Source organism: Salmo salar, chromosome 03, assembly GCF_965601325.2.
Source record: "Salmo salar chromosome 03, fSalSal1, whole genome shotgun sequence".
NCBI lineage: Eukaryota > Metazoa > Chordata > Actinopteri > Salmoniformes > Salmonidae > Salmo > Salmo salar.
The window spans coordinates 52,385,503-52,661,840 of NC_138293.1; the positions used below are offsets into that span (position 1 = coordinate 52,385,503).

Here is a 276,338-nt window from a genome sequence, read left to right on the forward strand (position 1 = left end):
AGTAGCTATAGGTTGTTGTAACATTTCAACTTAAAACATGTTTTTCATTTTTTTGCACTGCATGGATCATTGGTGCGGTTGAATGCATCGTTGCTGTATGGTGCACTCAAAATGTATTGTAGTTGAGTAGCCAACCTAGGCTACTGCTCAAATGTTGGTGTAACAGGCCTACATGTCTCTCTTTTGAATGGTGTTTTGTTGCAGGTTTTGTTTTTTTGGTTATTCATTGTCAAGCTTTAAAAACCGAAGCCAGGCTGCAACATTTTAGTAGCCTAGCTAGGACTGTGGCATGTGTCTGTACACTTTCCCTCCACTGCAGCGCTGTAAACAGGACACACGAAAGCAGCGCAGTTGAAGTTGAATTAACTTTACAAGTGCATAAGGCTGTAATTTCATAAAGTAGATGACTCAACTGTTGACTCATTTATACTCGCTTATGTGTGCCTAATTCGGACGGCGGGCCTTGTGTTTGACACGTATGCTAGCCTATTAGCCACATTATGACTGATTTGTGATCATTGCCCTTGCTAGTTTGATTGTATTGACACTCCCAGCCTTAGTTACAGTTGTCCGTTTTTGTTCAAAATATTGAGTCATTGAAACTGAAACAGTGCATCCCGAATGGGTAGCGGCAGTAAACAATGTACCAGGCCAGCTGTGATTTACAACCTGATAGCAATATTTTGGGACTAGCAAGAAATGCATTGAACTGCATCCATCTATTCTGCCAACAATGCCTTAATGTACATCATGGAATTTTGAGTCAAATATAACCTATTTATAAAAACTCTTATAAAGTTGGTTTTGAAACAAACAGAGAATTTGATATTTATGACTTATATTATGATTGTCTGTTTCATATCTGCTCCAATTCCTTTCAGCCTCGAATTAGTCCTTACTGAAGTTTTTCTTGGTAAGCGCTTCTCATGTGTGTGTTTGTCAGATCTCTGCAAATGTTGAAGTAAGTCAAGTGTTTAACCTTGATCGAATGAACCCCATGAATATGTGATACATTAACTGATAATTGATGACAAGATAAACTGATTATGCGCAACTCAACTACAATGTAGGCGGCCTGGAACACGACCATTCTCAAATCAAGAATCGCAGCAATCATTGGTCCGCTCAGACCATGTGATCTACAGTAGACTTCCTATGAGGATGATGGACTGTTTTGCTGGATATTGAGTCTTTTGAGTTTGAGGTGGCTATGATTTAATCGCTTTGAGATCCATTTCACCTCAATCAAATACGTTTTGGCGAAAGGACGACGAAAGACCATGGCCCAGGCTACACAGATGAATGTCCCCGAAATCAACACTCCGATAACAGTAGAACACGATAAAAAGAAGCGACAGTTTAATATACGACTAAATGGTAATGTAACGTTAGCTACGCGAAATCGTACGTGTTTTCCCCTTTATCAACTGTTTACCAAAGAGTGCGTTTAAGCTAGTTAGCTAACCAACTTTTTCATAGCGCAAAAGAGTCTTCATTGTAGTCAAACTGTAATTTAGATAAGGAACTTACTTTTTCCTAATGGTCGTTGTTGTAAACAAACGGACAAAAAGCTACTAGCTAGAACTCAAGTGGCATAGCCAAAGATTTGTAGCGTTAGCCAACTGGGATAATTGTTAGCTTCCTGGCATTGAGCGGTTGAATTGAATGCTCTTGCTGTCACGCATCTAAAATGTTGTTCTTCTCAGTTAGTTTGCTAGTTTGCATGCACATTCGCTTAAAAAAATACTTCTGATTTGAGAGAATCTGCTCAACTTTCTCTAAAAACCCAATTCCTCATTTATCTGCCCGCATCCCTATATTTGATAGATCTTTAATTGAGGTCTGATGGAGAATCAGACTGATGTGTACAGACCTTTTTAATAGTCGCGCATGGTAGCCCTACTTATTTAGCATATAATTGCACCCTTTTAAATTCGGAGCGGCAGGTAGCCTAGTGGTTAGAGCGTTGGGCCAGTAACCGAAAGGTTGCTGTATCGAATCTCCAAGCTCTGGGTCTGCCCCTGAACATGGCAGTTGTTATGAACCCACTGTTTCCTGGTAGGGTGTCATTGTAAATAATAATTTGTTCTTAACTGACTTGCCTAGTTAAATAAAGGTTAGATTATAATTTTTTTTTACTTAAAAAAAAAGTAAACCCTTTTCTCTGGTTCCAGGCTCTCATGACCGTGCGGTCCTCTTGTACGAGTATGTCGGGAAGAAGACTGTGGACCTGCAGCATACAGAGGTTCCAGACGCCTACAGAGGGAGAGGCATTGCCAAGCACCTGGCCAAGGTTCGACTGTGACAATATGGAATGGAACCATTGCCCAATGCCAAAATAGACACTACACTCTCACTCCTATTATGTCCCTATATCTTTTTAACATTTATCTGTGCCTTTCAGATAAGCAATGGGAGTCCATTGGTCTCAGTATTAGTAGTTAGGCATTTGAGCCCATAGCCTTGTCCAAAAACAACTCATAATGTTACCCATCATTTGCTATATCACAACAATTCTGCAGGAGAACCTTCTTGCAATCTGGACCTGTGCAGCTCACTCTGTGTATGGAGAGAAGTCTTTGTACCTCTTTAATGTAGTAAGAAATAGTAAATATAGTTTCCTAAGCTGGCAGCTGATGAACTGCTTTTATTGGACAGTTTGGACTCTCTTTCCCATCTAGTTCTCTTTATAACAGCTGCATGGCAATATGAATGTTGCTTGTAATTCTGGAAATCCAAGCATTGGCCTGTTTATTCAGTCTAGGCAGTGCTTTGCCAGATGAGCTCAGCTCAGAGCGCTGGTGGGTAATATCAAGGGAACAGTTATGGTAGCGATAAGAGGAAGAAGGAAATTAAAACATGGTTTGTTTGAAGATCTGTGTAGACCGGAATGTTACTATTTTAAAATCTTTATATAAAATATAACAGAGCAAGTGTCTCACCTTTCATCTGCAGTCCCTGATTACTGCATGTATTAAAATAAAACCAGAGTGACAAAGACAATTACTTTGTAAACTCAAGCTACAAAACAACTCCTAAATTAAATGGCAATGTTCTGTTGATTGCAGGCGGCCATGGATTTTGTGGTGGAAGAGGATCTGAAGGCTCACCTGACCTGCTGGTACATCCAGAAATACGTCAAAGAGAATCCCCAACCTCAATACCTGGAGCACATCCACCCCATGTGACCCCATGACAGAGAGGAGTGGAGAGAGACTGAGTTAGAAAGCATGGCCTCATGCTTTCTGTTTGGAGGACTTTGCTCTGTTTTTGGGATGGGTGGGTGGGTGGTAAGGGAGAGGGAAACAATACTATAGCTATCCCTATCTCTACAGACATAAAGACTCCCAGTTGGAGAGCAGTGGTAAAGGAACTGTCCGAGTGCCATTGACTACTCGTAGCCTGTCCTCCATGGGCATGGACATCCGTTTGTTTGTGTGTTAAAAAAAAAAAAAAAAAAGGAATGTTGTAGAGTCTTGCTGTCTTATTGTGTATACAGTGGCAAGACTGTATGCAGGATTCCTGTTTTTTTGTACTGTAAGAAGCAATGTCTCATCACACTTCGGCCGGTATTGCTTTCACCTATCCAGTCTTGGCTGGTCCTTTGAAGATGAGTGAACAACAGCAGGAGGAAAGGAACAGCTTTCTGGAGTGTAATGCAATCCTGATCCTTCAGGATGATTGTCTTCTCGTCAAAACCATCAAGACAAACAGCTGTTCATCAGGACCTTGATTAGCTGAATCAGGTGTGTTAGAGCAGGGTTGGCGCAGTAGTGTGCACATCCAATAGCTCTCCAGGAGGGTGGACCACACCTGGTTTACTTTATACCATCAACTTGTGGGCTATATCCCCTACATGCAGTCAGCCTGTCGTGGGCTAGTGAGGCGCTTCCCTCTATTCCTACTATGCTGCCCAAGACTATCTGTCCCCATGTTCATCAGGACAACCACTCTTCAGTAGGCCTACCCTTCACCTTAAATGTTACTGTACAGTAAGCTGCTGTGCTATCTGACATGAGATATTGCCATAGAACTGTCATCGACAGTCGGTGTAATCTTCTACTGTCTGTAAAAGCACTAATTCCGGGCTGTTCTACACTTTAAATCTTGTGACATTTTCTCTATACAGTTTACAAGCATGGCTTAAGACAACAAAATTCCAATATCAAGTAACAGGTTGTATTTTTTTATTTGCTGAGCATCTAAAACTACAGTAGAGATTCTCTCTGGCTTTGACCTAGGTGAGATGTACTATTTGCTAGGTGCCTGAATGCATACTGGTCAGGAAGGCAGTAAAACTGAGGACACTGAGTCTTCAGGGGATGGCTCTGTAGGCCTACTGTCTGACAGAGATGGGTATAAAGTCTGCAGACAGTCTGATTATTTTCCATGTCTCTCTTGTTTTAAATTAAATACCTTATTTGACTAATTTACTAACCATTGATTTACAATCATATAGAAGTGCCTTATACATTTTAAAGTAGTTTCCTAGTATACTTCATCTCTGAGCTGCAGAATACCAAGGTAATAACATTTTAAAGGTGCACTTTATGCAATTAATCTATTGGTGAGGGAGGCAGGGAGCAGGCTAATGGATTGCACGTTACCGGGGTTTGCACTGGCTTGGTACAGGGTTACAACACACTTTCCAGTTTAGTGTTCTACACCGTGTGTGCGATAAGCCAGATATCAACTCACTAGAGAAGCTTGGATAGGACAGGACACAATCTGGGTAAGTATAGCAACCAGAGGCAGGTAAATATCACCCCCACTTCAGTGTGACAGTACGTTGCATTGAAGTGTGAGTGTAGCCCATAATAGCAAGTGGAACAATTTACCTGCTGCGCAATCTGGCTATAGAATGGTTTGTCCTACTCTTAAGTCCCATAGTGTTGTCCTTGCTTGTGATTGGTCATTCCTGAACTGTTACAAAACATAAACATGATTTGTGTAGGCAGCATTTTCCGCATTTGTGTTGAGCACATTTTGGATTACAGTTTACGTCAAAATGTACTAGTGTAGTAAATTAAACTGACCTCTACATTTACATGGTATAAATAATGAGTGGTACTTCCTAGATGCATTCAATTAATTATGGGAAATGTAGTACGACAAAGTATATTAAGTCGTCCTCGCAGTGTATTGCAAGTATAACATACACTACACAGCCTAGCTTGCACTGCGTCGACAGCAGTCGTGTATTGGTTCTCCAAGATGGCGTCGTTGGGAAGGAGGCGCGGTGTCCCAGTCAACAGGGAGAGGTCAGTTAGACTCAATCATTGCCATATCACGACTATTTTTGTGAACAAGGTCTATTTTATGATACCTACACGTTCACTATTCCAATATATGGCCTTTAAAAGCAAAATGCAGCTGTCACTCCCGAATTCCTTCCTCCATAATTGCTCATGTGATGTTTTGATTAGCATGTTTGCTATCGCCGCTAACTTTGCTAGCCTGTTCGTCAAAGCTTCAAAGTCAAGTTCTGGATAGGTTAGCCATCCCAACTAAAATAGTGTGAAAACATGCTGTAACGTTACAAAGTAGATATACTAGCACATATCCGTCGTATAACACAATACTAACGTTTTACTCGCCGCTTGTAATTGATGTACTAGCTAGTTTTCAGAGCAGCTAGCTTCCAAACAGCGGTGGAGCTGACCAATGTAACGTTATGACCTGACGTTATGCAAAGATGCGTCCAATACAGCACAACAGCTCCCATGTTATACGTAGCTAATATAGGTGTTACTGGAATTGTTGAAACAGTTGTGAATGATCAACATGCTCGCTAACCCAGAGTTTTATTTACGTTAGCTAGCTAACAGTTAGCTACTTGACGGGTGCGTTCGTAAATTCGCTCTGGAGTGTCTGACTCAGAGTGCTCTCAGCCAGGGTGAATTTACGAACGCAGTCTTATTTAGCATGCCGTGTTAATCTTGTTGGGGAGCTAGCTAGCACTCTTGCGTGGGGCATAATGTTTGCAAAGTGAGAGATTCGAGTTTTACACGTGAGTTATTTACACTTGCTATAGCTACATTTTGTTTTCTCCTGCATATTGTCCATAGCTACGTTAACGTTCCCTGGTTTCACAACAGAGCCTGGATACGAACCAGGGACTATCACATCCGGCCGTGATTGAGAGTCCCATAGGGCTGCGCACAATTCGCCAGGGTAGGCCATCATTGTAAATAAGAATTTGTTCTTAACTGACTTGCCGAGTTAAATAAAATAAAGTTATCACCATAGCTTATTACTAACAGGCAACTTGACAGTGACTGACGACTAGATAGTGAACTCTGAGAATTCTAAACATGAGAAAATACCCTACTTTCCCTTTGATGCAACAACTCTTATTTATGTCAAACATGCACAGGCAACATATGTCAAAGTTCCACAAAAGTGTCTTGTTTTTATCATACAGTGGGCTGAAAAAACAGGTGTTGTGCTCTAATCTGATATCAAGGTCATGGACTATATGTACACTTCTTTTAAAGTAGTTGTTCCCCTTATTTCTTCACAAGTGGTATTCATCTGTACATAATCATTAAAAACTGTTGCAACCACTTGCCTTAGGCCCCGAAGCTGCACAATTGCTATGAAGCTTGGAAAATAATTGGAATTTAATATTGTGATTCTCTTCCTTTTCCATCTACTTACTATTTCTAATCCCCTCTCTCTCCCTCATTATCTCATCTCTCTGTACACAGGGGAGTGATGGCGGCAACGGACTGCTACATCGTTCACGAGATCTACAATGGGGAGAATGCACAGGACCAGTTTGAGTACGAGCTGGAACAGGCACTGGAGGCCCAGTACAAGTACATTGTGATCGAGCCCACGCGCATTGGCGACGAGACGGCCCGCTGGATCGCCGTGGGAAACTGCCTGCACAAGACGGCCGTCCTGTCGGGCACCGCCTGCCTCCTGACGCCGCTCTCGCTGCCACCTGAGTACTCGCGCTACGTGGCACTGCCCGCTGGTGCCCTCAGCGTGGCCTGCTCCGCCCTCTACGGAATCTCCTGGCAGTTCGATCCCTGCTGCAAGTACCAGGTGGAGTACGACAGCCAAAAACTCTCGCGGCTGCCCCTGCACACACTCACCTCCTCCACGCCAGTGGTGCTGGTGCGCAGGGACGACATCCACAGAAAGAGACTCCACAACACGATAGCGCTGGCCGCCCTGGCCTACTGCGCCAAGAAGATCTACGAACTCTACGTGGTATGAGCGTACTCTGAAGAGGGTTAAAATAAATAAAAAAATAATAAAAAATATAACGGGAAAAGAAAGAATCCACCCAGTAGTAAGCCAAGTGGAAGCCATGCGCAGAGTCGAGGGTTTGCCCCTAACCCCCCCCCCCCCCCCCCCACCCCCACTTGCGCGGGCGCTTACTTTTGGGCTGTTTGCTGGATCAGAGGGATATAGTTCAAACTAGAAGGAATTATTTTTCCCTTATTTTCTTGTAAGTGACATCACCAGTGCACTTATCCATATGGTACCCTTGCGCCTCTTCCCCATCCCTGTACCCCTCTCAATACACTAAGTTAGGGCACAGGGGTAGCTAAGTAAAAAGAAATAGACTGAATTGTGTTGCAGTTGAAACGGACAGGCTTAAGTATTACCAACATGTCTATTCCTTGTAGTTTTACTGTACCCCTTTCTTGCTGATCAGTATGTCACCCTTTCATTAAACATTAGGATATTTCAAACTCTCCTTTCTGTATTTTCTTTTTCATTAAACAAATTTTACACCATGTCTTGAATCACAAAGGCAATAGCATTACCTTTGTTTTCAGATTTGTCTTTCTAGGTTTACTCAGTTATTGGAACAAAGTCAAGACCTTTAAACATACTTGTTTGGTCATCCCTCACCAGTCAGTTAAGGACAAAACAGATCAACACGAATGTCGGCCATGTGCAGCAAGTCCTATTGCCTTTCTGTTCATTTCCCAACTATTCTACATGTTGAATCGCCAACATTGTGTTGGTCTGTCTTTGTCCTTTACACACATGCAGTTATGGGCAGAAAGACTGTCCAGATGGAGCTCTTTGTGGGATTGTTAGACACTTAATGGGGACTTTCTGAGTGTAGGAGTGGGTTGTGTATGTAAGGGACATATACACTGAGTGTACCAAACATTAAGAACTCGTGCTCGTTCCATGACAGACTAACCAGGTGAAAGCTATAATCCCTTATTGTTGTCACTTGTTAAATCCACTTCAATCAGTGTAGATGAAGGGGAGGAGACAGGTTAAAGGATGTTGTTTTAGCCTTGTTACAATTGATTTATGGATTGTGAGCTATTGATTGGTGAATGGGCAAGACAGAATATTTAAGTGCCTTTGAATGGGGTATGGTAGTAGGATCCTGGCACACCTGTTTGTATCAAGACTGCAATGCTGGTGGGGTTTCCCACGTGTATCAAGAATGGTCCACTACCTAAAGGACATCCAGCCAACTGGGAAGCATTAGAAAGGTGTTCCTAAAGTTCGGAATACACAGTGTATATGGATCTGAGTTTCAGTCCCAAATGTTGCCAGTAGTCTTCTTGTGGTGTTTTTTCATCTTAAAAATCAGGTTGTTTGCTATGTAAAATAGAACATGACAACCTCGTGTACACACGACTTGGCCAGGTTACAAGAAAATGATCATTCATAGTTACATTTAAAAAATATTAGAAAGAAATCTCACTAAAGAGAGCAATATTAATTTGTGTTGTTTTTAACCATTATGGTTTTCAATTGTATTTAGTTTTATTTGGAGTATTATTTGAAATTGTAAGGCTTTGCAGCTTGATGGTGGCTTGATTGCCAAAAAAGTATTTGGCTATCATCAATACAGGGCAACTTACCCTGTTTGCCTGTGTTTTCTTTCACATTGCTACTTTGCAATATATTATACAAACTAAACAATGCCCATCCATGAACAACCTGGAAAGTCTTTGTTGGGACTGCAGTTAAAATACTTAGAAAATGTACAATGTTTTTTTTCTAGTAATTGTGCTAGCTTATTACCTGAAGCTCTATCTTTGGATCATCTTGATATGCATTTGAGAGTCGACAGTTGAGAATGGTGTGATACCAGAGAAAAGAGTCCCAATTCGGTGGAAAATCTGTCTCCCTCCAGCAGGTGGCGTATTTGTCGTTTTGCATACCAAGCAAGGAGTTTTTCTATGGAGGTCAATGAGTGTCGAATTTGGTCAACAACAAATAAATGGCTTATTTCCTACGTGACGTTTATTTGATGAAATAGAAGTTTCGTAATGCTTAAGTTGTTACGAGTGTACAGATATAAGTAGGAAACGTGACTTCCCGGCAACTCCGATATAAAGTGTTTTTCTCAAGAGTTGTCTGAGATGGCTACGCATATTCATGACATGAGGCTATAGCATACAGGCAGTTGACGTCAACAACCCTAATCGAATATTCAAAACAGGATTACAATAATGAGATGTATCCACCAATCCTAAGAAAGGATAGAAGGTTGCTAGACAGCCCGCTGTGTTCTTTAGCTGTTCTGCATCGTGGACAACGACTACCATTGTTAAGGCGGAGAGACATGTATCTTGTCAGTATATCCATAATCTTTGGTGACGCGTGGGTGTGACAGATATAAATATAATGTGTTGAGTTGAAACTATTGTAAACTAAAGGAATACAACCTGTTTCCACTGGTTAAAAACGGAATACCCCGGGTTAGCAATAATGCGCACTGATTGACAGCCTACACGTAATTGGCAGAAATCCTTCCAACGTCACATACAACTGATTGGCTGGAATTAAACTTCCCTAGCTGCTTCCGGGTTACTTTATTGTCGGTGTTCAGATTTAAACAAAGATTACCATCAAACCTTTATGTTGACGACGATTCAGACGGACAGGTGTGTAAAGTCATTCGATATGACAACATAAGATATTTGCGGCACTTTGGTTAGTCATGTTGAGTTTATTAGCCATCTGTCAGTAGCTGCAGTACTAGCTAGGCTCATATTTTAGTAAGAAGACTTGGTTGTGGAATATTTAAAATCATTTAGCAACTGGTGTAGCTAGTGACTGATTCTTCTGTATTTAATGTGAGGGTTCTGCCTTGTAGTAAAGTAAACAAGCTAGAAGACCAAACTGTGTGTAATTGTATACGGTCGGAACATAACAGCAGCTGTTACTGTTGTGTGCTTCTTTTTATTTAGCCAGCAGACCCCCTTACTTACAGCTGCATTAGTGTCGATCCGCGCTATAAAGCATGTGTGTAACGCATACGAACCCAGGCTGGAGCGAATGTTGGACCTAACGCCCTAAGACATTGCGGAGCCGGCGGAAAACGAACCTCAACCCTGGGATGAGAAATGCATTGTACTCCGAATTATTGGAGGCTCCTCATAGGAGGAAGGGGAGGACCATCCTCAGTGAATTTCATAAAAATAGTGAAACAAAGTTATCCTCTTCAGATAAAACTATAATAAATATATTTAACCAAATAATTGATTAAAACGCACTGTTTACAAAGAAGTTCTACAGTAGCCTCAACAGCACTCTAGTGTAGCACCATGGTGTAGCCGGAGGACAGCTCGTTTCTGTCCTCTGGGTACATTGACTTCAATACAAAACATAGGAAGCTAATGGTTCTCACCCCCTTCCATGGACATACACAGGAATGAGGACGTCCTCCAGAAGTTCAGAGCTCTTGCACCCAATCAAAGGATAAGATCATTAATCTAGTACTGAACGCACAAGCTACAGCTAGCTAGCACTACAGTGCATACAATGTGGTGAGTAGTTGACGCAAAGAGAGCGAAAGACAATAGTTGAACAGTTTTGAACAAATTCATTTCTTAAAAATGAAGAAGCAAGAGAGCGAACTAGCTATTTGTTGAATTAATTGCAGCTTTCACTTGTGCAGCTAACTCAAACAGAGGGATGCTATGTTAGCTAGCTGGCTATATCAATCCAACACTGGAACTCTTCAATGTCAAGGTAATCTTTTGGTTTTATTAATTTATTGCCACAGGGGGCCCACGGGTGTAACTGCTTGCTGACTGTACACTGTACTGCATGATTGTAGCGGGTTTACTAACGTGTTAGTTCAAGTAGCTATGTTGACTATGATGTTCGCTAATATGGTGACAACGATGTAGGCTGTGTGTAGTGCTTGAAATGTTTCTTAAACGGGGATAAACATACCTGAATTTGTCCAATAAACTTTTGTTTGCAACTGTTGGGACTAATGATTACACCCTAGATCAGCTAGATGCAGGCAAGAGTGCAAGGCGGTATTGAACGTGTCACTGTCTGTCACCTTGATTACTTACATTTCTCTCGACCTGTGAACCTACGTTATACACTTTCATTCATAGGCTAGGTTGTAGCAACCTCATGGTGGGTATAGGAACAATTTTACAATCATGTAGTAGCCTAAACCTATCAGTGTTACATTGAGCTGAGGGAATGGAATATGAATGACAGTCATCCAATATGCTGTAATAGAAATAAGGCCATGCTCGTTTAAAAAAAAAAAGTGTCCTCCCTCAAATAACCAAATTCAGCCTAGCTAATTTCCAATTTATACGAAATTGTTTGACTACAGAAGTGGCAAAACTGTACATCAAATCTATGATACTTAACATACTGCTTGACTAGTTGGGCCCAAGCTTGCTGTACAACATTAAAACACATTCAGTATGTCTGCAAACAGGCTCTCAAAGGCTTGATAGGAAGCCCAATGGCCATCATCACTGTTACATCCTCAGAAAGCATGAGCTCCTGAGTTGGAAAAATCTTGTGCAATACACCAACGCATGTCTTGTATTCAAAATCCTAAGTGGCCTGGCTCCCCCTCCACTCAGTACTTTTGTTAAACAGAAAACCCAAACATATGGCAGCAGATCCACAAGGTCTGCCATGAGAGGTGACTGTATAGTTCCCTTAAGGAAAAGCACCTTTAGTCAATCTGCTTTCTCTGTGAGGGCTTCCCATGTTTGGAATACACTGCCATCAGACACACACAACTGCACCACATATCACACTTTCACAAAAAACATGAAGACACTTTGTTGCTTTTATGGATTTAGTCTTGTTGCTTTTTGTGCTACGTTGCTCTGTCTGCATGCAACGTCTTGCTTGTCCTATGTTGCTCTGCATGTGCTCACTGCTCATTATTTGTCTGTATTGTTATTGTTTTTAATAACCTGCCCAGGGACTGCAGTTGAAACTGAGCACTTTTACCGAAGTGCGCTGTCCCTGTAAAAATAAACTCATCTTAAACTGCACTGACTGCCACTGCTCCAAATTGTCCCATTAGCCCATCTGAATAGAATGGACCCCCTTTTTACAGAAAATGGTGTCCCCCCCCAATATGAAAAAACTATTGGATTTAAGCTGATTGGCCCCTCTTTACGGGCTGCAGATGAGCAATGATGCTCCTTGGGGTGTAAGCTCTGTGTGTATTTGGAAATCAATCAAATTGTATTGGTCATGTGCCAAATACAAAAGTGGTAGACTTTACAGTGAAATGCTTATTTACAAGCTCATTCCCAACAGTGCAGAGTTAAAAAGTAGGACAAATATTTTCTAAATAAAAAGGAAATAGTAACACAATAAAAACCATAACAAGGCTATATGCAAGGAGTACCAGTACCGAGTCAATGTGCAGGAGCACATTGAGTAGGGGTGAAAGTGACAAGGCAATCAGGAAAATAGAGGGTAGCAGCAGCGTATGTAAAATGTGTGTGTGTTGGAGTGACAGTGTAGTGTATGTGTGAGGGTAGAGTCTAGTGAGTGTGAACAGAGCCAGTGCAAGGGAGTCAGTCCAAAACCATGAAGATAAATAAATAATAAAGGGGGTCAGTGTAAATTGTCTGGGTAGCCATTTGATTAACTGTTCAGAAGTCTTATGGCTTGGGGGTAGAAGCAGTTCAGGTGCCTTTTGGTCACAGACTTGGTGCTCCGGTACCGCTTGCCATGCAGTAGCAGAGAGAAAAGCCTATAACTTGGGTGGCTGGAGTCTGACAATTTTCAGGGCCTTCCTCTGACACCACCTGGTATAGAAGTCCTGGATCGCAGGAAGTTCGGCCCCAGTGATGTAATGGGCCGTACTCACTAACCTCTGTAGCACCTTGCGTATGGATGCCGAGCAGTTGCCATACCAGGCAGTGATGGAGCCTGTCAAGATGCTCTCAATGTTGCAGCTGTATAACATTTTAATTATCTGAGGGTCAATACCAAATCTTTTCAGCCTGCTGAGGGGAAGAGGCATTGTTGTGCCCTCTTCACGACTGTGTTGGTGTGTGTGGACCATGATTGTTCCTGAGTGATGTGGACATCAAGGAACTTGACGCTCTCGACCCGCTCTACTACAGCCCCGTCAATGTGAATGGGGGTGTGTTCGGCCCTCCATTTCCTGTAGTCATCAATAATCTCCTTTGTCTTGCCCACGTTGAGGTTGTTGTCCTGGCACCACAATGCCAAGTCTCTGACCTCCCCCTATAGGCTGTCTCATCGTCGTGTCGCAAACTCATGGGTTAACAGGGAGTGCAGGAGGGGACGGAGCATGCACCCAAGTGGCGCAGCGGTCTAAGCCACTGCATCTCAGTGCTAGAGGCGTCATTACAGACCCTGGTTCGATTCCAGGCTGTATCACAACCGGCCATGATTCAGAGTCCCATAGAGTGGCGGACAATTGGCTCAGCATCGCCCGGGTTAGGGTTTGGCCAGGGTAGGCCGTCATTGTAAATAAGAATTTGTTCTTAACTGACTTGCCTAGTTAAATAAAGGTTAAATAAAACTGTTGAGGGTCAGCGTGGTGGATGTGTTGTTGCCTACCCTCACCACCTGGGGGTGCTTCATCAGGAAGTCTAGGATTCAATTACATTGGGAGGTGTTCAGTCCCTGGGTCTTTAGCTTAGTGATAAGCATGGAGGGCACTATGGTGTTGAACGCTGAGCGGTAGTCAATGAACAGCATTCTCACGTAGGTGTTCCTTTTGTCTAGGTGGAAAAGGGCAGTTTGGAGTGCAATGAAGATTGTGTCATCTGTGGATCTGTTGGGGCGGTATGTGAATTAGAGTGGGTCCAGGGTTTTTGGGGTGATGGTTTTAATGTGAGCCATGACCAGCCTTTCAAAGTGTTTCATGGCTACAGATGTGAGGGCTACAGGGTGGAAGTAATTTTAGACAGGTTACCTTGGCATTTTATTTTTATTTCACCTTTATTTAACCAGGTAGGCTAGTTGAGTACAAGTTCTCATTTGCAACTGCGACCTGGCCAAGATAAAGCAAAGCAGTTCGACACATACAACAACACAGAGTTACACATGGAATAAACAAACATACAATCAATAATACAGTAGAAAAGTCTATATACAGCATGTGCAAATGAGGTAGGATAAGAGAGGTAAGGCAATAAATAGGCCATGGTGGCAAAGTAATTACAATATAGCAATTAAACACTGGAATGGTAGGATGTGCAAGTTGAGATACTGGGGTGCAAAGGAGCAAGATAAATAAATACAGTATGGGGTTGAGGTAGATTGGATGGGCTATTTACAGATGAGTTATGTACAGGTGCAGTGATCTGTGAGCTGCTCTGACAGCTGGTGCTTAAAGCTAGTGAGGGAGGTAAGAGTCTCCAGCTTCAGAGATTTTTGCAGTTCATTCCAGTCATTGGCAGCAGAGAACTGGAAGGAGAGGTGGCCAAAGGAAGAATTGGCTTTGGGGGTGACCAGTGAGCTATACCTGCTGGAGTGCGTGCTACGGGTGGGTGCTGCTATGGTGACCAGTGAGCTGAGATAAGGCGGGGCTTTACCTAGCAGAGACTTGTAGATGACCTGGAGCCAGTGGGTTTGGCGACGAGTATGAAGCGAGGGCCAGCCAACGAGAACATACAGGTCGCAGTGGTGGGTAGTATATGGGGCTTTGGTGACAAAATGGATGGCCACTGTGATAGACTGCATCCAATTTGTTGAGTAGTGTGTTGGAGGCTATTTTGTAAATTACATCGTCGAGGATCGGTAGGATGGTCAGTTTTACGAGGGTATGTTTGACAGCATGAGTGAAGGATGCTTTGTTGCGAAATAGGAAGCCGATTCTAGATTTAATTTTGGATTGGAGATGTTTAATGTGAGTCTGGAAGGATAGTTTACAGTCTAACCAGACACCTAGGTATTTGTAGTTGTCCACATATTCTAAGTCAGAACTGTCCAGAGTGGTGATGCTGGACGGGCGGGCAGGTGTGGGCAGCGAACGGTTGATGAGCATGCATTTAGTTTTACTTGCATTTAAGAGCAGTTGGAGGCCACGGAAGGAGAGTTTTATGGCATTGAAGCTCATCTGGAGGTTAGTTTGCACAGTGTCCAACGAAGGGCCAGAGGTATACAGAATGGTGTCGTCTGCGTAGAGGTGGCTCAAAGAATCACCAGCAGTGACATCATTGATGTATACAGAGAAGAGTCAGCCCGAGAATTGAACCCTGTGGCACCCCCATAGAGACTGCCAGAGGTCCGGACAACAGGCCCTCCGATTTCACATACTGAACTCTATTGGAGAAGTAGTTGCTAAACCTAGTGAGGCAATCATTTGAGAAACCAAGGCTGTTGAGTCTGCCAATAAGAATGTTGTGATTGCTTTTTATTCACTCTGCAGTCCAACTCATCCCAAACCATCTCAATTGGGTTGAGGTCGGGGGATTGTGGAGGCCAGGTCATCTAATACAGCCCTCCATCACTCTCCTTGGTCAAATAGCCCTTACAAAGCCTGGAGGTGTGTTGGGTCATTATTCTGTTGAAAAAAAAAAGATAGTCCCACTAAGCGCAAACCAGATGGGATGGCGTATCGCTGCAGAATGCTGTGGTAGCCATGCCGGTTAAGTGTGCCTTGCAAATCAATGACAGCGTCACCAGCAAAGCACCCCTACACCACCACCGCCATGCTTCACGGTGGGAACCACCCATGCAGAGACCATCTGTTCACCTACTCTGCGTCTCACGAAGACGCAGTGGTTGGAACCAAAAATCTCAAAGGACAGTTTTCCACCAGTCTAATATCCATTGCTCGTGTTTCTTGGCTCAAGCTAGGCTCTTCTTCTTATTGGTGTCCTTCAGTAGTGGTTTATTTGCAGCAATTCCACCATTGCATTGTTTTTGAAGAATCTCAAATATAAAACACTTTTTTGGTTATTACGTGATTCCATGTGTGTTATTTCATAGTTGTCTTCACTGTTATTCTACAATGTAAAAATAAAGAAAAACCCTGGAATGAGTAGGTGTGTCCAAACTTTTGACTAGTAATGTATGTATTACAGACTGGGTCAGAGAGAGGTTGAAAATGTAAGTGAAGACACTATCCAGCTGATCAGCCCATGCTCTGAATCCGCGTCCTGGTAATCCATCTGGCCTTGCGGCCTTGTGAATGTTAAGGTCTTACTCACATCAGCTACGGAGAGCGTGATAATACAGTCGTCTGGAACAGCTGGTGCTCTCACGTGTGGTTCAGTGTTGCTTGCCTCGAAGCGAACACAGAAGGAATTTAGCTCGTCTGGTAGGTTTGTGACACTGGGCAGCTCTCGGCTGGGTTTCCCTTTGTAATCTATGATAGTTTGCACTCCCTGCCACATCTTAGTCCTATATTGACGCTTTGCCTGTTTGGTGGTTCGTCGGAGGGCGTAGCGGGATTTATTTTAAGCGTCCGGATTAGTGTCCTGCTCCTTGAAAGCAGCAATTCTAGCCTTTAGCTCAGTATGGATGTTGTCTGTAATCTGTGGATTTTTGTTGGGATATGTACGTATGGTCACTGTGGGGACAACGTTGTCGATGCACTTATCAATGAAGCCGGTGACTGATGTGGTAAACTCCTTAGCCTCTTACATCTAGACGTTCCGCTAGCGGAACACCTGCTCCAATATCCAATGATAGGCGTGGCGCGAATTAGAAATTCCTCAAAAATCCAAAAACTTATATTTTTCAAACATATGACTATTTTACACCATTTTAAAGACAAGACTCTCGTTAATCTAACCACACTGTCCGATTTCAAAAAGGCTTTACAACGAAAGCAAAACATTAGATTATGTCAGCAGAGTACCCAGCCAGAAATAATCAGACACCCATTTTTCAAGCTAGCATATAATGTCACATAAACCCAAACCACAGCTAAATGCAGCACTAACCTTTGATGATCTTCATCAGATGACACGCCTAGGACATTATGTTATACAATACATGCATGTTTTGTTCAATCAAGTTCATATTTATATCAAAAACCAGCTTTTTACATTAGCATGTGACGTTCAGAACTAGCATTCCCACCGAACACTTCCGGTGAATTTACTAAATTACTCATGATAAACGTTCACAAAAAACATAACAATTATTTTAAGAATTATAGATACAGAAGTCCTTTATGCAATCGAGGTGTCCGATTTTAAAATAGCTTTTCGGTGAAAGCACATTTTGCAATATTCTGAGTAGATAGCTCGCCATCACGGGCTAGCTATTTTGACACCCACCAAGTTTGACCCTCACCAAACTCAGATTTACTATAAGAAAAATTGGATTACCTTTGCTGTTCTTCGTCAGAATGCACTCCGGTACTTCTACTTCAACAACAAATGTTGGTTTGGTTCAAAATAATCCATAGTTATATCCAAATAGCGGCGTTTTGTTAGTGCGTTCAAGACACTATCCGAAGGGTGACGAAGGGTTACGCGCCCGACGCGTTTCGTGACAAAAAAAATCTAAATATTCCATTACCGTACTTCGAAGCATGTCAACCGCTGTTTAAAATAAATTTTTATACGATTTTTCTCGTAAAAAAAGCGATAATATTCCGACCGGGAGTCGTTGTTTTCGTTCAAAGACGAAAGAATAAAAACATGGTGTCGCCTCGTGCACGCGCCTCCAGTCTCTGTTCTCTGATCGACCACTATCCAAATGCGCTACTGTTTTTCAGCCAGGGCCTGCAAAGACATCATTCAGCGTTTTGCCGCCTTCTGAGAGCCTATGGGAGCCGTAGGAAGTGTCACGTAACAGCAGAGATCCCCTGTATTGGATAGAGATAATCAAGAAGACCAAGAAATGGTCAGACAGGGTACTTCCTGTACAGAATCTTCTCAGGTTTTGACCTGCCAAATGAGTTCTGTTATACTCACAGACACCATTCAAACAGTTTTAGAAACTTTGGAGTGTTTTCTATCCAAAGCTAATAATTATATGCATATTCTAGTTTCTGGGCAGGAGTAATAATCAGATTAAATCGGGTACGTTTTTTTATCCGGCCGTGAAAATACTGCCCCCTATCCATAACAGGTTAATGCAATCGAATTAATCCCGGAACATATTCCAGTCTGTGCTCGCAAAACAGTCCTGTAGCTTAGCATCCGCTTCATCGGACCACTTCCATATTGAGCGCGTTACTGAAATTTCTTGTTTTTGCTTGTAAGCAGGAATCGGGAGGATAGAGTTATGGTCTGATTTGCCAAATGGAGAGCTTTGTATGAGTCTCTGTGTGTGTAGTAAAGGTGATCTAGAGTTTTTATCCCTCTAGTTGCACAGGTGACATGCTGGTAGAAATGAGGTAAAATCTTCCTGACATGCTGGTAGAAATGAGATTTCAATTTTCCTGAATTAAAATCACTGGCCACTAGGAGCACCACCCCTGGATGAGCATTTTCTTGTTTGTTTATGGCCCTATACAGCTCGTTGAGTGTGGTCTTAGTGCCAGCATTGGTTTGTGATGGTAAATACACTATGAAAAATTCACAAGAAAACTCTCTTAGTAAATAGAGGTGCTCCTGAGTACAATGGGACCCCCCCCCCCCCTTTACTGTGACACAATATGTATGTCCAATATGAAAAATGTGCTGAACATCGTGCAATACCAATGGGATAATTAACAAGTGTTTTCTAAATTTGATTATTATAATATTGTTATTATTATTAATAGAAGTATTATAAAAAAATAACATTTATTACTGTTACCATAACTATCAAGTAATCATTACTTTTAATGCTATTAACAATGTCAATGCTATATTATTATTTGCGCTATAAAGGCGATTAACTTCATTCCTTTTTTCATATTGTTAAACAAAATTCTAAGTCCGCTTTCATTTCCTCATAAAATGTTATGAATTTTGACCATTTGTATAATTCTTTACCAACTTCATTGTAGGACTTTTATTTTGAAGGGAAATCTCTGAGGTCACGGCCTTATCACAGCGTTTCATTATTCTGTCAAGGAACATTTATTTATTTCTTATTTTTTTTAACTAAAGCGTACCAAGACAAAAGAAACATGACACAGTGTGTATATAACACATTAGTGCAGGACATTTAGAAATTGATTAAAATGCTGGAAGTGAATGCTGGAATTAAACAATGCAAAAGCTGTGTTCATTAAGGAAATAGACACCTGGCTCAAATAGAAGTAGGTCTCGAATTAGCGCCTGTTGTGTTCAGTGATTTAAGCAAATAAACGCCTGCGCTATTGAAGAACACTTTTACGATATTTTAATTTGGTGGGCAAGGATTTCTGCTGATCCTCACAAGTTGGCAGCCTTTAACTTGTCTCTGAAATGATGCTATTTTCTACACAGTTCACTACTTTTGACCAGATTCCTATCAAAAGTAGTGCACTATATAGAAAATAGGGTGCCATTTGGGAAGCAGCTTGGAAATCCTGAAGAGAAGTGGTTGTGTGTTATCCAGGCAGGGTAAACTGATTTGGACCGGACCACATCATCCCAGCCATGGAGCGTGTAATGGGGGGAGGGGTGCCGCTGGTCCTGGGTGGGCTGGGGCTGGTGCTGCTCTACCGGCTGCTCCAGAGGCTTCAACAGGGGACTACCATCCAGGACACTGTAGTGGTTATCACTGGAGCCAGCTCTGGCCTGGGGAGAGGTGAGTGTTATTTTGGATTAGAAAACTTAATGTCCTCAATGAGGCAATTTGGCAGCATACACAATGTAGGCTACATAGACAGAATCACAAAAAGAAAATAAAAAACATACTCAAAGGTTCTAGGTACTAGTTCAAAGTGAACTATACCTTTAAAATAGTGTGCGTGTTGTGTTGCAGAGTGTGCTCGGGTGTTCCATGCTGCCAAAGCAAGGCTGGTTCTGTGTGGCCGGGACAGAGCCAGGCTACAGGACATAGTTCAGGAGCTCACCGCAGCAGACAGCCAGCGGCAGGTATAGAGACACGCACTTACTCACTTCTCATCTCCTCTTCCTCCACTGGGCTGATCTGAAAACATAAGATAAGGGAGAGCGATTAGTTGGATACTAGAAATTTGCCTTCACCAGTTCAGCTTTTTTACATCATGTCAGATGAAGGAAAGGAGATGGGGGAGAGAGGAACATTTGACTATTGAGATGCACCCCTTGAATTCTTATGACATGTCTGTGATGTCATCACCAGCAGATGTACACCCCCTGTATGGTCATCTTTGACCTGTCCGACACAGCGGAGATGGTTGCCATGGCCGCAAAGGAGATCCTGAGTTGCTACGGCCACGTGGACGTCCTCATCAACAACGCCGGCATCAGTCACCGCGGCAACATCCTGGAGACGCACATCTCCGTACAGAGGGACGTCATGGACACCAACTACTTTGGGCCCATAGCTCTAACTCAAGGTAAAGGTTATGATCACCCGATTTCCAAATGTACTCTCTCTGTGGTCAAATGACAAATGCTATTCATGTCTTGAGCTCATATAGTCTCTTGATTTTTCTCTACACTCTCAACTTTTTTTGTTTTCTCCCTTTCTCTCCATCCCTCTCTCTCCAACTGTAGCCCTACTGCCCTCCATGGTTCGCCGGCGCAGTGGACACGTAGTGGTCATCAGCAGTGTCCAGGGGAAGATTGCTATCCCCTACAGATCAGCTTGTGAGTAATGTAGCGATAGTGATGCCAACCCTATAACTGAGGTTAAATAATTATCCATGAAATCACAACATATTTTGATCTTTTGGAAAATGTATAACACAACAGAAATCTACAAACCGTAATACAGCACATTTCCAAAGGAAGGTGAAACAGGTATTATTTCCACCTGCAAATAGCTCTGTCAGTGATATCTGTACTAGTAAAGGAATAAAAACAATGTGTTTTGAGCAGATGCAGCCTCCAAACACGCCACCCAGGCCTACTTTGACTGTCTGAGGGCTGAGATGGAGCGCTACAATATCCAGGTGACAGTTGTCAGCCCTGGCTACATCAGAACCAATCTGTCTCTTAACGCTGTCACGTGGGATGGCTCCAAATATGGAGGTAATGGAGAGGAATTAACTGGCCACTCTCTCATGTTCTCTGCCTTTCCCCTCTGTAATTACATTAGTCATCTATTTATTTCTCTCCTTTTTACTCTGGTGAAGTCCTGGATAAGACGACAGCTTTGGGGCGGGAACCGAAAGATGTGGCCCAAGAGGTCCTGAAGGCTGTCCGTCACAGGAGTAAAGAGGTCCTATTGGCTGGGCCCCTGCCCACTCTGGCCGTCTACATTCGCACCCTGTGTCCCGCTCTCTTCTTCAAAGTCATGGCCTCTCGGGCCCGCAAGGAGCAGAAATCCAAAGACGAGTGAGAAGTTGGAGAGGGGATGTGGCAAAACTATGGGAATGGATAAATGAATTAATGCACACGAACTTGCAAATGGAAAAGTTGTTTTGTTTTAAAGCCACAATGTGTGATGTGTAGTGTTTCATTAGATGAAATAACTGGAAATCTTACAAACTGCTGTTTCAACTTCAAGGTTAACATCTTGCGAAGTGTTCAGGGTAGATCACATTAACAATTATGATATTGACGTGTAATAAAATTTCATAACAACCTGAACATTGTTGAGTACATTTCATTTGTTGAAATGATTAGCGTTGGAGTTTGTTTTCATGATAGTTTGTGAATTAAACAAATAACAGATGATTCATTTGATGTCTCATTTGATACCACCATTACTGGCTTAGCTCATTGACCTGTTAGAAAACTCAGTTGCTCTGTCATCTGTGAGTTCTTCATTAGTGAATACTGTATTAGGTGATGGTTATTGTTTTTGAACAAATCTGTCGAGGGTGCAGATATAGTATAGACTTTCAGGTTAACAAAAAGGTATTGCATTCAGGGATTGTTTCTAATAACCTTATTTCTCTCAAACAATATTTATTTGTGGCCTCAGGTATACAAGCACATTACAATTAAAAACAGGACAGGGTGAAAACGTGTACAGAAGCCTAATACACTATAATGTACTACATGGTAACACATGCTGACTGAGAATTTCAATTTACATTAATACAGAACAATTTGAGTGAACATTGTGATCAATTGGCTCATTCATCCCCCTCTTCTCCCCTGAAACTATTCCCCAGGTCGTTGCTGTAAATGAGAATGTGTTCTCAGTCAACTTAACTGGTAAAATAAAAAATAAAATAAAAGCATCTTCAAAAAAATCCAACAAGAAATGTAAACATTTTCTGGAGCATATGATGAGTGTCAGTCCAGCGATTTTCTCAGAATGTTCTTGCAATGTAACCATGTAACGTTTCTAGAAGTTCTATTTTAAATTAAAGCTGCAATATGTAACTTTTTGGGCGACCTGAAAAGCGTCCTCCATTCGCTAATTAAGTGCATAGATGACATGTATTTTTTTCCCACTGCCCCGAGACAGGTGCATGATAATGGGCCATTCTAAATAAAAACTCATTTCACTCATTATTTATTATATGTAAAGACAAGATTAAATGAAGAATAGTCTGATGGGTGTGAATATTAGCCTATCACTTGTGAATGATGCCCAGCGTGTGCAGTAATGCAAGAAACAGCACATGCCTTTTTGAAATCATAGTTGCACATCTCATGTAGTCTAGCCCTAAGGCCTATATGTTTTGATAAGGTTTGTATCACAACTAAAGTGTCGAAATAACTTTAAAAATTAAGCACATTAAGCCGCTTTACAATCGATGTAGAAGCGAGGTAAAGACAGTTTCAAGTTGGATATTCGACTGGTATTCGCGCTTTCAAACCTCAATAGCTTTCAAACCACTTGAGCCACAGACTCCAAATAAGTGTCATGATGTTGGAAGAATTGCGCACAACATTGCACAGGTCTTATTTTTACGATTTGGACATTAATTTGCTTTCCAAAGCTAATAAACATGTGGAAATGTGAGCAGCATTTTGTATTCCAAGTTGAATTAGTTAGGGAGTGTAAACAAAGTACAAACTTTTTTTACATTCAAATTTCAATAGCTCCTTGGTCATGTGACCTAGTGACTTCAAACAAGGTTCAGAATGTCCACTGACTACCCTTCTATATTGCACACCCTTTAATTTGTCCATTTTCATCTCACAAGATTTTACATGAATTTTTCAAAATGTAAAGTTTCAATAGCTCCTTGGTCGTGTGACCTAGTGACTTCAAACAAGGTTCAGAATGTCCACTTAGTGGGCCTACATATTGCACACCCTTCAGTTTGTCCATTTTCGTCTCACGTTTTTACATGAATTTTTCAAAATGTAGAATTTCAATAGCTCCTTGATCATGTGACCTAATGACTTCAAACAAAGTTCAGTATGTCCACTGACAACCCTTCTATATTGCACACCCTTTAGTTTGTCCATTCAGTGGGCCTACACATTGCACACCCTTTAGATGTCCATTTTCATCTCACATGGTTTTACATTAATTTTTCAAAATGTATAATTTCAATAGCTTCTTGGTCATGTGACCTGGTGACTTCAAACAAGGTTCAGAATGTCCATTCAGTGGCCCTACACATTGCACACCCTTTAGTGTGTCCATTTTGATCTCACATGGTTTTAAAATGAATTTTTCTAAATGTAGAATTTCAATAGCTCCTTGGTCAGGTGACCTAGTGACTTCAAACAAGGTTCAGAATGTCCACTGAGTGGGCCTACACATTGCACGCCCTTTAGTTTGTCCATTTTTATCTCACATGGTTTTACATGATTTTTTCAAAATGTAGAATTTCAATAGCTCCTTGGTCATGTGACCTACTGACCTCAAACAAGGTTCAGAATGTCCACTGACTATGTTCCATCCTCGCCAAAACTATCTTTCACATGGACACTGAAAAGATCCGCAAATGGCTGTATGTGGTATGGATCAAGGACAGGAGAGGTGTTCAAACAGAGGTGCTTAAAGGAAGGCGCACAGGTAGGCCTCATGAAAAACAATGTTTCATATGCTCTTTTTAATCACAGTAATAGGCAGTGATTTGTCAGTCACAGTGAGCTTGATAAAGTGAAATAATCCTTTTCATAGCATCACTTTCATATACTGTACATTTAGACAAATCCTTCTACGTTGCGTATTAGAACGCAGTTAACATAACCTGATAATGACTTGATATTTGAGTGCATTCACAACAAGCCACCTGCAGACAACTTACACAATGCAATATTGCATTTAAGTGTTCGTTTTTCTGATGAAAATAGTTATTTGATGCATGGCCTACTATTTCTAACTGGGAAAATAAATTCCTACGTCTTTTGTGAGTAAAATCATATCACAAAGATCACAGATGACAGATGACAGTGCCCACCAAATCTATGACAAAAGAGAATGAATTGTAAGCACCAAAGTGTGTTTGTCAAAATAATATCTGAAAATGTCAGTTGTTGAACATAATACATCTATTTGCAGTAGTAATTAATGATATATGCAGTTGAGGAATATTCCATGTACCAACACTACATGTAGGACGGACATAAGACATTCCCACATACAGTATATTTAAAACATTTTATTTCACCTTTATTCAACCAGGTAAGCCAGTTTGTGGTGCAACGTGGCGTTGGTGGATGGAGCGAGACATGATGTCCCAGATGGGCTCAATTGGATTCAGGTCTGGGGAACGGGCGGGCCAGTCCATAGCATCAATGCCTTCCTCTTGCAGGAACTGCTGACACACTCCAGCCACATGAGGTCTAGCATTGTCTTGCATTAGGAGGAACCCAGGGCCAACCGCACCAGCATATGGTCTCACAAGGGGTCTGAGGATCTCATCTCGGTACCTAATGGCAGTCAGGCTACCTCTAGCGAGCACATGGAGGGCTGTGCGGCCCCCCAAAGAAATGCCACCCCACACCATGACTGACCCACCGCCAAACCGGTCATGCTGGAGGATGTTGCAGGCAGCAGAACGTTCTCCACGGCGTCTCCAGACTCTGTCACGTCTGTCACATGTGCTCAGTGTGAACCTGCTTTCATCTGTGAAGAGCACAGGGCGCCAGTGGCGAATTTGCCAATCTTGGTGTTCTCTTGCAAATGCCAAACGTCCTACACGGTGTTGGGCTGTAAGCACAACCCCCACCTGTGGACGTCGGGCCCTCATGGAGTCTGTTTCTGACCGTTTGAGCAGACACATGCACATTTGTGGCCTGCTGGAGGTCATTTTGCAGGGGTCTGGCAGTGCTCCTCCTGCTTCTCCTTGCACAAAGGCGGAGGTAGCGGTCCTGCTGCTGGGTTGTTGCCCTCCTACGGCCTCCTCCAAGTCTCCTGATGTACTGGCCTGTCTCCTGGTAGCGCCTCTATGCTCTGGACACTACGCTGACAGACACAGCAAACCTTCTTGCCACAGCTCGCATTGATGTGCCATCCTGGATGAGCTGCACTACCTGAGCCACTTGTGTGGGTTGTAGACTCCGTCTCATGCTACCACTAGAGTGAAAGCACCGCCAGCATTCAAAAGTGACCAAAACATCAGCCAGGAAGCATAGGAACTGAGAAGTGGTCTGTGGTCACCACCTGCAGAACCACTCCTTTATTGGGGGTGTCTTGCTAATTGCCTATAATTTCCACCTGCTGTCTATTCCATTTGCACAACAGCATGTGAAATTTATTGTCAATCAGTGTTGCTTCCTAAGTGGACAGTTTGATTTCACAGAAGTGTGATTGTCTTGGAGTTACATTGTGTTCTTTAAGTGTTCCCTTTATTTTTTTGAGCAGTGTACTAGCACACAGCACGGACACACATGCATACTCCACAAGACATGCCACCAGAGGTCTCTTCACAATCCCCAAGTCAAGAACAGACTATGGGAGACGCACAGTACAATGTAGAGCCATGGTTACATAGAACTCTATTCCACATCAGGTAACTGATGCAAGTAGTAGAATCAGATAGAAAAACGGATAAAAATACAATTTATGGAACAGCGAGGACTGTGAAGAGACACACACACATACCCATGATAAGACACGCACTCTACACACACATTAATTTTGTATTGTGGATATGTGGTAGTAGAGTAGTGGCCTGAGGGAACACACTTAATGTGTTATGAAGTGTTATGAATTGTAATTTCATGTAATATTTTAAATTGTATATAACTGCCTTAATGTTGCTGGACCCCAGGAAGAGTAGCTTCTGACTTTTCAGCAACTGTTTAGCAAACATGTGCAACATCAGCAACTGTAAATAATTTTAGTAGCCAGCTATGGAACATAATTGACGAGGGTTGACATTGGTTGTGATTAGGACCGTGGATGTACTTCAATCTCACAACATTATAGGCATGACGCAAGATAGGATTTCAAACAGATGCAGATAACAATTATTGGTTATCCAGCTAGCTAGCTAAGTTTACTAGCAGTGACAAGAAACAATAATACAATTTGCTAAATCTCAAACTTATACCCTGGTTATACTATAAAAAATATTTACCTAAGCATGCCTGACAGAGATGGCTGTAGCTAGATACTGTCTGCCTATCTACCTAGGTAAATTTGTACAAATGTACCAAATTCTCCATTTTATACACCTGTCAGCAAATGGTATGGCTGAAATAGCCGAATCCACTAAATTGAAGGGTATCCACATACTTTTGTATATATAGTCCAGTGTAATAAAAGCAAATTACCTTGTGCCAAAGACATAACATAAGAAGTTATAACATATTTACAATGCATTCATTAGAAAATTACGAATTCAAACTGCAATAACATTTTGTTGGTTATAAACTGAAACCATAGCGCTGATACCGAAGCCAAAATGTTTTACTAAACCATGATGAATTAATAAACAATATACATGTGATGCAAATATTTCTGAATTTCATAAATTGGTGGATCAAATCCAGTTTTCCTGCATATATTAATAGAATAGACAATCACTGAAGAAAATAAAGATCTTTTAAAACAAAATGATTTCATGAGACAATTATTTCAGATTATCGACCCAACCACTTAAGGGTTCTAGCGACATAAATGATGATGAATGCTTTTTGCAGGTGATCAGATAGTTAGGTAGGGCCTGGTGACCATTGAAAATGACAAAGGTGGCTAGACCTTCTTCAATGCTGTCATACAGGGTGAGAGGGTCTCTGCCAAAGGGAGGTGGCACAATAAGATCTGGAGAGCCAGCTGTTGAATTCCCAGTCAGCACCTTTGCCTCAACGAAGTACAGGTACTCTTCATCAGGGAAGCTCGTCAGCCACAGCTTCTCTGCTCCAGACACACTGCTACTGAAGTAGATCCCCTTTCCAAGCTTTTGTTCTATAGATGAAAGTAACACTTTATTACAACATGTAAGAGAAAATGGACTTCATTACAATACAAAACCATTTTGTAACGGTTGTGCTATGTATCTTTTACACATCAGGGATAGGTATGTGCTTTGACTCAAAAGGCCAAGTTGAAAGTTTAAAACCTGCATATTATGATTTCTGAAGTAATTATTACTTGACAACTATCTTGGAGCTATTCTTTAGTGTCTACAGAGTGGTGAATAAATATAATTAATTCCAATTCATAGAATGAATGTCATTAGAACTAATAGAATGTTATTCAATGTATTTTTCTGGCTTCTGCCTTACCGTCAGGTGGTGCGAACTCCTTCTGGAAACCCACTCTGCTGAGCAGGTCACAGAATTGCGCTGGCAGGCAATGGTACATCCGGTGAGGAGAGGTAGACACCTGCAACTTCTTAAGGTCAAAGAGCTGCCTCAGAGTATGATTCTCCACCTTCTCAACCTGTGTTACAGCCATAACCATACTTAAATCAGTTATCAAAGATTATATATTTTTATGTTAAATCTGTTGTTTCTTGTGTTGACACTCACCCTGACAATTAGAAACCCAGAAAAATGGCGTTGTATTTCTCTATGTTCCAAGCTGTTATCGTCTACAGGCTTCCTTGGGGAACTGGTGGGAGATTTCAGGCCCATCAAATTCTCCAGTTCTTTTGTAAAATCCTCTTGGACTTTGCAGCACATGGCTTCCACCTCTAACACAGCAGCCCTGACACCTCTAGAAGCCCCCTGGATGGTGATGCTGGCACAGCCATCTTTTAAGTTCTCCTCGATGGAAACCTTCCACTTGGTCTGAAAGGACAGCAACTCATCAAACTCTGTCTGGCCAAAGCACTGGATGAAATTGTTGTGAATGGTGAAGCTATCAGAGGACATTATAAAAGTGAGCCAAAATGTGGCCTCCCTCAACGTGTCACTGTGGGCACTGCTGAGCTCGATATGTGGTGTTGCGCCTCCCCTTGGAGACTCATACTGATCAGTTGCATGGCCAAATCCTTGCAGACGAGACATGAAAGCATAAGTCTGTTCAAAATCGAAAATGCTGCATGAGCTGGTTTAGTAACTGTAGATAAAAAATATACTGTATGTTGTATCAATATAATGTTGTATCACATGATAGAACATTGTACCATACTGTATAATGTGTTGTATCAACCACTTAGCCTACTTCTTTTGACTGGGGGCTCACCATGAGAGGAGGCACTGTTGGAGGAGTGTAACGGGGTGAGTGACTGGTTGCCGGGAAGTCAGGCGCAGGAGAGCAGAGATGGGTGATAACAGGAGAACTTTAATATACACCCTGGCCCAAAGGCACAGGCGAGGCAGCACAAAGCACAACCACAGTAACATGAACCGGACTAAACAAAATAAACAAACCTAGGTTTGAAACAAACCTAGCGCAAGCCAGCCTGTAGCGTAACACCCCACACAAAGAACAATTCCACACACAGACATGGGGAAACAGAGGGTAATATACATTTAGTCCAATGAGGGAATGTGAACCAGGTGTGTGGGAAAACAAGACAAAACAAATGGAAAATGAAAGGTGGAGTGGCGATGGCTAGAAGACCGGTGACGTCGACCACCAAATGCCGCCCGAACAAGGAGAGGGACCGACTTCGGGAGAAGTCGTGACAAGGAGCTAGGATATTTCATTGCGTCTTGGTGAGATTTTAGTTGATCTTTAAAAGCCTGTGGAAAAGAGCAGAATCATGAATTGTAGCATAATGTTAGTGATTGCAAAGAGCAGAACTTTTGTAGTTTGTTACTGTTACATCACCTGAAATGTGTCCTTGTCAGATGGATAAACGACAACATAGATATCCATCCTCATCTCTTGGAGGTTCTGGGCAGCCGCCACCACAGCACCGGTCATGATCTTGGCAACCTCCTGTTTATGGAATCCTAGCTGCCCTGTACCAATAGCAGGGAAAGAGATTGACCTTCATCCACTTGTCGCTGCCATTCTTAAACATCCTAACACCAAATTGTAGAGGATCTGGAAAACACAAAATGGGAGAGAGCAGTTCAGTAGTTATCCGACTCTTGTAGATGTCTCTCAGCAACAAAAAAAAAGAAATATGCCTTCATAAACTTTATCGTACCTTATCAGCTGAATATTCATTTCTTTGTGCACACACAGTGTGGTACACAGAGGAGCAGTTTAGTTTACATCCTTTGGTTTCAATAATATCTCCATTTAAAACATGTGAATAATGTGCTTTTACTATTTCCTTTTGCATTTCGCTGCCTGCCTTCTGTGATATAGCTTTTGAGATTTCCCCGATGGCTAACTTGAGATCTTGTTGTGTTGTATTCACAATGACGTCGACCTGTATAGTGAAATAATGAGTAAATTAGTAATAGCGCCCTCTCTTCACAGCAGCTGACACATTTAATAATTTTATGAATAAACATTACTGTATAGAATTCTTAGAAGTTAAACATTTTGTGTCGTCATACATTTATTTCAGGAGAGGACATCATTTTGAATGTCTTACCTTCTCTTCTTCAATGTGCCCCTTTTTAATGGTCAGAATGACATTCCCAAGCTGAACCGTGGGTGTTAAGGGTTTGGTGGAGCCTTTCCCGTAGTTTGTAACATCTTGTCTGTATGGTGCCTGTCTCTGAGCCACTGCTGCTTGACTGTGTGAACAAGGAGAACCCCAGAATCTGACTGCATGCTCTCTCCATCTCCCTGACTGTTAGTTCATCGTGATTGACCAGGCGAACCTCTAAAGGAGCTCCGGAGTAATATTGATCATGGTACATTTTCAGGGTTTGAACAATGACTTCTGCACAGATAGGCAAGGGAAAGTTGAACAGGCCAGAAATTATGGCCGGAATGGCGACAGACTGCAGCTTCTCTTGCTCTACCATCTTTAGAATGCTTTTAACAGTCTTTGAGAGTTCTGGCATGGCATCAGCAACTTGATATTGCATTGGTTTGTATGGAAGGCATGGACCCAAAGCATGAATGATCTTCTTGCATGGTAAGCGTCCAGGTTTGGCAACAATGGCATTTCCCGGTAACAACTTTCCGTAAAGCTTTCTGTACTCCCCCATGACTGAGGTTCACATTGGCTGCGTTGACCACAGCATCTACTTTATGAGTGGTGAGGTCATATTTTCATACCGATACTTTGAGGCCCTTGGACAGCTGGGTAGAAAACCTTTCCTCACCTGGCTTCTTGAATTTCCCTGCACCGATACCCACACCATGGAGCACGGCAGTGCATCCAAACTTGCTATGTAGAACATTAGTCAGAGCTGGTCCACATTGGCCCAGGATGCTCACCAACTCCTCCTCCAGAAGGATCTTCTCTATCTTGGCCATGACTCACACAGCACAGGGAATCCAATGTTGATCTGAGGAATGAGGAGAACGTTTGAGTGTAAGATAATGTTACATGACGTAACAATTAGGTATACATTACAGTACAGTACATCAGTGCAATGAGCAGTGGTGTAAAATCCTTAAGTAGAAATACTTTTAAGTACTATTTATGTAGGTTTGGTTGGTATCTGTATGTTACTTTACTATTTTCAAAATATTTTACTTCAGTACATTCCTAAAGAAAATTATGCGAAAACCAACATTTTCCCTGACACCCAAAAGTACTTGTTACATTTGGAATGCTTAGCGGGACAGGAACATGGTCAAATTCACACACTTATCAAGAGAACATCTCTTGCTTCGTTCGTAAATTATGACTGAGCGTTGAGCTGTGTTTGAATACTCATACTAACCATACTATTTGTGACCTGAATTGAGTATATAGTATGCTTATTGGTCATAGTATGGATATAGTTAGTATGCCAAAAGTTCCCGGATGACGTACTAAATTCGCCAAAATAGGAAGTATACATGCAGTGAACAATGCTTTACTGGCCCATAATGCAATTATTCTGGAAATGGGCATGGCTTCATAACTTTTCAGATTTGAGGAAAATGGTGGAAAATATGCAGAAAGTCTGACGAGAGCAGATACAAATTCATTGCTTTAATTATGACAAATGTTAAGAAAATGTTGAGCAATGTAATAAAGTAATGACTTATAAAATAAGTTACGTTACACGTTGTGTTGGCTGACTATTTGTTAACTATGCTATCCTTACTAACATACAACTAAGTAGCATTACAGAAGTATGTACCGGTATGTTAGCTAGTTACCTAACATTAGTTGGCTACTAATGCGTCAAACTTGCCAGGCAGTATATTAACTATCCAACTTACTACCCAACGCTATTTGACTTGATTATTTACATAATTCTTAGCTAAGTGGTATAGTTGTGCGTTTCAATGGCTATCTACTCCGATTTCAGAGTACTCTCGAGCAGAATAACTGATGAATTTAAGAATGTTCAACACCTGTTGAATATGGCCAGTGTCAGTAAACGTCGGGAAAAAACTATTAAATTGTTGCCAGCAGCACAGTTACAGTCACCAACGCTCTGGATAACATGAAAACAGCCTAACCAGCTCTGCTAGGGCAGGTAAAATGGTCAGATTGAGGTGTTCTCTAATCTGTGTCTAGAAGTAGCTAGCCAAAGTTAGCCAGTTAGCTTGGGTGCTTGACTGCCGTTGAATGCTCGGATCATTCATACTCCTTGACTAACACTCTGAATTTGAAAGGACAATCTGACAACCCTCTAGATTTAAGACAGCCCAGAGCGCACCCTGGCACTCCAGATTGAATCTACGAACACACCTGAAATTGCAAAATGTCTAGCTAGTCATTTGTTATGCTAACAAGCTAGCAAGAGGTTGCATAGCAACAGCATCAACTTCCGGTAGACAGGTGAAGCGCTAGTACACTCAACTGAAAGATACCCTTCGTTTACAGTATACTCAAATGAACTACTAGTTTATACTCATAAAGTATGTAGCATACAATATTGTAACGACCCTGGGTTTATAAGCGCGGATATCGACTCGGCCACTTGAGCATGCTTTTGGGGCACAGTCCGATAACGCGCTGGACTTCGGGCTAGAAGGTACTTGGTTCGAGACCTGCTCCCTGCCGGTTTCACACATCCGCAGACCATGTGTAACCACGCCAGCCCAGGACCTCCACAGCCAGGCTTCTTCACCTGCGGTATTGTCTCAGACCAGCCACCTGGACAGCTGATGAAACTGTGGGTTTGCACAACTGAAGAATTTCTGCACAAACTGTCAGTAAGGGTCTCAGAGAAGCTCATCTATGTGCTCGTCATCCTCACCAGGGTCTTGACCTGACTGCAGTTCGGCGTCATAACAATCTTGAGTTTGAAATAGTTGGGTCTAGTCAACAGCCATTACTGCCAGGTTCTACATGCGAGCGCCTTGGGCTTATTAACTTCACCATCCCAGCTGATCTTAACATTATATACAAAGTCCAGGCTGGGCCCCTGAGCATGGAGACACTCCTAAGCAAGTACCATTATGTCTTCAATGCACCGGTCGAGTCAGTTCCCGGCAAAGTCCACTTTGAGTTGGACGCAGCAATCCAGCCTGTCCAGTGTGCACCCCGCAATGTACCAGTGGCCATGAAAGCAGCTATGAAGGCTCAGCTTGACAAATATGAAACAGATGGCCACATCATATCCGTCACCGAGCCTACAGACTGGATAAGTAATATGGTTATCGTCAAGAAACCAGACAAGCTACGGATATGCATTGATCCTAAACACCTCAACTGGGCTCTGCGATGTTCACATTACATTATGACCATGTTGGAGGATTTTCTTTACAAGCTCCCGAAGGCCAGAGTCTTCAGGCTCGTTGACGCCAGAGATGCCTTCCTGCAGTGCAAGCTCGACGAGCCCAGCAGCTATATGACCACCTTTTGGTGGTGTAACCAGTGCAACCATTGCAGAAATATTGCACAGAAAAAGTATTTTGTTGATACAGCTTCCAAAATGGAGTATTACGTCAAGCATTTCATTAATTGCAAAACCACTCATGTCATCTATAGATTGGAATGTCCACAGTGCAAGGTGTTCTACATTGGACGGACAAAGAGACGCCTTCAAGATCGCCTAGCGGAACACAAGTACGCCATACGGGTAGGCAATGAAGACTACCCCATGGCAAGGCATTACAAGTCCTTACACCATGGCAACCCTGCCTCCCTACAAGCTATGGGTATTGATCATATCCCGGCCTCTATTAGAAAAGGGGACCGTCTTAAACAGTTAAACCAAAGGGAAAGTTTTTGGATTTACAAACTACAGGCCACTAAATACCCGGGTTTAAATGAAGATATGGATTTCTCACCCTTCCTGTAGGGTTGTGATGGGTCCATTTGCTGTCATCTAGTGGACATTTTGCTCAATTGCCCTCAGCTATGTTTAGACTCTTGTTGTTCATGTTTTGCTGTGTTCTAGTGTACTATGGAATATATTGCTTTCTTATTCTTGACACTTCTCCCAGCCATATTTAAGGTTAGAACTACCATTCTAAGTGTTCTGATACTTCTAGCTTGGAGTTAAATTTTTATGATAACATAGCTACAGTATTTCACTTTAAAAAGTGTGTATAGTTTTGCTTACTAGGTGTGTCCAATCAATTTTAACCACTCCCTCTTCAAATTAGGGTTAATTGGAAAAGCTGTTAAAAAGAGAACATTGTATTATTTCTTTGTACTCCCTGACGAAGGCCATGCAGCCGAAACGCGTCGGATTTTTAAAAACATTGTTTCTATTGAACATGCCATACTAATAAAGGCATTTTAATCTATTATATGAAGAGTGCCTTGGTCCTCCTTTCTTTTTGATGACCAACTCACCCCTTTTACCAAAGAGCACCTTCTGTCTACCAACATTTACTATTGTGTACCTTAGTAGCGCTTCCCTTCCTCCTCTTTCTACTAAACTGCTTTAGCCGTCAGAGAATATTGGCCAGTCAAAGAGGATCTCGGTGTTCAAAATGGAGTAATATTCAAGGTCAGAGAGTCGTTATTCCCTGGTCTCTGTGCCCTGAGATGTTGCCGTGCATGCACTCAAGTCACATAGGAGGTGAGGCCTGTTACAGACAAGCACGTGACACACTGTATTGGCCAGGAATGTAGAGTGAAATCAAAGACTATGTCAGTAAATACACAATCTGCAATGAATATGCCATTGAGCAACAGAGAGAGACGATGATGCCCCATGAGCTACCGATGCTCCCCTGGCAGATAGTAAGTCTAGATCTCTTCCAGCACAGTGGCAAAGACTTTCTGCTGGTAGTTGATCATTACTCAAACTTCTGGGAGATTGACCTCCTCCCCGACCTCTCAGCAGAGACAACGATCAAACACTGCAAGGCTCAGTTTGCCCACTATGGCCAGCCAGATAGGGTAATTTCAGATAATGGACCCCAATTCTCCGGATTTGAGTTCTGAAAATTTGCTGCAGAATGGGAATTCGAGCACGTCACCGCATCACCACGACACCCAAAAGCTAATGGGAAGGCGGAGTCGGCAGTCAAAATCGCAAAGAACCTCTGCAAAAAAGCTCTGCAAGAGGGCAAAGATGCCTGGAGAGCAATCCTGGAGTGGCGCAATACCCCGACAGAAGGCATGGAAAGCAGCCCGGCCCAGCGCCTCATGGCACGGCACTTAAAAGCAGCTCTGCCAGTAGCCAGCACTCTCCTGGAGCCATGTGTGTTGACAGACGTGCTGGTGAAGTTACGTCACAGAAGACAGGTCTCCAAGTTCACCTACATCAAATCAGCAAAAGACTTACCTGAGCTCGTGGTGGGTGAAACGGTGTGAATGAAGCCTTTACCAGGGGCCAAACGGGCCTGTGTACAGAAAGTGGCACCATGCTCCTACTTGGTCGAAGTGAATGGATCACTGTACCGTCGTAACAGGGTTGACATTCGGATTGCTGAGCCAGCGCCTACTCAGAAACCTGATGGTCATAGGGGGTCGCATGACAAAAGGCGGAACCCCAGCAAGTCACATGGGGCCTGAGGCACAGGGCGAAGAGCCAGGGGATCACAGGTCGGCCGCTCCCTCACCCATCAATACTCCCCTTAGACAGTCAGGTGACAGGCCTGTGCGGGAATCCGCAGTCCTCGCAGACAAGCCCCCTGTCTTTTCACGCTGCGGGCGTCTGTCCCAGCCACCAAATATACTTAATCTGTAGGTTTCGCATTAGGGATTGTTGACAGACAGAGATAAAAGTGAAGAGAGTATCAAAATGTGTTAAGTTGTTACTTGAACAGTTTAGGGTTTTTTTTCACGTTGGAAATTATTACTAGGTTTGTTTTGTTAGTGAATTGACAGCTCCTGTCCTATTTTATAAAAGGGAAGATGTTATGGGTGTAAGATGGCACAGTGATGCCATCTGTTGGTAAATGTTAATTACTGCAACTCCAGTGTTTTTGCAATGTACTGAACAAGACTGGTTACTCGCATCAATGCCTCTGTCTTGTCATTTAACATTCAAACGAAGATGGGCTACACATACTGAGAAACAGGGGCACTGTTTCTCTCGCTCGGATGCTTTCTCTAGTGAAATACATCCAGCCTCTTGCGAATTGAAGGACAGTTATGAAACACAGAGACACGAAAGATAAACATTTTTTTAAATGTTTTTCTTGGTACATTTTTGGGGGAAACCTGGTTTCCCTTGGCATTCATGAATACACGCCACTGTTGAAAGCAATTCTAAAAAGCGGTATATCTGTTCTATTTATATGCTTCCCGTTCTTAAGATTTGTTTTTGCGTCTTTTACGTTCAAACAGCTGAAAGTACAATATTTTTGGTTAAGGAAAATATATTTCACAGCGGTTTTGATGGTACAATGATTCTATACTTGCTTGTTTTGTCACAAACTGAAATGAGGCAAACTATTCGAATTTTAGCAACCAGGAAGTGGCGTAGCGATTTCTGCACAGTGCAACTTTGAAGGAAACTAGTGAAAGTTATCAGAAAGAAGAAACTTAAAAACGCCCCCTTTTGTATGCAAAGAAATACGCACTCAAATAGGCTTACAAAACAATACTAATCATTTGAAGTATGCACACTGTAAGAAAGTGTTAATACACTTTGCAAGTGTAGGCCTATTCCTTTCAATAGTAAAGCAATTTTCCAGACGGCAATGCAGAGAATAAAATAGGGTGATGCGCAATACCGATCAAATTGCAATGTCATATAACATGGTTTCACCAGAATCAAAAGCGAAACTAAACTGATAGGCTTCCCGCTACCGCACCTACAGTGAATAGATGTTTTGTTCGTCATTTGAAGTTGTTCGGGCAGGATGGCAGAAGCCTACGCATTTTCCCTGCTTGTTGAGTTGGAGGGGAATCCCAATATTCCCAAACTGAAAAACAAGTTGGTAAAATATTTCCAAAGTAAAAAGTCTAATGGTGGTGATTGTCTTGTGGAATACGAAGATGGACAAGAAGCAGTAGTGCGGTTCAAAACGGAGGAGGGTAAGTTATAGCAATTGCAAATGCTTGTTTTAAACGGCCTGTATCACCTATTGGTTAGACATGACATTCAACCAATGTTGTTAGGGAAGTTCGAAATGTACTTGTGCCTACCCTGCCCATCATATGATTAACTCAAAATAATGTTTACAACCACAAATAATAACGGTAGCAACCCAGTGTTTATAAACGTGGATATCGAATTTTACATAGCATTCTTTTGTGACACTGTCGATGACACGCAGGGCTACGGGCCAGAAGGTTGAGGGATCAAATCAAATGTCTGTGTTTCTGTGCCAATGCACCACACATCCAATAAGCAAAGCATACCGACTTCCGGCACTTCAATATCACAGGAGGTTGGTGGCACCTTAATTGGGGAGGTGGGTTCATGGTAATGGCTGTAGTGGAATCGATGGAATGGTAAAAGATTTAGATGCACTATTGTAAAGTGGTTGTTCCACTGGATATTATAAGGTGAATGCACCAATTTGTAAGTCGCTCTGGATAAGAGCGTCTGCTAAATGACTTAAATGTAATGTTAAATGTATCAAACACATTAACTCCGTTACAGCCATTATTATGAGCCGTGCTCCCCTCAGCAGCCTCCACTGTTCAATATAATGGTTTGCGTTTTCATCTTCATTTTCAACACCACAATGAAATAGACCAGGGTCCCCCAACTGGCGGCGGTGGTTTTATTTGCCCCCCCCCCCCCCCATGATTTCTGAGCCCCAGAAAATAATATATTTTAAATGTTCATTGTTAGACATAAAAAAATGTAACACCAGGAAATCAGCTACAATGGATTTTAATTTGGGGAATCTTTTCCAGTACCTCCACGAATAATAGAGACACGTGATCATATACAAACGTAAACAAGATTTGAAATTATTATGTTTTAGACAAATATTATATCTATTTGGGCATCTTGTGGTCAAATTGTTGGGTAAACAAGATCCCCAAACAAGATCAATAGGGGAGCTTTTCATGTCTTCATTGTTCTTTTTTGCTCAATGATGCACCTGGCGTCTCCGTTGCCTATCAGCTATTCCTTTTTGTTATGTGGATTTATATAGAAAATTGGAGCAGCTTTGCATGATTTTATGTGTGGTATGATTGTTAGTTAGCCTATTGTAGATCTGGACAAACGATCCAACTACCACTATTGTCACTATAAATGGTGGATAGCGGGCAGGATAGACAGACTGGTAGACTGTATTGACCTGTGGTGGTATAGTTACAGTTGGCGTGCGAAAAAGCGTAGTGCATATGGGAAAAGGGCTGTGTGGTATACCGTATTTTACTATATACAGGTATTGATGCACGGACCGGTTTGGGTTTTTACTTTTCCTTCTATAACGCTATTTGAATGTTTGGTTTGTTAAATGTGATACGCCGTGTGTAACGTCCATTTGTATAGTTTACTCCGCTACTTGAGTCATCCCTCTCCGCTTTCTATCTCTCTCTCTCCACGCCAATTTCCACACAGACCTAGTCCCACCCCGTCACTCAAGGAGCGCATTTGTTGTTGCTTGACAACGACACTTTCGTTAAGTCTCCATGGTCAATGCAGCACATGCAACAATGTTGATGACAACAATGTTGTTTCCAATTTGATCTTAATATAAATCCACAAGCGTGCTATAATTACAATATTAGTTTGAGTTTGTATTTTCTTAGCAAGTTAAGCTAAATCGTGTTAGCCACTAATGCTGGTTAGCTGGCTGATGGTGGAGGCCTAAATCTGCATGTTGTTTGTGCAACAGTATCTTCTAAATCAAAGAGAAATAGGCGAAGCATGAATATGTTGGCTATATGAATAAAGATTTCATGTAGCCAAAGATTACAGGGTCCTCCAGGAAACACAGAACATCACTTTGGTTCCTACCTTCTCACAATAACTCTTCCATGACGTTTTCATTCGTTGTCATGTCAAACAACACGGTATTGAACGTGCCCACTATTATTTATATTCTAACTATAGAATTATAATAAACATTCTATTTCCATGATTCCAAAAGTTCACCCGAGTGTTTTGATCTAAATCGCAATTGCAACATTTGGTTAAAAATAAGGTATTTTTGCCCATATCTTGGTAGTGTGGAAATGATCTTAAATGAGTGCAGGAAATGCAGGAAATTATTTTAGGGTGAAGTTGAATTGAACAGTATAAAACAATCAGAGTAGAGAAAGACCCATTGAAATAATTTAGAATGTATGTGTTGCCACCCTAGGGTCACGCACTACTCATAAAGCAAATTTAAAACTTTTATTAATCAAAAACATAAAATACCGTCAAATTTGAAAAATACAATATGATATTTTGGCCATATCCCCCAGCCCTATAAGGGAAGTACCATAACACTTTGATATAGGGGAGGTGCATGCAAGCAGATGAGGAAATCTGGCTAGGATGGAAGAAATTACAGTTGAAGTCGGAAGTTTACATACACCTTAGCCAAATACATTTAAACTCAGTTTTTCACAATTCCTGACATTTAATCCTTGTAAAAAATCCCTATTTTAGGTAAGTTAGGATCACCACTTTATTTTAAGAATGTGAAATGTCAGAATAATAGTACAGAGAATGATTTATTTCAGCTTTTATTTCTTTCTTCACATTCCCAGTGGGTCAGAAGTTTACATACACTCAATTAGTATTTGGTAGCATTGCTTTTAAATTGTTTAACTTGGGTCAAATATTTTGGGTAGCCTTCCACAAGCTTCCCACAATAAGTTTGGTGAATTTTGGCCCATTCCTCCTGACAGAGCTGGTGTAACTGATTCAGGTTTGTAGGCCTCCTTGCTCGCACACGCTTTTTCAGTTCTGCCCACAACTTTTCTATAGGATTGAGGTCAGGGCTTTGTGATGACCACTCCAATACCTTAACTTTGTTGTCCTTAAGCCATTTTGCCACAACTTTGGAAGTATGCTTGGGGCCATTGTCCATTTGGAAGACCCATTTGCGACCAAGCTTTAACTTCCTAACTGATGTCTTGAGATGTTGCTTTAATATATCCACATAATTTTCCTCCCTCATGATGCCATCTATTTTGTGAAGTGCACCAGTCCCTCCTGCAGCAAAGCACCCCCACAACATGATGCTGCCACCCCCATGCTTCATGGTTGGGATGGTGTTCTTCGGCTTGCAAGCATCCCCCTTTTTCCTGTAAACATAACGATAGTCATTATGGCCAAACAGTTCTATTTTTGTCTCATCAGACCAGAGGACATTTCTCCAAAAAGTATGATCTTTGTCCCCATGTGCAGTTGCAAACCGTAGTCTGGCTTTTTTTATGGCGGTTTTGGAGCAGTGGCTTCTTCCTTGCTGAGCGGCCTTTCAGGTTATGTCGATACAGGACTCGTTTTACTGTGGATATAGATAGTTTTGTACCCGTTTCCTCCAGCATCTTCACAAGATCCTTTGCTGTTGTTCTGGGATTGATTTGCACCAAAGTACGTTCATCTCTAGGAGACAGAACGCATCTCCATCCTGAGTGATATGACTGCTGCGTGGTCCCATGGTGTCTATACTTGCGTACTAATGTTTGTACAGATGAACGTGGCAGCTTCAGGCGTTTGGAAATTGCTCCCAAGGATGAACCAGACTTGTGGAGGTCTACGGTTTCTTTTCTGAGGTCTTGGCTGATTTCTTTTTATTTTCCCATGATGTCAAGCAAAGAGGCACTGAGCTTGAAGGTAGGCCTTGAAATACATCCACAGGTACACCTCCAATTGACTCAAATGATGTAAATTAGCCTATCAGAAGCTTCTAAAGCCATGACATAATTTTCTGGAATTTTCCAAGCTGTTTAAATGCACAGTCAACTTAGTGTATGTAAACTTCTGACCCACTGGAATTGTGATACAGTGAAATAATCTGTCTGTAAACAATTGTTGGAAAAATGACTTGTCATGCACACAGTAGATGTCCTAACTGACTAGCCAAAACTATAGTTTGGAAGAAATTTGTGGGGTGGTTGAAAAAACGAGTTTTAATGACTCCGACCTAGTGTATGTAGACTTCAACTGTATTAGAGGTCGACCGATTAATCGGAATGGCCGATTAATTCGGGCCGATTTCAAGTTTTCATAACAATCGGAAATCGGTATTTTTGGACGCCGATTTAAAAAAGAAAAGATATATATATTTTTTTTTACACCTTTTATTTAACTAGGCAAGTCAGTTAAGAACACATTCTTATTTTCAATGACGGCCTAGGAACGGTGGGTTAACTGCCTTGTTCAGGGGCAGAACAACAGATTTTTACCTTGTCAGCTCGGGGATTCAATCTTGCAACCTTACGGTTAACTAGTCCAACTCTCTAACCACCTGCTTTACATTGCACTCCACGAGGAGCCTGCTTGTTACGCGAATGCAGTAGGAAGCCAAGGTAAGTTGCTAGCTAGCATTAAACTTATCTTATAAAAAACAATCAATCAATCATAATCACTAGTTAACTACACATGGTTGATGATATTACTAGTTTATCTAGCCTGTCCTGCGTTGCATATAATCGCTTAGGTACACGTTGCTCCAACGTGTACCTAACCATAAACATCAATGCCTTTCTTAAAATCAATACACAAGTATATATTTTTAAACCTGCATATTTAGTTAATATTGCCTGCTAACATGAATTTCTTTTAACTAGGGAAAATGTGTCACTTCTCTTGCAACAGAGTCAGGGTATATGCAGCAGTTTGGGCCACCTGGCTCGTTGCGAACTGTGAAGACTATTTCTTCCTAACAAAGACAGCCGACTTCGCCAAACGGGATGATTTAACTAAAGCGCATTTGCGAAAAAAGCACAATTGTTGCACGAATGTACCTAACCATAAACCTCAATGCCTCTCTTAAAATCAATACACAGAAGTATACATTTTTAAACCTGCATATTTAGCTAAAAGAAATCCAGGTTAGCAGGCAATATTAACCAGGTGAAATTGTGTCACTTCTCTTGCGTTCATTGCACGCAGAGTTAGGGTATATGCAACAGTTTGGGCCGCCTGGCTCGTTGTGAACTAATTTGCCTGAATTTTACGTAATTATGACATAACATTGAAGGTTGTGCAATGTAACAGGAATATTTAGACTTATGGATGCCACCCGTTAGATAAAATACGGAACGGTTCCGTATTTCACTGAAAGAATAAACGTGATAGTTTCCGGATTCTACCATATTAATGACCTAAGGCTCGCATTTCTGTGTGTTATTATGTTATAATTAAGTCTATGATTTGATAGAGCAGTCTGACTGAGCGATGGTAGGCACCAGCAGGCTCGTAAGCATTCATTCAAACAGCACTTTCGTGCGTTTTGCCAGCAGCTCTTTGCAATGCTTCAAGCATTGCGCTGTTTATGACTTCAAGCCTATCAACTCCTGAGATTAGGCTGGTGTAACCCATGTGAAATGGCTAGCTAGTTAGCGGGGTGCGCGCTAATAGCGTTTCAAACGTCACTTGCTCTGCATGGGTAACGCTGCTTCGAGGGTGGCTATTGTCGATGTATTCCTGGTTCGAGCCCAGATAGGAGCGAGGAGAGGGACGGAAGCTATACTGTTACACTGGCAATACTAAAGTGCCTATAAGAACATCCAATAGTCAAAAGGTATATGAAATACAAATCGTATAGAGAGAAATAGTCCTATAATTCCTATAATAACTACAACCTAAAACTTCTTACGTGGGAATATTGAAGACTCATGTTAAAAGCAACCACCAGCTTTCATATGTTCTCATGTTCTGAGCAAGGAACTTAAACGTCAGCTTGCTTACATGGCACATATTGCACTTTTACTTTCTTCTCCAACACTTTGTTTTTGCATTATTTAAACCAAATTGAACATGTTTCATTATTTATTTGAGGCTAAATTGATTTTATTGATGTATTATATTAAGTTAAAATAAGTGTTCATTCAGTATTGTTGTAATTGTCATTATTACAAATAAATAAAATAAATCGGCCGATTAATCGGTGTCGACCCTTTTTTTTTTGATCCCCCAATAATCGGCATTGGTATCGGCGTTGAAAAATCATAATCGGTCGACCTCTAAACTGTATATAGTAAAACCTGCAAAAGGGTAAATGTAAACCAGGCAAAAAACACCGTACCCTACCCTGTGCCTAATAAAAAAAACAACACACAGCCCTCCCCAAAGCAAAGAAAAAAGTTTGACAACCTTCCCCTATTTTGGACCCCCTCCCCAGTAAATGATGAACTGTCCCTTACATTGTTATTACATTGTTATTCATGGCTGAATGTGTTTTGAACATTGCATCATTTGTAGTGGTTCTTTTCTGTCCCATGCACAGTCAGGCATAGAGTTCTTGAGAAGCAGGAGCACGAGATCAGGTTGGATCGAGGGGTGCTGAAACTGATCATTCGTCTGCCATCAGATGATGTCCCAAAGAGTGCACAGGTCAGTAGTGTCCTGATTGTGAACCATAGGCTATTCCTCTCTCTTACAGCCAGATTGTGCAGATGCACTACCAGTTCCCTATTTTTACCATCTGAGTCTTTGTTCTGAATTTTCAAAGTTGTAAGTGACAATTTTAAAGCCAATCATGTGACTATGTTGGCCAACCTCAATGCTGTATTAAATACATAACACAATATTTTTTTATATTTAGGAAACACAGTCTCCTATCACCTCAGGCAAGTATCAAACATTTCATTTTTGATAAACATCTATAGTTGTTTGGCAGCTAACAAGGCAGGCAATATTAAACACTCATATTGGGCTCCCGAGTGGCGCAATGGTCTAAGACACTGCATCTCAGTGCTAAAGGCGTCACTACAGACACCCTTGTTCGACTCCAGGCTGTATCACAACTGGCCTTGATTGGGAGTACCATAGGGTGGCGCACAATTGGCCCAGCGTCGTTCGGGTTTGGCCGGTGTAGGCCGTCATTGTAAATAAGAATTTGTTCTTAACTGACTGGCCTAGTTAAATAAAGGTTAAATAAAAAAATATATATATTAAACTATTCAACATGCCATACTATGCAAACGTTTGTGTTATTAAAATAAATTGTGGTATTATAAGACATCACATATACATGTCTTTGAACGGGGTATGGTAGTAGGTGCCAGGGGTACCGGTTTGTGTCAAGAACTTCTGGGTTTTTCATGCTCAACAGTTTCCCATGTGTATCAAGAATGGTCCACAACCTTAAGGACATCAGCCAACTTGACACAACTGTGGGAAGCATTGGAGTCAACATGGGCCAGCATCCCTGTGGAACGCTTTCGACACCTTGCCCTTTCGACACCATGCCCTGACAAATTGAGGCTGTTCTGAGAGCAAGGGGGGGGGGGGGGGGGATTCTTTACATGTTTTATACACTCAGTGTATGTTCTTACATGCTTACATGTTATAAAGCATAACACCTGCAGGCTTTAAGTAAATTGTTACCCACAATTCAGCAGGTTATAGGGAGCCAATTGACAGCCAGCTCATGGCGTCAGCTAAGAGGAAGGCAGAGGCTGATGCTCCTCAGCAGGAATTACTAGGCTTCAAAAAGCAAGCTGTTGGTTAGTAGGCTAAAATGATATCTCAGCATTTCTCAAGTGGTGCAGGGTTGTGGGGGATTCCTATTGGTTTGTGTCTGAAGACCTGATTTAAAAAAATATATATATATATACAAAAAAAATAATAATATTGGGCTGTTCGCAATAACATTTGAATGGGTTAAATGGGTCGCAGTTCAACATTTTGGGAACCACTAGTGTATGTGAAAGGAATGTTTTCTATAATTATACATAATTATATAATGTTTAACTATACGACACAAAAGTTTGCATTCTATATCATGGTTAAGTTAACATACTATAACTGATTTGGCTAAGCAGTGGTTAATAATACATTGTTAAAGTTGTATTACAGTTGTTGTTGTAGAATTCAACAAAGTGTTGTAGTCACTTCCAAAAATAAATGGTCTTATCATTCTCAGCTGCTACTGATTCAAAAGACTTACCAAAGAGCGGGGTTGGAGATGGACACACTCCCCTTACTGAGCCACAGACAGAGATGGAGATTGAACCGATGGAAGTCGAGGAAAAGCTGGTGTCCACCTCAGCCGTGTTGGGGAACATTGAGGAGAGCATGAACAAGGAGTTCCTGGAGATGCTGATAGAGAACATCCTGAGTGCGTATAACACCTCTGGTTCTGACTCTCCTACTGCAACACAGACCTTCAGTTTGGAGATCCTGACACCTGTCCTAGACACCGGCCTGGCTGTGGTGACTTTCCAAAATGGAAAAGGTAAACAATAAGAATGATTTGTTGTTTTTCCACCTTAAAGATAGCGTCATCATTATGACATTGCTATAAGCAGCACTGCAGATATTGCGATGAGGGCGATGCAAGACTTTGCTCTCACACATTCACACAGATTATGTGCGCATGCGCACAGGTTCACATCACACTGCTACAAGGTGAAAGCTACGGGACTAAAACAGCTGAGAAGTTTTGCCTCGCTCTTCAACCAAATACTGCTGTTTACTTTGTGCATTTACGTAATCTCGCTGAGTCTGCCTTTAATTTAATAGAATTTACTGCTTGTAAATCTCCTAAATGACTAAAATGTAAATACCATTTTGAGAGGTATAGAATGTTATCATTTACATACAACACGTCATCAAAGATACCAACTATTTACTGAATGCTATGACTTAGTATCTCTTGAAAACAAGGCCATATCTCATCAGCATACTCTACTACTTATCTTATTTGTCAGAGACTGAGAACTTCATCACCAGCTGCACCAGCAACAGGATGTTCAGACAGAAACAACTATCTGTTAAACTCCTGGAACTCACCACAAAAGTGAAAGTTGAAAACATAAATCCAAATGTTAGTTCAGACCACCTCCAACTGTTATTTGGAAAAGGGGGCGAGGAGGTGGAAGACACTGAAATGAATGAAGAGGACCAATCAGCAATCCTCACCTTTCAAGATCCTAAAGGTAAAAACAGTACTAAGAGAAAGCGGAATGATTTTTCCATAGGGTGAATGGTCAAAAAAAATGTATGCCTTATTTATGTATGTTTCTACTAATAATGATTTACTATTTGTTACTCAACTTGTCTATAATTAGATAGGCTATTTGCAGTTTCTCTTCGGTCATAACTTGTTGCCCTAGAAGACTAACTGAATCGGTACCTACAAGAATACAATTAACAAATCAATATAATTAATGCATCAATACTCTAGTTGACATCGGTAAAGTAGTTGTCTCTCTTCCGTTTTTGCTTCTCGCAGAGCGATTACTTTTAAGGATGAAAATCGAACACGGAAAGGATTCTTCCTGTTCAAATGTTCAACTCTTAAGGAAATTAAGGCTGTGAACGATCTGTCGTGTTTCTGATAAGATTTCAGTTTGTCTTGGATGCATCATTTTATTTGATTAAATATTGTCAGATTTTATATAAGTCAAAATCGCTTAAAATATCATGTTTACAGGCACATGTGCATTCAGATGGTGGAAAAAATAGCTCATATTTCTCCCTCCTGTTCCTAAGACAAAATTAACAATTGGTGTATCATTTTACTGCAATAAATACTTCATTCTCCATTAGCTAATTTTATATTTGGCTATATGTGAGAAGTTAGGTCTACAGTCAGTGTCCAGATTTCAATGACTATTCCATTAACGCATCAAAGGTGCGGTAGAGCAGGCGGGCTGCTTCTCCTGCCGCCCCCCTACTTCTGCCGTCCTTGGTACTACATAGTTATGTTATATATGTTATGACAAAATGATATTTCAGAATGTATGAGGAATAATCCAATATTTTGTGTTTTTTATTAGCTGTTCACAGAGTCCTAGAGAAACCACATTACATCGAGAAGCAGCCTCTCAAGGCTTTCCCCTTCTATGATTCTCTGGGAACGGCCTTGTATGGCAAAGACAGACCCACATTGAAACTCCCTTCTGCTTTCACTGAAAACATAAACCACGCAATTTGGAGATACCTCTGTGACAACCAGGAAGCTGCAGAGACCATCCACAAGGAAATGACCAAACACTTCTGCAATGTAGACTTCCAACAACCTACCATCAAGTTAAGCCCACTGCCATCTCTACTCAAACAGACGGGTGTGAAACCCAAGCACTTACAACAATGGAAGGACACCACCAAAGTTGCCTTAATCCAAGCCTTGTCTAACTTTAAGTCATTGGAGCTCCAGGTTCAGGACACTGCATGGGAAGAGTCTGAAGGGGAGATCCTCAAGGCGGTGTCTGGGGAGGCCGTGATGGTAGTCCATGAAGAGACCAGAGGTGTTCTGGCAGTGGTAGGATTGGTAGAAGATGTGGACCGGCTCAGGCAGACACTGGATGGGATCATGGACAGGATTTCTAGAAGAATCGAGAGGGAGAAGACGAGCATAACAGAGGAGTTCCCTCTGGTTCCATCAATCTACCAGGTACTGTTGCATGGTGGCCTGCTGGACAAGATTGTTGGTGAATTCCCAGACTTGAAGCTGACGTATAATCAAGAGAGCCAGAGTGTGACCATCTATGGGTTGATGCAAGAGGTGTTGTGTGCTAACAGAAAGCTTGCAGGTGAAGTAGTAGCCCTGAAACGAAAGCTGGTGGAATTGGATGAATACGTCCTTGAGTTCCTGCAGGAAGAAAGCCAGGAAAAGCTAACCAGTTCCCTTCTCACCTTACAGAGCATCAATGCAGCACTAGAAATAGAGAGAAAAGGAGTGCAGCTTCTGGCTGTCTCTGAGGAGGCCCTGTGCGAAGCAGAACATCAACTGCATACGCTTTTGATTTCTCAATACATAGATGTAGAAGACTCCGATCTCCTGAGGATGTCCGAGTGGAAGGATATTGCCAACCGTTTTGAGGAAGCGTCAAACACTCCTTTCAGGAAAGTTATGGTCCAGACATCAGGTGCCTATTCAGGACAACAAGTGGTAGTGTCTGGCTACAAGGAAACTGTTCTCTTAGTCCGAAATGAATTGGATGATTTCTTACACAAAAATGCTCATGTTGATGAAACTATCGAAGTTAAGCCTGAGGCTATTGGTAAATTCATCCAGGAACAACACAGGGATGCTTGGTCTGATAAAGTCAAAGATAGTGGAGTTAAAGTTTCTTTCAAGGATGAGGCTATTTACCTGAGTGGCACCAGAGTTCACGTAGCAGATTGCAAGGCATTATTCGAAAACTTGGTATCCTCCACATTCTTTGACGCCTTGAGAATCTCCAAGCCTGGAGCAAAGAAGTTCTTCCAGGACAATGAGCCCATGTATGTTGACACAGTCATGAATCAGACAGGCTGTGTGGTCCAGCTGATTGAAGAAGAGTATGATGCCAATGGCGGACAAGGCATAAAGCTAGCAGGAGGAGGAATGAAACCTACCTACCAGCTTCAAACACCTGATGGGGTGGAGATAGCCGTTTGCAAAGCAGACATGTGCAAATATTCTGTTCACGCTGTTGTCAATGCTGCCGCCCTGGACCTGAAGCACAGTGGAGGTCTTGCAGGAGCTCTTCTGGATACTGCTGGCCCTCAACTGCAGGATGAGTGCAACCAGATCATCAAGAACAAGGGTCAGCTCAAGCCAGGGGACAGTGTCATCACTGGTGCAGGAGGGAAGCTCCGCTGCAAGCACATCATTCATGCAGTGGGACCCAGGTTTGACCAGGCAAACCCCCAGAAGGCCATGGGACAGTTGAGGAGGGCGGTGAAAGGGAGTCTGGATCTAGCAGAGACCCACAACTGCCTGTATGTGGCTCTTCCTGCTATTAGCTCTGGGAATCTAGGCTTTCCTCTGACCCTGTGTGCAGACACCATCGTCAAAGCAGTTAAAGAACACTGTGACGACAAATTTGGGGACAATACTCTGAAGAAGATCCATCTGGTGAACAATGATGACAAGACAGTCCAGGCTATGGAGGCAGCGGTGCTGAAGGTGTTTGGGAGCCATGGAACTAGTCATCCACGAGAGAATCGACCCACCATAGCTACACACAGCCAGCCTGGTAATCGGGTTCAACGCACAAGTGGTTCAAGTGGGAAGACAAAAGAGGGGCTGGCTATTACCCTGACGAAAGGGAATATCCAAGATGCTGTGGTAAATTGTTTCCAATGTTACTTTGACTCACTTTGATTGTATAAATTTCAATAGTCTTAGTTCAAAATGTCTTAGATTTCATGACGATAAAATCAGAAGAGCCAATAGTTTTGTGTAGTCAGACATGAACCCTTTTGGTGTTGAGGTACCATATACAAGTTGGCATTGAATGACAATCCAGTTTATAATCAGTTACATGCAACTTGAAGATTTTCATAGATCTGTTTCAAGTTTATTTGCCACGTGTAAACAAATACATTGGACGTTTCACTCTTACATTTTCTTACTGTTACAGACAGAAGTTGTGGTCAACACCGTGGGTGATGACCTAGCACTTAACCATGGTGCAGTCTCCAAGGCCATCCTCGCCGCTGCTGGCCCCCAACTTCAGACTCTGGTAAACCAACAGGGCACAGCCGGAAGGGCTGGGGAAGTCATTGTCACCACTGGCTGCAACCTGAAGTGCAAGCGGGTGTTTCATACCATCGCCCCTCACTGGGACAATGGACAAGGAGCACCACAGAAGGTACATTTTGTTGTTCCTTATCTAAGGATATATAGTTTCATTTTTTGTGTATTTGTACTGTATTTGTGTACATTGCATTCAGAAAGTATTCAGACCACTTCCCTTTTCCACATTTTGTTACGTTAGTCTTATTCTAAAATTGCTAAAATATATTTTTTCCCTCATCAACCTACACACAATACCCTATAAAGACAAAGGGAAAACAGGTTTTTATAATTTTTTACAAATGTATAAAAAAATAGAAAACAGAAATACCTTATTTACATAAGTATTCAGACCCCAGGTGCATCCTGTTTCCATTGATCATCCTTGAGATGTTTCTACAACATGATTGGAGTTCACCTGTGTTCAATTTAATTAATTGGACATGATTTGGAAAGGCACACATCTGTCTATGTTAGGTCCCACAGTTGACAGTACATGTCAAAGCAAAAAGCAAGCCATGAGGTTGAAGGAATTGCCCGTAGAGCTCCGAGACAGGATTGTGTCGAGGCACATATCTGGGGAAGGTTACCAAAACATTTCCGCTGCATTGGAGGTCCCCCAAGAACGCAGTGGCCTCAATCATTCTTAAATGGAAGAAGTTTGGAATCACCAAGACTCGTTCTAGAGCAGGCCGCCTGGCCAAACTGAGCAATCGGGGGAGAAGGACCTTGGTCAGGGAGGTGACCAAGAACCCGATGGTCACTCTGACAGAGCTCCAAAATTCCTCTGTGGAGATGGGAGAACCTTAAAGAAGGACAACCATCTCTGCGGACACTCCACCACTCAGGCCTTTATGGTAGACTGGCCAGACGGAAGCCACTCCTCAGTAAAAGGCACATGACAGCCAGCTTGGAGTTTGCCAAAAGGCACCTAAAGGGCTTTCAGACCATGGGAAACAAAATTCTCTGGTCTGATGAAATCAAGATTGAACTCTTTGGCCTGAAGGCCAAGTGTAACATCTGGAAGAAACCTGGAACCATCCCCATGGTGAAGCATGGTGGTGGTAGCATCTGGCTGTGGGGATGTTTTTCAGTGGCAGGGACGGGTAGACTAGGATCGAGGGAAAGATGAACGGAGCAAAGTACAGAGAGATCATTGATGAAAACCTGCTCCAGAGCACTCAGGACCTCAGACTGGGGCGAGGGTTTACCTTCCAACAGGACAACGACCCTAAGCTCACAGCCAAGACAACGCAGGAGTGGCTTGGGGACAAGACTCTGAATGTCCTTGAGTGGCCCAGCCAGAGCCCGGACTTGAACCCGATCGAACATCTCTGGAGAGACCTGAAAATAGCTGTGCAGCAACGCTCCCCATCCAACCAAACAGAGCTTGAGAGGATCTGCAGAGAAGAATGGGGGAACCTCCCTAAATTAAGGTGTGCCAAGTTTGTAGCGTCATACCCAAAAAGACTTGAGGCTGTAATCACTGCCAAAGGTGCTTCAACAAAGTACTGAGTAAAGGGTCTGAATACTTATGTGATTTGTTTTTTATTTTCAATACATTTGCAAACATTTTACATAAACCTGTTTTTGCTTTGTCATTATGGGGTATTGTGTGTAGATTGACAAGTGAAATAATAAGGCTGTAACGTAACACAATGTGGCGAAGTTAGTGGGTCTGAATACTTTCCAAATGTACTATATATAAAATATCTATACAATGTAAGTAATGTAATGTCTGGCACTTGATGAAATTATATATCCCTAGGTAGGATGTACTAGGTCAGGGCTCTCCAACCCTGTTCCTGGAGAGCTACTGTCCTGTAGGTTTTCACTCTTACCCCAGTTGTAACTAACCTGATTCAGCTCCTCAACCAGGTCATTTTAACAGGCGCGCTAGATAAGGGTTGGAGTGAAAACCTACAGGGTGGTAGCTCTTCAGGAACAGGAGTTGGAGAGCCCTGTACTACGTAGTATAAAACCACGTCTTACTGATGTCTAACTGAAATGTACCTAGATATTGAGCAGGATCGTGAAAGAGTGCTTGGATGAGGCAGAGGATCAGGGACTCATCTCGATCACCTTCCCTGCCATCGGCACGGGAAACCTGGGCTTCCCCAAAGACCTGGTGGCCTCTCTGATGCTGGATGAAGTCCTCAAGTTTAGCAGTAAGAAGAACCCCAAACACCTGAAGGAGGTGGTCTTCATCCTCCACCCAGGTGATGCACCGACGATCCAGGTAAGGAAAAGAGTGATATAGTCGATAAAACTACTGTCAAATGTAAAACCCTTTTCTGCTTCAAGGTGCAATTTGTTTTCCTCTTTTAATTGCTTCTCTTCTTTGCTCACAGGCTTTCACTGATGAATTTAACAAAAGGTTCAAAACCCAGTCGGGAACGTCAAGGGGCTCAGCAGCATCCAGTCAACAGAGTAAAGGTATGTTAATAATAATATATTCCATTTAAATATATGCCATTTAGCAGACACTTTCCATAGGCTAAACATATCCTCCATGCAAATTAATGTTGAAAGAAGAGATATTTAAAAGTTCATTGCTTAAAAATGTGCATGTCCAAAAGGCATCCATTTTGTGGATCGACCGCAGTCCCTTATGTAATTGGCTTGACTTTTCTTCCCTCTTTACTAGGCCCTTTCTCTAAAATCACTTCAAGCTCAGGGATGCACGAGATGAAGATGGGAGGGGTGCTTATACAGGTCATCACAGGAGACATCACCAAGGAGACCACTGATGTCATCGTCAACTCCTCCAATGACACCTTCAGTCTCCAGTCAGGTAAATCTAACCTTACTTCTGTCTCATTTCACTGGAGTTTACCTGTTTTTCTGTACATTACACAATTGTTAACATAGCAAATAATAGGTACTAACTAACTTTACATTACAGAACATTATGGCTACGCTGTATTTTATAACTATAAAGCTCCTCGTACACAATTTTTATAACCCTTCTGTTCATCTTATACTTCCTTCTCCAGGGGTATCTAAGGCCATTCTGGATGTGGCTGGTCAGACTGTGGTAGCGGAATGCCAACAACTCGGTAAGAACCTATATATCTGAAAGAGTATATGATCAAAAAAGAAGACAAGAAGAACAAGAACAAGCCTCGGCTCGGCAAACTGTTTGTGCTCTTCCTCTCTGTCTCCGAACCTTCCTCTCTGTCTCCCTCTACAGTGCCTTGCAAAAGTATTCATCCCCCTTGTCGCATTACATTTTGGATTTTTATTTGGATTTCATTTAACAGACATACACAAAATAGTTTAAATTGGAGAAGTGAAATGAAAAAATAACTTGTTTCAAAAAATTATAAAAAATATAAAACGTAAAAGTGGTGCGTGCATATGTATTCAAGCCCTTTGCTATGAAGCCCCTAAATAAGATCTGATGCAACCAATTACCTTCAGAAGTCACATAATTAGTTAAATAAAGTCCACCTGTGTGCAATCTAAGTGTCACATGATCTGTCACATGATCTCAGTATATATACACCTGTTCTGAAAGGCCTAGAGTCTGCAACACCACTAAGCAAGTGGCACCACCAAGCAAACGGCACCATGAAGACCAAGGAGCTCTCCAAACAGGTCAGGGACAAAGTTGTGGAGAAGTACAGATCAGGGTTGGGTTATAAAAAAAATATCTGAAACTTTGAACATCCCATGGAGCACTGTTAAATCCATTATTAAAAAATGGAAAGAATATGGCACCACAACAAACCTGCCAAGACTCAAGGACCAGGCAAGGAGGGCATTAATCAGAGAGGTAACAAAGAGATCAAAGATAACCCTGAAGGAGCTGCAAAGCTCCACAGTGGAGATTAGCGTATTTGTCCATAGGATCACTTTAAGCTATACACTCCACTGAGCTGGGCTTTATGGAAGAGTGGCCTGACAAAAACCATTGATTTAAAGAAAATAAATAAGCAAACACGTTTGGTGTTCACCAAAAGGCATGTGGGAGACTACCCAAACATATGGAAGAAGGTACTCTGGTCAGATGAGACTAAAATTGAGCTTTTTGGCCATCAAGAAAAACACTATCTGGCGCAAACCCAACACCCAACACCACCGGAAATTCTTGAGGGAAACCTGTTTCAGTCTTCCAGAGATTTGAGACTGGGACGGAGGTGCACCTTCCAGCAGGACAATAACCGTAAACATACTGCTAAAGCAACACTCGAGTGGCTTAAGTGGAAACATTTAAATGTCTTGGAATTCCCTAGTCAAAGCACAGACCTTAATCCAATTGAGAATCTGTTGTATGACTTAAAGATTGCTGTACACCAGTGGAACCCATCCAACTTGAAGGAGCTGGAGCAGTTTTGCCTTGAAGAATGGGCAAAAATCCTAGTGGCTAGATGTGCCAAGCTTATAGAGACATACAGTTGAAGTCGGAAGTTTACATAAACTTAGGATGTATAAAGAAGTATAAACACCATGGAACCACGCAGCCGTCATACCGCTCAGGAAGGAGACGTGTTCTGTCTCCTAGAGATGAACGTACTTTGGTGCGGAAAGTGCAAATCAATCCCAGAACAACAGCAAAGGACCTTGTGCTGGAGGAAACGGGTACAAAAGTTTCTATATCCACAGTAAAACGAGTCCTATATCGACATAACCTGAAAGGCCGCTCGGCAAAGAAGAAGCCACTGCTCCAAAACCGCCATAAAAAAGCCAGACTACAGTTTGCAACTGCACATGGGGACAAAGATCGTACTTTTTGGAGAAATGTCCTCTGGTCTGATGAAACAAAAATAGAATTGTTTGGCCATAATGACCATCGTTATGTTTGGAGGAAAAAGGGGGAGGCTTGCATCCCAACCGTGAAGCACGGGGGTAGCAGCATCATGTTGTGGGGGTGCTTGGCTGCAGGAGGGACTGGTGCACTTCACAAAATAGATGGCATCATGAGGGAGGAACATTATGTCGATATATTGAAGCAACATCTCAAGACATCAGTCAGGAAGTTAAAGCTTGGTTGCCAATGGGTCTTCCAAATGGACAATGACCCCAAGCATACTTCCAAAGTTGTGGCAAAATGGCTTTAGGACAACAAGGTCAACGTATTGGAGTGGCCATCACAAAGCCCTGACCTCAATCCTATAGAAAATTTGTGGGCAGAACTGAAAAAGTGTGTGCGAGCAAGGAGGCCAACAAACCTGATTCAGTTACACCAGCTCTGTCAGGAGGAATGGGCCAAAATTCACCCAACTTATTGTGGAAGGCTACCCAAAACGTTTGACCCAAGTTAAACAATTTAAAGACAATGCTACCAAATACTAATTGAGTGTATGTAAACTTCTGACCCACTGGGATTGTGATGAAAGAAATTAAAGCTGAAATAAATAATTCTCTCTACTATTATTCAGACATTTCACATTCTTAAAATAAACTGGTGATCCTAACTGACCTAAAACAGCGAATTTTTACTTGGATTAAATGTCAGGGATTCTGAAAAACTGAGCTTAAATGTATTTGGCTAAGGTGTATGTAAACTTCAACTGTACATACCTGTCTCCCTAGCGTCTGCTTCCTACTGTCCTGTCATGAGAATATAAAAAATACGTTAGGATTTTTAAAATGTATTTGAACCTACAAACTTGCCTCAAGATATGTTCCTTGTCCTGGTATGCAATCAGGAAACTCTCCCTTATAAATGTTGTGAATCTTTCAATTCCAAATACATATGGGCACTGCTCTGCCTACTGAAAACAATGTACAGTAAAACAATCAATGTATACAATGTATATTTCCAGGAGCCCAGCCTAACAATGGAGTGATACTTACCCAGCCGGGCAACATGCGGTGTAAGAAGATCATCCACGTGGTTGGTCAGACGGACCCAAAGAAGATCCAGGAGTCGGTCAAAGGAGCACTGCAAATGTGTGCACAGAATAACCTCACATCCATCTCCTTCCCTGCTCTTGGCACAGGTGAGTTACAAAACAGAACAGGAATGAATACTCAGGTACAAGGTTTAGATAGCTGGCACTACCAAATTTCTAAATTGCACCTAGCGTAGTCTACTTTTCTTACTCTCAACACTAAGTTGAGACCACGACAGAGTTCCTCTCTGATTCCGGGAATTGTCCAACTGGGATTTTCGGAAAAACCTGGGAATTTGGGGAAAGTTACTGGAATTTTGCAACCCTAGTGAGAATCCATAGGATTGAAGGAACATGACTTGACCAACTTGAATACTAGCTGTTTGCTAAGTGCTTTGTTTTTTAAACTTTGCCCTCCATTAGACAGTAAAAGTTAACAGGCATATTCATATTCATAAAATCTTTGTTTCATTGCTGGGCAATGTCTTGCAGCAATGTAATATACATGTTGTTGAACTTCATATCCACACTTGCTAGGTGTGGCAACTAGCCTGTTCTCTCATTGAAGGTCAGGGCAATGTACAGGCGGGCCAGGTGGCTGACGCCATGTTGGATGCTGTTGTGGAGGTGGTGGGTCAGAAGTCCCAAAACACACTGCAGCTGGTCAGGATGGTCATCTTCCAGCCTGCCATGCTCACAGAGTTCCACAAATCTATGGTGAAGAAAGAGGGCACAGACGTTGACACTCAAAAGAAGGGGAGCATCTGGGGAAAAATTAAATGTAAGGGCTACCTTATTATGTTGATAAAGAAATGAAAGTCCAGCACAAGGTATAATGCTGCTCCCCAGTGCTTTCTTCCTGCACCGGGAGAAAGCATTGTGGAGCACCATTATATGTTACCGTGTGTGGGCCTTTTCTTTACCCCCTAATATTTACTGCCACATAGACCTAAACAAAGTTAACTGTAGCACTAGCTCCCATTGACTAATACCCTAAGATTGCATCTAAATAATGTACTGTGTCCAATATTGGTACAGCGTTGTTAACCTGGGGTAAAGCTGACATGCCACAAAAGGATGAGGATTTTGTCATCGAGGGCCAGCAAGTAGATCCAGCTTTCTTCCATATCTGCGGTGGATCTCAGGCCAGAGTGGACCAAGCCAAGCGTTGGATCAAGGACCTGATCCTGAAGGAGCAAGTCAGCAACAGCATCACCGATGACGCCATCCTCAACTTGTCTGACTCTGACCGTAAGTGCATCCACGAAATCCAGACCACCATGGGAGTGAGTGTGAGGATAGAATACAATTCGTCCAGGGAGGAAGCTATGCTCACGATCGAGGGCCTTAGCAAGGATGTCCTCAATGCAGTCAACGAGATCCAGAAGATGCTGAGGAAGGCCAGGGACAAAGAGACCTTCAACAGGAACGTGGAAGTGGCCAGCAACATGGTGGAGTGGCAGTATCAGCAGCAGCCAGGGGGGCAGTACCAGAGCTTTGACCCCATCCCCAACTTCCATCTGGAGCAGGCACTGGAGAGGAAGTTGCCCCACGTAGAGGTCTCTTTCCAGGGGAAGATGTACACGGTCACCCTGCCTGACGGGCCTGCTACAGATACCAATGGCAACAGCCTCAAAATTAGACGCATCGACAAGTTGGCAGGTACTCTTCCCTTTGGTATTTACATTGCATATGTGTATTCCATACAGCGTGAATTTTATTTTATTTTAACCATTCTTACCAAGGGGATAAGCTAAGTTCCTCATGTATTAGATACAATTTGTCTGTTGTTCACAAATGTGCTTTACATACAGAAAATGCACTGTTTAGAAATCCCCAATAAGAAGATTAACATGGCATAGACACAGCATCATATATATATATATATATATTGTCAGCTTAAGGACATTGACTTTGTATTCTGTGCTCCCTCCAGCTCAACCCATTGACAGTCTCCCTCAGCATTGGGATGCCATGCCAGCAAACACATCATGCCATTCCTGCCTCATTCAGCCAGGAAGCCCAGAGCACAATGAAGTCTTAAACTTGTTCCGAGCCACCTGCCCCAACATCGTTTTAAAGGTACCTGTTGTTCCTAAAGCTACATCCATTGTAGTTATTGTTATGTCTTGGGATATGCTGGGTGTTATTAGCATGGGTGAGGGATGATTTGTTCACTTTCACTCATCTGTTGGTCTCTTGAGATCACAGGATGTGCCATAGGGGTGTGACATTTAAACGAATTTGGGATCGTTAATGTTTAGAAAAAATTCCTAACCGAAAACATTTCATTTCATTTTTTATAAAGTTAAGATCACAAAACTACCACTAACAGGTCCTGATCATCGTCATAAAGGCAAATAAAAATATTAAACAAATAACTAATGCAACAATGTTGTAAGTAGGAGGAGATATGCATCTGTCAAATTATTTGCCACGGCTCTAAAGCGCTCGGAACGTCATCGTTGATAACAGTTTGAAACATGGTGAAGACTGAAGCTGGGAAGTGACAGCAGCGAAATCTGTATACTTTGAGAAGTTAAGTGAGAAGGGGATGAAATGCGAAATTTGCGAGGTGGAATTGAGCTACATTGGCTGTACAGGTGCAGTGCTGAAGGGGAGGCACTGTGAGACCCAACCCAGTGCTGGCAGCAGTGCGAGAAGGGACAGAGTGAGAAAATCAGTGCTGATTAGAGAAATGATTGCAGTTGATATGCAGCTATTGTCAATGGTAGAGGATGTTGGCGTCTATACTGTCGTGTCTTTGGCTATGCTGGATTAAGTGATATGACATGCTAACTTATAAAATGATTTCTCTGTAATTAATATTACCTGATTAAGCTAATCATGTAAATGTAATTAACTAGAAAGTCGGGGCACCACGGAAGAACGTTTATAGAGCCGTTATCTTCCGAATAAACTCTTAAAATACTTTGTAATATTTTACATCGATAGCAGTCAATATTAACCCTTGTCTTATTTTCAGTCTCATAATGAAAGTTGTAAATTCTTGGCTATCTTCACGAACCCTGGCTAACAAGTTGAATCAGCAATACAAAATTGGGTTTAATTATTTATTTACTAAATACCTAAACTAATCACACAGAATTACATATACACAGCATACAAATGATGTCATACAGAAAACGTCCTGGTGGTCGGAACCTGTATCATGGCTGGTTACACAAAGGAAAGGGGGTTGGGCTTGAATGAAAGAGCGGGAAGATTTAGGAACAGAGAAACAGCAGCTAGGCTATCGTAAATACATTATCTTATGCATTCTAAATTACCGCCCATTTGGAAAAGGAAAATGCAATAAATATTTACTCTGAGCTGCGCTTCGGTAGATTGGTCGTAGATGCTGGCCGGGTTGGCCAACAGATCTTCCTGTAAACTCTTAAGAATGTCTCTGGTGGTAAATTGGATACGTGGTGGTATCTTCGTCCGTCTGTTAGACTGGATCCGTCGTCCGTCCTTTCCTAGCCCACGTCTACAGCGGCCGCTGCTAACTCAACGGCTAGGAAGTGTCACTTCTGTAGTGAATAAGCTCAAAGTTCATACCAGTTCATACCATAGCTCACGCCGAGGTTGGCTTAGTTGACATGTGTGTCCTTCTAACGTAGAGGCTGCAGACCTCCCGTACTGGAACAACCTGGTTATCTTTTCGTCAAAGGCTTATATAGTGGAGAGGGGGGAAGGATGTGTTTCATCGTTTATAACCCCTCCTCTTCACAGGGGTGGGCCACTGATCAAGCAGGGCACTTTCCTTATGAAAACCCAAATCTCTCATTTGGAAGCTAAAATTACATTTAATCTCCTAACAAACAATTTCAATATCAAACATTTCAATTGCATAACAATTCCATGTGACTCTGATAACTAGAGGGTGTATACTTTCCCAGGTACAGTTTATGTCGTCCTGTCATCAGTCATAATGTCTCAGATGACAACCGAACCCATATTCATTATGTTCCAAAGCATATTTCCAACTGGTTTTATTACCAAAATATGGTTCCTTTCCCCATTTGTTTGATGTTCCCAGACTCTCTATATTTAACACAGGCTATTCAAGTCCTTCAGTAGGGTCAGAGAGAGAGGGGAAGGGAGAAAGGTATTTATGGGGGGGTCATGAACCTTACCCACAGGCCAACGTCATGACAATACCCTAATGGCATATCTAGAACCAGACTACAAGATGCCATGTCGAAAAACCGTGACGGCCCTGATGAAGAAATTGTACAATGAATGCTCTGCAAGAACAAATCGTGAGCTTTCAATCACCATACGTGGCGTTAACAGATTGTTCAACGTCTATGAACATGCTGTCATACATCACTATAACGAGTTATCACATTGATGAGAAGTGGGACATGAAGTCTAATGTATTGAGAACATGGAGGAGAGGCACACAACAGAGAACCTAAAATGGCATTAATACCATTGTTGCTGAGTGGGTGAGGGACAGCAGTAAGGAGTGCCGTCTGGTAGAGGCCAATACTGCGGTAGATTGAAATGCATTACCCCCTAGTAGCGGTTATACACAGGACCATATCTGAATTGTTTTTCACGTAATTTTATGAGAAAAAAAAAACATTTAAATGAGAAAAAATTGCAATCTAAACGTTAAGAATTGTTTTAGATTTGTCACATCCTTAATCTGCCATATGAAATGGTTTGTTTATTATAGGCTTTGATTGTTAGTATTTGGTTAGGCACTTGGAATAACCAATAAAGCACCAAACAGTACTGCTAGTCTTCCTGGTAGCCAGCTATTTCAATATATATATATATATATATATATATATATATATATATATATATATATATATATATATATATATATATATATATATATATATATATATATATTAGCCCACAATGGCGAAGAATCATCTAAAAACTTAGGTTTATGGAATGTACGAAGGACACATTTTAGAGTCTATTAATGGCAGATTAATAATAATTTTTCCCTGATTTATTTCAGATTGAGAGGATCCAGAACCCAAGCCTGTGGAGGAACCTCCAGATCAAGAAGAATGAAATGGAGCTCAGGAATGGTCATAAGAACAACGAGAAGAGGCTCTTCCATGGAATGTGCCACACAACCATTAATCACATCAACCACCATGGCTTCAATCGGAGCTATGCTGGAAAAAATGGTAAGATACACATACTGGGCTTGTGCCGATCTGACCATACTCGTATTCGTGTCTTTAAATTGACAGTAGATAGTCGGATCAGATGATACTCGTGGTCGAAAAAACAGAAGTGTTTTAAATTGCCTAAATAGAGGTTGGCAATATACCTTATCCTGTACCTGTGCTTTTATAGACCAGGAAAGCTGCAGATCAGAAGCAGCGGACGTGTGTGTGTTCTTTACCTTACAGCAGGCATTCTGAGCGCACATCAGCGGTCTATCTTTTTTTCCTACCCTCGCTCCACGTGTTACATATTATGCACAGTGATAGTTTGCTAGCAAACGTCCTCGCCATTTGATTGACCATAGTAGCAGCAGGCAGTAGCAATATAAATGGAGCAAAACATGCGAACAGTGACTGCTCAAATTATTATATGAAGTAAGTAGATGGAATTACAGCTGCACTCTATCCAATTGTGTCACTAGGATCAACCTAAATGTCTTTACAGACAGCAGAACTAGCGGGTTGAGTTATTTAGTACCTCTCACTTGGTTGAGTGACATGAGAGAGTTGCATGCTGGCAGTTGAAAATGAATTTTATTCTGATCATGGGTTACAAAAAATATATGGATCATAGGGCCTACCCAGTGGCGCAGCGGTCTAAGGCACTGCATCGCAGTGCTTGAGGCGTCACTACAGAGCTGGGTTCAATCCCAGGCTGTGTCACAAACGGCCGTGATCGGGAGTCCTATAGGGCGGCGCACAATTGGTCCAGCGCCGTCTGGGTTAAGGGAGGGTTTGGCCGGGTGGGCTTTACTTGGCTCATCGAGATCTAGCGACTCCTTGTGGTGGGCCGGGCACCTGCAGGCTGACTTCAGTTATCAGTTGAACAGTGTTTCCTCCGACACATTGGTGCTTCTGGGATAAGAAGGCTGTTATTAAGGAGCGTGGTTTGGCGGGTCATGTTTCGGAGGATGCATGACTCGACCTTCGCCTCTCCTGAGCCCGTTGGGGAGTTGCAGCGATGAGACAAGATCGTAATTGAAAATGGGAGAAAAATAATTTTGAAACATACTTGGATCATAATCGTATCAGGAAAATTCCTCATATTTTACAATACTTGTTTTGTTTGAGTGCTCGGCACATCCCTAATACATACCATTGTTGTTTTAATTTTGAACAAGTAGCCTGGTCGCAGATCTGTTTGTGCTGTCTTGCCTACTCCTATGGTCATTGGTAAAAGCCACATGTAAACATTGTCATTCTCATATACTCAGTCTTGTCTCTGCAATAGTCTAAAATCTAAACTATAATTTTTTCAGCTGCAGTGTATGGAAATGGCACATATTTTGCAGTTTGTGCCAGATACTCTGCCAGTAACACATACTCAAGACCAGATCCACAAGGACAGAAGTATATTTTTCTCTGCCGAGTTCTGACTGGCGATTTCACAACAGGACGACAGGGGATGATAGTGCCTCCAGCTAAAAACACTACATCTGCTCAACTCTACGACAGCGTGACAGACAACCCATCAGCGCCATCCATGTTCATTGTATTCAACGACATTCAGGCATATCCTGAGTACTTGATCACTTTCCGCTAGACTACAGAGATAAAAGCAATGCAATGAACACTTGTTCTTTTTATCTGCTGTGTAAAGTTTTCAGGAGCTTTTCTATGATCTGCTTTATAAATTGTCATTTATAATGTTTCTTGAAAAACTGAAAATGATTGTTACTTTTGCATGAAAAAGTGTAACTATTACAGGTTGGTTGTATAAGTTTGCTAAAGGACTGTAATTTTATAATCTACAATTGTAAAGAAAAAAAAAGGACATATCAATCTCAATAGCCACTGTGCTTTGTGCAGGTTGTACTTAGGGGTTGGGGGACTTCCTGTGAATGTACATCCTTGTTCACTGTCTCATTGGACGACCAACTGAAAAAAGACAAAGTATTCTGCATGGCTTGTTTTGGATTATAGTTCAGTGTTGCCAAGTTGATTGTAAACTATGGTCAATGTCTGATAAGCACATACATTTATATGACGTGAGTTAATGAATAGAGAATAAGGCTCTACGAAAGTCCCTGCCTTGTGCTGAGGAATCATGTGACACCAAACGTGATAGCAAGTGGATGTGTGTGTTTATGAAATGGCCTTTCAGTCAGTTTGCTTGTGAGGAGGAAAGTAAAAATAATACAATTATTTTCCAGCTATATATATATATATATATACACACTGAACAGAAATGTAAACGCTACACGTGAAGTGTTTCATCAGCTGAAATAAAATAAAAAAAAACTGACATTTCCCATATGCACAAGAAGCTTACTTCTCTCAAATGTTGTGCACAAATTTCTTTACATCCCTGTTAGTGAGCATTTCTCATTTGCCAAGATACACTATATATATATATACACACAAAAGTATGTGGACACCCGTTGAAATTAGTGGATTCAGCTATTTCAGCTACACCCGTTGCTGACAGGTGTATAAAATCGAGCACACAGCCATGCAATCTACATAGAGAAACATTGGCAGTAGAATTGCCTTACTGAAGAGCTCAGTGACTTTCAAAGTGGCACCGTAGTAGGATGCCACCTTTCCAACAAGTCAGTTCGCCAGTGCTGTTATTGTGAAGTGGAAACGTCTAGGAGTAACAATGGCTGTAATGCATAAAATTCACAGGCTTGTATGCAAAGCAGTAATTGTTTCAAAACATCTCCTGCCATGTCACTGATGCGTCGTGAAACAGTGTTGTTTACTGAAGGCATTATCTGTATAGTTTTTTGGGCCTTTTCCCCCAGCATTGTCCCAGCCATATGTGAGGCAGCAGGAAGAATTAAGTCCTCCACAATAGAATGGGGCTTGTCTGTCCTAACCACTCGGTAGCTCACCATATAAGACTCTTCTAGCCCCTTCTTATTAATGGTATCTGTTGCTTTTATATATGTGTTACTACTCAAAAGTCGTCTTAATTCTCGATCCAAAAACTCCCGTGGCTTATTTTTCAAATTGGCATGTTTTGTTTCTAAATGTCTGCGCAAGAGTGAAGGTTTCATCGAGTTCTGAGAGTTCTTTTGCACATATAACACACTGTGGCTGAGGAAAGGCACTACTCCAATATAAGTGAACCCCAAATTAATGTAGTTCTCATCATATTTGCGCCTCTTCGATGGTCCAACGTCCCTGTCTGTTGTTCGGTGCTTTCCTGGGTAAGGGGGCAGTAGCTCTTCGGCTGCATCAGATTCACAACTGTCAGTGTCCATGCTAGCTGGGCTAACAACAAATGTAGAATTACTGACGCTAGCATTGGATTTGCTCGTGGAAGCAGAACAGCTTGTGTTGTCGACAGGTGCAGGTATAGTACTGCTTGTAGTAGCAATTGAATTTGTCGTTGAATAGAATACATGTAGAGCGAGTGAAAAAAACAAAACTACTTGGCGTCATGTTGGATGCTGCTTTATCATGGTCAGAACACATAGATAATATTGTTATTAAGATGGGTAAGGGAATTGCTGTTAGATGAAAATGTTCAGAGTATGTAACATCTAGCAGTCTGAATCAGGTGATTCAATCCCTGGTCCTATCACACTTAGACTACTGTCCAGTTATATGGTCATCTGCAGCAAAGAAAGATATAAAAAAGTTCCAAATGGCTCAAAACAGGGCTGCCAGATTCTCTTCATTGCTCTAACCGAATGAATATTATTAAAACGCATCAGAATCTCTCATGGCTTCACGTTAAAAACAAATTACTATCTAATCTTCAGATTTTCTTTAGGAATGATATATTTTGCGAAAAACCACAGTATTTTTCAGTCCAATTAGTACATACTAGCAACACGCATAACCACCAAACAAGACAGGCAAATTCAGGGCAGCTAAAACAACTCAAGCCAAGGACAAGTCGCCTACAGTTTTATATAGAGCTATCGCTGAATGGAACTTTTTACCAATCCATATTTCTCAGGAAAAAAGTAAATCCACCTTCAAGAAAAAAATCAAAACATCTAACGTGAAAGACCATATGACTGGACAGCAAATAGAAAGTATCAACTGAATGTTAAATGTGTTTCCTGTCAGGTATTTTAATTATCTGTATTGTCTACTTGTTGAATGTTTGTGAAGTCTTGACACTGGTTGTTTGTAATTTCTTGTTAATTGGTGTTGGACCCCAGGAAGATTAGCTAGTGTTAGGGCGTCAGCTAATGGGAATCCTAATAAAAATTTTAAAAAATTACTACCAGTAGAGCTGGTATGTGTCTCTATAGACGCGGGCCTTACTTGTTTTTAATACATTTTCGAGGAAACGAAATGAGCAGTAGCTACGTTTGGCTACATACGGACCGTTAGTGGAATTCCCGCGAGAGATTAACGATTAATGTGATTGGATGTTAATTATTTGACTAGGCTACCTGTATTTGACATTGTTGTTATTTCGTTGAACACTAGATGGTTTAATTTTATTTTTGGCAGTTAATTAAGGCTACTCAGGTGAGGCGGGGGGGGGGGGACTCACCCAAATGTATTGCCCCGTTGTAAAATATAAATGGACTGTTTGAAAATGTGAAGATTTATAAAAAAATAAATAAAAAAAATGTGAATCACATTTTTATTTGGCGTACCCCCGACGGCATTGCGCGTACCCCTGGGAAACAACTTGCGGCAAAGAAACCACTACTAACGGAAACCTAGAAGAAGAGACTTGCTTGGGTCAAGAAACACGAGCAATGGACATTAGACCGGTGGAAATCTATCCTTTTGGTCTGATGAGTCCAAATTTGAGATTTTTGGTTCCAACTACCGTGTCTATGTGAGACGCACGTGTGGTTCACAACATGAAGCATGGAAGAGGAGATGTGATGGTATGGGGGTGTTTTACTGGTGACACTGTCTGTGATTTATTTAGAATTCAAGACACACTTAATCAGCATGGCTACCACAGCATTCTGCAGCGATACGTTATCCCATCTGGTTTGCGCATAGTGCGACTATCATTTGTTTTTCAACAGGACAATGACTCAACACACCTCCAGGCTGTGTAATGGCTATTTGACCAAGAAGGAGAGTGATGGAGTGCTGCATCAGATGACCTGGCCTCCACAATCACCTGACCACAACCCAATTGAGATGATTTGGGATAAGTTGAACCACAGAGTGAAGGAAAAGCATGCTCAGCATATGAGGGAACTCCTTCAAGACTTTTGAAAAAGCATTCCAGGTGAAGCTGTTTGAGAGAATGCCAAGAGTGTGCAAAGCTGTCATCAAGGAAACGGGTGGCTACTTTGAAGAATCTCAAATATATTTTGACTTGTTTAACACTACTACATGATTCCATGTGTTATTTTATAGTTTTGATGTCTTCACTATTATTCTACAATGTAGAAAATGCTAAAAATAAAGAAAAACCATTGAATGAGAAGGTGTGTCCACACTTTTGATTGGTACTGTACCTTTAGCTACACAGGACGGAAAAGTTGTAATTTAAAGTTGTGGTAATACTTTAACCTGTTGGGGGTAGGGGGCAGTATTGACACGGCCGGATAAAAAATGTACCCGATTTAATCTGGTTACTACTCCTGCCCAGTAACTAGAATATGCATATAATTATTGGCTTTGGATAGAAAACAACCTAAAGTTTCTAAAACTGTTTGAATGGTGTCTGTGAGTATAACAGAACTCATATGGCAGGCAAAAACCTGAGAGGATTCTGAACAGGAAGTGGCCTGTCTGACAAGTTGTTGTTCATCTTGGCTCTTTTTATTGAAGACTGAGGATCTTTGCTGTAACCTGACACTTCCTACGGCTCCCATAGGCTCTCAGAGCCCGGGAAAAAGCTGAATGATATCGAGGCAGCCCCAGGCTGAAACACATTATCGCTTTTGGCAAGTGGCCGATCAGAGGACAAAGGGCTTAGGCGCGTGCCCAAGTCGACCCCATGCTTTATTTTCTTTCGTCTGTTTACCTAAATGCAGATTCCCGGTCGGAATATTATCGCTTTTTTACGAGAAAAATGGCATAAAAATTGATTTTAAACAGCGGTTGACATGCTTCGAAGTACGGTAATGGAATATTTAGAATTTTTTTGTCACGAAATGCGCCATGCTCATCACCCTTCTTTACCCTTTCGGATAGTGTCTTGAACGCACGAACAAACCGCCGCTATTTGGATATAACAATGGATTATTTGGGACCAAACCAACATTTGTTATTGAAGTAGAAGTCCTGGGAGTGCATTCTGACGAAGAACACCAAAGGTAATAACATTTTTCTTATAGTAAATCTGACTTTGGTGAGTGCTAAACTTGCTGGGTGTCTAAATAGCTAGCCATGATGGCTGGGCTATCTACTCAGAATATTGCAAAATGTGCTTTCACCGAAAAGCTATTTTAAAATCGGACATATCGAGTGTATAGAGGAGTTCTGTATCTATAATTCTTAAAATAATTGTTATGCTTTTTGTGAACGTTTATCGTGAGTAATTTAGTACATTTTTAGTAAATTCACCGGAAGTTTGCGGGGGGTATGCTAGTTCTGAACGTCACATGCTAATGTAAAAAGCTGTTTTTTGATATAAATATGAACTTGATTGAACAAAACATGCATGTATTGTATAACATAATGTCCTAGGAGTGTCATCTGATGAAGATCATCAAAGGTTAGTGCTGCATTTAGCTGTCTTCTGGGTTTTTGTGACATTATATGCTAGCTTGAAAAATGGGTGTCTGATTATTTCTGGCTGGGTACTCTGCTGACATAATCTAATGTTTTGCTTTGGTTGTAAAGCCTTTTTGAAATCGGACAGTGTGGTTAGATTAACGAGAGTCTTGTCTTTAAAATGGGGTAAAATAGTCATATGTTTGAGAAATTGAAGTAATAGCATTTCTAAGGTATTTGAATAACGCGCCACGGGATTCCACTGGCTGTTACGTAGGTGGGACGAAATCGTCCCACTGGCCCTAGAGAAGTTAAGCCATGCAGGTACATTACATTATGATGTGTGCAGTGGCTAGAATGGAATAAATGTGTGTGTTTGATCGTTCCATTGAATCCATCCAGCCATTACAATTAGCCCATCCTCCTATAGCTCCTTTTGAGCTGGTAGAAAATCTGCCACATAACAAAACATAACATATAAGTTCATGTACAGTTGAAGTTGGAAGTTTACATACACCTTAGCTAAATACATTTAAACTCAGATTTTCACAATTCCTGACATTTAAATCCTAGTAAAAATTCCCTGTCTTAGGTCAGTTAGGATCACCACTTTATTTAAGAATGTGAAATGTCAGAATAATAGTAGAGAGAATTATTTCTTTCAGCTTTTATTTCTTTCATCACATTTCCAGTGGATCAGAAGTTTACATACACTCAATTAGTATTTGGTAGCATTGCCTTTAAATTGTTTAACTTGGGTCAAACGTTTTGGGTAGCCTTCCACAAGCTTCCCACAATAGGTTTGGTGAATTTTGTCCCATTCCTCCTGACAGAGCTGGTGTAACTGAGTCAGGTTTGTAGGCCTCCTTGCTCCTACACGCTTTTTCAAATTTTCTATAGGATTGAGGTCAGGGCTTTGTGATGGCCACTCCAATACCTTGACTTTGTTGTCCTTAAGCCATTTTGCCACAACTTTGGATGTATGCTTGGGGTCATTGTCCATTTGGAAGACCCATTTGCGACTAAGCTTTAACTTCCTGACTGATGTCTTGAGATGTTGCTTCAATATATCGACATAATGTTCCTCCCTCATGATGCCATCTATTTTGTGAAGTGCACCAGCCCCTCCTGCAGCAAAGCACCCCCACAACATGATGCTGCCACCCCTGTGCTTCACGGTTGGGATGGTGTTCTTCGGCTTGCAAGCATCCCCCTTTTTCCTCCAAACTTAACGATGGTCATTATGGCCAAACAGTTCTATTTTTGTCTCATCAGACCAGAGGACATTTCTCCAAAAAGTATGATCTTTGTCCCCATGTGCAGTTGCAAACCGTAGTCTGGCTTTTTTATGGCGGTTTTAGAGAAGTGGCTTCTTCCTTGCTGAGCGGCCTTTCAGGTTGTGTTGATATTGGACTCGTTTTACTGTGGCTATAGATAGTTTTGTACCCGTTTCCTCCAGCATCTTCACAAGGTCCTTTGCTGTTGTTCAGGGATTGATTTGTACCAAAGTACGTTAATCTCTAGGAGACAGAACACGTCTCCATCCTGAGCGGTATGACTGCTGCGTGGTCCCATGGTGTTTATACTTGCGTACTATTGTTTGTACAGATCAACGTGGTACCTTCAGGCATTTGTAAATTGCTCCCAAGGATGATCCAGACTTGTGGAGGTCTACAATTTTTTTTCTGAGGTCTTGGCTGATTTCTTTTTATTTTCCCACGATGTCAAGCAAAGAGGCACTGAGCTTGAAGGTAGGCCTTGAAATACATCCACAGGTACACCTCCAATTGACTCAAATGATGTCAATTAGCCTATCAGAAGCTTCTAAAGCCATGACATCATTTTCTGGAATTTTCCAAGCTGTTTAAAGGCACAGTCAACTTAGTGTATGTAAACTTCTGACCCACTGGAATTGCAATACAGTGAATTATAATAATAATCTGTCTGTAAACATTAGTTGGAAAAGTTACTTGTGTCATGCACAAAGTAGATGTCCTAACTGACTTGCCAAAACTATAGTTTGTTAACAAGATTTTTGTGGAGTGGTTGAAAAACAAGTTTTAATGAGTCCAACCTCAGTGTATGTAAACTTCCGACTTCAACTGTACATTCTTTTTAACAAGTAATAAAGTAGTTCATGTTATCAGTGAAAAGCATGCAGTATCATCCTCTAAATATTTTTGGGTGAGAATCCAAGACTGGTGAGAAGCCAAGACTCACAGCATAGCCGACATCGTAGCTTATGCCTGTCACATGCTTCCCAGTCTAAACAGTTCGCACACAGTAGCTGTACATGGGTAAAATCACTGCGCAAGCCAAGGCAGTAAAAAGGCCATTTTACAACCTATGTTGTGATAATTGCGTTGTTTGCTCTTGAACCCATAAGTTCATATGCCACTGATGTACAATAAGGCCGTGACAGCAAAAAGACAGTCACACAGTGGCGTAATAAATTCAACTACACATACTGTACGTTTCATCACAAAACCAGAGAGCAACATGTCCCGTGAAGTCCACAAAGCAAATATTGCATGTAAGCAACCGTTATATCACACTATGTCTCTCTATACTACAGTGGCTTGCGAAAGTATTCACCCACTTGGCATTATTACTATTTTGTTGCCTTACAACCTGGAATTAAAAATGATTTTTTTGGTGGGTTTGTATCATTTGATTTACACAACATGCCTACCACTTTGAAGATGCAAAATATTTTTTATTGTGAAACAAACAAGAAATAAGACCAAAAAACAGAACTTGAGCGTGCTTAATATGAGTCTGGATGGAGAGTTTACAGTCTAACCAGACACCTAGGTATTTGTAGTTGTCCACATATTCTAAGTTGGAACCGTCCAGAGTAGTGATGCTAGTCGGGCGGGCGGGTGAGGGCAGCTAACGGTTGAAAAGCAGGCATTTGGTTTTATTAGCGTTTAAGAGCAGTTGGAGGCCACGGAAGGAGTGTTGCACGGCATTGAAGCTCTAACCACTAGGCTACCTGCCTAAATAACTCCGTGAGAAGCAGGGTGCCGTTTTGGAAGTTTACTGGAATCACAGTGTGAAACTGCAACAAACACAAAAGTACATGTTTTCAGTTACAGTAGTATAGAGCACAATGTCTTCCACAATAACTGCACTAAATGTACGAAATAAGAGTACTCAATCTAGAATCCAATATAAAGTAAAGTTACTAGGATGCAACTGAATGCTTTATTGTTCAGCTATGTGTCCCTAGGGAGAAATAGCACTGAAGCTATTGTTCATCTTTTACAGAAACATGAAAATTAAATGTGATAAACATTTATCTTGTGTTAATAAACAAATGTACTTACAGACATTGCGTCTTACAAAGCATATAAAGAAGGATGATGAAGGATTATAACAGCTCTGTCAAACTTGCACATCTAACACATTTCTTCCCTTCTGAAACTGCTTCCTGTCACATGACACAAACAGATAAATTATACACTGCTGCACTTAAACTGCCACTAGGGGGTGCTAAACAACTAACAGGTCCAGAACAAACACTGAAACATGCATGAGAGCATCAGGTGTTCCGGATGACAGTGTGATCACGCTCTCCGCAGCCGATGTGAGTAAGACCTTTAAACAGGTCAACATTCACAAGGCAGCAGGGCCAGACAGATTACCAGGACGTGTACTCCGAGCAAGCACTGACCAACTGGCAAGTGCCTTCTCTGACATTTTCAACCTCTCCCTGGCTCAGTCTGTAATACCAACATGTTTCAAGGAGACCACCATAGTCCCTGTGCCCAAGAACATTAAGGTAACCTGCCTAAATGACTACCGACCCGTAGCACTCATGTCATGGCTCACATCAACACCATCATCCCAGAAACCCTAGACCGACTCCAATTCGCATACCGCCCTAACAGATCCACAGATGATGCAATCTCTATTGCACTCCGCACTGCCCTTTCCCAGAGTTCCTCTGTGCAGCGTCTGTGTTCTTTTGCCCATCTTAATCTCTTTACTTTTTATTGGCCAGTCTTAGATATGGCTTTTTCTTTGCAACTCTGTCTAGAAGGCCAACATCCCGGAGTCACCTCTTCACTGTTGACGTAGAGACTGGTGTTTTGCAGCTACTATTTAATGAAGCTGCCAGTTGAGGACTTGTGAGGCGTCTGTTTCTCAAACTAGACACTCTAATGTACTTGTGCTCTTGCTCAGTTGTGGCCCGGGGCCTCCCACTCCTCTTTTTATTCTGGTTAGAGACAGTTTGCACTGTTCTGTGAAGGGAGTAGTACACAGCGTTGTTCGAGATCTTCAGTTTCTTGTCAATTTCTCGCATGGAATAGCCTTCCTTTCTCAGAACAAGAATAGACTGACCAGTTTCAGAAGAAAGTTATTTGTTTCTGGCCATTTTGAGCCTGTAATTGAACCCACAAATGCTGATGCTCCAGATACTCAACTAGCTTAAAGAAGGCCAGCTTTATTGCTCCTTTGATCAGGACAACAGTTTTCAGCTGTGCTAACATAATTGCAAAAGGGTTTTCTAATGATCAATTAGCCTTTTAAAATAATAAACTTGTATTAGCTAACACAACGTGCCATTGGAACACAGGAGTGATGGTTGTTGATAATGGGCCTTTGTACGTCCATGTAGATATTCCATATAAAATCAGCCGTTTCCAGCTACAATAGTCATTTAAAACATTAACAGTGTCTAATAGCATTCCAACCATGAGGCCACTGCAGTTGAAGTCGGAAGTTTACATGCACTTAGGTTGGAGTCATTAAAACTTGTTTTTCAACCACTCCACAAATTTCTTGTTAACAAACTACAGTTTTGGCAATTCGGTTAGGACATCTACTTTGTGCATGACACAAGTAATTTTTCCAACTAATGTTTACAGACAGATGATTATTATAATTCACTGTATCACAATTCCAGTGGGTCAGAAGTTTACATACACTAAGTTGACTGTGCCTTTAAACAGCTTGGAAAATTCCAGAAAATGAACATTTTCTGAAAATGAACAAAATGAGCACATTTTCGTTTTCTGTTGCAAAACGCAAAAATAAGTTTTTGGTTTGCTCAACCTAATTAAGATGACCCAGTTGTCCACTATCGGCATATCTATTTATTATTGCCATCGAAATGTTAGCTGTTAAGATTAGATCAAACAATAATATTAATGCGATTAGAAATCTGTGGCTTAAAAACGAAGGTGTCATTGTACGCTGATGATTCATGTTTTCTTTTAAAACCACAATTGGAGTCTCTCCACGGCCTCATAGAGGATCTAGATACTTTTGCTATCCTCTCTGGATTAAAACCAAATTATGATAAGTGTACTATATTACGTATTGGATCACACAAAAATGCACATTTTACATTACCATGTAGTTTACCAATTAAATGGTCTGACAGAGATGTGGACATACTCGGTATACAAATCCCAAAAGAAAGAAATGATCTCACTCCAATACATTTTTATAGAAAGTTAGCAAAAATAGATAAGATCTTGCTACCATGGAAAGGAAAATACCTGTCTATTTGTGGAAAAATCACCCTGATTAACTCTTTAGTCATATCACAGTTTACCTATTTGCTTATGGTTTTGCCTACACCTAGTGAACTGCTTTTTAAATTATATGAACAAAAAATATTATATTTTATTTGGAACAGCAAGCCAGATAAAATTAAAAGGGCCTATTTATATAACGAATATGAATTCGAAGTGCAGAAATGATTAAATATTAAAGCATTAGACCTCTCACTAAAGGCATAAGTCATACCAAAGTTATACTTAAATCCAAACTGGTTTTCTAGTAAATTGGTACGAATGTCTCATCCTATGTTCAAGAAGGGCCTTTTTCCCTTAATTCAGATTACACCTGCCCACTTTCGGTTGTTTGAAAAGGAAATAATCTCCAAAATATCTTTAGTTTTTAAACAAGCCTTCGAAAGTTGGTTGCAATTTCAGTTTAATCCACTTGAAAAGACAGAACAAATAATACAGCAAATATTGTGGTTAAATTCAAATATCGTAATTGATAAAAAAAACTGTATTTTTCAATTTTCAAATGTTTAAAAAGGTATAATTTTAGTGAATGATATTATAAATAGGACTGGTGGAGTGATGTCACACATGCAGCTAACACAGACATAGGGAAATGTCTGCTCTACCCAAAATTACAACCAATTAATTGCAGCATAACCACAAAAATGGAAGAGGCAAGTAGAAGGGGAAAAAAGTAAGGAACTTGTATGATGGCCCTGTATTAAAGAACATAAATGGTTAAAGAAAAGTGTGATAAATAAAAACATATAACAATTTCATTTAAGGACCAAAAAACTGACAGCTGTGCCATATAAATTGCAAAATAGTTGGGAAGAGATTTTCGATGTACCCATTCCATGGCACAAGGTTTATGAATTGATACGCAAAACAACGCCGGATTCAAAACTTCGAATTTTTCCATTTATATTACTATACAAAATTCTTGCAACAAATAGAATGTTATATATATATGGGGGATACAATCTTCCCAGCTCTGCAGATTCTGCTGTGAGGAGGCAGAGTCATTAGATCATTTATTTTGGTATTGTCCATATGTAGCTCGTTTTTGGTCACAGGTCCAGCAATGGCTGAAGAATTGCAACATTTGCCTAGAACTAATGCTGCAGATAGCAATACTGGGTGATTTGAAAAGCCATAGTCAATCAATCAATAATATAATAATTATTTTAACAAAAATGTTGATTTTTAATTTACAATCTGTAGAAGCTAGGAGAATAGAAAGGTTCAATTGTTTTGTGAAGCATCACAGCACAGTTGAAAAATATATGGCAAATAGAAATCCGAAATGGATGATGTTGAGAGATAGATGGGACGGGTTGAATGGAGCTGAAGGGTGGGACTAATAACAAGATAACCAGACGGGGTCTGTAAAATGTATATAGGTTCAGAACTTTTGTGAAATAGCACAGTTACAAATAGAAATCAAACTGGATGGACATCAGAAATAGAGGAAGGACTAAAAACAAAAAAAAGAACTATTGTAAAATAGACTGTGTCTGTAAAATGTGTATAAGATGAATAAATTGAAGGTAATAGCCGAAGTGTTTATTAGTTTACTCCAATTGGGGGATCGGTGGTAGGGTTTGCGGGGAATAATACACTGCTCAAAAAAATAAAGGGAACACTTAAACAACACAATGTAACTCCAAGTCAATCACACTTCTGTGAAATCAAACTGTCCACTTAGGAAGCAACACTGATTGACAATAAATTTCACATGCTGTTGTGGAAATGGAATAGACAACAGGTGGAAATTATAGGCAATTAGCAAGACACCCCCAATAAAGGAGTGGTTCTGCAGGTGGTGACCACAGACCACTTCTCAGTTCCTATGCTTCCTGGCTGATGTTTTGGTCACTTTTGAATGCTGGCGGTGCTTTCACTCTAGTGGTAGCATGAGACGGAGTCTACAACCCACACAAGTGGCTCAGGTAGTGCAGCTCATCCAGGATGGCACATCAATGTGAGCTGTGGCAAGAAGGTTTGCTGTGTCTGTCAGCGTAGTGTCCAGAGCATGGAGGCGCTACCAGGAGACAGGCCAGTACATCAGGAGACGTGGAGGAGGCCGTAGGAGGGCAACAACCCAGCAGCAGGACCGCTACCTCCGCCTTTGTGCAAGGAGGAGCAGGAGGAGCACTGCCAGAGCCCTGCAAAATGACCTCCAGCAGGCCACAAATGTGCATGTGTCTGCTCAAACGGTCAGAAACAGACTCCATGAGGGTGGTATGAGGGCCCGACGTCCACAGGTGGGGGTTGTGCTTACAGCCCAACACCGTGCAGGACGTTTGGCATTTGCCAGAGAACACCAAGATTGGCAAATTCGCCACTGGCGCCCTGTGCTCTTCACAGATGAAAGCAAGTTCACACTGAGCACGTGATAGACGTGACAGAATCTGGAGACGCCGTGGAGAACGTTCTGCTGCCTGCAACATCCTCCAGCATGACCGGTTTGGCAGTGGGTCAGTCATGGTGTGGGGTGGCATTTCTTTGGGGGGCCACACAGCCCTCCATGTGCTCGCCAGAGGTAGCCTGACTGACATTAGGTACCGAGATGAGATCCTCAGACCCCTTGTGAGACTATATGCTGGTGCGGTTGGCCCTGGGTTCCTCCTAATGCAAGACAATGCTAGACCTCATGTGGCTGGAGTGTGTCAGCAGTTCCTGCAAGAGGAAGGCATTGATGCTATGGACTGGCCCGCCCGTTCCCCAGACCTGAATCCAATTGAGCCCATCTGGGACATCATGTCTCGCTCCATCCACCAACGCCACGTTGCACCACAGACTGTCCAGGAGTTGGCGGATGCTTTAGTCCAGGTCTGGGAGGAGATCCCTCAGGAGACCATCCGCCACCTCATCAGGAGCATGCCCAGGCGTTGTAGGGAGGTCATACAGGCACGTGGAGGCCACACACACTACTGAGCCTCATTTTGACTTGTTTTAAGGACATTACATCAAAGTTGGATCAGCCTGTAGTGTGGTTTTCCACTTTAATTTTGAGTGTGACTCCAAATCCAGACCTCCATAGGTTGATAAATTGGATTTCCATTGATTATTTTTGTGTGATTTTGTTGTCAGCACATTCAACTACAGTGGGGCAAAAAAGTATTTAGTCAGCCACCAATTGTGCAAGTTCTCCGACTTAAAAAGATGAGAGAGGGCTGTAATTTTCATCATAGGTACACGTCAACTATGACAGACAAAATGAGAAAAAAAAATCCAGAAAATCACTTTGTAGGATTTTTTTATGAAATTATTTGCAAATTATGGTGGAAAATATGTATTTGGTCACCTACAAACAAGCAAGAGTTCTGGCTCTCACAGACCTGTAACTTCTTCTTTAAGAGGCTCCTCTGTCCTCCACTCGTTACCTGTATTAATGGCACCTGTTTGAACTTGTTATCAGTATAAAAGACACCTGTCCACAACCTCAAACAGTCACACTCCAAACTCCACTATGGCCAAGACCAAAGAGCTGTCAAAGGACACCAGAAACAAAATTGTAGACCTGCACCAGGCTGGGAAGACTGAATCTGCAATAGGTAAGCAGCTTGGTTTGAAGAAATCAACTGTGGGAGCAATTATTAGGAAATGGAAGACATACAAGACCACTGATAATCTCCCTCAATCTGGGGCTCCACGCAAGATCTCACCCCGTGGGGTCAAAATGATCACAAGAACGGTGAGCAAAAATCCCAGAACCACACGGGGGGACCTAGTGAATGACCTGCAGAGAGCTGGGACCAAAGTAACAAAGCCTACCATCAGTAACACACTACGCCGCCAGGGACTCAAATCCTGCAGTGCCAGACGTGTCCCCTTGCTTAAGCCAGTACATGTCCAGGCCCGTCTGAAGTTTGCTAGAGAGCATTTGGATGATTCAGAAGAGGATTGGGAGAATGTCATATGGTCAGATGAAACCAAAATAGAACTCGTCGTGTTTGGAGGACAAAGAATGCTGAGTTGCATCCAAAGAACACCATACCTACTGTGAAGCATGGGGGTGGAAACATCATGCTTTGGGGCTGTTTTTCTGCAAAGGGACCAGGACGACTGATCCGTGTAAAGGTAAGATTGAATTGGGCCATGTATCGTGAGATTTTGAGTGAAAACCTCCTTCCATCAGCAAGGGCATTGAAGATGATACGTGGCTGGGTCTTTCAGCATGACAATGATCCCAAACACACCGCCCGGGCAACGAAGGAGTGGCTTCGTAAGAAGCATTTCAAGGTCCTGGAGTGGCCTAGCCAGTCTCCAGATCTCAACCTCATAGAAAATCTTTGGGGGGAGTTGAAAGTCCGTGTTGCCCAGCTAAAGCCCCAAAACATCACTGCTCTAGAGGAGATCTGCATGGAGGAATGGGCCAAAATACCAGCAACAGTGTGTGAAAACCTTGTGAAGACTTACAGAAAACGTTTGACCTGTGTCATTGCCAACAAAGGCTATATAACAAAGTATTGAGAAACTTTTGTTATTGACCAAATACTTATTTTCCACCATAATTTGCAAATAAATTCATTAAAAATCCTACAATGTGATTTTCTGGATAGTTTTTTCTCATTTTGTCTGTCATAGTTGAAGTGTACCTATGATGAAAATTTACAGGCCTCTCTCGTCTTTTTAAGTGGGAGAACTTGCACAATTGTTGGCTGACTAAATACTTTTTTGCCCCACTGTATGTAAATACGATTATTTCATTCATTCAGATCTAGGATGTGTTATTTTAGTGTTCCCTTTATTTTTTTGAGGAGTGTAATAAAGGTATATTCTTTAAAAAAGTATGTATGTCTATATAGGTATGTGTATGTATATATGTGTATATGCATGCGTGTATGGATATATATATATATTTACCCCCAAAATATATGGGGGATTGGAAATGATGCAGACAATTACATTGATGGAAGCAATATTCTTTCCGCAATATTAAGCTGATCCACCCCTAATTTTTTTTTTTTATTAAAAAAAGATGACCCAGCTGTGTCCGGAACTGTAAGGCGTCCCCCCATGATGAGGGGCTATGAGAGATGATGAAGCAGCAGGTTCCGAAAGGGAGACCGACACACTGTTTTCCACCGTAGGAGTTGGGGACCATGGACCAATGGGGTTTCCAATCCCGACAGGTAGTGAGATGTGTTATGTTTTAATATCCACTCTACGTTCTGAATGGTGCAGATGGAGATAAAATGAATCCAAAAATTAGATCTGTTCAATCTACATAATATTTATATCTGAAAAGGTTATATACTCCTGAACGGGCCATCGGGTGTGTATGTGTGTGTGTGTGTGACAGCCTGAGGCCCCTATTTCTAAGGTGTGCGTGCGACAGCACCCACTTGTGGCCCCCACTTCTAAGGTGTATGTGCGACAGCCCCCACTTGTGAGCCCCACTTCTAAGGTGTGTGTGCGCCAGCACGTGGCCCCTACTTCTAAAGTGTGTGTATGCACGACTATCTCTGAGCTGCAGGTGTCTGCCTGTGCCTCGTCGATTTGATTAGACTGATGAATAATAATGTATGAATAATGCATGGTTCTGTGAGCCGACAGGGAGCCTTTCATTATGCTAAACAGACACAACATCTATTCATTCCTAAAACAGAGATGCTGCTTCCCAAATGGCAGCCTATTCTCTATATAGTGCACTACTTCTGTCTCTGTGCATGTGCGTGCGACAGGCTGTGGCCTCCATATCTAAGGTGTGTGTCTGTTTGTCTGGTGTGTGTTTATGTAAAGGTGTGTGTCAAAATTGGTGCACTAAATAGGGAATAGAGTGCCATATGGGACGCACCCAGAGTGTTCAAGTGGATCCCCCTAAAACATCATCAAACAAAGTGAGATTGTCCAGACAGGACACAGATGTTCCAGGCTCTATGCTCCATGGCAGCGTGCTTGCGGATGGCTTTAGCCTGGGAGAGAGAGGCCTTGTTGGGGAAAACGTGCCAGATGTGGATAGGTTACCATTCAGCAACCCACTCTCCAGAGACATCATGGTCATGTCCATTAAATTTGAATCTATTTGTAAGATGAAAAGATCATGGTTTTCTTGAACCAGGTTACATGAACCAGGTTTCCATCCAACCTTTTTATACGAGTAAAGTACATGTAAAAATATATATAAAAAATTCACCACAGGCCTGATGGAAAAAGCTAATTTACCTTTCCAAATGCCGACAAAACTAAATACGCTAAAGACAAGGTGGGATATTTTTGTCTGTAAAATGTATTATGCTGGAAATGGTGAAAACGCTTTTATGTTCAAATATTGATTTAATAACCATCATATCGAAGTAAACTTGGAGTCACGCGATATGTTGTGTGGTCCTCCCACTACGACGCGAGAAAGCATGCATTTAGGCTACAGATTAAATAAGTTATGATTAACTTCACATGGTGGTGAACGTGCACTTTGATGAAATATCGAGGGTCTTATTCTGGTGACATAATGATCGAAGCTTGGCTGCCGTTTGACAAATAAAAATAATCATGCTCTTTTGTCCATAATAATCTCATCATGCACTCTAGCCAACAGTATCTGTGAGCTGTTGGCTAGAGTGCAAGTGCCAAGATCAGAGAGGGCACATTTGTTATATACCACCATTTTTTTTGTGTGACAAAACCATCAGTAGAGTTGAAAATGCGATGGAAAACCATTATTCTTGTATTTTTTATTTGGTACATGGGAATTTAACCAAAAGTTATTTTTATGTGCGCTACATCATCACGCACATAATTTTTTTACCCATTTTATTCTCCCCAATTTCATGGTATCCAATTGGTAGTTACAGTCTTGTCTCATCGCTGCAGATCCCGTACGGACTCGGGAGAGGCGAAGGTCGAGAGCCATGCATCCTCCGAAAAACCCAACCAAGCCGCACTACTTCTTGACACAATGCCCACTTAACCCGGGAAGACAGCCGCACCAATGTGTCAGAGGAAACACAGTACACCTGGCGACCGGCCCACCACAGGAGTCACTAGTGCGCGATGGGACAAGGACATCCCTGCCGGCCAAACCCTCATGACGCTGGGCCAAGTGTGCGCCGCCCCATGGGTCTCCCGGTCAGAGCCGGCTGGACTCAAATCCAGAATCTCCAGTGTCACTGCGTCACTCGGGAGGCCCCGTACAACAAGTTAATTTGACGGTAACACATCTCTGGTGGGATTTTTTTATATTTGCATGAAATCTGTTGCCAATTGGATGGAAACCTAGCAAATAATTAATTTGTAGATATTGAATTTTGACATCAATGCCTTTAGTTATATTAAATCCATGACACTCCTGGGATGCATCACAAATGGGACCCTTTTATAGTGCACTAATGTTGACGAGGGCTCTGGTCAGAAGTAGTGCATTATTTTATGTATTTATGTTTTTGAAATTTTGCAGACTGAAATCTCTTGAGATTGAAGAAGGTTAAACCAAGGCCTTACCTCTTTAAAGGGATAATAAATTATGTTATGATAAACTGCAAGGTCTCCTCTTCAGGAGGAGGTCTCCTCTTCAACCTGTATTTGAGGTTTGTGACCTTCAGACACTATCAGAAGGCGTCTATGTTCAGACTCCTGTCTGGATCCCACCGTGATTATCTGGTTTTCCGAGAACACAAGGCTACCACAGACCTGATGAAACCAGCCACCTGCCAGAAGATGCTTACGCTTGTTCACATTGTTATAACTCTATACTTGTGATGAAAAGTCAAGTTTCGGTCAAACCCACTTCTGAATTTTGAATTGCTGATAAGATGGTTCCTGCTGTCAGGGGGAGGTTAGATTAATTAAAATGTTGTTGCTAGGGAAAGTTACATAAGGGGGATTGGGGAGGCTATATGAGTTACAGAATGTCTTAGACATTTTGCAGAACTTGGGGATAACTATCATACGCTATTATACTGTAGTCTGTATCAACTTCTGCCTACAATTGTATTACTAAAAGGAGTATTTTAATACTTAAACAAAGAGTCTGTTTCCTTTCCATTACTAATGTATGTTTGATTATTATATAGACCTGATCATTTGTTGAAGAAATTGACCAACAAGATGCACCATCTCATTTTCAAGAGTGTCCCCAAAAAATAAAAATAATTATAATATGGCACTACTGCAGGGGCGTCAGTTGGGTATGGCAGACTAGCTCAGAAATGTAAAAGTAGGCTATAAAATGAGACTAAAATCATTCCACTCCCGATTAAAATGCAATTGCTGTTTAGTGTGTTGATTGGCTAGCTTTAGCACCATATAAAGCATTGCTTGGAGAGAAGCTGACAACCTGTATGCCTTTCTCTCAGAAGAGAGCAGAGACAGTGCCAATCAGTTTGCTTTGCCGGTCAGCAGTGTGCCGATTGCTTTGAATTTGATGTCGGCATTTGAACTCGGCCTTGTAAGCCTAGGGGCCAGCTGTGCACCGGTTACTTTCACCTTGATGTCGGCATAGGCGGTGCGTCCAATAGGGTAGGGGAAGATAAGCTTCCCCTAAAGTAAATTGAATTACATTTTCCAAAATTTGCTTTAGAATTACTGATGCCTATACATAAATAAATGAAATATTTCAAAATACTACACCAGAGAGCATGATTTGGCTACAGATGATCGTTAGCTTCTTTTAAAATTGAGCTGGGGATTGTTTTAAGCAGGCAATTTGGGCAGAGACGCGGCAAATAACCTACCAAATAGCTGATGTTAACTTGCAACTGTCAGTGAAAAGCAGTTAAATAGGCTTAGCACTATTGCAATATTTCAACATTCAATCGTAAAAACATAGTTTAGAAAGCAAATGGCTATTGCTGAAAAGAGAAGACCAAGAAAAGATTCCAATTTGTCTCTAGTTATAGAAATGATCAACTCCCTACCGGTGAGCTACCAATTAAACGGTAGCTCACCGGTATCTTATTGGCACCAGCAGAGAGGATCGGCCATATCCCCAGGCGCATATTCACTGTCTTTATCATTCACATTTTTTGTTGGGGACAATAATTCTCCTCCAGGCTACATGGACGTCATATTGTACAATTTGTGTCTCCCCTTTTCGTAGGCCTAGATTAGATGGTTGCATTCAAGTCAAGGGCATTTTTATTGATCTGTTTCTCTGTGTCAGCAGAGTAGGCTACTAATTTGTGTCGTATAAAAAAATATGTTGCTTATGTCTCCAGTCATATAAAGTGTAGTAGAATTGCATAAAATGTGTTTATAAAAGGCACGCGCTCAGGCATGTATTGTTATGATCTGTTTGTTTTGCTGACAGAGATTGAGTTATATTATTAGCCTAAATTATAACTATGCAATCTACTCATCACATTAGGAATATTAGATTACTCTGCAAATTTGATGATAGATGTATACAATCCTTTATTGTAAAGGTGGGATTTATGATGAAAAAAAACAGTAGCTTCCCCAAACATTCCGCCTATGGATGTCAGCATTTGTGACTTGATAGCGTGTATTATGCATCTATTTCACGTTGCACTTTATACAACGGGTGGGTCTAATCCTGAATGCTGATTGGTTGAAACCGCATTCCGACCGGTGTCCATTCCTCAAGTTGCCACCGGGCTAAATCTATGATGTTAAAATGCCTATTCAATTTGTCTGCGCAATCCATTGTCTCATCAGCCAAGCAACTTAAAAACTTGATCTCCACTATAAAAAGCATCTAGACATTATCTCACATTTCTTTTAGACTAACATTTAGTTTTCAACAGCAGAGATTTTGTCATGTCTGCTCCCCCTCTCCGGCGTATGACGTCGCCAGAGTACTAACCACCAGTCCTGGGATTCATCATTACGCACACCTGGCACTCATCATTACGCGCACCTGAGAATCATTATGATTCACACCTGTACTCCATTACCTTCATAATTTCATCTCCTTTATATGTCACTCTCCCATGTTCACTCACTAGTTGGTATTGTTCTTGTGTATCGGCGTACCAGCTTATGTTAGTGGCGTGATCTTGGTTTTGTTGTTTTATTAAAATGTTTCACCTGCTTCTGACTCACCGCCCCATCATTACAGAATACCAACTCAAAATATGGAAGCAGCAGGACAACCGGACATCTCCCAGACGATCAATGAACAAGTTGACCTTCGTCAACACCATGATCAGCTGGCTCAACTGGAGGGCACCCATAATCCCATCCTCCCGAGTCGTGGGTCCAGTGGTTTGGGACATAGATGTGGACATCCGTCAGGCTCTAGAGAGGGAGCCCGCACCCTGGAATTGTCCTCCCGCACGCATCTACATTCCCACAGGGATCAGCTGCTGACCTGGGCACACACGGCTGTCATCGCTGGGCATCCAGGTTGCTTGGCTGAGCTGATTTCTCACACTATCCATTCCATCACTGAGAAATACTGGTGGTTCCCCTTGGTGCAGGATGTTACGCGGTATGTCAACTCCTGTTCCGTGTGTGCTCAAACCAAGTCCCCCCAGAATGCTCCAGCAGGGAAGCTCCTGCTGCTTCCCGTGCCTCAGCGACCTTGACCCCATCTATCCATTTACTTTGTTACTGATCTTCCCCCTTCTGATGGTTTCACCACCACTCTGGTGATAGTGGATAGATTCTCGAAGTCATGTCATTTAATCCCTCTTCCTGGTCTTCCCAAAGCTCTCCAGGTTGCTGAGACACTCTTACAGCAGGTCTTCCAGCATTACGGCCTTCCGGGGGACATTGTCTCGGACTGTGTCCCCCAATTCACATCCCGAATATGGAGGGCCTTCTTGGAGAAGCTCGGGGTCACGGTTAGCTTCACATCTGGGTATCGGCCTCAGTCTAACGGGCAGGTGGAGAGGATGAATCAGGAGCTGGGGAGGTTCCTGAGGAGTCACTGTCAGGACCGGCAGGGTGAGTGGGCACCTTTTCCTTCCTTGGGCAGAGTATGCCCAGAACTCTTTAAATCACTCCTCCACTGGGTCGACCCCGCTTCCAGTGTGTTTTGAGTTTCCAGCCGGCCCGGGCCCCTTGGACCCTGGGCCAGACCGTGGCTCCTGCAATAGATGAGTGGTTCCGGCGTGCGGAAGAGGTGTGGAACAATGCGCACGTGAGACTCCAGCACACCGTCCATCGTCAGAAGGAGCAGGCAGACAGTGACCACATCGCACCCCAGTGTTCCATCTGGCTCTCTACCAGGAACCTTCCACTCCGCCTGCCCAGCAAGAAACTGAGCCCCCAGTTTGTGGGGCCGTTCAAGGTTCTCCGGAAGGTCAATGAGGTGACATACAGGTAACATCAGCTTCTCCCTCTAGTGTACATCGTCGCCAGAGTATTAACCACCGGTCCTGGGATTCATTATTACGCACACCTGGCACCCATTACGCGCAACTGTGAATCATTACTTTTTATTTTATTTCACCTTTATTTAACAAGGTAGGCCAGTTTAGAACAAGTTCTCATTTACAACTGCGACCTGGCCAAGATAAAGCAAAGCAGTGCGACAAAAATAACAGAGTTACACATATGATAAACAAACGTACAGTCAATAACAATTTTTTTGAAATTTACATTTTAGTCATTTAGCAGACACTCTTGTCCAGAGCGACTTACAGTAGTGAATGCATACATTTCATTTCATGCAATTTTTTTGTACTGGCCCCCCGTGGTAATCCAACCCACAACCCTGGCGTTGCACACACCATGCTGGTGTTGCAAACACCATGCTCTACCAACTGAGCCACAGGGAAGGCTGAGAAATCTATATACAATCTATATACAGTGTGTGCAAATGTAGTAAGATTAGGGAGGTAAGGCAATAAATAGGCCATAGTGGCAAAATAATTACAATTTAGTATTAACACTGGAGTGATAGATGTGCAGATGATGATGTGCAAGTAGAGATACTGGGGTGCAAAGAGCAAAAATAAATAAAATAAATAACAATATGGGGATGAGGTAGTTTGGTGGGCTATTTACAGATTGGCTGAGTACAGGTGCAGTGGTCGGTAAGCTGCTCTGACAGCTGATGCTTAAAGTTAGTGAGTTAGTGACTTTCCAGCTTCAGTGATTTAAAAAATAAAATACATTTGTAATTCGTTCCAGTCATTGGCAGCAGAGAACTGGAAGGAAACTGGAAGGCAAGGCGGCCAAAGAGGAGTTGGCTTTAGGGATGACCAGTGAAATATACCCGCTGGAGTGCCTGCTATGGGTGGGAGTTGCTATGGTGACCAGTGAGCTGAGATAAGGCGGGGCTTTACCTAACAAAGACTTATAGATGACCTGGAGCCAGTGGGTTTGGCGATGAATATGAAGTGAGAGCCAGCCAATGAGAGCATACAGGTCGCAGTGGTGGGTAATATATGGGGCATTCGTGACAAAACGGATGGCACTGTGATAGACTACATCTAATTTTCTGAGTAGAGTGTTGGAGGCTATTTTGTAAATGACATCGCCGAAGTCAAGGATTGGTAGGATAGTCAGTTTTACGAGGGTATGTTTAGCAGCATGAGTGAAGGAGGCTTTCTTGTGAAATAGGAAGCCGATTGTAGATTTAATTTTGAATTGGAGATGCTTAATGTGAGTCTGGAAAGAGAGTTTACAGTCTAACCAGACACCTAGGTATTTGTAGTTGTCCACATATTTTAACTCCGAACCATCCAGAGTAGTGACGCTAGTCGGGCGGGCAGGTGCGGGCAGCGATCGGTTGAAGAGCATGCATTTAGTTTTACTAGCATTTAAGAGCAGTTGGAGGCTACGGAAGGAGTGTTGTATGGCATTGAAGCTCGTCTGGAGGTTTATTAACAGTGTCCAAAGAAGGGCCATAAGTATACAGAATGGTGTCGTCTGCGTGGAGGTGGATCAGAGAATCACTAGCAGCAAGAGCGACATCATTGATATATACAGAGAAAGGAGTCGGCCCGAGAATTGAACCCTGTGGCACCCCAATAGAGACTGCCAGAGGTCCGGACAACAGGCCCTCCGATTTGACACACTGAACTCTATCTGAGAATCAGTTGATGAACCAGGCGAGGCAGTCATTTGAGAAACCAAGGCTGTTAAGTCCGCTGATAAGAATGCGATGATTGACAGAGTCGAAAGCCTTGGCCAGGTCGATGAAGACGGCTCCACAGAACTGTCTTTTATCGATTGCGGTTATGATATCGTTTAGGACCTTGAGCGTGGCTGAGGTGCACTCGAAACCAGATTGCATAGCGGAGAAGGTACGGTGGGATTCGAAATGGTCGGTAATCTGTTTGTTAACTTGGCTTTCGAAGACTTTAGAAAGGCAGGGCAGGATGGATATAGGTCTATAACAGTTTGGGTCTAGAGTGTCTCCCCTTTGAAGAGGACGATGACCGCGGCAGCTTTCCAATCTTTAGGGATCTCAGACAATATGAAAGAGTGGTTATAATTCACACCTGGACTCCATTTCCTCCCCTTTATATGTCACTCCCCCATGTCACTCACCAGTTGGTATTGTTCTTGTGTATCGGCGTACTGCCTTATGTTAATGTCGTGTTCTTGGTTTTGTTGTTTTATTAAAATGTTGCACCTGCTTCCGACTCACCCGCCCCATCATTACAGATTTGTATAAACCTTGCTCTCTGTCTCTCTGACATTTGCAATGTTGTTTCAATATTCAAATTCGATCTCCTGCTGTTCCAAGATCATGTCGGGAGTCGGGACAAGACAGAAAGGAAAGCAGCATTTCTCAGCCAGTCGAAATCATGAATCAGCTGGCATAATTTGTATGGATATATACAAAAAATGACAATTCATAAAAGGTCAAACAAAACGCAGCTAATTTGCAGTCTTTCCAGTTTCAGTTTGAAGTGATTGTGTTACTGTAGCTGTGTTGGCTAGCTCCTCTGAACAACGCTGTCCTGACGAGTGAGAACATTTTCTATGCCAGGTGAAATCGTGCCTCATTAGCTTATTGTTATGGATGTATTCAAATAAATGTCACCAGAAAACAGCTGATGCACATGCAGCTACTTTGCTGTTATTCTGGCTGCAATTTTTGACTTGACTAAGTTAGCCGTAGTTGGCTAGCTAGCAAGCAAGGGATAAGAACGTTGCCAGCAAGTATGGCAATGGAACATTTCGAACAAACAACTGGGTCGCGTGCATACATACAGAACAAAAAGACTGAATGACTGGGTTGCGTCTATAGATACAGAACAAGACTGAATGACTGGGTCGCATCTCTAGCAACTCTAGATTTGTGTCAGGACTATATCTGGTGGAAGGATGAAATAGTATGAATAAATTAATCCAAATAACGTTTTTAATGAAAATATGTCAGTCATTATTTGAATATACATTTACATTACATTTTAGTCATTTAGCAGACGCTCTTATCCAGAGCGACTTACAGTCGTGAATGTATAAATTTCATACATTTAAAAAAAAAAAAAAATTGTACTGGCCCCCCGTGGGAATCGAACCCACAACCCTGGCGTTGCACACACCATGCTCTACAAACGGAGCCACAGGTAAGACTTGCCCTGGAGGTAGGTTGGCATTTATTGTCATGAATCTTGCCCTGGAGGCAGGTTGGCATTTATTGTCATTAATCTTGCCCTGGAGGCAGGTTGGCATTTATTGTCATGAATCTTGCCCTGGAGGCAGGTTGGCATTTATTGTCATGAATCTTGCCCTGGTGGCAGGTTGGCATTTATTGTCATGAATCTTGCCCTGGAGGCAGTTCAGCAAAGTGGTTACTAGCTGGCACAGGCACAAAGTAATACAATCCAATTTTAATCCTAACCTCAACCCTAACCACACTGCTAATCCTTCCCTTAAATTAAGACCATAAAACAACATTTTCCACAGCCAATTCTGACTTTGCAGCTGACATATCTAGAAGAAAATCTCACAGTTCTGCCTCCAGGTCAAGATTCATGACAAACGTCAACATGAGACAGGGAGAAGCAATGTAAAAATCAATAACGAAATTGTTTTCACAATTAACATGCTTTTTCTTGTTTCAAGTATGTTTTATTATGAAAAGTACAATATATCCATGTATACTTGTACAACTATGGAGCGTATGTCCACATATAATTGTACAATTTGTTTTTCCAACATAAAAGACAAGAAATGATCACATTGGTATTTTAAGTGTTATTGTAAGAGTTTAAATGTTTAAACAGAGGATACATCTAAAACAGGATAAAACAAGTGCAGTATGTTGTGAGAATGTTACTTTAACGTCGACTCATAACGTCACACTATAACTTCATGGGAGTCTTGTGGAAAGACTGCATGTTGTTTTGGGTGGATTGAGTGACGTCTTCATCAACATTTTGCAGAATATTCCGGTAATATTTTCACCTCTTGTCGGCTGCAGACATTCATAAGGAGTTCCAGTAGTTTACTTGCCATTTGCAGGTATTAAAAGTAATACATACATTGTAATTCCTTGTTGGATCTCTCTCACATACAGGACAGTACATACCAGAGGAGGCTGCTGAGGGGAGGACGGCTCATAATAATGTCTGGAACAGAGTGAATGAAATGGAACACATGGAAACCACGTGTTTGATACCATTCCACTTATTCCACTCCAGCCATTACAAGCCTGTCCTCCCTAAATAAGGTCCCACCAACCTTCTGTGGTACAAACACAAACAGTAAAATATATCATAAAAAATGCAAAGTGGTAAAAGATCAGAAAATATTACAAGCCTGTCATGTGTGAGTGTCCAGTGTGTGTTTGTCCATCGTGTTCCGGAACTCCAATTTGAGCAGCAGCAGCTGAAAAATGAGCTCCTACAAATATTGAAATTTACATGGTTTTTAGAGTGAAGTACATCGGAAAAAAGCAAAAGAAAACTGCAAGACTGAATAGGAGAAAAAACAAGCAACAAACAAAGAAGATAGTCTTTTGAAAAATAAATATTTTTCATAAAATTGTAGTTATCTTAGCAAGCTGAATTGTTTACCAGTTGCTAAGCAGTTGCTAGGGACTCTTTTGGAAGAAGCTAGCTAGCTAACGAAGAACAACAAAGAATATCTAGTTAACAGAAGAAAAGAAAGAGAAAATCAGGACAGAAGAAAAAGGATATCAAAGTGAAACAGTTCTCTAAAGACACAGGAGACAATAATACAAGAAACAACACTTCTGTAGCTTGTCAACTATGTGTCTGTCTATCCCTGTTCTCTCCTCTCTGCACAGGCCATACAAACGCTTCACACCGCGTGGCCGCTGCCACTCTAACCTGGTGGTCCCAGTGCGCACGACCCACGTGGAGTTCCAGGTCTCCGGCAGCCTCTGGAACTGCCGGTCTGCAGCCAACAAGGCTGAGTTCATCTCAGCCTATGCTACCCTCCAGTCCCTAGACTTCCTGGCGCTGACGGAAACATGGATTACCACAGATAACACTGCTACTCCTACTGCTCTCTCTTCGTCTGCCCACGTGTTCTCGCATACCCCTAGAGCATCGAGCCAGCGGGGTGGTGGCACTGGAATCCTCATCTCTCCCAAGTGGACATTCTCTCTTTCTCCCCCGACCCATCTGTCTATCTCCTCATTTGAATTCCATGCTGTCACAGTTACCAGCCCTTTCAAGCTTAACATCCTTATCATTTATCGCCCTCCAGGTTCCCTTGGAGAGTTCATCAATGAGCTTGACGCCTTGATAAGTTCCTTTCCTGAGGATGGCTCACCTCTCACAGTTCTGGGTGACTTTAACCTCCCCACGTCTACCTTTGACTCATTCCTCTCTGCCTCCTTCTTTCCACTCCTCTCCTCTTTTGACCTCACCCTCTCACCTTCCCCCCCTACTCACAAGGCAGGCAATACGCTTGACCTCATCTTTACTAGATGCTGTTCTTCCACTAATCTCATTGCAACTCCCCTCCAAATCTCCGACCACTACCTTGTATCCTTTTCCCTCTTGCTCTCATCCAACACTTCTCACTCTGCCCCTACTCGGATGGTATTGCGCCGTCCCAACCTTCGCTCTCTCTCTCCCGCTACTCTCTCCTCTTCCATCCTATCATCTCTTCCCTCTGCTCTAACCTTCTCCAACCTATCTCCTGATTCTGCCTCCTCAACCCTCCTCTCCTCCCTTTCTGCATCCTTTGATTTTCTCTGTCCCCTATCCTCCAGGCCGGCTCGGTCCTCCCCTCCTGCTCCGTGGCTCGACGACTCACTACGAGCTCACAGAACAAGGCTCCGGGCAGCCGAGCGGAAATGGAGGAAAACTCGCCTCCCTGCGGACCTGGCATCCTTTCACTCACTCCTCTCTACATTCTCCTCTTCTGTCTCTGCTGCTAAAGCCACTTTCTACCACTCTAAATTCCAAGCATCTGCCTCTAACCCTAGGAAGCTCTTTGCTACCTTCTCCTCCCTCCTGAATCCTCCTCCCCCTCCCCCCCCCTCCTCCCTCTCTGCGGATGACTTCGTCAACCATTTTGAAAAGAAGGTTGACGATATCCGATCCTCGTTTGCTAAGTCAAACGACACCGCTGGTCCTGCTCACACTGCCCTACCCTGTGCTTTGACCTCTTTCTCCCCTCTCTCTCCAGATGAAATCTCGCGTCTTGTGACGGCCGGCCGCCCAACAACCTGCCCACTTGACCCTATCCCCTCCTCTCTTCTCCAGACCATTTCCGGAGACCCCCCTTCCTCACCTCGCTCATCAACTCATCCTTGACCGCTGGCTACGTCCCTTCCGTCTTCAAGAGAGCGAGAGTTGCACCCCTTCTGAAAAAACCTACACTCGATCCCTCCGATGTCAACAACTACAGACCAGTATCCCTTCTTTCTTTTCTCTCCAAAACTCTTGAACGTGCCGTCCTTGGCCAGCTCTCCTGCTACCTCTCTCAGAATGACCTTCTTGATCCTAATCAGTCAGGTTTCAAGACTGGGCATTCAACTGAGACTGCTCTTCTCAGTGTCACGGAGGCTCTCCGCACTGCTAAAGCTAACTCTCTCTCCTCTGCTCTCATCCTTCTAGACCTATCTGCTGCCTTTGATACTGTGAACCATCAGATCCTCCTCTCCACCCTCTCCGAGTTGGGCATCTCCGGCGCGGCCCACGCTTGGATTGCGTCCTACCTGACAGGTCGCTCCTACCACGTGGCGTGGCGAGAATCTGTCTCCGCACCATGCGCTCTCACCACTGGTGTCCCCCAGGGCTCTGTTCTAGGCCCTCTCCTATTCTCGCTATACACCAAGTCACTTGGCTCTGTCATATCCTCACATGGTCTCTCCTATCATTGCTATGCAGACGACACACAATTAATCTTCTCCTTTCCCCCTTCTGATAACCAGGCGGCGAATCGCATCTCTGCATGTCTGTCAGACATATCAGTGTGGATGACGGATCACCAGCTCAAGCTGAACCTCGGCAAGACGGAGCTGCTCTTCCTCCCGGGGAAGGACTGCCCGTTCCATGATCTCGCCATCACGGTTGACAACTCCCTTGTGTCCTCCTCCCAGAGTGCTAAGAACCTTGGCGTGATCCTGGACAACACCCTGTCGTTCTCCACTAACATCAAGGCGGTGACCCGATCCTGTAGGTTCATGCTCTACAACATTCGCAGAGTACGACCCTGCCTCACACAGGAAGCGACGCAGGTCCTAATCCAGGCACTTGTCATCCCCGTCTGGATTACTGCAACTCGCTGTTGGCTGGGCTCCCTGCCTGTGCCATTAAACCCCTACAACTCATCCAGAACGCCGCAGCCCGTCTGGTGTTCAACCTTCCCAAGTTCTCTCACGTCACCCCGCTCCTCCGCTCTCTCCACTGGCTTCCAGTTGAAGCTCGCATCCGCTACAAGACCATGGTGATTGCCTACGGAGCTGTGAAGGGAACGGCACCTCCATACCTTCAGGCTCTGATCAGGCCCTACACCCAAACAAGGGCACTGCGTTCATCCACCACTGGCCTGCTGGCCCCCCTACCTCTGAGGAAGCACAGTTCCCGCTCAGCCCAGCATCCGCTACAAGACCATGGTGATTGCCTACGGAGCTGTGAAGGCTACGGCACCTCCATACCTTCAGGCTCTGATCAGGCCCTACACCCAAACAAGGGCACTGCGTTCATCCACCACTGGCCTGCTGGCCCCCCTACCTCTGAGGAAGCACAGTTCCCGCTCAGCCCAGTCAAAACTGTTCGCTGCTCTGGCACCCCAATGGTGGAACAAGCTCCCTCACGACGCCAGGACAGCGGAGTCAATCACCACCTTCCGGAGACATCTGAAACCCCACCTCTTTAAGGAATACCTAGGATAGGATAAAGTAATCCTTCTAACCCCCCCCCCCCCCCCCTTAAAAGATTTAGATGCACTATTGTAAAGTGGTTGTTCCACTGGATATCATAAGGTGAATGCACCATTTTGTAAGTCGCTCTGGATAAGAGCGTCTGCTAAATGACTTAAATGTAAATATGTAAATGTGTGTGTTCAGTGTGTGTGTGTTCAGTGTGTGTGTGTGTGTGTGTGTGTGTCCAGTGAGTGTGTGTGTGTGTCAGTGTGTGTGTGTCAGTGTTTATGTGTGTCAGTGTGTGTGTGTGTTCAGAGTATGTGTGTGTGTGTGTGTCAGTGTTTATGTGTGTCCAGTGTGTGTGTGTGTCCAGTGTGTGTGTCCAGTGTGTGTGTCCAGTGTGTGTGTGTGTGTCCAGTGAGTGTGTGTCCAGTGTGTGTGTCCAGTGAGTGTGTGTGTCCAGTGAGTGTGTGTGTCCAATGTGTGTGTATCCAGTGTGTTTGTCAAGCATGTGTGTGTCAAGCTAAGCAGCTGAATATGTTGGTAACCCGTTGTATAAAAGTGATAATGCCCTCGAAGCCGGTGTTTGGATGATATATTGGCATGGTTTGACGGCCCTCGACTTCATCGCGGGCCTAACAACACCAGTGCCAATATTTCCTCCAAACACCGGCTTCGAGGCCATTATCAATTAAGTATGCGCCATTCCATGAGTAAATTAGGCAACTTATGTTGAGGTTGAGTAGTGGTTGACGTTGTATATGTCATTCGACAGACCCTTTAAACCTAATATTGTGGTAACATGGGGTCATTTTTGTTTGTTTTTGCTTTTTTCTAAATAGCATTTTAGTTTTTAAATTCTGTCAAAATGCAGTAAATGAGCTTCAACTTCCAAAAGATTCCTTGGAACCACCCCCCCACAACCCACTTTGCCATACCCTAGGTTTAGCTGAACTGACATTACTGAACTGCTGTCTAATAATAATTAAAAAAATATACATTCATAGTATAAAAACTACTACTCGGCCTACAACTAATAAAAACGACTATAAATGATTATGAAGGGGATAGGATTCCATTTGGGATACAGACCTAGCCTTCTCCATGTGTGGCAGTGAGATGTCTCTGTCTAGACTAGCTGGTCATATTAGAATGAGGACAGCTATTCAGATGGTGACAGAGATTGTTCAGGAGATGTTGTCTGGAGAAGCCTGATGTTATTGGTGGAATTATTTTTTTCTTCCCCTTTCGAAATGTCAGAGAGAAGCAGAGATATCCGAGACGAGTATGAGGGCACTCACCTGTGTGTCTGTGTATGTGTGTGTTTTGGGGTATGTGTGTGTGTGCCTCATTTCTCAGGTGTGTGTTTGTCTGTCTGGTATGTGTTCGATGTGAAAAGATGTGGGTGTGTAAAGGCTTGTGTGCTTGTGTGAATGTGTGTGCTTGTGTGTGTGTGTGGCCGGCAGGCCCCCGTCAGCACGTCTGGTAATTGAATTGGCCTGTTGGTGTAATTGAATATTTCTGCCAGGCTGGAGGCAGAGGAGGCTTTCATTACTTTATGAGTGATGTGCTCTACTTGGGCTCCATAAGCAAATCAGCCCAAAGGAATACATGAATATAGATTAATGGATGACACAGACAAGGACAAGACAGGGTCAGCCTCCCTCAACAGTCTCGGTCACTCACCTACCTGCAGATAAAGTGCATTCGGAAAGTATTCAGACAGCTTCACTTTTTCCACATTTTGTTACGTTACAGCCTTAAATTGTTTTTTTCCCTCATCAATCTACACACAATACCTCATAATGACAAAGCAAAAACAGGTGTTTATTTTTTGTGCAAATGTATTAAAAAAAACCCGGAAATATCACATTTACATAAGTACTCAGACCCTTTACTCAGTACTTTTTTGAAGCACCTTTGGCAGCAATTACAGCCTCGAGTCTTCTTGGGTATGACGCTGCAAGCTTGGCACACCTGTATTTAAGGAGTTTCTCCCATTCTTCTCTGCAGATCCTCTCAAGTTCCCCCAGGTTGGATGGGGAGTGTCGCTGCACAGCTATTTTCAGGTCTCTCCAGAGATGTTCGATTGGGTTCAAATCTGGGCTCTGGCTGGGCTACTCAAGGAGACTTGTTCTGAAGCCAATCCTTCGTTGTCTTGGCTGTGTGCTGCTCACTTGTGGTACAGTGGCTTGTGAAAGTATTCACCCCCCCCATGGCATTTTTCCTATTTTGTTGCCTTACAACCTGGAATTAAAATGCATTTTTTGGGGGTTTGTATTATTTGCTTTACACAACATGCCTACCACTTTGAAGATGCATTATATTTTTTATTGTGAAACAAACAAGAAGACAAAAAAACAGAACTTGAGCGTGCATAACTATTCATCCCCCAAAGTCAATACTTTGTAGAGCCACCTTTTGCAGCAATTACAGCTGCAAGTCTCTTGGGGTATGTCTCTATAAGCTTGGCACATCTAGCCACTGGGATTTTTGCCCATTCTTCAGGCAAAACTGCTCCAGCTCCTTCAAGTTGGATGGGTTCCGCTGGTATACAGCAATCTTTAAGTCATACCACAGATTCTCAAGTGGATTGAGGTCTGGGCTTTGACTAGGCCATTCCAAGACATGTACATGTTTCCCCTTAAACCACTGGAGTGTTGCTTTAGCAGTATGCTTAGGGTCATTGTCCTGCTGGAAGGTAAACCTCCATCACAGTCTCAAATCTCTGGAAGACTGAAACAGGTTTCCCTCAAGAATATCCCTGTATTTAGCGCCATCCATCATTCCTTCAATTCTGACCAGTTTCACAGTCCCTGCTGATGAAAAACATGGGATGGTGTTCTCGGGGGGGGGGGGGGGATGAGCGGTGTTGGGTTTGCGCCAGACATAGCGTTTTCCTTGATGGCCAAAAAGTTCAATTTTAGACTCATCTGACCAGAGTACCTTCTTCCATATGTTTAGGGAGTCTCCCACATGTCTTTTGGCGAACACCAAACGTGTTTGCTTATTTTTTTCTTCAAGAAATTGCTTTTTTCTGGCCACTCTTCCGTAAAGCCCAGCTTTGTGGAGTGTATGGCTTAAAGTGGTCCTATGGACAGATACTCCAATCTCCGCTGTGGAGCTTTGCAGGTCCTTCAGGGTTATCTTTGGTCTCTTTGTTGCCTGTCTGATTAATGCCCTCCTTGCCTGGTCCGTGAGTTTTGGTGGGAGGCAGGTTTGTTGTAGTGCCATATTCTTTCCATTTTTTAATAATGGATTCAATGGTGCTCTGTGGGATGTTCAAAGTTTCAGATATTTTTTAGAACCCAACCCTGATCTGTTCTTCTCCACAATTTCTGTTTGGAGAGCTCCTTGGTCTTCATGGTGCTGCTTGCTTGGTGGTGCCCCTTGCTTAGTGATGTCTCTGGGGCCTTTCAGAACAGGTGTATATATACTGAGATCATGTGACACTTAGATTGCGCACAGGTGGACTTTATTTAACTAATTATGTGACTTCTGAAGGTAATTGTTTGCACCAGATCTTATTTAGGGGCCTCATAGCAAAGTGGGTGAATACATATTCATGCACCACTTTTCAGTTTTATATATATTTTTTGAAACAGGTAATTTTTTACATTTCTCTTCACCAATTTGGACTATTTTGTGTATGTCCATTACATGAAATCCAAATGAAAATCCAGTTAAATGACAGGTTGAAATGCATCAAAATAGGAAATATGCCAAGGTTTTGCAAGGCACTGTAATACACACACACACACACACACACACACAGATTTTCCAGTGTGTTCTAATAAACACACAAACCCAATATAGTGCATTACTTTTGACCAGAGCCCTATGAGTTCTGGTCAAAAGTAATGCACTAAATTGGGGATAGGGTGCTGTTTGAGACGCACACAGTGTTCAAGTCGTTCTCTTTTGCTGTTTGTCATCAGGTTTGGTTGTTTTCCGTTAGGCGTTATGTCACCTGTTGCCATGGGAACCCGGCACTGAGTGGAGTCAATCTGAATCTCTCGTTCTCCTCCCACTACCCTGTAGGTGTGTGTATGATGTCTGGGTTTTCATTATGGCGTGTGTGTGTGCGCGAGCAAGTGTGTGTGTGGGGTGGCGTGTTTGTGTGTGGGAGAGATTGCATTCACTATAGCTTGTCTTGCTTTTCTTAAGTAGCAAGTTGGACTCAATTATCAGTGTAGTTTAGCTGATGGGCATGTGAAAATCCTCGGTGTGTGTGTGTGTGTGTGTGTGTGTGTGTGTGTGAGAGAGAGAGCGAGGAAAGAGAGAGAAAGCACGTGATGATATTAACACCATACAGTAAGCCAACCGTCTATCATCTCATTCCTGCAGATGCATACATTCACCCACAGCTAAGCTACTGTTACCTTTGTGCAACCTCACAGAAATGTTTTTGGAGGTTAGCATGTCCACTTTTAGGTACCCAATTGAGTGGTTCAGTAATCACAGCCCTTACAGTGTGGTCAGAAGAGGGGGGACCGAGAGAGAGAGGGAGTGAGAGAACGAGAGAAAGAAGAGAAGGAGAAGAAGAAAAGGTGACTGTCCTCCACACCAAAGAGAGGTCACTTCTCCAAAGGGAATGAGAGAGGAAAGGGAAGGCTTTTAGCGTGGTGACATGCCCCTCCCCTCCCCTCCATCCCTCCCTCACCTCGTTCTTCTCTCCTCCCATACTGAGCCGCAGGCAAGGAGAACCAGTACAGAACAGAAGTACAGCAATTAAAGACAGAGTGTTCTAACAAACGACCGACCCACTCTCTGGCTGTGTCCCAAATGGCACATTATTCTCTACATAGTGCACTACTTTTGACTAGAGCCCTATGGGCCCTGGAAAAAAGTAGTGCACTAAATAGGGAACAGTGTGCCATTTGGGACGTAACTTCTCTCTGCAGCAGTCAATGTTGACCTCCTCTGGTCCTTTGATCTCTGACCCCAAGGGAGGTAGGCGTCTGGGAACCGAAAATATCCAACTGCCTTTACTCTCACCCTCTACACCTTTTTTCTTTTTTCAAACGCTGTTGTATAGATAAAAAATTACTGCTCACAATTGATAAGAGAGAGTATGTTAGTGTGTCTGTTTGTCTCTCTCTGTGTGTGTCTGAGGCCTAGATTCAATCCGGACCACGAAAGTTTCATGGTAACACTGCATATTTCGGCTCAATCGGAAATGTAACATTTTTATCACGTTATAACGCAGATCTTCCACGGTCCGGATTGAATCTGGCCCTGAGTCAGTGTGTCTGTTTGTCTGTGCGCGTGTGTGTGTGTATGTATTTGTGTGTGTGCGTGTGCTTTTATCCGTGTGTGTGTGTGTGTCAAGCCCTCTCTAAAATACACGTTTTATTGTGGTAGTGATTGGATGACCAAGTGGATAGCCTCAGGTCTGATGTGGTGTTAATGAACTCTTATTCACCCACCAATAGCAGTGATGTGACCTTCCAATTCAGACAGCCTGCTCTGCAACACAGGTAAACCCACAGCTATACACACACACTCACAGAGGCAGACACAGGCCCACACACACTCAGGCACACACTTATAGAAACACATGCATAGACACAGGGCAAACAGACAGCTATGCACACACGCATGATGCACACACACAGAGGCAAAAACAGACACTCACTCATAGACACAGGCACACACATATACACTGGATGTTGTCACTTCGTAAGGGTATGTAAACACTTCAACACAAACATGTGGTTGAAAACACACCTCTGCACTCATTCACACAATGCGATGTAATTATTCAGTTTTGTCTTTTTGATCTTGTACAAACTAAGAGAGTGGAAGCATCTTAGTGAGTCTGAGAGCTGATTTCCCCTGGCAGTAAATGCCGAGCAAACCACTTGTGTAGAGAGCTGGTGTGTGTGTGTGTGGAGTGGTTTTTAGTCTGTGTGTGTGTGCACGTGTGGAGTGGTTTTTAGTCTGTGTGTGTGTGCACGTGTGCATGTGATTGAGGGGAAGGTGACCCTTGCACATCTGGATGAGAGATGAAAAGTTTCTCTGCCAAAGTGGGATACCAGGCACCGTCACTGAACCTCTTCAAAGTGTGTGTGCGTGCGTGGTTGTATGTGCATGTACGTATGTCTGCATCTATGCCTCAGTATGTACACTGAACAAAAATATAAACGCAACATGTAATGTGTTGGTCCCATGTTTCATGAGCTGAAATAAAAGATCCTAGAAATGTTCCATATGCACGAAAAGCTTATTTCTTTCAAATGTTATGCACAAATCTGTTTACATCCCTGTTAGTGAGCATTTCTCCTTTGTCAAGATAATACATCCACCTAACAGATGTGGCATATCAAGAAGCTGATTAAAAAGCATTATCATTACACAGGTGCACCTTGTGCTGGGGGCAATAAAAGGCCACTCTAAAATGTGAAGTTTTGTTACACAACACAATGCCACAGATGTCTCAAGTTTTGAGGGAGCATGCAATTGGCATGCTGACTGCAGGAATGTCCACCAGAGCTGTTGCCAGACAACTGAATGTTCATTTCTCTACCATAAGCCGCCTCCAACATCATTTTTTTTATCGATGGCAATTTGTATTTTGGCAATATGAATGACAGAGATACCATGACGGAATTTTGAGGCCCATTGTCGTGCCATACATCCACCGCCATTACCTCATGTTTCAGCATGATAATGCACGGCCCCATGTCACAAGGATCTGTACACAATTCCTGGAAGCTGAAAATATCCCAGTTCTTCCATGGCCTACACACTCACCAGACATGTCACCCACTGAGCATGTTTCGGACGCTCTGGATCAACATGTACGACTGCGTGTTCCAGTTTCCGCCAATATCCAGCAACTTCACACAGTCATCGAAGAGGAATGGGACAACATTCTACAGGCCACAATCAACAGCCTGATAAATTCTCTGCGAAGGAGATGTGTCGCGCTGCATGAGGCAAATGGTGGTCACACCAGACACTAACTGGTTTTCTGATCCACGCCCCTACCTTTTCTTTAACCTGTTGGGGCTAGGGGGCAGTATTTGCACGGCCGGATAAAAAACGTACCCGATTTAAACTGGTTACTACTCTTGCCCAGAAACGAGAATATGCATAGTAGATTTGGATAGAAAACACTCTGAAGTTTCTAAAACTGTTTGAATGGTGTCTGTGAGTATAACATAACTCATATGGCAGGCCAAAACCTGAGAAGATTCCATACAGGAAGTGCCCTGCCTGACAATTTGTTCTCCTTCTGTGGCATCTCTATCAAAAATACAGCATCTCTGCTGTAACGTGACATTTTCTAAGGCTTCCATTGGCTCTCAGAAGGCGCCAGAAAGTGGAATGACGTCTCTCCTGTCTCTGGGCGAAAAACAGCAGGAGATTTTGTGAGTGGTCAGGCTGGGAACAGTGAGACTGGAGATGCTTCGAAGTACGGTAATGGAATATTTAGAATTTTTTGGTCACGAAATGCGCTCGCGCGTCACCCTTCGGATAGTGACCTGAACGCACGAACAAAACGGAGCTATTTGAATATAACTATGGATTATTTGGAACCAAAACAACATTTGTTGTTGAAGTAGAAGTCCTGGGAGTGCATTCTGACGAAGAACAACAAAGGTAATCCAATTTTTCTTATAGTAAATCTGAGTTTGGTGAGGGCCAAACTTGGTGGGTGTCAAATTTGCTAGCCGTGATGGCCAGGCTATGTAGTCAGAATATTGCAAAAAGTGCTTTCGCCGAAAAGCTATTTTAAAATCTGACACCGCGATTGCATAAAGGAGTTCTGTATCTATAATTCTTAAAATAATTGTTATGTATTTTGTGAACGTTAATCGTGAGTAATTTAGTAAATTCACCGGAAGTTTGCGGTGGGTATGCTAGTTCTGAACATCACATGCTAATGTAAAAAGCTGTTTTTTTATATAAATATGAACTTGATTGAACAAAACATGCATGTATTGTATAACATAATGTCCTAGGAGTGTCATCTGATGAAGATCATCAAAGGTTAGTGCTGCATTTAGCTGTGGTTTTGGTTTTTGTGACATATGCTTGCTTTGAAAATGGCTGTGTGATTATTTTTGGCAGGGTACTCTCCTGACATAATCTAATGTTTTGTTTTCGCTGTAAAGCCTTTTTTAAATCGGACAATGTGGTTAGATTAACGAGAGTCTTGTCTTTAAAATGGTGTAAAATAGTCATATGTTTGAGAAATTGAAGTTATAGCATTTTTGAGGTATTTGTATTTCGCGCCACGCGATTCCACTGGCTGTTGACTAGTTGCCCAGGGAGGTTAATGTCAGACGCAAACGTCCCACCTTGCCCAGGGAGGTTAAGGTATCTGTGACCAACAGATGCATATCTGTATTCCCAGTCATGTGAAATCCATATATTAGGGCCTAATGACTTATTCCACATTTTGTTGTGTAACAGCCTGAATTCAAAATTGATTCAATAGATTTTTTTCTCTCCTATCTACACACAATAACCCATAATGGCAAAGTGAAAACATGTTTTTCGAAATGTTAGCAAGTTTATTGAAAATGAAATACAGAAATATCTCATTTACATAAGTATTCATACCGCTTTGCTATGACGCTCCAAATTTAGCTCAGGTGCATCCAATTTCCTTTGATCATCTTTGAGACGTCGCTACAACTTGATTGTAGTCCACCTGTGACCAATTCAATTGTTTGGACATAATTAGAAAGAAACACACCTGTCTATTTAAGGTCCCACAGTTGGCAGTGCATGTCAGAGCAGAAACTATACCATGAAGTCCAAGGAACTGTCTGTAGATCTCCTACAGTAGATGGAAATGTGATTAGGCATATACTGTTTCTGGGGAAGGGTATAAAACAATTTCTAGAGTGTTGAAAGTTTCCAAGAGCACAGTGGTCTCCATTTGGAAATAGAAAAAATATGGAACTACCAAGACTCTGCCTAGAGCTGGCCGTTCGACCAAACTGAGCAACCGGTCAAGGTTCTTGATCATGGAGGTGACCAAGAACCCAATGACCACTCTGACGGAACTACTGAGTTCCTTGGCTGAGATGGGAGAACCTGCCAGAAGAACAAAAGTCTCAACAGCACTTTACCAATCTGGGCTTTTTGCGAGAGTAGCCAGACAGAAGCCACGCTTGGAGTTTGCCAAAAGGTTTGTGAAAGAATCAGAGATCATAAGACAAAAGATTCTGTGGTCTGATGAGACAAAAATGGAACGCTTTGGCGTGCTATGTCTGGAGAAAACTAGGCACAGCTCATCACCTGTCTAAACACCATCCCTACCATGAAGCACTGCAGTGACAGCATCATGTTATGGGGATGCTTTTCAGCGGCAGGGACTGGGAGACTGGTAGGGATAGAGGGAACAATAAAATGGAGCCAAATACAGGCAAATCGTTGATGAGTAAAAGGGCCTCCCTAGCTGTCTAAGGCACTGCATCACAGTGCTAGAGGCGTCAATACAGATACAGGTTCGATTCCGGATTGTGTCACAGCCAGCCGCGACCGGGAGACCCATGAGGCGGCGCACAATTGGCCCAGCATCGCCCGGGTTAGGGGAGGGTTTGGCCGGCCGGGGGTTATCCTTGTCCCATCGCGGTCTAGTGACTCCTGTGGCGGGCCGGGCGCATGCACGCCACACGGTCGCCAGTTGGGTGGTGTTTCCTCGGACAGGTTGGCGTGGCTGGCTTCTGGGTTAAGCGAGCAGTGTGTCAAGAAGCGGTGCGGCTTGGCAGGGTCGTGTTTCGGAGGATGCATGGCCCTCGACCTTTGCCTCTGCCGAGTCTGTACGGGAGTTGCAGCGATGGAACAAGACTGTAACTACCATTTGGATATCACGAAATTAGGGAGAATTTTTTTTTTTATCCTTGATGAGTGCAGATGACATTCGACTGGGGTAAAGATTTACATTCCAACAGGACATTGACCCCAAGCATACAGCCAAAGCAATGCTGGAATGTCTTCAGAACAAGAATGTGAAAGTCCTTGAGTGGCCCAGCCAAAGCCCAGACTTGAATCCCATTGGAAATTTGTGGTAAGACTTGAAGATTGCTGTTCACCGCCGCATCCCATTTAATTTAACAAAGCTTGAGAAAATCTGCGAGGATGAATTGGAGAAAATCCTCAAATCCAGATGTGCAAAGCTGATGCAGACATACCCAAGATGACCTGTAATCTCTGCCAAAGGTGCTTCTACAAATATTGACTCGGGTGTGAATACTTAGGTAAATTAAATATTTCTGTATTACATTTTCAATAAATTTGCAAAACATTCTGCCCCATAATGACAAAAAGTGAAAACATGTTTTTAGAAATTGTGTAGATGGGTAAAAAAATGTTTTTTACATCCATTTTGAATTCAGGCTGTAACACAGCAAAATGTTGAATAAGTCAAAGGGTATGAATAGTTTATGAAGGCACTGTATATGGCACTACTTTTGCCATGATCAAAAGAAGTGCACTATAAAGTGAATAGGGTGTCATTTGGGACACAACCATGGTGTCCGTCCTTTACCCGGATTACACAGTGATGCCTGGTGCGCGACTGACAAATTAACTCTTATGTAGAAGGCCTAGGTAAGAGGCCTGGGTTGACTCCCAAATTTCACCCTATTTCCTAAATAGTGCCTGGGCTCTTACGGGCCCTGTTCAAAAGTAGTCACTATAAAGGGAATAGGGTGCCATTTGGGAAGCAATGGCACACGACCCTTTGACCTGTGATCTTGTCAGGGATTAATTGGCAGGATGCACCAGCAGGTTTAGGCACCAGATTAGGCTTCACGCTGACCCATGGCACTGCCGCACTCTGGCTGTCATGGGAACTATAGAGGTGACATTACGTCATCATCACTAATCTAATCTGATTGGAATGAAGATGTTTTTTTTTGAGAAAAGAATATTCCCATTGATCCTTCTGTACATGCTTGGATTTAACACACACAAGTAACATGTTTGCACGCACACACACACACACACACACACACACACATAGACACAGGCCAGGATTCAATCCCATCGCAGATTATAGGAATTTCAGCTTTTAAAGGCAATGTTCCCGCTTTTGCGGAGATCACAATTCCTATAACCGAGATCGGATTGAATCCTGGCCACGCACACAAAAATGGACCACATACAGTACCAGTCAGAAGTTTGGACACACCTACGCATTCAAGGGTTTTTCTTTATTTTTTAAAATGATTTTCTACATTGTAGAATAATAGTGAAGACATCAAAACTATGAAATAGCACATATGGAATCATGTGGTAACCAAAAAAGTGTTCAACATATATTTTATATTTGAGATTCTTCAAAGTAGCCATCCTTTGCCTTGATGACAGCTTTGTACACTCTTCGCATTCTCTCAACTAGCTTCATGAGGTAGTCACCTGGAATACATTTCAATTGACAGGTATGCCTTGTTAAAAGTTAATTTGTGGAATTTCTTTCCTTCTTAATGCGTTTGAGCCAATCAGTTGTGTTGTGACAAGGTAGGGGTGGTATACAGAAGATAGCCCAATTTGGTGAAAGACCAAGTCCATATTATGGCAAGAACAGCTCAAATAAGCAAAGAGAAACGACAGTCCATCATTACTTTAAGACAGTCAATCCGGAACATTTCAAGAACTTTTGACTGGTACTGTATTTCAACTGCTGTGTCTCTGTATACACACGCACGCACGCACACACACACACACACACACACAGTCAAGGGTCAGAGCTTAATGGAGAGGTGGTTATACTGGCAGCTGGTAACTGCCCACTGGACATACACTGGTTGAATCAATGAAATGACGTTGAACCAATGTGGAATAGATGTTGAATTGACGTCTGTGCCCAATGCCAATAAGGGTCTGTTCAAATGTATGTACTATGTAGGGAGTAGGGTTCCATTTGGGATGTGACCGCTGTGTTATTTCGTTGTTGGCCCAGCTGTGGCATTTTTTTACCCCATGTTTTCAGGCGTCGATACATAACCCTGATACATAGCCTTTTGAAAAATAAGAAATGTTTCGTTTTTTTTGGATATATACACACAACATAACATGTTACACACACACACACACACACACTATTTATCCCATAGCAGATTACACTTTCCATTTATTACTCAAAGTTGATTAGTCCTGTAGGATCAGGGACCTTATAAGGACTTACACATCAATCTATACTGTAACTGTGGATCCTCTCCACTTGAAAGTGTGTGTGTGTTGTGTGTGTGTGAGTAGGAGTCTCTGACACTGTACCCCAAATTGCCAATCATAAATCACACCTGTCTGTCTCTTTTCTCTCTCTCTCTCCCTCTCCCTTTTCTCTTCTCTCTCCATCCTTCTCTCTCTCTCTCTCACTCCTCTTCTCTTCCCTCTCTCCTCTTAACGCCCACACTTCTTTCTCTTCAGTCACATCACAAATCATTATGTCAATGAGAAAAGAGACACAGTTAAAACGCAGTTACATTTTGTAATTATATATATTTTTTTGATGATTTATTAAAGTTTTCATCGTTCATTGTTCATTGAAATAAACCAAAAGGTAGGAGAAAAATATATCAACAACAACCCAGTCAGTGTAATTCAGCATCTCGGACTCGTTCAGACAGTGGAAGACGTCCGATAGAGGTCAAAGTTCAACCAGTCCATCCAGTCGAGTCAGTTACAGAATCCCTTCTCCTTTCTGAAGATAAATAGCAATTCGTTTTAATCAGAGACTTAGTGAGCAGCTCGGACATCTCTTATATCTCCACAACTCTCTGGTTGGTATCATCTGATGGCTTATGTTATTGGTATTTTAATTCTAGATTTAGAGATTATAGATCAGTAGTTATGACGTGCTAAAAGCTCAGTTTGAATGCAGTTTCAGTTTGTATCTTCCCCCCAATTCCCTCTCCTCATCCCCAGGTTTTCAGTTTCAGTTTGTGCTCAAGTATCAAGCTAACTCAACCCCTTTCCTCGTCCTCCAAGCACATTCAGAGAAAGAAAACAGCTCACCAAGACTGATATAAAAATAGAATAGTGTTGATTTATGAAAATAGTGAGCAAGTAAGTTTCCACTGCGCATAGACAGACTGTCCTATCTACGGACCCATATGGGAGTATTACTAAGAGTCATAGACAACTAAGTCTAAGTCCCAAATGGCACCCTATTCCTTACATAGTGAAATACTTTTGACCAGGGCATAGGTAGTGCACTATATAGGGAATTGGGTATCAAAAGTGTTAATTCGGCTCATTAAATATCAATGGTCATCCACTACCCTATGATACCGTAGATAAAGCAGATGTTGATGATGGTTTTGCATCTCTATGATCGCCCATTGCCATCATTATTACAGAGACGACACCTTGTACAGTAGTAGCAGCACGTTTCCCTTCAAAGTGCACTACTTTTGGGATCACCCATTGCCATCATTATTACAGAGACGACACCTTGTACAGTAGTAGCAGCACATTTCCCTTCAAAGTGCACTACTTTTGACCAGTGCCCTAAGTTGTGCATTAATAAAGAAATATCGTGCCATTTGGACGCAACCAATCTTCCTTGCCATGTGTTAACCTTCCCAGAAAGCTAAATAATGTGATGCTGTAGAATTACCAGCCAGTTCACCCGTGACACCAGTCAGTAGTCGACATATATCAATATCTGATATGACGTGGAAACTGGCCACTATGTGCAACAGGGAGCACTGTTACTTTCAAGTAGGTTTTGCTTTTGCTTTTGCTTTTGCTTAGACATTGTAGACAGGGATTGTGGGTAAGCATAGGCATCTGCCTCTGCTGTCAAAGATTGCATGTTCAAATTCAGTAAAATAAAGTTGTTTTTGAGTTTTTAACTCCACAAAATGTGGAGTTAATGCCTAAGTACACAATTTGACGTTTGGAAGAACTTAGAAATTGGACGTTTTGAGAGACATGGATGAAGTAATTCTAATTCTGACATGAGACTGTGAGAGCGAGTTTAGAATTACAATGTATTGATACTGTTCTCTCCATTCCACATGAATTATTATCAACAAAACGATATAGCCGCACAATTTAACAGATCAGATAGTGTGTGAATTACACAAAGTTCTGAAACAAAACAAAAAATCAACAATTACTTGAATATTTCGTCAAACCACTACTCCTCCAAGTTCATTAGCCATCTGACTGGCATCCATCCAACATTGCTTTTCAAAAGGTGATGGCCATTCTATACAATACATTTCTATGTCCCTAATGTCTACTCTATGAAAGATTGCCACAAAAACTATTATAGGTCATATAGGACTATATAGTGAGTTACTTTGTGCAGTAGGAGGGACAAGGAATTCTGGTACTCTACAAAAATATACTAGAAAACAGTAACTTGTTTGACCGGTCTGTGGATCCTCCATACAGTGTCCTGGGGCTCTGTTGGATTTGTAGGGAGGACTGAGGGTGCGTCCTTAATGGCGCCTTATTCCCTATGTACTGTAGTACTCTATTTTACTTTGCTCTACCAGAGCATGAGCACCATAATACACTATATAAGGAATAGAGTGCCATTTTGGATACTACAACCTGACACATACAGTACATGGACGAGTATTGCTCAAGTTCATGCACTAAAACCAGCTTTATCTGGCTCTGACTACACAGTCCAGTACACAACTTTGGTTTAGGTTTCATTTGGGAAGAAGAGTCCCGACGGATAGTTAGGGCTTGAAGCCAAAGTTTTGTGTTGCTTGAAAGTGTTGAAAGAAAAGAAGCATCAGGAGGTCTATTTTGGGCCTATCTTCTGTCTATTGCCAAGGGTTTGAATTATAGGAGTCAGTTGATTGGATTGGATACAACATGAGAGGTTCTGATACACGCCCACAAAAGCCAACAGCAAGCATCACCTTGAGAATAATGCTTATCTGAATGGACCTTGATAGTATTCTGGATAGCAGGACTGTACAACCCAGTTTTAAATTAACATAAACCACTGTAGTACAAGTCCCTACCACCATACACTTCTTGATTCCCGTTCAAAACTGGAGTAGCATAAATTGGTGTAAGTAAAACAGTAGTAACCTAACCTAAGAGAGGGTCTGATCTACTACCATATTACTGACATATGTCCAAATCTGTCAGGTGTACACTTACTGTTGTGTTGAACCTAAATGAATGACCTGTGTCTTGACTCTATAGTATTGTTTTCGTGTTGTTATTAGTTTTCACCCTTCTTTTCTTAAAACTGTATCTAAGGTGCATAGTTCAGATATGAAAATCAGAAAGAACAAGACCTGCGTCACAAATGGCATCCTATTCCCTACACACCTATAGGGCTCTGGTCAAAAGTAGTGCACTATATAGGGAATAGGTATCATTTGGCACTATTTCTCACCGGTTTTTCTAATTCATGGTGACAAGTTTTGCAGGCAGTAATCTATTTCTACAACACATTTAATTTATTTAAATTATGTTACATATTCCCCCGTACTGTAATTAGACATGTTCATTTCTCCAAGTGCTGCCTGTCTGCAAAGAGCCCTTGTGGGAGAACAGGTCGCTAATGTAATCCTCTTTTGTCTCTCTCCAATATTCTATTTCTCACTATTTCCTCCTTTGGGTCTGTTTAGGGATGTCCAATGGTATCTCCTCTTTAAGCAACCTCATGGCCGTGTTCATTAGGGCACACAACGTTTCAAAACATATGCAATAGTAAACAAAAATTTGCGGTTCCTGTTTTAATCTGTTTTTATTCCCTTTTGGTGCCTAATGAACATGACCCATGTCTTGACTGATGTCTCCTCAGCCACTGTGATGACTGGAAGGAGATGTAACAGTGCAAATTATATACCCATTTTTAGTACCGTACCATACTTTACCTACGTGATGATTGATTGACTTTACCGGCCAACTTTAATCTCTTATCTTCTTTCTTTCTCGCTCTTTTATTCCCACTTTTCACTTATTTCCTCTGTTTTAAGGTTTTTGGTAAGACTGTCTTTCAGTAGGTCAATTCTACAGTTCTATACTATCTGGTCTTTAACCTCAGTCACCCAGCCAACTCCCATTTTAGTATTATCAGCTGAAATGTAGCCTAATATACAGCTAAGGCTACCGTTCTTTTGTTAGCCAATCTTTTGCTTTTGTGCGGTGGCTAATGGGTTAATTTGTTTGATTTTCAAGTGTAGCCGAGTGTAGCCCCCTAATGCAGTGCTTTGTTCTATTTGTGCTAGATTTCGGTACGAGCTAACCTGTAACTGTGCTTTATCAATGTTGCTGCCTGGTCTGCCATTCAGCTGTGTGCAACAACTGGAGCTGTCTAAATCAATCAGATTCCCTGTTCAAAACAAATAAAGTGGTGGGGTGCAATTTCTAGAGAGTGATTTAGACAGCAAAACATAGTGTTTTGTTCACTTGATAGTGAATTGTGCCCACTAATAGTTTTCTATACAGGTTCCCAGTAATATAACAAAATCTACTTTCATGCTATCCATTGTTCATTTTCTAAGGGATTCAAATTGTATAGAAATGCAAAATACACAACGCAAATGTATGCATTTATGCATTTTATCACTGTATTCTTCCAATTTGAAGTTTATATTTCATATTTATTTCAAATAGCTAATTAGCAGCAGGCACTATTTATGTAAAGCACCTTTAAAACTACAGGTGTGCATATAGAAAATGTTTAACTAAACAGCAGTAGGTATCCAGTGTTTCTATTTCCAGCACACTCTGCCTCTTTGACTCTGTAAACTACAATATAGGGCAGTTATTAGAATCGCCCAAAATACCCTCTTGATCTGTTGAAAATACTTCACACACTCAACTAAGAAATCAATATATATTTTTTTATAGCTAAGATATTATTTCCTAATAGACAATGAATATTGCATTATATAAAGCTCCTACCTCAAACCATCTCAAGACCAAAATATTTAAAGCTTTCTTAAAGAGAGAGGGGTCTTTTTATGACCGTTCCTGTTATTCCATGCTATGAGCAAGCAGCACTGCTGTCTCCACTCATGGCTGTAGCGTGATGCGAACACATAAGTCATGGGTTTCATATGGCACTTGCATTGCTCTGCATGTATTCACATGGAAAACAACCCGCTAGAACTGAGTTACGAGAAAACTATTATGAAAGGTCAAATGTCAAAGGTCATATCTCTGATTCTCTACGATATGACCTCTGGTCTAGGCTGACGGTGGCCTGCAGTCTCTCCAGCTCTGGCACCCTGTCCCCATCCTCCTCCCCCTCCTCATTCTCTTCCTCGTCCTGGCTGATGAAAGCCAGCTCATTCTCATAGCAGAAAGAGTTGGCGGTGGGCGTAGGATCCTTGTCCTCATCCTCCATCTCCGCCATGTCCTTGGCACTGCACTGGGGGGTGGACGGCACCTCAAAGGTTTTGTGGAAGTGAGCGTAATCCACTTTGTACTGGCTCTTCTCCTCGAAGACGACAGGCTCGAAGCGGTGACCCCACAGAATCTCTGAGGACAGGTAGGAGCTGCGAGCTTGCGCTGTCATGGCTGTGGCTTCCACCATCCCTTCAAGTATCACCACTATCTCAAAGTCGGACAACTCCAGGTCCTGCTTGCTGATGCCGAACAGGGGGCTCTCCTCATCGATCTCGTGCACAATGGTGAGCGGGGAGACCAGGAAGATGCGGTCGATGCCCGTGTCATACCCTACGTTGATGTCGATCTGGTCCAGGGGGATGTACTCACCCTCCTCTGTGATGCGGGGCTTGATGAGCTGGGCCCGGACATGGGCCTCCACCATGTGGCTCTTCCTCAGGTTGCCCACCCTCCACATAAGGCTCAACTTCCCATCCCGCATGGCGATCACTGCATTGTTGCTGAACAACAGCGTCTCTGCACGCTTCTTAGGCCGCGCCATCTTGGCTAAGATGGCACCGATCATGAAGGAGTCGATGATGCAGCCGAAAATGGACTGGAAGACCACCATGAAGACGGCTGAGGGGCACTCCTCCGTCACGCAGCGGAAGCCATAACCAATGGTGGTCTGTGTCTCCACGGAGAACAGGAAGGCGGCCACGAAGCTGTTGACCTGCAGGACGCAGGGGGTGAAGTTATCATCTCCACCACCCGGGTTGTCCATATCTCCATGAAGCAAAGCGATGACCCAGAAGGCCAGGCCGAATGCCAGCCAGGACACCACAAACACCAGTGTGAACATCAGGAACATCCAGCGCCAGCGGATGTCCACGCACGTGGTGAAGATGTCCGACATGTAGCGCTGCGACTTCTCATCCATGTGTGAGAAGTGCACATTGCACTGGCCGTTCTTGTTCACGAAGCGGCTGCGGCACTTGCGACGCGTTGTGTGGATCTTGCCGTTACCGAAGCCGTTGCCCATTGTGACGGAAGGCATGGCACCGAGACGCAGGCCTTCTTCCTCCGAGGACACAATGCTGTAGCGGTGCGCCCCGACCACACTCATGACCAAGCCAGGCTCAGCCAGTGGGGCACCAGAGAGTCGCTGCTCCAACTCAACAGTCAGAGTGGTAGGCAAGACACAGGAAACAGCACTGGGGATCACAGGAAATGGGCACAGGCAGTTCCCCCCTGATGCCAAAACAGATCTCTGTCCAAGTGGCCAAATGGGTCCTAGACACACCCTACCTGACCTGAGGAGAGAAGAGAAGCCAGAGGTTAGTCTACTACACACAGGATCCTGATATTATCTACTGTTTGTATGATAAAACAATTAATAAATGAAATATCTAAAACATTGATGTGTATTCTATGTGCAACACTTCAATAAAAACGAAGCTATTACACGCAGCCCATGTTAAACAACACCCCTCCCATTCTGTCTCAAAGACTCATCTACTCAGTGGCTTTTGGCTTTATTTTAAGCAGTGTTTTATCACTACAAAGGTGTAGTGTGTAGTACTCCGTCACTTTGGGCTCGGTGCGCCTTAGCAGCAGATGTTGCTAATTAAACCAAGTTCACACTCTTTCTTGTGAAAATTGTAAGCAGCCATTCAGCTGGGATCCTGGTCTTGAGGCTTATAATAGTCGTTTTTAAACTCCTCAGTAGACTAGGTTTGTGTCCCAAATGACACCCTATTCCCTTTTATAGTGTACTACTTTTGACCAGGCCCCATAGGGCTATAGTCAAAAGTAGTGCACTATATAAGGAATAGGGTGCCATTTGGGAAGCATCCTAGATCTAAACAACAGATTCACTTGCTTCAGGGTTGGGGGTTCAATTCCATTTGAACTCAATCAATTTATCACCTATGTTTTTATTCAATTGAGAACTGGCAGCAATTTTCACTATGTATGTTTTTATAGTCCTGAAACTGAATTGGAACTCATCTTCTGAATTGACCAATACGACCTTAGATTTGGGGTTATTATAGATACAGTAAGACCCGTTGTACTGTAACTGTAGTAAGCTAATAAAGCATTTATAAGTGACATTCTTTAAGAATCAATTGGTATCTAATACCATTAATGGACCTGATTTAGGAGTAACCTCCCACTTCCACCCGTCATCAGCACCCCCTGGTCTGCCTCTGGCTGTACTGTAGTCTAGTGGCTGAGCAGTGTGATTTGTCTCTCTAATAATAGCTGCCAGTCACATTGAGTCCCCTTTTCCACAGCTCAGGCTCTGAGAGCTCACTGTGTTCTGAATGCATTTCTTTTTTCACACAAGTACTGTACAGACCATTTTATTTCAATGCATCGCCAGCACAGTTCATGTCAACGCAACTAAGAAGCTAATTTCAATGAAACAATGTTTTGACTCTTAGGTGTTCATCAGGTGCTGAAGATGAAGACAGAACTTATAACATATTGCAGTGAAATGTTTAGCGACACAAAAAGTAGGTTATGGCATGTGGACCACATCGTTGTTGATTGACCTCCTAACTAACAGGCACCTCTCTCATAGTCTCGCTCTCGCTCTCTTCAGTCTCTCTCTCTCTCTCTCTCTCTCTCTCTCTCTCGCTCTCTTCAGTCTCTCTCTCTCTAATATTGCCACATGGTGCGTTTGGCTCAGTGTAGCGACCAACCAGTAAACAGGAGTTGCCAAAAGGGAACCTGATTTGCTGAGGTATTGTGGGACAGCTCAATGTAAGAGAGTGGTAAAAGCCATCACCATGGAAACAAGTCACCACGCCGAGACTGAGGTCTGCTGAGATTGGGTATGCGGCATACTATAGCAATACCTACAGTAAGATGTGTTAACTTTGGGGGCTGGTTTGATCGCAGGTGTGAGGTGGTTTGTAATTTCTAATGTTGGTGGATTGTTGTTGTCTCAGTACACAAGTAACTTAAAATCATCCGGAGGCAGTCTTTCCTTCCTGCCCTCTTCACTATCTCCTCCTCTCCCAGAATATGGCTGTAAATAAAAACATTTTTAACAGGAATAACTGGCCTGGCCCGTCTTGGTGTCTTGCCACCTAAACTTAAGTATTTCTGGTTCCCTCCAGGTGGCTGAACAGTCAGGATGCCATTTGAAACGCAGCCCATGTACAGAGAAACCAGCCAACAGTGAGACAGATTGAGGAAGATTAGATGGAGAGGGCTAGTGATGGTGAGAGGGAAGTACTGTAATGGAACACAGAGAAACCAGAGAGAGAGAGAGTGAAGAGGTGAGAAGAAAGGATTAAAAAAGGATAGAGGTCAGGGAAGACAGGGAGGCACTGTGGAAGGACACAAGGAGGACGAAAGGGTAGAGAAGGAGGCAGAAAACAGGGGGGACCCTTAAGATTGTAGAAGGGAGGGAGAGGGAGAAATGGATACTGGTCTAAATATAGCTTGTCTGTCTGTTTCGTCAAATGTCTGCCAAGAAATGACTCCGCTATCTCTCCGATAACCAAAGAAAACCCTCTGATGCTGTCACCGTGGTTACTGCTCTCATCTTGTTCTATACCTACCTGCCGATAGACATTTCAGTATAATGTTACTTAATTTTACTGCAGTTGGCGAAATCAGGGTCACATAGAGTGTTTCTTGGTAGTCTTAAACAAATCTACTTTTAAACAAAAGTGTACACCTCACACACATGGTTATGGGCAAAAAAAGAAGACAGCATGTCAGATATAGAGTTGAAATATATTCAATTTTGAGTTTGCATCCTAACATTACACTTTATATGCATCACAGAAGATTGAAATATAACAAAATTGTTTAACATAGAAACACAGGATTTTCTGACACCTGCAATGTTTTTACAAAATTAATTCTGAAATTCTGAAAAATATTAATAGTGGCCCATGAGGCCACTAGGTAATTTTTTCTACAGGAAAGGGCTACAGCCAACAGGTTCAATGCATTATGATGCCAGTATGCATGAATAGAGTGGTGCCAGAAGAAGCTGCCGTTTTACGGGCTCCTGACCAATTGTGTTATTTTGTGTGTTTTTTCGCGTTGTTTGTAACTTATTTTGTGCGTAATGTTTCTGCCACCGTCTCTTATGACCGAAAAGAGCTTCTGGATATCAGAAAAGCGATTACTCACCTCGAACTGGAGAAAGATTATTTCTTTAACAAGTCGAACGCAAAGGATTTACTCGAGATACCCGACCAGGCCCAAATCCCCGTCATTCGCATGAAGAGAAGACGCCGATACAGGGGACGCAGGTCAGGGTGCCTTGGGAGAATTCATCGGCGAGTGGGTAACCCGCCTCTACCATCCGTCCTATTGGACAACGTGCAATCCTTGGAGAATAAACTGGATGAGTTCCGTTCACTCTAGACCAGCTTTACTCCACACACAGAGACGTGTACAAATCTCTCCCTCACCCTCCAATTGGCATATCTGACCTTAATTCTATCCTCCTGATTCCTGCTTACAAGCAAAAACTAAAGCAGGAAGTACCAGTGACCCGCTTAATACGGAAGTGGTTAGATGACTCAGATACTAAGCTACAGGACTATTTTGCTAGCACAGACTGGGATATGTTCCGGGACTCATCTGATGGCATTGAGGAGTATTCCACATCAGTCACCGGCTTCATCAATAAGTGCATCGATGACGTTGTCCCCACAGTGACCGTACGCACATACCCCAACCAGAAGCCATGGATTACAGGCAACATCCGCACTGAGCTAATGGGTAGAGCTGGCAATTTCAAGGAGCGGACTCTAACCCGGATGCTTATAAGAAGTCCCGCTATGCCCTCAGACAAACCATCAAACAGGCAAAATGTAAATACAGGACAAAGATGGAATCCTACTAAACTGGCTCCAACGCTCATCGGATGTGGCAGGGCTTGCAAACTATTACAGATTACAAAAGGAAGCCCAGCCGTGAGCTGCCCAGTGGCACAAGGCTACCAGAGAAGCTAAATTACTTCTATATGCACTTCGAGGCAAGCAACACTGAAGCATGCATGAGAGCACCAGCTGTTCCGGACGACTGTGTAATCACGTAGTCGATGTGAGCAAGACCTTTAAACAGGTCAACATTCACAAGGCCGCAGGGCCAGACGGATGACCAGGACGTGTACTGCGAGCATGCGCTGACCAACTGGCAAGTGTCGTCAATGACATTTTCAACCTGCCCCTGGCCGAGTCTGTAATACCTACATGTTTCAAGCAGACCACCATAGTCCCTGTGCCCAAGACCACCAAGGTAACCTACCTAAATGACTACCGACCCGAAGCACTCTTTTCTGTAGCCATGAAGTGCTTTGAAAGGCTGGTCATGGCTCACATCATCACCATCATCCCAGAAACCCTAGACCCACTCCAATTTGCATATCGCCCCAACAGATCCACAGATGACACAATCTCTATTGCACTCAACACTGACCTTTCCCACCTGGACAAAATGAACACCTACGTGAGAATGCTGTTCATTGACTACAGCTCAACGTTCAACACCATAGTACCCTCAAAGCTCATCACTAAGCTAAGGACCCTGGGGGACTAAACACCTCCCTCTGCAATTGGATCTTGGACTTCCCGACGGGCCGCCTCCAGGTGGTAAGGGTAGGTAAGGGTAGGCAACAATACATCTGCCACGCTGATCCTCAACACAGGGGCCCCTCAGTGGTGTGTGCTTAGTCCCCTCTTGTAATCCCTGTTCACCCATGACGAAGTGGCCAAGCATGACTCCAACACCATCATTAAGTTTGCCGACGACACAACAGTAGTAGGCCTGATCACTGACAATGATGAGACAGCATATATGGAGGTCAGAGACCCGGACGTGTGGTGTCAGGACAACAACCGCTCCCTCAACATGATCAAGACAAAGGAGATGATCGTAGACTACAGGAAAAGGAGGGCCGATCACGCCCCCATTCTCATCGAAGAGGCTGTAGTGGAGCAGGTTGAGAGCTTAAAGTTCCTTGATGTCCACAACACCTACAAACTAACATGGTCCAACCACACCAAGACAGTCGTGAAGAGGGCACGACAATGCTTATTCCCCCTCAGAAGACTGAAAAGATTTGGCATGGGTCCTCAAATCCTCAAAAAGTTCTACAGCTGCACCATCAAGAGTATACTGACTGGTTGCATCACCGCCTGGTATGGCAACTGCTCGGTCTCCGACCGCAAGGTGCTACAGAGGGTAATGCATACAGCCCAGTACATCACTGTGGCCAAGCTTCCTGCCATCCAGGACCTCTATACCAGGCAGAGTCAAAGACTCCAGCCACCCTGGTCATAGATTGTTCTCTCTGCTACCGCACGTCAAGAGGTACCAGAGCGCAAAGTCTAGGTCCAAAAGGCTTCTTAACAGCTGCTACCCCCAAGCCATAAGACTACTGAAGAGCTAATGAAATGGCTACCTGGACTATTTTGTATTGACCCCCCCCCCCCCCCCTTTTTTTTTTTACGCTGCTGCAACTCACTGTTTATTATCTATTATTAATGTATAGTCACTTTACCTCAATTACCTCGACTACCCTGTACATTGACTCGGTACCGGTGCCCCCTGTATATAGGTCTTGTTATTTTATTGTTGCTATTTTATTTTTTACCTTACTTTATTTAGCAAATATTTTTCTTAACTCTCATTTTTCTTAAAACAGCAATGTTGCTTAAGGGCTTGTAAGTAAGCATTTCACGGGAAGGTCTACACCTGTTCTATTCGGCGCATGTGACAAGTACAATTTTATTTGATTTTGATTTCCGTTGTGATGTCTGTGTGACTCCTTGTAATGTCTTAGAATCATAAGAAACAAATTATGTTTGAGTTGTCATAGAAGACTTGGTAAACAAGCTATGTATTATAGCTTGAAAACATGCTTAAAAAGAATGTAATGTTGCTCTCTACAGATATAAAATATAACTCAAGCGCTGCATGAAAAATATGTATTTGTCAGAGGCCCACCCTTAAATGTAATGCATTACGCACATCTTACAGAGTGAGAATTTAAGTCCATTACACTGTCCCTGTGCAACACATAATGTTACCCAAAGTTAATATGCCTCTTCTTCGACAGTGAAACCGTGAGATAATTGCCATCTGAACCTGATCAGCCGTCTGAGATGGCAGAGTCACACATGGCTATATGCAGAGGCTGCACTATTGCCAGATGACTCGCAGATCATATGAAAGTTTTAATGCCACGAATAGACACACGGCGGTGTTAGATGTTACACAGTAGAGGAACAGGACAGGAGTTGGAACATCCTCAGAGGGGGAAAAACATATATTAGTCTATGGCTGGCCATTGGAATATACTGTATATTAGTCTATGGCTGGACATTGGAATATATATTAGTCTGTCTGGCCATTGAAACAAGGCTGGTTAGACTAGTTTAGATCAGGCCTTGTACTTAATGTCACTTTTCTCTTTAATGGTTTTCAGATATAGTGGGGCTGAATATTGTCTATAATGTACACTGAACATGTATTAATTAAACACTTTAAATTTCATGTCATTATTGAAAGCCTGCTGGTTCCAATTGCAATGAAATTATCACAGAGTTAGTGGGAGAGGAATAAAATAAATGAGAGCTGAGCAGAGGAACACACACAAACTTTCAGTGCGCCCTATGGGCCCTCCTTAAAATAAGTGCTATTTGGGACACAGGGTAAGTGAGTCAGAGAGCACTGTAGAGAGAGACATCTACTGTGAGATGATTCAGCACATAGCCAATTGTAATCAGACCTTTATAGCTGTCCCCCCACCCTCGACTTATGTGACCCACTGCCTGACTGGCTAACAAACACACTCCGAAGTCCGAACCCTCAAAACAACACAACCCGTTCAAAGACAGACAGAGAGACGGAAATACAGACAGACAGAAATTAGTGTCCTTCCATGATTATCTCCTTGGTATTTATGACTATTATATTTCAAGAGGGTCTTAAAGTCCAATGAATGAAGTCCATGCCAAGACGATCTTGTTGCTGTAGTTTGGTTTGACTGACATGTAATTACAGACATTTAGGCTACCTGTTGGTTTGGTTTATGTCATCTGCTTTCTGAATATTCACAGCAAAGATATAGGGTCAAGTGAATTTCATGATTTACAGAATTTACTATTATTTTTACAGAATTTTTTTAATGTACTGAGTTGGAATGAGAGGACCTCATAATTCCCAGCTTTGATCTATACTGAAATCAAACTCCCAGAGCTGTCAGCATGCAGACGGGACACCACAGGTGTGTGTGTGTGTGAGTGTTTCACAACGTTCGTAGTAGAGTATGCATGAATGCTCATCTGACATGGAACAGAATGCACAGACTACAGGATGGAATAACATGGCTATGTGAACGTTGTGTGGCTCTTTCTCATATTTGTCTCATACCACATTCATAGCCAATCCGCTTACAGTTAGAGATGAACTATCACACAATTTGGAAACTTGTAAAATATCAGAATTCTGTCTTCCCCAGACACAATTATAATTATTTGGGTGTTCTGTAAGATTTCAGTAACACTTTACTTGACACCAGGCATCATAACACGTTATGCCATGGTCATAACCATGTCATAATATGTCATAACAGCTGACATAACTTGTCATAACCTGCTATAACTGTCATGACAAATATATTTAGACCTGTTGTGACATATATTGTGTTATTTTATGGCTGGTTATCACATCTACATAAGAGTGTCAAAACCTACCACAAAACATTGGGCCATAACACCATTCCATTACACCATAGCCTACCTGTCAAAGGTATGTTAATGTTAAATAATATTTTTTTATTGACCATATTAAATTGTCATTGTAATTGCGCACACATTGATGTCATACATGCACCTACCCCAATGCTCTGTTGCTGATGACTGGGATGAATGCAGGAGCAGATTTCAGGAGCAGGTCAAGACACCCTCTTTTTGACTGATGTCTAATATAAGGGCATGTACATAATAGGACTATCTGACTTATTTGATTAGGATGGTCATAATGCTTCTTGACAGTCAAAGTGTCTTTTCTTAGTCCAAGTAAAGTGACACAGGATGGTTATAATGATTCATGACAGCCATAAAGTGTATTTTCTACAAGTTATTTAAAATATGATGAAAAAAACGTAACTTTAAAGAATTCATTACAACAACAACAAAATACATAAGAAACAAACTTTCAAATCAAAGGAAACTTCTTGGCAGGGAAAAAACTAATTTGAATAAATGTGGGTTTTGACACTCTTGTGTAGGTGTCATAACCAGCAATAAAATAACACAATAAATGTCACAACAGATGTAAGTATATGGCAGTGTTATGAGCATATTATGACAAGTTATGTTAGCTGCTATGACATTATGACATGGTTATAACTGTGTCATAATGTCTTATGACATTGGGTGTCAAGTAAAGTGTTACCAAGATTTCTAGAATATAGGCTGATGTGAGTATAGTATTTGTTAAGCCATGTTATAAAAGTGGTTTATTTACTGTACACAAACAAACACATACTCTCACACATACACACAACTGTGCAAGAGAAAGAAAGGGGCGTACAAAGAAGTACTATTACAAAAGCATTTTATAATAATAATAATACAGTGCCTATAGAATGTCTACACCCCCTTTGGATTTATTCATATTTTATTGTGTTACAAAGTGGAATCAAAATGGATTTAATTGACATTTTTTGTCAACGATCTATATGAAATAATGTCAAAGTGTGAAAAAAATTCAGAATTTGTTTTAAAATGAATGAAAAATAAAACACGAATATACTTTGATTAGATAAGTATTCACCCCCGAGTAAATACATGTTAGAAACACCTTTGGCAGCGATTACAGCTGTGAGTCTTGGGTAAATCTCATAAGAGCTTGGCACACCTGTATTGTACAGTATTTGCCGATTTATTCTTTTCAAAATTCTTCAAGCTCTGTCAAGGTGACATAGATTTATCAAGCAGATTTAAGTCAAAACTGCAACTTGGCCACTCAGGAACATTCACTGGCTTCTTGGTAAGCAACTCCATTATAGATGTGGCTTTGTGTTGTAGGTTATTGTCCTGCTGAAAGGTGAATTCCTCTCCTAGTGTCTGGTGTAAAGCAGGCAGAAGCAGGTTTTCCTCTAGGTTGTTGCCGGTGCTTAGCTCCATACCATTTTTTTTCATCCTGAAAAACTCCCCAGTCTTTGCTGATGTCAAGCATACCCATACCATGATGCAGCCACCACCATGCTTGAAAATAAGGAGGTAGTTACTCAGTGATGTGTTGAATTGAATTTGCCCCAAACATAAGGCTTTGCATTTAGGCCAAAAAGTGTATTCCTTTGCTGTGTGTTCTTGCAGTATTACTTTAGTGCCTTGTTGCATACTGTACTGTCACGTCCTGACCAGTAAAGGGGTTATTTGTTCTTATAGTTTGGTCAGGATGTGGGAGGGGGTATTTGTTTTATGTGGTTCAGGGTGTGTTTGTGTATGTGTTCATGTAGAGGGGGTATTTGGTTTATATGGTTCGGGGTGGTGGTGTATGTAGAGGGGTATTTGATTTATGTAGTCCAGGGTTTTTGGGTTATCGTTCTATGTTAGTTTATTTCTATGTTCTGTCTAGGCGTTTGTATTTCTATGTTTTGGTAATGGGATTGGGGCCTTCAATTGGAGGCAGCTGTCTATCGTTGCCTCTGATTGAAGGTCCTATATTTAGGAGTGTGTTTGTTTTGGGAATTGTGGGAGATTGTTTCTTGTTTTGCTGTGTGCCTGACGAGACTGTCTAGTTCGTTTTGTTTTTGTATACGTTGTTTGTGTTTTCCTTCTTCACTAATAAAAAGATGAGTATACATTTTCCTGCTGCATTTTGGTCTACACCCTACGACACCCGTGACAGAATCTCCCACCAAACACGGACCAAGCAGCGGAGGAGGGAGCAGCAACAGATGGACTGTCGGGAGTCATGGACCTGGGAGGAGATTAAAGCCGGAGTGGGCCCATGGAGGAAGGCGAAAGAGGACCGGGAATGTTACAGGGGAACACGGTTGGCGTTCAAACCGGAGAGGAAGCCCCAATAAATTATTTTGGGGGGGCACACGGGTAGTTTGGCTGGGCGAGGATTAAGCCCCAAGCCAAATCCCTGTGCTTTTGTTAACCTGTTATGGCTAAGGGGCAGTATTTTCACGGCCGGATAAAAAACGTACCCAATTTAATCTGATTATTACTCCTGCCCAGAAACTAGAATATGCATATAATTATTAGCTTTGGATAGAAAACACTCCAAAGTTTCTAAAACTGTTTGAATGGTGTCTGTGAGTATAACAGAACTCATTTGGCAGGCCAAAACCTGAGAAGATTCTGTAGAGGAAGTACCCTGTCTGATCATTTCTTGGCCTTCTTGATTATCTCTATCCAATACAGGGGATCTCTGCTGTTACGTGACACTTCCTACGGCTCCCATGGGCTCTCAGAAGGCGGCAAAAAGCTGAATGATATCGAGGCAGCCCCTGGTTGAAAAACATTAGCGTGTTTGGATAGTGGCCAGTCACAGTACTATGAGACTCAGGCTCGTGCACGAGGGGATCCCATGTTTTTATTTTCTCTCTCTTTTGTACGTAAACACGCTTTCCCGGTCGGAATATTATCGCTTTTTTACGAGAAAAATGGCATAAAAATTGATTTTAAACAGCGGTTGACATGCTTCGAAGTACGGTAATGGAATATTTAGATTTTTTTTGTCACGAAATGCGTCGTGCGCATGACCCTTATTTACACTTCGGATATTGTCTTGAACGCATGAACAAAACACCGCTGTTTGGATATAACAATGGATTATTTTGAACCAAACCAACATTTGTTATTGAAGTAGCAGTCCTGGGAGTGCATTCTGACGAAGAACACCAAAGGTAATCAAACTTTTCAGATAGTAAATCGGAGTTTGGTCAGGGCTAAACTTGGTGGGTGTCTAAATAGCTAGCCGTGATGGCTGGGCTATCTACTCAGAATATTGCAAAATGTGCTTTCACCGAAAAGCTATTTTAAAATCGGACACCTCGATTGCACAAAGGAGTTCTGTATCTATAATTCTTAAAATAATTGTTATGTTTTTTGTGAACGTTTATCGTGAGTAATTTAGTAAATTCACCGGAGGTTTGCGGGGGGTATGCTAGTTCTGAACGTCACATGCTAATGTAAAAAGCTGGTTTTTGATATAAATATGAACTTGATTGAACAAAACATGCATGTATTGTATAACATAATGTCCTAGGTGTGTCATCTGATGAAGATCATCAAAGGTTAGTGCTGCATTTAGCTGTGGTTTTGTTTTTTGTGACATTATATGCTAGCTTGAAAAATGGGTGTCTGATTATTTCTGGCTGGGTACTCTGCTGACATAATCTAATGTTTTGCTTTCGCTGTGTGGTTAGATAAAGGAGAGTCTTGTCTTTAAAATGCTGTAAAATAGTCATATGTTTGAAAAATGGAAGTTTTTGTATTTTTGAGGAATTTGTAATTCGCGCCACGCCTATCATTGGATATTGGAGCAGGTGTTCCGCTAGCAGAAGGTCTAGATGTAAAAGGTTAATCTGGTTACTACTCCTGCCCAGTAACTAGAATATGCATATAGATTTGGATAGAAAACACCCTAAAGTTTCTAAAACTGTTGGTGTCTGTGAGTATAACAGAACTCATATGGCAGTCAAAACCCTGAGACAAATCCTAACAGGAAATGGAAATCTGATGTGTGGAAATCACTTCAAACTTTTGCCATTAAAACACACAGGGGCTTATTAATCATTTAACACTTCCTAAGGCTTCCACTAGATGTCGACAGTCTTTACAAAGTGGTTTGAGTCTTCTATGGTACAAACTGACCCAAAGAGAGGCTGTGGAACTTGGTCACCGGGGGAGGGCCATTTACTACTATGACGCGGCCGCCCATGGCTACCCTCCCCTTTCGAAACGTTTAGTAAGACAATGCAATCGTCCGCCTTGAATATTATTGAAGCTCTGGTTGAAAAAGGCCCTAAAGATTTATGTTATACCACGTTTGACATGTTTGAATGAACTTAAATATATTTTTTTTGCACATTCGTGATGACAAGTCCCGCGCACTACGGTACATTTTGAGTAGCCTTCGGAACGAGCGAACAAGAAGGAACTATTGGGACATAAATTATTAACTTTTTCGAACAAAACTACATTTGTTGTGGACCTGGGATTGCTGGAAGTGCCTTCTGATGAACATAATCAAAGGTAAGGGAATATTTACAATAGTATTTTTGATGGTTGATGGTTCCAAGATGGCGCTAACATGAATCGCCTAGCCTATTTTTCTGAGCATACCACGTCGTTTATTGCAAAGTGTGATTTCCCAGTAAAGTTATTTTTAAATCTGGCAAAGCGGTGGCATTCACGAGATGTTAATCTATAATTCTTTGAATGACAATATTACATTTTAACAATGTTTTCGAATAGTAATTTTGTAAATTGTAGCGCTGATCACCGGAAGCATTTGAGGGAAAAGATTTTCTGAACGTCACGCGCCGATGTAAAATGCTGTTTTTATATATAAATATGAACTTTATCGAACAGAAAATGCATGTATTGTGTAACATGATGTCCTAGGAGTGTCATCTGATGAAGATTGTCAAAGGTTAGTGCTGCGTTTAGCTGTGTTTTGGGGTATTTGTGATGCATCTAGTTGCTTTGAAAATGTCTGTGTGATTATTTCTGGCTGGTTACTCTCCTAACATAATCTAATGTTTTGCTTTTGCTGTAAAGTCTTTTTGAAATCGGACAACGTGGTTCGATTCAGGAGAGGTGTATCTATAAAACGGTATAAAATAGTCATATGTTTGATAAATTGAAGTTATAGCATTTATGAGGTTTTGTATTTCGCGCAACGCGATTCCACTGGCTGTTGACTAGGGTGGGACGCAAGTGTCCCACCTTGCCCAGACAGGTTAAGCAACCTTTGACTGGACAGGTCCCGTGCTTCGGGTTAATGCATACTGTGGTGAGGCCAGGTATCTTCAGGCCGGTGTGCGCAGGGCCAGCGCCCCGCATTTGCCAGGAGGAATTGGGCACCCAGCCAGTACGGGCGGTGCCAGTCCTGCGCTCGAGACCACCAGTGCGCCTCTACGGTCCAGTGTATCCTGCTCCTCGCACTAGCCCTGAGGTGCATGTCTTCAGTCTGGCACATCCAGTACCAGCACCACGCACCAGGCTACCAGTGCGTCAGCCCAGTCCAACTCATCCTGTTCCCGCTCCTCGCACTAGCCTTGAGGTGCGTGTCCTTAGTCTGGCGTCTCCTAAGCCAGCACCACGCACTAGGCTTCCAGTGCATCAGCCCAGTCCAGTACGTCCTGTTCCTGCTCCCCGCACTAGCCCTGAGGTGCGTGTCCCCAGTCTGGTACCTCCACTACCTTCCCCACGCATCAGGCTTCCAGTGCGTCAGCCCAGTCCCGAGGTTCCGACGACAGTGACCCGTCCAGAGTGTCCGGCAACAGTGATCCGTCCAGAGTATCCGGCAACAGTACCCCGTCCAGAGTATCCGGCAACAGTACCCCGTCCAGGGTATCCGGCAACAGTACCCCGTCCAGAGTATCCGGCAACAGTACCCCGTCCAGAGTGTCCGGTAACAGTACCCCGTCCAGAGTATCCGGCAACAGTGTATAGTCCGGAACCGAGTGAGACAGCCTACAGTCCGGAACCGAGTAAGACGGCCTACAGTCCGGAACCGAGTGAGACGGCCTACAGTCCGGAACCGAGTGAGACGGCCTACAGTCCGGAACCGAGTGAGACGGCCTACAGTCCGGAACCGAGTGAGACGTCCTACAGTCCGGAACCGAGTGAGACGTCCTACAGTCCGGAGCTCCTTGAGTCGCCCTACAGTCCGGAGCTTCCAGAATCGCTCTACAGTCCGGAGCTCCGAGAGTACAGTCCAGGGTCTACAGGGACACGAGTCAGGCCGAGGTATTTGGGAGGAGTGGACTGGTCAGGGGGTGGTCTTAGGCCCGAGCCTAAGCCACCTCCACTGTAGGAGGTTTGGGGAGGGGGGGGGGGGGGGGGTGTTGCACGAGAGCCGTCGGTGATGGTAGCCACCTTCCCTTCCCTCCCTTTAGTTAGGGGTTTATTTTTGGGGTTTTGTTTAGGTGCATCCGGGGTCTGCACCTTTGGGAGGGGTACTGTCATGTCCTGACCAGTAATAGGGGTTATTTGTTATTGTAGTTTGGTCAGGATGTGGCAGGGGGTATTTGTTTTATGTGGTTCGGGGGTTATGTGTATGTAGAGGGGTGTTGTATTTATGTGTTCCGGGGTTTTTGGTGTATGTTCTTGCTTTGGTATTCTAGGATTCTAGGTTGTGTATTTCTTTGTTGGCCTGGTGTGGCTCTCAATCAGGAACAGCTGTACATCGTTGTTTCTGATTGAGTCATACTTAGGGAGATTGTTTTCACCTGTCCCTTTGTGGGTAGTTGTATTCTGTTTTGTGTTCTTCACCTGATAGAACTGTCAGTGTCGTTTTCATATTGTATACATGTTTTGTTTTGTTTCACCTTCTTCAATAATTAAAAAGAAGATGAGTATACATTTTCCTGTTGCGTCTTGGTCCTCCACACACGACACCTGTTACAAACTTATTACTTGCCACCCATTCTGAAATTAACTGCAGCTCTTTGTTAAGTGTTGCAGGGATTTCACTTGCTGTAATAGCTGACGTGTATAGTGTTGAGTCATCCACATACATAGACACACTGGCTTTACTCAAAGCCAGTGGCAATTCATTAGTAAAGATTGAAAAAAGTAATGGGCCTAGACAGCTGCCTTGGGGAATTCCTGGATTATGTTGGAGAGGCTTCCATTGAAGAACACCCTCTGTGTTCTGTTACATAGGTAACTCTTAATCCACAATATAGCAGGGGGTGTAAAGCCATAACACATAAGCTTTTCCAGCAATATACTATGATCGATAATGTCAAAAGCTGCACTGAAGTCTAACAAAACAGCTCTCACAATTTTTTATCAGAAATTTCTCTCAGCCATTTATTTGTGTAAGTGTTGTGCTTGTTGAATGTCCTTCCCTGTAAGCGTGCTGAAAGTCTGTCAATTTGTTAAAAATTAAATAGCATTGTATCTGGTCAAACAATGTTTTCCAAAAGTTTACTTAGGGTTGGTAACAGGCTGATTGGTCGGCTATTTAATGCAGTAAAGGGGCTTTACTATTCTTGGGTAGCGGAAATACTTTTGCTTCCCTCCAGGCTGAGGGCACACACTTTTTAGTAGGCTTAGATCGAAGATATGGCCAAAAGGAGTGGCAATATCGTTCCCTATTATCCTAACTAATTTTCCATCCAAGTTGTCAGACCCCGGTGGCTTGTCATTATTGACATACAACAATCATTTTTCCCCTCTTCCACACTCACTTTACGGAATTTAAAATTACAATGCTTGGTTGGTCTTGTTGGCAGCGGTGGGCCCTGGTCAAAAGTAGTACATTATATAGGGTGCCATACACCTATGGGGACAAACACCTACAGTACTGTAAGTCCAGACAGTATGCTTCAGAGGTAACCTGTTCCAAAAACCTCTGTGTGCAAGTGAGGGTATTATGGCTCCCTTGTGCTTTGGTGTATGAGTCATGAGTCATATGTATTCAAGTTATGCCTCTTAGTAATACTGAAATTATAATTAGTAGCATTTAAATTGTGCTGATTCCTGGGTGTCCTATGAGTTTGAGAAATTGCTGTGTTTCAAATTGTCACGGTGGGTTTCCTTGGGGCTTAAAGATTTTCACGGTTGAATGATACCTTAGTGAAGCATTGGGTCAGTCAGGACAATGCAAATAAACCTGGTCCCAAGTGTTGAGAATGTGCTCATTCCGTGTCTGTTTAGTTGTGTGAAGTCTTTTGGATACAGGAAGAACTGTGCAGTTGCGTCCCCTGGGACTTCTGTAGGAGACCCCTAGGGAACCTTGCTTGTCCCTTTCTCCTCTCCCCCTTCTTCTCACAGCACACACAGCCCATGGCCTAAATATCCACCTCTTCCTTCAAGCCTCACTTCCCTCTCTCCTCCCTGCACCACAGAATGCTCTGGATCTGGAATCCAGCTGCAGTGGAGGTGTTTTGACAATAGGGAGAAAGACAACACGGAGGGAATAGAAATATAATTACTATAATGTAGTGCTGAGCGATTAACAGAAATGTTGGTTAGGCAGCACCTCTATAGAGATGAGATGTTGACTTGGAATGAAATAATAGTCATCAAATAAAACAAATGTAATATACACAATAACTGAAATATTTTATTAAAGTAATGTGAATAAATTATCGTTAATAAGCGTGAAGGAGTAATGGGCAGTCACTACCATTATGGGACTTTAATTAATTGTTTTATTCTGAGTTGTTACAGCATTCAACCCACATAATGCATAGTGCATTTAATGTTTAAAAAAATTATCCAAACCGAAATCGAAAACGGTGATTATTTAAAAAATACTCTGACCAAAACTGAACCGACCTCATCGCTCAGCACTATTAAATTGTTACCCGTTTAGACTTGAATGGGGATGTCTGTTCAAGTAATAGGAGCTAGGGTTAGGTTTATAGGGTTCGGGTTAAGGTTAGATTTTGGGTTTAGAGTTAGGGTATGGGTAAGGTAATGGTTAGGATTAGGGGTTAGGGAAAAAAGGATTTTGAATGGGACTGAATTGTGTGTCCCCGCAAGGTTAGTTATATAAGACTATGTGCGTGTGCATGTGTATGTGAGCACATGTGTGTGTTTGAGCTGGGTGGATTGAGTCCGGATTAGGTTATTCCAGGCTTCAGTGATGTACGGTAGATAATCATCTGACTAGAGGAGCTTTAGTGTGCTGTTGTCATATTGCGGGGCTGTCTCTGGCTGGTCAGGACTTCACTCCTGTCTCAGTCCTTTGCATCCTCTGCGCTTCCTGAATCAAACTACAAAGTTTGAATCGGTCTTTCCTCTGTCCTATCCTCAAATCCTCTCTTCCCTTCCTCTCTAGCCATTTAACTACTACTAGTTTCAGCCATTATGTTAGTCAATCGAGATCTCCTCTTCCGTCCACAATAACATCAACAGCAGGGATGTAGACGTCAAAAAGGTGGGTAAACTCGAGGCAGATAAAACCTTATGACACATATAAGCCTAGGGGAGACACAGATAGGCTGCACAGACCAATGAGACAGAGATCAGATAAAGGGATGAGATCAAGGACAGTGGACATTCGCTCTGTATAAATGTACTATTTCCATCTGTCCCTGTCCAGGTCTCCCTCATAACAGAATGTTAATAATAAACAAATAAATAAATAATTACACGTCTCTCTGTCCCCCTTGGCATCCTTTCATCTCAGGTTTACCTGTGCCCAATCAGATGAGACAGCTGTCATCTTACTGTTCTCATATTCTGAAGCTACGTCGCCTATGGAACCCTATTCCCTATATAGTGCATTACTTTCGACCAGGGCCCATTGTGCACTTTAGGAAAAAGGGTACCATTTGGGATGCAACTGAATGTAAAACTTCCTGACAAACAGCGCCGGAGGAGGATGACATCATGACACGTGCTGATCGGGGAAGGCATCCATATGCAAATGTTATGCTGAAGCAGGTGCAGGTGGTACGTTTAATAAAACAACAAACATGGAACGAGACAACATAGCAGTGGCGTCTTCACATAAACACAGAAACAATACTGACTGGGGAAAGAACCTAAGGGAGTGCCAGATATAGGGGAGGTAATAAGTGAGGTAATGGAGGTCAGGTGTGCCTCATGATGAAGTGCAGGTGTGCGTAATGATAGATGCCAGGACCGGTGGTTAGTATACCGGCAACGTTGAACGCCGGAGGGGGGGAGCGGGAGTAGACGTGACAGCAAAGGACGGCAGGTCCCTGACAGACCAGACTGTCGACATGCCCATCACCAAACCAGCTCTCATGAGACCCAGCGGCGCTCTCAAAGAATCACCACGGCAACAGGAGAACAGTCAGGGCTGCTTGTTTTCTTGGCTGTTTGTCTGAACAGCAGAATGTTATACACAATTTTACACTGCCAATTTAGGACTTTAGGATCTCTTATCTGCTCTGCGAGATGGTCTGGAAAGAAATCTGCTCTAATATAACGCAGAATTTTTTCATGTTTTATAAGACAGGATGGAAACAGAACGGAAGATGAATGAGGAGGAGACACAGTAGAAAGTGTAGACACAGGGATCGAATCCTGGTCTCTGTTAAGAGCCAAGTGTGTTGTTAACTACCACTATACCATAGTACAAAGCCTATCTGGTGTATTCAGATGTGGAGTTAAGAAGATCTGGCCTGGTATTGCTCAGTCTATCTGAGCTCTGTTCAGAGATTGTTCTAGCCAGCAGCAGAACGAGGTCAAAGTGTCCCACCTGGATGAAGACAGCGGAGATGGGGGAATGGATGGGATATGGGGGAGAAGGGGGAAAATGGGGAGGGGAGACAGAAGGGAGGAAGGGGAGAGGAAGGGACAGATGTGGACACAGAGGGAGGAGATACAAGGGGCGGAGGAGGAGATGGGAGAGGGAGGGGAGACAGTGGGGAAGGAGAACAGAGAGGGGAGGGGAGAAGGAGACAGAGGGGAGGGGAGTAGCTGGGCACACAAGACCCATTTGTGCTCTTTCCGTCCCAGTGAGTCTGACAACTGAAGAAGAAATGTTCTGCCACACTTTACTAGAAGGGGGTATGTAGGATAGTGGCATCTCAACATCTCATAACGCCTTACATGAATGTTTCATTACACCTTTCCTTCAATTTATGTATTATAATATGCCTGGAGAGAAGAAAATAAAAGCACCCCTTTCATCGCAGTAAAATAAAGATAGAATAAATGCATGTCCAAAAGTATGGAGACACTTATATTTTGACTAATGCTGCCAAGCTGTAATGTTAGAAATGACAATGATGTTGAATGAATGCGTCATCAACAAAGATGTGGCAACCCTCACAGGTGCAATGAAAGGTGTTATCAATACCATCCTTTTAGTAAATAGTGTTAACTGAACATTACTCCTATGCATCCCTGCCTCCCATCCTACCCTCATTGTGTCAGTGGAACGGTATCTTTCCGTGTTGTGTCTTTGACAAACAGAGTTCTGATTTACATATCTACAGAGCCTACACTCTTATAAAGGGTTCCAAAAGAGTTCTTCAGCTGTCCCCATAGTAGAACCCTTTTTGGTTCCAGGTAGAACTATTTTGGGTCCAATGTAGAACCCTGTATGGAAAGGGTTTTACATGGAACTCAAAAAGATTCTACCTGGAACCAAAGAGGATTCTTCAAAGGGTTCAACTATGGAGACAGCCGAAGAACCCGTTTAGGTTCTAGATAGCACTTTTTTTCTAAGAGTGTATAAAAAGTCTACACCCCTTTGAACTTTTTTCAGATTTTGTTGAGTTACAAAGTGTGATTGAAAAAGATTTTGTCATTGTTTGTCATTGTGCTACACAAAATACTACATAATGTCAAAGTCAAAAGAAAATGATACAAATGTTTACAAATAAAATTACAAAAATATAGTCGTAGCATAAGTATTCATCTCATAAAGAAGGGCAGTTTTTGGTAAATTGGTAACAATAACAAATCAGACATTGCCTTCAGAAAGTATTCATACCCCACTTGACTTATTCCACATTTTGTTACCACCTGAATTTCGAATGGATTAAATAGATTGCTAGACAGAAAGATTTTCAAGCCGATTTTTATTTCACCTTTATTTAACCAGGTAGGCTGGCCAAGATAAAGCAAAGCAGTTCGACACATACAGCAACACAGAGTTACACATGGAGTAAAACAAACATACAGTCAATAATACAGTAGAAAAATAGGTCTATATACAATGTGAGCAAATGAGGTGATATAAGGGAGGTAAAGGCAAAAAAGGCCATGGTGGCAAAGTAAATACAATATAGCAATTAAAACACTGGAATGGTAGATTTGTAGTGGAAGAAAGTGCAAAGTAGCAAAGCAGACTGAGTCAGGTTTTCCTCTCGGATTTTGCCTCTATTGCATTTATTTTTATCTTTGAAAACTCCCAAGGATACCCATAACATGACGCAGCCACCACCGTGCTTGAAAATACAGTGCATTCAGAAAGTACTCAGACCCCTTGACTTTTTCCATATTTTGTTACGTTACAGCCTTATTCTAAAATTTATTCAATACTTTTCCCCCCTCATCAATCTACACACAATACCCCATAATGTCAAAGAAAAAACTGGTTTATAGAAATGTGTGCTAATTTATTAAAAATGAAAAACTGATATCACATTTACATACAGTACAAGTCAAAAGTTTTAACACACCTACTCATTCTAGGGTTTTTCTTTATTTTTACTATTTTCTACATTGTAGAATAATAGTGAAGACATCAGAACTATGAAATAACACATATGGAATCATGTAGTAACCAAAAAAGTGTTAAACAAATCAATGTAGAAAATAAATGTTAAATAAGAAAAAAAACCTTGAATGAGTAGGTGTGTCCAAACTTTTGACTGGTACTGTAAGTATTCAGACTTTTTTGAAGCTCCTTTTCCAGCGATTACAGCCTCAATTCTTCTTTGGTATGATGCTACAAGCTTGGCACACCTGTATTTGAGGAGTTTCTCCCATTCTTCTCTGCAGATCCTCTCAAGTTCTGTCAGGTTGGATGGGGAGAGTCGCTGCACAGCTATTTTCAGGTCTCTCCAGAGATATTAGATTGGGTACAAGTCCGAGCTCTGGCTGAGCCACTCAAGGACATTCAGAGACTTGTCCCAAAGCCACTCCTGCGTTGTCTTGGCTGTGTGCTTAAGGTCATTGTCTTGTTGGAAGGTGAACCTTCGCCCCAGTGTGAGGTCCTGAGTGCTCTGGAGCAGGTTTTCATCTGTACTTTGCTCCATTCATCGTTCCCTCGATCCTGACTAGTCTCCCAGTCTCTGCCATTTAAAAACATCCCCACAGCATGATGCTGCCACCACCATGCTTCAACGTAGGTACGGTGCAAGGTTTCCTCCAGATGTGATGCTTGACATTCAGGCCAAAGAGTTCAGTCTTGGTTTCATCAGACCAGAGAACCTTGTTTCTCATGGACTGAGAGTCCTTTAGGTGCTTTTTGGCAAACTCCAACCCGGCTGTCATGTGCCTTTTACTGAGGAGAGGCTTTCGTCTGGCTACTCTCACATAAAGGCCTGATTGGTGGAGTGCTGCAGAGATGGTTGTCATGTGCCTTTAGGTGCCTTTTGGCAAACTCCAAACGGGCTGTCACGTGCCTTTTACTGAGGAGTGGCTTTTGTCTGGTCACTCTCACATAAAGGCCTGATTGGTTGAGTGATGCAGAGATGGTTGTCCTTCTGGAAGGTTCTCCCATCTCCAGAGAGGAACTCTGGAGCTCTGTCAGAGTGACCATCGGCTTCTTGGTCACCTCCCTGACCAAGGCTTTTTGTCCCCCAATTGCTGAGTTTGGCCTGGTGGCCAGCTCTAGGCTGTATCACATCTGGCCATGATTGAGAGTCCCATAGGGCGATGCACAATTAGCCCAGCTAATTGTCGAGTTTGGCCAAGGTAGGCCGTCACTGTAAATAAACAACTGTCTTGCCTAGTTAAAAATAGAAAAAGTCTTGGTGGTTCCAAACTTCATTCATTTCAGATTGATGGAGGCCACTTTGTTCTTGGGAACCTTCAATGCTGCAAAAATGTTTTGTTACCTTTCCCCAGATCTGTGCCTCGACACAATCCTGTCTCGGTGCTCTATGGACAATTCCTTCGACCTCATGGCTTGGTTTTTGCTCTGACTTGCACTGTCAACTGTGGGACCTTAAATAGACAGGTGTGTGCCTTTCCAAATCAAGTCCAATCAATTGAATTTACAACAGGTGGACTCCAATCAAGTTGTAGAAACATCTCAAGGATGTTCAATGGAAACAGGATGCACCTGAGCTAAATTTCGAGTCTCATAGCAAAGTGTCTGAATAATTATGTAAATACGTTTAAAAAAAAAACTTTGTCATTATGGGTTATTGTATGTAGATTGATGAGAAAAAACATACACTACCGTTCAGTTTGGGGTCACTTAAAAATGTCATTTTTTGTCCATTAAAATAACATCAAATTCATCAGAAATACAGTGTAGACATTGTTAACGTTGTAAATGACTATTGTAGCTGGAAACAGCAGATTATTTATAGAATATCGACATAGGCGTACAGAGGCCCATTATCAGCAACCATCACTCCTGTGTTCCAATGGCATGTTGTGTTAGCTAATCCAAGTTTATCATTTTAAAAGGCTAATTGATCATTAGAAAACTCTTTTGAAATTATGTTAGCACAGCTGAAAACTGTTGTTCTGATTAAAGGAGCAATAAAACTGGCCTTCTTTAGACTAGTTGAGTATCTGGAGCATCAGCATTTGTGGGTTCGATTACAGGCTCAAAATGGCCAGAAACAAAGACCTTTCTTCTGAAACTCGTCAGTCTATTCTTGTTCTGAGAAAGGAAGGCTATTCCATGCAAGAAATTGCCAAGAAACTGAAGATCTCGTACAACACTGTGTACTACTCCCTTCACAGAACAGCACAAACTGTCTCTAACCAGAATAAAAAGAGGAGTGGGAGGCCCTGGTGCACAACTGTGCAAGAGGACAAGTACATTAAAGTATCTAGTTTGAGAAACAGACACCTCACAAGTCCTCAACTGGCAGCTTCATTAAATAGTAGACACAAAACACCAGCCTCCACGTCAACAGTGAAGAAGCGACTCCGGGATGCTGGCCTTCTAGACAGAGTTGCAAAGAAAAAGCCATATCTCAGACTGGCCAATAAAAAGAAAAGATTAAGATGTGTTATTTTGCCTATCTTAATCTTTTCTTTTTATTGGCCAGTCTGAGATATGGCTTTTTCTTTGCAACTCTGTCTAGAAGACCAGCATCCCGGAGTCGCCTCTTCACTGTTGACGTTGAGACTGGTGTTTTAAGGGTACTATTTAATGAAGCTGCCAGTTGAGGACTTGGTTGGTGTCTTGACGGATTTGTCCAAAATTGTGTGACATAAAATATTACTTTTCTTTCGCTGCTGTATCGGCTGTCGTAGAGAAGGGACCAAAGCACAGCATGTTGATTGCTCATGATGAATATTTATTTTTACTCAGAACACTAAAGAAAAAATAACAAAACGAAAGCGCCCAGTTCTGTCAGGTACATAAACTAAACAGAAGACAACTACCCACAGACACAGGTGGGAAAAAACCCTACTTAAGTATGATCTCCAATTAGAGACAACGAGGACCAACTGCCTCTAATTGGAGATCATCCCAAAAACACCCAACATAGAAATAGAAAACTAGAACTAAACATAGATATACAAAACATAGAAAAACACAAAACACCCCCTGTCACGCCCTGACCTATTCTACCATAGAAAATAACATCTTACTATGGTCAGGACGTGACAGCTGCATTTATGGCAGTGGAAGTTGTCATATCATATATTAAGCATTAATCTGTTAAATTAGACATGGAACTTGAACCCTGTAATAATAAATGTGAATGCAAAATTGAATGCTTCTAACCGAAAGAGTCACCTTACCTTGACACTTAAAACCTAAATTGATACCGTCATTACTGTGGTTCTTCAATAATTATGCATAATACTTGTTGGATGTGCATTTTGTGAACAGCTGATTAGTTTTGCTGTGATATTTTCACACATCATCATCTGATCCAGGAAGGAATTTTCAGAATGACCATCAAGTGATGAACAGCTGTTGTGATAGAGCAATGTAACAACAGCCTAAGTGCTGGAAAAAAGGTGTTCGTGAGGAATGTCCTGAACATTTTGGTCTGATTCCTTACACCTGTGAAGACCTCAGGCAGTCATTGACAGCAAATTATTTCCTACCAAGTATTAAAACTCACAATTTAATTTATGATTATGTTAGTTTGTCCAATTACTTTTGAGCCCCTAAAATTGGGGGTCTATGTATAAAAATGGTTGTAATTCCTACACGGTTCATACAATAATTTTGACAAAACCCTTAAATTAAAGATGAAAGTCTACACTTAAATCACATCTTGATTGTTTCCTTTCAAATCCATTGTGGTGGTGTACAGAGCCAAAATGATGGAAATTGTGTCACTGTCCAAATACTTATGGACCTGACTGTATGTTAATGTGGGCACTTTTCTGGGATTCTCAATAGTTTTTATTGCTTTACTAGGAGGCTGAGAAGAGGTAGACATGACAGTGATATTTATGTTGGAGCTGATAGTGCAGGGTGAATTGCACACAGTGGGCTTCCTACTAGGGCAAACCGCCTCATTGCTTACAGTATAACTCAGGTTCATAGGCACATGATTACTGCTGACAATAGATGTTGCATTGACAGGCATTCTGGGGAGTTAGAGGATCATAAATTAGGTTACTTACATTATGACTTCACAACACCCCTGGGACAATGTACATTTGCAGCATACTACGACAACCTAGCGACACAATGGTAGGGATTAAGTGAGCAGGGCTTGAGTCACTGATAAATAATTGTCTCAACGCGGCCTTGAAATATGCGGACAAAGTCCAGGCACCAAGATGACTTGGATGGACTCTTTAAAATGTATGCTAACAGAGCTACAGTAGTCTTTTAGCCAGATGTGTAATGCCAGTAGCCTCCTTAATCTTTCGCAGCCGTGGCCCAGCGATGGTACAGGGCCTGACATAATTGGCCTATTTTTGGAGTCTTTCAAAGCTAGAATCAGTTCTCTAAAATCCAGTTTCATTAGTTCCGAGCTAACATTCCTAATGTCATTTGACCTCACATGAACTATGACAGCGTCAGCCCCCCGGCAGCTGTCGTAGAACGGTAAGAAGCAACCTTGTAATGTAATCATCCTCTAGGAAAGCACAGGGTTTTGGCCCCGGCAACCAAAATATTTTTCACCATAGAGCTGCCAATGATGACAGCTGGTGCAATGGTATAAGAGTTCCAGACATTTATTCGCCTCGAATGGTTTAGGAGGCCCCTCGAGTAGCCAGCCGTAGAGTCCATCATAGCTGATAAAGGGGCCAGAGTTCAGACACCCTCACAGTCTGATGAGGGGGGGAGCTGGGAAGATCTTAACCTGAGGTAGGATCCCACCTCCAAGGCCACAGGGAGGTGGGATCCTTAATGTCTAGATTCAGCTTCACAAAGCCAAAGAAGCCCCATTCACCATAGGCTTACAGCAACTGACATGTTTCCATTTATTTAATTAACTAGGCAAGTCAGTTAAGAACAAATTCTTATTTACAACGACAGCCTAGGAGCAGTGGGTTAACATCACATTTTTCCTTGTCAGCTCAGGGATTTGATCTAGCAACTTTTCAGTTACTGGCCCAACATTCTAAGCACTAGGCTACCTGCCGTCCCATTGCTGGAGAGTGGGATTGGAGCCTGTGGCCTCCGCTAGGTCCTCTAAATGTTTAGTTTAGTTTATTTATTTTATTTTTACAGGGACAGTGCACATTAATCAACGTTTCAGTAAAAGTGCCGGTTTTAGCCAGCCGGCTAATTTTCAACCGCGGTCCCTGGGCAGGTTATTAAAAACAATTACAATATAGACAATCATTGAACAATGAGCACACGCAGAGTAACATAGGACAAGCAAGATGTAGCATACAGACAGAGCAACATAGAACAAAAAGCAACAAGACAAAATCCATAAAAACAACAAAGTGTTTCCACACCTCACAAGCTACAGACAACAGACAACATGGAAAGCGGCAATACACAGCTAGGGATTATGTTCACAAGTCTGATTGACCTTTAGCCATGTCTTCATGCATTTTGTGAAAGTGTGATATGTGGTGCAGTTATGTGTGTCTGATGGCAGTGTATTCCAGACATGGGAAGCTCTCACAGAGAAAGCGGATTTACTAAAGGTGCTTTTCCTTAAGGGAACTATACAGTCACCTCTCATGGCAGACCTTGTGGATCTGCTGCCATATGTTTGGGTTTTCTGTTTAACAAAAATACTGAGTGGAGGGGGAGCTAGGCCATTTAGGATCTTGAATACAAGACATGCGTTGGTGTATTGCACAAGATTTTCCCAACTCAGGAGCTCATGCTTTCTGAGGATGTAACAGTGATGATGGCTATTGGGCTTCCTATCGAGCACTTTGAGAGCCTGTTTGTAGACAGACTGAATAGGTTTTAATGTTGTATAGCAAGCTTGGGTCCAACTAGTCAAGCAGTATGTTAAGTGGGGGAGTATCATCGATTTGAAATACAGTTTTGCTACCTCTGTGGTCAAACAATTTCGTATAAATCGGAAATTAGCTAGGTTGAATTTGGTTATTTGAATTACCTTTTTCACATGCTTTTTAAAAGAGAGGTTGGAATCAAGTATGATTCCAAGGTACTTAAAATCAGATACCACCTGGAGCTTCTCCCCTGACACATAGACATCTGGCTCAGTAGCATCTGTTGCCCTCTTAGTGAAGAACATGCAAACTGTTTTTTTCACATTGAGATGCAAACACGAGTCACTGAGCCACTTTGTAACCTGGACCATTACAGTAGTGAGTTCTTGTGCAGCTTGTTGTTTGCTCTTTGCATGCACATATATCACTGTATCATCTGCATACATTTGAACTTCAGACCCAGTGCAGACGGAAGGCAGATCATTAATGTACAGGCTGAACAGGAGGGGCCCCAGTATTGACCCTTGGGGCACGCCCACATCATAGCTAAGGGTGGGCGACAGCTCATTGCTCACTCTGACACACTGAGTTCTGCCTTCAAGGTATGATTTCATCCATCTCAAGGCATCGGGGGAAAAGTTGAACTTGGACAATTTTGTGATGAGAATCTCATGGTTAACAGTATCGAAAGCCTTCCTTAGGTCCAGAAACACAGCCCCAACAACGCCCCCTTTGTCCATCTTGGACTTCACATTTTCCAGAAGAAAGCAGTTGGCCGTTTCTGTGGAGTGTTTCGCTCTGAAGCCAAACTGCATGGAGTGTAATGTGAAGGGGCTGTTGTTGAGGTGGGAAATCAGTTGTTCTGCTACACACTTTTCAACAACCTTCGACACTACAGGTAGTATACTAATGGGCCTGTAGTTACTCACGTCAACAGGGTCGCCCGATTTAAAGATGGCCGTTATTATGGCTGACTTCCATACCCTTGGAAACACCCCCAGACCAATAGATGTGTTGGTGACCTTAGTAATGGGGCCAATGAGTGACTCTTTGTAGTTTTTAAGAAAGGTAGAGTCCAGCCCAAACACATCTTTGGATTTAGAGTTCTTTAGTGAGCTAATCACCTTGTTCACCTTTGACTCAGAAACCTCCCTTATGATGAAGACAGGTTGAGCGTCATTCACTAGCACTGAGCCCAATAAACCAGTGGAGGGGTTCTGTGTCAGTACCTTGACAGAGTCAACAAAGTAGGAATTGAAGGCTATTGCTATTTCGACTGCATCCTGTGTTAGATTGTTATTCACCATGATTTCTAGTCTTTTTGCAGTATTACTATGGTCTTTCCCTGTTAACTTTTTTAGATTCTCCCAGATCAATTTAGAATTTCCCTTTGCCTCACCAATTATGTTAATAAAAAAGTTTGCCTTGGCCTGTCTGATTTCTTTCATCACCTTATTTCTCAACATGGTAAACCTACGTCTGTCATGCTCTAATTTGGATTTTAGGGCTGTTTTTAGAGCATAATCTCGTTCTTTCATCAATTTCCACATTTCTCCATTTAGCCAAGGAAGAGTGCTCTTTTGGCCAGGTTTGGATTTGATTTTCTTTAGGAAACCATTTATTGTAGCCTGGATTGTGGATAGAAAAACCTCACTATCAGCTTCCACGTCTGTATAGGACAAGAGATCATTCCAGTTAATTCCATTAATTGCTTTTTCAAAATAGTTTAATTCACTCTTAGGTATTCTTAGTTGATCCGGCTTTCTAACAGTAGAGAGCTTAAACCTGCTCTTAGACAACTTTCTGGCTATAAGTGTCAAATTATGATCAGATAGCCCAGTAACCATATTGAATGATTTAGTCACTCTCTCTGGTTTATTACTGAACACCAAATCAATCTGTGTTTTAGAGCAACAAGTCACCCTGGTTGGCCCTTTAACGAGCTGTGTAAGGTCAAAGGTATTAGTGATCCGTTTGAGGGTTTTCCTACAAGACTTGTCTTCATAATTAATATTAAAATCTCCCATTAAGATGACCTCCTTCCCAAAATCACATTCCCTAAGCATGTTATTAAACTGATCAAAAAACACACTTTTGGTGGAAGGTGGTCTATACATTCCAATAAGGGTAAAGGACATTTGGGGAGACAGTGTAACGTTCAGGCCAATACATTCTAGTTCATTATCACATGACCACTCAATTTGTTTACATCGGATATGTTCTTTAATGTAAATCCTCAGACCCCCTCCTCTTCCTTCAATCCTGTCTCTCCTGAAAACATTGTAGCCAGGCACAATCAAAGCAGCACATGGAGAGTTTTTATGGAGCCATGTCTCTGAGAGGCAGAGGAAGTCAAGGTTGGAGTCTGTGAGTAGATGTTGAATTTGATCACTTTTTGGAATGACACTACGAATGTTCAAGTGCCCTCCTAGTAGTCCCTTAGGCTTAGCCCGTGGGTCCCAGATGACTCGAGAGTGATTGACACATTGAAAAAAGTAAAATTTTCTGTGTTTTCTGACAGCTGGGTTTAGGCCGTTTGTTTCGTTTTGATTAGGGGCAGTTCGGTAGCGGAATTAACAATCCCTCCCGCTTGCACTGGATGTGGGGAACTACTTAAAACAGCTTGCGTACCAGAAGCAAAGTCAGGGATCGCATATAGCGGCTTGGGTATGTTTGAAGAGTCAAAATCTATCCTGGAGCCGGGTGAGTCGAGAGAAACCATGGGACGATAGCACTCACCCACTTCCACAGCGGCGATGATCTGTGGACGAGGCTATCCCCTGCTTTCCACTCCGGTGAGTATCGCTGGCTCGGTGATGTTAGGCCCAGGATTAAGTTGCACATCCCCGGAGAGCAGCAGGGTAGTGAACAGGTAGTTTAACAGTTTCCGATAAATGTTGGACTTGTGTTTGTCACGCCTAAGCGGTTCAGTGGAATAGGGAGCGAGGTAGACTTGGCCATTATTCAGAACATTGTGGTATACTGTGTATAGTCCGCTCCGGTGGATCGGTGAACCAATGTGTTTGGTGTAGATATTCTCCGGCAGTAGATTTGTGTCATCCCAGCAAGGACGCACTGAGATTATAAGTAGAGCAGCTACATAACTGACAATCATGGCAAAGTACATGTTTTACCGGAGAGACACGTTCCTGGTAAAAAAACTCCTTTGTTGTAAACTGTTAAAATGTTAGGTACGATAGCAAAAAAGTACTTAGAGGACACGACCGGGAGCTAGCGACTGGGAGCTAGCATTGGCACGCACACATGTGTCAGTCCTGTTCCATTGTCCACAGACAGGGGATACTTCTCCTGTGAGAGGTCCCTGTGAAGGACTGGCCAGTCAGTCAAAGAGTGGTGACAGGGCAGTGATACTCTCACCATATCGAAACGACATCCAGCCTGAGGTGTAGAGAAGGAAAAGGTAGTCGGCCATGGTTTTCTCTGCAAGTTGTGCAACACCGAGATTTGCTTGCTTAGGGTAGACAGCTCAGTCCTACAGTCCTCCTTAGTTCTTGCATTGAAAATCCGGTCGGTACACAGTGTCCCGGAAAAGATCATAGTAAACACAACTCCTACAAGGCAGGAAAGCGTTCGCCTCTTCCTCTGAATGGGGAGGCCTCCATGAGAAGAGGCAGTCCCAAATTGGAAAAATCAAAGCAGCTATCTTCGTTAGTTGATGGCTAGCAGCTTAGCTAGCAGCTTAAGTTAAGCAGGTTAGCAGCTGTCAAGCAGGTTTCAAACTGTCTGTTAAGTGGGACTCTGGGACAAGAAATAGCAGTCTTAGCTGTTAAGAGTTTAACACGGAAGCGCAGATTTTTTTTTTTATACCCATGCTACAGACGGCTATATCGGTCTGCTAATACAGGACTTGGAAAGACACAGTGAAGTACTTTTTTGAACAATTACATTTTTTCATGCATATATTTTTTTATTCAGATTTTTTTTCAGCACCCTCAGCACCCCTACTTCCCGCGGCTAAGCCAGGGAGGTTTTCCAATGCCTTGAAAGAACAGCACTGATTGGTAGGTGGATATAGTAAATAAATAAAGCAGACTTTGAATATCCCTTTGAGCATGGTGAAGTTATTTAATTAAACTTTGGATGGTGTATCAATACTCCCAGTCACTACAAAGATACAGGTGTCCTTCCTAACTCTCAGGGATATCACAATGAGGCCAATGGTGACTTTAAAACAGTTTCACAGTTTAACGGCTGTGATTGGAGGCAGCTGAGGATGGATCAACAACAATGGTAGTTACTCCACAATACTAACCTAAATGACAGAGTGAAAAGAAGGAAGCCTGTACGGAATAAAAATATTCAAAAACATGCATCCTGTTTGCAATAAGGTACTAAATAAAATCTGTGAAAAATGTGGCAAATAAATTTACTTTATGTCCTGAATACAAGGCATTATGTTTGGGGCAAATTCAACACAACACATTACTGAGTACCACTTTTCATATTTTCAACCATGGTGGTAGCTGCATCATGTTATGGGTAGGCTTGTCATCAGCAAGGACGAGGGAGTTTTTAAGGATAAAAATAAATGGAATTGAGCTAAGCACATGCAAAATCCTCAAGGAAAATCTGGTTCAGTCTGCTTTCCAATAGACACTGGGAAGCAAATTCACCTTTCAGCAGGACAATAACCCAAAACACAAGGCCAAATATACACTGGAGTTTTGTACCAAGATGACATTGAATGTTCCTGATTGGCTTACATACAATATGTGGAATAAGTCAAGAGGTATGAATATTTTCTGAAGGCACTGGAGTTGCACTGGAGTTGCTTAACAATGAATGTTCCTAAGTGGTCTAGTTACAGTTTTGACTTAAATCGGCTTGAAAATCTATGGCAAGACTTGAAAATGTCTGTCTGGCAATGATCAACAATCAACTTGACAGAACATGAAGAATTTTTTAAAGAATAATGGGTCCCGCTTAAAATTACATGCAGCTTATAGAGGCTTCATAAAGTCATCCTAAATGTGTTAGAAATCATCTATAACCGTATGCCATGATTTTTATAAATGTTGCATAACTGTGCAACAATCACCTATGTCAAATGTGACATAACCCACTCTAACAAATATGACATAATCTTGTGCTTTATAAAGGGTGCAAAAGCACCACTTAATAAAGGCCCAATAAATCATATTAAATTGAGGCTTCACAAAGCATTCATATCCCAGTCATGCATCTTGGTAGAGCATTGCAATGCCAGGATATTGGCTTCAATTAATGTGTCTCCAAAACTGTATATATTATATTTCACTAAAATATTCCTAGGATGGCCCAACCTCTTTCCCTCTTGGGTGCATAGACAATATTGGACCTGACCTCAACTTCCCCAAAATGCTGTGCTGCAGGATGACACACACTCTAAAGTGCAGTCATGCACAGCAAAACAAAGGTTGGCAGGGCCTTTTAAAATCTGCCTACTTCTTTTTTTTCTTCAAATTTCATTTTCTTGGTTTTGTTTTTCCAGGCTTCGGATTTCCCCAATTTTTTTCTGGTTTACCCCATTTTTTGACACTCGTTTAATTTAAAAACAACAACATTGGATTTATTTCTTCACAACAATGCTTAAACCATATCAGGGGATGACTTTTGAAGTCTAAAAAACTTTTGAGTGTAGTTGCCCTTTAATTCAGTGAGCATGCCCAGCACTGTTGTTTGGTTAGCAGATTTTCTGTAGTGTAGCAAGCGCACATGTGATGTGATGCAGCCACCAGTGAAATGGGTGGAGTAAAAGGTCAGCAACACTGTATTATTCAGAGCCCCATGAAATGACACCATGTATAGAGTCTACAGACAGTCTATGAAATGACACCATGTATACAGTCTACAGACGCTTCTGAGTATTCCCATACTTTTACTGCTGCACCCAAAATAGTTCCTGCTCTAAGCCAATATGCAGGGGTGCAACTTGGTTTTAGAAGTGGGGGGGGCATATTTGTATTTTTGTTTTAATTCTCCAGTAGGATAAACACTCCAAACAGCCTACCCGACGACTTGAAGGCGTCCGCATGGTCCTAAAGCACACCCGTGAGTCGTTTTGTATCACATTCTAATGATAAAACTTGAGGACAAGGGGACATATATATATATATATATATATATATATATATATATACAGTGAGGGAAAAAAGTATTTGATCCCCTGCTGATTTTGTTCGTTTGCCCACTGACAAAGAAATGATCAGTCTATAATTGTAATGGTAGGTTTATTTGAACAGTGAGAGACAGAATAACAACAAAATATCCAGAAAAACACATGTCAAAAATGTTATAAATTGATTTGCATTTTAATGAGGGAAATAAGTATTTGACCCCCTCTCAATCAGAAAGATTTCTTGCTCCCAGGTGTCTTTTATACAGGTAACGAGCTGAGATTAGGAGCACACTCTTAAAGTGAGTGCTCTTAATCTCAGTTTGTTACCTGTATAAAAGACACCTGTCCACAGAAGCAATCAATCAATCAGATTCCAAACTCTCCACCATGGCCAAGACCAACAAGCTCTCAAAGGATGTCAGGGAGAAGATTGTAGACCTACAGAAGGCTGGAATGGGCTACAAGATCATCGCCAAGCAGCTTGGTGAGAAGGTGACAACAGTTGGTGCGATTATTCGCAAATGGAAGAAACACAAAAGAACTGTTAATCTCCCTCGGCCTGGGGCTCCATGCAAGATCTCACCTCGTGGAGTGGCAATGATCATGAGAACGGTGAGGAATCAGACCAGAACTGCACGGGAGGATCTTGTCAATGATTTCAAGGCAGCTGGGACCATAGACACCAAGAAAACAATTGGTAACACACTACGCCGTGAAGGACTGAAATCCTGCAGTGCCCGCAAGGTCCCCCTGCTCAAGAAAGCACATATACATGTCCGTCTGAAGTTTGCCAATGAACATCTGAATGATTCAGAGGACAACTGGGTGAAAGTGTTGTGGTCAGATGAGACCAAAATGGAGCTCTTTGGCATCAACTCAACTCGCCGTGTTTGGAGGAGGAGGAATGCTGCCTATGACCCCAAGAACACCATACCCACCGTCAAACATGGAGGTGGAAACATTATGCTTTGGGGGTGTTTTTCTGCTAAGGGGACAGGACAACTTCACCGCATCAAAGGGACGATGGACGGGGCCGTGTACCATCAAATCTTGGGTGAGAACCTCCTTCCCTCAGCCAGGGAATTGAAAATGGGTCGCGGATGGGTATTCCAGCATGACAATGACCCAAAACACACAGCCAAGGCAACAAAGGAGTGGCTCAAGAAGAAGCACATTAAGGTCCTGGAGTGGCCTAGCCAGTCTCCAGACCTTAATCTCATAGAAAATCTGTGGAGGGAGCTGAAGGTTCGAGTTGCCAAACATCATCCTCGAAACCTTAATGACTTGGAGAAGATCTGCAAAGAGGAGTGGGACAAAATCCCTCCTGAGATGTGTGCAAACCTGGTGGCCAACTTCAAGAAACGTCTGACCTCTGTGATTGCCAACAAGGGTTTTGCCACCAAGTACTAAGTCATGTTTTGCATAATTATTTCCCTTATTTCCCTGGATTTTTTGGTTGTTATTCTGTCTCTCACTGTACAAATAAACCTACCATTAAAATTATAGACTGATCATTTCTTTGTCAGTGGGCAAACGTACAAAATCAGCAGGGGATCAAATACTTTTTTCTCTCACTGTATATATATATATATATATATATATATATATATATAAAAATTGTATACATATGTATTGGAACATATTTTAAAACCCACATTTTTATGCAAATGTCACTTAAATATGAATAAAATATAAACAAATATAAATCACTGCTTAGACAAGTTTTCATATATCATGAATGGTTATTGACACTTTTCTAATATTACATGGGAGGCTTTTGAACATTTCCAAAATTCTTGACCAGGAAGTACTTTTTTAGTGTCTCTAACAAGAATCTGATAATGTGACGAGTTTGCAAATCAAATGCCCTTTATTGTTCTGCCACTGGACAGCGAAAAAAACAGGTGTTAAGCTTTATTTATTGTAATTTAAATGAGTTTGTAGTAGTTAAGTGTTGAGTTAGATTACTTACTGTAGCTATCTCAATCGTTATTTCAAATAATTTCAGTGACTTCACAGTAATTCCTATCTAGCTCAGCAAAATACAAATCCCCCTAGATACAGCCATGTCTCATAGTCACATCATGAGATTTGTAAATGAAAGAGGAATATAATAATACTAATTGAATGGAGTTTCCCAGCTTCCCATGTACTGTAGAGTTTCTGGCGCAGCACAGAAATGCCCTCATCCAGATGGTGTGACAAAGGCATTTCCTAACAGACCTGCTAACATTCTTTGTTGTTACTTTAAGGTTGGAACCAACATGCAATACCTCCAGCAGGAAGAGAAGCAAGAACCATTCGTCCTCCAGCTCAGGGACAAGCTACATTATCCACAGCCCTGTGTAATGTTCCATGTACACTACATGACCAAAGGTATGTGCACACCTGCTCGTTGAACACCTCATTCCAAAATCATTGGCATTAATATGGAGTTGGTCTCCCTTTTTCTGCTATAACAGCCTTCACTCTTCTGGGAAGGCTTTCCATTAGACGTTGGAACATTGCTGCGGGGACTTGCTTCCATTCAGCCACAAGAGCATTAGTGAGGTCGGGCACTGATGTTGGACGGTTAGACCTGGCTCGCAGTTGGCGTTCCAATTCATCCCAAAGTTATTCGATGGGGTTGATGTCAGGGCTCTGTGCAGGCCAGTCAAGTTCTTCCAAAACGATCTCGACAAACCATTTCTGTACGGACCTCGCTTTGTGCATGGGGGCATTGTCATGCTGGAACAGGAAAGGGCCTTCCCCAAACTGTTCCACAAAGTTGGAAGCACAGAATTGTCTAAAATGTCATTGAATGCTGTAGCATTAAGATTTCCCTTCACTGGAACTAAGGGGCCTAGCCCCAATCATGAAAAACAGCCCCATACCATTATTCCTCCTCCCCCAAACTTTACAGTTGGCGCAATACATTTGGGCAGGTAGCGTTCTCCTGGCATCCGCCAAACCCAGATTCGTCGGTCGGACTGCCAAATGGTGAAGCGTGATTCATCACTCCAGAGAACGCGTTTCTACTGCTCCAGAGTCCAATGGTGGTGAGCTTTACACCACTCCAGCCGACGCTTGGCATTGCGCATGGAGATCTTAGGCTTGTTTGCGGCTGCTCGGTCATGGAAACCCATTTCATGATGTTGAAAGTCACTGAGCTCTTCAGCAAGGCTATTCTACTTCCAATGTTTGTCTATGGAGATTGCATGGCGTGTGCTCGATTTTATAGACCTTTCAGCAACCTTGTGGCTGAAATAGCCAAAATCACAAATTGTAAGGGAGTCCATATAATTTTGTATATATAGTGTAATTGCATTGCTGGACTATTTGAAACGTAATGTTTTTGTATTCTTTTAAATATGTTCAAATAAATGGAAGTGTAGGGTTTGAACATGTCTTTAATGTTTATTTGTTTTAGCTGTTAGTGATAATTCCCTAGGTGTTAATACATTTGTGTTTACATCATTAAGCCTTTATGTATGTGTTATGAATGACCAAAGTTGTCTGACCTTATAGTAAGTATAGTGTCATATGATACAAGGCATGTTTGTACAGTTGAAGTTGGAAGTTTACATACACCTTAGCCATATACATTTAAACTCAGTTTTTCACAATTCCTGTCATTTTTGTGATAGCCACTCTAATATCTTGACTTTATTGTCCTTAATCCATTTTGCCACAACTTTGGAAGTATGCTTGGGGTCATTGTCCATTTGGAAGACCCATTTGCGACCAAGCTTTAACTTCCTGACTGATGTCTTGAGATGTTGCTTCAATATATCCAAATACTTTTCCTCCTCATGATGCCATCTATTTTGTGAGGTGCACCAGTCCCTCCTGCAGCAAAGCACCCCCACAACATGATGCTGCCACCCCCATGCTTCACGGTTGGGATGGTGTTCTTCTGCTTGCAAGCCTACCCCTTTTTACTCCAAACATAATGATGGTCATTATGACCAAACAGCTCTATTTTTGTTTCATCAGACCAGAGGACATTTCTCCAAAAAGTACGACCTTTGTCCCCATGTGCAGTTGCAACCTGTAGTCTGGCTTTTTTATGGCGGTTTTGGAGCAGTGGCTTCTTCCTTGCTGAGCGGCCTTTCAGGTTATGTCGATATAGGACTCGTTTTACTCTGGCTATAAATGCTTTTGTACCTGTTTCCTCCTACATCTTCACACGGTCCTTTGCTGTTGTTCTGGGATTGATTTGCACTTTTCGCACCAAAGTATGTTCATCTCTTGGAGACAGAACACATCTCCATCCTGACCGGTATGATGGCTGCGTGGCCCCATGGTGTTTATACTTGCGTACTATTGTTTGTACAGATGAACGTGGTACCTTCAGGCGTTTGGAAATTGCTCCCAAGGATGAACCAGACTTGTGGAGGTCTACAATTTTTTATCTGAGGTCTTGTCTGATTTCTTTTGATTTTCCCATGATGTCTAGCAACGAGGCACTGAGTTTGAAGGTAGACCTTGAAATACATCCACAGGTACACCTCCAATTGACTTAAATGATGTCAATTAGCCTATCAGAACTTCTAAAGCCATGACATCATTTTCTGGAATTTACATCACTTTGATAAGCTAAACGTAATTTAAAGCGGGACCGAATAGGTTCCAAATATTATGGAATCCAGGTGTGCAAAGCTCTTAGACTTACCCAGAAAGACTCACAGCTGTAATCGCTGCCAAACATGTATTGACTCAGGGTGTTGAATACTTATCAAATTTAGATATATTAGGGTTTTACTTTTCTTAATATTTTTACAAATGTTAAAATTGTTCTTCTACTTGGACATTATTTTGTGTAGGTCGCTGACAAAAAATAACTTTTTAATCCTTTTTAATCCCACTTTGTAACACAACTAAATGTGAAAAAAGTAAAGGGGTGTGAATACTTTCTGAAGGTACTGTATGTTCCAACGTAAGATTGATAAGTAATGAGACACTCGTTATGCTTTTTCAACACAAACGGCACCCTATTCCCTATTTAGTGCACTACTTTAGGGAATAGGGTGCTATTTGTCATTACACCCCACCACTAGCCAGATGCTCTTTACACGTAGTTAATAGCTTGGAAGCATCATCGTCTACATGATTGGGTTTCCCACCGCCGTGCACCAAAACCTGATTGATTCGTTAGGAAGGCGGTTGTGACTCCGATACAGCCAGCTGGTGTTGGAAGCTGGCAGGTTTGGGGCAGAAACAAACTGTGAAACGGAAGGGAGGGAGAGATGGGAGGGCGAAAGGGGGTTTACATGTGTGTCCTGCTATTGCTGTAGACTAAGAGGGAAAGAGAGCACAGTGCTGGTCTTGGTATGGTGTCGGATGGTGGTGGTGATGACAGACAGCAACAGAACACACACTAATTTAACTGTCCAAACAATTGTCCAAAAATACACCTACTGTACACGTTCTATTAAACATGGTGAAATATGAAGTGGCACACTCATTAAATGTTCATTGTATGAAACAGAAACAGACATTTTACAATGATTTTAACTTCTGTGAAGGTCTCAGAAATATTTTGAAACTGGATGTAATGAATTCCACTTACGTTTGTATCTGAAAAACCTGTCAAGTAAATACTTGTCTATTCGAACTAGAAATAATTATGCACAGTAATTTGTTATTGGTTGATATTGCAACTGCCACTGTAAATTAAAGACAATCAGAATAGCTCATGGGGTAAGTTTTGCCCTGAATCAGATAGACTCCAAATAAACCACCTTGTTGATCTCAAGCTTTACAGTGATTCAGTAATCACACATTTTTTTTACCAGATGATCAACTAAAACTACAAAGTACAATAAATAACTAAATGTAAGCATGGCTGTTTCTGTTGATCCATTGCTTTTAACTGAATCCCCATTCAGACCAGCTGACACCTAGGAATAGAGAAAGGTTTATGTATGTTTTATTTAACCTTTATTTAACTAGGTAAGTCAGTTAAGAACAAATTCTTATTTACAATGATGGCCTACCCCAGCCAAACGATGGTGGGGCAATTGTGCACCGCTCTATGGGACTCCCAATCACGGTCGTGATACAGCTTTAAACAGCCTCGAACCAGAGTCTGTGGTGACACCTCTAGCAGTGAGATGCAGTGCCTTAGACCGCTGAGCCACTCGGGAGCCCCAATATGATTGGACCTGAACACGTGTGTATTACAGGACACATATAGTGCTGGTACATGACATTTTCAGGTACTTATTTCAACTTCTGATGTAACTAACAACTATTTGCTTATTTCAGTGATCAAACAAAATAGTTGTGAGTGAGTAATAAGAATATTTGGTAAAGAAATACTGTATATTGTAAAATATCCATAATACCAAGTGAGTAGGCTATCATTCGGCTTTTAATAGTGGGAAAAAATGCATGATACATCAACTTTATTTTGATTATTCATCTTTCAACGAGCTAAACAAAAAAACGTATGTATTGTTATTTACTCAAAACATTTGGATCTGCCATTTATATAGGAGTGGTTAAAACATGCTAATAATGGTCCTCTCAGTATATCAAAAACAGTTTGGTATACCTCCAATGGTATGCTATCCAGCCCTGGAGTTTTCCCAGACTTAAAGGCTTTAATTGCATCAAGAAGTTCCTCCTCTGTAATTTGGCCTTCACATGAGTCTTTCTGTACAGATGTAAATTTTACATTATTAATATAAATAAAATCCATACAATTAGCTTCGGTTAGTGGAGATGGAGGAGACTGAAACGAAAAGTACTTTACTTCCTCTTTAAAAATATTGTTTGGTGAAACATGAGTGACTCCATCATTTCAGTAAAAGTTTCAGTAATAAAAAAATTGGAAGCATTTCTATGTTGAAGATTGAAAAAGAATTCGGTGCATTTTCCCCCATATTCCATCCAGTTCGCTTTATGTTTATAATATATTACACTGGATCTTTGTTGAATAAGTTCCTCCATTTATTTTTGTTTTTCCTCTACTTACTCTGAGCCTCTATGGTAGCCTCTGTCCTAGTTAAAAACAAGTTATCATCCAGTAGGCTTTGATTAAATTTCCAATGTCCTCGCCGACGTGGAAATTCTGTAAGAGTCATATGTATGCCAATTATGTGATGGTCCGACCGCATTCTGTCCCTAATCCACAATTTTTTTACTTTTGGTGCCAGAGAGAATGACATAAGAAAGTAATCAAGATGACTAGCTTGTTTAAGCCTCCATGTATATCTCACTAGGTCAGGGTATTTAAGCCTCCATATATCCACTAATTCCAATATATCCATGACATTCATGATTTCCTTAAATGCCTGAGGGTGATAGTTTGTAGTGGGATTTCCTTTACGGTCCATAAAGGTATTTAAAACCGTATTATAATCTCCCACCATAATAATGGAGCCTTGTGTTGCTTGTAGGGTTGATACGTTTTCAAAGAAGCGTGGATCATCATTATTTAGACCGTATAGGTTAATAAGCCATATCTTTTTATGGTCCAATAACATATTTAAAATCATCCATCTACCTTGAGGATTTGTTTGGACAATTTGCACATTTGGATCAAAATTACTGTTGATTAAGATCATCACCCCTTTTGAATTTCTTTACCCATGGGCAAAATATATTTGGTACGAAATATATTTCGCCCCCAGTCCTTTTTCCACAAAACTTAATCTAAAATGGTTGAATGAGTTTCCTGTAAACAATAGATAATATATTCCTTCTCTTTTATCCAGGTAAATACTGATCGTCTTTTCTCATTATCTGCTAAGCCATTACAATTATAACTGGTTATACTTATTTCACCAATTACCATAATGAGACACAAGTTTCAATTAGATTTATCATAATATATGTTTGTAAACGTACCATTAAAAAGTAACATGATGATTGAGTGTCTATATAGCTGTACCATGATATTAGCATTGCTACTAAATAAACTCCAATTGGTCCCCACTATTCCACCTGCTAAAACCCCTCCTCATCCCAAGTTGGGTTGTCATCACAATGACCGGCAGACCACCCCCAACCACCCGGATCCCATGGTCCCGGAGAGACCGGGACCCATCCTTCGAAAAGAGCACACAGTGCCACCCACAGAACAGAAGCAGATCAACCAGCAAAAGCATTTCCATCGCCCTCACCTCGATTTGTATTACATATAGCTATTAAAAAATAAATATATTAAAAAAATACTGTTTATCTTAATATCCATTAGCTATTCATATTTGTAGTAATCTAGACAGTTTATGCAAAGGATTGTTACCTCTTACCAGTATTACCATTACAAAAATTACATTTTGAAAAGCAATTATTATTTTAGCAAACAATTATTGTGATTCATCCTATGTTGTCCCTAACATCTTTAACTCCCTTGCAACAGTTATAGGATACATACACACCGACACAGCCACACAAACACTCATACACTCATATACACTCAACCCCTTTCCCTCACAAACAACCATACACTCAGATGCTCAGTAGTTGCACCATCACAGAGCCCATCTCAAGAATTTTTGTGAAATAGCACAGTTACAAATATATGGAAAATAGAAATCAAAGTGGATGGACATCAGAAACAGAGGAAGGCCAGGACTAAAAACAAACAAAATATAACTATTGTAAAATAGATTGTGTCTGTAAAATGTGTATAGTATGTATAAGCTGGAAGTAGAAGCCTAAGTGTTATTGTTTATTAGTTTACTCCAATTGGGGGAGCGGTGGTAGGGCTTGTGGCGAATAATAAAGGAAGGTATATTCTAAAAAAAGTGTGTATGTGTATATATGTATATATATGTGGGTATGTACATATATGTGTATATGTATGAATGTTTATATATATATATGAATGAATGAAAGAATGACGAATGAATGAATGAATGAATGACATTTTATTTTGTGTCAAATCGCCAATTGGCAACCCATCCCTTATGGGATTAATTGACACATAAACAAGCTCTTCTAGGCAGAGTTGCTCTGTCCAGTGTCTGTGTTCTTTTGTCCATCTTATTAATCTTTTCTTCTTATTGGCCAGTCTGACATATGGCTTTTTCTTTGCAACTCTGCCTAGAAGGCCAGCATCCCGGAGTCCCCTCTTCACTGTTGATGTTGAGACTGGTGTTTTGCGGGTACTGTTTAATGAATTCGTTATGTCATTTCCTCTTCCATCTCACCACAATACTGACCTGTTTCAATACGCAGAGGCAATATCCCTGATCTTACCTGTTTTAATACGCAGAGACAACATCCCTGAGCTTACCTGTGCACATAGCGATCTCGTGCTAGGTAGGTTATACATAATATATCTCTCACACACGAACTCACCCTTAATCAAACAAAAGGCTCTCAATTTGGGTTTATAATTAATCTCCTCCACCCATTTTTTTCATATTGCATCAACAGTTGTTTTGTAATCATATCTATGTCTCCCTTAATTTGGTTTTCGTACAGATATTCACAGTCAGACTGTTGAAAAAGGTCAGACATTTCACTTGCCCAGGCTCCCACTATGGATAGATCCCATTGAAAAACTTTACTAGCCATTCTGGCAGTTGGCATATCCAACAGTCTATTCCAAAGTCTCATCATACACACCTTCCATCTCACCTATATGTATGTGGGTATGTGTATGTACAGTATGTATACATATACAGTGCCTTGCGAAAGTATTCGGCCCCCTTGAAATTTTCGACCTTTTGCCACATTTCAGGCTTCAAACATAAAGATATAAAACTGTAATTTTTTGTGAAGAATCAACAACAAGTGGGACACAATTATGAAGTGGAACGAAATTTATTGGATATTTCAAACTTTTTTAACAAATAAAAAACTGAAATATTGGCCGTGCAAAATTATTCAGCCCCTTTACTTTCAGTGCAGCAAACTCTCTCCAGAAGTTGAGTGAGGATCTCTGAATGATCCAATGTTGACCTAAATGACTAATGATGATAAATAGAATCCACCTGTGTGTAATCAAGTCTCCGTATAAATGCACCTGCTCTGTGATAGTCTCAGAGGTCCGTTTAAAGTGCAGAGAGCATCATGAAGAACAAGGAACACACCAGGCAGGTCCGAGATACTGTTGTGGAGAAGTTTAAAGCCGGATTTGGATACAAAAAGATTTCCCAAGCTTTAAACATCCCAAGGAGCACTGTGCTAGCGATAATATTGAAATGGAAGGAGTATCAGACCACTGCAAATCTACGAAGACCCGGCCATCCCTCTAAACTTTCAGCTCATACAAGGAGAAGACTGATTAGAGATGCAGCCAAGAGGCCCATGATCACTCTGGATGAACTGCAGAGATCTACAGCTGAGGTGGGAGACTCTGTCCATAGGACAACAATCAGTCGTATACTGCACAAATCTGGCCTTTATGGAAGAGTGGCAAGAAGAAAGCCATTTCTTAAAGATATCCATAAAAAGTGTCATTTAAAGTTTGCCACTAGCCACCTGGGAGACTCACCAAACATGTGGAAGAAGGTGCTCTGGTCAGATGAAACCAAAATCGAACTTTTTGGCAACAATGCAAAACGTTATGTTTGGCGTAAAAGCAACACAGCTCATCACCCTGAACACACCATCCCCACTGTCAAACATGGTGGTGGCAGCATCATGGTTTGGGCCTGTTTTTCTTCAGCAGGGGCAGGGAAGATGGTTAAAATTGATGGGAAGATGGATGGAGCCAAATACAGGACCATTCTGGAAGAAAGCCTGATGGAGTCTGCAAAAGACCTGAGACTGGGACGGAGATTTGCCTTCCAACAAGACAATGATCCAAAACATAAAGCAAAATCTACAATGGAATGGTTCACAAATAAACATATCCAGGTGTTAGAATGGCCAAGTCAAAGTCCAGACCTGAATCCAATCGAGAATCTGTGTAAAGAACTGAAAACTGCTGTTCACAAACGCTCTCCAACCATCCAACCTCACTGAGCTCGAGCTGTTTTGCAAGGAGGAATGGGCAAAAATTTCAGTCTCTCGATGTGCAAAACTGATAGAGACATACCCCAAGCGACTTACAGCTGTAATCGCAGCAAAAGGTGGCGCTACAAAGTATTAACTTAAGGGGGCTGAATAATTTTGCACGCCCAATTTTTCAGTTTTTTATTTGTTAAAAAAGTTTGAAATATCCAATAAATTTCGTTTCACTTCATGATTGTGTCCCACTTGTTGTTGATTCTTCACAAAAAATTACAGTTTTATATCTTTATGTTTAAAGCCTGAAATGTGGCAAAAGGTCGAAAAGTTCAAGTGGGCCGAATACTTTCGCAAGGCACTGTATATACAGTGGAGGAAAAAAGTATTTGATCCCCTGCTGATTTTGTACGTTTGCCCACTGACAAAGAAAGTATCAGTCTATAATTTTAATGGTAGGTTTATTTGAACAGTGAGAGACAGAATAACAACAAAAATATCCAGAAAAACTCAAGTCAGAAATGTTATAAATTGATTTGCATTTTAATGAGGGAAATAAGTATTTGACCCCCTCGCAATCAGAAAGATTTCTGGCTCCCAGGTGTCTTTTATACAGGTAACGAGCTGAGATTAGGAGCACACTCTTAAAGGGAGTGCTCCTAACGCAGCTTGTTACCTGTATAAAAGACACCTGTCCACAGAAGCAATCAATCAATCAGATTCCAAACTCTCCACCATGGCCAAGACCAAAGAGCTCTCCAAGGATGTCAGCGACAAGATTGTAGACCTACACAAGGCTGGAATGGGCTACAAGACCATCGCCAAGCAGCTTGGTGAGAAGGTGACAACATTTGGTGTGATTATTCGCAAATGGAAGAAATACAAAAGAACTGTCAATATCCCTCGGCCTGGGGCTCCATGCAAGATCTCACCTCGTGGAGTTGCAATGATCATGAGAACGATGAGGAATCAGCCCAGAACTACACGGGAGGATCTTGTTAATGAGCTCAAGGCAGCTGAGACCACAGTCACCAAGAAAACAATTGGTAACACACTACGCCGTGAAGGACTGAGATCCTGCAGCGCCTGCAAGGTCCCCCTGCTCAAGAATACATATACATGCCCATCTGAAGTTTGCCAATGAACATCTGAATGACTCAGAGGACAACTGCGTGAAAGTGTTGTGGTCAGATGAGACCAAAATGGAGCTCTTTGACATTAACTCAACTCGCCGTGTTTGGAGGAGGAGGAATGCTGCCTATGACCCCCAAGAACACCCTCTCCACCGTCAAACATGGAGGTGGAAACATTATGCTTTGGGGGTGTTTTTCTGCTAAGGGGACAGGACAACTTCACCACATCCAAGGGACGGGGCCATGTACCGTCAAATCTTGGGTGAGAACCTCCTTCCCTCAGCCAGGGCATTGAAAATGGGTCGTGGATGGGTATTCCAGCATGACAATGACCCAAAACACATGGCCAAGGCAACAAAGGAGTGGCTCAAGAAGAAGCACATTAAGGTCCTGAAGTGGCCTAGCCAGTCTCCAGACCTTAATCCCATAGAAAATCTGTGGAGGGAGCTGACGGTTCGAGTTGCCAAACGTCAGCCTCGAAACCTTAATGAGTTGGAGAAGATCTGCGAAGAGGAGTGGGACAAAATCCCTCCTGAGATGTGTGCAAAGCTGGTGGCCAACTACAAGAAACGTCTGACCTCTGTGATTGCCAACAAGGGTTTTGCCACCAAGTACTAAGTCATGTTTTGCAGAGGGGTCAAATATTTATTTCCCTCATTAAAATGCAAATCATTTTATAACATTTTTGACATGCGTTTTTCTGGATTTTTTTGTTGTTATTCTGTCTCTCACTGTTCAAATAAACCTACCATTACAATTATAGACTGATCATTTCTTTGTAAGTAGGCAAACGTACAAAATCAGCAGGGGATCAAAGACTTTTTCCCCCCACTGTATATATATATACAAATTCTTATTTTCAATGACGGCCAAGGAACAGTGGGTTAACTGCCTTGTTCAAGTGCAGAACAACAGATTTTTACCCTGTCAGCTTAGGGATTCGATCTTGCAACCCTTTCAGTTACTAATCCAACACTCTAACCACTAGGCTACCTGCAGCCTGATATATATATCAATTGAACAGTATATCAATTGAACATTTTCAAAATAATAATTTCTCCCAGGAACAACATTATTGAATAGTTCTCACTGTTTTGGATCTGTATTTATTTATTTTATTATTTAAAAAAAACGTAGGGGGTGGATCAGCTTTAATATTGCGGATAGATTGTTGCTTCCATCAATGTAAATGTCTGCATCATTTCCAATCCCCCATATCTTTTTTGGGTAAATATATATATATATATATAATCTGTCATTCTGCCCTTGAACAAGGCAGTTAACCCACTGTTCCTAGGCCGTCGTTGAAAATAAGAATTTGTTCTTAACTCACTTGCCTAGTTAAATAAAGGTAAAATATATATATTACTTGGCTAGATAATTATTGACTTTGAAACATTGATTCCTAATGCAATTGTCTAGACTTTTTAGTGAGAGGAGAATGACTCTCTTTACTAATAGCCTAGTTAACTGTACCTATATTTGACTATGAATTCAAGCTATCTACTCCTCAACGGTCTCATCAGTGTGTTCCCATTAGACCCATGCAGGTTCAGAACAGTTTTAGAACAGCTTAAGCATTAACATGTTCAGGTTCTGTCCCAGATGTACAGCAGGTTGGGAGCAGGTAGAAAACGTAGTCTGTGCCAGATGGTGTGCTTCACACCGTAGCTGCTCAATACAGTTTCTAGGATGCCAGCGGCGAACCATACCAGAGATATTAATATCCATACTTTTCTCTTAGACTCCTCTCTGACCCTTTCCGGCCCTCAGAACAATATGTATGCTTATCATAACATGATTATAAACGTGTATTTCTGTACAACAACTGTTATTTTAACAGAGAATGTAGGCTACATCCAAAATGTCAGTTGTCAGATTTTCATGGTAATGAATCTGCACTAGACAGCTGTTGAAGAAAGAGGTGGTGAATTAATTCCTTTACAGGTGTCAATCAATGCCAGTCTGACAGTCCAGCTGCTTACCTTGTGACGTGATGATCCCTATTTGTTCAAGTTAAAGTTCCCTTTCTCCAACTGCTCGAGAACAGAGGTACAGAGATTTCCACAGAGGTTTTCCAGTTCCCCTTCTGCTAGCTAAGGTTCTTTAGCCAAACTGTAGCATGTTCTCTGCTGGGTTCTGGCTAATTCTCTTCAGATCCTTTATGGGTAGAACCACTCCATCCGAGTGAGGCAGAACCGGAAAAACCCGCTGAGCTTCTTCATCTCGATCGGTCCTGGTCGTCAATAGTCTCTTTCTCCGTTCAGGAAAAGTGTCTGCACAACACAACGCAGTGACAGGACAGGGACCGTACCGCTGCACAACACAACACCTGTTCCAGCAAGACGCACTCGATAGGTGCTCTGGGTTCTTTCTGTGTGCCCTCGTTTTCAGAAATAGATAGATGGGAAAATTGGGAAGGAAAGTAGCCCTTCACAAATGACCAGAACCCCCAAAGGTAACCTCTCTAGGTAACAATTTTCTGGGAAAAGAAGCATGATATTCCGGTCCGAATGATCTTTGGGGATCTCTCTCTCTCTCTCTCTGGAGGGGTCCACTTGTTTAAATCAACGTTTCCCCCAACCTTGTCCAATCCATACAGTCACCCTCTCTTCTTTCTCTGTCTCTCGCTCTTTCTCTCTATCTCTGCTATCTGATACAGGTCTGCTGCAGTTCTATCTCTCGCTCACTCACTGTTGATCACTGCCCCCTCTCTCTCTACCTCCCTCTTTCTGTTTCTTTCTCTCCCTTTCCGTCTGTGTCACTGTAGTTGGCATTTTTAGACTATGCGCTTGTCCGCTCCCGAAGAACTGCGTTGGCACTGAGATGCAGCCTGATGCTCAGTGTACACACAAACAACTGAACACACATTAAGTAACACACATTTTCAACAACCTTGACACCATACATAAACATATTAATTATAATATTGCAGAGTCCAAAACATACACAAGTTTATACACATATAATACACACATACAAGGACAATCCATTACCTGCACTACCTGTTGGTGTAGTCATGAATGTGTTGGTTGATTTGTTGTTGCCAGTTTAAACTTACATAGATTGCTGATGTTTGTTTGTGTGAGTGTGTGTGCGTGCGTATGTGTGCATGCGTGTGCGTGCGTATATGCGTTTGTGTTACGCCGCCACCTTGAAAACTGTCTCGGAGTTAAGATGGTGTGGTCTTGTTCTTTTAATACTTACAGTAATCAAACACGAGGGGTTGCGCCATAATTCTTAGTGCTGTATGAGAGGGAGTGAGTGTGTGTGTCTGTAAGTGTGTGTGTGTGCATGGGTGTGTGCCAACCCCCCCGCCCCCACCGCCTTCTTCTTCACCCCCTATCCGGGCGATCCCTGTGGATGATCTGACCTTTCTGGCTCATTTGGGAGTGTTTGGGAGGTGAGGCTATATCCCAAATAAAAATGTATCCACAATTGTTACACAACCCCCCTTACATAAGAGTCAATTGAAATGCTGGAGAGCACAACACCAGCTAGAATACAGTAAGGTTTCACTTACAATATTGGACCTGAAAAAGTGTGGCAGTAAACTGTAATTACAATTCTTGTGTCAGCTAACATTATGAAAGAGTCAAGTGAATTGTAACACTGAAATCACAAGAATTGGCAAGGCTTTTACATTTACGAATTCACTGGAGAATGTTGAGCATTTATGAAATGCGGCAAGTAACAATGCAGAGAGAAAAATTGAAAAATTATAGAAAGATAACAACACAAGGAATAAATACACAATTTCCTGATGTACCAGGAACTTAAAATGAGACTCACCAGTGGCTGAAAATGAGCTGTTCTATTTCTCTCCATGAGGGGGCAGTCGATTCATTGGTATCAGGGTTTGCCATAAAAATTATGTTCTCTCGCTCGCTCAAACGCTAGGCCTAGATCCTATTACTGCTACATTAAAATGTACAAAAATCTATCTGAAATGAAGCCATACAAATCAAATTGTATTTGTCAAGTACCGAATACAACAGGTGGAGACTTTACCGTGAAATGCTTATTTACAAGTCCTTTCCCAACAATGTGGAGTAAAAAATGTAAAGGGAACTAGTACATTTCTCTACCATAAGCCGCCTCCAACGTCGTTTTAAAAGATTTCGTTGTACGCATTTGCATCTTATCGATGCTAGAGATACCGTGATGAGATTATGAGGCCCATTGTCGTGCCATTCATCTGCCGCCATCACCTCATATTTCAGCATGATAATGCACGGCCCCATGTCGCAAGGATCTATACACAATTACTGCAAGCTGAAAATGTCCCACTTCTTCAATGGCCTGCAAACTTACCAGACATGTAACCCATTGAGCATGTTTGGGATGCTCTCGATCAACGTGTACGAGAGTTTGTTCCAGTTCCCTCCAATATCCAGAAACTTCGCAAAGCCATTGAAGAGGAGTGGGACAACATTCCACAGGCCACAATCAACAGCCTGATCAACTCTATGTGAAGGAGATGTGTCGCGCTGCATGAGGCAAATGGTGGTCACACCAGATACTGACTGGTTTTCTGATCCACAGACTTTTTTTGTATCTGTGACCAACAGATGCATATTTGTATTCGTAGTCATGTGAAATCCATAGATTAGAGCGTAAGTTATTTATTTCAATTGACTGATTTCCTTGTATGAACTGTAACTCAGTAAAATCTTAGAAAATGTTAAATGTTGCATTTAAATTTGTGTTCAGTATGCATGTAGGTAGGGGTAAAAGTGACTAGGCAATCAAGATAGATAATAACAGAGTAGCAGCAGTGCATGTGAAGAGTTTAAAAGTGTGAGTGTGTGCGTGTGGCTACAATATTCATCTGTGTGTGAGCGTGTGTGTGTAAGTGAGTGTGTGTGTATGTATGTGTTGGAGTGCCAGTGTAGTATTTCTGAGTGTGTGGATAGAGTCCAGTGAGTGTGCATGGAGCCGGTGCAAGAGAGTCAGTGCAACAAAAAAGTGTGTCAATGCAAATAGTCAGGGTAGCCATTTGATTAACTGTTTCTGCAGTCTTATGGCTTGAGGGTAGAAGAGGTTCAGGAGCCTTTTGGTCCCAGAATTGGCGCTCCAGTACCGCTTGCTGTGCGATAGCCGAGAGAACAGTCTATGACTTGGGTGGCTGGAGTCTTTGAAAATTTTTAGGGCCTTTGACTGACACTGTCTGATACAGAGGTCCTGGATGGCAGTGATGTACTACATCTGTAGCGCCTTACAGATGCCAAGGTGATACAGCCAGTCAAGATGCTCTCAATTGTGCAGCGGTACAACTTTTTGAGGATCTGAGGGCACTTGCCAAATATTTTCAGCCTCCTGAGGGGAAAGAGGAGTTGTTGTGCCCTCTTCACGACTGTGTTGGTGTATTTAGACCATGATAGGTCCTTAGTGATGTGGACACCGATTATCTTGAAGCTCTCGACCTGCTCCACTACAGCCCCACAATGTGAATAGGGGTGTGCTTGGCTCTCCGTTTCCTGTAGTCCACGATCAGCTCCTTTGTCTTTCTGACATTGAGGGAGTGATTGTTGTCCTGGCACCACACTGTCTCATCATCGTCAGTGATCAGGCTTACCACCGTTGTGCAAACTTAATGGTGGTGTGCTTCGCCACACAGTCGTTGGTTAACAGGGAATACAGGAGGTGACTAAGCATGCACCCCTGAGGGGCCCTGTGTTGAGGATCAGTGTGGCAGATGTTTTGTTGCATACCCTCACCACTTGGGGGTGGCACGTCAGAAAATCCAGGATCCAGGTGCACTATGGCGTTGAACGATGAACTGTAGTCAATGAACACCATTCTCACATAGGTGTTTCTTTTGTCCAGGTGGGAAAGGGCAATGTGGAGTGCACAGATTGCATCATCTGTGGATCTGTTGGGGCTGTATGCAAATTGGAGTGAGTCCAGGGTGTCTGGGATGATGGTGTTGATGTGAGCCATGACTAGCCTTTCAAAGCTTTTCATGGCTACAGATGGGAGTGCTACGGGTCGGTGGGCACAGGGACTATGGTGGTCTGTAATACCTTGGTATTAGAGACAGGGTCAGGGAGAGGTTGACAATGTCAGTGAAAACACTTGCCATCTGATCACTGCATGCCCTGAGTACGCATCCTGGTAATCCATCTGAGCATTGAAGGCACTTAGCTCGTCTGGTAGGCTCTCGTCACTGGGCAGTTCGCAGCTGGGTTTCCCTTTGTGATCCCTAATAGTTTGCAAACCCTGCCACATCCAACGAGCATCAGTAGGACTCGATCTTAGTCCTGTATTGATGTTTTGCCGGTTTGATGGCTCGTAGGAGGTCGTAGCGAGATTTCTTATAAGCATCCGGATTAGTGTCCTGCTCCTTGAAAGTGGCAGCTCTAGCCTTTAGCACAGTGCGGATGTTGCCTGTAATCCATGGTTTCTGGTTGGGGTATGTACGGTCACTGTGGGGATGACGTCATCAATGCACATATTAATGAAGCCGTTGACTGATGTGGTGAACTCCTCATTGTTTTCAATGAATCCCGGAACATATTCTAGTCTGTGCTAGTGAAACAGTCCTGTAGCATCCACTTCATCGGACCATTTCCATATTGAGTGCGTCACTGGTACTTCCTTTTTAAGTTTTTGCTTGTATGCAGGAAAAAGGAGGATAGAGTTATGGTCAGATTTGCCAAAGGGAAGGCGAGGGAGAGCCTTGTATGCATTTCTGTGTGTGGAGTAAAGGGGATCAAGAGTTTTGTCGCCTTTAGTTGCACAGGTGACATGCTGGTTAAAATTAGGTAAAAACATTTTTGTTTCCCTGCACCCAAGCAGCAACGCCTCTGGATGTGCATCCTTGTTTGCTTATGGTCCTATACAGCTCATTGAGTCTGGTCTTAGTGCCAGCATCAGTTTGTGGTGGTAAATAGACAAGCTATGAAAAATATAGGTGAAAACTCTCTTTGTAAATAGTTTGGTCAGTAGCTTATCATTAGTTATTCTGAGGCGAGCAAAAACTCGTAACTTACTTAACATTAGAGATCGCGCACCAGCTGCTGTTAACAAAGAAACACACCTGAGGCTGCTGTCTGATCTAGACAATGCATCGAGAATCCCGCAAGATATTGTATATATTATCCCTGTTCTTGTTCTGTCAAGACTCAAGTCCAGTTGATAGAATTGTCTCAAGCAGAGTTCATCCAGTTTGTTCTCCAGTGACTGCATATTCGCCAACAGAACAGTGAGCAATGGCGGTCTATTTGTTCACTGACGTAATCTCGTTAGGAGGCCACCTCATGTGCCTCTTTTTCGCCATCGCTTCCTCTTTCAATTCCCGGGAATTAGGGCCTGGTCTGAAGTAAGCCGAATGTTTAGAGCTTCCGACTCATTAAAATTAAACTCTTCATTCAAATCGAGGTTAGTGATGGCTGATCTGATGTCTAGAAGCCATTTTCGGTCATAGGAAATGATGGAGGACACATTTTGTACCAAAAAAGTTAAGACCAGCATAAAAAAACACACACAAAATAGCATAATTGGTCAGGAGCCCGTAAAACGGCAGCTATCCTCTGTAGCGACATTCTTGACATCAGAGCCATAGGTTTCTGGTCAAGGCTCTGGTCAACAGTAGTCCACTATGTAAGGAATATGGTACCTTTGGTTCCTCTGTCCTTGTTTCCTCAATTCCTCTCAAAGCTCATAGGAGAAGAGGTCTTAGGGAGGGACCTTGAATCCTCACCTCTAATGTTCTTTGAGAAACCAAGGACAAAGGAGGCAATGACTTGACAGCTAGTAACGTTTTCAGACACAGCCCAAGTCTCAGTGAGGAACATCGGGTGGCACCTGTGCTCAAGTGATTCTCCCACTGGTTGTCTGATCTTCTGACTTCGGTAATGCCATTGTTGTAAGTGAAACAACAGTGAAACAGTGAAGACCCACCCTATAGCGGGATTGAAATTTAAAAGCAACGTTCCTGCGTTTGCAGAGACTGCATTCATTGTAAACACTGCAATGGTCGGCTCAATCGGAAATTCCCTTAAAATGTTTATCGCGATACAAACCGGATCTTCTGTGTTACGGATTGAATCTAGCCATAAATCAGTTTGGATGCCAGGCTACTTATCATCCTCACTGTCAACGATAGTGCTGCCGGAGACATTAACAGTCAGTCCATACTTGTGTGGGACTTACATGCTTCATCACATCTCACATCTCTTTCACTCATCATATTTATTCTTATTCTCTCTGTTGGCCTCAGAGCCAACTCTGTGTGAGTAATATCTAAACAATGGATACCATGTGCTGTCAAGGAAATAGCTACCATCGCATCGAAGCTATCAGGAAATAGTACACAGTACACACTGCTTGGTCTCCCATGAGTTATCAAGTTACTGATGTTGAAACAGGGGCACAGGTGTGTAGAAAGGGCAGCGTAGCCTTCTCTTTCCTTCCTGTTAGTCTGCTCTAATGTAACTTTAGAGAGAATAAAATCCTACACTGTACTTGCCACTGCCAGTATCACTTGTTAAGCTCACATATCGGTAACACAAACTTTGACCTCTGACCATTTGTAATATTTGTTTTATTTTACCACCTTTTGTAGCCTAGACACCCACATCCATTGGGAACTGCTTCCTGTCTGGTCTAACTAACAGCATGAAGCTGGAAATTGAAAGAACTCAAACGTCCGGTTGGTTGATCTGTGGAAGGATATTAGATACCCCCTCCCACCTCTTCTTCCTCCCCCTCTCTAAGGCCCCAATTCAGAGGGGTAACAGGGGGCCGTTGTAGGGTTTGGAACCTGAGGTGTAGGGTTTGGAACATGGAGTAAGTGTGAGACACCCAATGAGACGGCCTCTCAGCGCGTCCGGATCGTCTAGATCCAAATCTGTGGTTCATTACTGCCATCCGCGTGGGAGGCCTTGATGTTACCTAATCACCTAATGGGCTGCTGAGGGAGGGACGCTAACAAGTGTGTGTGTGTGTGTACGATGTTTGTTTGTACCGTGTGTGTGGGTGTGTGTGCATGTGTGTGTGTGTGTGTGTGTGTGTGTGTTGGGTCATGAAATAAATGTTAGGGGAGATCAGACAAGACCTATTAAAAGATAATGGTAAGGTTTGCTATGTCATGACACAAAATAAAAGTAAATAGGCATAATGGCATGAAGAAAAAATGCAATACTCTCCACAATAGCTTTAACGGGTAAAATGACTGCTATGTGGGCCTGTGGTGAACTAACGTGTGGTGAACCAGAAGAGTTGTTGTTAAGTAATAATTTAACAAGGTTTCCAAATGGACACCTGGTAGCCCAGTGCGGACATATGCTCCCTAGCCAGAGGCAGCCTAACCATGGAATGGGCCCAACTAACCTACAGTCAGCCATGGGTGACCATGTTCCAGATAGGGGACCATTCAGCCAAGGGCCTGCAGTACCATCACACGCTCTCTCTTTCTCGCTCTCTCCCTTTTCCATTCATTCTCTGTAGCCACTATTCTATTATTTTTCAGTCACCACTATTTCTTGGTCCCTCTAAACTGCTGTGGATCCTTGTCTCCTTCTCTCTGATCATGTACAGGTGCCAGTAGCAGTCAGTTATTCCTAATTTTGCCTCACACAAGGAGACCACAGGTAAAGTCTAAAATAGGGAGGGCTGGCAATATTAAACATTAAGGCTACTGTGCATACTGTGATGTTGTCACAACATTGGTAGGATATACCAGGCAAATCGCATATACATGGCCCCATCTGTGTTGTGATACACAGTAGAAGTCCTATACAGCACAGTGTCTTCCATACATCTGGAGGTTCACACCCCACACACTACACGCAACACGCTACATGCCACACACCGCCACACACACGCTAAGGCCCTGGGAGAAACACCTGTCCCCAAAATCATCCATCGCAGTGGAGGTAGGGGCTGCTTGTGTGTGTATGCGTGTGCAGGGACAGGGATTGCCACTTTGGCCTTTAACCTTGGCAGAAGCACGGAAGCACTACAGTGACCCAGAGTGACCCCAAACCATTGCACTGCTCTCATTAACAAATGCTAGATTTGCTGTGTTTTGCACCACTAGGCACCATTTAGTACCAGGTATTTATGATTGTGTTTTATAATGGTAAGCTAGCTAATAAATCAAATCAAATCAAATTTATTTGTCACATACACATGGTTAGCAGGTGTTAATGCAAGTGTAGCGAAATGCTTATGCTTCTAGTTCCGACCATGCATTAATATCTAACAAGTAATCTACCAATTCCACAACAACTACCTTGTACACACAAGTGTAAAGGAATGAATACGAATATGTACATAAAAATATATAAATGAGTGATGGCCGAACGCATAGGCAAGATGTAGTAGATGGTATGGAGTACAGTATATACATATGAGATGAGTATTGTAGTGTATGAAAACATATAAAGCAGCATTGTTTATAGAAATATAATGTAAGTCACGAATATCATGGAAACAATTTTGTCTATTCACAATTGAATCAGCTGACATACAGAATCTAAGCAAACCAAAATACCCCCAAAATCAACTCAAATGTATAGGATCAGCCTCTGAATCACAAATGAAAATGCTAAATCAAGTTTTTGTTTTAGTCGAGTAAATGTCTTTGTCCTCCAATTAAAGTACATGGTTTGTTCCAAAAGCAAGAAATCCAAAATAATAAGCAAAAATCCAAATGATCCAGCAGCAAGACAATGAAATAAGGATAGATCTTAACAGGGCCCAGTTTCCCAAAAGCATCTTAAGGTTTGTTAGAACCTTCGTAGGAGCATTGTTAAATCTCTGAGCTTTTTCCCAAAACCACTGTTAATGCACTTGAAAATGCTTGTTATTTATCAGAACGGCTAAGTGCGTCATCAGATGCTTTTTTGCCCTTACTTGTCACTTTATACACAGAAGATCTCCGCTAAACATAGAATCAAGATGTTTACAGCCTTGAGAAAACACTCATAAGCATACCCATAACATGATGTAGCCACCACCATGCTTGAAAACATAAAGAGTGGCACACAGTGATGTGTTGTGTTGGATTTGAACGCTTTGTTTTCGGGACATTTCTTTGCCAATTTTCTTTGCAGTTTTACTTTAGTGCCTTATTACAAGCAGAATGCATGTTTTTAAATGTTTTTATTCTGTACAAGCTTCCTTCTTTTCACTCATTTATGTTAGTATTGTTGTTGTTTTCTCCTATCATCAAAATCAAATCAAATGTATTTATATAGCCCTTCTTAAATCAGCTGATATATCTAAGTGCTGTACAGAAACCCAGCCTAAAACCCCAAACAGCAAGCAATGCAGGTGTAGAAGCACGGTGGCTAGGAAAAACTCCCTAGAAATGCCAAAACCTAGGAAGAAACCTAGAGAGGAACCAGGCTATGAGGGGTGGCCAGTCCTCTTCTGGCTGTGCCGGGTGGAGATTATAACAGCACATGGCCAAGATGTTCAAATGTTCATATATGACCAGCATGGTCAAATAATAATAATCATAGTAGTTGTCGATGGTGCAACAAGTCAGTAACACAAGAGTAAGTGTCAGTAGGCTTTTTCATAGCCGATCTTTGAGAGTATCTCTACCACTCCTGCTGTCTCTAGAGAGTTGAAAACAGCAGGTCTGGGACAGGTAGCACGTCCGGTCAACAGGTCAGGTTTCCATAGCTGCAGGCAGAGCAGTTGGAGCTGGAGCAGCAGCACGGCCAGGTGAACTGGGGACAGCAAGGAGTCATCAAGCCAGGTAGTCCTGAGGCATGGTCCTAGGGCTCAGGTCCTCCGAGAGAGAGAAAGAAAGAGAGAAAGAGAGAATTAGAGAGAGCATATTTAAATTCACACAGGACACCGGAAAAGACAAGAGAAATACTCCAGATGTGACAGACTGACCCTAGCCCCCCGACACATAAACTACTGCAGCATAAATACTGGAGGCTGAGACAGGAGGGGTCAGGAGACACTGTGGCCCCATCCGATGAAACCCCCGGACAGGGCCAAACAGGTAGGATATAACCCCACCCACTTTGCCAAGGCACAGCCCCCACACCACTGGAGGGATATCTCCAACCACCAACATACCATCCCGGGACAAGGCCGAGTATAGTCCACAAAGATCTCCGCCACGGCACAACCTAAGGGGGGGCGCCAACCCAGACAGGAAGACCACGTCAGTGACTCAACCCACTCAAGTGACGCACCCCTCCCAGGGACGGCATGGAAGGACACCAGTAAGCCAGTGACTCAGCCCCTGTAATAGGGGTAGAGGCAGAGAATCCCAGTGGAAAGAGGGGAAACCGGCCAGGCAGAGACAGCAAGGGCGGTTCATTGCTACAGCCTTTCCGTTCACGTTAACCTCTTGGGGCTAGGTGGGACGCTAGCGTGCCACCCGTGGTGCACTCCATCAACAGCAGGTGCATTTCAAGAGCGGCAAATTTGAATCCAAATAAATGTCAAAATTCAAATTTTTCAAAAATACAACTATTTTACACCATTTGAAAGATAAACATCTCCTTAATCTAACCACGTTTTACGATTTCAAAAAGGTTTTACGGCGAAAGCATAAATTTAGAGTATGTTAGGACAGTACATTTACAAGAGTTGTGTGTAATGTTTTGTCAAGTCAAAGACAGGGTCACCAAAACCATAAAACCAGCTAAAATGATGCACTAACCTTTTACAATCTCCATCAGATGACACTCCTAGGACATTATGTTAGACAATGCATGCATTTTTAGTTCTATCAAGTTCATATTTATATCCAAAAACAACGTTTTACTATGGCATTGATGTTGAGGAAATCGTTTCCCTCCAATAACCGGCAGTCAAGTCAGCGTCACAAATTAAATAATTAAAATTAGAAAACATTGGTAAAATATTATATTGTCATTTAAAGAATTATAGATTTACATCTTTTGAACGCAATCAACTTGCCAGATTTAAAAATAACCTTACTGGGAAATCACACTTTGCAATAATCTGAGCACTGCGCCCAGAAAAATACGCGTTGCGATACAGACTAGACGTCATGTTGGGGAGATCTAAAATCGAAAATACTATGTAAATAATCCATTACCTTTGATTCTCTTCATCAGATGTCACTTCCAGGTATCACAGGTCCATAACGAATGTAGTTTTGTTCAAAAAAGCTCATCATTTATGTCCAAAAATCTCCGTCTCGTTAGCACATGATGTAAGCCAGCCGGACTTCTCGTCATGAACGAGGGGAAAAAATATATTTCCGTTCGTTCAAACATGTCAAACGTTGTATAGCATAAATCATTAGGGCCTTTTTTAACCAGAACATGAATAATATTCATGGTGGACGAATGCATACTCTTTTATAACGTATTGGAACGAGGGTACCCAACATGAACTCGCGCGCCAGGTGTCTAATGGGACATCATCGTTCCATGGCTCTTGTTCGGTCAGATCTCCCTCCAGAAGACTCAAAACACTTTGTAAAGGCTGGTGACATCTAGTGGAAGCAATAGGAAGTGCCAAAATATTCCTAAACCCCTGTGTTTTTCAATGGGATAGGTTTAAAGTCAATACAACACATCAGGTATCCACTTCCTGTCAGAAAATGTCTCAGGGTTTTGCCTGCCAAATGAGTTCTGTTATACTCACAGACACCATTCAAACAGTTTTAGAAACTTTAGAGTGTTTTCTATCCATATATAATAAGTATATGCATATTCTAGTTACTGGGTAGGATTAGTAACCAGATTAAATCGGGTACATTTTTTTTATCCAGACGTGCAAATGCTGCCCCCTAGCCCCAACAGGTTAACACCCCTGGGCCAGACTACACTTAATCATAGGACCTACTGAAGAGATGTGTCTTCAGTAAAGACTTAAAGGTTGAGACTGAGTCTACGTCTCTCACATTGGTAGGCAGACTATTCCATAAAAATGGAGCTCTATAGGAGAAAGCCCTGCCTCCAGCTGTTTGCTTAGAAATTCTAGGAACAATTAGGATGCCCGCGTCTTGTGACCGTAGCGTACGTGTAGGTATGTACGGCAGGACCAAATCGGAAAGATAGGTAGGAGCAAACCCATGTAATGCTTTATAGGTTAGCAGTAAAACCTTGAAATCAGCCCTTGCCTTAACCACTATGGGCTAGGTGGGACGCTTGCAACAGTCAGTGTAATCCCGTGGCGCGATATTCAAATATCTCGAAAATCCGAAAACTTCAATTTTTCAAACATATGACTATTTTACACCATTTTAAAGACAAGACTCTCCTTTATCTAACCACACTGTCCAATTTCAAAAAGGCTTTACAACGAAAGCAAAACATTAGATTATGTCAGGAGAGTACCCAGCCAGAAATAATCAGACACCCATTTTTCAAGCTAGCATATAATGTCACAAAAACCAAAACCACAGCTAAATGCAGCACTAACCTTTGATGATCTTCATCAGATGACAACCCTAGGACATTATGTTATACAATACATGCATGTTTTGTTCAATCAAGTTCATATTTATATTAAAAAAACTGCTTTTTACATTAGCATGTGACGTTCAGAACTAGCATTCCCACCGAACACTTCCGGTGAATTTACTAAATTACTCACGATAAACGTTCACAAAAAACATAACAATTATTTTAAGAATTATAGATACAGAACTCCTTTATGCAATCGCGGTGTCCGATTTTAAAATAGGTTTTCGGTGAAAGCACATTTTGCAATATTCTGAGTAGATAGCCTGGCCATCACAGGCTAGCTATTTTGACACCCACCAAGTTTGGTACTCACCAAACTCAGATTTACTATAAGAAAAATTGGATTACCTTTGCTGTTCTTTGTCAGAATGCACTCCCAGGACTTCTACTTCAACAACAAATGTTGGTTTGGTTCCAAATAATCCATAGTTATATCCAAATAGTGGCGTTTTGTTCGTGCATTCAAGACACTATCCGAAGGGTAACGAAGGGTGACGCGCGGACGCGTATCGTGACAAAAAAGTTCAAAATATTCCATTACCGTACTTCGAAGCATGTCAAACGCTGTTTAAAATCAATTTTTATGCGATTTTTCTCGTAAAATAGCGATAATATTCCGACCGGGAGTCGTTGTTTTCGTTCAAAGACTGAAAATGCAAAATGGACTCTTCACGTGCACGTGCGGGCCCGTCTCATTGTTCTCAGATCGACCACTATCCAAATGCGCTACTGTTTTTCAGGCAGGGGCTGCAAAGTCATCATTCAACGTTCTGGCGCCTTCTGAGAGCCTATGGGAGCCTTAGAAAGTGTCACGTTACAGCAGAGATCCTCTGTTTTGGATAGAGATGACAAAGAAGGCCAAGAAATGGTCAGACAGGGTACTTCCTGTACAGAATCTTCTCAGGTTTTGGCCTGCCATTTGAGTTCTGTTATACTCACAGACACCATTCAAACATTTTTAGAAACGTTGGAGTGTTTTCTATCCAAAGCTAATAATTATATGCATATTCTAGTTTCTGGGCAGGAGTAATAACCAGATTAAATCGGGTACGTTTTTTATCCGGCCGTGAAAATTCTGCACCCTATCCATAACAAGTTAAACGCTGTAACCATTTTAAAGTCACCATTGGCCTGGTGTAACGCCTTGGCCATAGAGAGGGGTTTTTGTTCTTTATTTTGGTTAGGCCAGGTTGTTACATTGGGTGGGTGTTCTATGTTCATTTTTCTATATTTTTGTATTTCTTTGTTTTGGGCCATGTGTGGCTCCCAATCAGGCACAGCTGTAGTTCGTTGTTGCTGATTGGGAGTCACACATAAGGAGCCTGTTTTTCCTTTGGGTTTTGTGGGGGATTGTTTCTGTTTAGTATATTGCACCTGACAGGACTGTTTGGCTGTCGGTTTTCTTGTTTGTGTGTATAGTGTTCTTACGTTTATTAAAATTCAAAGATGAACACTAACTCCGCTGCACCTTGGTCTTTCTCTAACGACGGCCGTTACACCTGGGTGAAATCCCTGAGCAGTTTCCTTCCTCTCCATTAGGAAGGACGCCTGTATCTTTGTAGTGACTGGGTGTATTGATACACTAATCAAAGTGTCATTAATAACTTCACTATGCTCAAAGGGATATTCAATGTCAGCTTTTTTTTACCCATCTACCAATTGGTGCCCTTCTTTGCGAGGCATTGGAAAACCTCCCTGGTCTTCGTGGTTGAATCTGTGTTGGAATTCCCTGCTCGATTGAGGGACCTTACAGATAATTGTATGCGTGGGTTCCAGAGATGAGGTAGTCATTCAAAAATTATGTTAAACACTATTACTGCAACTTATGTGACTTGTTAAGCAAATTGTTACTCCTGAACTTATTTATACTTGCTATAATAACAAATGGATTGAATAGTTATTGTCTCAAGACATTTCAGCATTTGTAAAAATGTATAAATACATAATTCCACTTTGATATTATGGGGTATTGTGTGTAGGCCAGTGGCACAAAATCTCAATGTAATCCATTTTAAATTCAGGCTGTAACACAACAAAAAAGTCAAGGGGTGTGTATACTTCAGAACGAAGTTGACAACAAATACAAAGTTGCCAGTGTTTTCGCAATTGTTACAAACAAGCGAAGGATGCTTCAAATAAAAAACTGAGATGAATGCATTAAAATATAAATACACTACAGTATAGGCTACATAGGCCTATATATTTAAATCATATTGAAATGAATTTCATGTTCAATCAATTGAGCTATATTTAGCTAATTGTAGCCTAATGTTTGCCTCAATATATTACACAATGTGTAACATCAGCGCAATGATGTACCATACAGTATATGTTATTTAGTGCAGAAATATTGGGTAAGTATTTGAATAGGCTAGGTTAAGCCACCTCAATATTTGCAACCACAGGTTATATCTCTCGGAGCTGATCTGTTGTCAGTATTGTGAAATAATTATAATGTTAAGGTAAGATTTGAATGGAGAAAGCTGATCTGAGAACTGCCTTTTTTTCTACCCAATCAGTATCGACACATGCTTTGTGTTTTGGGAAACACATAATACATCTTCGGCCTTTGGAGGAACGACGCATCATTAAAACACTCATAAGCCTAAATTCCATCGCTACCAGTTCACTTGTCAGTCTGTGTAATAATCCAAAGGAAAATAATCCACAGAACCCCCCCCAAATATATAAGAAGTCCTTTGATTCTTGGAAGTCAACAGTCCGCAGAAAGGAAACTTCTCTTGATGATTAATACAATATCCCTTGAGAAAGTTCTCCTTGTATGGATTGAAAAAAGAAGGCTTTGAAATTATAAACAGTTTCTTTGTTTCCCAAAACATTTCTGACCACCATGTAAAGAAGGCTTCCATTTACTGAAACACCCATTTCCCACTTTCTCAAAGCATACTTTGAAATATGTATCAGAAAGTACCTTTCTTACCATTCTTTTCTACTAAATAATATGTCCTAAATACATTAGAAACAGTAAGCCCTGATGAAAAGAGTTGGGTAGTGTGACTCTATCTCTCTGTCTTCTGGGCTTGGTCCTGCCTGGCCTATTTTAGCCTGCATGGTGCATTGGGGAGGACGGAAGCCCTTTAAATATCTTCCTGGGATGTGTGGTCTTGTCCCAAATTGCACCCTACTCCCTATATAGTACACTACTTTTGACCAGGGCCCATAGGGCTCTGGCCATAAGTACTGCACTATGTAGGGAATACGGTACCATTTGGAATGCAGGCTGTGTGTGCAGTACCAGACCGGCTCTCGGCTCTGTTTGTCCTGATGGCACACTTTCTACCCTGGTCCACCCTGCCATTCCATATTCCCACTTTACAGAGCTGATGTTTCATTGAGGTCAGATAACACACACACACACACACACACACACACACACACACACACACACACACACACACACACACACACACACACACACACACACACACACACACACACACACACACACACACACACACACACACACACACACTGTACATACAGTACCAGTCAAAGGTTAGGACACACCTACTCAATCAAGAGTTTTTCTTTATTTGTACTATTTTCGACATTGTAGAATAATAGTGAAGACATCAGAACTATGAAATAACACATATGGAATCATGAATTAACCAAAAGGTGTTAAACAAATCAAAATATTTTTTTTTTATTTGAGATTCTTCAAAGTAGCCACCCTTTGCCTTGATGACAGCTTTGCATACGCTTGTCATTCTCTCAACCAGCTTCATGAGGTAAACACCTGGACTACATTTCAATTAACAGGTGTGCCTTGTTAAAAGTTAATTTGCAGAATTTCTTTCCTTCTTAATGTGTTTGAGCCAATCAGTTGTGTTGTGACAAGGTAGGGCTGGTATGCAGAAGATAGCCCTATTTGGTAAAAGACCAAGTCTATATTATGGCAAGAACAGCTCAAATAAGCAAAGAGAAATGACAGTCCATCATTACTTTAAGACATGAAGGTCTTTCAATGCGGAACATTTCAAGAACTTTGAAAAGTGCAGTCGCAAAAACAATCAAGCACTATGATGAAACTGGCTCTCATGAAGACCGCCAAAGGAAAGGAAGAGCCAGAGTTACCTCTGCTGCAGAGGAGAAGTTGATTAGAATTACTCTAGTCTCAGAAATTGCATCCCAAATAAATGCTTTACAGAGTTCAAGTAACAGACACATCTCAACATCAACTGTTCAGAGGAGACTGCATGAATCAGGCCTTCATGGTTGAATTTCTGCAAGAAAGGACACCAACAAGAAGCAGAGACTTGATTAGGGCAAGAAACATGAGCAATGGACATTAGACCGGTCCTTTGGTCTGATGAGTCCAAATTTTTGATATTTGGTTCCAACCACTGTGTCTTTGTGAGACGCAGAGTAGGTGAACTGATGATCTCCGCATGTGTTGTTCCCAGCGTGAAGCATGGAGGAGGAGGAGGAGGTGTGATGGTGTGGGGGTGCTTCGCTATTTAGAGTTCAAGGCACAGTTAACCAGCATGGCTACCACAACATTCTGCAGCAATACGCCAGCCCATCTGGTTTGCGCTTAGTGGGACTATCATTTGTTTTTCAACAGGACAATGACCCAGAACACACCTACAGGCTGTGTAAGGGCTATTTGACCAAGCAGGAGAGTGATGGTGCTGCATCAGATGACCTGGCCTCCACAATCACCCGACCTCAACCCAATTGAGATAGTTTGATATGAGTTGGACCGCAGAGTGAAGGAAAAGCAGCCAGCAAGTAATTAGCATATGTGGGAACTCATTCAAGACTGTTGGAAAAGCATTCCTCATGAAGCTGGTTGAGAGAATGCCAGGAGTGTGCAAAGCTGTCATCAAGGCAAAGGGTGGCTATTTGAAAAATATATTTTTATTTGTTTAACACATTTTTGGTTACTATATGGTTCCATATGCGTTATTTCATAGTTTTGATGTCTACACTATTATTATACAATGTAGAAAATTGTAAAAATAAAGAAAAACCCTTGAATGAGTAGGTGTGTCCAAACTTTTGACTGGTACTGTACATATGCATGACCATTGACTCACACTTACATGTGACATAAGAGTATCATATCCCTCACTAACTCTCTCATTTACTCATTCACACACACACAATTGATTCCCATTCAAAATCCTATTTTCCATAAACCTAAACCTAGCCCTAAACCTAACCTTAAACCCAAAACCTAACCTTAACCCTAAACCTTTAATTCCTAATCCTAACCCTAATTCTAACCTTAACCCTAAACCCCCTAGAAATATACTTTTTCCTTGTGGGGACTAACAAAATGTCCCCAGTTGGTCAAGTTTTTGTTAGTTTACTATTCACAAGTATAGTTAAACACGTCCACAAACACAACTAACACTCACTGATGGTAAATTTAGTGTCAATATTTCTCTCCTCATCCCTGGGCCCCTAAAGAGAGAATCTAAGGTGCTTTGAAGCCTCGGCAGCCCGGTTGTGTTTGAAGCAATTCTTCAGTCAGCCCAGCCACACTTATTATGAGGACTGCCTGTCTCTCTCTCTGAACCCCTCTCTCTCTCTATCAAATCAAACTTTATTTATATAGCACATTTCTTACAACAAATGCATTTCAAGGTGCTTAACAAATAAAATAATAAAAGGTGACAAATATAAAACACAAAACGTTCTATACAAAAAAAAAAACTCTCCCTCTATCTGTCTCCATCTCTCTCTCTCTCTTGCTGTGACCGGCCCTCAGGGGTTGCTCCCTCAGGATAAAGTCCTGTTACGTAACGTTCCGCTGGGCTGGCCTCCTCGTGACATGGTAGCCCATGCATGTATATGATCTCTCTAACTAGGACCCAGGACTGTCGAGGACCCCAGCTGGCCCTGGGGTGTCCGCTCAGCCATCCACCCACTGAATAAGGACCGAGACTATGTACAAGTATAAAGAATCCCCCACAGGCTCCCGTTAGGGTGTGTGTTTGTGCGTGCACACCTGTGCTTTTATAAACATGATTATTAGATTATCTGTGAATAACAGGTCCACTCCTGTCCTACAGTGCTGGTTTGGTTAATGCAGAACTGCTGGTGTTGATGTATCTGACATGAACTCACCTCACTCTCCTAAACACTCTAATCCTGGCTATGCTGAAGAAGGAATCGAAATACATTAAATCGAATCGAAATACATTAAATTAAATATTTTAAGTTAATATAATTTCACAAAGGTCTCAACATACTTTATAGAAAAAAAGACAATAGAAAAGAACAAGAAAATACTGTACATTAGTGTCTGTGTGCGTGTCTACACAAGTGTTTTTGTTTGTGTCGGCTTGTGTGTTTACATATCCAGGTATGATAAAAAAGGAGAAACCTGCACACTGCTCTTGCTAGTATCACTGCTCTTTATTAAGCTTTACGTATCGGCCTCAAGGCCTTCGTCAGCTCAGTGTGCAGGTTTCTCATTTTTTCTCATTTCATTCAACTGGTACCATGCACCTGCAACAAAGATAGCTCAGATGCGAGTGCCTTTTGAATTTTACATATCCAGCTAAGCATGTGCAACATACACTGACATAAGCTTCCTTGTGAGTCAAGCTCAGGTCTCACAAAACCATTTCTGTCTTAAAGTGTTCTCTCTGTTGCTCCCTTCTCTCCTGAGATCGAATGGTCATTTCTCTGGATCATGGATCAGTCCTGACAGGTAGATGGACAGTAAGGGGACAGACAGTTCGGACTGTGTTGTTTTTAAACCTTTGACGCATACAATCACATATTTGTGATCATTGTTGATTGGTTCCTGCAGCGTACCATCGCAAATATGTGATTGAAACAGTAGCAACAGAACGTATGATGAAACAAACACATCTAAACAGCATTGTTGTCTGAAAAGCATCTAAACAATGTTTTGTACTGATGGGAAATAAAGGTTTTCAAAACCTTATACCTCAATTTCACCTTTTATTGTAAAAGCATCACACAGAACACATCCACAACCAAACTCATTCCATAAACCAGTCTAAATAACAGGTTGCGCTGACAACAAAACAAAACATAAGTTAGCAACCTAACAGCTAGACTTGTTTACAATGTACCACATCTCTGGTAAGCGCAACGGAGAAATGTAATATTGTTTAGAAAAGATATGCGTGTCAGCTAAATTCTTTATGATGGCAGCCATGTTTGTTTATGTTGATAAGCGAAAACTCCCTAATCCGGGCCTCTTCCTAGAGCTCTGACTTTCCAACCTGAAGATCACTGACGTCATGATTTAACCTCGTATTTTTCAGATTTCCCAGTTGTCTTGAAAGCACCATAAGTCAGTCGAGTAAACCATTCCTTCACCTCGTTTTGTTATAACATCTTTGGTCTGACAGACACTTACGTGACAACCAGCATTGTATGATGTCAAGAAACATGGCACCACATATAGCTAGCAAATTGTTTAGCATTAGCTCAACATAATCAGTACAACCTTGAGAAAAGTATTTTACACACATCATATGTGTCCATTACAATCTATGCAAGAATCTAAATGCATGATTTGTCACCAGTACTTGCAAACGTGAATAAACCCGTAAATACGCTATGCTCCATCCATCCATACATACATACATACATACATACATACATACATACATACATACATACATACATACATACATACATACATACATACATACATACATACATACATACATACGGTATGCTACAGTAGAAACGACAGCACTATATACAGAAAATAAGGCACCTAATTTGATAGGAGCACACACATGTCCTAAGTTATTAATTGGAAGGAAAACACCAATGCGGGCACCAGCCAGAAAGTGTGCCAGGAGGAAAACGTTTTTGCAAGGCCTGTCTTGACTAGAGATTATTATTATTATTTTTTCACTTTTATTTAACCAGGTAGGCTAGTTGAGAACAAATTCTCATTTGCAATTGCGACCTGGCCAAGATAAAGCAAAGCAGTTCGACACATACAACAACACAGAGTTACACATGGAATAAACAAACATACAGTCAATAATACAGTAGAAAAAGTCTATATACAGTATGTGCAAATGAGGTAGGATAAGGGAGGTAAGGCAAGAAATAGGCCATGGAGGTGAAGTAATTACAATATAGCAATTAAACACTGGAATGGTAGATGTGCAGAATATATATAAATATATATATATATATATGAATGTGCGAGTAGAGATCCATTTTTAAATACAGTATGGGGATGAGGTAGTTGGATGGGCTATTTACAGATGGGCTATGTACAGGTGCAGTGATCTGTGAGCTGCTCTGACAGCTGGTGCTTATTAAAGCTAGTGAGGGAGATATGAGCCCCCAGCTTCAGTGATTTTTGCAGTTCGTTCCAGTCATTGGCAGCAGAGAACTGGAAGGAAAGGCGGCCAAAGGAAGAATTGGCTTTAGGGGTGACCAGCGAGATATACCTGCTGGAGCGCGTGCTACGGGTTGGTGCTGCTATGGTGACCAGTGAGCTGAGATAAGGCAGGGCTTTACCTAGCAGGCACTTGTATGTAGATGACCTGGAGCCAGTGGGTTTGGCAACGAGCATGAAGCGAGGGCCAGCCAACGAGAGCATACAGGTCGCAGTGGTGGGTAGTATATGGGGCTTTGGTGATGATGAGCAAACATCTCCATACTTAATCTTGGGAAGTGTCTCAAACATAAATTGTCCGCAACAGTGAAATAGGCTACTTCTTACGTGAATTAATGAGGAGGCCGAACACACCTCAATTGAAACTGTTGTTAGAAAATAATAAAACATTTACAAATTGGAACATAGCCTGTAGATAATTAGCAGGCAGCGTGCCTTGGTTGGAGGGCATTGCGGCTTAACTGTCCTGTTGCGTAACAATCACATTTTTGGAACAGTGAGTGCATTCTGACATCACACCCATATCAAAAACTCAAACTGGGGTGACCGTTAGAGATATTTGGAACTCACAAGGGAAAAGGTTAACAATCAGTTAATCATACTATTGGAGGACTCGGTTTTATTTAGGTTTCACTGCATGAAAAGGAACATATACGGGTTGAACACTCCAATGCACAAGTCCGAAAATGTACAGTTTGTGGGCACGTGTTCAAACGTGTACGGCCCTGCACACGTCCCGTATATCTCAGATAACGAACACTTTATGTGCGCGGACATGCACAGAATATGTCCGGAAATGGTTCAGTAAATTCCAAGAAATGGCTACATATGTCCATTCACTTACCAGGACACATATTGAAATTCCAGTGCATGCCTTTGACGTCAGTTGCAATACATCTGTCTACATCTGCCACTTCTCTCCCATAAATGTCAGTAAAATAACATGCACTTGCTCATGGTTGCGCATGCTTATTAATCGCCCCCCACTGAATGCTAATGCTAGTCATTGCTAGCTCACCTTAGTGGTTGTCACTGGTATATTAAAAACACAATTCTTTATTAAATGAACTAATTAAATATTATTATTATTATTATTATTACACTTTTTCAGAAATACAATTTGAGCACCTCTATCAAGGTTTTTCTAGCACCTCATGACATCGCTACACTAAAACATCTCTTAGTTCCTTGAATAAAACACACAAATCCACTCATTTCTTGCTGGATGACAATTCATTTCAGTAGAGCAGGAGAAAGCAGGTAATAATAGTATCTGCATTTAGGCTAAGCAGGGCCTACACCAGGAATGCACAATCCCTCCATCAGTGCTCAGACTGTCCGCAATAGGCTGAGAGAGGCTGGACTGAGGGCTTGTAGGCCTGTTGTAAGGCAGGTCCTCACCAGACATCACCAGAAACAATGTTGCCTATGGGCACAAACCTACTGTCACTGGTCCAGACACGACTGGAAAAAAGTGCTCTTCACTGACGAGTCGCGGTTTTGTCTCACCAGGAGTGATGGTCGGATTTGCGATTTTCATCAAAGGAATGAGCGTTACACCGAGGCCTGTATTCTGGAGTGGGATCGATTTGGAGGTGGAGGGTCCGTCATGGTCTGGGGGCGGTGTGTCACAGCATCATTGGACTGAGCTTGTTGTCATTGCAGGCAATCTCAACTCTGTGCGTTACAGGGAAGACATCCTCCTCCCTCATGTGTTACCCTTCCTGCAGGCTCTACGTGACATGACCCTCCAGCATGACAATGCAACCTGCCATACTGCTCGTTCTGTGCATGATTTCCTGCAAGACAGGAATGTCCGTGTTCTGTCATGGCCAGGGAAGAGCCCGGATCTCAATCCCATTGAGCACCTCTGGGACCTGTTGAATTGGAGGGTGAGGGCTAGGGCCATTCCCCCCCAGAAACGTCCGGGAACTTGTATGTGCCTTGGTGGAAGAGCGGGATAACATCTCACAGCAAGAACTGGCAAATCTAGTGCAGTCCATGAGGAGGAGATGCACTGCAGTACTTAATGCAACTTGTGGCCACACCAGATACTGACTGTTACGTTTGATTTTGACCCCCCCTTTGCTCAGGGACACATTATTCAATTTCTGTTAATCACATGTCTGTGTAACTTGTTCAGTTTATGTCTCAGTTGTTGAATCTTGCTATGTTCATACAAATATTTACACATGCTAAGATTGCTGAAAATAAACGCAGTTGACAGTGAGAGGACGTTTATATAACGATATTTTGGAGGTTATTTCATTTTCAAAAAAATGAAAGTGCGCGATTTGTAATCTGAATAAAGGCCAAAATAATATTTGTAAAGGCCAAAACATTTATTTCTGTTTTTAGAGGGAGAGAAACGCTGGGCCAATTGTACGCCGCCCTATGGGACTCCCAATCACGGTCGGATGTGATACATAATAATAAATACTTTTTGTTGTATTATTTGTTTTGTCTTTTCTGGTGGACTAAAAGGAAATTGCAGCCAATCACGGCCGGTTGTGATACAGTCAACCTAACTAAGAAATACATTTAACGATAGAATTCTCCCCCTACCCTCCTTCTAGGCAAGTCTATTGTCCAGCTACCTGCTAATAGCCATAATGGCGCTGTACAATGTGACCATGTGTGTTTGAAAGAGTATTTTCCAGTAAGCAACAATTTGTTTACCTTCATTAGACAACTTTGTTCCAATATTTCTGTAATTCAGTGATATTTATTCCCATAGTAATTCGTTATGGATCATAACTAAATAAACACCGGCATTTTTAAAGAGTATTTTTAGCATTATTTTATTAATGAAAGCCTAAATATGCTGATGAAGAAATACAGTACTGAACAGTATATGCTTTTACATTTGGATAATAAAGCATTTTGAAGGTATAAGCCACCTGCATTTCTTTATTAGGCTATAGCAGAACAGCATAACGGTCCGGACGGCCCTTGCTGCTGAGCAATTGGTCAAGTTCTGTTGTCAGAAGAGGAATGGAAATGTCAGGGTGAACCGACAACCTGAAGAACCCGCCAGGTATGTTGACTCTGCCTGTCGGAGGTGGAGTTCCAGAGCTCACAGGTGTGCCTGGTGTGGATTTTGACTCCATCTTGTTCCTCGCCCTCTTCAACGCATCATTCTCCACCTGACTCTCCGCCAATGCTGCCTGGCTCTGGACCAATGCATCAGCTGTTGCCTGTATCTCTGCCCTCAGATAATGTCTCTTTCTGCTGGTCTGCCTTCAATGACTCGATCTCGGTCTTCAAAGTTTGAATCTGATCCATGTGCACCTTCATCAGATGAGCAGAATGGTACCGCCTTGAGCCCCCACTGATTTCAGTGGCCCATGATAGAAATGGTAGATCAATTAAGAATTAAAAGTGACTCCAACACACAAATGCTGCGTACACATTTTAAGAATCTAGCAAAACTAGCCACTTCTGGGCAACCATGTGTTTTTTCGGTACGGCCCATTGTCCAGCCCTTTATCCACTGATCTCCACAGATGGTTGTTGGCATGGTTGTTGGCATGGTTGTATGCTCTGCAAAAACACATTCACGTTTTTTTGTACACAATAATTTCTATTTTTTGTATTTTTATTTAACCTTTATTTAATTATTGATTTTATTACACAGTATGCCTAGACATTGATAGGCTATATAATATATATTTTTTTAAGAACATTAACTGAAACCAAAATACTTTTTGTTTTGGTGATCCTCTCAGCTCCTTCTCATCTTCAAGTCCTCTCGCGGTTATGGTCCTAACCCTGGAACGGATAGCACCATAGAAAGAAGTTGGCTTGATGAAAACAATGTCCATTTCGTCTGTTCTCTTTGGTTGCAATGTCATTTTATTTAGATAAACAGCTCGTTTTTGAATGGTAACTGTTAAGGGTGGAGTTTGGTGCGGGGTGAGGAGTACTGGAAAGGTGTGACTTTCACACCTTTCACACCTACTGTAGCGGGCTGTAAAGAGTCTATTGTCCTGCTAATCTGGCTACAGGTGTTTGAAAATCTGTTTTCAAAATGCCACCAGCTGTCCATCACTACTGTAAATAAAAACACAGCATCTTGTTTTTTTATTTCACCTTTATTTAACCAGGTAGGCCAGTTGAGAACAAGTTCTCATTTACAACTGCGACCTGGCCAAGATAAAGCAAAGCAGTGCGACCAAAAACAACAAAACAGAGTTACACATGGGATAAACAAAAGAACAGTCAATAACACAATAGAAAAATCTATATACAGTGTGTGCAAACAGTAAGGAGGTAAGACAATAAATAGGCCAATAGTAGCGAAGTAATTACAATTTAGCAAATTAACACTGGAGTGATAGATGTGCAGATGAGGATGTGCAAGTAGAAATACTGGTGTGCAAAAGAGCAAAAAAAGTCAATAAAAACAATATGGGGATGAGGTAGGTAGTTGGATGGGCTATTTACAGATGGGCTGTGTACAGCTGCAGTGATCGGTAAGCTGCTCAGACAGCTGATGCTTAAAGTTAGTGAGGGAGATAAAATCTCCAACTTCAGCAATTTTTGCAATTCGTTCCAGTCATTGGCAGCAGAGAACTGGAAGGAAAGGCGGCCAAAGGAGGCTTTGGCTTTGGGGATGACCAGTGTGATATACCTGCTAGAGCGCGTGCTACGGGTGGGTGTTGTTATGGTGACCAGTGAGCTGAGATAAGGCGGAGCTTTACCTAGCAAAGACTTATAGATGACCTGGAGCCAGTGGGTCTGGCGACGAATATGTAGCGAGTGCCAGCCGACGAGAGCATACAGGTCGCAGTGGTGGGTGGTATATGGGGCTTTGGTGACAAAACAGATGGCACTGTGGTAGACTGCATCCAGTTTGCTGAGTAGAGTGTTGGAGGCTATTTTGTAAATGACATCGTCGAAGTCAAGGATCGGTAGGATGGTCAGTTTTACGAGGGTATGTTTGGCAACGTGAGTGAAGGAGGCATTGTTTGCGAAATAGGAAGCCAATTCTAGATTTAATTTTGGATTGGAGATGCTTAACCTGTTATGGCTAGGGGGCAGTATTTTCACAGACGGATAAAAAACGTACCCGATTTAATCTGATTATTACTCCTGCCCAGAAACTAGAATATGCATATAATTATTAGCTTTGGATAGAAAACACTCCAAAGTTTCAAAAACTGTTTGAATGGTGTCTGTGAGTATAACAGAACTCATTTGGCAGGCCAAAACCTGAGAAGATTCCATGCAGGAAGTGCCCTGTCTGACAATTTCTTGCCCTTCTTGATTATCTCTATCCATTACAGAGGATCTCTGCTGTTACGTGACACTTCCTACAGCTCCCATGGGCTCTCAGAAGGCGGCAAAAAGCTGAATCGTGGCTTTGCAGGCTCTGGCTGAAAAAAAGTAGCGCGTTTGGGTAGTGGCTGGTCACAGTACTGTGAGACTCAGGCGCGTGCCCGAGTCGACCTCATGCTTTGTTTTCTTTCGTCTGTTTACCTAAACGCAGATTCCCGGTCGGAATATTATCGCTTTTTTACGAGAAAAATGGCATAAAAATTGATTTTAAACAGCGGTTGACATGCTTCCAAGTACGGTAATGGAATATTTAGAAATCTTTTGTCACGAATTGCGCCATGCTCGTGACCCTTGTTTACACTTTGGATAGTGTCTTGAACGCACGAACAAAACGCCGCTGTTTGAACATAACTATGGATTATTTTGAACTATGGATTATTTTGTTATTGAAGTAGCAGTCCTGGGAGTGCATTCTGACGAAGAACACCAAAGGTAATCAAACTTTTCTAATAGTAAATCTGAGTTTGGTCAGGGCTAAACTTGGTCGGTGTCTAAATGGCTAGCCGTGATGGCCGGGCTATCTACTGAGAATATTGCAAAATGTGCTTTCACCGAAAAGCTATTTTAAAATCGGACATATCGAGTGCATAGAGGAGTTCTGTATCTATAATTCTTAAAATAATTGTCATGTTTTTAGTGAACGTGAGTAATTTAGTAAATTCACCGGATGTTTGCGGGGGGTATGCTAGTTCTGAACGTCACATGCTAATGTAAAAAAGCTGTTTTTTTATATAAATATGAACTTGATTGAACAAAACATGCATGCATTGTATAACATAATGTCCTAGGGTTGTCATCTGATGAAGATAATCAAAGGTTAGTGCTGCATTTAGCTGTGGTTTTGTTTTTTGTGACATTATATGCTAGCTTGAAAAATGGGTGTCTGATTATTTCTGGCTGGGTACTCTGCTGACATAATCTAATGTTTTGCTTTCGCTGTAAAGCCTTTTTGAAATCGGACAGTGTGGTTAGATTAACGAGAGTCTTGTCTTTAAAATGCTGTAAAATAGTCATATGTTTGAAAAATTGAAGTTTTCGGATTTTAGAGGAGTTTGTATTTCGCGCCACGCCCATCATTGGATATTGGAGCAGGTGTTCCGCTAGCGGAACGTCTAGACGTAAGAGGTTAATATGAGTCTGGAAGGAGAGTTTAGAGTCTAGCAAGACACCTAGGTATTAGTAGTTGTCCACATATTCTATGTCAGAACCGTCCAGAGTAGTGATTTTAGTCGGGCGGGCAGGTGCGGGCAGCGATCGGTTGAAGAGCATGCATTTAGTTTTACTAGCATTTTAAGAGCTGTTGGAGGCCACGGAAGGAGTGTTGTATGGCATTGAAGTTCGTTTGGAGGTTTGTTAACACAGTGTCCAAAGAAGGGCCAGATGTATACAGAATGGTGTCGTCTGCGTAGAGGAGGATCAAGGAATCGCCCGCAGCAAGAGCGACATCATTGATATATACAGAGAAAAGAGTCGGCTCGAGAATTGAACCCTGTGGTACCCCCATAGAGACTGCCAGAGGTTTGGACAACAGGCCCTCCGATTTGACACACTGAACTCTATCTGAGAAGTAGTTGCTGAACCAGGCGAGGCAGTCATTTGAGAAATCAAGTCTGTTCAAGTCTGCCGATAAGAATATGGTGATTGACAGACTCGAAAGCCTTGGCCAGGTCGATGAAGACAGCTGCACAGTACTGTCTTTCATCGATGGCGGTTATGATATCGTTTAGTAGCCGTGACCAGCTCGGAAACAAGATTGCACAGCGGAGAAGGTATGGTGGGATTCAAAATGGTCAGTGATCTGTTTACATATTGTTTACATTCTGTATCTTCCTTTCCAATTACTTTTAGAGTTTGGGATTTACAAATGTGTGCTTTTCATGTCATTTTTCGTTAAATCCAATTTGGATTTAAATATAACTTTTGAGTGACGCCTTTAGTGAGAGGTCTAATGCTTTAATATTTAGTAATATCTGCCCTCCGAATTAATATATAAGGGGAACTTTTTGCGCCATTATTAGTTACATTGTTTTAGTTTGAACGTGCAGACTGGCACTAAGAACAGCGGGAACGTTTCCCTAGTCAGCGCCATTATTAGTGCAATGCCCCTTAAAGTGTTGCTCTGTGTTACCCGGTGGGGTGGGGGTCCACCCCCCTTCCTCCTCCTCCCTTCCTCATGGGCTATGTTGGTCTTCTGTGAGCAGCTCTGCGGCCCATCCCGTGCCCCCTGCCCTCGTGCCTTGAACCTCGCGCACCCACCGCTATTTCAGTGGCTACAGCTGGAGAACTGCAAGGCAATCCCATTGTGCGCCACTCGGGAGCCATGACCAATATGACCAATATAAATTGTCCTGCTAATAACAGGGTTAATAATATATCTGTGAGAGTATCCAAGGGGCTTTCATATAATTCTAAATTAATAATAATAATAAATCACTTTGTTTAAAAAAAATTACATTTTGGAGATTTTGTTTTCAAATAAGTAAAATGAGCGAGAAATAGGCCATTCTTGAACATGAGGTGAGACATTGTTACAAATTTGTAAATGAAGCCAGTTTGTTATATAGAATTATTCATTTCTGTTTTTAGAGGGTAAGAAATCAAAAACTTACAGTCATCTCATGGATCTCCCAGTCGAGGCTGGCACGGGTAACATGACTGGTGGGGAGTAGGCTACAGTACTACAGAGACACAGTAGCGCCTTGGGGCCCAAAAGCATAATACGTGCTCTAACTCCCCCTTGCGCTGGTCTGGAGCAATAAAGTAGTGATGCAGGGTACCGTACTAAACCACAAATTACCTCTAAATCACTCAGCATAATCGCATAAACTTTTAGTGGAGCAACCACTGTATGCACCGCAGTGCTAGCTAGCTGTAGCTTGAGCTTTCAGTACATTTTCTGGTCCTTTGATTGGGTGGATAACATGTCAGTTCATGCTGCAAGAGCTCTGATAGGTTGGAGGACATCCTCCGGAAGTTGTCATAATTACTCTAAGTCTAAGGAAGCGGGTGAGAACCATGAGCCAGGTTTTGTTTTGGAAGTCAATGTAGCCGGGGGAGGATGTAAACTAGTTGTCCTCCAGCTACACCACGGTTCTACCCTACAGAGTGCTGTTAAGGCTACTGTAGACCTTCATTGCAAAACAGTGTGTTTTAATCAATTATTTGGTGACATGTGGATATAATTAGTATAGTTGTATCTAAAAGGATAACTTTTTGAATGTTTCACTTTTTACATTTTTCTGAAGTTCACTGAGGACGATGGTCCTCTCCTTTCTTCTCTGAGGAGCCTCCAGACACCCAGACACCCATGCACTGTATGGGCAACAACAGTACATCTCATTCACTCTACTTATACAGTGCTAATTGTACAAGCGAAGAGGCCTGTGTATTAAAGGTAATAAAAACCCATGAACAGCTAGCTAACAACAATATACGCTAAAAGTAATGAGCTAGTAGGGTGAAATGTTAGGTTAGCTAGCACCTAGCACTGAGTTAGCTAATATTAGCGGCTAGCAAGATGTTACCAAGAAGCCATCTTGTTCTCCATGAAGTTACATACAAAGTTAGCCCGCTTAGTTTGGCTACACTCAAATTAATGTGAAAATTATTATTATCTAAATGTCCAGAAAACTCATCAGAGTTTAGAAAAACATGTTATCTCTAGATTTTGACAACAACGCCATGCTTATAAATCTTACAAACATGAAAACAAGATAAATAAGGAGACATGGAGAGTTGACTTCTTTTCACTAGGCTTCTCTTCCAACACATGAAGTAGAGAGGCACGCACCTGCAGCCGTTGAGAGTTTACGTGAAGTGCAGTCCGGAAATTTCCAGTAACTTGTTAATGCATAGTTGTGAATTTACTATACCAGAAATTCCCATATCACGAAAGTGTTTGGGAATGCGCAGTAGTCCACATATCACATGGGAAATTCCCACCCACAACTCTGCACTTCAAATTTCAGATCCGATTTCACCTAGAAACTCCGCTTTTCATGAGGCATTTACCTCAGGGCCATGTTCTCAACCAGGACAAGAAAGAGAGTGCAACTTGACACTGAGTGTGTCAGACAAGACAGAGCAAAACTACTACCTGTTCAAAATATCATATATCGTTAAAATAATCAGCTTGACAAAAATGTGTGTGTGTGTATGTGTGTGCGTATTCGCAAGTGTGTGCGAATTTGTGTGTGTCTATGCTTGCTTCATATACAGAACCATAGTGGCTTTTGGCCGTTCTAATCTCCTTCTCTCAGCAGCAGCCCATCAGACAGAGTGGTTGTGAGGAGTGTGTTGGAGAGGGCAGGATAGAGACTGTGTGTCAGCGCTCTGCGTAGCATCTTCGGTCGGTGTGTGTGACCTGTGTGATGACAGCCCGGACTGTGAGGAGTGGCGGGCAGGGTCTCTCTCTAACACTCATTGAAGGGTCGCTCTCTGATCCATGTCTTTGTTTTCCCTGCATGGCAGATCACCTCTGATTCACCTGTTGGGAGAGAGATAGATATCAAGATCAGTTTCATTCACGAATGGCCCCCACTTCCAGCCAGGAGTTATTTTTTTGCTCTCTGTGGCCACGGAACGAAATGCAGAAACAATCGAGACTCAAACAAATACACACGCACACCCAAGTGAGACATGAATGCCAAGAGTATGGGGAGAGCACATTTCTGTCTGCAAGGACCACTCCCAGCAATAAACCCACACCACCCACTTCTCCCCTCCCCTCTGGGTAAACACACCACCCACCAACAACCACAACAAAGTGCCATAGTAACCACAAATCCGTTTTACCAAATTTCTATCAGCATTTTAAATGTGCAAACAGAGGGAAAAAAACTCTGGACCACCTTTATCCACACAGTGACACATACAAAGCTCTCCCTCGCCCTCCATTTGGCAAATCTGACATTCAAATCTGACATTCTAGCAACAACAACAAAAAGAAGCAGGAATCACCAGTAAATAGATCAATAAAAAGTGGTCACATGAAGCAGATGCTAAGCTACAGGATTGTTTTGCTAGCACAGACTGTAATATGTTCCGGGATTCCTCTGATGAAATTGAGGAGTACACCACATCAGCCATAGGCTTCATCAATAAGTGCATCGATGACGTTGTCCCCACAGTGACCGTATGTACATACCCCAACCAGAAGCCATGGATTACAGGCAACATCCACACTGAGCTAAGGCTAGAGCTGCCGCTTTCAAGGAGCGGGACTCTAACCCGGAAGCTTATAAGAAATCCCGCTATGCCCTCCGATGAACCATCAAACAGGCAAAGCATCAATACAGGACTAAGATCGAATCGTACTACACTGGCTCTGACGCTCGGCGGATGTGGCAGGGCTTGCAAAACATTACAGACTACAAAGGGAAGCACAGACGCGAGCTGCCCAGTGACACGAGCCTACCAGACGAGCTAAACTACTTCTCTGCTCGCTTTGAGGCAAATAACATTGAAACATGCATGAGAGCACCAGCTGTTCTGGAAGACTGTGTGATCACGCTCTCTGCAGCTGATGTGAGTAAAACCTTTAAATAGGTCAACATTCACCCAGCCGCAGGGCCAGACGGATTACCAGGATGTGTACTGAGAGCACGCGCTAACCAACTGGCAAGTGTCTTCATTGACATTTTCAACGTCTCCTTGTCCGAGTCTGTAATACCAACATGTTTTAACCTGTTTGGGCTAGGGGGCAGTATTGAGAATTTTGGAAAAAATATGTGCCCATTTTTAACTGCCTCCTACACCAACTCAGAAGCTAGAATATGCATATTATTGTTCAGGTTTGGATAGAAAACACCCTAAAGTTTCTAAAACTGTTTGAATGGTGTCTGTGAGTATAACAGAACTCCTATGGCAGGCAAAAACCTGACAAGGTTTCATGCAGGAAGTGGCCTGTCTGACAAGGAGTCGTGCGTCTTGCATCTGTTTATTGAAAAGTAAGGATCTTAGCTGTAACGTGACAATTCCCAGGGCTCCAATAGGCTCTCAGGACGCGGGAAAATCATGAAGGTTGACGAGGCAGCCTCAGGCTGAAACAGATTATCATCTTATTTAAGTGTCCCATTAGGTGACAATGGAGTGAGGCGCGTGCGCGATTAGCCCCCGTGGAGTATTTTAATTCGGCTGTTTAGTTTATTGCAGATTCCCGGTCGGAATATTATCGCTTTTCTACGAGATAAATGGCATAAAAATTGGTTTTAAACAGCGGTTGACATGCTTCGAAGTACGGTAATGGAATATTTAGACATTTTTTGTCACGCCATGCGCTATGCTCGTGACCGTGGATTACCATTCTGATAGTGTCTAGAACTCACAAACAAAACGTCGCTGTTTGGATATAATGATGGATTATTTGGGACCAAACCTACATTTGTTATTGAAGAAGAAGTCCTGGGACTGCATTCTGACGAAGAACAAGAAAGGTAAGAACATTTTTCTTATAGGAAATGTGATTTTGGTGAAGGCTGAACTGCGTGGGTGTCTAAATAACTAGCCCTGTGATGCCGGGCTATGTACTTAGAATATTGCAAAATGTGCTTCATCCGAAAAGCTATTTTAAAATCGGACATATCGAGTGCATAGAGTAATGTATCTATAATTCTTAAAATAATTGTTATGCTTTTTGTGAACGTTTATCGTGAGTAATTTAGCAAACTGTTAGTAAATTCCCCGGAAGTTTGCGGGGGGTATGCTAGTTCTGAACGTCACATGCTAATGTAAAAAGCTGGTTTTTGATATAAATATGAACTTGATTGAACAAAACATGCATGTATTGTATAACATAATGTCCTAGGGTTGTCATCTGATGAAGATCATCAAAGGTGAGTGCTGCATTTAGCTGTCTTCTGGGTTTTGGTGACATTATATGCTGGCTTGAAAAATGGGTGATTTGATTATTTATGGCTTGGTACTCTGCTGACATAATCTAATGTTTTGCTTTCGTTGTAAAGCCTTTTTGAAATCGGACAGTGTGGTTAGATTAACGAGAGTCTTGTCTTTAAATAGCTGTTAAATAGTCATATGTTTGAGAAATTGAAGTAATAGGATTTTTAAGGTTTTGAAAATCGCGCCACAGGCTGCAAGTGGCTGTTACGTAGGTGGGACGAATTCGTCCCGCCTAGCCCAGAGAGGTTAACCTCTATGGGCTAGGTGGGACGCTTGCATCCCACCTACTCAACAGCCAGTTGAATCCTGTGGCGCGTTATTCAAATACCTTAGAAATGCTATTACTTCAATTTTTCAAAAAGATGACTATTTTACACCATTTTAAAGATAAGACTCTCGTTAATCTAACCACACTGTCTGATTTCAAAAAGGCTTTACAACGAAAGCAAAACATTAGATTATGTCAGCAGAGTACCCAGCCAGAAATAATCAGACACAAAAAACAAAACCACAGCTACATGCAGCACTAACCTTTGATGATCTTCATCAGATGACAACGCTAGGACATTATGTTATACAATGCATGCATGTTTTGTTCAATCAAGTTCATATTTATATAAAAAACCAGCTTTTTACGTTAGCATGTGACTAGCATGTGACTAGCATTCCCACCGAACACTGCCGGTGAATTTACTAAATTACTCACGATAAACGTTCACAAAAAGCATAACAATTATTTTAAGAATTATAGATACAGAACTCCTCTATGCACTCGATATGTATGATTTGAAAGCACATTTTGCAATATTCTCAGTAGATAGCCCGGCATCACAGGGCTAGCTATTTAGACACCCAGCAAGTTTAGCACTCATCAAAGTCAGATTTACTATAAGAAAAATGTTATTACCTTTGTTGTCTTCGTCAGAATGCACTCCCAGGACTTCTACTTCAATAACAAATGTTGATTTGGTCCAAAATAATCCATCGTTATATCCAAATAGCGGCGTTTTGTTCGTGCGTTCAAGACACTATCCTAAAGGGTAAATAAGGGTGGTGAGCATGGCGCAATTCGTGACAAAAAAATTCTAAATATTCCATTACCGTACTTCGAAGCATGTCAACCGCTGTTTAAAATAAATTTTTATGCCATTTTTCTCATAAAAAAGCGATAATATTCCGACCGGGAATCTGCGTTTAGGTAAACAGACAAAGGAAAAGAAAGCATTCGGTCGACGCGCGCACGCGCCTAAGCCCATAGTACTCTGAGTGGCCACTTGCCAAAAGCGATAAAGTGTTTCAGCCAGAGCCTGCCTCAATATCGTTCAGCTTTTTCCCGGGCTCTGAGAGCCTATGGAAGCCGTAGGAAGTGTCACGTTATTGCACAATTCCTGAGTCTTCAATAAAAAAAGCCAAGATGAAACACTACTTCTCAGACAGGCCACTTCCTGCTTGAAATCTTCTCAGGTTTTGGCCTGCCATATGAGTTCTGTTATACTCACAGACACCATTCAAACAGTTTTAGAAACTAGGGTGTTTTCTATCCAAAGCCAATAATTATATGCATATTCTAGTTACTGGGCAGGAGTAGTAACCAGATTAAATCGGGTACGTTTTTTATCCGGCTGTGTCAATACTGCCCCCTAGCCCTAACAGGTTAAGCAGACCACCATAGTGCCTGTGCCCAAGAACACTAAGGTAACCTGCCGAAATGACTACTGACCCGTAGCACTCACGTCTGTAGCCATGAAGTGCTTTGAATGGATGGTGATGGCTCATATCAACAACATTATACCTAGACCCAGAAACCCACTCCAATATGCATACCACCGCAGCAGATCCACAAATGATGCAATCTCTATTGCACTCCACACTGCCCTTTCCCACTTGGACAAAAATAACACCTATGTGAGAATGCTATTCATTTACTACAGCTCACCGTTCAACACCATAGTGCCCTCAAAGCTCATCAATAAGATAAGGACCCTGGGGCTAAACACTTCCCTCTGCAACTGGGTCCTTGACCTCCTGGCGGGCCACCCCCAGGTGGTAAGGGTAGGTAACAACACATCCACTACACTGATCCTCAACACAGGGGCCCCTCAGAGGTGCGTGCTCAGTCCCCTCCTGTACTCTCTGTTCACTGCACGGCCAGGCACAACTCCAACACCATCATTAAGTTTGCTGATGACACAACAGTGGTAGGTCTGATCACCGAGAACGATGAGACAGCCTATAGGGAGGAGGTCAGAGACCTGGCCGTGTGGTGCCAGGACAACAACCTCTCCCTTAACGGGATCAAGACAAAGGAGATGATTGTGGACTACAGGAAAAAAAAGGACCGAGCACGCCCCCATTCTCATCGACGGGGCTGCAGTGGAGCAGGTTGAGAGCTTCATGTTCCACATCACCAACAAACTAACATGGTCCAAGCACACCAAGACAGTCGTAAAGAGGGCACAACAAAACCTATTCCACCTCAGGAAACTGAAAAGATTTAGCATGGGTCCTCAGATCCTCAAAAGGTTCTTCAGCTGCACAATCAAGAGCATACTGACTGGTTGCATCACTGCCTGGTATGGCAATTGCTCGGCCTCTGACCACAAGGCACTAAAGAGTGTAGTGCGAACGGCCCAGTACATTACTGGGGCCAAGCTTCCTGCCATCCAGTACCTCTATACCAGGCGGTGTCAGAGGAAGGCCCAAAAATTGTGAAAGACTCCAGCCACCTTAGTCATAGACTGTTCTCTCTGCTGCTGCACGGCAAGAGGTACCGGAGCACCAAGTCTAGGTCCAAGAGGCTTCTAAACAGCTTCTACCCCCAAGCCATAAGACTCCTGAACACCTAATCAAATGGCTACCCAGACTATTTACATTGCCCCCCCCCCTCTCCCTCTCTTTTTCACTGTTGCTACTCTCTGTTGTTTATGTCACACCCTGATCAGTTTCACCTGTCCTCGTTATTGTCTCCACCCCCTCCAGGTGTCGCTTGTTTTCCCCAGTGTATCTATCCCTGTGTTTCCAGTCTCTCTGTGTCAGTTTGTCTTGTATGTTTCCAAGTCAATCAGCGGTTTTTGACTCTGTACCGGTACCCCCCTGCGTATAGTCTCACGCTGCTCTTTAATTACTTGTTACTCTTATTTGTTATTCTTATCTGTATTTTTAAAAACTGCATTGTTGGTTAGGGGCTCGTAAGTAAGCATTTCACTAAGGTCTACACCCGTTTTATTCGGAGCATGTGACTAATACGATTTGATTTCACCTTGGTAACAGTCTCCACCCAGATCACCCTTTCCTTGAAACCTGTATCAGCATGATAACCAGTTCCAGATCCAGTTCTAAATCACCATGGTAGCATCTACAATTGATCCAATGTCAATTACGCACTGAGCTCCATAAGGACCACGAAAAAAAGATGAATGGAATATAGAAAGAGAGCAATTGAGATGGAGGTCTGAATTAAGGAGGCCCTCAAGCACTCAAACCTTCTGTTCCACTGATGTTTCCATGTTGGAGTCCCCTAGTCACCCTTAGTCCTGCTCTATAATTTCTCTGTCCAGTGTCTGTGTTCTTTTGCCCATCTTAATCTTTTCGTTTTATTGGCCAGTCTGAGATATGGCTTTTTCTTTGCAACTCTGCCTAGATGGCCAGCATCCCGGAGTCGCCTCTTCACTGTTGAAGTTGAGACTGGTGTTTTGCGAGTACTTATTACACACCACGGACCAACAGGGGTGGTGTTGCAATCTACTGCAGAGATAGCCTAGTTCTGTTAGCCTTTAGTCGTACCCTTACCCTACTCCTCCTTTTGTTCCTCTGGTGATGTAGAGGTTAATCCAGGCCCTGCAGTGCCTAGCTCCACTCCTACTCCCCAGGTGCTCTCATTTGTTGACTTCTGTAACCGTAAATGCCTTGGTTTCATGCATGTTAACATCAGAAGCCTCCTCCCTAAGTTTGTTTTATTCACTGCTTTAGCACACTCTGTCAACCCGGATGTCCTAGCCGTGTCTGAATCCTGGCTTAGGAAGACCACCAAAAACCCTGACATTTCCATCCCTAACTACAACATCTTCCGACAAGATAGAACTTCCAAAGGGGGTGGTGTTGCAATCTACTGCAGAGATAGCCTGCAGAGTTCTGTCTTACTATCCAGGTCTGTACCCAAACAATTCGAGCTTCTACTTTTAAAAATCCACCTTTCTAGAAACAAGTCTCTCACCGTTGTCGCTTACTATAGACCACCCTCTGCCCCCAGCTGTGCCCTGGATACCACATGTGAATTGATGGCCCCCCATCTATCTTCAGAGCTCGTGCTGCTAGGTGACCTAAACTGGGACATGCTTAACACCCCGGCCATTCTACAATCTAAGCTTGATGCCCTCAATCTCACACAAATTATCAATGAACCCACCAGGTACAACCCCAAATCTGTAAACATGGGCGCCCTCATAGATATCATCCGAACTAACTCGCCCTCCAAATACACCTCTGTTGTTTTCAACCAAGATCTCAGCGATCACTGTCTCATTGCCTGCATCTGTAATGGGTCTGCGGTCAAACGACCATCCCTCATCACTGTCAAACGCTCCCTAAAACACTTCAGCAAACAGGCCTTTCTAATCGACCTGGCCGCTGTATCCTGGAATGACATTGACCTCATCCCATCAGTAGAGGATGCCTGGTTATTCTTTAAAAGTCCCTTCCTCACCATCTTATATAAGCATGCTCTATTCAAAACATTTTGAAACAGGAATAGATATAGCCCTTGGTTCACTCCAGACCTGTCTGCCCTTGACCAGCACAAAAACATCCTGTGGCGTTCTGCATTACCATTGAACAGCCCCCGTGATATGCAACTTTTCAGGGAAGTTAGGAACCAATATACACAGGCAGTTAGGAAAGCTAAGGCTAGCTTTTTCAAACAGAAATTTGCATCCTGTAGTACAAACTCCAAAATGTTCTGGGACACTGTAAAGTCCATGGAGAATAAGAGCACCTCCTCCCAGCTGCCCACTGCACTGAGGCTAGGAAACACTGTCACTACCGATAAATCCACAAAAATTTAGAATTTCAATAAGCATTTTTCTACGGCTGGCCATGCTTTCCACCTGGCTACCCCTACCCCGGTCAACAGCCCTGCGCTTCCCACAGCAACTCGCCCAAACCTCCCCCACTTCTCCTTCACCCAAATCCAGATAGCTGATGTTCTGAAAGAGCTGCAAAATCTGGACCCCTACAAATCAGCCGGGCTAGACAATCTGGACCCTCTCTTTCTAAAATGATCTGCCGAGTTTGTTGCAACCCCTACTACTAGCCTGTTCAACCTCTCTTTCGTATCGTCTGAGATTCCAATAGATTGGAAAGCTGCCACGGTCATCCCCCTCTTCAAAGGGGGAGACACTCTAGACCCAAACTGCTACAGACCTATATCTATTCTACCATACCTTTCTAAGGTCTTTGAAAGCCAAGTTAACCTCTTACATCTAGACGTTCCGCTAGCGGAACACCTGCTCCAATATCCAATGATGGCCGTGGCGCGAAATACAAAGTCCTCGAAAATCCGAAAACTTCCATTTTTCAAACATATTACTATTTTACACCATTTTAAAGACAAGACTCTCCTTTATCTAACCACACTGTCCGATTTCAAAAAGGCTTTACAGCGAAAGCAAAACATTAGATTATGTCAGCAGAGTACCCAGCCAGAAATAATCAGACACCCATTTTTCAAGCTAGCATATAATGTCACAAAAAACAAAACCACAGCTAAATGCAGCACTAACCTTTGATGATCTTCATCAGATGACACTCCTAGGCCATTATGTTATACAATACATGCATGTTTTGTTCAATCAAGTTCATATTTATATCAAAAAACTGCTTTTTACATTAGCATGTGACGTTCAGAACTAGCATTCCCACCGAACACTTCCGGTGAATTTACTAAATTACTCACGATAAACGTTCACAAAAAACATAAGAATTATTTTAAGAATTATAGATACAGAACTCCTTTATGCAATCGCGGTGTCCGATTTTAAAATAGCTTTTCGGTGAAAGCACATTTTGCAATATTCTGAGTAGATAGCCTGGCCATCATGGCTAGCGATTTTGACACCCACCAAGTTTGGTACTCACCAAACTCAGATTTACTATAAGAAAAATTGGATTACCTTTGCTGTTCTTCGTCAGAATGCACTCCCAGGACTTCTACTTCATCACCCAATGTTGTTTTGGTTCCAAATAATCCATAGTTATATCCAAATAGCGGCGTTTTGTTGTGCGTTCAAGACACTATCCAAAGGGTAACGAAGGGTGACGCGCCCGGCACGTTCCGTGACAAAGAAATTTAAAATATTCCATTACCGTACTTCGAAGCATGTCAAACGCTGTTTAAAATCAATTTCTATGCATTTTTTCTCGTAAAAAAGCGATAATATTCCGACCGGGAGTCGTTGCTTTCGTTCAAAGACAGAAAGTAAAATGGACTCTTCTCGTGCATGCGCGTGCCAGTCTCATTGTTCTCAGATCAACCACTATCCAAATGCGCTACTGTTTTTCAGCCATGGCCTGCAAAGTCATCATTCAACGTTCTGGCGCCTTCTGAGAGCCTATGGGAGCGTTAGAAAATGTCACGTTACAGCAGAGATCCCCTGTTTTGGATAGAGATGATCAAGAAGGCCAAGAAATGGTCAGAGAGGGCGCTTCCTGTTTGGAATCTTCTCAGGTTTTGGCCTGCCAAATTAGTTCTGTTATACTCACAGACACCATTCAAACAGTTTTAGAAACTTTGGAGTGTTTTCTATCCAAAGCTAATAATTATATGCATATTCTAGTTTCTGGGCAGGAGTAATAATCAGATTAAATCGGGTACGTTTTTTATCCGGCCGTGAAAATACTGCCCCCTATCCATAACAAGTTAACAAACAGATCACCGACCATTTCAAATCTCACCGTACCTTCTCCGCTATGCAATCTGGTTTCCGAGCTGGTCATGGGTGCACCTCAGCCACGCTCAAGGTCCTAAACGATATCATAACCGCCATCGATAAGAGACATTACTGTGCAGCCATATTCAGTGACCTGGCTAAGGCATTCAACTCTGTCAATCACAACAATCTTATTGGCAGACTCAACAGCCTTGGTTTCTCAAATGATTGCCTCGCTTGGTTCACCAACTACTTCTCCGATAGAGTTCAGTATGTCAAATCGGAGGGCCTGTTGTCCGGACCTCTGGCAGTCTCTATGGGGGTGCCACAGGGTTCAATTCTCGGGCCGACTCTCTTCTCTGTATACATCATTGATGTCGCTCTCGCTGCTGGTGATTCTTTGATCCACCTCTACGCAGACGACACCATTCTGTATACCTCTGGCCCTTCGTTGGACACTGTGTTAACTAACCTCCAGATGAGCTTCAATGCCATACAACTCTCCTTCCGTGGCCTCCAACTGCTCTTAAATGCAAGTAAAACTAAATGCATGCTCTTCAACCGATCGCTGCCCGCACCTGCCTGCCCGTCCAGCATCACTACTCTGTACGGTTCTGACTTACAATATGTGGACAACTACAAATACCTAGGTGTCTGGCTAGACTGTAAACTCTCCTTCCAGACTCACATTAAACATCTCCAATCCAAAATTAAATCTAGAATTGGCTTCCTATTTCGCAACAAAGCATCCTTCACTCATGCTGCCAAACATACCCTCGTGAAACTGACCATCCTATTGATCCTCGACTTCAGCGATGTCATTTAGAAAATAGACTCCAACACTCTACTCAACAAATTGGATGCAGTCTATCACAGCCATCCGTTTTGTCACCAAAGCCCCATATACCACCTACCACTGCGACCTGTATGCTCTCGTTGGCCGGCCCTCGCTTCATACTCGTTGCCAAACCCACTGGCTCCAGGTCATCTACCAGTCTCTGCTAGGTAAAGCCCCGCCTTATCTCAGCTCACTGCTCACCATAGCAGCACCCACCCTTAGCATGCGCTCCAGCAGGTATATCTCACTGGTCACCCCCAAAGCCAATTCTTCATTTGGCCGCCTCTCCTTCCAGTTCTCTGCTGCCAATGACTGAACGAACTGCAAAAATCTCTGAAGCTGGAGACTCTTACCTCCCTCACTAGCTTTAAGCACCAGCTGTCAGAGCAGCTCAACGATCACTGCACCTGTACATAGCTCATTTGTAAATAGCCCATCCAATCTACCTCATCCCCACACTGTATTTATTTATTTATTTATTTATCTTGCTCCTTTGCACCCCAGTATCTCAACTTGCACATTCATCCTCTGCACATCCTACCATTCCAGTGTTTAATTGCTATATTGTAATTACTTTGCCACCATGGCCTATTTATTGCCTTACCTCTCTTATCCTATCTCATTTTCACATGCTGTATATAGATTTTCCTACTGTATTATTGATTGTATGTTTGTTTATTCCATGTGTAACTCTGTGGTGTTGTTTTTTGTCGAACTGCTTTGCTTTATCTTGGCCAGGTCGCAGTTGCAAATGAGAAATTGTTCTCAACTAGCCAACCTGGTTAAATATAGGTGAAATAAAATAAAAATAAAAATATTCAACAAAGGAATCACTACAAAACATATTGGATGACCTCTTATACACTATATTAGGCCCAGCCTTTGGAACTTTGGTTTTCCTAGATATGGCTACTATATTGTGATCACTACATCCAATGGATTTGGATACTTCTTTCAAGCTAATTTCTGTAGCATTAGTAAAGATGTGATCAATAAATGTTGATGATTTCATTCCTGTGCTGTTCGTAACCACCCTGGTAGGTTGACTGATAACCTGAACCAGGTTGCAGGCACTGGTTACAGTTTGAAGCTTTCTCTTGATTGGGCAGCCTGATGAAAGCCAGTCAATATTTAAATCACCCAGAAAATATACCTCTGTTGATATCACATACATTATCAAGCATTTCACACGTTATCCAGATACTGACTGTTAGCACTTGGTGGTCTATAGCAGCTTCCCACCAGAATGGACTTTAGGTGAGAAAGATGAACATGTAGCCATATTATTTCAACAGTATTTAACATGAGATCCTCTCTAAGCTTTACAGGAATGTGGTTCTGAATATAAACGGCCACACCTCCACCTTTGGCATTTCTGTCTTTTCTGTAGATCTACCACTGTATCATCAAAGGTATTATCTAAGTGAGTTTCAGAGATTGTCAGAATATGAATGTCATCTGTTACTAGCAAATTACTGATTTCATGAACCTTGCTTCTTAAGCTACATATGTTAACATGGGCTATTTTAGCACTTTTCTGAGATTGTTTTTATTGCTTTACTGGGAAACTTAGCAGAGGTAGACATGCTCAGGTTATTTATGTTAGTGCAGGGTTTTCTGCACAAAGTGGCCTTTCTGCTTGGGCACACCGCCTCAGTGCTAACTGTATAATTCTGGTTCTTAGGCATATGAATACTGCGTACAATAGCAGAGACATTCATGGCAGAAAGAGGGACATAAATTAGGTTACTTACATTGTGTCTTCCAGCGCCCCTGGGATAATGTACATTTGCTGAAGCATTATGACAACTCGGCGACACAATGGTAGCGATTAAATGAGCTGGGCTTGGGTCATTGATAAGTCATTGTCTCAACACAGCCTTATAATGCTGTGAAAGGATTTTGGAAGCCAAATGATTTGGGTAGATCCCATCCTCCTTATAATACAAGCTTTGTTTCCAAAAGGTATCAACATTGTCAATAAATGTTACATCCACAGAGCTGCAATAGTCTCGTAGCCAGTCATGGATGGCTAAAAGTCTGCTGAACCGTTGTGTGGTTGTGTGGTCCTCCCACTTGTGTGGTTGTGTTGTCCTCCCACTACATCTCGGGAAAGCATGAAGTTTGATGAACTTCACAGGATGGTGAATGTGCAAGGTGATGAGTTTGATGCTCCTTTCCAATACATATTGAGAGTCTTATTCTGGTGACATGATGATCGATGCGTGTCTGCCGTTTGACAAATACAAATAATATCACTCTTATCCATCATCTCATAATGTAGATAGCCTATCCGGACTGTAGCTAGAGCGCATGTGCCAAGACCAAAGTGGGTTGAAAATGCAATGGAAACCCATTTCACTTTTCCCTTTTTTTACATGGGAATTTAACCGCAAAAGTTATTTTTATGTGCACTACATCATCACGCATAGCCTTTTATCCACAAAAAGTAAGTTTGCTGGAAACAGTTCCGGTGGGAAAATGTGCACATGTCTTATGCAGATTTGAGAATATTTGCATGAAAATCTGTCTCAAATTGGATGGAAACCAACCTAATGTCTTGGAGTGTGCAGTTATGCATAACAGATTGAGGAATGCTGTTCCTTCCATTCAAGGTTTACAAAATGCCATCATCTAATTTAACAATCAATCTCCATATGCTTATCCCCTATTTAAACTTACAGGCTTCTTCTTGAAGCTGGGTCGGAATGCCTTCCTGCCTATAGTGTAGACTGGTGTTGGGAGGACCACTGGAAGAAGTCTTAAAGCAATGTCACCTTGTGTAACTGGAGAGTATAATATTTAGTGATTAACTTGAAAGTTTCAAGCTAAAAATAAATTTGCATCTGCGGCACCACCAGTAGAGTCATTTCAAACTATATTTGCACTTCGAACAGAAGATCTTGGGACTGCTTCTCTCTTGGCTGGCTAACCAAAGTTTTTTGTCCTTTAACCTCTTGGCGTTCCCCTAGGATAGGGGGCGCTAAAGCGATTTTTGAAAAGAATTCGTGCCCATTTTAAACGGCCTCCTACTCAAACTCAGAAGCTAGGATATGCATATAATTAATACTTGTGGATAGAAAACACCCTAAAGTTTCTAAAACTGTTTGAATGGTGTCTGTGAGTATAACAGAACTCATATGGTAGTCAAAACCCCGAGACAGATCGAAACAGGAAGTGGAATTCTGAATTGCGAACTCAACTTCATCACGTTGCCTATTAATCACACCGTGAGCTATGGTTCATTGAGCACTTCCTATTGCTTCCACTAGATGTCCCCAGTCTTTACAAAGTGGTTTGAGTCTCCTACTTTTAAAACTGAATGAATGAGACGCTGTGGAACGTGGTCACACGGAGAGGGCCATCACCATTATGACGCCGACGCCCCTGGTTACCCTCCCCTTTCGAAACGTTTTGAAACACAATGCAATCGTCCCCCTCGAATCTTATTGGCTCTCTTGTTGAAAAACGCCCTGAAGATTTATGTTATACAACGTTTGACATGTTTGAATGAACCTAAATGGGGAAAAAAAGAATTTTCTCGAAATGGCTGTCCCGTGGCCGACGGAAGTTTTGGAGCAGCCTTCAGACGCGCTAACAAGAACAAGCTCTTGGAACATAAAGGAGTATTTTTTTCGAACGAAAATACATTTGTTGTGGACCTGGGATTCCTGGAAGTGCTTTCTGATGAAGACAACCAAAGGTAAGGGATTATTGACAATAGTATACAAAACTAGATGTGATATGCGATTGTTCCAAGATGGCGCTGACCTGTAACGTTAGCCTATTTTTCAGAGTATTGCATCCCCTTTCATCGCAAAGTATGATTACCCAGTAAAGTTCATTTTAAATCTGGCATTACAGGTGCTTTCAAGAGATATTCATCTATAAATCTTAGAATGACAATATTACATTTTAAAAATGTTTTCGAATAGTAATTTAGTAAATTGTAGCTCTGTTTCATCGCATGCATTTGAGGGAAAATAGTTAGTCAACGTTACGCACCGATGTAAAATGCTGTTTTTATATATAAATATGAACTTTATCGAACAAAAGAATGCATGTATTGTGTAACATGATGTCCTAGGTGTGTCATCTGATGAAGATTGTCAAAGGTTAGTGCTGCATTTAGCTGTTTTTTGGTTATTTGTGATGCATGTGGTTGGTCGGAAAATGGCTATGTGGCTACTTTTACGATATACTCCTCTAACATAATCGAATGTTTTGCTTTTGCTGTAAAGCCTTTTTGAAATCGGACGACGTGGTTCGATTCAGGAGAGGTGTATCTATAAAACGATATAATTTGAATTTTGTTTTTTTTATTAAATTTTGTTATGCTAATGGCGATATGATTTTTCGCTGGATGTCCGTCCCGCATACAGGACGGAGGCCGCACAGGGGTTAATCCAGTTATCAGTGAGTTTCCTCGAGCAGTCCGGGTTTAAAATGTAGAAGTCCTGAGCAATCTCTAGTAAAGCAGACAATTACTTTTTTTGTCATATTTAATTTTACTTTCAGTTTTTTTCACAAAAAAATAACATACACTACCGTTCAAAAGTTTGGGGTCACTTAGAAATGTCCTTGTTTTTGAAAGAAAAGCAAATTTTTTTATCCATTAAAATAAAATAAAATGAATCAGAAATACAGTGTAGACATTGTTAATGTGTTAAATGACTATTGTAGCTGGAAACGGCAGATTCCAGGCATACAGAGGCCCAGTATCAGCAACTATCACTCCTGTGTTCCAATGGACATGTTGTGTTAGCTCTAATTGATCATTAGAAAACCCTTTGCAATTATGTTAGCACAGATGAAAACTGTTGTCCTGATTAAAGAAGCAATGAAACGGTCCTTCTTTAGACTAGTTGAGTATCTAGACCATCAGCATTTGTTTAAAGGCACAGTCAACTTAGTGTACTGTATGTAAACTTCTGACCCACTGGAATTGTGATACCTTGAATTATAAGTGAAATAATCTGTCTGTAAACAATTGTTGAAAATATTACTTGTGTCATGCACAAAGTAGATGTCCTAACCAACTTGCCAAAACTATAGTTTGTTAACAAGAAATGTGTGAAGTGGTCGAAAAACGAGTTTGAATAACTCCAACATAAGTGTATATAAACTTCCGACTTCAACTGTATATGCTGTTTTACACAGGGTTAATGAAAATTTGTGTCTTCACTCTCAAAAAGGAATTTCTCATTCTTACCCTCAAACTTTGAAATCAAAAAGGCCAGGTTCCACTCATTCAGCGTATCTTTACAAAGCTGTCCGGTTATTGTTTTTGACTACATTTAAGTATAGAAATAAAGAAATGTTGGAAACATAGCTAGCTAGCTAAACAAACTTAGCTACATCAAATTTAAGGTAAAGTCTAACGTTAGCTAGCTAACAGAATTTGCATCCATCCTCCTCAACTTCACAAGTCCGACTAAACTTACCACTGTCAGAAACCATGTTAGTTCAAGTATTTAGTGTATTGCATTACGTTTCACGAATAAATAAAGATGTGGAACTACAAACACGCTGCATTTTGGTCCGATCCTTCAAACAGGCGTGACAAGAATAGTTATATTTTGTTTGTTTTTAGTCCTTCCTCTATTTCTGATATCCATCCAGTTTGATTTCTATTTGTAACTGTGCTTTTTCACAACATTTCTGAACCTATATACATTTTACAGACCCCGTATGTTTTACATTGGTTATCTTGTTATTAGTCGCACCCTTCAGCTCCATTCAACCCCTCCCATCTATCTCTCAACACCATCCATTTTGGATTTCTATTTGCCATATATTTTCTGTGCTGTGATGCTTGACAAAAGTACTGAACCTTTCTGTTCTCATAGCTTCTACAGATTGTAAATTAAAAATATATTTTTTTGCTAAAATAATGATTATATTATTGATTGATTGACTATGGCTTTTCAAATCACCCAGTATTGCTATCTGCAGCATTAGTTCTAGGCAAATGTTGCAATTCTTCAGCCATTCCTGGAACTGTGACCAAAAATGAGCTACCTATGGACAATACCAAAATAGATTATATAATGACTCTGCCTCCTCACAGCAAAATCTGCAGAGCTGGGAAGATTGTATCCCCCATATATATATAACATTCTATTGGTTGCAAGAATTTTGTATAGTAATTTAAATAGAAAAATTTGAAGTTTTGAATCCAGCGTTGTTTTTGCGTATCAATTCATAAACCATGTGCCAAATGGGTACATCGAAAATCTCTTCCCAACTATTTTGCAATTTATATGGCACACCTGTCAGTTTTTTGGTCCATAAAAGAAATTGGTATGTTTTTATTTAACCATTTATGTTCTTTAATACAGGGCCGACATACAAGTTCCTTACTTTTTTCCCCTTCTACTTGCCTCTTCCATTTTTGTGTTAATGCAGCAATTAGTTGGTTGTAATTTTGGGTAGAGCAGACATTTCCATATGTCTGTGTTAGCTGCATGTGTGACATAACTCCAACAGTCCTATTTCTGATATCATTCACAAAAATTATACGTTTTTTTTTTATTTCTTCAAAAAATACGTTTTTTTTAAATCAATTAGTATATTTGAGTTTAACCACAAAATTTGTTGTATTATTTGTTCTGTCTTTTCAGGTGGATTAAACTGAAATTGCAACCAACTTTCTAAGGCTTGTTTAAAAAATAATGATATTTTGGAGATTATTTCCTTTTCAAACAACCGAAAGTGAGCAGGTATAATCTGAATAAAGGGAAAAAAAGGCCATTCTTAAACATAGGATGAGACATTCCTACCAATTTACTAGAGAACCAGTTTGGATTTAAGTATAACTTTTGTATGATTGATGCCTTTAGTGAGAGGTCTAATGCTTTAATATTTAATCATTTCTGCCCTCTGAATTCATATTCGTTATATAAATAGGCCCTTTTTATTTTGTCTGGCTTGCCATTCCAAATAAAATGGAATATTTTTTGTTCATATAATTTAAAAAGTAGGTCACTAGGTGTAGGCAAAACCCTAAACAAATAGGTAAACTGTGATATAACTAAAGAGTTAATAAGGGTGATTTTTCCACAAATAGACAGGTATTTTCCTTTCCATGGTAGCAAGATCTTATCTATTTTTGCTAACTTTCTATAAAAATGTATTGGAGTGAGATTTCTTTCTTTTGGGATTTGTATACCGAGTATGTCCGTCAGACCATTTAATTGGTAAACTACACGGTAATGTAAAATTAGCATTTTTTTGTGATCTAATACATAATTTGGTTTTAATCCAGAGAGGTTAGCAAAAGTATCTAGATCCTCTATGAGGCCGTGGAGAGATTTTAATTGTGGTTTTAAAAGATAACATGAATCAGCAGCGTACAATGACACTTTAGGTTTTAAAACAATGACGCCTTAGTACATTAAATCAAATCAAAATCAAATCAAATTTTATTTGTCACATGCGCGGAATACAACAGGTGTAGTAGACCTTAACCAGCAATGCAGTTAAGAAAAAAAATAAGTCTTAATGAAGTAAACAATAAATAAATAAAGCATTTAACTTCTATGGGCTAGTCAACAGCCAGTGGAATCGCGTGGCGCGAAATACAAACACCTCAAAAATGCTATAACTTCAATTTCTCAAACATATGACTATTTTACACCATTTTAAAGACAAGACTCTCGTTAATCTAACCACATTGTCCCATTTCAAAAAGGCTTTACAGCGAAATCAAAACATTAGATTATGTCAGGAGAGTACCCTGCCAAAAATAATCACACAGCCATTTTCAAAGCAAGCATATATGTCGCAAAAACCAAAACCACAGCTAAATGCAGCACTAACCTTTGATGATCTTCATCAGATGACACTCCTAGGACATTATGTTATACAATACATGCATGTTTTGTTCAATCAAGTTCATATTTATATCAAAAACCAGCTTTTTACATTAGCATGTGACGTTCAGAACTAGAAAACATACCGAAACCTTCCGGTGAATTTACTAAATTACTCACGATAAACGTTCACAAAAAACATAACAATTATTTTAAGAATTATAGATACAGAACTCATTTATGCAATCGCGGTGTCAGATTTTAAAATAGCTTTTCGGTAAAAGCACATTTTGCAATATTCTGAGTCGATAGCTCGCCATCAGGGGCTAGCTAATTTGACACCCACCAAGTTTGGCGTTCACTAAACTCAGAATTACTATAAGAAAAATTGGATTACCTTTGCTGTTCTTCGTCAGAATGCACTCCCAGGACATCTACTTCATCCACAAATGTTGTTTTGGTTCAAAACAATCCATAGTTATGTTCAAATATCCTCTGTTTTGTTCTTGCGTTCAAGACACTATCCGAACGGTGACGCGCCGGCGCATATCGTGACAAAAAAATTCAAAATATTCCATTATCGTACTTCGAAGCATGTCAAACGCTGTTTAAAATCAATTTTTATGCGATTTTTCTCGTAAAATAGCGATAATATTCCGACCGGGAGACGTCTTTTTCGTTCAAAGACTGAAAATGTAAAATGGACTCTTCACGTGCACGCGCGGGCCCGTCTCATTGTTCTCAGATCGACCACTATCCAAATGCGCTACTGTTTTTCAGCCAGGGACAGCAAAGTCATCATTCAACGTTCTGGCGCCTTCTGAGAGCCTATGGGAGCCTTAGAAAGTGTCACGTTACAGCAGAGATCCTCTGTTTTCGATAAAGAGGGTATAGAAGGCCAAGAAATGGTCAGAGAGGGCACTTCCTGTACAGAATCTTCTCAGGTTTTGGCCTGCCATATGAGTTCTGTTATACTCACAGACACCATTCAAACAGTTTTAGAAACTTTAGGGTGTTTTCTATCCAAATCAAACAATTATATGCATATTCTAGTTTCTGGGCAGTAGTAATAACCAGATTAAATCGGGTACGTTTTTTATCCGGATGTGAAAATACTGCCCCCTACCCTAGAGAGGTTAATTGCCATATTGTAATTACTTTGCCACCATGGCCTATTTATTGCCTTAATTCCCTTATTTTACCTAATTGGCACTCACTGTATATAGACCTTTTATTTTCTTTTTTCTACTGTATTATTGACTGTATGTTTTGTTCATTCCATGTGTAACTCTGTGTTGTATGTATGTGTCTAACTGAAATGCTTTATCTTGGCCAGGTCGCAGTTGCAAATGAGAACTTGTTCTCAACTAGCCTACCTGGTTAAATAAAGGTGAAATAAAAAAATTGAATAAACAAACATTTATTTTTTTCTTAACTGCATTGCTGGTTAAGGTCTACACCTGTTGCTGGTTAGTCGAGGTAATTGAGGTAAAATGTACAAGTAGTTAGAGGTAAAGTGGCTATATATAGATGATAAAGAGAGAGTAGCAGGAGCGGAAAAATGGGGAGGGGGCGTCAATGCAAACGGTCTGTCCATAGCTGTTCAGGAGTCATATGGCTTTGGTGTAGAAGCTGTTAAGAAGCCTTTTGAACTCAGACTTGGCGCCCCGGTACTGTACCTCTTGCCGTGCGGTAGCAGAGAGAACTCTCTATGACTTGCGTGGCTGAAGTCTTTGTCAATTTTTAGGGCCTTCCTCTGACACCTCCTGGTATAGAGGTCCTGGATGGCAGGAAGCTTGGCCCCAGTGGGGCCGTACGCACTACCCTCTGTAGTGCCTTGTGGTCAGAAGCCGAGCAGTTGCCATACCAGGCGGTGATGCAACCAGTCAGGAAGCTCTCGATGGTGCAGCTGTTGGACCCATGTCAAATCTTTTCAGTCTCCTGAGGGGGAATAGGCACTGTCGTGCCCTCTTCACAGCTGTCTTGGTCTATTTTGACCATGACAGTTCGTTGGTGATGTGGACACCAAGGAACTTGAAGTTCTCAACGTGCTCCACTACAGCCCCGTCGATGAGAATGGGGGCATGCTCGGCCCTCCTTTTCCTGTAGTCCACAATCATCTCCTTTGTCTTGATCACGTTGAGGGAGAGGTTGTCACCACACTGCCAGGTCTTTGACTTCCTCCCTATAGGCTGTCTCATCGTTGTCGGTGATCAGGCCTACCACTGTTGTGTCATCTGCAAACTTAATGATGGTGTTGGAGTCATGCTTAGTCATACAGTCATGGGTGAACAGGGAGTACAGGAGGTGACTTAGCACGCACCCCTGAGGGGCCCCCGTGTTGAGGATCAGCGTGGCAGATGACTTCCCGTCAGGAAGTCCAGGATCCAGTTACAGAGGGAGGTGTTTAGTCCCAGGGTACTTTGATTATTGATGAGCTTTGAGGGCACTATGGTGTTGAACTCTGACCTGTAGTCAATGAATAGCATTCTCACATAGGTTTTCCTTTTGTCCAGGTGGGAAAGGGCAGTGTGGAGTGCAATAGAGATTGCGCCATCTGTGGATCTGTTGGGGCGGTATGCAAATTGGAGTGGGTCTATGGTTTCTGGGATAATGGTTGTGTGAGCCATGTCCAGCTTTTCAAAGCACTTCATGGCTACAGACATGAGCGCTACGGGTCGGTAGTCATTTAGGCAGGTTACCTTGGTGATCTTGGGCACAGGGAATATGGTGGTCTGCTTGAAAGATGCTGGAATTACAGACTCGGTCAGGGACAGGTTGAAAATGTCGATGAAGACACTCGGTCAGCGCATGCTTTAAGTACACATCCTGGTAATCAGTTTGGCCCTGCGGCCTTGTGAATGTTGCCCTGTTTAAAGGTCTTAGTCACATCGGCTGCGGAGTGCTTGATCACACAGTCATCCGGAACAGCTGGTGCTCTTGTGTGCTTCAGTGTTGCTTGCCTTGAAGCGTGCACAGAAGTAATTTAGCTCATCTGGTAGACTCGTGTCACTGGGCAGCTCACAGCTGTGCTTCTCTTTGTAGTCCGTAATAGTTTGCAAGCCCTGCTACATTCGATGAGTGTTGGAGCCGGCGTAGTAGGATTCAATCTTAGTCCTGTATTGACGCTTTGTCTGTTTGAGGGTTCGTCGGAGGGCATGGCGGGATTTATTATAAGCTTACGGGTTAGAGTCCCGCTCTTTGAAAGCGGCATCTCTACCATTTAGCTCATTGCTGATGTTGCCTGTAATCCATGGCTTTTGGTTGGGGTATGTACGGTCACTGTGGGAAGACGTCATCGATGCACTTACTGATGAATCCAGTGACTGATGTGGTGTACTCCTCAATGCCATCGGAGGAAACCACAGAGCATATTCCAGTCTGTGTTTGCAAAACAGTCCTGTACAGGGCTTCTTCCTATAAAAGTTACGAGCTTATGCTGCGAACGTTAGTGGTCGATGGTGGCATTTTGTCATTGCACCACACTATCACAAGGGGGAGTTAGAACGCTGATCTATCAGTAGTTTAACCTCTCTAGGGTAGGGGGCAGTATTTTCACGGCCAGATGAAAAACGTACCCAAATTAAAACCTCTTCAGCGTCTCATCCCGTCAGCGCGATCAAAATCCAGCGAAAAATCATATCGCCATTAGCATAACAAAATTTAATAATTTGAAGAAAAAAAAACATATATATTTTTTTTTTCGTTTTATAGATACACCTCTCCTGAATCGACCCACGTCGTCCGATTTCAAAAAGGTTTGACAGGAAAAGCAAATCATTAGATTATGTTAGAGGAGTCCATCGTAAAAAGCAGCAACAAAGCCATTTTCCGACCAACCACATGCATCACAAATAACCAAAAAACAGCTAAATGCAGCACTAACCTTTTACAAACTTCATCAGATGACACACCTAGGACATCATGTTACACAATGCATGCATTCTTTTGTTCAATAAAGTTCATATTTATATATGAAAACAGCATTTTACATCGGCGTCTGACGTTGACTAACTATTTTCCCGTCAAAAGCATCCGATGAAACAGTGCTACAATTTACTGAATTACTATTCGAAAACATGTTTAAAATGTAATATTGTCATTCTAAGATTTATAGATGAATATCTCTTGAAAGCACCGGTCATACCAGATTTAAAAATAACTTTACTGGGTAATCACACTTAGCGATAAAAGGGGATGCGATACTCAGAAAATGAGCTAGTAAATACAGTTCGGCGCCATCTTGGAACAATCGCAACTCACATCTAATGTTGTATAATATTGTCAATAATCCCTTACCTTTAGTTGTCTTCATCAGAAGCACTTCCAGGAATCCCAGGTCCACAACAGATGTATTTTCGGTCGAAAAAGTTCATCCTTTATGTTCCATTAGCTTGTTGTTGTTAGCGCGTTCTGAAGGCTGCACCAAAAGTTCCGACGTGCGCGGGGCTACTCTGTCAACAAAATGCATTTTTTTCTTATTTAGGTTCGTTCAAACATGTCAAACGTTGTATAACATAAATCTTCAGGGCCTGTTTCAACAAGAGAGCCAATAAGATTCGAGGGGGACGATTTCAATGTGTTTCAAAACGTTTCCAAAGGTGGGGGTAGACAGGGCCGCCGGCGTCATAATGGTGATGGCCCTCCCGCTGTGACCAATTTCCAACGCGTCTCATTCACTGAGTTTCGACAGTAGAAGGATCAAAACACTTTGTAAAGACTGGCGACATCTTGTGGAAGCAATAGGAAGTGCTCAATAAACGATATCTCACGGTGTTAATAATAGGTGACGATGTGAAGTTGAGTCCACAATTCAGAATTCCACTTCCTGGTTCAATCGGTCTCGGGGTTTTGACTGCCATATGAGTTCTGTTATACTCACAGACACCATTCAAACAGTTTTAGAAACTTTAGGGTGTTCTATCCACAGGTATTAATTATATGCATATCCTAGCTTCTGAGTCTGATTAGTAGGCCGTTGAAAATGGGCACGAATTTTTTCCAAAATGCACTGTGGCGCCCCCTATCCTAGGGTAATGTCAAGAGGTTAAACGGCTTACTACTCGGGTCCAGGAACTGGAATATGCATATTATTAGTAGATTTGGATAGAAAACACTCTGAAGTTTCTAAAACTGTTTGAATGATGTCTGTGAGTATAACAGAACTCATATGGCAGGCAAAAACCTGAGAAAAATCTAAGCAGGAAGTGAGAATTCTGGTGCTTGTAGTCCGTTCAAGTCATTGCCAATCGAACACACGGTGAGTTAGGGTTCATTTTGCACTTCATAAGGCTTCCACTAGATGTCAACAGTCTTTAGGAAGTTGTTTGAAGCGTCTACGATGAACAGAGACCGAATGAGAAGGCATGGAAGTTGGTCACTTCATTGGGGCGCGTTCACAAGAGAGGATGTTCTGTTCCAAAACCTTTTTCAAGACACAGGAACCATACGGTTTAAATATTTCTGAATCTTCACGTTCTAAAGGCCCTAAAGATTGATGTTTTACAACGTTTGACATGTTTGAACGAACATAAATACCATTTTTTTTAACTTTTCGGCGTAACATTGTCCGCGCGCTTCCTACATTTGGAGTAGCTGAACTGAACTGAATGCGAACAACAATAAGCTATTTGCACATAAATTATGGATTTTATCGAACAAAACAACATTTGTTGAGTACCTGGGATTCCTGGAAGTGCCTTCTGATGAAGATCAAAGGTAAGTGAATATGTCTAATACAATTTATTAATTTAGATGACTCCAACATGGCGGCTATCTGTATCGCCTAGTGTTTTTTTCTCAGCACAGTACTCAGATTATTGCAAAGTGTGATTTCCCAGTAAAGTTATTTTGAAATCTGGCAATGCGGTTGCATTCAGGAGATGTTAATCTATAATTCTTTGAATGACAGTTTAATATTTTATCAATGTTTATGACGAGTATTTTTGTAGATTGTGGTGCTGATTCACCGGCAGTATTGGAGGCAAAATATTTTCTGAACGTCACGCGCCAATGTAAAATGCTGTTTTTATATATAAATATGAACTTTATCGAACAAAAAAATGCATGTATTGTATAACAATGTCCTAGTAGTGTCATCTGATGAAGATCGTCAAAGGTTAGTGCTTCATTTAGCTGTGTTTTGGGTATTTGTGATGCATGCTAGTTGCTTAGAAAATGGCTGTGTGGTTATTGTGTCGATGTACTCTCCTAACATAATCTAATGTTTTGCTTTCGCTGTAAAGCCTTTTGGAAATCGGACAACGTGGTTAGATTCAGGAGAAGTGCATCTATAAAATGGTGTAAAATAGTCCTATGTTTGAGAACTTTGAATTATGACATTTCGTGGTTTTAAATCTGGCGCTCTGATTTTTCACTGGCTGTTGAATAGTGTGAGACGATTTCATCCCACCTCCCCTAGAGAGGCTAAACTGTGGCTATTAATGGAGGCGTTTTCAGTCTGAGAGTCTCTCCTCTGGCACTAGAGTCCTGCATCAGGCAACAACAACAAAAATTGTCGGTGGTCCTGGAGTTTGGGGAAATACAATGGGGGAATTTCACTTGACGTATAGACTGATGATTTTCCCAAAAATCTCTCCCTCTAAAAACAGAAATAAATAATTGTAACGGCCGTCGTCAAAATGAGACCAAGGTGCAGCGGAGGATGTGTTCATCTTGAAAGACTTTAATGGACTAAATGAACACTTACAAAATAAACCAAAAAATACCAGCAACAGTTCTGTCAGGTTGTAAAACTACACAGAAAACATTCACCCACAAACCCCAAAGGAAAAACAGGCTGCCTATGTATGACTCTCAATCAGCAACAACGATCTACAGCTGTTCTGATTGAGAGCCATACACGGCCGAAACAAAGAAATACACCAACATAGAAAACGGAACATAGAACGCCCACCCATGTCACACCCTGGCCTAACCAAAAATAGAGAACAAAAAACCCCTCTCTATGGCCAGGGCGTTACAATAATTCTAAATAACAAACTGGCTTTATTTACAAATTAGTAAGAATGTTTTACCCCATGTTCAAGAATGGCCTTTTCCCCTTTATTCCGATTATAATCGCTCACTATCGGATATTTGAAACAAAATCATCTAAAAAATATTGTTATTTTTTCAACAAGCCATAGAAAGTTGGTTACAATTTCAGTAAAAAAATTGGTTCAAGAAAATTGTAATAAATAAAAATATATACCATCGTCTCTTGCGCATGTCATTTTCCTTTCATAATGCATACTTATTCACAAAGCGATGATTATTATTATTAATCCTGCATTATAATTATGTAATAGACCCTTACAGTGCCTTGCAAAAGTATTCATCCCCCGTGGCGTTTTTCCTATTTTGTTGCATTACAACCTGTACTTTAAATATATTTTTATTTGGATTTCATGTAATGGACATACAAAGTAGTCCAAATTGGTGAAGTGAAATGAAAAAAATAACTTGTTTAAAAAAATTATAAAAAATAAAAAACGGAAAAGTGGTCTGTGCATAATTCACCCCCTTTGCTATGAAGCCCCTAAATACGATCTGGTGCAACCAATTACCTTCAGAAGTCACATAATTAGTTAAAAAAAGTCCACCTGTGTGCAATCTAAGTGTCACATGATCGGTCACATGATCTCAGTGTATATATACACACCTGTTCTGAAAGGCCCCAGAGTTTGCAACACCACTAAGCAAGTGGCACCACCAAGCAAGTGGCACCATGACGACCAAGGAGAGCTCCAAACAGGTAAGGGACAACGTTGTGGAGAAGTACAGATCAGGGTTGGGTTATAAAAAAATATCTGAAACTTTGAACATCCCACGGAGCACCATTAAATCCATTATTAAAAAATGGAAAGAATATGGCATCACAACAAACCTGCCAAGAGAGGGCCGCCCACCAAAACTCACGGACCAGGCAAGGAGGGCATTAATCAGAGCGGGAACAAAGAGACCAAAGATAACCCCGAAGGAGCTGCAAAGCACCACAGCGAGATTGGAGTATCTGCCCATAGGATCACTTTAAGCCGTACATTCCACAGAGCTGGGATTTATGGAAGAGTGGCCAGAAAAAAGCCATTGCTTAAAGAATAAAATATGCAAACATGTTTGGTGTTTGCCAAAAGGCATGTGGGAAACTCCCCAAAGATATGGAAGAAAGTACTCTAGTCAGATGAGACTAAAATGTAGCTTTTTGGCCATCAAGGGAATAAAAAGCTGTCTGGCACAAACCCAACACCTCTCATCACCCCAAGAACACAATTCCCACAGTGAAGCATGGGGGTGGCAGCATCATGCTGTGGGGATGTTTTTCCATCGGCAGGGACTGGTAAACTTGTCAGAATTGAAGGAATGATGGATGGTGCTAAATACAGGCAAATTCTTGAGGGAAACCTGTTTCAGTCTTCCAGAGATTGAGACTGGGACAGAGGTTCACCTTCCAGCAGGACAATGACCGTGAGCATACTGCTAAAGCAACACTTGAGTGGTTAAGGGGAAACATTTAAATGTCTAAGGAAATTCCTAGTCAAAGCCTAGACCTCAATCCAATTCAGAATCTGTGGTATGACTTAAAGATTGCTGTACACCAGTGGAACCCATCCAACTTGAAGGAGCTGGAGCAGTTTTGCCTTGAAGAATGGGCAAAAATCCCAGTGGCTAGATGTGCCAAGCTTATAGAGACATACCCCAAGAGACTTGCAGCTGTAATTTCTGCAAAAGGTGGCTCTACAAAGTACTGACTTTGGGGGGTGAACAGTTATGCACGCTCAAGTTGTTTGGTTTGTTTCACAATAAAAAATATTTTGCATCTTCAAAAAAAATCTATTTTAATTCCAGGTTGTAAGACAACAAAATAGGAAATGTCAAGGGGGGTGATTACTTTCGCAAGCCACTGTATTTATTATTTATGTATTTATTAGTCTAGCAATGAGGTTGGACCTAACAATATTTTTGCTTTTGAGTTACACTAAAACTCACTGCAGTAAGATAGTGTTATGGTTAAATAGGCCTAGGGTTAGAGCTATTTTCATTTTGAAAAGTTAGTGTAGTGGGGTAATATTTATCCTATATAATATTATATACACCTCACATGCGACCCATAATAAGACTATGCAATTAGCCTATTAAAAATGTTTATCTGACTTCATAAAGATAAATAAAATATGCAAGCTATCATGCCCTGATCTGCTTCACCTGTCCTTGTGATTGTCTCCACCCCCTCCAGGTGTCGCTTATTTTCCCTGGTGTATTTATCACTGTTTCCTGTCTCACTGTGCCAGTTCGTCTTGTATGTTCAAGTCAACCGGCGCATTTTCCCGTGCTCCTGCTTTTCTATTCTCTTTTACTAGGCCTCCCGGTTTTGACCTTTGCCTGTTTTTCTGGACTCCATTCCCGCCTGCCTAACCATTTTGCCTGCCTTGACCTCGAGCCTGCCTGCCTGCCATTCTGTACCTCTGGAACTCTGAACTGGTTTTGACCTTTTGCCTGTCCATGACCATTCTCTTGCCTACCCCTTTTGGATTGTTAATAAACATCTTGGACTCTAACCACCTGCCTCCTGTGTCTGCATCTGGGTCTCGCCTTGTGCCCTTATACAAGCAAGCATTAGGCAATTAGCTGACAAGCAAGAATTGGTCTGAGAATTGTCTATATCAAAGGCAGATATTTCATTGACATTGTACAGTGAATGTAATCACATACAAGGCATAAAGCTTAAGTTACAAAGCCAGAGAGAGAGAGCACCTGATTTTTTTGGATTCCAAATCTGAGTTGCTGACCTTCTCAGAGGTGAGAGAATAACACAGAAAATGCTGAATTCCTAAGACAACACAAAGGAATCCTTACATACAGTTGATAAGAGTCACTTCGGGGGCAGCTCTACACTTCACTATTAGAAAAAAGGGTTCTGTGGGTGTCCCCATAAGAGAACCCTTTTTAGTTCCAGGTATAACCATTTTGGGTTCAATGTAGAACTCCCTATGGAAAGAGTTCTATATGGAACCTAAAAGGGTTTTTACTGTGATCCAAAATGCATAGTTTTGACCAGTCCCAAAGGGGTCAGGTTCATGTCCCAATAGAAGGAACTTGGCAACTGGGTTGTCATGCATGTGAAGTGCACACTCTATCCTCTCCCTCTACATAAATGTCTCTCACTGTAACTTACTTTTCTCTATCTACATGTCTCTCACTCTAACTTGCTTTTCTCTCTTCAAACGAGCAGAGGTCACTGTTTTAATGCACCCTGCATCACAATTATTTGTTTTTAACCTGCTCCCTCTTCCTGGATGTGGTAGACAGTGGTGTCACTTTATATTAGAGGCTGCTTCCCCCAGGGATGCACAGCCAGAGTACATACAGCTCTCAGTTCAGAGCTCTCTGACTTGTCACTAATGTTAGCCTACCTCACTCACTTAGCCCATCTAACCAGAAATATTGTTAAACATACAGTATCACTAAGTTAACTTCTCTGAACTTTGCTGGTGTTTTCAACTTAACAGCACTGAGCTAATGTTAGTGTTTATTACTTTTCTCATGTTGTTATAACCTACATGTAATTTATAACTTGGACTTCTTTTTTTTGCAATTGCAGTTCTCACATGCTTTCTCGGACTGACTTACAAATCTTAGTAAGTTCAATATGTGCCTCAACCTAGGCCTCGCTAACCACAGCCATATGCTAAGCTTTCATCATGGTTCAATTTGGTAATACTGCATAAGTGGAAATGAGGTCAGGAGTCCCTGCACCAAGCTAAAAATGGAGATACAGCTGTATGTGAGCTGGGGTGCTTATCCAAAAAAGGTATAATACACTGAAGATCAATTTAGAGATGGCTGAAGTATATTGAATTCAATAAGTGTAAAGATTAAGCAAGAACAGACTTGCTCTGGAATGTCTGCTGGAATGTCTACCAATGGCATGTCCATCTTTTTGTGAGAAATTACACTGGTCATTTCAAAATATTTATAAAGTATAAATAGCCCACACTTTAAATGAGGCCACACAGACTTTAACTAATGATTAGTAAATGCTTTATAAGGACCTATATTAAACAGCTTATGACTGGAGTAATGATTAATAAATGATGAATTAACTATTTACGAAGTCATTATAAATGCTTTATTACGTGGAGACATTATAAAGTGATACCCACCGCTGTTGTCCTTGGCTTTTGTCGACATGTTTGTCAGTCTTATTTTGGTAATTGCTCAAATTTTCCCTCCTGTTCTCCATCACAAGTGCCTCATCTTAAAAAAAAGTAGTGCACTAAATAAGGAATATGATGCCATTTGAGACGCAGCTGTAGGTTCGGCCCTAATTTATGTGCTCTCTGTCACCACCGGCCGCATGGCAAATGGCTCAATACAATGCCAAACGGGGGGCCAAAATGTATATCTCTCTCCACGGTATCCAGAGGACTGATTACTGGAATGTGTGATACAATAATCCTAAAGCAGCCATGTCTGGTATCCATCTAAAACTTGTCCTCTGAATAGAACTCTGAAGCTATGTACTGTATATGGATGTATGATCTCTGTGGTTACTTGTAGTTGTTCAGAGTGAACTTTGACGACCAGGGGGTAGGTTGCCTAGCAGTTAAGAGTGTTGGGCCAGTAAACGAAAGGTAGCTGGTTTGAATCCCTGAGCCGGCAAGGTGGAAAAATCTGCTGTTCTGTTAACCCCCAACAACAACTGCTCTCCAGGTGCCGATGTTGATTAAGACAGCCCCCCCCCCCCTCAATTCTCTGATTTAGAGGATTTGGGTTCAATGTGGAAGACACATTTCTGTTTACTACATTCAGTTGTGCAACTGACTAGGTATCCCCTTTCACTGTATGCAATTGTCCTACCGAGCCCACCCCCTCAGGTAATCACACGTAGATGTGACACCCTTCCTTGATGATGCTGGTTGGTTTGATCTGATTGGATATCTTAGTTTAACTACCTTTTGGTTTTGTCTGTGTATTGGTCAACAATTGATTTTGAATACAAACCAGACAGATCTGGTATAAATGGAAGGAAGGTCTGTTCTCTCTCATCCTATATCCTGTCACATTGGAGAACGGTTGTATGATATTTTCTAATTTCCTAGGCTTCTAGGCCAAGTAAGCATCTATTTGTTCATGCTTTGTCTTCTAAGTTAACTTTTGGTGTCTAAATGCCTAGAATTACGCTTTGTTAATGTCTGTATTGCCTTGTACCTTAAGCTTTATGTATTGTATGTTAATCCATTCATTTTACAAAGTTATTAAATAATATTTCCTTTGATATTCACGTCTCATGACCATTCCTTGATCTTAGTCAGCTAAACACATAATACTTGATTGCACATGGTTTAATGTTAAATGGAGTCAGATATTCCATTTAGACTTTGTCAACATACAAATTGCATAGTCTTATCATGGGTCGCAGGTGAAGTGTGTGTGTGTGTGTGTGTGTGTGTGTGTGTGTGTGTGTGTGTATATATATATATATATATATATATATATATATGTGTATATATGTGTATGTATGTATGTATGTGTGTGTATATACACACACTACCATTCAAAAGTTTGGGGTCACTTAGAAATGTCCTTGTTTTTGATAGAAAAGCAAAAAAAAATGTGTCCATTAAAATAACATCAAATTGATCAGAAATACAATGTTAACGCTGTAAATGACTATTGTAGCTGGAAATGGCTGATTTTTAATGCAATATCTACATAGGTCTACAGAGGCCCATTATCAACAACCATCACTCCTGTGTTCCAATGGCACGTTGTGTTAGCTAATCCAAGTTTATCATTTAAAAGGCTGTTGAACAAGTTGAGGAGACTAAATTACTTGGCGTTACCTTAGATTGTAAACTGTCATGGTCAAAACATATAGATTCAATGGGTGTAAAGATGGGGAGAGGCCTGGCAGTAATAAAAAGATGCTCTGTTTTTGACACCACACTCTAAAAAGCAAGTTCTGTTGGCTTTAGTTTTTTACATCTAACTACAGTACCAGTAAAAAGTTTGGACACACCTATTCATTCAAGGGTTTGTCTTTATTTTGACTATTTTTATTAAGCTATGAAATAAAACATATGGAATCATGTATTAACTAAAAAAGTGTTAAACTAATCAAAATATATTTGAGATTCTTTAAAGAAGCGACCGTTTGCCTTGATGACAGCTTTGCACACTCATGGCATTCTCTCAACCAGCTTCATGAGGTAGTCACCTGGAATGCATTTCAATGAACAGGTGTGCCTTGTTAAGAAGTACATTTGTGGAATGTCTTTCCTTCTTATTGCGTCCGAGCCAATCTGTTGTTCTGTGACAATGTAATGCGGGTCGTCTAATGGGGACCAAGACGCGGCATGTGACGTGCTCATATTCACTTTTATTAACTCAAAATCAAACAAACAACAAAACAACCATAAACAGTCCCGTCAGGTGCAACATACACAAAACAGGAAACAACCACCCACAAAACACAGGAAAAAACACCCCTACTAAATAGGACCTTCAATTAGAGGCAACGAGGAACAGCTGCCTCAAATTGAAGGTCAACCCAAGAAACTTAAACATAGAAATAGACACACTAGAACAAACATATAAATATATTAACCTGTTGGGGCTAGGAGGCAGTATTTGCACGGCCGGATAAAAAATGTACCCAATTTAATCTGGTTACTACTCCTGCCCAGTAACTAGAATATGCATATAATTAGTAGATTTGGATAGAAAACACTCTAAAGTTTCTAAAACTGTTTGAATGGTGTCTGTGAGTATAACAGAACTCATATGGCAGGCCAAAACCTGAGAAGATTCCATGCAGGAAGTGGAAATCTGATTTGTGGAATCACCTTCAACACTTTGCCTATGAAACACACCGTGAGTTAGGATTCATTTAGCACTTCCTAAGGCTTCCACTAGATGTCAACAGTCTTTACAAAGTGGTTTGAGTCTTCTCCGGTAAAAACTGACCGAACGAGAGGCCTGGAAAGTTGGTCATAGGGGGAAGGCCATTACTACTATGACGCGGGCGCCCATGGGTACCCTTTCATTCTGAAACGTTTAGTAAGACAATGCAATCGTCCGCCTTGAATATTATTGAAGCTGTGATTGAAAAAGGCTCTCAAAGATTTATGTTATACAACGTTTGACATGTTTGAACGAACATAAATATATATTTTTTGCACATTTGTGATGACAAGTCCCGCGCGCTTCAGTACATTATGAGTAGCATTCGGAACGCGCTAACAAGAAGGAGCTATTGGGACATAAATTATTAACTTTTTTGAACAAAACTACATTTGTTGTGGACCTGGGATTCCTGGAAGTGCCTTCTGATGAAGATAGTCAAAGGTAAGGGAATATTTACAATAGTATATTTGATTTTAGATGGTTCCAAGATGGCGCTAACCTGTATCGCCTAGCCTATTTTTCTGAGCATAGCACCTCGTTTATTGCAAAGTGTGATTTCCCAGTAAAGTTCTTTTTAAATCTGGCAATGCGGCTGCATTCACGAGATGTTAATCTATAATTCTTTGAATGACAATATTAAATTTTAACAATGTTTTCGAAATGTAATTTTGTAAATTGTAGGGCTGATTCACCGGAAGCATTTGAGGGAAAATATTTTCTGAACGTCACACGCCGATATATATAAATATGAACTTTATCGAACAAAAAATGCATGTATTGTGTAACATGATGTCCTAGGAGTGTCATCTGATGAAGATTGTCAAAGGTTAGTGCTGCATTTATCTGTGTTTTGGGTATTTGTGATGCATGCTAGTTGCTTTGAAAATGGCAGTGTGATTATTTTAGGCTGGGTACTCTCCTAACATAATCTAATGTTTTGCTTTTGCTGTAAAGCCTTTTTGAAATCGGACAACGTGGTTCGATTCAGGAGAGGTGTATCTATAAAATGGTGTAAAATAGTCATATGTTTGAGAAATTGAAGTTATAGCATTTATGAGGTATTTGTATTTCGCGCGACGCGATTCCTCTGGCTGTTGACTAGGGTGGGCGCAGCGCCCAGGTTCCCAGTCAGGCTAACATAAAACATAAACCAAAAACCCCGAAACACATAAAACAAACACCCCCTGCCACGCCCTGACCAAACTACAATAACAAATAACCCCCTTTACTGGTCAGGACGTGAAAGACAAGGTAGGAGGGTATACAGAAGATAGCCCTATTTGGTAAAAGACCAAGTCCATATTATGGAAAGAACAGCTCAGATAAGCAAAGAGAAACGACAGTCCATCATTAATTTAAGACATGAAGGTCAGTCAATGCGGAAAAAAAGTGCACTCGCAAAAACCATCAAGCGCTATGATGAAACTGGCTCTCATGAGGACCGACACAGGAAAGGAAGCCCCAGAGTTACCTCTGCTGCAGAGGATAAGTTCATTAGAGTTACCAGCCTCAGAAATTGCAGCACAAATAAATGCTTCAGAGTTCAAGAAACAGACACATCTCAACATGAACTGTTCATAGGAGACTGCGTGAATCAGGCCTTCATGGTCGAACTGCTGCAAAGAAATCACTACTAATTTAAGTAACCTAATTGATGTCCCTTTAACTGCCCTAAATGCCTCTACTGATCCTACAGCTATTGTATTAAATAATCATGTGCCTATGAACCAGATTTATATTGTTAGCACTAAGCCAGTGTGCCCTAAGAGGAATTCCACTGTGTGCAGCTCACCCTGCACTAACATAAAGAACATGAGCACATTTCCTGCTGCTAAGCTTTCCAGTAAATCAATACAAGCAAGTGTCACGTCCTGACCAGTGAAAAGGGTCATTTGCCATAGTAGAATGGTCAGGGCGTGGCAGGGGGGTTGTTTTGTGTGTTTTTGGGTTTGTTTGTTTCTAGGGGAATGTGTTGTAGTTTTCATTTTCTATGTTTCATTTTCCAGGTTTGGCCGAGTATGGTTTCCAATCAGAGGCAGGTGTATTTCGTTGTCTCTGATTGGAAGCCATACTTAGGCAGCCTGTTTTCCTTTGGGTTTTGTGGGTGGTTGTTTTTTGTATAGTCATTGTACCTTACGGAACTGTTGTTTGTTGTTTGTTTATTTTCTTTAAGAGTTCTCTCAAAATAAAAGGAAGATGAGCACTATACACGCTGCGCCTTGGTCTATTCTAAACGACGCTTGTGACAGCAAGTAAGCATCCCAGAAGAAAGTGCTCAAAATAGACCACATTAACATATGTAGCTTAAGAAACAAGGTTCGTGAAATTAATAATTTGCTAGTAACAGATGGCATTCATATTCTGACTATCTCTGAAACTCACTTAGATAATACCTTTGATACAGTGGTAGCAATAAAGTGGTAGAAATAAAACATTTACAGAAAATATAGAAATGCCAATGGTGGAGGTATTGCTGTTTATATTCAGAACCACATTCCTGTAAAGATTAGAAAGGAATCATGTTAAATACTGTTGAAGTAATATGGCTACAGGTTAATCTGCCTCACCTAAAGCCCTTTCTGGTGGGAAGCTGCTATAGACCACCAAGTGCTAACAGTCAGTATCTGGATAACATGCGTGAAATTCTTGATAATGTATGTGATATCAACAGAAAGGTATTTTCTGGGTGATTTTAAATATTGACTGGCTTTCATCAAGCTGCCCACTCAAGAAAAAGCTTAAAACTTTAACCAGTGCCTGCAACCTGGTTCAGGTTATCAGTCAACCTACCAGGGTAGTTACAAACAGCACAGGAATGAAATCATCAACATGTATTGATCACATCTTTACTAATTCTGCAGAAATTAGCTTGAAAGCAGTATCCAGATCCATCGGATGTAGTATAGTAGCCATATCTAGGAAAACCAAAGTTCCAAAGGCTGGGCCTAATATAGTGTATAAGAGGTCGTGCAATAAGTTTTGTAGTGATTCCTTTGTTCTCTATGTAAAGAATATGTGTTGGTCCGTGGTGTGTAATGAGAAGCAAACAGACACTGCAATTGACACATTTATGAAATTGCTTTTTCAGTTGCTAATAAGCATGCACCCATTAAGAAAATTACTGTAAAAACTGTTAAATCCCAGTGAATTGATGAGGAAATGAAAAAGATCATCACTAAGCTAAGGACCCTGGTACAAAACACCTCCCTCTGCAAATGGATCCTGGACTCCCTGACGGGCCATCCCCACGTGGTAAGGGTAGACAACAACATGTCTGCCACGGTGATCCTCAACACGGGGTTCCAGTGCATCACTGGGGCCAAGCTTCCTGCCATCCAGGACCTATATCACAGGCGATGTCAGCCCATAAAATTGTCAGAGACTCCAGTCGCCCAAGTCATGGACAGCAGTTTTCTCTGCTATCGCAGGGCAAGCAGTACCGAAGTAGCTTCTGCCCCCAAGCCATAACTTGAACAATGAGTCAAATGATCCCCCCCTCCATTTGTTTTGTACACTGCTGCTACTCACTGGTTTTTGTCACTTCACCCCTACCTACATGTACAAATTATCTCAGCAAACCTGTACCCCCACAGCTAACCTGGGATCCATTTATTAAAGTGGCCAATGATTTGAGTCTGTACATAGGCAGCAGCCTCTCTGTGTTAGTGATGGCTGTTTAGCAGTCTGATGGCCTTGAGACAGAAGCTGTTTTTCTATCTCTCGGTCCCAGCTTTGATGCACCTGTAATGACCTCGCTTTCTGGATGGTAGCGGGGTGAACAGGCAGTGGCTCGGGTGGTTGTTGTCCTTGATGATCTTTTGGCCTTCCTGTGACATCGGGTGCTGTATGTGGTAGTTTGCCCCCGGCAATGCGTTGTGCAGACCGCACCACCCTCTGGAGAGCCTTGCAGTTGAGGGTGGTGCAGTTGCCATACCAGGTGGTGACACAGCCCGACAGGAGGATCTCAATTGTGCATCTGTAAAGGTTTGTGAGGGTTTTAGGCGACAAGCCACATTTCTTCAGCCTCCTGTGGTTGAAGAGGCGCTGTTGCGCCTTCTTCACCACACTGTCTGTGTGGGTGGACCATTTCAGTTGGTCTGTGATGTTCCAACTTCTCCACTACTGTCCCGTCGATGTGGATAGGGGGGTGCTTCCTCTGCTGTTACCTGAAGTCCACGATCATCTCCTTTGTTTTGTTGACATTGAGTGAGAGGTTATTTTCCTGACACCACACTCCGATTGGCCTCACCTCCTCCCCTGTAGGGAGCTGTCATTGACAAGGTCTTTCATGTCATTTCCGGTCACAACTTGTAGACTTGTTTACGTGCTGCTGTGCGTTTTGTTGCTAACCTTAGTTTGCTACCTGACAACTTTACGGTTTTTACTTTTTAATTACCATTTACATTTTTAGTTTTTCCCCCTCGCTCAACTTTTTTTCATTCCGGGCGCTTTATCTGAACCAGGACCTCCACCAGCCGAAGCTAAGTAGTAACATTAACATGCTGCCTTCTAATTGCAGTCGCTGTACTCATAATATACAGGACAACGATCACCTTACGTCGAGGATAACTGTGCTGCAAGCTCAGCTTCAGATGCAATCGTTAGGCAAGGGTAATTTCAGTGTAGGAAAGGACGAAATAGCGTCTGTGCCACCAGTAAGTACAGATAGTAGTATAAATCCGCTCGCACAGTCCCCGCAGCCGGGCAACTTTCTTATGGCTTCTGGAGGGAAATGCTGTAGGAATGCTCAACCGGTGTCGCTCATTCAGCCGACAGAAACTTTCAGCCGGTTCTCCCCCTTAAGGAGCGAGTCGGAGTCAGAAGCCGAGCCTTCTCTGGACTCTACTCCTCCCGTTACGGGGTCTGAGACGTCGAAGCCTCCCACCATTAGCTCTGACAAATTGAAAACCCTAGTCATTGGCAAATCCATTACCCGTGGTATTTGACTTAAAACTAATCATCCAGCGATCATACACTGTTTACCAGGGGGCATGGCTACCGACGTTAAGGCTAATCTGAAGATAGTGCTGGCTAAAGCTAAAACTGGCGAGTGTAGAGTATAGGGATATTGTTATCCATGTCGGCACCAACGATGTTAGGATGAAACAGTCAGAGGTCACCAAGCGCAACATAGCTTCAGCGTGTAAATCAGTTAGAAGATGTGTTTGCATCGATTAATTGTCTCTGGCCCCCTCCCAGTTAGGGGGAGTGATGAGCTCTACAGCAGAGTCTCACAACTCAATCGCTGGTTGAAAACGGTTTTCTGCCCCTCCCAAAAGATAGAATTTGGAGATAATTGGCCCTCTTTCTGGGACTCACCCACAAACAGGACCAAGCCTGGCCTGTTGAGGAGTGATGGACTCCATCCTAGCTGGAGGGGTGTTCTCATCTTATCTACGAACATAGACAGGGCTCTAACTCCCCTAGCTCCACAATGAGATGGGGTGCAGGCCAGGCAGCAGGCTGTTAGCCAGCCTGCCAGCTTAGTGGAGTCTGCCAGTAGCACAGTCAGTATAGTCAGCTCCGCTATCCCCATTGAGACCGTGTCTGTGCCTCGACCTAGGTTGGGCAAAACTAAACATGACGGTGTTCACCTGAGCAATCTCACTGGAATAAAGACCTCCTCCATTCCTGCCATTATTGAAAGAGAGAGTGATACCTCACATCTCAAAATAGGGCTACTTAATGTAGATCCCTTACTTCCAAGGCAGTTATGGTCAATGAACTAATCACTGATCATAATCTTGATGTGATTGGCCTGACTGAAACATGGTTTAAGACTGATGAATTTACTGTGTTAAATGAGGTCTCACCTCCTGGTTACAGGAAGTTACACGCCTTCCCTGTAGCTCAGTTGGTAGAGCATGGTGTTTGCAACGCCAGGGTTGTGGGTTTGTTCCCACGGGGGGGGCCAGTACGAAGAAAAAAAAAATGTATGAAATGTATGCATTCACTACTGTAAGTCGCTCTGGATAAGAGCGTCTGCTAAATGACTAAAATGTAATGTAAATGACCATATCCCCCACGCATCCTGCAAAAGGCGGAGGTGTTGCTAACATTTGATAGAAAATTTCAATTTACAAAACAAAACTGACATTTTCGTCTTTTGAGCTTCTAGTCATGAAATCTATGCAGCCTACTCAATCACTTTTTATAGCTACTGTTTACAGGCCTCCTGGGCCATATACATCATTCCTCACTGAGTTCCCTGAATTCCTATCGGACCTTGTAGTCATGGCAGATAATATTCACATTTTTCGTGACTTTAATATTCAAATGGAAAAGTCCACAGACCCACTCCAAAAGGCTTTCGGAGCCATCATTGACTCAGTGGGTTTTGTCCAACATGTCTCCGGACCTACTCACTGCCACAGTAATACTCTGGACCTAGTTCTGTCCCTTGGAATAAATGTTGTGGATCTTAACATTTTTCCTCATAATCCTGGACTATCAGACCACCATTTTATTACGTTTGCAATTGCAACAAATAATCTGCCCAGACCCCAACCAAGGATCATCAAAAGTCGTTCAATAAATTCTCAGACAGCCCAAAGATTCCTAGATGCTCTTCCAGACTCCCTCCGCCTACCCAAGGATGCCAAAGTACAAAAATCAGTTAACCACCTAACTGAGGAACTCAATTTCACCTTGCGCAATACCCTAGATGCAGTCACACCCCTTAAAAACAAAATCATTTGTCATAAGAAACTAGTTCCCTGGTATACAGAAAATACCCGTGCTCTGAAGCAAGCTTCCAGAAAATTGGAACGGGTAGAGATACTCTGAATGATCGGCTATGAAAAGCCAACTGACATTTACTCCTGAGGTGCTGACCTGTTGCAACCTCTACAACCACTGTGATTATTATTATTTGACTCTGCTGGTCATCTATGAACATTTGAACATCTTGGCCCTGTTCCGTTATCCTCTCTAGGGGGTGTGGGAAACATACAAGTGTTATACATCGGTTTGAAGATTAACTTCTTGTTAATCCAACCACGGTGTCAGATTTCAAAAAGACTTTACGGCAAAAACAAACCATGCGATTATCTGAGAACAGCGCCCAGCAGACAAATCATTACAAACAGCAGCCAAGAAGAGGAGTAACAAAAGTCAGAAATAGCGATAAAATTAATCACTTACCTTTGATGATCTTCATATGGGTGCACTCCGAAGACTCCATGTTACACAATAAATGTTTGTTTTGTTCAATAATGTCCCTCTTTACGTCCAAAAACCTCCGTTTTCTTGGTGCGTTTTGTTCATTAATCTATTGGAACAAAGTGCGGGCACAACAGACAGACACATTTTTTGAAACTACCATAAAGGTTCGTAGAAACATGTCAAGCGATGTTTAAAATCAATCCTCAGGTTGTTTTTGTCATAAATAATAAATAATATTTCAACCAGACAAAAGCTTCGTCAAAAGAAAAGGAGAAACAAGAAAGGCGCGCTCCCGGTCACACGCTGGACTCACGTCTGAAAATGTCCACTGTCCTCTCATTGAAAGTGCTGTTTCTCCCTCATTTTTCAGAGTAAAAGCCTGAAACAATGCCTAAAGACTGGCCACATGTAGAGGAAGCCATAGAGATTGTGAACTGGGTCCTAAGTCTTTGTATGGTGGATAGGCTTTCAATGGAAAAACAGGCATTTCAAAATTTTCCTCAGGTTTTCGCCTGCGATATCAGTTCTGTTGTACTCACAGACATTATTTTAACAGTTTTGGAAACTTTAGAGTGTTTTCTATCCAATTCTACCAATTATATGCATATCCTAGCTTCTGGGCCTGAGTAGCAGGCAGTTTACTTTGGGCATGCTTTTCATCCAAAATTCCGAATGCTGCCCCTACCCAAGTGAGGTTAAAATCTCCACCATGCACAGCCAGAAGAGGACTGGCCACCCCTCATAGCCTGGCTCCTCTCTAGGTTTCTTCCAAGGTTCTGACCTGTCTAGGGAGTTTTTCATCGCCACTGTGCTTCTACACCTGCATTGCTTGCTGTTTGGGGTTTTAGGCTGGGGTTCTGTACAGCACTTTGTGACATCAGCTGATGTAAGAAGGGCTTTATAAATACATTTGATTGATTTGATTGAATTAGCCTTTCAAAATGATAAACTTGGATTAGCTAACACAACGTGCCATTGGAACACAGGAGTGATGGTTGCTGACAATGGGCCTCTGTATGCCTATGTAGATATTCCATTAATATCAGCCGTTTCCAGCTACAATAGTCATTGACAACATTAACAATGTCTACACTGTATTTCTGATCAATTTGATGTAATTTTTATGGGCAATTTTTTTTGATTTTCTTTCAAAACAAAGGACATTTCTAAGTGACCCCAAACTTTTGAACGGTAGTGTGTGTTGTTCAACACACACAGTTGAAGTCGGAAGTTTACGTACACCTTAGCCAAATACATTTAAACTCCGTTTTTCACAATTCCTGACATTTAATCCTAGTAAAAATTCCCTGTTTTAGATCAGTTAGGATCACCACTTTATTTTAAGAATGTGAAATGTCAAAATAATAGTTGAGAGAATGATTTATTTCAGCTTTTATTTCTTTCATCACATTCCCAGTGGGTCAGAAGTTTACATACACTCAATTAGTATTTGGATAGCCTTCCACAAGCTTCCCACAATAAGCTGGGTGAATTTTGGCCCATTCCTCCTGACAGAGCTGGTGTAACTGAGTCAGGTTTGTAGGCCTCCTTGCTCGCACACGCTTTTTCAGTTCTGCCCACAAATTTTCTACAGCCATTTTGCCACAACTTTGGAAGTATGCTTGGGGTCATTGTCCATTTGGAATACTCATTTGCGACCAAGCTTTAACTTCCTGACTGATGTCTTGAGATGTTGCTTCAATATATCCACATAATTTTCCTGCCTCATGATGCCATCTATTTTGTGAAGTGCACCAGTCCCTCCTGCAGCAAAGCACCCCCACAACATGATGCTGCCACCCCCTCAAGCATCCCCCTTTTTCCTCCAAACATAACAATGGTCATTATGGCCAAACAGCTCTATTTTTGTTTCATCAGACCAGAGGACATTTGTCCAAAAAGTACGATCTTTGTCCCCATGTGCAGTTGCAAACCGTAGCCTGGCTTTTTTTATAGCGGTTTTGGAGCAGTGGCTTCTTCCTTGCTGAGCAGCCTTTCAGGTTATGTCGTTTTACTGTGGATATAGATACTTTTGTACCTGTTTCCTCCAGCATCTTCACAAGGTCCTTTGCTGTTGTTCTGGGATTGATTTGCACTTTTTGCACCAAAGTACGTTCATCTCTAGGAGACAGAACACGTCTCCTTCCGGAGCGGTATGGCGGCTGTGTGGTCCCATGGTGTTTATACTTGCGTACTATTGTTTGTACAGATGAACGGGGTACCTTCATGCGTTTGGAAATTGGAAATTGGAGTTCTACAATTCTTTATCTGAGGTCTTGGCTGATTTTTGATTTTCCTATGATGTCAAGCAAAAAGGCACTGAGTTTGAAGGTAGGCCTTGAAATACTTCCACAGGTACACCGCCAATTGACTCAAAGGATGTCAATTAGCCTATCAGAAGTTTCTAAAGCAATGACATAATTTTTTAATGACTCCAACATAAGTGTATGTAAACTTCCGACTTCAACTGTACATCTGTGAATGTACCACAAAGTGTGTGTGTGTGTGTGTATGTGCAAAAAGGGTTTTCATGTGTGTTTGTGTGGGGTGTGTGTGCGTGTTTGAAGAAGTGTGTTTGTTGAGGTGCTTCCCCAGGAGCATATCACTTTCAACCCTAGGAACTGAGGAGGATATCCACTTAGCTTCCTCTCTCAAAAGGAAGAAGAAGAAGAGTCTAGAGGCTTGTTATTCTACCCTCTGGTTATTTCATGCATAGGCAACGGTGGATCGTGGGATGGGGCCGCTGGAGAGGTAAGAGTGGCCATATAAGTCATGGTTCCAGGTCAATGAGGTCAGATTTCCTCAAAACTGTAGGATTTGTAACTTGCTTTTAGTATTCAGTTACAAAGATGCAATTCCACAATGAAATAACAATAACACGACAGCTGACCTCTGTTCATGTCAGATATATCACTAACGTGTCACATGCAGGAGTATGCCAGAAAACCATGGCTAGCTAGTTTGTTTCCCGGCTAACCTATATTTCAGCAAGTGTAGTGACCGTCTAAATTCAGCTGCCAGTAACAATCAGATATTATATACAATATTATAATTGGCAATGACAACTGTTATATGATACACATGTAATTACAGTGTAAATACTAATAACAGATTTTGGCTTAATCTTTGTTTACCAAGTATGCTACTGGTAAGGTCAAATCTAGGCCATAACAGAAATAAGCAAGCAAGGCTTGGATTGGTCATTAAGATAGGGTGCTGCGTCTTTAATAGCACCTTATTCCCTTGTGCACTGTTTTTGATCAGAGCCCATAGGCCATTTGGGATGCATCCAGGGTGCTGCATTCACAGACAGACCATGTTGTTTTTCCCTTCTCAGCGGGATAGAGAAGTGAACAGTGATATAAATAACATGATAAATATCTGTAATGAATATCTCCTTGTTTTTCTTTGCTCTTTAAAAGTGCAAGCTCACATGACTGGGGTTATTACACTCCACAGGGCCACAGGGGCTTTAAGAAGAGGAGGAGAAGGAGAGGGGGGACAAGGAATAGAAAGAGAGGGGAGGAGAAGGTGGGGAAGGAGGATGAGGGGTATGAGAATCAGAACGATGAGGATGAGAAGGAGGGGAGGAGGAGAGGAGGGAGGAGGAGAGGGGGAGAACAGGAGGATGGGTGTCGTGTTTTTAACAAGGTGCTGTGTTCCTTCTCCGAAAAAGAAGGGAGTGGGAAGAAGAGAGTGGCGGAGAGATTAAGTGTTCAGCTGAGAATTTGAGATGCATAATTTATTAGGGACAAAGTAATTAAACAGCTGAGAGAGGCCCAGAGGACAGAAGCAGTCTGGATCAGGTAAAGCAGACGGAGGAGGGGGAACACTGATTGCATCCCAAATGGCACCCTTTTCTGTATATAGTGAACTACTTTTGACCAGAGCCCATTGACACATAATTAAGAATGAGTTAGGTAGAGCTAGTTGAATATCACGGCCCAGCCACATGGCATGAAGAGTAGAGATTACCAGATATATCTTCTGTTTAAGATCTAATACACTGGAGGCCAATTGTCCAGACCCAGTACTAGTGGTAGCTGGTAATACTAATGGAGCACATGGGGATGTGTGAGCTTTTCGCATGGGGCATACTGGTAAGATGCTCCAGGAGGGCGTTCACGTGTGCTAGCAAAGGCAGAGTGTTATGTTCGTTATATAGCTCATGTCAGTTTGTTGTATGGGTCTGTCGACTCACCGTATTGTTATCCAGAAGGGCCACCGAACTTTGGCTAAACGTTGTTGTTATGCTAGCTGTGGAATGTGAGCATGTTAGAGTGATGGCAAATAAAGAACAAAGTCTTGTTCTTCCAACACAACATTGGCGACTAGGATGGCTGATCCCGCACCCCTTTTCCCCACCATATCTCTGCCTCCTCTGGACCCATTTCTGCCTCACCCAGGAGGATCTGTCATTCCCTGGGAGCAATGGAAAGGCTAGTTTGAAACATACTTTCTAGCCCTAGGACTGGATACTGTTGCCGGCACCAGGAAACATGCTATCCTCCTACACTGTCTCGGAGAAGAGGGGCACCGCATTTTCAGCACTTTGTGACCTGCGGCCTCATATGAAGAAACAATAGCAGCTCTTAACGGATTCTTTTTAAAATCTGAAAATGATCTACTGAGACGGCTTCTGTTCAAACGACATCAGAGAGCTTGTGAGTCAGCTAGCTGGTGAGTCAGCTAGCCAGTTTGTAGATGATTTGAATGCTCTAGCACAGCAATGTAATTGTGGAGCAATACAAGACGAACTGATAAGAGATCAGCTGATTGAAAAACCTCCAACCCCCAGGTACAAAAAAGACTGTTACTTGAAGATGCTAATTTAACACTTGCTAATTGACTCACACTTGCTCTACGAATTGAATCAGCCACTTAATTTGCTGCTAAAATAGCTGAAACACAAGCTTACCCCACAACAAGTGCTAGCATTAGGAAGCAGTCAGTGCAACAGCTACATACTAGCTATGATGTTTGTGACAGACTCAATACAACTAGCACGGCCCCACCAAGGGCGCCAGCAGAGGCGCTGTTTCTCACATTATTATTGGATATTAGAGCGGCGGTAACTCACCAGCATTTTGATCAGAAGTACGGCTTTCCTGATTTGGATCCTTTGTTTGTAACCCCAAGGCGATTTAACTTATCCCAGAAGCTGCTCCAAGACGACACCTGTGTAGAAGAGGTATTCGGGAGTGGACTTTTAGTTTGACTCAGGAGGCGTGCACACCATCGGAGTATATTACTCGCTGATGTTGAGTCGCTGGACAATAAAGTAGATGTGCTCAGGGTGAGGATCTCCTTCCAAAGGATAATATGAAGATGGTGCTGGCTAAGGCTAAGGCTAAAACTGGCGAGTGTAGAGAGTATAGGTATATGTCTTGCTTGAGCTGTGTATGCAACTGGTTCACCTCTGATGCTCAGAGGCAATGTGTATTGTAAGGGAAGACACCCCTGAAATGGACAAAAATGAATGGGATCTTATTGGCACCGTACGAAACATATACACGATGTACAATACCACTCAAATGGATGCCGTTTCAATCAAAACATATTGCAAATGCCAAGTGTCACACAGCAAAAATCCAATAGATGGCGAGCGCGCTCAACCGTAAATTTTCCTATTGCAAATGCACATGAAGTCAAGACCCAAGGTTCAAATTTTGAAAATTTGAAAAGAATTCTAAAACTTATCACCCCCTTAAAGTGCTTTCTGGACTGTTTTTGGAAATTCTTTAGATTTTTTTGTCAATTATAAATGTATAAGATCTGTATGAACATACTTTTGTCATATTTTGTCTTTTATTTTATTTTTTACTTGTCCATAAGGCATATGTTTTGTCCATTTGCAATCTGATTTCATAAGAAGTCAAAAGTCAGTGAACCATTGCCAAATGCAATAGGAAATGTCCAAATGCAATAAGAAAGTATTGAAAGTGCCAAATCAGGATGTTTGGTCCATTTGCAATATGATATCATAGGAAGTCAAAAGTTCAAGTCAAAAGTCAGTGAACCATTGCCAAATGCCACAAGAAATGTCCAAACGCACGGCTGTCCATTTGCAATATGTTTCAATGGGCATTTACCATCACGATTTTGACATGCTCAGAAATACTGCAGACATGCAAAATTGACTGGCTCGATGAACTCGGGATGGCTGGGCAGTGATAGTGGTTCCTCTCCATCGCTCGATGGTGACATGAGAGAAGTGGGACTCTGTCGTTTTTTTACGATTTTTAAAAAAATGTCCAAAATGTCCAAAATGACTCCCCTAAAGGCATTAAAAACCATTTAAAAAATGTTCTCCTGGTAACCCGTTCCAATCACCAGGCGCACGGCTGTCCATTAGCAATCTGTTTCAATGGGCATTTACCATCACGAATTTGACATGCTCAAAAATACTGCAGGAATGCGAAATTGACTGGCCCGATGAACTCGGGATGTCCAGGCAGTGATTCTGGTTCCTCTCCATCGCTCGTTGGTGTTGGTTTCAGAATGTCAATTTGGTGATGGTCTATCACTGTTTAAACATATTGCAAATGGACAAACGTCAGCCAGCAAGTCACTGTCCATCAGTCAATTAGATATCATTCTGACACCAAACTGATACAAACTGACACCACACCCACTTTTTCCAACTCGTTTAGAAGCCAACTATCACATGTTTCAGAGCAGACCCAAAATTCACAATGCCTTCTGTTTAAACCATAATATAAACATAAAACATGTAGTTACGTTCTAGTTGGGGGTCCAGTTCTGACATTATGTGTAGGCCTAGCTGGGGCGACCCTGAATCCCAAGTTTCAGCTCAATAGGTCATTTGGAGCCCGAGCAGCGACCTTAATTAGTGCTGAAAATCCACATTTTCCGGGCATTACTACGGGGTCTTTGAATGAGCTATCAGACAGAAACGTTAGGGTCCGTCTCTATGGGCCGAGGCAGTTTCAATGCACCTAGTCTCGTGACTCTGGGACTTTTCTAAATGTTGTCATTTTCGTAATGGTCAAAATTAATTGAAGTTATTGCAAATGTACGAGGCTGTTTCTCTGTCTGAGAACCTTCTAGAGCCACATAACTCACCGTGCACTATCGACTTGAGCTCTAGAACAGGTTTCTAAAGTTTCAGAGCTCTAGGTCTGATGGTTCTTTGATAGTTTGAACAAAGGTAACGATTGCAGGCTCTGTGTGTCTGTAAGCCCGACACTATGTCACCCCGTCCTTGCTGTGTTTGTGTGTGAGCTTTTCTTGGAAATCTGTTGGGACAAATGACTGATTTATAGTTCATGAGGGTTGCCTAATCTCACACATGAAGTTTTGGAAAGATCTGAACTTTTTAACCCTTCGAAACAGCCCCTATGACCCCAATTTATGGCACTTCCGGTTGGCACAGGAAGTTGAAAGTAAACACATATCCTCATTGGGGTAGGCTTTTACAGAATCCTGAGTTTAAAGTCTTTACGTTAAGAATTGACTGATTTACACAGGGTTGAATTGAGTGATTATCACAAACTGCAGGTTGGTTATATCAAAACACCTTTAGGGTGAATTTAACCACTTCCGGTTGCTCCAGGAAGCTTAGAATCGACACAGGTAGCCCCATAGTGGCCTGATGGATTTCATCGAAGACAGGTTCATAAGGCATTCATAACCCACATAGGCTTCAGGTTGAATATAGGGGAGCAGGCAATGTATTCCTATGGGGAAAGATGTCATTGTAAACTGTGAGATGAAAAAAAAACTGTTTTCACGGTTAAGGGTTAATGCCACACGGTCAAGGTTAGGCTTGCACAGATCGGGAGGACCTTAGGAACATTCTTGTGGTTGAATCGTCCTTCTAACCCTAACAGTTCCGCGGCTGTCCCCCAAAAGCACCTGAAATTTAGGGCCAGGCTTCATTATGGGCCTACTTTTTTTTAACGTTCGCTGCGCTTAGACCGAGCGAGCTATGGTCAAGCGGGGAATCTCGTTGAAATCGGCACTGCCTAGAGAATATTGTAATGCCATTGCAGGCTCTGTGTGTCTTTAAACCCCGCACTGTGTCACTCCGTCCTTGCTGTGTGTGTGTGTGTGTGTGAGATCATTTTTTTTTACATCTGTTGGGAGAAATGACTGATTTACAGTTCATGAGGGTTGCCTGATCACACATATGAAGTTTTGGAAAGATGTGACCTTTTAACCCTTTGAAACAGCCCCTATGACCCCAATTTAAGGCACTTCCGGTTGACACAGGAAGCTGAAAGTGAACACATATCCTCCTTGGGGTAGGCTCTTACAGAATTTTGAGTTTTAAGTCTTTACGTTAAGAACTGACTTATTTACAGAGGGTTGAATGATTGAGTGTTATTTCAGAAAATCACAGATTACGTAGAGTTCCGACTCTAACTTTTTTGAAGAGAAATTAAAATATCTTTGAGCATCACCAATTGTACATTGTACGATTTCTCTGTTGGGGCTCGGGGGCAGTATTGAGACATTTTGAAAAAAATATGTGCCCATTTTTAACTGCCTCCTACACCAACTCAGAAGCTAGGATATGCATATTATTAACACATTCGGATAGAAAACACTCTGAATTTTCTAAAACAGTTTGAATGGTGTCTGTAAGTATAACAAAACTCATATTGCAGGCAAAAACCTGTGAAAAATAGATCCAAAAAAATGTGAATTTTGTGACTGTACTATTTAGTGTCATTGTTTTATAGATACCATAGTGAGAAAGGATTCATTTCGCAACACCTACGGCTTCCACTAGATGTCAACGATCTTTATAAAGTTGTTTGAAGCGTCTATGATAAACAGAGAGCAAATTAGAATCCAAGGAAGTTGACATGTCATCACTTCATTTTTTTGCGCCTGCGCATAAATCTGAGAAACGTGAGTTTGTCATCATTTTTTATCTAGACATAGGATAGGTTGTGTGAAAATATTACTGATGTTTAACGTTAAAAATGGACCAAAAGATTAATGCTAAACAACATTTGACATGTTTGAACGAACATAAATAGATTATTTACTAGGTTTTTTTAGCTTTTCGGCGTGATTTTACCAGCCCCACACCACGTTTTGTGGGAGCATAATGAACGCTAAGTACTTGGTGTTATTTGGACATAAATTATGAACTTTGTCAAAAGAAACCACATTTGTTCCGGACCTGGAATGCCTTCCGGACCTGGGATCCTGCCTTCTGGTGGAGATAATCAAAGGTAAGGGGGTATTTACAATGTTATTATCGATTTTAGATGATGCTAACTGTATAGCATAGCCTGTTGTTCTTAGCATAGCACCCCGTTTATTGCAAAATGTGATTTCCCAGTAAAGTTATTTTGAGATCTGGCCATTCGGTAGCAATTACGAGATGATAATATATTATTCTTTGAATGACAATATTATAATTTACCAATGTTTTCGAATAGTAATTTTGTTATGTTCACCGGAAGCATTTCAGAGAAGAAAAAAATCAGAATTTCACGCTACTGTAAAATGCTGTTTTTGGATATAAATATGAACTTGATGGAACAAAAAATGCATGTATTGTATAACATAATGTCCCAGGAGTGTCATCTGATGGAGATTGACAAAAGTTAGTGCATAATTCAAGCTGGTTTCTGCTTTTGGTGACGCCTGACCTTGAATTGAAAATGGATGTTTGTACTTTTGTGGCTATGTACTGTCCTAACATAATCTAACTTTATGCTTTTGCCGTAAAGCCTCTTTGAAAATCGAACAATGTGGTTAGATTAAGGAGATGTTTATCATTTAAATTGTGTAAAATAGTTGATTGTTTGAGAAATGTTTGTAAAATTATTAGATTTTTGATGTTTTGAATTTCCAGCCTTGTTAGCAATCCCGGCTCGGGGTTCATTGCTAACCTGTAGCCCCAACAGGTTAAATTACGATAGATAAATGTCTGGTTATTTTTTTCCTGACAACGTAGGTTCATGTACTTTGACGTGAAGTGGTCAAATTAGAGCTCTATTTTCGTTTTTGACCTTTATCCCAGAAAAATGGCCTTAACTCAAAAAGCGTTGAGGCCTCGACACCATCTTGTTCGGGGCTAACTGCCCATTATGCCAAACCTATGCTCACCAAGTTTCGTCTTCGAAGTCTTTTCCGTTTAGGAGAAATGGCCATGTCGTTATTGGTGATGTTTTGTACATTTGCAATAAGATTCCATTCGCCATCTGTTGGAATTTACCAGGACAGCGGAAAAATGACCAAAGTTGAAAATGTTATAAAACGGAAACCGAATGTCCGAGAGACTTCGTTCGATGACTTCCCGGAAGAACTGGCCCCGGTGCATGGCCCGCCGCCATCGTCAAATTTTACAAACATTCGTGGACGTCTAGTAAGGGACCGTACATTTGCAATATGGAGTTTCTCATCAATCATACAGCAAATGCCAAAAAGTGCCCTTCATGTATGGAAGAGATTTCTGAATGTTCTTCACCCAGCATACACCTCTCCAACCAGACATGCTTTATCTACTCATTTGGTGGATGCAGAGTTCCACAGAGTTCAAATGAAGGTCAAGCAAATCATAGAGAAAGCAGACTACTGCAATCATCTTTGATGGGAGGTCGAATGTTTGTGGGCAAGGAATAATTAACTACATCATCTCAACCCCTCAACCAGTATTCTAGAAGAGCACAGATAGAAGGGACAACAGACACACCGGTCTCTACATTGCAGATGAGCTGAAGGCAGTCATCAATGACCTTGGACCACAGAAGGTATTTGCACTGGTGACAGACAATGCTGCGAACATGAAGGCTGCTTGGTCTAAAGTGGAGGAGTCCTACCCTCACATCACACCCATTGGCCATTGAATCCGTTCCTCAAGGACATCATGGCACTGAAAACAATGGATACACTCTACAAGAGAGCCAAGTTATAGCAGCAATCTACCTCACCAAGCAAAGTGAGAAGATTAAGAGCACCACGTTGAAGCTGCCCAGCAACACCCGTTGGGGTGGTGTTGTCATCATGTTTGACAGTCTCCTGGAGGGGAAGGTGTCTCTCCAAGAAATGGCCACATCACAGTCTGCTGAGTCAAGAGGATCCTCCTGGATGATGTATTTTGGGAGAGTGGTAAGCAGCCTGAAACCTATAGCAGTAGCCATTGCACGGATTGAGGGAGACAATGCCATCCTGTCTGATGTTCAGACTCTGCTTGCAGATGTAAGAGAAGAAATCCATACTGCCCTACCCACTTCACTGTTGCTCCAAGCGGAGGAAACTGCAGTTCTGAAATACATCAAAAAGCGTGAAGACTTCGGCCTGAAGCCCATACCTGCCGCAGCATACATGTTGGACCCCAGGTATGCTGGCAAGAGCATCCTGTTTGGTGCAGAGATCAACAAGGCCTATGGTGTCATCACTACCATGTCTTGCCACCTTGGCCTGGATGAGGGCAAGGTTCTTGGCAGTCTGGCGAAGTACACTTCCAAGCAAGGTCTTTGGGATGGAGATGTAGTATGGCAGTCGTGCCAACATATCTCATCGGCCACCTGGTGGAAGGGACTTTGTGGATATGAGGCTCTTTCCCCTGTTGCCTCCATCATCCTCCAAATCCCACCAACATCAGCCGCCTCAGAGCGCAACTGGTCCTTTTTTGGGAACACACACACCAAAGCATGCAACAGGCTGACCAATACAAGGGTTCAACAATTGGTGGCCATCCGGGCAAATTTGAGGCTTTTTGAGCCTGACAACAAGCCATCCTCAACAAGGTTGGAAAGTGACAGTGAAGATGAGGCCTCAGAGTCTAATGTTCAAGAGGTGGACATTGAGGAGGTCCAGGGAGAAGACATGGAAGCCTGAGAGGAAGACAACCAAAGCTTTAGTTTCTAGACTATCATTTTACAGATGTATGTTGAAAACGTTTTTGGGAGATGCAATGGATCATTGGGGATCATTCAATATTCCCTTTCTTTTGTTGTTCAGTGAAATCATCCCATGTGAAGAGTTCTCATTTAATTAAAGTTAAATTTGTAAATAAATAGTTATTTGTATTTCTATTGGAAGGATTTAATAATTTGCAATTATGTCTACTTATGATAAGGTAAAATGTTTATGTTTCTGTCTCCATATGATATGTTAAATATATCCAATGCAAAAAACATCTACATTTAAATGATATTCATATTAATTTGCATATATTTCCGTTAATTCCCATATACTCCCGTTAATTCCCATATATTCCCGTTAATTTCCACAGAAAGTTTCCACCTCTGAATATTCCCCGAAATGTGCCACCCTACTCATGAGTATTGTCTCAGTTTTGCTTGGAGCATTTAGAAGAGTTTTCCTTTTGGTGGATTATCCCACTTCGTTTAAAATACAATATTTTGGATGGCTATTTCTACGGCCTACTTTACCTTTTGGGGTTTTTGGTTTTATGGACTTCCTTGGGATAATTTTTCTGAACCAATCAACTGAACTGGTAAGATCTATCCTTATTTACATTTTTGCTCATTTGGATTTATTGTACTTCTTACCTCGAATAGGAACTGAAACGAGCAATGACTTTTTTAATTTTTCAAATTAGTTTTTCATTTGTGTTTTAGAGGTAGTTGGTTTGATTTTGTTTTCCATCTGTAAAATACACATGTGCTTTCATACGTTCCCTCCTTTATTTCTTCATTCTTTGCTGTGTTGGGTTTGGTGTTTACAGACTGTTATCGAACTCGCACCCAACGTGGGGCCATATGTCAAGGTGTACATATTGAAGGTGTGTTTTCTAGGTTTTCAATGGCTGGTAAACCTAAAAATGAAACAGCGCGGTGGTTAGGGCTGTGGCGGTCATGACATTTTGTCAGTTGGTGATTGTCAAGCAAATAACTGCCGGTCTCACGGTAATTGAACGTTAATGTTAGCATCCAAACCTGTGTGGGCCAGATGACCATCCAAACCGATATGGACCGGATGGAAACTAGAACCTGTGTGGACTAGTTAAGACTTTAAAGCAAAAACCCTGTGTGGGTTAAAGTCCTGTGTGGGCTAGAGACCTGTATGGACTCAAAAGCGCTATAGAAATGTATAGAATGCATTACAATGACATGATATAAGATACTAAGGTACACCTGTTATTGTTTTAAATCAAACCCCATTTTAGAAATAAGAAAATACTTCTGTAGAATTGAAGCCCACAGCCAATAGACAGCTCTAATAGATCAGTGGACAGGAAGAATAGGACATAGGACATAGTTGGAGAACTTATTATAAGTATAAATGTTATACTGCAGCGTGTGTAGGAGATGATTCAATCTGGATTCAAGATCCTAAATTACATCGAAAAGTGAAGAAATATATTAGTGATGGTTCAGTTGGACATTTCTACTAACTAAGGAAGATGTTCCTAACGTTGGTATCTTGTGTGTTTGTTTTTGTTTCCTGAGTGTGTGTATACTGAAGAGAGAGCCATGACAGATTAGGTGGAAATAGGAGGGCAACTAAGTAAATAAATGTGATAATTATGTGTAAAGTGAGATAGGCTGGTGATTAAGTGAAGTGTTTTGTTTCATAGAAGAAAGTAGATAGGATTTAAGTAAGACGTTAAAGTAGGTTTCAACCAGTGACTACCCGTCATTCAGGGTAGATGTTAGTAGCCCATGTGCCTCACCCTTATAATTTGGTCTATTTACCCCTCTTAATTTTGCCTACTGTTCTGACTTGGTGGTGCACATGTAGCCTAAAACATGTTTTAGAGAAATGCAATCATCACATTTTGTATGAGCTTTCATTGTCTGCTTATATGCTTTATTTATCCTACGTTTCTGACTTGGTGTACAGGGAGAACACCGTAAGATCTGCCCATGTTCTGAATTCTGTCGCTTTACATTTCAAAAGTGCTAAATAGTTATATTGATTACATCCGTCCTAGCTCGCTCATTAATGTCTTAATTGAAATTATGGATTGCCTCTTATCTGCTTGTCGTCCCCTTATGCCATAGTTTGTACATCTCAATTGTTATTAAAAACAACATTTGTTCAAGCAAGTCAGCCATATCAGCTATGTTTTTTTAAAGGGAGTAAATGAGGCTGAATGAACTGTTTCACTGCCAGGCAATGCTCCGCTGATAGCCAGGTGTAGCAGTAGTAAGATGTTAGGACTGCTGTTGGGGCAACTTTATGTAGGCCCTAACAGTTTGTGGGCATCATTTGTCACCATTATAGTGTAATTCATGTGTTGTTCAACGTTGTGTTGTGTAGTGACTTTGCTGGCATGCATCCCACTTTTTTTCCAATTTTTTTTTTGTTGCCCCACCAAGATTTCCATGCTAAAATTGCCGCTGGTTTCAACAAACAATGTTAAAATTGAAATAAATAATGTATAAATGGAATGATTACAAAGGAGCTTGAGTAAGAATTGGAGAACATCGTAGTAAGATAGAAAAGACGCAGACTTTTTTGGTTGAAGAACAACACTAAAATAATGTCTGTGAAGAAAGGGTAAAAATAACGGAACTCTTAGAACACAAAGCCTGAAGAGTACTGGACGAATGAAAAATAAAGACATTGATGCTGCGCGGGAGTTGGTTGAAGGAGATTCTAAAAGTATGAAGGACTGACATAAATACTACCTAAAAGAAATCTAAACTACTCTGAGTGGAACGCGTGGAACGTGAAAATAATATAGACAGTATGGATTTGCCTAAGATATAATTGTTTGGGCAATACTGTTGCATGATGAGCGAGGAAGAGGGCTGTTTAGCCTAATACATGGACAACAAGAAACTGCACAGGGTCGTCGGCAGTGGAAGTTGTCGAGAGAGAGATGGACTTTGAATTATTAATGAGACAAGGACATGAGGCTGAAAGCTGAAGATGGATATCTCACTAACTAGGCTTGCGTGTGGACTTCCATTTACAATTACAAGATGACAGACTGAATTGGCTTGATTAAGTGATGTATAGGAAACACAAAAAGCGTGTGGGCGTTGTGACCATCCTTCCCCAAGTTGCTGACTGAAATATAAATGGCACAGGTATTATGATAGAAATTGGATTTGTTGAACATATTATGTAGAAAATGTGCATTAACGACTTGGTGCAGTAATGAATGCAATGGGGAAATAATTTGTGGGTTAAATTAGCGGGTTATAGTTGTTTAAGGTTGCTTTAGAGTTTACCCAGGTGACAACTCAGGATTATTATTTTGTATGATGTGATTTCTTTTGATGATTGTTTTGTAAAGGAAATGTACTGCTTGCTGTTGTTTTATTTAAGATTGATGGAAAGTTTTTTTTTTTTTTAATTGTCTTGAAATTATACATTTGAAGACAATTAGAACATTTGCGTTGAAGTATATGAAATTTGTTTAAGGGGAATTAATTTGGTATTGGAATGAATAATAGTACTGTGTTAACTCAGTGGACTCCTTTAGACCTTCCTACATTTTATAAGATCTACAATTGCTGTAAACTGTAGTTTTACAAAATTGTTGGGCCGATAACCGAAAGATTGCTGAATCGCTTCCCGAGCTGACAAGTTTAAAAAATATGTCGTTTTGCCTACTGTTCCCCGGTAGGCCGTCATTGTAAATAAGAATTTGTTCTTTACTGACTTCCCTAGTTAAATAAAGGATAAATTAATAAATAAATAAAAGGAGTTATGACTGATTTCCAACAATACCATTTTCTGTCCGCCTGCAAGTTGTAGCAGTGTTGTAACCGCTAACCTTCGCTTTCACAGCACTACCAGTGAAGACTTTAGAATTGTATGTTTCAAAAGTTAATGCTTTGAGCCTTGTGTAGAGAAGGCCTGTGTACAACATTTGAAAAGGTGTTCTCGATGTAACTGATTCCTGGTTTTCAAGTGAGTTGACTCGTGTAGTAAGAATACTTGTACTCCCGGGAACTGAATTTTAGTAGTGAGAATTGAGTTGACTGATCTTTGGAATTGAATTGAACCAAATTTAATTAAAAAGGTCTGGAATTAGTTAACTGATTGATCGAAGAGTAACATGCTGTTAAGAAATGTAGATACTGTTAAAGAACTAAACAAATAAGGAGGGGTACCCCATGAATTAATGTGTGGATGCACACAATAACATAATGATTGTGAATGAATGATTGCATAATGATGAACTGTTTAACACTCTGATCTCATCCATGGCCACATGACGGAGATGAATGACAATATAAAGTGGACTCCTGAGGGTTTGCAGGCACTTGACAAATTGAAACAGTTGCTAACCTCTTCTCATGACTAACAATGTAGGCAGAGGTTGGCTGAGTCCGGATTGCCATAGGTAACAGTAATGCCTCTGGCTCTGATGTACATGCATGGATGCACACATTGTACCACTGGTTTAACACCTCATGAAATACTCACAGGAAGAACACGAGAATGCTAAACACACCATTCCCACAGAACAGGTTGACACTGATGGGTTGCAAGGATCAAATGGTAAGCTACTATGATGCACTTAACAATGTCCTGAAGTCTATTTTCCCCTTGATAAAAGTGGCTTTGCCTGAACCAAAGGGAGGACAGCTCCACAAATTGCAGCCAGGAGATTGAGTGGTCATCAAGGACCTCTGCAGAAAGACTTGGCACCAACAGCGCTGGACTGGTCGATTCCAGGTGCTCCTGACGGTTGCAGAGAGGTCGAAGGGGGTTCACGCAAGCCACTGCAGGAAGGTGCCCCACAACCCAGACGAAGATGTACCAGCCGATGAATCGTCATAGGCGACCCCAGTGGCCATGGGAGAACCAGGACTGGACTCAACACATCATGTTTGTTGCTTTTGTGGTCAGTCTTCTCATTGCAGCTGTTGTATGGACCCTGGGAGAAGTGGCCACAATGCAACTGAAGTATACAACACCAGCATAGTCCCACAGCGGAACTTAAATAACAGCTGCTCCAGCTCGAGCCAACGGCAGGCTCAGGATGGGAGTCCAGCAAACAATAGCCACCCCAGTGTTTAAGAAGACGGAGATCGATGCATAACGTGATCATTGTACAGATGAAGAGTGTACTTCTGTATAACTGTTTAATTGTTTAATGATTTTCTCAAGAATGTTTTGGACCATGTGCAGGTAAAAAACTCAGTGGCACAACAGAAGCCATTTACACAGATAATGTACTAGTGTAAGAAAGCACCCCCAAAATGTTTTATATTTTGCTAGGTTGAAGTTTTGCTTAGATTATGGCATAATTAGCTACATTCTTAATTATTACTTACATGCTTACTTGTAATTTTATATTAGGTTGAGATTAATCTCAAAAGGGAGGAATATTGTGGCAAAATTACAAACTCTGTTATACACGTGCTGTATAAGCCTTAAACCTGTACATTTCCATTGTCTGTTTCTCGCATGTAAGAAGAAGCCAGTGTTTTTCCTCTCTTGTTTCTGAGTAACTTGGTCACGTGGCCAAAAACAAAGAGCCTATGAGAGTGACCACAGTTTTTTGGTCCATACTGTTCTTTCCGTATCTTTCAAGGGCACAGCTGTGTGGAGATATGAAGAGAACAGAGGCTAGCTTGAGCAGCAATGACATTTCTATCAGCAGAAAGAAGTAACAACACTGGTGTTATCACTTGTTTGTTTATGATCTCACACACTTGCTAGACTGCCACAGTGAGGCTGTATTTTCCTATAAAGGCTGAGACCCGACTCTTGTTTGATGGACTCTTAACACTGCTCTCCATGTGATTTGTTAATTGCTCCACTATTGCAATTCTTATTAAATGAAGATGATTGTTTGGTTCGAATTTTTACGACAAGACAGGCCCAAAGAGGAATTGAAACCAGGCTTTGGATGTTTTTTTGTGTTAGCGAATGGCCAAGCCAACAAAGCCATGGGGCATGCAGAGATGGACTGTTCTCTCCATGTACAGCAATGGACTCTTGATGTCTAAGTCATGAGGGATGATCACCTGGCCTTTCCAGTTATTGTTGGGCTTGACTTTCTGACGCTGACTGGCCTCAGTCTTGACTTCAAGAACCCATGTTATGGTCTATCAGTAGTCACAGGATGATCTTATTTCCCTTTAAACCAGCAGGGATCAACATCCGGCAGCCCACAGACCATACATATGTATCTGGTCATCCCAACTCCACTGGGTAGCTCAGATAAGGCTCTCTTAGGGGATCCAGAGAAGGAGGCAAATGTCTCCATGTCACACTGTGAGGAATCTGAAGCCCTAATACAGCAGCTGGTTCATGGGGCGGACACCAGCCCACAGCTTCGTGCGCAGCTTGACAGCCTGTTGCATGAGTGGCCCACTGTTTGCACACATTCTGTTGGACGCACTACTCTTGTCTTTCACTGCATCATAACAACTGATGAGGTCCCCATAAAGAAGAAGGCCTACCAAGTGTCTTTGCAAAAGTAGGAGTTCATAGATGGACAGGCCAAGAACATGTTGAGTGACGACAAGGTCAGACAATCTACATCCCCTTGGGCCTCACCGATAGTGGTTGGGAAGAAAAAGGAACAAGGGTCTGCGCTGATTACAGAGGAATCAATGCGAAGACCCCTCTTGACGTGTACCCCATGCCTCAAATTCAGGAAATACTGGAGTCCTTACATGGCCAACAGTAATCAGTACTATCGATTTCAAGAGTGGATACTGACAAGTGGGCATGGACCCTGCCAGCATTCAGAAGATGGCATTTGTTACTCCAGGTGGCTTATGAGTTTCTCCTTCTTCGCTTTGGTTTGAAAAATGCTGGAGCATCATTCCAAAGTCTCATGGAAATAGCCCTTGAAGATGTCAAGGGGAAGTGTCACTTTGTGTACATGGATGACATTGTGGTGTATTCCTACACCTGGAAGACCTGAGAGCTGTGTTCAGCAGGTTGCACAAAGCTGGACTCACAGTGAACCTGAAGAAGTGCAACCTGTTCCATAGGAGCATTTCCTTCTTAGGACATGTAGTGTCAACCGAAGGCATCATGACACAGGCCAAAAAGTTGAGGCTGTCCAGTCTATTCCAACACCTCGGTCTGTCAAGGACATGAAGAGGTTTCTAGGTATGACAGTATGGTATAATCGCTTCATCCCTCACTACGCAGACTGCTCTGCTCCCCTCAATGCTCTGAAGAAGAAGGATGTGTCTTGGACTTGGACATCAGAATGCCAGAGGGCTTTCGAGGACTTGAAGGAGGCCCTAACCAAAGCACCAGTGCTCCTCTCCCCTGACTTCTACCTACCCTTCAAAGTACAAACAGATGCCTGTGGTATCAGACTGTTTTGACACAAGAGATTGATGGTGGTGAGCGAGTTATCGCCTATGGATCAAGACCACTGAACTCTGCTGTATGTCCACATACTTTTGTTCATGTCGTGTATGTAAGAATGCTGTTCATTGACTACAGCTCAGCTTTCAACACTATAGTACCCTCCAAGCTCATCATTAAGCTCAGGGTCCTGGGTCTGAACCTCACCCTGTGCAACTGGGTCCTGGACTCCTGACAGGCCGCCCCCAGGTGTTGAAGGTAGGCAACAACACCTCCACTACTCGGATCCTCAACACAGGGGCCCTACATTGGTAAGAGCTCAGCCCCCTCCTGTATTCCCTGTTCACCCATGACTGCGTGGCCACGCACACCTCCAACTCAATCATCAAGTTAGCAGACGAAATAACAGTGTTAGGCCTGATTAACAACAATGGCAAGAAAGCCTACATGGAGGAGGTGAGGGCCCTGGCCGAGTGGTGGCAGGAAAGTAATCTCTCCCTCAACGTCAACAAAATGAAGGAGCTAATCGTGGACTTCAGAAGATCGTAGAGAGAGCATGTCCCAATCCACATCGACGGGACAGAGTTCCTCTACGTACACATCACTGACAATCTGAAATTGTCCACCCACACAGACAGTGCGGTGAAGAAGGCGCAACTGCCTCTTCAACTTTAGGAGGCTGAAGAAATTTGGCTTGGCCCCTAAGAGCCTCACAAACCTTCACATATGCACCATTCAGAGCATCCTTTCAGGTTGTATCACCACCTGGTACGGAAACTGTATTGTCCGCAATGCAGGGCTCTCCAGAGGGTGATGTGGTCTGCCCAACACATCACCAGGGGCACACTGCCTGCCCTCCACGACAGCACCTGGTTTCACAGGAAGGCCAAGAAGATCATGAAAGACCTCAGCCACCCCGCTATCATCCAAAAGGTCAGTACAGGTGCATCAAAGCTGGGACCAAAAGACTGAAAACAGCTTCTATATCAAGGCCATTAGACGGTTAAAAGCCATCATTAGCCAGCTACCCCCCAGTTACTCAAACCTGCATCTTAGAGGCTGCTGCCCTATGTACATCGACATGGAACACTGGTCACTTTAATAATGGAACACTGGCCACTTCATGTTTACATTATATATACAGTAACAGTCAAAGGTTTTGGACACACCTACTCATTCAAGGGTTTTTCTTTATGTTTAATATTTTCTACATTGTAGAATAATAGTGAAGACATCAAAACTATGAAATAACACACATGGAATCATGTAGTAACCAAAAAAGTGTTAAACAAATCAATATATTTTATATTTTGGATTCTTGAAAGTAGCCACCCTTTGCCTTGATGACAGCTTTACACATGCTTGGCATGCTTGGCATACACAGCTTCCGGGTTTGGAGCGGGTAGTCGCACTTCGCTTCGCTCCACAGGTAATATTACATTTCATTACAACGGTTTGATTTGTTTGATCTGAGCAATTTTTCTTAGCTAGCTACATAGCCGTCTTTGTATCAAAGATAATTGTGTCGTTTAGAGTAATTATCGAGGTTAGCTAGCCAGCCAGCTGTTTTCGTCCTCCTAACTTAGTCAACACTGCTAGCTAGCCAACTAGCCAACTTCTACTGACTAGCAGCACTGTAGAAACTATTACATTACAACGGAACGACTTGATTAGTGTAGTGTTAGCTAGCTACATAGTTGTCTTTGCTGTCTTTGTATCTAAGATAATTGTGTAGTTTAGAGTAATTATCGAGGTTAGCTAGCCAGCCGCGCCGCGATGCCGTTGTCCAGACTCCAGACTTAGTCAACACACCTAGTCATCATCAAACCCACTGCTAGCTAGCCAACCTTTACTGACTAGCAGCACTGTAGAAACTAATACATTACAACGGAACGATTTGACTACTGCAGTGTTAGCTAGCTACATAGTTGTCTTTGTCATAGTTTGATAATCGTGTAGTTTAGAGTAATTATCGAGGTTAGCTAGCCAGCTATTTTCGTCCCCCGCGACGCCATTTTTCCAAACCTAGCCAACTATTACCGACGAGCAGCATTGTAGAAACTAAATACATTACAAAGGAACGTCTTGATTAGTGCTATGTTAGCTAGCTACATAGTTGCTTTTGTATCATGATAAGGTGTAGTACTGAAACTATCGAGGTTACCTAGCCAGCTACACGTTCAAACAAAGTCAACAACGCAGCCACTGCTAGCTAGCCTACTTCACCAGCCAGCTGTACTGTATCATCTTCGTCATTTTAGTCAATAAGATTTTTGCAACGTAAGCTTAACTTTCTGAACATTCGAGACGTGTAATCCACTTGTCATTCCAATCTCCTTTGCATTAGCGTAGCCTCTTCTGTAGCCTGTCAACTATGTGTCTGTCTATCCCTGTTCTATCCCCTCTGCACAGGCCACACAAACGCTTCACACCGCGTGGCCGCTGTCACTCTAACCTGGTGGTCCCAGCGCGCACGACCCACGTGGAGTTCCAGGTCTCTGGCAGCCTCTGGAACTGCCGGTCTGCGGCCAACAAGGCAGAGTTCATCTCAGCCTATGCTACCCTCCAGTCCCTCGACTTCTTGGCACTGACGGAAACATGGATTACCACAGATAACACTGCTACTCCTACTGCTCTCTCCTCGTCTGCCCACGTGTTCTCGCATACCCCGAGAGCAACTGGCCAGCGGGGTGGTGGCACTGGAATCCTCATCTCTCCCAAGTGGACATTCTCCCTTTCTCCCCTGACCCATCTGTCTATCTCCTCATTTGAATTCCATGCTGTCACAGTTACCAGCCCTTTCAAGCTTAACATCCTTATCATTTATCGCCCTCCAGGTTCCCTTGGAGAGTTCATCAATGAGCTTGACGTCTTGATAAGTTCCTTTCCTGAGGATGGCTCACCTCTCACAGTTCTGGGTGACTTTAACCTCCCCACGTCTACCTTTGACTCATTCCTCTCTGCCTCCTTCTTTCCGCTCCTCTCCTCTTTTGACCTCACCCTCTCACCTTCCCCCCCTACTCACAAGGCAGGCAATACGCTTGACCTCATCTTTACTAGATGCTGTTCGTCCATTAATCTCATTGCAACTCCCCTCCAAGTCTCCGACCACTACCTTGTATCCTTTTCCCTCTCGCTCTCATCCAACACTTCTCACTCTGCCCCTACTCGGATGGTATTGCGCCGTCCCAACCTTCGCTCTCTCTCTCCCACTACTCTCTCCTCTTCCATCCTATCATCTCTTCCCTCTGCTCAAACCTTCTCCAACCTATCCCCTGATTCTGCCTCCTCAACCCTCCTCTCCTCCCTTTCTGCATCCTTTGATTCTCTATGTCCCCTATCCTCCAGGCCGGCTCAGTCCTCCCCTCCTGCTCTGTGGCTCGACGACTCATTGCGAGCTCACAGAACAGGGCTCCGGGCAGCCGAGCGGAAATGGAGGAAAACTCGCCTCCCTGCGGACCTGGCATCCTTTCACTCCCTCCTCTCTACATTTTACTCTTCTGTCTCTGCTGCTAAAGCCACTTTCTACCACTCTAAATTCCAAGCATCTGCCTCTAACCCTAGGAAGCTCTTTTCCACCTTCTCCTCCCTCCTGAATCCTCCTCCCCCTCCCCCCCCCCCCTCCCTCTTTGCGGATGACTTCGTCAACAATTTTGAAAAGAAGGTCGACGACATCCGATCCTCATTTGCTAAGTCAAACGACACCGCTGGTCCTGCTCACACTGCCCTACCCTGTGCTTTGACCTCTTTCTCCCCTCTCTCTCCAGATGAAATCTCGCGTCTTGTGACGGCCGGCCGCCCAACAACCTGCCCGCTTGACCCTATCCCCTCCTCTCTTCTCCAGACCATTTCCGGAGACCTTCTCCCTTACCTCACCTCGCTCATCAACTCATCCTTGACCGCTGGCTACGTCCCTTCCGTCTTCAAGAGAGCGAGAGTTGCACCCCTTCTGAAAAAACCTACACTCGATCCCTCCGAAGTCAACAACTACAGACCAGTATCCCTTCTTTATTTTCTCTCCAAAACTCTTGAACGTGCCGTCCTTGGCCAGCTCTCCTGCTATCTCTCTCAGAATGACCTTCTTGATCCAAATCAGTCAGGTTTCAAGACTGGTCATTCAACTGAGACTGCTCTTCTCTGTGTCACGGAGGCTCTCCGCACTGCTAAAGCTAACTCTCTCTCCTCTGCTCTCATCCTCCTAGACCTATCTGCTGCCTTTGATACTGTGAACCATCAGATCCTCCTCTCCACCCTCTCTGAGTTGGGCATCTCCGGCGCGGCCCACGCTTGGATTGCGTCCTACCTGACAGGTCGCTCCTACCAGATGGCGTGGCGAGAATCTGTCTCCGCACCACGTGCTTTCACCACTGGTGTCCCCCAGGGCTCTGTTCTAGGCCCTCTCCTATTCTCGCTATACACTAAGTCACTTGGCTCTGTCATATCCTCACATGGTCTCTCCTATCATTGCTATGCAGACAACACACAATTAATCTTCTCCTTTCCCCCTTCTGATAACCAGGTGGCGAATCACATCTCTGCATGTCTGGCAGACATATCAGTGTGGATGACGGATCACCACCTCAGGCTGAACCTCGGCAAGACGGAGCTGCTCTTCCTCCCGGGGAAGGACTGCCCGTTCCATGATCTCGCCATCACGGTTGATAACTCCATTGTGTCCTCCTCCCAGAGTGCTAAGAACCTTGGCGTGACCCTGGACAACACCCTGTCGTTCTCCACTAACATCAAGGCGGTGACCCGATCCTGTAGGTTCATGCTCTACAACATTCGCAGAGTACGACCCTGCCTCACACAGGAAGCGGCGCAGGTCCTAATCCAGGCACTTGTCATCTCCCATCTGGATTACTGCAACTCGCTGTTGGCTGGGCTCCCTGCCTGTGTCATTAAACCCTACAACTCATCCAGAACGCCGCAGCCCATCTGGTGTTCAACCTTCCCAAGTTCTCTCACGTCACCCCGCTCCTCCGCTCTCTCCACTGGCTTCCAGTTGAAGCTCGTATCCGCTACAAGACCATGGTGCTTGCCTACGGAGCTGTGAGGGGAATGGCACCTCCGTACCTTCAGGCTCTGATCAGGCCCTACACCCAAACAAGGGCACTGCGTTCATCCACCTCTGGCCTGCTCGCCTCCCTACCTCTGAGGAAGCACAGTTCCCGCTCAGCCCAGTCAAAACTGTTCGCTGCTCTGGCACCCCAATGGTGGAACAAGCTCCCTCACGACACCAGGACAGCGGAGTCAATCACCACCTTCCGGAGACACCTGAAACCCCACCTCTTTAAGGAATACCTAGGATAGGATAAAGTAATCCTTCTAACCCCCCCCCCCCCCCCCCTTAAAAGATTTAGATGCACTATTGTAAAGTGGTTGTTCCACTGGATATCATAAGGTGAATGCACCAATTTGTAAGTCGCTCTGGATAAGAGCGTCTGCTAAATGACTTAAATGTAAATGTAATTCTCTCAACCAGCTTCACCTGGAATGCTTTTCCAAAAGTCTTTAAGGAGCTCCCACATATGCTGAGCACTTGTTGGCTGCTTTTCCTTCCCTCTGCAGTTCAACTCATCCCTTACCATCTCAATTGGGTGGAGGTCGGATGAATGTGTCATGCCCTGATCTGTTTCACCTGTCTTGTCTACTCCACCCACCTCCAGGTGTCTCCTGTTTTCCCCATTAGTCTCCGGTGTATTTATCCCTGTGTTTCCTGTCTCTCTGTGCCAGTTCATCTTGTTTTGCCAAGTCAACCAGCGTTTCTCCTAGCTCCTATTTTTCCCAGTCTGTTTTTTACTAGCCCTCCTGGTTTTGACCCTTGCCTGTCCTGACGCCGAATCTGCCTGCCTGACCACTCTGCCTGTTCTGACCTTGAGCCTGCCTATCCCCTTGTACTGCTTGGACTCGGACGTGTTCACTGAACCCCTGCCTGTCCTGACCTCGAGCCTGCCTATCCCTTGGTACTGTTTGGACTCTGACCTGGTTTATGAACTCTCGCCTGTCCCCAACCTGCCTTTTGCCTACCGCTTTTGTAATAAATATCGGAGCTCAACCATCTGCCTCCTGTGTCTGCATTTGAGTCTCGCCTTGTGCCCTTATAGATTGTGGAGTCCCTGTCATCTGATGCAGCACTCCATCACTTTCCTTCTTGGTCAAATAGTCCTTACACAGCCTGGAGGTGTGTTGGGTCATTGTCCTGTTGAAAAACAAATGATAGTCCCACTAAGCACAAACCAGATAGGATGGAGTATCACTGCAGAATGTTGTGGTAGCCATGCCTGTTAAGTTGATGTTGAGATGTGTCTGTTAGTTGAACTCTGTGAAGCATTTATTTGGGCTGCAATCTGAGCTGCAGCTAACTCTAATGAACTTGTCCTCTGCAGCAGAGGTAACTCTGGGTCTTTCTTTCCTGTGGCGGTCCTCATGATCGCCAGTTTCATCGTAGTGCTTGATGGTTTTTGCGACTGCACTTTACATTTTCCGGATTGATTGACCTGCATGTCTTAAAGTAATGATGGACTGTCATTCCTCTTTATTTGAGCTGTTCTTACTATAATTTGGACTTGGTCTTTCACCAAATAGGGCTATCTTCTGTATATCACCCCTACCTCGTCACAACACAACTGATTGGCTCAAATGCATTCAAAAGGAAGAAGTTCCACAAATTATCTTTTAAGAAGGCACACCTGTTCATTGAAATGCATTCCAGGTGACTACTTGAAGCTGGTTGAGAGAATGCCAAGAGTGTGCAAAGCTGTCATCAAGGCAAAGGGTGGCTCCTTTGAAGAATCTCAAATATAAATATATTTTGATTTGTTTAACACTTTTTTGGTTACTACATGATTACATATGTTAATTCATAGTTTTGATGTCTTCACTAAAATTCTACAATGTAGAAAATATTAAACATAAAGAAAAACCCTTGAATGAGTTGGTGTGTCCAAACTTTTGACTGGTACTGTATATTTATTTACGTATTTATTTACTTATTCTCCAGACTCCGACATTGCTCATCGTAATATTGCTATATTTCTTAATTCTATTATTTTACTTTTAGATTTGTTAGTATTGTTGTGTGTTGTTAGATATTACTGCACTGTTAGAGCTAGGAACACGAGAATTTCGCTATACCCGCAATAACATCTGCTAATTATGTGTATGTGACCAATAAAATTAGATTTGGATTTATATAGCTCCTGTGAGTTTGTTGTGTGGGTCTTTTGACTCACCTTATTGTTATCCAGAAGGGCTACTGTACTTTGGCTAAACGTTGTTAATATACTAGCTGAGGAACATGAGCATGTTAGAGTGATCGCTAATAAACCAGAGTCCTTTATAAAGAACAAAGTCTCATTCTTCCAACACAACACAGAAGTCCTGGGTTCGAGCCTCGTTGTGAGATGAAGTGGTACTCACTAAGCAAGCAGCGTCACGTCCTTTACACTAGCATTGGTAATCCAAAAGTAGTGATGCCCTCTGACTTTACACACTACTATACACTATGGAAATTCTCTATTAAATTTGCTTTTAGTCCAGGTATAGGCTTAATCTGTGTCTGGGAAATCGTCCCTGTATGTGCTGTCACGATATAGCTAAGCTACTGCTCTCAGCTATTTTAAAGTGGTCCCACCTGAGTCTGTAGCTGACCTGAATTCTGCCTCTCCTCCTGGCCCACTTCCGCTACCCCCCTACTCCCACCCTCTCTGACTCCCACAGCTTGACATTTAAAACACAGAACTCCACAGGTAGGCATTGGAATGTCACGTCCCCTACTCCCCTCTCTGTCTATCTATCCCTCTCTCTCTATCCCTTTCTCAATTTCAATTTAATTTTAAGGGCAGGGTCGTTGACGTGGTAAATATTACCTCCTATTATCAAGGCATTATTATCCTTCCCACTCTCTTTCTCCTCCTCCTTCTCTCTCCTCAGCTTCCATTTCATTTAGTGAGACTTGGATCAAAGAGAGGGAGAGAAGAGCCTTACCTTTCAGGTGGAGGGGGAGAAGGAAGAGGGGTGACAGTAGGAGGTAATTGGTCGTCAGAATCCCACAGGGCTCAATTCAATCACCAGTCACACAATAGTTTCCCTTCTGCCTGGAAGGAAGTATTCCTGAACATGCACACATACTTCCCCCCCCCCCCTCTGGCTCTTGCTCTCTCTCATACACACGCACACACGCACACGCACACGCACACACACACACACACACACACACACACACACACACACAGACTGGGAGCATGTGAGAAACTGCTGGGGACACTCAGAGCCCATTATCTACGTAATGATGTCTTATTCATGCTGCAGGAATAGAAGTGTAATTATACTGATCTCTCTCCCTGCGTGCATTTCTTTCTCTCTCTTTCAGTCTACTCTACAGAGTGCTGTTGAGGCTACAGTAGACCTTCACTGCAAAACAGTGTGTTTTAATAAATTATTTGGTGACGTGAATATATATTTAGTATAGTTATGTCTACAAATGATAACTTTTTTTTATATTTCACTATTTAAGTTTTTCTGAAATTCACTGAGACTTATCCTCCCCTTCCTCCTCTGAGGAGCCTCCACTGTCACAGAGCTAATGAGCATAGCCAATTTAGTAATACTTTAGAAATTAATTTATGAATGATGAGCATGCACACACATACAACTCTACCGAACAGTGTCACACTACTCTGGTACTGTGGTCCTGGATCTTGGACCCACCACTTGGGAAGAGACTAGGATTAGTTTGCGTTCTACACATTTAGCACTGATCAGGGTACCAAACGCCCCAGGATCCCGATCGTATAAGGATAGACTCCATTTACACTTGGTATTAAAGACCTGTATCCAGTTAAGAGAACCAGATAACAAAAGCGCATGTGATCTGATTGTGATCATATCTGTCTGACCACATCCGGAGGTGGACAGATTCACATTGTATCTGGATCTCTACTGTATCAGGCTAATGAAAGTGCATACAGAGCTTTCGAAAGGAAAGCACATATTGCACAGCGAAAGGAAATCAGGACACATTCAGGACACGTGAAGGCCTTAATTCCACTTTCCCTCTCTTGGCCATGCGTGGGTCAACCCAGCCAGCCAACAGGTAAACAGAGCTACCATGACACCAGTACCACTGCATTAGTAAAAGTGCTTATAAATGAAATGCCTTATTCATGGGTATACTGAATGTATTCAATATTCATGATAAGCTTACTATTTCAGACACAGGTTAAGCCTAGTCCTGGACTGAAAAACACTTTCAATTGAGATTCTCCATTGAGTTTGCTTTTTAATCCAGGACCAGGTTTGATCTGTGCGCAGGAAACCAACCCTGCATGTATTTACACATGTGAGTAAAGCATTTCCATGTTATGCACAACTGCACTTTGATTCAAGTGAGTAGTAAGTCAACTCAGGATCTCTCTATATGGATCATTAAATCAGGCAAGAGGGAATGAAAGGGGTGTGTTTAGAGATTCATGACTTTAATTCTAGGAGACTGGCATGGCTATGCAGGCAATAGATTGAAGAGCTGTCTAGGTTCTCTCTGACCAGTGTGCCCTTTTGCGGTATATTTGCATTATTATGTCTCCGTTCCTATAATAGTTAAAGCATGAGTCAATGGCTGCATCCAAAATGGGTCGTTATTCCCTATCTAGTACACTACTTTTGACCTGGGCCCAAGGGCGAGTGCTGTTATAGAGTGTTATACAGGCCAACTTCAGGGAACTTGTAAACAATTTACAAAGTTCGATTTTTGGTGGCCCATTAAGTGTATAGAGACATAAAAAAATGGGGGGGAAATTACAATGTTACTTGTGCAGGTCTTAGTCTAGCTGCCTGAATATGTAACGGTTGTCGTCGGGAATAGAGGACCAAATCGCAGCAGGAATGTGGATGCTCATCTTGTATTTATTTTTAAATAAAGATAACACCAAAATAACGTACTCACGAACAACAAAACAGTCTTGTCCCGCTCACACAGGCAAAACAAGAAACAATCTCCCACAACACTACACCAAACAATTACCCATATATAGGACTCTCAATCAGAGGCAACGAGAAAGCACCTGCCTCCAATTGAGAGTCCAACCCCCATTAACCTACACATAGAAATACCACAAACCAGAAAGAACATAGAAATACAAAACATAGAACATAGACCAAAACCCGGAAATAATAAATCAAACACCCTACTACATAAATCACCACCCCGAACCACATAAACAAAATACCCTCTGCCACGTCCTGACCAAACTACAATAACAAATAACCCTTATACTGGTCATGACGTGACAGAATATAAATATTTATCTCTCTCCCCTTCAGTATTTCAACTTTCTCTCTCACATTTATTGATGAAATCACAGGAATAACTTTGACCTCTTTCTTCTTTTCAAGATCAAACAAATGAGGCTCAGAAGGTTGATTGATCTGTGTTTAAATTGGAAAATTAAAATTGACCTCTCAACATTATTGTTCTTTAAAAGGTTTTTCCAACAGTATGATAGCACTAATATCGGCATGACTGTCTGCGGGTCAGATATAGAATATTTCCCAGACTTCTGACCGGACCCTGTACAAACACTTGAGAGACTGTCCCGTCAGAATCCATACAGTTACTTAAAGAATATTAAAATAACTCAAACTTGTTCCGGTAGCACTGTCTCCAAAGTCCCCACACCATTGTGCCTGCACAATATTGTCCAGTTTTGCAAAATCTGAAATCTGTCAACCCTAGTAGGATACTTTATAAGTGACATAATTTGTTATGGGCCAGTGTGCTGACTGTCTGATGGGCAGCTAAGGTGGTGTCTGCAACTTTCTGTCCAGCAGCTCCCTGGCAGTCCAGCCACAGATGAATAACCCCAGCCAGACAGAGGAACTGTGCCCTCAGTCAGGGTGTCAAGTTACGTACCCGATATACATCCTATCTGTGTGTGTGTGGATTAGAGGATTGCATTTTTAGAATACAGATGTAGGATGCTAATTTGATCACTTTTGTTGCTGAAAATTCAAACTTGTAGTGTATTCATGGTTTAAAAAAGGTTTCTAAAGTTTGTAATTTCCACTTTAAAATGCCACTTCATTTGTCCTAACGACAAATGCATCAACCACTACACAATTCATATTTCCTGTTTCTGCAAGTTTTTTTTCCTGCTGTAGCAAATTGGCTCAAATTAAGATCCTACATCTGTATACAGGTAAGTGTATCTGCTAATCTTTGGATCCCAGAACCAAATTTACAATGCACTAGACTAGGTACAGTGGTTCTTCCTTTAAAACTTGTGGCGTACTGCAGCACAGCTTGCGGGGTGCCACAGAATTCTATGGCACGTGTCAGCCATTGTTGCCAGAATGATGCAATTTACCACAATCTGCCACCATCTACCACAGTCGCGGCATAAGCTAAAAACGTTTAAAGGGAAGAACCACTGTAGTTAATTCTAATTACAGGCAGTCTTCAGGCATTTCAACAGAATCAACACCTTGAGAACAATGTTCCCTCAAATTTTTTCGGCACTGAGCAAATTTCAGGTCTGTTGAGCATAAACTTGAATGTTTGTGAAATGATGTGCAACTTCCAGCATGCGTTTACTGTGAACACCGAGGCTGTACCCGCTTTAAGTTACAGTTTAACAGTGGCCATGTAGGCTACTGTGGCTATTTGATCATAATGTATGCCTACCAGGATGGACAACCATCAAAAACAATGGACAAAATGCATCCCATAATATCTTAACATGGAAATAGCTGTTCTATCATTCCACCTACAGCAGCAGCCAATGTGTGGTGTTCAATGTAGGCCATCATTGCATGAGACTTTTGAAAAAACACACAGGGCTTGACATTAACCTGTTTATCCACTTGTCCTTCAGACAAGGAGGTGACTGAACATGTTGTTGTGTTGTTTGACAGAAGAAACCACTACAAAATAAAATGCATTATTATTCCCATACCATTATTACAGAGAATCAGTGTCACGTCCTGACCTTAGAAAGTTGTTATTTTCTATGGTAGAGTAGGTCAGGGCGTGACAGGGGGGTTGTCTAGTTTAGTTTTTCTATGTTGTCAGGTTCTAGTTTTGTATTTCTATGTTGGATTTTGTTTGGGATGATCTCCAATTAGAGGCAGCTGGTCCTCGTTGTCTCTAAATCAGAGATCATACTTAAGTAGGGGTTTTTCCACCTGGGTTTTGTGGGAGATTGTTTTTGAGTATGTGTATGTTAACTCTGTGTCACAGTTTGTCGTTTTTGGTTATTCAGTTTATTTATATGCATTGCATTGTTTCACAGTGTAATTAAATGTGGAACGACACACACGCTGCACTTTGGTCTGCTCCTTCCTACAACAATCAGACAAATTATGCTACCCTCTGCCTATTAGCTACTTAATTTATTCAAGCCTGTCTCAAAATACAATGTTGCCCCTTTAAGACAAAAACAAGCTCTTTATCTGACTTGCTTTTCAAAGATATCTAGAAATGTAAATGTTTTGTGCTCTTATAGGAAGAAATCATTCCCCTATTGCTGACTACAAAGTATCTATAACTGGGCTAATAACTCACTAACTAGCAACAACAAAAATCCACACATTGCTGCATGCAGCTCTTGCTTTGATCTCAAAACAAGGCATCTACTCACAACCACAGCTGTAAACACAGTCCAGTTCAAAGTAAATGGCACAGATCCATATATGACAATGGTCTTTGCGTTTAGGCCTACTGCACCTCTGATTGTGTCACGCCCTGACCATAGAAAGCCCTTGTTTCTCTATGGTGTAGTAGGTCAGGGCGTGACAAGGGGGTGTTCTAGTTTAAAATATCTTTGTTGGTGTTTTGGTTTGGTTCCCAATTAGAAGCAGCTGGTAATCGTTGCCTCTAATTGGGGATCATATTTAAGTAGCTATTTATCCCACCTGTGTTTGTGGGATATTGTTTTGTGTTTGTGCACCACGTAGTCACGTTGTTCGTTTATTGTTTTTGCTTAAAGTTTCACTTTGTAATAAATATGTGGAACTCAACATCCACTGCGACTTGGTCCCGTTCTTATGACAACCGTGACAGATTGGTTATGCCACACCGGTCTGTGTAGAGCACAGGCTGAGTCATCCATATTAGAATCATACTCTGAGTTATGCCTACAACATCTCTTGCATAGTTTGTTTTGTTTTTCGTTGATTCGATCATAACTGCCACAGTAAAGGGAAATGTTGATAGTGTTTTAACTAACACGGAAAACTCTAGAAAGTTGAGTGAAGTTCAATCTTGTGCTTCTCTCTGTGTGCTTATATTTCTTCTGCGCTCAGCACAGCAGTCCCGGGGAGCTTGATTCAGAAAAACACCGGTTCCAACTCGCCTACAAAGTATCTAATAAGTTACCTGTAAACTTGGTCCAAACATTTCAAACAATGTTCCTAATCCAAATTTATGTATCCTAAAACGTAAATAATCGATCAAATTTAAGACGGGAAATACTGTGCTCAACACCGGACGAAAACAAAGTGAAGCAGGTTGCGTGCATCAAAACATTAGAGTGCACCTGGAGTGACACATGGAAATAACAGGGCTACTTCTTTATTTCTCAAAGGAAAAACATCAACCAATTTCTAAACACTGTTGACATCTAGTGGAAGCCATAGGAACTGCAAGCATATTTCTATTAAAAAGGGATTGCCATAGAAACCTAATGGAAAACAGATTGAGCTCAATTCTTTTTCCCTGGATGGATTGTGCTCGGGGTTTTGCCTGCCAAATCAGTTCTGTTATACTCACAGACATTATTCAAACAGTTTTAGAAACTTCAGAGTGTTTTCTATCAAAATCTACTAATAATATGCATATCCTAGCTTCTGGGCCCGAGTAGCAGGCAGTTTACGTTGGGCACGCTTTTCATCCGGATGTGAAAATACTGCCCCCTAGCACAAAGAGGTTTTAATGCAGACAGAAAAGAGCTCCAACTTCTTAATCATAGCCTCAATTTTGTCTCGCACATTGAATGAAGTTGCGGAGAGTCCCTGTAATCCTAGATTCAGATCATTCAGGCGAGAAAAAACGTCACCCAGATAGGCCAGTCGTGCGAGAAACTCGTCTTCATGCAAATGGTCATGCAACTCGTCATCATGCAAGCAGTAATTGTTTCAAAACATCTCCTGCCATGTCACTGATGCAGACAATAGGTTTCAGACCTTGCCTCCCTCATGTGTCCCTCAGTCTTCTCCTCTTGGCCCTTCGGCACTGAGTAATATGGCGCCTCTTGGTCAACAACAACAAGGCGTGGCTTCTTCTCTTGGCCTTTTGGCCCCAATTTCTCCACAGGATGAAGCCAACCCTCTCCGCCCGCGTGGCGCGGAATACCTTGTCAAACTCGTCAAGAATTTCCCCACCTTTGACCCCGTTCCAGGTCAGCCAAACGATACTGAGACGTTCCTAGCTGACATAGAGGACGCGTTGGATGGCTACTCGAACGCTACGGGTTCTGACAGGGTTTACCTGTTGAAGCGAACGTCAAATAGACACGTGACGAGGTTCATTCGCCTACAACAGCAACACGTGCTAAATGACTACGCTAAACTTGCCACAGCTTTGATATTAGAATTCAGTGGTTCTGCGACTCGCAAACACGATAGCTCACTGGCTAACACCGTCAAACAAGCTCGGAACGAACACCCACAAGCTTACTATCATAGGCTTCGTTCAGCTTACTTTGGCCTACTCACAGAAACAGGAATGGAAGAGCTGTTACCATTCAAACAAATGTTTCTGTCGAACATGTATCCCACCTTCATTACCTACTTGGGCCCTGCCGCCCACGTTGGCTTGCCTATCTTACAACTCAGAGAGCTTGCAAGCACAGCTTTTGAGGCATCAAAAGTTCACAACGCTAAGAGCCCTGACCACTCGGTTTTGAAGTTTAACCAGGAGCACTCACTCCAGTTAGAGGGTGCATTATCAGGTATTGGAGCGTCGAGAGATGACGCACAACAACAGTTTCTACCACGAAACCATGATTCCAATAACCTCCGCGGTCGAAATAACTGTAAAGTACGTAGCCATCAACATGACTACCGCTACAATCGACCCGTTCGCTACGTTCCTGCACCCAACCCACAAACAGTGTCAGAGCACAAGGGTAACAAAGGGTTGAAGGACGATCAAAACGTAGACCAATGTTCTCCAGAAGTCCCACTACGGGAAGAACTTAAGCGAGAACAATTTGAGAAAAGGTCACAAGGACTAGATGGGGAATTACCGGACACCAGGTCCGCAGGAATTAACACCCATAGCATGGACGTTAAAGTTCAAATTTCTCCCGCTCTCATTCAAGACCCTATCCAGGGCCGGCTTGATCAAGAAACAAGCCCCCGGGCTCTGTCTATAGACTCTGATACAAAAGTTGCGAAGATAAAGGTCAAACGCTTTGTTAAAGCCAAGCCCACTCAAAATCGTAAAAGTCAATCTGCTTCCACCTTGAACAGAAATGGCACATCACGTCGTTGCGAACGACCACTCCACTTTGTGGGGAATATGTCCACTAACCACGAATCTAAACGGCCATACCTGGAAACAGTCCTGGAGGACTGCTTAACTTGTCATGCGGATTCGGGTGCGACAATATCACTCATCTCTCAAACATTGTTTGATGATCTCAAAAGGGCTTTGAAGCCAACTAAACGTTGGTTAAAAGTGGAACGATGCGACACTAAACTTCGAGGGGTCACTCAGACTACCTCGCCTCTCACATTGAGAGTCATGCTGAAACTACACTTCTAGGACGTATTGCTCGTTCACCCTGTGTATGTTACCAGCCTCGAAACTGTAACCCTGCTACTTGGAGCAGACTTGATGGATCGGTTACTCCCATTGATGGATTGGAAAACCAACCAGGTATGGTCACAGGCCACAGTGCCTTCTCCACTGACCACACCGTCTCCCCCTAACGCTAGCTGCAACGCAGTCATTCACGAGGGGTATCTGTCGAAAGCACCCCTTGGGAAAAAGATGTTTAGAAACCTCTTGGTACAGAATCCGATCCACGGAGATAGTACGATATCTCGACACATTCCATCAGCCAACCTGATTGACCATTCTTTTCATGATTTCGAGCCAGCTGTCTCTGTGAATAAGCAACTTCCCTCCTCCTTGCAGTCGTGCAATACGATAGTTGAGATGAACTTCTCTTGCCCTTTGGACACTTCCGCAAGCACTGCGGCCATCACAGCAAGAAAAACATTGAGGCGCAGAGTATACTCTGTTTCCGATAATACACCTTCCGCTTGGTTGGGGACTGTCACCCCTTACAATGACACTAATGGCGTCAGTCCAGCAACTGACCCGATGACTCCCACTGGTGAAACACTTTGCGATATCACAGACCGATATCCTCGTCTCAGTTCGCAGGTAATGAAGAGGTTGCCACACGTGGACGCGGTGGTGACTGACATGCCTCGACAGCCACTGAGCGTTTTGAAGCACAAACACCAGGAGATTTGGTTGAAAGGTTACAGCCACTCTCATAAAACGCGGCTGCTGACAACTCGTACATAGGGTCCGACCTTTTCATTTGCGCATCGGACACCAACACCCCCCGCTGGTGGGGGGGTCCCGAGGCACAAAGGGGGGGAATAGTAGCCCAGACCCATGATGAGCCTCATCGAGGCCGGTGGGGGGATCAAGACTACGGACAACACCGTACGAGGCCGCCAGAGCATAAATCAAATCTAGTTGTAAACTCTCCTATGAGAACAGTGAGGAGCAGACAGGCCCCTAGATGGGGATTATCTTAGAAGACATCTAAGATAGTACTGAGGTGTACCACACTGGTCGTAAAGGAAGTCCAGTGGACTTGTCCACCTCCAAAACAAATGGCATCAATAATCATTCTTTGCCATGTGTAGGTTCAACTACAATACAACTAGTAAAATGCTCCAATCATGTGTTCCGGTAGATAATATTTCAGAATAAATCGGTAGGATAACTGGTCCCCTTGAGTACCAGTACCAATACTAGCAACAGTCAGTCCAGCTACAATCAGTAAGAAGGTTAGAGACTTAACCAATCAAATTACCATTGACAACAGCGACATAGGAGTCACTCAGAGTGCAACACGTGGAGGGGAATCTCCAGTGCACTCTTCCAATGGTTAACACACATGTCACTAATAAATAGGACCCTCCATTCAGGAGGAAAATTATTAGAAGTCATGAACCATGATCACACCACGTATGACTGGTCCAATACTTAAAGAGTACTTCCGTCGTGAGGTTAGCTCCTCCGTGGATAACATAGCTATGAAATAGACTTCATACCTATCGCCACTACAGTAGTGGAAGACACAGTGACTTGTAGAAAAACTACTACAGACTCCCTTGACACCAATTTTGACTGACCTCCAGGCATTGACCTGAAAATTACCTGACTACGTCAGACTCATTCTGAACAAGTTGTAATCTGCCCGGATACTTGGTTTTCTTCCCTTGACATGTGCGCTTGTGTAAGCATAAACGCACATGCACAACGGAACATCCAATTAGGATTTATGCTAGGACCACTTAAGGGCCCAAGCAATATACCAGCCTTAGTAAAGTTGAACATTTACTTCTAGGCCTTTGACTCTACAGCACTCACCAGTTTTCTTCCCAGAAGTCCATAGGTCATCCCTGTAGACTGCCCAAAACTAGTGCATTACAGCTGTAGACTTATCATATAGTTAAACTTAGGATAGCCCCTAAGCAACACACCAAGTAGGAAAAACCCTAGATATGGCATTAGAGACAATGCCATGATAATCATTTTGCCAGAACATTGGACGGATATAGAATACAGTCCAATTAGATTATTTTTTTTGTGTGAGAACTATATTTTGTATATTTTTTTGTTTTGTTTATGCTTTCATTCCTTTTCGGTTCAGTTCCTTTGACACTTAGGAAGTGATAGAGTCATAAACAAAGTCCCCATACAACCATCACGTAGTGCCACAACGCCGCTCATTGGGGAATGAATGTAATTATATATATTTCATGACTGTGTGTGCGTTGTTAACATCTGCCTAAGTTACTGCCCAGATCTTCCAGTCTGGACGACGGGTCCGGAACGGCGACCCCAAATCCGGACACCCACAGCCTATCCTTGTGGCGGCATGCCCGCTGTCAGAGAGCCCACCAAGGTAAACCACCAGAGGGGGGGACCGCAACGGCGATCACCAACCAGGACATCCCCTGGCCCTTCCTGGGGTACTTTGCAGCTTCCAGGGAACCTACCAAGGTACACCACTAGAGGAGACCGCAACGGCGATCACCAACCGGACATCAACTGCCCATCCTTGTGGTGGACTGCTCCGCTTCCAGAGAGCCTATAACAGTTCAACCACCAGAGGGGACTGCAACGATGATCTACCAATGGGACATCACGTGGTCATGATTTTATGTTGATTTGTAACTTGCAGGATAAACAAGATCCAAACCACCAGGGGGGGTATGTCATGACGTTGGCCTCTTTGAGTACAGGGAGGACAGTTGACCCCCTCCCCCCCTCCCCCCTTTGCACCATCCCCCAACCTACCTTCCCCCACCCAGTCCTTGTGTGAAGGAGTGGTAAAATTCCAGGAGAGTCTCTTGCCACATGGCCCATAGAGAGACACAGGAAATTCTTCCAACTCACAGAATTGGGGAGCCAAGCGACATTTGTGTTCTGGAGAAGGTATGGAAGACTGGTGAAGAATCCAGCTACGAACTGGTCCGCTTGGTACAATTTTGTGATACTCAGAAGAGACAATATAGCCATATTACCATAAAACGGTTTATATAATAGCCTCAGAGATGAGACTTGCACCACATGGTTGTATAGAATGTATTAATAATGATAAAGCTATTTGTAATACATTGAGATGCTATGTACTGATGTTAATGTGATATAATTATATTTCTGTACCAAGCTTAACTCAGTCATCGGCACGCCCCCAGGGACACAGACAGGACCAGGCGTCATTTGACAAGCCTGTCCTATGGTCACTATAAAACTATACCCTGATTTACATTTCTCCAGACCAGGCCTCCACTCAATTGATGAGTTGGCCAATAGGTTTGACCATCCAACCCATCTACTGAAAGTGAACCATACCACGTGGTTAACTTTTAGACTATTGATACCGACAGAATAAGAACAAGTCTTTGATATTAATTATTAGTCTGCAGCTAAGTAAATTATAGCATTGAACGCGAAGACCAACGAAACATCCATCCTATGACGACATTAATGAATGTCGCTTTGAAAGATCCATTCTAACCGAGAGAGAGAGAGAGACAAAACTCTCCACAGAACGACGCTCCAACAAGGATCCCGACGACACACTGAGCGTAAATATATATTGATTGCAATTGTTCCCGAATGAGTGAGCGTTCAATTGTCAATTGTTAATATTAATGAACTCTGTGTAACTCCTCAGCTGACCGTTTATGACCCATTGTCTAACAGACCAGCCATGCCTGTTTAGACCACTAGGGCACATTACTCTACCAATTCTTTGTGATGATAATTACTGTTTGTATACTTTGTGAATTACTTAGTTTAGTAAATAAATGATTTTAGGACAATTGATGTATGGATGACTCTTAGTAAAGACTGGGTTCATGCAGATACAACAATTTACGACGTTTGGAATGAGACTGGACGCGAGGTAAAATACACCATTTAAACCAGAAGATAATCGGCCTATACTATACTATAATAGAATATAATATATAATGTTATAATATAGGAAAGTTATATTAGGAAAATTATAACTTTGTAATCTGAATACTTTCCTTGGTGCCCCGATCTCCTAGTTAATTACAATTAAACGATTAATCAGTTTAATCGCGTGATAATAATTACAGGGAGTTAATTGATAAAACATGTCTTCAGTTTAATGGTACCCCAAAGACACCACACTGTCCTAGCCACTCAGTAGCTCACCATATAAGATGCTTCTAGCTCCTTCTTATTAATGGTACAGTTGAAGTCGGAAGTTTACATACACCTTAGCCAAATACATTTAAACTCAGTTTTTCACAATTCCTGATACTTTATCCTAGTAACAATTCCCTGTCTTAGGTCAGTTAGGATCACCACTTTATTTTAAGAATGTGAAATGTCAGACTAATAGTAGAGTGATTTATTTCAGCTTATATTTCTTTCATCACATTCCCAGTGGGTCAGAAGTTTACATACACTCAATTAGTATTTGGTAGCATTGCCTTTAAATTGTTTAACTTGGGTCAAACATTTTGGGTAGCCTTCCACAAGCTTCCCACAATAAGTTGGGTGAATTGTGGTCCATTGCTCCTGACAAAGCTGGTGTAATTGAGTCAGGTTTGTAGGCCTCCTTGTTCGCAGACGCTTTTTCAGTTCTGCCCACAAATTTTCTATGGGATTGAGGTCAGGGCTTTGTGCTGGCCACTTCAATAACTTGACTTTGTTGTCCTTATGCCATTTTGCCACAAATTTGGAAATATGCACAGGATCATTGTCCATTTGGAAGACCCATTTGCGACCAAGCTTTAACTTTCTGACTGATGTCTTGAGATGTTGCTTCAATATATCCACATAATCGTTCTTCCTCATGAAGCCATCTATTGTGTGAAGTGCACCAGTCCTTCCTGCAGCAAAGCACCCCACAACATGATGCTGCCACCCCCGTGCTTCACTGTTGGGATGGTGTTCTTCGGCTTGCAAGCCTCCCCCTTTTTCCTCCAAACATAATGATGGTCATTATGGCCAAACAGTTCTATTTTTGTTTCATCAGACCAGAGGACATTTCTCCAAAAAGTACGATCTTTGTCACCATGTGCAGTTGCAAACCGTAGTTGTCACATTCTGACCATAGAAAGCTTTTATTTTCTATGGTAGAGTAGGTCAGGGTGTGACAGGGGGTTTTGTCTAGTTTATTTATTTCTATGTTGGTTCTAGTTTCTTTTTTCTATGTTGGGTTTTGTCTAGTTTCTGTATTTCTATGTGGGGTTCTAGTTTTTGTATTTCTATGTTGTTGTTTTTTGAGATGATCTCCAATTAGAGGCAGCTGGTCATCGTTGTCTCTAATTGTGGATCATATTTAAGTTGTTGGTTTTCCCACTAGGCTTTGTGGGAGATTATTTTGAGTAAGTGTATGTTGCACCTCTTCATCAAGGTTTGTTATTTTGTTCATTAGTTTAATTATATATTTTGCATAGTTTAACAGTTATAATAAAATGTGGAACGATACACACGCTGCGCTTTGGTCCCATTCTTCAGACAGCCGTGACAGTAGTCTGGCTTTTTTTATGGCGGTTTTGGAGCAGTGGCTTCTTCCTTGCTGAGCGGCCTATTAGGTTATGTCGATGTTGGACTCGTTTTACTGTGGATATAGATACTTTTGTACCTGTTTCGTCCAGCATTTTCACAAGGTCCTTTGCTGTTGTTCTGGGATTTTTGCACCAAAGTACATTCCTCTCTAGGAGACAGAACGCATCTCTTCTTGAGCGGTATGACGGCTGCATGATCCCATGGTGTTTATACTTGCGTACTATTGTTTGTACAGATAAACGTGGTACCTTAAGGCATTTGGAAATTGCTCCCGGGGATGAACCAGACTTGTGGAGGTCTACAATTTTTTTCCTGAGGTCTTAGCTGATTATTTTTTTTGATTTTCCCATGATGTCAAGCAAAGAGGCATTGAGTTTGAAGGTAGGCCTTGAAATGCATCCACAGGTACAACTACAATTGACTCAAATGATGTCAATTAGCCTATCAGAAGCTTCTAAAGCCATGACATAATTTTCTGGAATTTTCCAAGCTGTTTTTAAAGGCACAGTCAACTTAGTGTATGTAAACTTCTGACCCACTGGAATTGTGATACAGTGAATTATAAGTGAAATAATCAGTCTGTAAACAATTGTTGGAAAAATTACTTGTGGCATGCACAAAGTAGATGTCCTAACCGACTTGTCAAAACTATAGTTTGTTAACAAGAATTGTGTGGAGTGGTTGAAAAACTAGTGTTAATGACACCAACCTAAGTGTATGTAAACTTCCGACTTCAACTGTATCTGTTGCTTCTATACGTCTTACTACTCAAAAGTCGCCTTTATTGCCACTCAAAAAACTCCTGTGGCTTATTTTCGAATTGTCACGTTTTGTTTCTAAATGTTTGCGCAAGAGTGAAGCTTTCCCGCGAGAGAGTAACTGTTAATGTGATTGAATGTTAATTATTTGACTATGCTACCTGTATTTGACATTGTGTTGTTATTTTGCTGAACACTACATGGTTTATTTTTGGCAGTGAAACAAGATTATTTTGTATTTTTTTTATTTAAATGTGAAACACATTTTTGTCGTACCACCAGTACCCCAGTTTGGGAATACCTGCTCTACAGGAATGATGGAGTCCATCCAAATCATCTTGCTCCTGGACTCTGTCCACACGTTTCAAGGCTGCGTTGAGACAATGACTTATCAATGACCCAAGCTCAGTTAATACCTACCATTGTGTCGCTGACTTGTCATAATGCAGCTTCAAATGTATATTATCCCAGGGGCGTTGGCAGACACAATGTAAGTAACTTAATTTATGTCCCCATAACTGCCCTGAATACCTCTGTTGATCCTACAGTTATTGTATGCAGTAATCATGTGCCTATGAACCAGAGATACACTTTTAGCACTGAGTTAGTGTGCCCTAGTAGGAAGTCCACTGTGTGTAGCTCTCCCTGCACTATCATTTCCAATATAAATAACATGAGCAAGTCTACTTCTGATAAGCTTCCCAGTAAAGCATTACAAACAATCAAGCGTTCCAGAAAAGTGCAAAAAACAGCCCATATTAACATATGTTGCCTAAGAAATGGAGTCAATAACTTGCTAGTCAAAATATGAATGTCATTTGTTACTATCTCTAAACCTCACTTAGATAATACCTTTGATGATACAGTGTCCCAGACTCTGATGTTGGTGAGGACACAAATGTACCACACCTGAGGTTATGTCTACCATAAAGACAGAAATACCAATGGGGGCGGTGTTGCAGTCTATATTCAGAAACACATTCCTGTAAAGCTTAGAGAGGATTTCACGTTAAATACTGTCGACGTAATATGGCTACAGGTTAATCTGTATCACATAAAGCCCATTCTTGTGGGATGCTGCTATAGACCACCAAGTGCTGACTGTCAGTATCTGGATAATATGTGTGAAATACTTGACAATGTCTGTGATATCAACAGAGAGGTATATTTTTGGGGTGATTTCAATATTGACTGGCTTTCATCAAGTTGCCCACTCAAGAAAAAGCTTTCAACTGTAACCAGTGCCTGCAACCTGTGTCATGACTGTCCTGTGAGGATCCAAATAGGTCAGATCAGCTTTGCAATAAATAACTTCAACCAGACCCACTCTCACCCGCGGGGGGGGGGGGGGGGGGGGACTGGTGGGGGTTAACACCTCACACCCTGTTGTAAATCAAGGACAGAACAGTCCGCATCTCCCTCTCCAATGTTCACAAGAGGAATGTGCCTTCGTATTAAGAAGATTTTTCCTGATGAAATTCTAACACGTTCAAAAGCAACTATTGGAACAAAATGTCCAACATAGAATGTGGGGAATGGGCAGAGGTGACCTAAAAGAACATGATGTCATTAAAAATGTTATAAAGGAAATACTGTAACTTGGAAAGTATACATACTACATGTGCGAAGTTTCCATCCTCTACGTTGTGCATGCAATATGAAAAATTATGAAAGTGTTTTCATAATTGCACCTTTTGAACAAACTGTATAAAATGATAGGTTAAGAATTAACATATCAGAGAGACAGCTCACGTTTAAAGTCATTTAGCAGACGCTCTTATCCAGAGCAACTTACAGTAGTGAATGCATACATTTCATGCATTTTTTTTTTTTGTACTGGCCCCCCGTGGGAATCGAACCCACAACCCTGGCGTTGCACACACCATGCTGGCGTTGCAAACACCATGCTCTACCAACTGAGCCACAGGGAAGATAGAATCTCAACAACAGGTAGGGAAGATAGTCACCTCCTGGACAATCACTGGTACGGCTGATTAGCTGTCCTAAGTAAAGTATCTAGAAAAGTGAATTGAAGTGGAACCATTCTACTACTCTTTTCAAACCATTGTATTCCGTTACTCTCATCACCCCACTGGGAACCATCAACATGACTGGCTAATCTATCTTCAAAGAAGCTTCAGGAGCGAATGGAAGTAGAATAAAATGTAGTTCTGTTCAGGACTACACAACATGTCACCAGATACCGGAGGACTGCAGAGGAGAACAACAGTAGAAGACAGGAAAGGCCCAACCCCTTTCCAAGGCAGCAAGGTTCCGAAAGAGATACACGGCGAACCAAGGCATTTTCATGTAAATATATTCATGATTTCTTACTACAAGCGAACGGCGGTTTGTGTGCAAAGTATAAGTGAGAGTAGTTTCTAAATTTACCAACGTTAAGTGTCTCTGTCCCTCTCTCTATCTTGACCTCTCCTATCCTGTATTACCATTTAGTTAGCTTGTAAATAAATAAACCAATTTGTGTAGAACTGAATCATAAGTAAGGCTCGGGTTTTGCAGATGCAAGGTTATGACTGTTGAGAATGATGATATGATACGAGGTTATGATTAATAAATTGACTGTTTATGGATGTGATAGGTAAAGACCTTTAGAGTTTAATTCTGGAGATGGTAATGCTTTAACCTGTTGGGGCTAGGGGGCAGTATTTGCAAGGCCGGATAAAAAATGTACCCGATTTAAACTGGTTACTACTCTTGCCCAGAAACGAGAATATGCATATAATTAGTAGATTTGGATAGAGAACACTCTAAAGTTTCTAAAAATTTTGAATGGTGTCTGTGAGTATAACAGAACTCATATGGCAGGCCAAAACCTGAGAAGATTCCATACAGGAAGTGCCCTGTCTGACAATTTGTTCTCCTTCTGTGGCATCTCTATCGAAAATACAGCATCTCTGCTGTAACGTGACATTTTCTAAGGCTTCCATTGGCTCTCAGAAGGCACCAGAAAGTGGAATGGGGTGTCTGCAGTCTCTGGGCTAAGTACAGCAGCTCTGTTTGTTACTGGTCAGGCTGAGGACAGTGACACTGGAGATGCGCGTTCATGAGAATTCTCCATGTTTTTCTTTCGGCCTTTGAATGAATACAACGTCGCCCGGTTGGAATATTATCGCTATTTTACGAGAAAAATAGCATAAAAATGGATTTTAAACAGCGTTTGACATGCTTCGAAGTACGGTAACGGAATATTTTGAATTTTTTTGTCACGAAATGCGCTCGCGCGTCACCCTTTGCACGAACAAAATGGTGGTATTTGGATATAACTATGGATTATTTGGAACCAAAACAACATTTGTTGTTGAAGTAGAAGTCCTGGGATTGCATTCTGACGAAGAACAGCAAAGGTAATCCAATTTTTCTTATAGTAAATCTGAGTTTGGTGAGGGCCAAACTTGGTGGGTGTCAAATTAGCTAGCCGTGATGGCCAGGCTATGTACTCAGAATAATGCAAATTGTGCTTTCGCCGAAAAGCTATTTTAAAATCTGACACCGCGATTGCATAAAGGAGTTCTGTATCTATAATTCTTAAAATAATTGTTATGTATTTTGTGAACGTTAATCGTGAGTAATTTAGTAAATTCACCGGAAGTTTGCGGTGGGTATGCTAGTTCTGAACATCACATGCTAATGTACAAAGCTGGTTTTTGATATAAATATGAACTTGATTGAACAAAACATGCATGTATTGTATAACATAATGTCCTAGGAGTGTCATCTGATGAAGATCATCAAAGGTTAGTGCTGCATTTAGCTGTGGTTTTGGTTTTTGTGACATATATGCTTGCTTTGAAAATGGCTGTGTGATTATTTTTGGCAGGGTACTCTCCTGACATAATCTAATGTTTTGCTTTCGCTGTAAAGCCTTTTTGAAATCGGACAATGTGGTTAGATTAACGAGAGTCTTGTCTTTAAAATGGTGTAAAATAGTAATATGTTTGAGAAATTGAAGTTATGGCATTTATGAGGTATTTGTATTTCGCACCACGCGATTCCACTGGCTGTTGATCCTTAATATATATATATATATATATATATATATATTAAGGATCCGCCACTTTTTCCAATTTTCGCCTGAAATGACATACCCAAATTTAACTGCCTGTAGCTCAGGCCCTGAAGCAAGGATATGCATATTCTTGGTACCATTTGAAAGGAAACACTTTGAAGTTTGTGGAAATGTGAAAGGAATGTTTGCAGACGACACTACAGTGGTAGGCTTGATTACCAACAACGACGAGACGGCCTACAGGGAGGAGGTGAGGGCCCTCGGAGTGTGGTGTCAGGAAAATAACCTCGCACTCAATGTCAACAAAACAAAAGAGATGATCGTGGACTTCAGGAAACAGCAGAGGGGGCAGCCCCCTATCTACATTGACCGGACAGTAGTGGAGAGGGTGGAGAGTTTTAAGTTCCTCGGCGTACACATCACGGACAAACTAAAATGGTCCACCCACACAGACAGCGTGGTGAAGAAGGCGCAGCAGAGCCTCTTCAGCCTCAGGAGGCTGAAGAAATTCGGCTTGTCACCAAAAACACTCACAAACTTTTACAGATGCACAATCGAGAGCATCCTGTCGAGCTGTATCACCGCCTGGTACGGCAGCTGGTCCACACATAACCGTAAGGCTCTCCAGAGGGTAGTGAGGTCTGCACAACACATCACCAGGTGCAAACTACCTGCCCTCCAGGACACCTACACCCCCCGATGTCACAGGAAGGCCAAAAAGATCATCAAGGACAGCAACCACCCGAGCTACTGCCTGTTCACCCCGCTAACATCCAGAAGGCGAGGTCAGTACAGGTGCATCATAGCTGGAACCGAGAGACTGAAAAACAGCTTCTATCTCAAGGCCATCAAACTGTTAAACAGCCATCACTAACATTGTGTGGCTGCTGCCAACATACTGACTCAACTCAAGCCACTTTAATAATGGGAAAATTGATGTAATCAATGTATCACTTGCCACTTTATATTATTTATATTAGATAATGTTTACATAACCTACATTATTCATCTCATATGTATATACTGTACGCCATACCATCTACTGCATCTTGCCATCTTGATGTAATTAGATGTATCACTAGCCACTTTAAAAAATGCCACTTTATACAATGTTTTCATAACCTATATTACTCATCTCATATGTATATACTGTACTCTATACCATCTACTGCATCTTGCTATCCTGATGTAATGTATCACTAGCTACCTTAAACAATGCTGCTTTATATGTTTTCATACCCTACAATACTCATCTCATATGTTTATACTGTACTCCATACCATCTATTACATCTTGCCTATGCCGTTCGGCCATCACTCATTTATATATTTTTATGTACATATTCGTATTCATTCCTTTACACTTGTGTGTACAAGGTAGTTGTTGTGGAATTGGTAGATTACTTGTTAGATATTACTGCATGGTCGGAACTAGAAGCACAAGCATTTCACTACACTTGCATTAACACCTGCTAACCATGTGTATGTGACAACATTTTTATTTGATTTGATTTGACAAGTATTTAAGCTTTTTGCCAATATCAGATATGTCTATGTCCTGGGAAATGTTCTTGTTACTGAGGCTAATGCGATTAACATTAGGTTGTATGTTAGCTCAACCGTCCCGTGGAAGGGACATGGATCCCAAAGAAGTTGAAAGTAAAGTCACGATCAGTCAACCTACCAGGGCGGTTACAGCACAGGAATGATATCCTCAACATGTATTGATCAAATCTTTACTAATGCTGCAGAAATTTGCTTTAAAGCAGTATCCAAATCCATAGGATGTAGTGATCACAATATAGTAGCCATATCTAGGAAAACCAAAGTTTCAAAAGCTGGTCCTAATATAATGTATGAGGTCACACAGTAAGTTTTGTAGTGATTGTTATGTTAATGATTTAAAGAGTATTTACTGGCCTGTAAGGAGGAGCAACCAGACACTGCCCTTCACACATTTATGAAATTGCTTATTCCCGTTACTAATAAGCATGCACCCACTAAGAAAATGACTGTAAAAACGGTTAAATCCCCTTGGGTTGATGAGGAATTGAAAAATGTTATGGTTGAAAGGAATGAGGCAAAAGGTATGGTAAGTAAGTCTGGCAGCACAACCGATTGGCAAACGTGCTGCAAATTGAGAAATCATGTGACTAAATTAAATAAAAAGAAGAAGAAACTATACAATGAAACAAAGATTCTTTATAAAATGTATGACAGTAAAATGACATTTTGGGCAATTTTGGGCCAATTTTGGGAAATTTTGTGCAAAAAGGAAAACTCAGCTCCATCATTCATTGAATTAGATGGCTCATTCATAACAAAACCCACTGATATTGCCAACTACTTTAATGATTTTTTGCATTGCTAATCTTGCCAAATTTAGGAATGACATGCCAGCAACAAACGCTGACACTACACATCCAAGTACATCTGACCAAATTAAGAAAGACAAGCATTTTCATTTTGAATTCTGTAAGGTGAGTGTGGAAGAGGTGAAAAAATGATTGTTGTCTATCAACAATGACAAGCCACCGGGGTCTGACAACTTGGATGGGAAATTACTGAGGATAATAGCAGACGATATTGCCACTCCTATTTGTCATATCTTCAACTTAAGCCTACTAGAAAGTACTTGCCCTCAGGGCTGGAGGGAATCAAAAGTCATTCCGCTACCTAGGAATAGTAAAGACCTCTTTACTGGCTCAAATAGCAGACCAATCAGGCTGTTACCAACCCTTAGTAAACTTTTGAGAAAAATGGTTTGACCAGATATAATGCTATTTTACAGTAAACAAATTGACAACAGACTTTCAGCATGCTTATAGGGAAGGACATTCAACAAGCGCAGCACTTACACAAATGACTGATGATTAGCTGAGAGAAATTGATGGTACAAAGTTTGGGGGGGCTGTTTTGTAAGACTTCAGTGCGGCTTTTGACATTATCGATCATAGTCTGCTGCTCGAAAAAAACATGTGTTATAGCTTTACACCCCATGCTGTATTGTAGATAAAGAGTTACTTTTCTAACACAACACAGAGGGTGTTCTTTAATGGAAGCCTCTCCAACATAATCCAGGTAGAATCAGGAATTCCACAGGACAGCTGTCTAGGCCCCTTTCTTTTTTTCAATCTTTACTAACGACATGCCACTGGCATGAGTTAAGCCAGTGTGTCTATGTATGCGGATGAGTCAACACTATACACGTCAGCTACTACAGCGACTGAAATGACTGCAACACTTAACGAAGAGCTGCAGTTAGTTTCAGAATGGGTGGCAAGGAATAAGTTAGCCCGAAATATTTCAAAACTAAAAGCACTGTATTTGGGACAAATCATTCTCTAAACCCTAAACCTTAACTAAATCTTGTAATGAATAATGTGAAAATTGAGCAATTTCAGGTGACTAAACTGCTTAGAGTACTCCTGGATTGTAAACTGTCGTTGTCAAAACATATTGATACAACAGTAGCTAAGATAGGGAATAATCTGTCCATAATAAAGCCCTGCTCCGCCTTCTTAACAACACTATCAACAAGGAAGGTCCTACAGGCCCTAGTTTTGTCGCACCTGGACTACTGTTCAGTTGTGTGGTCAGGTGCCACAAAGAGGGACTTAGGAAAATTACAATTGGCTCAGAACAGGTCAGCACGGCTGGCCCTTAAAAGTACACGGGGAGCTAACATTAATGATAAGCATGTCAATCTCACATGGCTCAAAGTTGAGGAGAAATTGACTTCATCACTACTTGTTTTTGTAAGAAGTGTTGACAAGCTCAGACAACCATGCATACCCCACAAGAAATGCCACCATAGTCTCTTCACAATCCCCAAATACAAAATAGACTATGGGAGTCACACAGTACTACATGTAATTCTATTCCACATCAAGTAACTGATGCAAGCAGTAGAATCAGATTTTTTTAAATGATCAAATACACCTTATGAAACAGAGGAGACTGTGAAGAGACACACACAAAGGTACAGATACACGCATACGCACACAAGCGCTAGCACACACATTATACATTTTGCATTGTGGATATGTAGCAGCGTAATACAGTTTTATGATGTCCTGTTTTATCTCTTGCTCCAGACTGCCTTTGCACCCCATGTATGGAATAACAAGTTCCTTGCAACTAGTTACATTGGTGACTCTCGGGCAGTTCAAAATATGGATTGAGGACATCTTTGTTGAGGAATGTGATTGTTTTTCTTAAGTGTGTGTTTTTGTATTCTCTTGTATTTTATCAAATGTGTGAAATTGTAAAATGCAGGGCTGCTTTATGAAAGACACCGGTCCTTTGTGTCAGTGGGACTCCCTGTTGAAATAAAAGTAACATCAAATATATTCCAGTAAAAAAAATCACAGTATTTTTAATAAAGTTGTTAGCGGCACATTATTGTGGTCTCAAATCAGTGAGCATAAAGTACATTCTTCAAGAATATGAGCACTCTGGAATTATTTACACAATGAAAGTCCTAATTGCTGCAGTTATTAAAACCATAAGTGCTGTGAATGACACACTTCTTCACCGGGACCAATTTCCTCTTCTCTCTGCATACATCTGAGAATCAGGATGAACCAACATCACCCATGGTGAGTAAAAAAATGTGCCAAATTCATATGATGGGACAGTTACGTTTCAATTTCCATAGCGTCGCTGTAAAGTTTAAAAAAGGACATTTCACATCCACTCTGCCAGCTAGATGCTGGAGTAGAAACAGTGGGGTAGTGGTAAAAAAAAAATTGCTGATCCCAGGTTGCAGTGAAAAAAGCTATGCTATATGTTCAATACATTTTTCTGTAAAAGGTGGATAAACGCTCACTTAAAATGAAGGTGAGTAAATTACGTTTAGGCTACCCTCCACAACACTGTAGAATAGATTATTAATAATGTATGCCTACACAATCTTCCGATGGA

The 276,338-nt window shown here is 42.0% G+C and overlaps 4 protein-coding genes, 1 non-coding gene and 2 pseudogenes across 17 annotated transcripts; 4 read left to right on the forward strand and 3 right to left on the reverse strand.

Annotated features, from left to right (window-relative positions):
• The first annotated feature begins 1,155 nt into the window (after positions 1-1,155).
• Positions 1,156-4,429, forward strand: natd1 (protein NATD1). The gene is made up of 3 exons (XM_014192233.3): positions 1,156-1,377; positions 2,175-2,293; positions 3,069-4,429. Exons 1-3 carry the CDS (start codon positions 1,281-1,283, stop codon positions 3,186-3,188), a joined length of 336 nt encoding a protein of 111 aa, XP_014047708.1. The 5' UTR covers positions 1,156-1,280; the 3' UTR covers positions 3,189-4,429.
• A 194-nt stretch (positions 4,430-4,623) lies between these two features.
• tmem11 (transmembrane protein 11) lies at positions 4,624-7,714 on the forward strand. Of its 4 annotated transcripts, none has more exons than XM_014192231.3 (3): positions 5,146-5,261; positions 6,099-6,174; positions 6,711-7,714. In XM_014192231.3, the coding sequence occupies exon 3, from the start codon at positions 6,718-6,720 to the stop codon at positions 7,225-7,227; it is 510 nt and encodes a 169-aa protein (XP_014047706.1). In that variant the 5' UTR covers positions 5,146-5,261; positions 6,099-6,174; positions 6,711-6,717; the 3' UTR covers positions 7,228-7,714. The 4 variants fall into 4 exon arrangements, with proteins under 4 accessions (XP_014047707.1, XP_014047705.1, XP_014047706.1 ...); XM_082973567.1 differs by lacking the exon at positions 5,146-5,261 and adding an exon at positions 5,811-6,010; XM_014192232.3 differs by lacking the exons at positions 5,146-5,261; positions 6,099-6,174 and adding an exon at positions 4,624-4,732.
• A 1,770-nt stretch (positions 7,715-9,484) lies between these two features.
• Positions 9,485-21,818, forward strand: dhrs7b (dehydrogenase/reductase (SDR family) member 7B). Of its 6 annotated transcripts, XM_045714908.2 has the most exons (9): positions 9,796-9,881; positions 10,650-10,766; positions 10,898-10,971; positions 19,693-19,884; positions 20,062-20,174; positions 20,404-20,620; positions 20,781-20,873; positions 21,105-21,257; positions 21,362-21,818. In XM_045714908.2, the coding sequence occupies exons 4-9, from the start codon at positions 19,734-19,736 to the stop codon at positions 21,565-21,567; spliced, it is 933 nt and encodes a 310-aa protein (XP_045570864.2). In that variant the 5' UTR covers positions 9,796-9,881; positions 10,650-10,766; positions 10,898-10,971; positions 19,693-19,733; the 3' UTR covers positions 21,568-21,818. The 6 variants fall into 6 exon arrangements, with proteins under 6 accessions (XP_014047709.3, XP_014047712.3, XP_014047713.3 ...); XM_082973569.1 differs by lacking the exon at positions 10,898-10,971; XM_014192234.3 differs by lacking the exons at positions 10,650-10,766; positions 10,898-10,971 and having other exon boundaries at positions 9,485-9,881.
• A 4,525-nt stretch (positions 21,819-26,343) lies between these two features.
• LOC145850258 (protein mono-ADP-ribosyltransferase PARP9-like) lies at positions 26,344-30,902 on the reverse strand (annotated as a pseudogene). Its single transcript, XR_014391801.1, has 4 exons — positions 30,061-30,902; positions 28,131-28,395; positions 27,819-27,975; positions 26,344-27,498 (listed from the first exon to the last, which is right to left on the reverse strand). The product of XR_014391801.1 is annotated as a protein mono-ADP-ribosyltransferase PARP9-like (transcript).
• Positions 28,802-30,028, reverse strand: LOC106600662 (uncharacterized). The gene is made up of 3 exons (XR_014391919.1): positions 29,639-30,028; positions 29,314-29,532; positions 28,802-29,225 (listed from the first exon to the last, which is right to left on the reverse strand). It is a non-coding gene; the product is annotated as an uncharacterized LOC106600662 (transcript).
• A 5,571-nt stretch (positions 30,903-36,473) lies between the features above and the next one.
• parp14rs1 (poly(ADP-ribose) polymerase family member 14-related sequence 1) lies at positions 36,474-80,568 on the forward strand. 3 transcript variants are annotated; one of them, XR_006769157.2, is made up of 18 exons: positions 36,474-36,943; positions 43,261-43,367; positions 43,579-43,603; positions 44,902-45,213; positions 45,689-45,916; positions 46,760-49,038; positions 49,334-49,564; positions 51,506-51,727; positions 51,840-51,924; positions 52,136-52,282; positions 52,485-52,547; positions 55,260-55,436; positions 55,897-56,109; positions 56,367-56,990; positions 57,265-57,410; positions 60,313-60,487; positions 77,642-77,795; positions 79,477-80,568. XR_006769157.2 is itself a non-coding variant. In XM_014192240.3 (17 exons), the coding sequence occupies exons 1-17, from the start codon at positions 36,769-36,771 to the stop codon at positions 62,070-62,072; spliced, it is 5,493 nt and encodes a 1,830-aa protein (XP_014047715.3). In that variant the 5' UTR covers positions 36,476-36,768; the 3' UTR covers positions 62,073-64,712. The 3 variants fall into 3 exon arrangements, 2 of the variants coding, with proteins under 2 accessions (XP_014047715.3, XP_014047716.3); XM_014192240.3 differs by lacking the exons at positions 77,642-77,795; positions 79,477-80,568 and adding an exon at positions 61,789-64,712 and having other exon boundaries at positions 36,476-36,943; XM_014192241.3 differs by lacking the exons at positions 36,474-36,943; positions 43,261-43,367; positions 43,579-43,603; positions 77,642-77,795; positions 79,477-80,568 and adding exons at positions 44,269-44,482; positions 61,789-64,712.
• Positions 80,569-103,048: 22,480 nt separating this feature from the next.
• On the reverse strand, positions 103,049-157,235 carry LOC106600689 (ATP-sensitive inward rectifier potassium channel 12 pseudogene; annotated as a pseudogene). The gene is made up of 2 exons (XR_014391920.1): positions 156,426-157,235; positions 103,049-110,412 (listed from the first exon to the last, which is right to left on the reverse strand). The product of XR_014391920.1 is annotated as an ATP-sensitive inward rectifier potassium channel 12 pseudogene (transcript).
• Positions 157,236-276,338: the final 119,103 nt, after the last annotated feature.

Excerpts from the sequence above, each read along its gene's own strand:
- natd1 (XM_014192233.3), top strand. The coding sequence starts at position 1,281 with ATGGCCCAGGCTACACAGATGAATGTCCCCGAAATCAACACTCCGATA. Across the intron at positions 1,378-2,174 it reads GTTTAATATACGACTAAATG|GCTCTCATGACCGTGCGGTC; the intron begins GTAATGTAACGT and ends CTCTGGTTCCAG. Across the intron at positions 2,294-3,068 it reads TTGCCAAGCACCTGGCCAAG|GCGGCCATGGATTTTGTGGT; the intron begins GTTCGACTGTGA and ends TGTTGATTGCAG.
- tmem11 (XM_014192230.3), top strand. The coding sequence starts at position 5,215 with ATGGCGTCGTTGGGAAGGAGGCGCGGTGTCCCAGTCAACAGGGAGAG. Across the intron at positions 5,262-6,710 it reads GTCCCAGTCAACAGGGAGAG|GGGAGTGATGGCGGCAACGG; the intron begins GTCAGTTAGACT and ends CTCTGTACACAG.
- dhrs7b (XM_014192234.3), top strand. The coding sequence starts at position 19,734 with ATGGAGCGTGTAATGGGGGGAGGGGTGCCGCTGGTCCTGGGTGGGCTG. Across the intron at positions 20,175-20,403 it reads CAGCAGACAGCCAGCGGCAG|CAGATGTACACCCCCTGTAT; the intron begins GTATAGAGACAC and ends TGTCATCACCAG. Across the intron at positions 21,258-21,361 it reads GGATGGCTCCAAATATGGAG|TCCTGGATAAGACGACAGCT; the intron begins GTAATGGAGAGG and ends ACTCTGGTGAAG.
- parp14rs1 (XM_014192240.3), top strand. The coding sequence starts at position 36,769 with ATGGCAGAAGCCTACGCATTTTCCCTGCTTGTTGAGTTGGAGGGGAAT. Across the intron at positions 36,944-43,260 it reads GCGGTTCAAAACGGAGGAGG|TCAGGCATAGAGTTCTTGAG; the intron begins GTAAGTTATAGC and ends TCCCATGCACAG. Across the intron at positions 55,437-55,896 it reads CTTCCCTGCTCTTGGCACAG|GTCAGGGCAATGTACAGGCG; the intron begins GTGAGTTACAAA and ends CTCTCATTGAAG.